Consider the following 288358-nt stretch of genomic DNA (forward strand, 5'->3'; position numbering starts at 1 on the left):
ACTGGCTTTCGTCTGCGTGCCTACTTTTTTTCCTCTAGTCTTGTGGTCTGTCTCTGCTTTCTGGACTCAGTACGATTTCATGTGCTTTGCTGCTAGCTTAACTGCTGTGAAGACACAAGCAAATCCCTTGCCTTAAGTTATAAATTTGAATGGCTTTTCACTTTGCTTTGTTTCTGAGTTTTTGATCAGAACTAAAGGATTTTCTTTTAGTTTTGCTCTTGGATTGACCGCTCCTATGAATGCAGAAGACTGCACAAGCTCACAATCTGGACAAGCACTAATGATTTCCTTTGCCTGACTTTTGGAAATGTGAAAACTTCCCATTAGTGCTTGTCCTGGTTTGGGACAAATTTGGGAGAAAACCCCTGTATAGGATCCCTCTAAGGAAGCAAACCCAAGTGGCCCCTCCCTCCAACCGGTCCAGAAAAAAAACCCTCTTTGGAGAAAAGTGGAAAAAACTATTTTACTAAACAAATGAAGTGCATACAAGTATAAAGAATGAATAATATGAAACAATAAGACCTCTCCTTCTGAAGTGAGATGGCAAATTGAGAAAGTCCTTGCCGTGGGTGTAGCTCGGCTCTCTCTCTCAGCGTCTCCTCAGTCCCAGTCCCTCCGGCGCTGCTGGAAAATGCCGAGGTCCAGGCCCCGGTAGGCCGCAGGTGCAGCCCCCAGTGCTCCCCAGGGTTTTCAGTCCAGAGCAGGTTTAAACAGTTCCAAGAAAAAGGAAAAAAAAACAGTCCAGGGAACTTCTCTGCCCTAGCTAGCTGAAACTAACTAAAAGCAAAGAAAAAAATCTCTGTCCTGCAGTCTCTCCAAGCCTCCACCGAACACCCCGTCTGCAGAAGAATGTGGAGGAGTCAGGCAGTTTTCTCAAAACAAACTCTGTGCTTCTTGCTCTTAGAACCAGTCTTAAAGGCACAGGACTCAATATACAGCACAAACAGAACAGACGATTGGGGATACAAGCATCATTAAGTTACCCTAGGACAGTGCTTGAGCATTCTGATGAAAGAATGCATGATTCAATTTTGCCTGTTCGAAAATGTTTGGTAAAGTCTTTGAAATTGTTATGGTCAATTTGTCTGCGTGTGCATTGCCTTCTACTAAAAATCTTAGGAGGGATGAATGTGCCTTCATGTCAGAGGCAAAGTATTTATGTTTTCTGTTTTGCAACAATGTCCTTATGCACAGCAAATATGAATACAAATTTTCACTGTTAACTTCTCTCAAAAGTGAATCTCTAAGTCTCCTGACCACACTAGCTACACAAGCTGAGTTTGTGATCAAACTAAAAGGTTGCTGAAACAGCTCAAAAGCTCTGACTACTCCTGCTAATTCTACTATTTGTGGTGACTCTTGTACTATTCTTATATCTGATTTTCACTCTTCTGTGATGTCATCCTTTGGCTTTTCTCTGAAACTTATTTTTGCCTTCGACAATCTGTGACTTGGGAAATGAATAGTACAAACACTAGAGTGATCTACCAATGCAATTTGCAAGTTCTCTGATTTTTGCAATGCCCAATCAAAATATTCTTTTTTTAAAGGCAGGTAAATTGTTGTAAAATCTTTGCTTGCTATTGTTTGCAGCTTGGTCTTAGCTTTGATGATGATCTGAGCTATCATTTCTTGACTTGTGAGGATCATCCTCGGAAACTTGTAAGATAAAAAATTCCACTCTAAAATCAATAATGGGTCTTTTTGTGATGAATCCCACTGAAAAATCAACTCACACAACAGTATTTTTTCTCCCAACACTGCAAGAAAGAATGGCAATGATGTTACAAAACATTCCCCTTTCAAGAGATTCATCAGATTCCTGACAACTTCACAATCTAAACTCTCTCATCTCGGGTTTACATTCTGTGTACCATAATTCACTGGCATATCTATGCCTTTTGCACTCATTGAACATTTCTTTATGTTTGTCCATTCTGTTGGACTGAATTCTGGTTTGGCAGAAGCTTGTGCAGTGTCTGCCTTTGAAACTGTCTCCTTTATTTGTGGCTTTGCTGCTGCTTCATCCTCTCTAGGATGTTTTGGAAGCTGCACGTCATTTGGTCCTGTTTCTTTTTCTTTTTCCTTTTCTTTTTTTTTCTGTTTCTCCCGCTGAACAGGAACCAGAGTTTGCTGAGCATCTTCAAATTTTTCTGCAGCTTCTTTCTTTGGAAATACCTGTAAAATTTGAGATATTTTTGAATGTGCCCCCGTCTGTAACATCTCTGCAGCTGCCCCTGACTCTCTATAAGCAGGAGATCCAGGGACTTGGAAACTGCCCGTGGGCGGAGCCTGGCCCTGCGACGTCAGCCACTTGGGGGTGGTACCTTTGAGGCTCTCCCCGCCTCGGCCACGCCCCGTCCCTGCTAGCTCTGTCTTCGCCTATTCTGCCCCTGCCTGTTCCGGCCCGGCGGTCTCCGGCGGGATATCCCGCCCCCTCTCATGCTCAGGACTCGTCCCGCCCTTTCGTCATTTGAATCTGCCCCCCTCTGAACAGAATTGTGCTTTGGGCCTTTCCCTGTCTCTGCCGCCCCTGCGTTTGAACATGCCGCATGGCTTTCTGAGATTTGTAGTTTTCGACTCTGTACTTCCGTGTTCGGCAGCTCTCTCCCGGCACTTTGCGAGGCGAATGTGTTTTGAGCTATGTGTCCCCTAGCTTGCGTCATCAGCGTGCTCCAACTCGTTTGCTTCGTTCTCGGGTCTCCCCCCGCTCCAGCTCTGTTGCTCGCTGTTTTACACCCCCGCGCTGGACAAACTGACTTCCCCTGCGGTCTGCCTCTACCCCGCCTGCCGCGTCTTTTGTCTGCGCTTCCCCGCGCCTTGACGCGCTCCGACGAGATGAGTTAGGACCGGCTTTTTGCGCACGCTGCTTCCCCGGTGCCTCGGCCGCCTCGCTTTCCCCCCCATGCTCCGTCCCTCTACGGAGAGGGAATGGAATGGCGAAATGATGTCTCGCGGTGACCTTGGGTGTGCAAAGGGACTCCGCGGTGGGTTTCTCCCCCCCCCCCCCTCAGGAAGGATGTGGGGTTTGCTCTGGAACTGCCTCAAACAAAAGCATGTTCAATTTCCCCTGTTCTTTTGGGTAAATTAAAAGCTTCTCTTTTCCTGGAATTAATTTTGGGGTTTTTTGACGAATTTTCTGACAAATCTTGAAATGCATGAGAGTTTCCCCCTCCTCCATACCCTGGAGGAGCTATTGACCTTGAAGATAGCATTCTTCTGTCTCCTGGCACTCCCTGCCCTACAGATAAAGCTCTGCTATCTTGCTTTTCGCTGCTATTTTCTGTTATAACTTCTAATTTAATTCTCTCCACTGCAGTTACAAACTTCGCAGTTATCTTGTCTTTTTTTTGTCTAGAAATCTTTTCTTGTGAAATGTTTGACCCCATGGTGTGTGTTCTAAATCTCACTGTCTCACTAAACTCGAAAGGCTTGCTGCAGCTGTGTCTAGTCCGCCTCAGGGTGTGTCCTGATCACTGCCCACAGATCTCAGGGTGACGGGTTCCAGGGCCCCTTGGAAAACCGTCATCTGGGACGAATTGAAAACAAGCTGTTCTTCTTCTTCTTGGCCAGATAGGTGTTTCTTCTTCGGAGTTGTCTTGGTTTGGCTTTGATCTTCTGAGAGCTTTTGATGTTGCTGCAGAGGTCTTATTTTTTTCGTTCAGAGATGCCAGATGTTGCGCATCCAGAGACGTCTGTGGCTGCTTGACCAGAGACGCTTGTGGCTTCTGTCCCATCTGGGGTGCCAGTTGTTTCTGTCCCATCTGGGTCGCCAGTTGTTTCTGCCTATCTCAGAGACGCCAGTTGTTTGTGGCTCCTTTTTAGGAGCTTAAATTCCCCGGCATTCAGGTGGTTTTAGAGTTCTGGCCCTCTGCAAAGCTCTGTGCCAAACGCAGGAAAAGACGGAGTCTTCAAGGTTACATGCTTCGTTTATCAGTTCTTATTTTACAATTTTTTCAGTGTCCAAAAGATGTTTGCCGCGGCTCGGACATCTGGTGACTCCCCCTGTCTCTGGGCTGTCCTTATCTTTTATACTAATTGCTACGTATTCTTTATTTACTATTTATTACTAATGTCTATCACTATTACTAAAAAGGTCATCTTTACTCTGACTCAATCCTCACTAACTACTTTGTGCTAACGTCACTGCAGAAATGGAGTGAAGGAACAAGAAGAAAGAAGAAAGGGACAACGCCCTAAATTCTCTATCTTGCCCTATTCACTTCAATGCCAAGAATCCCAAACCCACTGTTTTTTCACTCTGTGATATACTAAACTACTATTTTTACACTCTTGTAGCCTGCAATGCTTCCTGCAGTGCAAGAAGCCTCTCCCATGGACTGAAATCAAATCCAGTGTCTCTCTGAGCTCTGGGCTCTGGGCTGGGGTCCCAGACCCCCCTGCCCAGGTCCCTGACCCTCCAGGGCAACCAAAGGAATGCCCTGGACTCCAACAGGAAAGGTGCTTTTTCTTTGTTTTTAATAATTAAAACAGCCACTAGTTGCATCCACAACTGTGTTTGAATGCAATGAAGGGCTAAAAAAATGTTTCTACTGGCTGTTCTTAAAACATTTGCTAACAGTTTATGGTCTTGCTCTTCAATATAAACAGTTTTTACTGGCTAATTCTTAATACTAATGAAAATAATTGTAAAGGTTATTGTAACTTAACTATGTTATTACTAATTGCAACTAATTTATTAATTAATACTTCTAAATCTATTGTGTTCAAAACCTTTAGTCCTGTTCTCAACATTCCTGTGAAATCGCTTTTCTGCTTAAATGTATTAAGTGTATGCTTTTGTAGTAGAAGTGTTTACCTGCATTGCCATTTCTATTCGCTTCAGGGACTATTCTGGATTGAGCAATAGCTTTTGGGTCCCTGTCTTTTAAAAGCATATGGTCTTATTCCGGTGACTAAAGGTTTGAACAAATATAGTTTAAAGTGTGGTGGTGCTTTCTAATGTTTGTGTCAAAGTTGTCCTGCTCTTGTTACTCTGAGGGTTTGACACTGGTTTTAGTTTCAGTTTATTATCACCTGGTGTTGCCTTCTAAGGAGTCTTTGGAGCCTTCTTTACTTGATTGTGATGGATTCAAGCACTCTGTTCTTTGATCTTAACTGCGGTAAATGTGGTGAGAAGCACCTGGAATGGTCCCTCTTACTGTGGTTTCAGGGTCTTCTCTACAAAAAAACATATATATAGTTTCTAGGCTGTATGTTATACCCTGGCTTGTCCAACCCTCTGCTTTGAGTTCTAGTCACATATACTTTTGAATGTTTCTGAGTTGCTTACTCAAGGCCACCACATAGGTGGTTAGTGTTTCCTCCCCGATCTGGGAGGATATTCCTTTCTGTACCCTATATGGTTGTCTTGGTTTGAAAAGACAGGTATCTGCTAGGGAGAGGCAGGGCCTCTCTAGGAATGGGGAATTCTAATCCTTTCCCTCCATGTTATTATAATTTGGAAGATTAAAAAAAAAAACTTTTCAGTCAGAGCTATGGGGAAAGGAATAACAGTCCTTTACTAGTAAATATAACAGGACAGACAAACAACAACAGCAATTATAATAATAATAATAAACAGAACTAAGAACCCCGAGGGGCTTTGTCTCACAAGTCCCGGGCAGTCTGATCTCTTGGGATCCCAAGAGAACCAAGCCGAAACAGTGGAAAAACTCTGGGCTGATGACTGGAAACGGTGGGTTGTCCCGGCAGGCAAAGTGAGCAGTGCTGAAGAAGCCGTGACAGCTGGACCGGGGCTGACCCAGCTCTAGCAGGGCAGGTGAAGACCTCCGAATTCCTGGGCGCTCCAGCAGATGATAGAATTCCCAGGACTGGACCCTCCATTAACAGTGGACTCCTCATGCAGCCAGCAGTTGCCCGACCATCCTCTCCAAAAACTGAGAGCCGAAAAAAAGGGGCCACCCTCAGCTCCCAGAGCCCCCAAGCCTTTCCTTCCCCCCCCAACCTAAGTGATCTACTTCTTTTGTGCAGGTCAAGCACCCTTTAAGCATCAGTATTTAGTCTCCTAGCAACTTATGAGGGGGGGGGGGGAATTCCACAGGAAAACTTAACCCCCAAAAGGACTTTTGTTTTGGGTTTAGTCCAAATTCATAACAATGCTAGTAAAAAAAATTAAGGTCAGGGGAAGTTGGCTTCTTGCCCTAGTCTTAAAATTTGTTGTTTATTGTGGCTGGGACTCCAAAGCATGGTATTATTTCTTGTAGTAATACCTTGTTTATCTTTCAGGCTTTAGCAGCCCTTGTGGGGAGAGCTTCTGGCCATCCTGAAAAGGTATCAGTTAGTACCAACAAATATAGATACCCCCCTTTTCTTGGAAGTTCTGAAAATCAATTTGCCACTGCTCCATGACCTTTTCCAATTTGGCCAAGTTTTGGTTTGGGGGGTATTCTTGGGTTTAGCCTGGAGGCAAAGATCATGTTATCAAGTCACTTGGGCAATGGTAGCATATAGGTTTCTGGCAATAATCCTTTTAGTTAAATAGTTATGTAGGGCATCGATTCCTCAATGTGTTTTTCCTCTGTAACAAATGATGCCTTAAGCTTTAGCTTTCATATTTTCAGATTCTGTGCTGCCTAGGGATGTAGCTCTGAGCCTCATATTAAGTGCCAGTAAGCTCTCTTCACAGAGTAGGTAGACAAAACAAATCCTTTTCCTGCTGGAGACCAAGGACAACTTTCAGTCCAAAAGCACAAAAACCAGTGGATTGAAGGGAGGAACAAGAAGGATGGGACCTCACAACCTGAAGCTGTAATTGGACAATTAAACTCCAATATGCAAATAGACCAAACCTTATAAAAATGTAAGATCTTGTGACCCCGACACCATCTTTCTTTGCTGGCCACCCTGGGTGCAGCCTTGGTTAGGCTCCTGTCTTGCCCAAGGTGGCTCCTGAAGGCCTCTCAATAAATATCTTATTTTCTAGCTCTGTCCAGTCTCTGTTTCAGGTCAGCCTTCCTAAGGCATCACAACCCATTCTTTCTGGTTATAACTTTTTTTTATTATTATTCTTAATAAGCCTTTTGTCCCTTTTATTATACATTGGCTTAGCTTTTAAAAAAATTTGTCTATCTGGGATTAAAGCTGCCTCAATGACTATTTCACCTTTAGCTGCTTCTTTTGCCTTTCTGTCCGCCAGCTCATTCCCTTCTTCCAATTCAGAACTCACTTTTTGGTGTTCCTTAATATGCGTAATGGTTACCTTTTCAGGTAGTTGGACTGCCTCTAACAGTCTCTTTTTTTTCTTTTTTTTTTTTTTTTGTGCATGTTTAATACTTTTCCCTTGTGAATTCAACAGTCCTCTTTCCTTCTAAATGGCTCCATGTGTATACACCACCTCAAATGTGTACTTTGAGTCTGTGTAAATGTTGATTTTTTTCCTTTTTGCCAATTCTAAAGTCTGGGTTAAGGAAATTGTTTCAGCCTTCTGTGCAGAGGTGTTTGTTGGTAATGGTCCAGACTCTATTACTTCTCTGCTCAGGGTAACCGCATACCCAGCATGTCTTTTCCTGCTGATGACGTAGCTGCTTCCATCAGTAAACCAAGTCTCAGTGTCCTCAAGAGGGGTGTCCTTCAGATCTGGGCAACTGCAGTAGGTGGCTTTGATGGTCTCCAGGCAATCATGGATCGCGGGTTCTCCCATACTCCCACTGAGGAAGGAAGCTGAGTTCACGAAATTAGTTACCATAATTTCCACACCATCTTTTTCTACCGTTATGGCTTGGTATTACAGAAATTTCTGTGGGGAAAGTCAGTGTCTGCTTTTCACCTTCAGTACTGCAGACACTGCATGGGACACTAGTACAGTCATCTTCTGGCCTAGGGTGAATTTGCGTGCTTCTTGGATGTTCACTGCCACTGCTGCAACGGCTCTGAGACACTCTGGCCATCCCTTGGCTGCTGCATCCAGCTGCTTGGAAAGGTAGGCTACTGTCCTCCAATATGGGCCTAAGTCTTGTGCTAGTATCCCCAAGGCAATCCCCTGCTTCTCATAAAAAAACCCCCAAAAAAATGGTTTATTCATGTCCAGATGTCCTAGAGCTGGAGTTGACATGAAGGCCTTCTTTAGCAGGTCGAAGGCTCATGTAGCTTCGACCTCATAACAGGTAAATAACTGTTTGCTTCATTATTTGGGCTTTCTTCTGAGATATTCTATACCCTTGCAGGCCTAAAAAGTTTAAAAGGCTTACCATTTAGTCCACACATGCCTCTTGAGTTCAAATAGCTATCAGGAGGTCGTTTACATACTGCAATAGCTGTCCTTTTTCTGATGGGGCTTCCCAGAATTTTAAATCTCTTGCAACTTGTTTTCCAAAGAAGATGGGCAAATTTTTTGAACTCCTGCAGAAGCACTGTCCATGTAAGCTGAGGTTTGGTTTTTTGTTTTTTTTTTTTTATTCAAATGCAAAAATGTCCTGTCTGGCTTTATGGAGAGGAAGGCAAAAAAGCATCTTTCAAATCTAAAATAATAAACCAAGTTAGTCCAGGTGTTAAACAGGTTAGGAAAGTATAGGGGTTTGCTACTACTGGGTGCAAGTCTTTGGTTATCTTGTTGACAGCTCACAAATCCTTTACCTCTTGGTATGATTAATCAGGTTTTTTGATAGGTAAAAAGTTTTCAATCACTGGGCTAATCCCTTAACTTTTCTTTTTTCGGGGGTATTGCTTAACTCTAACTTGTTGTTTTCTTCAAGTTTGACTTTCACAAGAGGTGCATTTTTTTGTTCTCCCTGGTGTGTTGTGGTGGTGCAGAACTGTTTTATTAGATTTTTGTAAGAAGTTTATGTTATGGTTCGTTTCACTGTATCCCCAATTCTGTATCCCTTTTGTGTTGTCTGTATAATAAGGTGTTTTGTGTCAATCATCCCATACCTCACATGACGTGTAACATCCCCTCTGCCCCAACCCCCTTCTCTGGGGCAGATTGTCTATCACTCCCGGGGTCCCTCCCGGATTGTGAAATCTCCGGCAGAGGGCTTCAGGTGATAGGTAGCCTGGGGGAAATTCCTTTGGCTCTGGATTTTAGTGGTCTGAAGCTTGGGGGTGGGCACACCTTGTTACCCCCTGAAACCCCTGATATGTTGTCTTTTTGTATCCTCCCTGGGACCCTCCCCCGCTTATAGGGGGTAGGAGGGAGGAGGAAGCTCTCTCAGCCGCCGGGTTCTCAGCGTGGAAGCTCTCAGCCGCCGGGTTCGCAGCCTGGAAGCTCTCAGCCGCTGGGTTCTCAGCCTGGAAGCTCTCAGCCGCTCGCCTCGGAGCTTGGAGATCTCTGCTAATAAACATCTTTTAACCTGCTAAGCTGAGAGCCAGCCTTTTCTCTTCTGCTGCTGTTGACTGTCACCTTTGGGTCCAGCTGCTAAGCCGAGAAGCCAAAACAAACTGGAAACTTTGTGTCTGTGTTGACCCGAGCTAGCTGGGGGTCAGCTCCCACCCAGAGCGGGGACACAACCGGACGCAATTGGCGCACCAACATGGGGCACACCACGCCGGCAGAAGCAGCTTGGACCACGTGGAGCACGGCTCCACGGTGACAGAGCGTCCAGCGCCCACGCAGGGACCCCCGGAGACGAGGCGGACCCTGCGAACGGACTGGGGCTGATTTAGCCCGAAGAACAGTCTCTGGGCGTCACGCACCCCTGTGAAATTGACTTTTAAACAAGGCGAGTTCCAGGGGAAAGAAGGGGAGCTTCGAGCCCCGACCGGAGTCCTTCTTGCAGCAGAACATCCAGACCCACGCACCCCCCAGGCACAGGAACAGGTAAGTATACCCACAAAGGGACATACTTACTGGTTTTAGGGTTCCCCCGAGGGAGGGGGATCTATTGGGGAGGAAAAAAATCCTCCAAAAATAGCTGCGCAGCTAAAGGGTTAAACCTCCTGTGATTTTGAGTGAACGGGGTCCGAGGGGGGAGTGCTTTTCATCTGGGTTTGGGTTCAAAAGCAACTTAGTATCGAAACATGGGCGGGGAAAGCTCACGATTGCTCAGAAAAGGTTGTATTATAATTATGCGTCAGTAGTTAACGAGGCCAAATTGAAAATCTCAAAAGGCGAGTTAAGAAGTTTTGTTCGCTGGGTTCATGTGCATTTTCCCCAAGTCTCTCCGGACAGTCTCTGCAGCCCACATTTCTGTGGCACTGTAGAAAAGGAATTAATTAGGTTGATTCAAACTGGGGACAAAAAGGCTACAAAGTATTTTACTGTAGCAATGAAGTTAAATTCGGCAATTCAATTTCAAAAGGGAATGCTGAAAGAGCCCAACGGAGAAACGTGTTCTCCCCCTCCTCCCCCCACCTCTTTTCCTTGGTCCCCATGTCCCCGGGAAAGCGTTCTCGATGGAGCGGCAGGGGTCCCGCCCGCCCGCTCTGCCTCGGGAGCACCCCAGCCTCCACGCCGGTGCTGGCCCGGTGGAGCCAGGAGGGAAGTCTCAGACAGCACTGGCCATGCTGCACAGGACAACCCTCCCTCCCCGCTTTTCCCGGTTCAAAAATGCCGCGTTCGGTTTTCCGTGGGGGGTGGAATCGGGTCCAAATCCACGTGGTCCTCTCGGGGTTCCCAAGATGGCGGAGACCGCATGGTGGGGGACTCCACCGCCCCCTCAGCGCCGCCCACCCCTCCCTACCCCGGTGACGTGGTGCCCGCAGCGCGTGGCCCCGCCCCCTTCCCCGCCCCGCCTTACCCCTGTGACGTCGGGTGCCTGCCGCGGGGCCCCGCCCCCACCCCGCGTGCCGCAGCCGCGCTGCCTCCCCCAACCCCCTGTGGCTGCGCGTGCGCACTGCAGCACCCCTTCCCCCCCGCAGCCGCCGCGCCGCCGCCCACCCCGGAGCAGCCCGGTCCCGGGCCGCCGGGGCTTGATCCCACTCCCCCGGGATCCCCCCCGCCCCCCCACTCCTCAATGATGTCACCCCCCGGGCAAGCCGCGGCCCTTGCAGGGACTCGGTTGCCAGGCAACCAAGTGCCTCAGGGCACAGGCGTCCCAGCTCCCTCAAACCCGGAAGTGCCCGAGCAGGGAACGGGAGCAGAGACAGCTGCCAGCTCCTGCTCCATTCCCACCCTTGCCCCTGTTACATTCCGCAATGCCCGCGGTGGTAACAACAGGGCAGAGTACCACCCATTTCCCCGAGCCACCATCAAAGAGATCTGCAAAGCTCACAGGATATATGGCCGTGATGGACCGTATTTCAGAGGGCTTCTCAGAGCAGATCTCTCTGCAGAAGAGGTAGTGCCTGCTGATTTAAAGTACCTGTTTTCTTGCTTGCTGAACCCAACAGAGTACATCCTATGGGTCACAGCTTGGAAAAGGCTGCTCCAGGAGGCCTTACCAGGGCTCCTCAACCATGTTAACACCAGAGTTGATGCTCAGGGAAACACTCTCACTCTCGACCACCTGGCTAGGGAGGGGCAGTGGGCAGAAGCCACTGACCAAGTGGTCATTCCTGTCCAGTGCCTCCACGTAGTGAGAGAGACAGCCGTGACTGCATTCTTCAGCATGCAAACACAAGGTCCTGCGATTTCTTATTCGAAAATCAGGCAGGACCAAAGTGAGTCTTTCACAGATTTTGTGGAAAGGCTGTCCCGAGCTATTGAAGCTCAGGTCAAAAATGAAATGGCTCGAGAACACATTTTATCGGAGATTGCGTTTTCAAATGCAAATGATTTATATCGTGCTGCAATTTTAAGTTTACCCCTACACCCCAAACCAACCTTACCAGACATGCTTCAGGTATGTCACGTAAAAGTGCCTTTTATGAGCTCTACAGGTCCACGGCCCAAACCTCATCAAGTTGCAGCCATGGAAACTGAAGATTCCCAAAAAACACCGAACACCGGGAAGAAGCATTCTGCGCAAAGCTCCCAGAAGTGTTTTTTGTGCGGGAATTTGGGGCATTGGGTTTCCAAATGCCCCCTCAAGAAAGAATTAGAGGACCTCAAAAACAAAAAAGGGGGAGGGGAAGGGGAAAAATGGAGAGGGTTTAAACCCTCACAAAAAAAACTGGTGAAAGAGCGCAGGTCCGCCCTGCGTGAGGAAAAAAATGGGGTGGACCGGGCAGGAGGGGAGGGGAAAGGGAGCCAAGGGAAAAAGAAGGAGAAGCTGCAATGCCCCATTCAGGGTGGCAGCAAACATAACACACTGGAAATTACTTACACGGACCATGACATGGCACAACCAATTTTGACAACCAATTCTAAATATACCCCCTACAGGTTGCAGCTCACAGAGGGTTTGCACCTGAAAGACGACAACTGGAATTTTGTGTCAGTTGACAACAATGAGCAGGGTACCTGGCCAAGGGTCAAAGGTAAGCTCATCGTTGTGGGGGACTGCAAACACACCCCAAAAGAGATCGAAATTCTTCCAGGAACATTTGATAACAATCCTGGAAAATTCGTTCTCTGGCTACGCTGCACTCACCCACCAACATTCCTACCTAAGGGGCAGACAGTTGCCCAGATCATACCCACCTGGGAACACCCGGAAGAAGACAACATACCAACAGCTTGTCCCGTGCACAACATCACAGAAGTGAAACCCCAGGTGGGATGTGAGTTACAGGTGGGTGATGAGGCCATTAACATCACAGGCCTGCTCCACACGGACATGGACGTGACTGTAATCCCAGCCAAGCACTGGCCGTCACGTTGGGCCTTGGAAAACGTGGCAGGACACGTGCAAGGAATAGGGGGAATGCAATTGGCCAAACAATCAAAGAGTGTGGTGCAAATTAAGGGGCCAAAAGGGCAGTTGGCCAGTTTACGCCCTTTTGTTTTGGATTATAGGGAACCCTTGTTGGAGAGAGACCTGATGGCCCAGTGGGGAGTCACGATTGACATCCCAGACCCCCCACAGGATTTTTGGGCGGCGGTCGCTGAGGAGCGCCCTACCCACAAGCTGAATTGGAAAACAGATGCACCAGTGTGGGTTGAACAGTGGCCGCTTTCAAAACAGAAATTGAAGGCGCTCGAAGAGCTCGTGGAGGAGCAGTTAGCTAAGGGTCACATTGTAGAGACCACCAGCCCTTGGAATTCGCCGGTTTTTGTTATCCGGAAGCCGGGGAAGGACAAGTGGAGACTCCTCCAAGATCTCAGACAAATTAATAACGTGATAGAAGACATGGGCTCTCTTCAACCTGGGATGCCTACCCCGACCATGCTCCCACAAAATTGGAAATTGGCTGTTATAGATATAAAAGATTGTTTCTTCCATATTCCCCTACACCCTGACGATGCACCACGTTTTGCATTCTCGGTTCCCACTGTTAACCGAGAGGCCCCGAGGAAACGCTACCATTGGAGGGTTCTTCCCCAAGGGATGAAGGTGTCACCTATCATCTGCCAGTGGTATGTGGCTTCCTTGCTGTCCCCGGTCCGCGTAGCCGCAGAGAAAGCAATCATCCATCATTATATGGATGACGTGCTTGTGTGTGCCCCCACCGATGATGTCTTGTCCCACGCACTTGACCTGACAATTAATGCATTGGTTGTTGCAGGGTTCGAGCTGCAGGAAGACAAGGTTCAAAGGATGCCACCTTGGAGGTACCTGGGGCTGGAAATTGGCAAGCGGACCATTGTGCCGCAAAAATTGGAAATCAAGGCCAAAATTCAGACCCTTGCAGATGTCCATCAGCTGTGTGGGGCATTGAATTGGGTGAGACCCTGGCTGGGCCTCACAACTGAGGACCTAGCCCCTCTTTTCAATTTATTGAAAGGGGGAGAGGAGCTGAGTTCTCCCAGGGAACTAACCCCGGAAGCGAAGGAGGCGCTGGAAAGGGTACAGCATCTCACGTCCACTCGGCAGGCTCACAGGTGTGATCCAGACCTGCCTTTCAAATTTATAATAATGGGGAAATTGCCACACCTCCATGGAGTCATTTTCCAATGGAGAAATAACATCAAAAAGGACCAGGGCAGAGAGGACCCACTTCTAATCATAGAATGGGTCTTTCTCAGCCATCAAAGGTCCAAGAGAATGACACGTCCACAGGAACTGGTGGCTGAACTGATCCGAACAGCCAGAGTCAGGATCAGGGAATTGGCAGGGTGTGATTTCGAATGCATTCACATTCCAATTGGATTAAGATCGGGCCAGATTACAAAGGCAATGTTAGAACACCTGCTTCAGGAAAATGAAGCACTGCAGTTTGCTCTAGATTCCTTCACTGGGCAAATCTCAATTCATCGGCCAGCCCACAAAATTTTTAATCAGGATGCCAAATTCACACTGAATTTGAAAGATGTTCGGAGCAGGAAGCCTTTAGAGGCCCTGACAGTTTTCACGGACGCGTCTGGAAAGTCCCAGAAGTCAGTTATGACTTGGAAGGACCCTCAGACTCAGCAGTGGGAGGCAGATGTTGCCGAGGTGGAGGGATCACCTCAGGTTGCTGAGTTGGCCGCTGTTGTCAGGGCTTTCGAAAGGTTCCCCGAACCCTTCAATTTAGTAACGGACTCCGCTTATGTAGCGGGGGTGGTATCGAGGGCAGATCAGGCAATACTGCAGGAAGTGTCTAACACCGCACTGTTTGAGCTGCTTTCTAAGCTTGTCAAGCTTGTCTCCCACAGGGAGCAGCCATTCTTTGTGATGCATACAAGATCACACACCGATTTGCCGGGGTTCATAGCTGAGGGGAACAGAAGGGCTGATGCTCTTGCTGCTCCTGCAGCGATGGCCCCATTGCCAAGCATTTTTGAGCAGGCAAAGCTCAGCCATCAGCTTCATCATCAGAACGCGCCTGGCCTTGTTCGCCGGTTTCACATCACCCGGGAACAGGCCAAGGCAATTGTGGCTACGTGTCCCTCATGTAATCAGCATGCACTCCCCACCTTGAGTGCAGGAGTAAACCCCAGAGGTCTGAACAGCTGTGAGCTGTGGCAGACTGACGTGACACATATCCCCCAAATCGGCCGATCTAAATATGTGCACGTGTCTGTGGACACTTTTTCCCGTGCAGTTTTTGCTTCTGCCCACGCAGGGGAGAAGACCTTGGATGCGATTAAACACCTCATCCAGGCTTTCTCCTTCATGGGCATCCCAAAAGAATTAAAAACTGATAATGGCCCAGCGTACCGTTCCAAGGAATTCTGCAGCTTCCTGCAACAATGGGGAGTGGGTCATAAAACCGGCATCCCTCATTCCCCAACAGGCCAAGCGGTAGTGGAGAGGACCCACAGAGAAATCAAAAGGGTCCTTAACCAACAACAACCGGTGTTGAAAACAGAAACACCACAGACCCGATTGGCCAGGGCTCTATTCACTTTGAATTTTTTGAACAGCACCTTTGAGTTTTTAAACCCTCCCATTGTTCGTCATTTCGGGGCAAACCCTCAGCTAAACATCAAAGAGAGGCCGCCAGTCATGGTCCGGGACCCTGAGACTGGAAGGACAGAGGGACCTCATGATTTAGTCACGTGGGGCCGTGGGTACGCTTGCGTGTCCACCCCCACGGGGCCGAGATGGTTACCATCAAAATGGGTGAGGCCCTATGTCCCGAAGGTCTCGGGGGAGAAAAAGAAACTGCCACAGGTTACTCAAGCAGCTTTTAGGAGGAAAAGGAGGGAAGATTTTTCCCCGGATGGTTTCGCTTTCCTGAATGACCCCTGCTCGAATGCTGATTGTTTGTTTTAGTTCTTCTAGTCCCGATGGAACCTGTCCAGCGCCAATCCCCTGTGCTGAGGAAGTTTCACCTGCTCCTTGGTTGGGGACTGGGGAATTTCGGGCTGGGTGGGTTCAATTTTGAAATCAGTTTTGTTATTTTTCTTTGTTATTCTGTTAATTTTAATTGGATTTAGTATCATCAAAAAAAAAAAAATGTTAAGTAGATTAATTTCTAGCACCACACATGCCCCCTCTGTGAACCATATTGCTGTATCATCCGTGCCTGGATGGGAGGAAGACGTGGAACTGGAGGAAGACCCAGAAGACAGAAGACACCCAGAGGATGAACCTCAGATGGAGTGGCCCACTCAGCCAGAGTGGCTCACCGAGAGTTACCCGGACTTCGAATATCATCCTCCTCCATTCCAGCCCTCCTCCTGTCATTAAAACAAAAAAGGGGGAGATGTGGTGGTGCAGAACTGTTTTATTAGATTTTTGTAAGAAGTTTATGTTATGGTTCGTTTCACTGTATCCCCAATTCTGTATCCCTTTTGTGTTGTCTGTATAATAAGGTGTTTTGTGTCAATCATCCCATACCTCACATGACGTGTAACATCCCCTCTGCCCCAACCCCCTTCTCTGGGGCAGATTGTCTATCACTCCCGGGGTCCCTCCCGGATTGTGAAATCTCCGGCAGAGGGCTTCAGGTGATAGGTAGCCTGGGGGAAATTCCTTTGGCTCTGGATTTTAGTGGTCTGAAGCTTGGGGGTGGGCACACCTTGTTACCCCCTGAAACCCCTGATATGTTGTCTTTTTGTATCCTCCCTGGGACCCTCCCCCGCTTATAGGGGGTAGGAGGGAGGAGGAAGCTCTCTCAGCCGCCGGGTTCTCAGCGTGGAAGCTCTCAGCCGCCGGGTTCTCAGCCTGGAAGCTCTCAGCCGCTGGGTTCTCAGCCTGGAAGCTCTCAGCCGCTCGCCTCGGAGCTTGGAGATCTCTGCTAATAAACATCTTTTAACCTGCTAAGCTGAGAGCCAGCCTTTTCTCTTCTGCTGCTGTTGACTGTCACCTTTGGGTCCAGCTGCTAAGCCGAGAAGCCAAAACGAACTGGAAACTTTGTGTCTGTGTTGACCCGAGCTAGCTGGGGGTCAGCTCCCACCCGGAGCGGGGACACAACCGGACACAGTGTGTTAAAAGCCCATACATCAGGAAATACTTGATCCATATTTTTTTTGTTAATTTTTTTCTTAATTTTTAATCTTGGTTTTATTGATTGTTAACATTAAACTTAACAATTCCACATATTGTTGGTCTTTTACCTTTAAAATAATCTCCTTTTTCTTAAATATGATTTTTGCTTCCAGCTGCTGCAATAAATCTTTACCCAAAAGTGCTGATGGGGTGTTCAATGGTTTACAAAAGTATGCCCTTTCAAATTGGCCAGTTGCCCCCTTTACTATCACATAGTCATTCTCCACTGGCACTAAGGGTTTATTTAAAACTAAATATGTTCCTCCCATATCCACTATAATTTCACCTTTTCCCCCTCTTTCCCCAGCTTCGTTTTTATAACCAGTGGATCTGCTGGGGTAAATTCAGGTTTCAGGTACTAAATGTGACTTTCCACATACAAGCTTTAAAATCTCGGTTTCAAAATCTACTTGCCTAAGGTGTTGTTCTTGCTTACACCAAGTCTTTCTACCCAGCAATATGCTCGATTCACATACTCCCACGGGTCAAGTCCAAACCACTGAGGGAGAGGAGTTCCCTCCACTCATCTAGCCACAGTTAAAACACACGATAAAACACACAATACTCACCACACACTCAGGCACAGCACTCTCAAACACTGCACACTCTCCTGTGCACCCACTCTGTAACAATCACACAATCATACAAATATAATAACAATAACTCAATTACAGTTATAGTTGGTTGCCACAAAAGGGGAGTGTTTCCACACAAATGATTACAGCTATTACAAAAACTCCAAAAATTATTTCAAAAGTCACTGCATCAGAACCACACATCCCACACAACATATATCACTGGCTTTTCATCTCAAATAAATCACCTTACATAAATCATTTCACATAAAGGCCTTTTTCACCCCTCATTAACAAAATCTTACAACAAACACAATTTATACTAATAATACCTTGGTTTCTGCCCAGATTACTCCTAAATCTGCTAGCGGCCACCCAGTGTGATCAACAGAAACACCCCTTTGCCAGCTTTTCCAAATACCTTTTCCAAAAAATCAGCATACTGTGTCAGATGTCTCTGACATATACTTAGCCATGCACAGAGGTCTCCAGTGTCTTATAGGCTTTACCTTGGGCGCCTCCCCTTAATAGTCAATAAAACATACCTTCTCTGCTGTGTGGAAGGTCCTTGTTTGCCCCTGCAGGAGCAGCCGGGGAGTGGAGCCCCTTCTAGAAAAAATCCAGAGCATGCCTTGGGGTGTCCACCCCCCCAGGCGCTTCTGCATCCAAAGAAGTCCTGCCATGGCTGCCAAATGAAGTGTAGGATAAGGACTTTACAATTAGAAATTCTAAAGCAGGTATGTCTTATTTCCATCTGGGACACAGGAGGGATATCTCCTCCAAACCGTACATACCTGGTCAAGACAAGGTCCAGGTTTAAATACACATTGATCCCACAAACTCACAGCTCCCCAACCGCCCATTCCCTGCCTTCTCTCGCTTCGTATTCTAATTAGCTGTTATGCCTCCTGGTGGTCCTGTGTTGGGGTCTTGGGAGGAAGGCTGACGTTCCCCTCAGGTTGATCTTCGCTTCTGGGCAGATGCAGTGGAGGTTTGGCTATTTTTTCAGGTCACTTTGCTCTTGCCAAAGATTAGGAGCTTGATTTTGCTGGATTCAAGCCACAGAGTTCTGCTTTATCAATTTTTGACAAATACCTAGGTCCCACTTTGCTGAGTTTCAACATTATACATCTTACCTATATGACTTATACTTAGTAACTACCTAACAACCAAGCTTAATAGCTAATCTTCTATGTGTTCTCAGTACAAGCTGTTTCTCTACTTCTACAAAACCACCAAAAGCTGCTTCTAAAATCTTATATTTTTATGTACATAAACATCTTCCATATCAGTCAAAAGAGAAGATTCATCATCTGGCAATCTGATCCCCCCAGCGTGGACTGGGTACAGCAATTCTTAATTGCCACTGAAGTAAGCCTGAGAAGATTCAGAAGATAAGTTCCTGTGCAACAAAATTTAGTGGAAGTTGTAGATGGGGAAATGTAAAGGATATATAAGATTAATTTAATGTTGATGAGAAAATTTAAGATGAGGCTCAGGGAATTAACTCCAGGAGCAATCTGAATTTTTATGACAACACTAATTACATAGGCAATAAAAAGAAATTAAATATATTATTTTCTTTGACTCTTTAGTTCTAGGATTAATATGTAATGCACAATATTTGGTTCCATTTTCAGAAAGCAAGAATGACTTTTACAAGGCAAAACACCTAAAGTGAATTTGGAGTTGTAGAGAATGGTTTTCTCCTCTTCAGACTGGCACTTTGAAGAGACAGAATTGAGACTGGAAATATTTTACTGCCACAAATAAACCAACATGACTGAAAGGAGAACATAGGATCAATGAAGAATTTCTTTTTCAGTATTTCCTCTCCAAACCCCCAAGCTGAATCTCTGACACTGCCACTGCATTTCTGGTGACCCACAAGGTGTCATTAGCACATGGACGAGACCTCTCAGCAACCAAACCAAGGGCAAATGCGGACTGTGGAAACTCCTCCCCAAAGATTAAACAGACTTTCATATCAATTGAACACAATATTTTCAGTGAGTTACAAGCATGCCCTGTTTAAATGATTACCATGTGTCTTTCTCGCTTTTGGAGTTCTGTTGCATTCAGCAGATTTCTCTAGATATGATTGCAGAAGATCCATTACACAGGGAATGCCCAAATACTTGTTTCTAATATTTCCTTACCTTGTGATGTTCTCTGACTGCTTCCATGATATATGATCTCCTGACTCACTTTATTGATCTGCTCTTTAGTGTTTTAATGGAAATAGGAGCGAGGTGCCTTCAGCTGCTGTAGAGCTTCATTAGCCAAACATTCCTGCCTGCACAGGAAAGTTCAGTGCAGAGCCTCCTCACAGGCTGGCACAAACACACCTTGTCACTCCAATTCATCAGTCATGCTGTGCCAGTGCACACATGGATTTACCAGGCTTCACATCAAAATCTCAGAGGCTTTTGCTCATTTCCATGGTGCATATCTGAGGAGAAACTTGGGAAAAACATCCCTTAAGTTCTGTATTCCTCAGCACAACAGAATCAAACCTGCTTGTCCCCCTGTGCCAGCGATGGGGAAGACAAAGAAGCACTGAATTTTCTCCACTTAATTTAAGTGTTTGGTCTGATCTGGGAAGGGGCTTTTTGGTGTCTGCCACCATCCACGCTTCTCTCAGGGTACAGAGCTGCACTTTCAAGTGTCCTGACTTTACTCCTACAGGAGTTAGGAAAGCATCAATAATCTTGACAAGGACTCTCAAGAAGCACCCCTGACAACCCTGTTTGGGAAACACGAAGGTTGTGACAAATTAGTCAAGGGTAACATCTTCATTTACTGCCCACTACTTACGTCTGGGGCATCTACATTTCCACAGTTCGTTGATATTCTGGAACCGCCGAAAGAAATTGTGACTTTCTCCTTTAACTTTGAAATATTCAAATAGTGGCTGGTAATTTTATTTTTCAAAATTTCAATACATAAGCATTTATCTCAAGGACTGCATAAAACGATTCAGGTAACCTTAGAATGCAGATAGATCAGCAGTAACTAATTTGCTATCTTTGATACACCAGAGGTGAACAGATTAAGCAAGCTAGTTTGCTATCTACTAGATAAGAGAGGAATGTATTATTTTCTCTGATTAGTACCTTGTGCAGGTAATTATACTTCTCTTTTGCACATAATTAAAGTGAAGATTGATTTACATTCATTCTTCACAGTGGTAAAATTATCAAGTTACTTCTCAACTAATTCTTTTCTGTAGTATAGCCCTGTTTAAGATCGCTGTCACATTTCATTTAGCAAACACAATAGCTCTGAATAAGACAGCACAGTCTGGGACTTTTATGTTATTAATTTGTAGGGGAAAAAATCTTTAGATGGATGATATCTAAGCTGAAAATGATTTTCATTCTAAAATATCCAATCACTCTGTTGGTTTTTTTTGGTTTTGTTTCTTTTTTTCCCCCAAATCTAGTATAGAATCTTTTGTCTTTTTACAATCTCTATCTTTTGTTTGTTTGATTTGTCCTTAACTTGTTCAAGTTCACAACATTTTTCTGGCTAAGATTCAGTGAAAAAATTTACACTAAACTTTTTTTCTGATTATATTAATTGCAGATGAGCTACACCTTGTTTTAAGCCTCTCAGGATGCTAAATATGGAGTGATCTGTGTTGACTGAGATTATTTTATTTGAGATACAGGCAGAAACACCACCATCATTGTGATTGATGGACAAGTAGTCATACAGAATAAATGGGCAAGAAATCCCTACATTATCAACACATGCAATTCTTGGTTGAAACCACTTTTTAGAACAACAATTTCTTTTATTTTTTGCTTCCTGCCAGAAGCACTTAGAGACTCTGAAACTGCTGTCATTTGCAGAAGGAAAATGTAGCTCCTGCTATTATTTTCAATCTTTCCATTTAGCATCCTCTTGAAACAGCTCTAAATTACATGGTCTACCCCAGTCCTGATTCTTAGATTTTATGTCACCCTACTTCGATGGTTTTCCCCTTTCTAACAGTAAGAACAAAACTTAATTAGTGCTCCTATTTTGCAGGTGTCAAATTTAAAGCTATCCTTCAGCTGCTACCACTTGTGTGTCGGGGGCCCGACTCCGCCCACTAGCAGCTATGACCTTGAGTCGCCTGTGTACGGTTCAGGGACAGCTGCCGAGGTGTTACGGACGGGTGCGCGTCCAAAAATTTCTCAGATTTTACAGGCTTTTCCAGAACTTAAAAGATACTTGAGAACTCCGAGCCCACAGAGGACAGCTGCCAGCGTGCCGTCATCACCGAGAGGCGGGGCAGAGAGGCAGCGAGCACGGAGATCATCAGTTGCATCCACCGAAGGATCGGTATGGGAGGATACGCCCACATTGCATCGTTTTTTTCCAATTTCATACAAAAAATCAACTTCTTCAGAACAGTGATTCAAACAGAAGCCGAGAGAACCTTTGCCAATGGTGAGGGATGATGATGTTATTGATGAGGACCACGAGATGTCAATCACAGATGAAGATATAATCAGAATCACAGCATCAGAAGGGATTCCTGCCAGGAGAGTAAAGGCACTTGAGTTTACACGACAAGCTTCGTCATTTTTGTTATCTGAGGACTTTATGAACAAATTTTTTCGAAGGTTCACTGAAACAGCATTTCGCCATGATCCCACGTCTTCTTTCTCTCAGATTTTTCTTCCAGGGAAGGAAGTTTCAGAAAAATTTGAGGATGCTCAGCAAGCTCTGATTCCTGTTCAGCGAGTGAAAGAAAAAGAAAAAGAAAAAGAAAAAGAAAAAGAAAAAGAAAAAGAAAAAGAAAAAGAAAAAGAAAAAGAAAAAGAAAAAGAAAAAGAAAAAGAAAAAGAAAAAGAAAAAGAAAAAGAAAAAGAAAAAGAAAAAGAAAAAGAAAAAGAAAAAGAAAAAGAAAAAGAAAAAGAAACAAAACCCGAGGAAGTGAAGCCTCCAAAACAAGTGGGTCCTGAGAAAGAAGAAGCAGCAGCGAAAGCAAAAACAAAGGGAACAATTTCAGAGGCAGGCACCGCACAGACTTCTGCCAAGCCAGAATTTTGTCCAACAGACTGGACAGACATAAAGAAATTTGCATTGAAAGGGGATACACTTTCAATGGATCTAAAAGGCATAGCTATGCCAGTGACATATGATGCACATGATGCAAACCCAAAATGGGAGAGATTGGATCGTGAAGTCGTCAGGGATCTGATGAAAGCCGTTCGTGATAATGGATTGGGGTCTCCATACTTCAAACAACTTTTGAAAGGGACATTTAATATTTATGATTTAACACCATTTGACATCCGATCTCTTGCAACCATGATCCTAAGCGACTCACAATTCATTCTCTGGGAAGCAAAATGGAGAAAAATTTTAAATGATTACAGAATCAAATACCAAGGTGGGGCAAATGCAGGCTTCACAGTGGCACAATTGGCCGGTGATCCACCACTTGACAGTGCAGCTCGTCAAGCCAGCTTTCTTCCTCGAGATGTTCTGACAGACATCAAAGATGCAGCCAGAAAGGCAATGGTGCAGATTCCACCAGCAGGAGTCACAGAAAGTCTTTTTACAGATGTAAAGCAAGGTCCTTCAGAACCCTTCGCTTCATTCATCGATCGTCTCACTCAAGCAGTGGACAGGCAAGTCATTGATGAGGGAGTGAAGTCACATATGATCTGGTGTCTTGCATTTGCAAATGCCAATCCAGAATGCAAGCGAGTCATCAGTGCAATGCCAGGCCAACCCACCATGGCAGAAATTCTAGAGGCATGCAGCAAGGTGGGGACACCACAGCACGTTGCAACAATTTTAGGAGATCATGTGGAAAAAGCTGTCAAAGAAGCATTTGCAAATTTTCAACAAAGACAGTGTTACAAGTGTGGCAAACCAGGGCATTTCAAGAAGGACTGCCCACAAATTACAAACAATGCAGACTCATCAGATCATTGTTTGGCATGCGGGAGAAGGAAGCGTCGTCCTGCAAGAAACAATGCAAGTGGAGGAACTCAGTCGGGAAACTCCAGAAGGAGCGCGGATCGTCAACGCGCGACGACACAAGTGATGGCGATGACTCAAGAGCAAGCTCCGCAAGGGGGACAATCATCGGGGAACAACATTCTGACGCCCTCAGCAGGACAATTTGTAGGATCCCCAGCGATCCAGAGTTATTACCATCCGGGGCGCAATGCGATTTGGCAACTTCCAAAGTGATATGTTTTTTGGATGACAATTATGCAGTGATACCCACTGGTGTCACTGGATCCTCGTGGAAGAGGCAGGACTTTCTAATTATAGGTAAGGACAGAAGCAGTGTTTTGGGACTTGTTATTTACCCTTCTGTCATTTCAGCAGATCACAATGATGAGTTGACAGTTTTAGCGAAGCCTCATCATCCACCATTGATCATTCCCCCAAACACCTCAATTGCCAGGGCAATTGCATTGCCACCCCATGCTGCAGAACAAGTCTTGCCAGTGCTCCGGGAACAAGATCCTCCTTCAGGTGAGCACATGGAGGTTCATGCCTCCTGGGTGAAACACATAGGCCGAGACAGACCAATTCTCGTCTGTGAATTGACCCAGGGTGACAAAACAATCGCAGTCAAAGGGATGCTTGACATGGGGGCGGACGTCACAGTAATTTCGTATCTTTTTTGGCCCAAGAGTTGGAATTTAATTGCTCCCTTGAGTCCTCTTTCAGGCATAGGGGGGAACACCTTGTGTCTGCAGAGTGAAGATGCGATTGTTGTCTCGGGGCCAGGAGGTAAGACTGCAATCATTCGCCCATTTGTTGTGCAAAGACCCATCACAGTGTGGGGAAGGGACATTTTAGTGCAATGGGGCGTGAGGTTGGAAGTGGATTTTTAGTGGGGGCCACTGTGGCACTCACCACTTTGAAACTGATCTGGAAAACAGACAATCCTGTCTGGGTGGATCAGTGGCCCCTTGAGAGGAAAAAATTGAGTGCTCTCAAAAACTTGGTCAGAGAACAATTGGAAAAGGGACACATTGTACCAACAAACAGTCCCTGGAATTCCCCAGTTTTTGTCGTTCGCAAGAAAGCCCCTGGCTCATGGAGATTGCTTCATGATCTCAGAAAAATCAATGAGGTCATTGAGGAAATGGGACCATTTCAGCTGGGGCTTCCATCTCTCTCAATGATTCTGAGAGATTGGCCACTGGTGATCATTGATCTCAAAGATTGTTTTTTCAGCATCCCACTTCATCCAGATGATGCTCCTCGATTTGCCTTTTCCATCCCAAGCGTCAACAGGGAGGAGCCTCTGCAGAGATACCATTGGGTTGTTCTTCCTCAAGGTCTCAAGAACTCTCCGACCATCTGCCAATGGTTCGTTGCACGGGCACTGTGTCCAGCTCGAGAGAAACATCCAGGAGCAAAAATCATTCATTACATGGATGATCTGCTCATTGCTGCCCCGACACAACAGGAATTGCAGAGGGCTCGTGACTGTGTGATCACAGAGGTGCAAAATGCAGGTTTGGAAATTTCCACTTCAAAAATCCAGGAAATTGCACCTTGGAAATACCTAGGATGGAAAATCACTGAACAAACAGTGAAACCACAGAAAATTGAAATTAGAACAGAAGTTAACAACTTACAGAATTTGCAACAACTTTTGGGAGAGGTCAACTGGAGTGAGCTGGTGTTCTGGCCAGACAGGTGTTTCTTCTCCGGAGTTGTTGGCTTGGCTGTTTGATGTTCTGGGAGCTTTTTGATGTTTCTGCAGAGGTTGCTGCGACCCTTTTCAGCGTTTCTTTTCAGGAGTGCCAGTCAGGAAAGTCAGATGTCGTCCGACCTGGGTCAGCAGGTGTTTCTTCTCACTCAGTCAGGGACGACTGATGTTTGTGCCCAGTCAGGGACGCCAGTTGTTTCTGTCCACTCAGGGACGCCAGTTGTCGGGGGCTTACCCCAACATTGAGGTGGTTTCAGGGTCCTTTGCTCCCCTGCACAGCTCCGAGCCGAGCCGAAGGAAGAGACGGAGTTCTCAGGTTTAGATTTTTCAAGGTTGCATACTTCGTTTATTGTTTCTTATCTTACAATTTTCTCAGAGTCCGACAAGATGTTCGCAGCTGCATGGATTCCTCACATCTCCCCCCGAGCTGGGCTGTCCTTATCTTTTATACTAATTACTACGTATTTCTTGTTTACTATTTCTTACCAATGTCTATCACTATTACTAAAAAGGTCATCTTTACTTTGACCCAATCCTCACTAACTACTTTGTGCCACGTCAATGCAGCAATGGAGTGAGGGAAGGAGAAGGAGAAGAAGAAGGAGACAACGCCCCAGATTCTCCATCTTGTCCCCATTCACTTCAATGCTAGGAACCTAAAACTACTATTTTCTCATTCTGTGATAAGCTAAACAACTATTTCTCACATTCTTGTGGCCTGTAAACCTTCTCTCAGTGTAGGAAGTTTTTCCTATGGACTGAGATCAAAGCCAGTGTCTCTCTGAGCTCTGGGCTGGGGTCCCAGACCCCCCTGCCCAGGTCCCTGACCCTCCAGGGCAACCAAAGGAATACCCTGGACTCCAACACTTGTGATTTTTCTTCTCCTATTCATTGTCCTGCTTGGTCATTGTGGTTCTTTGTTGTGTTTCAAAAGCACAAGTTCTTCACATTACTTTTCTGCTCAAATGTAGTTTTTCTCTGCCAATTGGATCAATTTGATTTTATTACAGACCACTCAGAGCTGGATTCTCACCTCTTGTCCTGGAGTAACCCCACAGAAAATTATCTTTTTCTTTACTTCCCTTAGCAAAAATTGGAGTAGAAACTTGCTGTCCTTTTTACCACCTTTATTTCTTTCTTTTCCTTTCACAGCCCTGAGATGCAGTATTTGTCTGCACAGTCCTTTATCTGAGCTAGACACTAACAAATTCCAATTCTCCCTCTCCACTGCTCTATCCCTTTAGACACACCTTGGGAATTTGAGATTTTCATGACTGTGATCAGTCTCTGCCCTAGTCCTGGCCATTGCAGTAATCTGGCATTTCTGTGCCATGAATTATCTTTAATTCTTCTTTATTTCACTTTGTGTTATGATAATTTGATTTATTGTCTCAAAGGTCTGATTCCCTTTGCACCCCTGTCTCCTGTGGCTTTTTGAGTTCTTTTCCTTGCACACCAGGCAATGTTCCTTGAACAATCCCAAGAATGCAACCTGCCTCTGGCAGCTCCCAGTTCCAGCTGGAAAACTGGGATGTTTGCAAATTACAGAGCAAACCAACCCACCTTCCCAGTGGCCCCCTAATTTATGACTCACTTATGATAAAAATAAGAACTTAAAACCAGGTACACTCCTCAATGACCTTTTTCTTCTCCAGTTAATTTAATCCCCAGAACATCACTGGGCAGGCAGCATGGAAGAATTAAACCAGGTTATGAGGACCAGCAACACGCACTTCCCAACCCCATGTGGTCATTATGCTTCAGGCACAGTCCATGCAGAAACCATATTTAAAATCAAATAAAAGGAGCTGAGCTCTGTCCCCATTCCTGCAGGCACTGACCCAGCAGAACACTTGAGTACATCCACAGCCTGATTGATTTCAGTGGAACTATTATATGCTCAAAGTTCCTCATGGATTTGAGTGTTTTGATGGATTAAAGCCATAATCTCCTGATTCTGATAAAAATGGTCAGTGCCTGTAAAGCTCCTCAGAGAGGGTTTTGAGAAGATATGATTGTTCACTGGGACATGGATTATGATCACCAGTTTGATCACACAGCTGACATTCAACTATCCAAAAATAACTTTTCTGTTCTGGAGGTAATACCTAGCAGTAAAAAAAAAAAAAAAAAAAGAAAGAAAAAATATCCTCTAGTCCTGTTATCCCTTACCTAAGCGAGCCAAAAGAAGTTTTGTACTCCTCAAACTTAGCAAGTTTATTTTACAGAAATTAAAGAAACTGTCTAGGTTCCTACTTAGAAAATGATCAATTAAAAACTGCATTTCAAAATGTGTGCCTGGTGCCAAGAACTGAGGTCACTGCAGGGACACTGAGCCTGCCTTGATGCCTTAGGATTTCAGTGTCCTGGTTTAGGGCAAATTTGGGAGAAAATCTCCAAATAGGGTCCCTCTAGGAAACAAACCCAAACGGCCCCTCCCCCAACTGGTCCAGGAGAAAATCTCCTCAGAGAAAAGTGGAAAAGCTATTTATTTAACAAACAAAGTGCCCACAAGCTTAAAAGTGAATAATATGAAACAACAAAACCTCTCGCTGCTCTGAAGAGAGATAGCAAATTGAGAAAGTCCTTGCTCGGCTCGCTCAATCTCTTATCAGTTCCTCTGGCGCTGGAGAATGCCGAGGTCCAGGCCCCGGTGGGCTGCAGGTGTGAGCTCCCGATGTTCTTCTGGGTTTTTCAGTTCAGGACAGGTTTAAACAGTTGCAAAAAACAAGGAAAAATCACTCCAGGGAGCTTCTCTGCCTCAGCTAGCTAAACTAACTCAAAGCACAGGTGATCTCTGTCCCGCTGTCTGTCCAAGCTTCAGACAAACACAGTCCAGGAGAAGAATGTGTAGGAGTGAATGCAGTTTCTGCAAACAAACTGTGCACTTCTTCTCCCTGCTTTGCTCTCAGAACCAGTCTTAAAGGCACAGAACACAATATCCAACATAAACAGACCAGATGACTGGGAATACAAGCATCATAAAGTCACCCTAGGACATTCAGCTTTCCTATTTTTCATATATTTCTAATCCTGCAGTTCTTTAGTGTATAACTCTAAACTACATATACAGTGTCAGTTGCTGCTTTCCCATTTTAGTCAGACACAATAATTCCTCTCCAGGCCTGGGAATCAAGGATACCTCACTGCCTCAGGCCCTGAGAAATGTAACCAAAAGTGAGTTGGGGGGGAGCAAACTTGGGGTAAATGACTTCATTACCTGAAGCTGTAATTGGAAGTTGAACCCCCAATATGCAAATGGACCAAACTCATAAAAATATGAGAACCCGTGACCTGTGGTCCATTCTTGGGTGCAACCCCTGGGGCCTCTGTCTGCCCAAAATGTACCTGAAGGCCCTTCAATAAATGTAACTTTTTGTTGTCTTAATTCTGTCCGACCTCTGTTTTTAGGTAGCCCCAAAAGGCATCAGTTTCACTCTTGGACAAACTGCCTTCCCTCATCCCTGCAATGCTCTGAACACTGCAGAGAGCAGAGTACAAATGAGCACTGCAAGAATTGTGCTTCTGCTTTAAAAACTCCTGACAAACTGTGTCATCTATAGGTGTTCAGTCCATTTCCTAATTGCTGTTAGAAGCAATGATTTCACACACAGAAGGATGTTACTGTCTTGTCCCACTCTTCACCAGGGTAATCTGAAAACAGCACCAACTACAGAGCAGTTGCACAAGTGTCCTCCAGAAATTTTGTTATGCTGAGTAAAACAACAGGAAGAAAAAAAATAATTTTTGTTTAAAAAACCTCCCAAAAAGTCCTTGTCTGCTTGAAACACTAATCAGTATGTGTCAAAATTGAATATAGCTATTCAATTGAATATAGCTATCCATTTAGCTATTTATTTATCTTCTAATATACAGACACAGGGCAGGAGGGAAATACTGAGATTTCTGAAGTGATCTCTGAGAATTTTCAGCAACTGTGCTGGCTTGGAAGCAAAACCAGCAAGATACTCCAAGTCAGAAAAACAATTTAATAGGAGAAAAAAAAGGTAAAATAAAATAAAATAAATACAATAGTACAAAAGATCACTAACAGAATCAGAATACAACCTGACACCCTGTTAGTTAGGGTGGTTGTAGCAGTCCAGATGAAGTGGTCTTGTTGAAGCAGTGTTCCTGCAGAAAGGTCTGGTAGCTCTTGTCCTCTGGGAATCCAGTGGATAAAGCTGCCTGTGCTGTCCCAGATGCCAGATTATATCCAGGTGGGAATGCTTGGCTCCTCCCCCTGGGCAGACCATCTCACAATGGGCTGATATCGTTCTATGAGTCTTGCAATGGGTCCTTGCCCATTAAACAGAGATAGCTCCCAGAAGGAGTTACCTATGAGTCAGGTGGCAAGGCATTGATGGCCCATTAACAGAAGATAGTCTGGAGGGAGGGGGCAAGGGAAACACTGCCCAACCTAGTTTCAACAGCTCATGTAGATGGTGATAGAATACATACTTTGGGCACATCTTACAATGTAACCTGGGACATAATTAAATCACTCCCGTTCATCCTGTAAATTTGCATATTTTCAGGTAGAAAAGCAATTATTTCCATCAAATAAAGCAAAACACAGATGAAGAAAACCAAGCAGTGATAATAGCCAGTTCTTTTTCAGAGCTTTTCATCTGCAGATATGAACCCAGAACTTGGCAGATATGGCTTGTGACTACTTGTGTGGAAAAATTCTAAACCACAGGGCAGATTTCTGCATCAAAACTGAGCAGAATGTTTATCACTTACAAACAGTGTTCTCCAGCTCTTCTGGAACTGGAAAATACAGCAGTTGATGTGGAACCCTTATTTCGCCTTCCTGAAAACCTCAGCAGCTGTGGAACTCTTACCTCATCCTCATGTGTATTCAATCCAGTTTGAGACCAAAGTCAGAGCTGCAAATCTCCAGTCCTGGCCCTGGGGTCCATCCCAGGACCCCACTCTGGGTGTGCAGCATTCAGTAGCATGTTGGGACTGTCAAACCTTTATTTTGTAAATGCTAAATTAAGGAAAGCTTTAAAGGAATAAAAAATTCTCTCATGAAAATGAAACATGGACCGTCAGCCCTGCCCACAGCAGTCCTTAAACTGTGCCATAACCTGAGCTCTTCCCAATCCCATTCCAACATCAGGTTCACACCACATTTAACCATCTGCAAATGCTGGAAACTGCACAGAAGCATCTCTTCCTTGTCTATTCACAGTTTAATCCAGCAGTTTCAGTATTTGTCATCAAATGAAACTAAGCCACATTTCCTGCCCAAAATCCTGCCCTTGTGCTAAGCCTGTTCTTTGCAGTGAATTCTGCAAATTCTGCATGGCAGCAAAGCATCAAAGCCTACATTGACACTGCTATAAAACTTTAACCTCTGCATCCAGAAGGATGTCACAAAAAGCCTCAGGAAAAAATGGTGTTTCCTCCTAAATCTTAACACTAATAATTTAATTAGCTGAACGTCATTCAAGAGAAATCCTAGAAAAAACAGGGCTTTAACATTCATCTTCCCTAATGTTAGCACTTACACAACCCTATGCAAATTTACCCAAAGCAAACTCATAAATGCTTTTTGGTTTTTTTCCAAAATTACCCACCCTTCATTGCAGACATCACAATACCACTATATCACTATACATATATAGATATGTATATATACACACACCACTATACCACCATCACTATACCAGGGAATCCAAACACAAAAACTCCTCCCATCTGACCTGAGTCCTCATCCCAGACTTCACAGACTGTGAGAACACTGCAGCAAACACAACTCAGAAATTTCTGTTTTCCAAGTCTAACTTGTTTGCCCTTATCTGAATGCAGATTTGTCCCTGATGAAAACCAAGCATTATCGGTTCTTCTGTACTTATATTTATCCTAGAAAACCAGCAGTACTGCAACAATAAACCGGATCCACAACCACATCTCTGCCCTGTCCCTGATCCTACCACTGGCCTGAAGAGTGGTGGTTCTTTTGAGAGACTCAGACGACTGCCGATGGCAAAAGGCAAGAGCCTGCTCTTTGACGGGGGGGGGAAATTATAGCTTTATTTGGTACAGACCTCCTTTAGCTCCTTCCCCGTCCCTGTTCTGATGGCAAAGAGACCGCCCCTCCCACTCCCAGGGCTTTTACCCAGGGGGGAAGGGCCTAGCGGCAGGGACAAGCCACTACCCAATCAGGGATAAGGTGGGAGTAGAACAGAGTTGGGTTGCATTCCAGTGTGGGAGGATGGGTGCGGCCAAGCAGGGACAAACCATGTGATACAGTTTCCAAGGGGATACAAAAGAAAAACATTACAGAACCCAATATAAAATAAAACACAATATGAACCAAATTAACACACTGTAACATCTCCCTCTTTCTTATTAAATTCAGAAGGAGGAAGGCTCAGTCCATGGGAGATGTTCAGAGTTTGGACCTTGAGTACCTTTAAAGTTGCAGAAGAAAAAAATGACATCTAGTGCAAACTGTCCAGAAAAACACTGTTAAGGGATAATTAGGAGTGGGTTTGGTGCTTTCTCCTCCTCCAGGCAGCACTGGCCACTTGTGGGGCCTCTGCAGGTGGCTTCGCACTTTTAGGGATGAAAGGTTTCACCCACTCAGCTGGCAACCACTTGAGACCTGGGGGAGTGGACACATAGGCATACCCACAACCCCAGGTGACCAGATCATGAGGACTTTTTGTTTCTCTGGTCACTGGATCCTTTACTATCACATCCGGTGACTTTTGCTGAAAGGCAGAACTGGTTAAAGCAGGATTATTTAATTTAATATTTACATTTTCTAGTTTTTTATCCCCCCTCCTCGGACTTGCCCCATTTATGTCAGCACGCTGGGCAAGCCGGCGCTCACGTTTTAGTTTTTTGAAAAATTCCTTTTGGGCCCCTGAGACCCCCCCTGCCCCCATCGTCCCAAAAGTCCAGAAATTGCTTCTTTAAAGGACATTGATATGCCAAATGTCCAGCCTGATTGCACAGGAGACACGTTGCTCTTCTCTTGGGTGGTGGTCGTGGCACAGGCGCAGGAGGCACGGTGTCTACAGCAGTGGCTTTTTGTGGTGGCTTGGCTCTGGAACTGTGGCTTTGGTGAGCTGTTATGAAGGGAACCTTCCTGGTACACACCTGGAGCATGTCATCTAAGGTTGGAGCCAGTTCCATGGACAGGCTGAGGATAGCTGCCTTTTCGTTTGCATTGGCCAGAGCTATTTCCTCCAGGACCTGTTCTTGGGCTCCTTCCTCCTTAACCTGTAATTCGATAGCTCTGGTTAATCACTCCACAAATGCTACAAAAGGTTCTGATGGAAGCAAAGGAATTTCCTGAGCCTGCTTGAGGGCTGAGACCCATTCACCATCACCACATAGATGTTCCAAATGAATTGGGAAATTATTATTATCAACAGCCATTTCAGGATTTTGCCAAAGCTCCGGAAGTAAATCTCTTTGAAGGCCAAAGGGAACTATAGGATTCCCTACCAAACTTGCTTTTAAAAGGTTGCAGAAGTATTCACTTTCATATCCAAAACTGATCTGAGCTTCGCATAAATCCTGAATCGCTTGTTGGGGGAAGGGGTCCCAATAACCATGGACAACATCCCCCCTTTTTGACTGTCGATATGTGAAAGGGGTAGCAGAAAAGTCGGGATCGCTTCCTGCTTCTGGGTTCCCATTTCCCACCCACCCCCTTCCCCTCTGGGGTGTGGGAACTGGGACTGTGGGCAGGGAAACCATGGGAACCAGGGGCAGGGAGGGGCTGGAGGCTTGAGTCACAAGCTACTACCCAATCAGGGATAAGGTGGGAGTGGAACAGTGTTGGGTTACATTCCAGTGTGGGGGATGGGCGCGGCCGAGCAGGGACAAACCACGTGATACAGTTTCCAAGGGGATACAATAGAAAAACATTACAGAACCCAATATAAAAATAAAACACAATATAAACCAAATTAACACACTTTAACAAAAATGATTCAAAGTGTGTCTGCCCAAAATACAGAAACTCTCATCCTGTGTATTTACCAAAGCAGCCAGAGTGCCTTGTGAAGAAATTAAAATAAGAGAATGCTTTATTATTTCTTAGATGTGGCATAGTCAAAGGGCATGCAAATAAAAATATATGTGTTGAAAAGAAATATGACAAAAATACTCGTCTAAAAGCTCCTTGAGGAATATCAGATGGATCCAGTGATTCAAATGTGAACAGCATTTTCACATTGGTGGTCCATTAGTCCATCTTTTCCAATGAACCTGAAGATAAGACATTGCACTGCAGTCTGGATGCTTTCCCCTCATCCTCTGTTACTAAGCAACTTGGGTGAAAATGGGAAGATGAACTCACTGGTATTGATGTGGTGAGTAGGAGCACATCTAGGCTGCAAACCAGGATGTTGCCACAGAAGAGAGAAACATATTTCCAAACAACAATGAAAGCCCAAATTAAACCAAGCAATGATGCACACCTCTTTGCTGCTTCCCTAGATTTTATTTAAAAACACAAGACAAATCCAAGGAGAATTCCAACTGAACACTCATGCAGTTTCCTTCCTGCCTCAGACAGAGGTTGGATGAAAAACTGGCTTAATGTGTGCATTGAAAGAGGCACAGTGTAGCAACCTGTCACCTCCCCACTCCTGCCCCAGTTCTGCTGCCAGAGCAGAGGCAGTCACTCCAAATTGTGTAGGTTTTTCAGTTTATGTGGTAATCAGGGAAGGACTGAAGCAGCAGATCACAACTCTAAAAGACAGTGATGAGAGTAGAAAGTGAACTTACTGCAGTTGCTGGAGAAGAATAGGAAGAGTAAAATAGCTCAGTGTAGGCTTGGAAAGTTTTTAAGATGTGGTAGAATGCAGCTCTCACGTCAGCCTGAAAGCCTGGCTAAGAGAATTGGGAGGTAAATACAAGCATTCCCTGCAGCACTTTGTAGTTTCACTTTAGAAGGACTGGGGAGAAACAGAAAGATACTAAATGAATGGAGAACTTTAATAAAAAAGACTAAAAAAAAGATAAGCTGACTAGAGGAAAAAAAAAAAAAATGCAGGTTAGCAAACAGAACAAAGAGAGTGTTTGAATACAATTACCAAGAAATAAGGAATAGAAATAGGGCACTCATGCAGACAGAGAACAGGGAGGGAAGGTTGCGGAAGACAGGATTTAAGATCCATATGGAGTTGTGCAGAAGGTATTGGAGAGAAAAAGGATGCAGAAGTTCATCTGTCTCTGAGAACCTAATTGAAGTGAAGGATGGAAATTGGGTCAGAAAAAAATAACAAAACCCTCCTTCTCTTCCTCCCCATTTTCCTTCTCTTCCTTTAATATTTATGTGCATTATTAAAGAAATATTTCTGGAAGGCACAGAGAGCAGAAGCTCTAAGTATCCCTGCAGAGAATACCTTGCTACAGCAAAATGTTCAACATTTGAGTTTGACTCCCTCTGAACACAGGAACAAGGACTGGAAACTCCAAATGACAGTGGGAAGGTGTGTGGGAAAGGCCAAACTCAGATAAATGACAGTGCAGCCAGGGTAATAAAGGAGACACAGGAGAGGGCAATGAGCAAAAGCAGTGACAGGGCTGGGGGGCAGGAGGGATAGCACTTCAGTGTGGAGCAGCGTGCCACAGCCAGGGTTTGACATCACCAGCAAACGGATGGGAGTCTCTAAAGCTGCAGTGGATGGATCTCAGCTCCTCTAGCTAGCACCCCAGGGAAACACTGTCATGTGCTCGTAGTGTGGCAGTAGGACTATAGCTTGTCATGCTAAAGCAAACAGACAGCCCTCACCTTTCTGAACTGTGCAGTAAATAGGATATTGACAGTCTGTTCTCAGTGAAAATACCATCCAGAGTGGCAGTAAATTGCACTTCAATGGATTTGGTTTGTCTCTTAAAGCTGTAGTCTGACAAACCTTTCTTTAGGTGGCAGTGCTGGCTTAAGCAGTTTGTATCCATGTCCTTGTCACCTGCCCCTTGTGACACCAAACTGCTCAGGGGCAGGTGCTGGCCACACCTTGGGCCAGCTCAGAACACAGCACCCAAATGAACTGTCCTGGTGCAGTGTGGGCTGGGCATCACAGGCTGTGGGGCTGTGAACTGGCAGTGGAACAACTCATGTGCATCACTGGCCCCCCAGTGAAAAGACAAAAGGAATTTGGCTCATTTAATTTGCATAGGGGTGGTAAATAGACACAGATATATTGATATATCTGGAGCTTGGAATAAAATAATATTCTGGTGTTGGTACCCTAAGTAGGGTTAGAGATAAGTGGCTTGAAAGTCTGATTTGGGTCTTTACAATGGTTTAAATGTTTCCATCACTAAGAAAGCCTCAGTTGCTCCATGAGGCACCTGTTTGTTCCACTATGGAGTTTCTCTCTGTTGACATGTTGAATGTTGAGGACTAAACCACATTTATTTCATTGTAAACCTCAGTGAAGCAGCTTGGTTTACCAGGTACTGTTCTTTCATATTAAATAGAGTTTATTTTAGCATAGCTGAAGAGGGTGGTCTTGTTGATCAAAACACTGAACACAGAGGTTTGACTTGCAAAAAAACTTGAAGATTTCTCTGTGTCTTGTTGCAGATGCAGGAGCAGGAAGGTGGGTGAAAGAGAAGTGTGTCAGATTTCTAAAGCAGCAAGTACAAGTATTGCCCCCCAAAGAAGCTGAGAATAGTTTCTTTTGAGATGGGACCTGAATGCTGAAACAGCTTGGTTTTCTGAACAAGAAACTCTTTATTATTCTTTGGATCTTTTTTCTTTCATGTGTGTTATAAGTGCATATTATAAAGCTGACTTTTCGCAAGATGTGTGCTGTATGATTAATAACTTTGTTGTAAGGATATAAGTTTTTATTTCTGCTATTAGTAAAAATTAGGCATAGTGGTAGTAGTTGAAATAGTATGCTTAAACTGTCTGTTTAGTCAGGATAACATCCAGTGAACATGTAAAGAAGACCCTACTATTGATATACCAACTATCAGCATCTACCATCTGAATAAAGTATGGACCAAGGCCCCAACTGGAGGTGATAATGAAGACACAGCCAAGAAACATGAATATGCAACAGACTGATGCAATAGAAAGGCTATTTAAAGAATAGCTCTGAAATAGCAGGCTGTGAACTTGGCCAAATGCCAAGTCACCTGGCCAGCTGTAATTTTGCTTAGTCTGTCTCCTAATTGTCTTATTTTTATTTTAGTAAATCTATTTCTTAAAATTTACCAGAAAAGTGAACCTTGTTTTTCACAATATGGATTTGCAGAAAGAGAATTTCATCTGTACTTTGGCTGTAGGACTGGCTTGTTCTGAATATGTATCTGGTTCACAAGTGCCACTGTCCCAATGGAAACAAGTCAGGGAAGCCCAAAGTACCGGGGACCTCCCAGGGTCAGTACTTTATGCTGTGCTTTTTTATATACCTAATTTGAAAGGCAAGAATGTTTGCTTCCTTCCCAAGGATAAGTGCATGCTTCACACAATGGGGAATTCTCAGTTGCACCTCTTTCTCTGCAATGACTCTTAAGATATTGATACTTTGGTATCCTGAATCTGGGTTAGAAAATGCTGCAGGGTTATTTGTTAATAAAATGTGCAGCACTGTGCCAGGGTATCTTACAGCAGGTGAATTTCTGACACAGAGCTACCTGACTTAGCTCTTGATCCCATGATGGAAACTTGGATTGTTTTTCTACTTTTATAAACCCACCCTTGAAACAGCAGAAAGATGCAAACACTCATTTTCTTACTCACCAGGTAGGCTTCATTCCCATGCAAGCTTTCTGCCAACAATTACAGGTTCCAGTTGGCCAGATAGAATTTTAATTCTGTCCTTTTTGGTCACCTAGGAAAACTGGTGGTAACACCAAGGAAAGTGAACAAATTCCTGGCAAAACTGAAAAATCGAGTGCTTCAAAAGCCAATGTATAAAGTAGTATATAAAATGACAACATCTAAAAGCTGCAACAATCCCCTGAGGGTGCCCCATTTCTAGCTTGGAAAAGAATAATGGTTAAGATCTATCAAATACCAGATTACTCAATTCATTGCAAGTAGTTGGGAACTGCATTAATCAAGAGAGGTAGCTGTTGTGAAATGCTATGGTTACAGTGAGAGAGCATGTTTGTTTGTTTGCTTTTCTGTGTAATCAAGCACACAAAGTTGGATGAAACAAGCAGATTAAGGAGCAAGAAATGAACAATGAAATTAACAGGCTAACAGCAGGCCCACTACTTGGGATGAGGCAGACTCGTATTCTGCAGGTGTCTGTCGGGGGCTTACCCCAACATTGAGGTGGTTTCAGTGTCCTTGCTCCCCTGCACAGCTCCGAGCCGAGCCGAAGGAAGAGACGGAGTTCTCAGGTTTAGATTTCTCAAGGTTGCATACTTCGTTTATTGTTTCTTATCTTACAATTTTCTCGGAGTCCGACAAGATGTTCGCAGCTGCATGGATTCCTCACGTCTCCCCCCGAGCTGGGCTGTCCTTATCTTTTATACTAATTACTACGTATTTCTTGTTTACTATTTCTTACCAATGTCTATCACTATTACTAAAAAGGTCATCTTTACTTTGACCCAATCCTCACTAACTACTTTGTGCCACGTCAATGCAGCAATGGAGTGAGGGAAGAAGAAGGAGAAGGAGAAGGAGAAGGAGAAGGAGAAGGAGAAGGAGAAGGAGAAGGAGAAGGAGAAGGAGAAGGAGAAGGAGAAGGAGAAGGAGAAGGAGAAGGAGAAGGAGAAGGAGAAGGAGAAGGAGAAGGAGACAACGCCCCAGATTCTCCATTTTGTCCCCATTCACTTCAATGCTAGAAACCTAAAACTATTATTTTCTCATTCTGTGATAAGCTAAACAACTATTTCTCACATTCTTGTGGCATGTAAACCTTCTCTCAGTGTAGGAAGTTTTTCCCATGGACAGAAATCAAAGCCAGTGTCTCTCTGAGCTCTGGGCTGGGGTCCCAGACCCCCCTGCCCAGGTCCCTGACCCTCCAGGGCAACCAAAGGAATGCCCTGGACTCCAACAGGTGTCAGATGATCTGATTTAGGCATCCAGATGATTCTTCACAGAATCACAGAATAATGAGGTTGGAAGAGACCTCTAAGATCATCAAGTCCAACCTATGCCTTAACCCCTCAACTAGACTATAGCACTAAGTGCCATGTCCAGTCTTTTTTTAAACACATCCAGAGATGGTGACTCCACCACCTCCCTGGGAAGACAATTCCAGTGCTTTATTATTCTTTCAGTGAAAATTTTTTTCCTAATATCTAACCTGTACCTTCCCTGACGTAGCTTGAGACTGTGTCCCCTTGTTCTGTCAGTTGCTGCCCGGTGGAAGAGACCGACCCCCACCTGTCTACAACCTCCCTTCAGGAAGTTGTAGAGAGTAATAAGGTCACCTCTAAGCCTCCTCTTCTCCAGACTAAACAACCCCAGCTCCTTCAAACGTTCCTCATAGGGCTTGTGTTCCAAGCCCCTCACCAGCCTTGTTGCCCTCCTCTGGACACGCTCAAGCATCTCAATATCCTTCCTAAACTGAGGGGCCCAGAACTGGACACAGTACTCAAGATGTGGTCTCACCAGTGCCGAGTACAGGGGAAGAATGACCTCCCTACTCCTGCTGGTCACACAATTCCTAATGCAGGCCAGGATGCCATTGGCCTTCTTGGCCACCAAGGCACATTGCTGGCTCATATTCAACCGGCTGTCGACCAGCACCCCCAGGTCCCTTTCCGCCTGAACACTGTCCAGCCACACTGTCCCCAGCCTGTAACGCTGTAGGGGATTTTTGTGGCCAAAATGTAGAACTCGACACTTAGACTTATTAAACTTCATGCTGTTGGACTCTGCCCATTCATCCAACCGATCTAGGTCTCTCTGCAGAGCCCTCCTCCCTTCCAATGGATCAACACAAGCTCCCAGCTTAGTGTCATCTGCAAATTTACTAATGAAGGACTCAATGCCCTCATCCATGTCGTCTATAAAAATATTAAACAGAACTGGTCCCAATACAGACCCCTGAGGGACACCACTGGTGACTGGTCGCCAGCTGGATGCTGCACCATTCACCATCACTCTCTGGGCCCGGCCATCCAGCCAGTTCCTAACCCAGCGAAGAGTGCTCCTGTCCAAGCCATGGACTGCCAGCTTATCTAGGAGTATGCTGTGGGAGACAGTATCAAAGGCCTTGCTGAAGTCTAAATAGACAACATCCACAGCCTTTCCTGCATCTACCAGACGAGTTACCTGGTCATAGAAGGAGACCAGGTTGGTCAGACATGACCTACCCTTTGTAAACCCATGTTGACTGGGTCTGATACCCTGGCCATCTTGTAAGTGCTGTGTGATAGCACTCAGTATGAACTGCTCCATTATCTTACCTGGTACTGAGGTCAGGCTAACTGGTCTGTAATTACCAGGATCCTCCTTCCTACCTTTTTTGTAAACGGGTGTCACATTGGCCAGTTTCCAATCGCCTGGAACCTCACCAGTGAGCCACGACTCCTGATAAATGATGGAGAGAGGCTTCGCAAGCTCATCTGCCAGCTCCCTCATCACCCTAGGGTGGATCCCATCTGGTCCCATTGATTTATAAATATCCAAGTGTCCCAGCAGTTCTCTGACTGCCTCCTCTTGGATAACAAGAGGACCATTCTGATCCCTGGCACCACCTACCAACCCCTGAGGACAGTTGTCTTGAGGATAAGCTGTCCTACCAATAAAGACTGAGGCAAAGAAGGCATTAAGCATTTCCGCTTTTTCCTCATCTTTAGTTACTAAGTTGCCTGCCTCATCCAATAAGGAACCGAGGTTGGTTATACCCTTCCTTTTATCATTGATATATTTGTAAAAACTTTTTTTATTGTTTTTAACAGAAGTTGCCAAGTTAAGTTCAAACTGGGCTTTGGCCTCCCTGATTTTTTTTCTACATGCCCTAGCAGCTCCCTTAAATACTTCCTGAGAAATCAGTCCCTCCTTAAAAAGATGATACATTTTTTTTTTATTTCTAAGTTCCTTCAAAACCTCATTGCTCATCCAGACTGGACGTTTGCCTCGTCGACTCATCTTTTGGCACACAGGGACAGTCTGTTCCTGTGCCCTCAAGATTTCCGTCTTGAAGCACACCCATCTCTCCTGGACTCCTTTGTTTTCAAGGACTGTTTCCCAAGGAACTCTCTGAATAAGTCTCTTAAATAGGCCAAAGTCTGCCCTCCGGAAGTCCAGTGTAGAGATCTTATTGATATTTCTCCTTATTTCACCAATTATTGAGAATTCTATAATTTCATGATCACTGTGCCCCAAGCGGCCTCCAACCTCCACATCACCCACCAGTCCATCTCTATTTGTGAACAATAGGTCTAACATAGTTCCTCCCCTGGTGGGCTTGCTCACCAGTTGTGACAAAAAGTTATCCTCCACACACTTCTTTATTGCTCTAACCTGCTGAATCAATTAGCTCTCTCATTAGTGGTTTCACCATGGTATTCATCTCTCAGAGAGGCTGTATTGCCACTGCAGGGTTTTTAAAGGACATTAATGGCCTCTACCCAAACTGCTGCATGTGGTGATTGTTGCTGTGCCAGGCAGGGGTGGCAGTCCCTCCCTGCCCTGGTGTGCACCCGCAGCTCCCCCTCTCAGGGCAGCAGCTGTGGGTGGCTTCTGTTCAGGATTGCCATTACAGTTCCTGGTGAAATAACATGGAAATACTCCGAGTGCTGCTTGCACTTCCAAGAGTATCTCAACAAGGCCTGTTGAGCATATTCTGAACTTTTACCATTGTATTTCTTTCTTCAGATAAATGTATTTTTTCCCATAGTATGCCCATGGTTTACAAACAGGTGATCTCTCTGGGGGTTGTTTTAAGCCTTCTGTGAGATGTCCAGGTGGACGTGGCACTCGTCAGTTTTATTGCTTTTGGATCCAAACCGGCTCGGGAAGGGTTCTGTATTCACCCATAGCACTGTGTTTTGCCACTCAGATGTATCTTTTGAGTTATTTGGCTTTAATCAGTGGCATTACGATGATAGAATGGGAAAATGAGGCCTGTCAACCTCAGTCGGCACAGACATACTGTCCTACCTACGGAGAGAACATTTCTAAACTTGAGAGAGGGAGAGGGATCTCACTGGGAGCTGTGCCTGAGTGAGCAGGATAGAATGGGGCTACCATTTGTAACCAGCAGGGAAATTGAAGGAAATACCTGCTTTAGTTTTCAGAGAAAGGTTAGTGTTAGTGATGGACTTTTTTTGCAGGGTTAGGCTGGCAGGTCTCTGCAAACGGCACCACCCTCCCCTCTGTCCTCTGCATTTTCTGTATGTATTTCAAATGGGTTTGGATGTCTCAGAGGACCTGAACACTTAGGAACAAAGACCCAAACAAAATCGGTGTGGAGCCAGCAGGCAGGAATTGGCCCTTGATGATTATAACTCCATTTTCCTAGCAATTTACTGAAGCTTTCAGTGAAATTATTTCTCAAAAAATAAAGATGTGTGTGTCAGTGTAAACACTGTGATAAGTTAAATGCTAACTAGCATGGGTTTGTGAAGTCTCATGCGTTAATCTTTCAGACTGTGTAAGAGAAGACGCTTTTGAAGTGCAAAATATCATTATCATGATACGTTCATAAAACAGGTTCTGTGCCTCATTCAAATGTAAGAACGCTGAAAGTGGCACATGAGGGTGCCAGATCTGTGCCAGATCCTGAGTCTCTGCTGGCTTCCCCATATTCTTCTCACCCAGAAGGGGTGACAAGCTTTCTGATGTGCAGCACCTTGAAATTCCCTCTTTAATTTCCTGCTCTCCATGCTTGAGCTGCTCTGACACCTGCTTTGTTGCTGATGACTGCTCGTAGATTATTTCTATTATTTGAGGCATGTCCAGCTCAGGTACCTCTGACTATATGATCATACTTAGATGCAATTCAACATACTCTCCTTGCTCTACTTGTACACAAAGAAACAGATCCTGATGCTTGGAAAACTGGTAGGAAGGGCAGAGACTGCAGTGATGGGGCTGTGAGTTGTAGGGAATTTGTGCATTCCCACAGTGATGGGAAGGCAGCTGTGAGCCTGCTCTGCCTGCATTCCTGGTGAGCAGCTCTGCAGCCTGGTCACTGCTCCTGAGCCACTGAGTCCTGCTGGGACCTAAAGAACACTGCCCTGGGATCAGCAGAGTGCCACACAAACACACACTGGCTGTAAGTGTTGCCACTTGCTCATTACAAGCTGTCTCTTATTAAATGCACCAAAAAGGTAATGAAAATCAGTGTCACTGATTCCTATGGGTCACCCAGCTGGTCTGATATGATTTGGCCTTATGACACCTTGGAAGGGAGCTCAAGGGCAGACAGATGAACACTTGTACAGCCTCCCCAGGGAAAGGGGGGCTTGGACAGGGGACAGCGAGGAGAAGCTGACTTTTGAATGCCTTGGACATCCTGGGATAGGTGCAGGCATCTGTGCTGGGCTTCCACAGTCAGCTGAGAAATCCCAGTGTCTTGTAGGAGCAAAGAGCAACTTGTTGCTGTTTAAACCATTGCACTTCTCCCATCTGAAGCCTCTGTGAGCCCTTTATCCTTAAAGCAGTGGTAGCCAGCTTTTGAAAGCACCACATCACAGTCCAGCACAGCTCCCTGCAAGGGAGCAGTACATCACAGACCCTCACTGGGTTCTTTGCCCCTCATTTTTCTTCTCTTCTGACAAAACCTGGCTGTGTCAGGCTCCTTGGATAAAGCTGTGAGTGTTGGAGGGGGCAGGAGAGGCAGCTCAGCTCCCTCCTCCACAGCTGCTGGGGAGGGAGGTTCAGGGAAAAGCCTCCTGTGTGTAATCTCAATTATTGATAAATAAGTGAAAATTGATGTTTGGCCCTGGAGTTCAGTACTTGAAAATGCCAATGAAGTAAATGGGGCTATAAAATCAGTGACTTAAGCATCTGTCATACTAAAGAATCTGTAAAGCAACGTGGCACAGGCACAAGGTACGCTTATCTCCAGGGACGAGAATAACTTGCAACAGAGCTGAGCAGGAATGAGAATTCTCCCATGGGGATTGGCAGAAAGAACATCACTGAAATTTTTATGGAGAGCTCTTTTCCTTTGTGAAAATTAAAAAAGGACAGGGGAAGGTTGGGGAAAGAGGACAAACTTTTCTCATTTTTTATTACTTTTTTTTTCTGTCTGCTGGAATGCCATGTGCAAGTACAAAACTTTTTACTTTTGCTTTCTTATATTTGTGTTTCTTAGACAGGAAACTGCAAGAAATTCAAAAATAAGGAAAAACATAGCCTCAGCTTATTTACTGCTTTCCATCTACCAATAGATGCAAGCCATTCACAGAAAACAACAAAAGCTCCATTTTCTGTAAATCATATTTTCAGTTTTAAAATTTGTTTCCCCAAAGTTGTTGCTTTCTGTGAAAGAAAGTCTTCTGTTAAAAAAGTATTTTTTTGTTCAAAAAATTCAACCAATTATAGCACTCAGGAATATGCTGGTCCTCTTTTAACTCTTTTTTATCACCATAATTTTTTTCTTTTTTTATTTCTTTGCCTTACCTTGATTTTAAGGTTTTCTTTGCTTACCATATTAATTTCATACTTTCCTCATCTGCTTTGCATCATTTTACCTGAGCTGTATATTTATTAGCCAACCCTCTACAGAGGTAAAAATTATAAGAAAAAGAAAGAAACCCCTGATTTTGAAAATAAGTTAGACCTGGAGACAGCAAACTGCAGTGTTTCACTCTGGTGATGTGTGACTTGAATGCTGATTCCATGGATGATCGATCTCTTGAATAAAATGTGCTTTGCATTCTTCAGTGCTGTATACAAGTTTAATTTAAAAATCTCACAGCTCTGTTAATCTTTAAAAAATGTTTTCATAGATAGTCTGAAAGAATTACTGCGGTATCTACCACTGACTCTCACCTGCTCCTAATAGCTCTCAGTACTGAGTCTGCATTCTGTTCAACTTTACTTTTGTGTGCTTAGCATGTGAATCCTGACAAGTTAGATAGCTCTCTAGCAACTTTCAGAAGCTTTAAGAGATCAAATAGTTAATTAATTTCTGAAATGACACAGAACCCAGAGATATTTCACAAACTTCCTTCCCCATGTCCTCAAACAAGTGAAGTTACTGGAAAAGCCCCTGCCTCTTGAAATAACAAACCTATTTTGCTACAGGGAGGATATGATAGCTTGCAAAACAATAATAACTAATGTTTATGGTGATAAAAAAATAACTGGTTTTATCTGATAATTTAACAGCCATGCCTAACCTCAGCTGACGGGCAGCAATGCCGTGTCAGTGTTGTTCTGTGTACACTGTATTTTCAGTATTAGGCTGAGCATTTTGCATTGCTGAGTGTGAGACATATTCAGAGCAGAAATGCTCTTGGCCCTGCACAGGTACACAAGCAGTGAGATGGTTTGGCTGATTGCTTTCTTCCTAACTTGGTGAATGCAGTTGAGTGAATGCAGGGAAATGCTCCTATCTGTTTCCTAGAAGACTTTGGCTGCTGGTGTGGGGAGTGACCAGACAGACAGTTCACTCCAAAGAAAAATCATTAGCTCCAAATTCAAAGCTGATATTGAGAGAAGGAATGGCAAAGCTGGTCTGATTGTGCTTGGTGGACCAGTGAGTCTGTGGGCTTGCTGGTGATGTGTTGTTCAGTGCTTTTCATGGATTTGCTTCCATTCTTGCTTTTCTTCTTGGAGGTAGGTAATGATAGCAAATAAGTTGCAGAAAATTTCAAGGTAAAAGCCCCACAAGCTGCCAGGGCTTGCCTTAGTGTGTGTAGGATGAACCCCTGAGTCATGAAGGTGGCAAGTCACACCACAGGTCAGGAAGGTGGCAGGTCACACCATGACACAGGGGTGCCCAGAGGTCTCTTCTCACACAAGTTGCTCTGTGACCACCACAGCGGCTCCATCTCATTCTTTGTCATTTCCACACCCGGTGGGTGTCTTCAGCTCCAGGTGGGAAAGATCTGTCAGCAGGAAGGTTCAAAGAGGAAGGTTTTGTGAAGAGGAACTAATGTGACTGAGCTCATTTAAACTGTTTGCAGATTGTCTGAGGAGATCAAGACTGCTATGGATGTGTTTGTTCAAACTTGCTCAATTAATAATTCTGCATGGAAATATTAAAGTGTTAGCAGTGAGGAAAGAGTGATGCTTGTTTGTCCTTTAGGCACAGAAGCAGATGTGATCTCCAGGACGTTTTTAGGTCTTTTGTCAAACAAAAGAAATGACTAATGTGTTTTCTTCTCTGCCTTGATTACACAGACATACTTGACAAATTGAATTAAGGTTGGGATTAGGGTGCAGGTTTAGGGTCAAAGGAAGCATGTATGACCTAGGCTTTCTGTTGGGACAGGAAATAAAATTAATTAGAAAATTGCAACTGGTCACGTAGAATTGACGAAGAATGGACTGTGGAAAAGTGCACTTGTATTGTTTGAGTTTATGACTGCATTTTTGGAGGCTCAGAGAAGTAGAAGGCTGCCAGCCTTATCAGGAATGAGTGCCTGATGTTCCGTGTTTGGCTAAGGAATGGTCCCTCAGCTGCAGTGAAAGCTCAGCATGAGGCGAGTCCAGGGAATCAAACACTTCTGAGTCAAATTTATTTTTATATTCTCCAGGGCAGGGAAATGCATGATGAGATTGCACTCATCTTAAATGCATGGTGTGTGTTTGAGGCACTGATATCAGCTTCTCCCCAGGTACTGGCTCCCTGATTTGGGGAACGGGAGCACTGGGGTGGGAGTTGAGGGATTGTGATCAGAGTTGAGAGCTGGTGTGTGGAGTCCTGTTTTGAGGAGGCTGAAATCTGATCTTACTCTCCTTGTGTTATCTCCTCCCTTGACCCAAATCCTAAGACTCCTCCCCTGTAATACCCTATACAACCCACGACCCTGCCCCTTCTCGCTCTCTTCGTCTTCACCTTTCTTCGTCTTCGCCCGCTCCCCGGCCTGGGATGGGGGAGAATAAATGGATTCTCGAGCTTAACAACAAAAACTTGTCTCGTCTGTTTCCCTGCTGGTGGTTGTAACCTCCCTGGACACGATGGTCACTGTTGCCACTCAACGCAACACTGGTGAGCACAGACATTTCTGAGCTAGGCTGAGTGCTGCTTTCTGTGTGCAGTGGAACTGGAGGATAAGTGAAATTGGCAGCAGTGAGGAATGACAACTGTTTTTCTTCCAGAATCTGCTCCACTGGATGTCCTTCAGTGTTGTAGCGCATTAATTTGGTTTATATTGTGTTTCATTTTTATATTGGGGTTTGTAATGTTTTTCTTTTGTATCCCCTTGGAAACTGTATCACGTGGTTTGTCCCTGCTTGGCCATGCCCATCCCCCCACACTGAAATGTAACCCAACTCTGTTCCACTCCCACCTTATCCCTGATTGGGTAGTGGCTTGTCCCTGCCGCTAGGCCCTTCCCCCCTGGGTAAAAGCCCTGGGAGTGGGAGGGGCGGTCTCTTTGGCATCAGAAGGGGGATGGGGAAGGAGCTAAAGGAGGTCTGGACCAAATAAAGCTATAATTTCCCCCCCCCGGTCAAAGAGCAGGCTCTTTCCTTTTGCCATCGGCGGTCGTCTGGATCTCTCAAAAGAACCACCACTTCTGGCACCTAAACGTGAAGCTCAAAGCCACAAGGTGCTCCCAGAAAGCTGGAAGAACCACGCATGGAGCACGTGGCTGAGGAATCTCACGCAGACATGTGAATCCTGAAACGCAGCCCACCCACACAGAGGCAGACCTGTCAGGCTTGGCGTTCGTTGTGGAGTCTCCAAAACACAAGATTCCACAGGCCAGGGCTGTAGTTTTTTCCTTTGGACTTAAAAACCCCATTGGAGTGCTGCGAAGAAGCCCCCCCGAACAGCAGGCTGCTCCCAGAGAAGGTGACCACATGCTCGTGGACAACCGACCCTGGGAACCGAGACTGGAAGCTGTTTTTGCACCAAAAGGGTCAGTCTCAGGCAAAAGGAGTTATTGGGAAAGAAAGGAAATATTTGTCTGAACGCTGGATTTTTGGTGAGTACCATTTTGGGATATCTAAGGAAAAATCTAATTCAGAGGTGGTGTTCCTCAGGAAAAAGGGTTTTTTTCCTTTGGGGGAAGGTTTTTGCTTTCAGAGTAAACCTTCAGGGTGCTTTAATAGCAAATTCCTTTCAGCTGTGTGTGTGGGGGGGGGGGTTGGAAAAGGAAACTGTTTCCCCTTTTGGCTTTTTTTTCTCTCCAGCGAGGTTTTTTTAACTTTTGGTTTCCCAGTCACAGTTAAAGGGGACACAGAAACTTAAACTCTGAGCCAAAAATGGGTGCTAGGCTGTCTGTGTCTCAAAAAAGAGTCTATTACCACATTTTAAGTGCCTTGGATGATAGCAAGACCCATTGTTCAAAGAAACAGTTGAAAAAATTAATTCGGTGGTTGTTTTCCCAGTTTCCACATGTATCATTAGAGCAAATAAGCTTCCCAGAATTTTGGGAGGCTGTGGCTAATAAAATACTTGAATCTGGCTCCTCTAATAATAAAGAAAATGCAATTTTTGCTTTTTATACCTTAAAAATTAAGTTTGCACAGCAAAAGCAAAATTAAAAGAAAAAAAAGCCAGTTCTTTGTGGATTTTCCCCAGTTTGCACTTTTGCAGACAGTTCGGGTGCTCAGGACCCCCATCTTAGTGATCCCCAGGCTGGTCTCAGTTCTGTGGGGGGGTCACAAGATGGAGGGGACTCCTTTGTCCAAAATGGCCCAATCCATGTGCTCACGAGCCATGAGGAGCCTCTCCCTTTGTCTGTCCCTTCTTCCCACAATCCCTTTCACAATCCCTTCCTTCCCCCAGACCCCTCCTTCCCTTTGGTGTTGACCCTGGCACTGCCCTCTCCTCTGACTCTGCCCCCTTCCCTCAAACCTCCGCCCTCTGACTCCTCCCGATATGACTCAAGCCTCCTGCCCCTCCTTGCCCCTGGTTCCCATGGTTTCCCTGCCCACAGTCCCAGTTCCCACACCCCAGAGGGGAAGGGGGTGGGTGGGAAATGGGAACCCAGAAGCAGGAAGTGATCCCGACTTTTCTGCTACCCCTTTCACATATCGACAGTCAAAAAGGGGGGATGTTGTCCATGGTTATTGGGACCCCTTCCCCCAACAAGCGATTCAGGATTTATGCGAAGCTCAGATCAGTTTTGGATATGAAAGTGAATACTTCTGCAACCTTTTAAAAGCAAGTTTGGTAGGGAATCCTATAGTTCCCTTTGGCCTTCAAAGAGATTTACTTCCGGAGCTTTGGCAAAATCCTGAAATGGCTGTTGATAATAATAATTTCCCAATTCATTTGGAACATCTATGTGGTGATGGTGAATGGGTCTCAGCCCTCAAGTAGGCTCAGGAAATTCCTTTGCTTCCATCAGAACCTTTTGTAGCATTTGTGGAGTGATTAACCAGAGCTATCGAATTACAGGTTAAGGAGGAAGGAGCCCAAGAACAGGTCCTGGAGGAAATAGCTCTGGCCAATGCAAACGAAAAGGCAGCTATCCTCAGCCTGTCCATGGAACTGGCTCCAACCTTAGATGACATGCTCCAGGTGTGTACCAGGAAGGTTCCCTTCATAACAGCTCACCAAAGCCACAGTTCCAGAGCCAAGCCACCACAAAAAGCCACTGCTGTAGACACCGTGCCTCCTGCGCCTGTGCCACGACCACCACCCAAGAGAAGAGCAACGTGTCTCCTGTGCAATCAGGCTGGACATTTGGCATATCAATGTCCTTTAAAGAAGCAATTTCTGGACTTTTGGGACGATGGGGGCAGGGGGGGGTCTCAGGGGCCCAAAAGGAATTTTTCAAAAAACTAAAACGTGAGCGCCGGCTTGCCCAGTGTGCTGACATAAATGGGGCAAGTCCGAGGAGGGGGGATAAAAAACTAGAAAATGTAAATATTAAATTAAATAATCCTGCTTTAACCAGTTCTGCCTTTCAGCAAAAGTCACCGGATGTGATAGTAAAGGATCCAGTGACCAGAGAAACAAAAAGTCCTCATGCTCTGTTCACCTGGGGTTGTGGGTATGCCTATGTGTCCACTCCCCCAGGTCTCAAGTGGTTGCCAGCTGAGTGGGTGAAACCTTTCATCCCTAAAAGTGCGAAGCCACCTGCAGAGGCCCCACAAGTGGCCAGTGCTGCCTGGAGGAGGAGAAAGCACCAAACCCACTCCTAATTATCCCTTAACAGTGTTTTTCTGGACAGTTTGCACTAGATGTCATTTTTTTCTTCTGCAACTTTAAAGGTACTCAAGGTCCAAACTCTGAACATCTCCCATGGACTGAGCCTTCCTCCTTCTGAATTTAATAAGAAAGAGGGAGATGTTACAGTGTGTTAATTTGGTTCATATTGTGTTTTATTTTATATTGGGTTCTGTAATGTTTTTCTTTTGTATCCCCTTGGAAACTGTATCACATGGTTTGTCCCTGCTTGGCTGCACCCATCCCCCACACTGGAATGTAACCCAACTCTGTTCCACTCCCACCTTATCCCTGATTGGGTAGTGGCTTGTCCCTGCCACTAGGCCCTTCCCCCCTGGGTAAAAGCCCTGAGAGTGGGAGGGGCGGTGTTTTTCACCTGGAAACAGGGATGGGGAAAGAGCTAGCTACTGGCTCCGTACTTGCTAAGGGGCTGGAACCCAAATAAAGCCTTGATTCTCCCCTGGGAAGAGCAGACTCTCTGTGCTTTTTGCCATCGACAGTTGTCTGGGTCTCTCAAAAGAACCCACACACATTTTATAGCATGATTTTGAGAGTGAACTTACAGTCCATTAAAAGGACAGGCAATCTCAAGTCTTCTTTATAGTGTAAAGCTGAGCTTAATAAAGACACAGTCTCATGGATGAATTCCTCCATTGCTATGAACCTGCGAATGATCTCCACTCCCACAGTGACTGTATTACATCATTCTAAAGCAGTTCTGCATTAAGGAACTGTGCAGGTGGGATTTTCAAGTCTTCAACTCTGGTCTAATTCTACAGTTCCTGAAGGCAAACAGAAAAAGCACAGTGCTCCAAAATCTACAACAAGATTTTTTCTTCTGTTTCAATAAATTTTCCTATTAAAAAACCCCAAAGCTAACCAAACCCCCAAACCATATACACACAAAAAAAATTCAAACAAAAGCCAACAAATAAGGAAAAGTCATGCAGAAAGGTCAAGAGAAATCATTCCTGATCACCAGTCTCCAGATCTGATTTAGGATAGTCAGCTCAGAATTCATCAGCAGTCAAAGATGAATTTTATGCCCATGTCCTTCCCTTTGATCTTGCACTAGGGAAAGAATTTCTTCTCTAATTTCTAACTTTACATAAATTTATTCCTTAAAGAAACAGATCTTTTTCTAGAATTCTGGCTCACTGCATCCAAAGCCAACAGCAGCAGCCATCAAAAACCTATGTAGGAGTTGCTTCCTTTTAATCCTGCTAGGTCCAGGTGAGAGGAATGACAAGATTTGTCTTTACAAACAAGCCCTGGGTCTGCTGGTAGATAAAACTAGGACTGAGAGAAAAGAGAAACAATGGGAAGGATTCTACTGATTGATGAATGGAAAAAAAAGATACTTGCCTTTACAAACAAATTGAATATTGAAAGATGAAAGCAACAATGGGGAAAAACCCATAAATCCCATAAGAATTAAAAATTAGGGGGGTTATACATTAAAAGGGGAATCTTAGGCATTTCGAGAAGTCTGTACCTCTCAAGTACCTCAGCCAACGGGGAAAGAGAGAGGGAAATGCGGCCGGGAAATTAGGATAAAAAGGAGGCTGCGTCCTTCAAAAAACTGAGAGACCCCAGGGGAAATGCCCCATGGCCTCTCCCTTTATTCAAATAAAGTAAAAGGACTCCTCTGTCTCCTTTTTGGACATAAACCTCTGGTGTTTGTGGATTAATTTTCCTAACACAGGGAAAAGAGGGAATAAAGCCTGGGAGGGTTGTGCTGGTTTTGACTGTAATAAAGTTAATTTCTTCAGAGCAGCCATTATGGGGCTGTACTTTGGGTTTGTGCTGGAAGGTGTTTATAATTCAGGGATGTTTTTGCTATCCCTGAGCAGAGCTCACACAGAGCCAAGGCCTTTTCTGCTCCTCACCCTACAGCGAGCGGGCTGGGGGTGCCCAGGGTCTGGGAAGGGACACCGCCAGCACAGCTGGCCCCCAGTGACATCTCAGATGGTTTGGAATTATGGTGTCATCATTCACTAAGTCACTGCTGCACAGGATGGAGCCCTGCTCTCCAGCTCTGCACTTCAGGCTAAGCAGCTGCAGGTAAAGGAGCTGCAGGTAAAGGAGCTACAGGTAAAGGAGCTACAGGTAAAGGAGCTGTAGGGAAAGCAGCTGCAGGTAAATCAGCTGCAGTCTGGGTCTCCTTGTGTGGGTGCAGGGGTGGCAGTATGTTGGGGGTTAGGTTTGTCCTTTTTTTTTTCTTAGAGAATTTTTCCCCATAAGTTGCTAAGAGACTAAGTACTGGTGCTTAGATGGTGCTTGACCAACACAAAAGATGTGGCTGGGAGGGGGAAGATCACACGAGTTTTGGGGCGGGAAAAGGACAGGGCTGGGGGCTCTTCTTGCTCTGGGCATCGGAGAGGATGACCAAATTGCTGCTTGCTGCGGGAGAAGTCCACTGTCAACAGAAAGTCCGGTCCTGGGAAATCTACCATCATCTGCTCATGTGCCCAGGAATTTTGAGCTTCTTCGCCTGCCCTGCTGGACCTAGGCCAGCCCTGTCCAGCCATTGCGGCTTCTTCAGCACTGCTTTTTATTTTTTGCTACACTGTAGCCCCGCGCCCCCCTGCCTGCCGGGGACATCTTCCCGTTCCAGCCACCAGCCCAGGAGTTTCCACTGTTCTAGCTTGGTGCTCTCAGAGTCCCAGGAGATCAGACTATCCCGAGCTTTGTGAAACAAAGCCCTTCGAGGTTCCTGGTTCTGTTTATTATTAATGCTGTAGTTGTTGTTTGTTTGCCTTGTTATACATTCTAGTAAATAACTCTTATTCCTTTCCCCATACTGTTGGAAATTAACCATGTTGCTAGGAGAAGTACAAGGAAAGAATGTGCTGACAAACGAAGCATGAGGAACGGACCAAGACGTTGCGGTTAGGTGATCACGGTGGTCAAAGAAGAATAGAATTTATGGTGGGAGCCTTTTGTGTAAATAAAGATAGGGAAGCAGGTGTTGTGGGAACGGGATATAGTCTATAGAAATTAGAAGATTAATGTTAAACTGAAATGTCATGTATAGCACGTAAGTTGATGATGTAATCTGTAGGAAATAGTATAAAACCTGTAAGAAAATGAGGGTCGGTGGGATTCTGATTTGGGACGCTAGTCCCCGGGTCCCCGGGCCCGAATAAAGCACCGCATAAACTACTTTGTGGTTTGTGTTTCTCTTCGTTGGGCAACAATACCTCTGCCTGAAAGCCCTTTTAATTTTTCTGGATTATAATAACTTGGAGGGAGGGGATTGGAATCCCTGATTCCTAGAGAGGCCCCACCCCTCCCTAGCAGATACCTGTCTTTCAAACCAAGACAGAGTAAAGGGCTCAGCCCACACTGGGAGTTAAAAACTGGGGTTTCTCTGTAATATTGCTGTGTGAACAACCTCTACTGGTTCTTCCTGATCCTTAGCTTGTCATGAGAAGCTTCTCCTGCTTACACAGATGAAAGTAGGTGATGGGAATAAATACTGAATATATGCCCAAATGTATGAGTTATGTATCTGGTACAAACACAGCTTTTCATTTATCTGTTAACAGTGAATAATAAGCAGTACTTTCAGAAGATGAGCACTGGGTTCAGTCTTGGACATATTTTTGTTTTGAAAAGCAGAAATATGTCTTTATATCATTACAGAATACTCGAGGTCTGTGTGAGACTACCTCTTGATCATTAGTTTGTTCTTTATTTCTGTGTTTGAATCTTAAGAGAAAATGTGTTGCTGCTCCACAGTACTACTTATTCTACGTCCTTAAATCCCCAAGGCAAAGAATTTGGTTAGACACAAGCTGGCAGAGTACAGAGCATAATTATAATGAAAGGGAACCTTTTTAAAATTCAAGATTAAAAAAAAAAAAAAAAAAAAAAAGGTGATTTGAAATACACAGTTTTACTAAGAACTTAGAAATGGATGGTCAGGATCCTACAGGAATATCTTTAAATACTTAAGGGTGCATTATGCAAGCCCTTGAATTATGCATTTATCATTGCTCCCAACCTCAGTATTGTAGCAGAAAATAAGTGTGATAACAAATTACTGTTAGGAAAATTAATCCATGAACACCAGTGTGGGGGAGGATGAAGCCAAAAAGTCCTATAAATATGATTGCTTAGATTCTGAGAATGAGAAACCTGTAAGTGAGATAGAATTGAAAGTAAGTTTTGATGTTTGAGATGTATTAGCTACTGGATGTCTGGGAAAACAATTATGTGACCAGCTGAAGGTTACCTGCAGCCAGACCCAGGTCAAATTGAATGTTCTGTCTCACCCCCCAATGGTTCATCCCACACCTGTACCCCTCCCCTGAAGTATCAGGTATCTGTAACCCCATTGGCACAAGTCCTGTTCCAGCCCACCTCGAGACCCCTTATCAGGGGGTTGCGAAGGTGGCTTGCTCTCTTTGCTTTTTGCTCTCCCCCACTCCCAACCTCTCCCTTCCCCCACCTTCCTAGGCCTTGCCACGAGCTGCAGCCTGGCAGCTCCAAGCAAGGCCCCATATCCCTTACAATAAACCTCATCTTCTAAAACCTAACTTCAGAGATCTCTCATCTACATTTATCTACACCGTCCTGGAGTCCGCAGCAGCAGAAAAGCAATTTCTACAATTGGCGCGCAACGTGGAAAACGCCGGACCCAGCCTTTCAAGCTGTGAGAGACTTCTCCATGGACGGTAACTAAATTACCAGTTGTACTCTAATCGGTGTCATGAGCACAGCATATCGTTGCTGGGCAGCGTGAGGCTGGAGCTCTTTAAAGTTGCCGAGGGCAAAACCTTGAGCATGAGGACCTTTACTAAGTAGCGAACTCTCTGAGCTCTGAGGAGGTATTTGCCTGGCATCCCTCGAGCACAGACGGCTGCTGCTGAGCGGGTGCCACTGGAGCTCACAGAGGGACCTTTGCCATGGTAATTGCCACGTGCACTGAGCGCACGTGGGCACTGCTTTGCACTGCCCGCACTGAAGCTCTGAGTGGAGGTTGGAGTCCCCGAGCACTGAAGAGCTGTTCCTGAGTAACGCCTGAAGCCCGAGCTCTGAGGGGGACCCCGTGCAGTGTCCTGAGAGCCGACTGGAGTGTCTGGCCAACCCCCACGTCGGATCTTGAGTGAGGACCTGCTTCTGCGACATCGAGGTGAGCTACACTGGTGTAAAAATGGGACTTTCCCACTCTACCCTTGATCGAGATCTCTATAAACAAATTAAGCATCTTTTACACTGCAATCACAGTACTTTACATAAGCAAGAGCTAAAAGACCTTTTAGAATGGACTCTAGTTAACTTTCCCAATGCTGACCGTTCAGCCGTCTTTACCAGAGACTTTTGGGATTCAGTTGGAAATAGACTCTTTAATGATATTTCACAAAAGAATTTCGCTGTTGCTGAGCTTGTTCCAGCTTGTAGGGCTCTCGTTGAGCTCTTCGCTGCAAAAAATGCCGCTGCAGCTGCGGTACCTGGTCACACTGCTCCTGGAGATCTCCTCCGCGCGGCCGCGGGTCTGCAGCAGAAACCGCCCCCCGCACCACGTGGTTTCGGCTTCCGCGGCCCCGCCGAGCGCCGCGGACCCATTCCCCACCCTCGTAGCTGTGGCACCCGTCCCCTCGGCCCCACCGCCTCCACCGGACCCCGCGGCCCCTCCCACCGCACCCTCGGTCCCGTTTACGCCTGCAATTCCAGTTACCGAGGCTCCCTCCCCTCGCTGCAGTGTTGTAATGCCGGGCCCCGTCCCCCCGTCCCCGCCTCTGCCCCTGCAAACCCGCCCATGGACGGCATCCCTGCGGTGCTTCTCGCTGCCGGCATGGCGGCAGCCACGCCCCCTCCTTACCATGCCGCTCCAGCTGTACCCCCCCCCCCCGCGGGTCCCGCCGGCCCGCTAGCCATGGCTTTTGCGGCTGTGGCCGCTGCGGTCGCCGGCCTCCTGCACAGACAGGCAGCAACGCTTTTGCAAGCAGCACAGGGTCCCCTCGCTGCAGCCGACGTACGCTGGCAGTGCCGCCGCTCTCACCCATGCCCGCCGCTGCCTCGCCGCCGCTGCCTTTCAGTGAGCCAGCGGTGCCGGCGGCAGAGGCAGTGCCAGCGCCCACAGTACCGACACCGGCGGCGCCGGCACACCCTAGCCCCGCGCCGCGGCGAATGCTCCGGCCCGTCCCCGTCCCTGCTGACACACCATCGTCTGCACTGCGGGACGGAGTGGTCCCTCTATCAGTGTCACCGCCCCCTTCCAGCATCCCCAGTGCCGCGGCACAAGCGGTGACTGGTCATACGCTCCCAGTCCCCACTCCGCGGCGTGTCCCAGCCCGCCCTCCTGTCCCTGCCGGCACTGCGGCTGCACCAGATGCCGCAGCCGCCACCGGGTTCACTGCACCACCCCCTGCCGACGTGTCCCCATTGCACGGTGACTCTCCGGAGCCCCCAGCCGCGGCCCCGGTGTCTCCTGTGCCCGCAGACTCCTTCGTGTTCCCTCCCGCGGCCCCAGAAGCGGCCCCTGCTGCGGTCCCTGCGCCTCTGCTGCCTCCCGCGCGCCTCATGCGGCCCGCCACCGTGATGACTTCCTACCCCGACCCTGTGCACCCAGCGCATGCGCATTTTGCACCAACGCGCCCATCCACATCACCGCCTGTGATACAGGCTGCCAGTTCCCGCACGCCCCATGCAGAAACCTACACTCAGCCGGATCTTGTTACAGTCCCATCGCAAATAGTCCACACTGCCGCGTGTGCTGCACAGCCCCCGAGACAACAGCCACCAGCAGTTTCGGCACAACTGCAGCCTTCAGCTGCCCTTCCCCCGCCCACGACCCTGCACACAGCACAACAGCAACACGATTCTACAGCAACTTATATGTATCCTTCCGCGTCTCTTCCACCACGGGACCTACATGCTACAGTAACAGCTTCATGTCTGACGACTCCTCCCGCGGCTCCAAGCTCTTCTCAGATGTCTTCACTGACAGGCTTTGTGCCTCCTGCATCCCTGCCTCTGCCTCCGCCTCCTGCATCCTGCCCAAGCATGACAGAACCACAGCTTTGCACACAAGCCATACAACGAGAAGGGGGAGCATGGAATGTGACAGCCACTTTAACAAATACAGGACAGACAGAGAACTGTTTTGCCCTTGCAGCTGCCAACCCTCTCAAATCTGAACATCCACCACCACCTATCCCGATTTTGGAAGGTCCACAGAAATGTTCTGATGACCTTCAACTGACAGACTGGCATGAAGTCACACGAGAAATTTGCAAAGAAGAAAATTAAAATCTTCTAGCCATGCCTGTGATATTCAGCCAGCAAGCCGGAGGTCCCAGAACATGGACACCTATTCCATCTCACGAAATAAAAGAATTAAGAAAAGCGATAAAGGACAGTGACATCTGCTCTCCATATTTTAAACAACTGCTAAAAAGTACCCTGGAAGGACATACACTTACACCAAATGACTGCAAAAACCTTGCTAGTGTAATTCTCACAGATTCTCAATATATGCTGTGGGAATTCAAATGGAGAAGGTTGCTTACAAACGTACTGCAGATGTAGAGACAATGTACTGATGTGGACCTTCGTACCTGTAATAGACTATGAACACGAAGAAAAGTTCCAATAGGAATTTATTACATTGCAGCAAGCAAAGCAAAGGCAAATACAGCGCTGGACGGCAGGGGGAGTCTCACTCCACCAACTGCCGTGAATTGGCAGGTTTTTCAGTCTTGCTTTTATCTTGCTTCTTTCCTCCGATGATGTATGTGTGACGTGTTGCTGGGAGGGTCTCTTTCTGTCCCTCGGTGGTCGCAGAGATGAAGGCTGTAGTTGTCCTCTTCCTTATATGGTAACTAAGCTGGAATTCCTGAAACTTAAAGCTGATTAAGCAAGTAGAGAGAGAGAAAAGAAATTGGTCAAGGGTATGTTTGCCTATAAGCTTAGATAGTAACATAGTAACTTCCTGTTATCTTGAGTTATTTGATCTCCAGTGAACAAAAAATAGTTAATGTTTATCACAGTACCCTTACTATGTCTAAGCTAACTGGTGACCCTCCTGATGATCAGAATGATAATCAAGTGAACTTACCCAGAACAGCATTAGACGACATTAAAAAGATGGCTCGTAGAGCCTTTGTACAAATTCAGCCTGCAGGAAGTTTTGAAAAAGCCTACAACCTAATTAGCCAAGATTCATCTGAACCATTTACCACATTTGTGGATCGAGTGATCCAAGCAGCAGAAAGACAATGCGGTGATGATATAGCTCGCCCAATAATGATACGGGACATTATTGAAAATAATGCAAGTCCAGAATGTAAAAGAGCAATCAAAGCCCTAGGAAAGGAGAGACCCACAGTGCCTGAAATGATTGATGCCTGTAACTAAATAGGGAGCCCACAGCACGTGGCAACAATTCAAGCGAATGAACTTGGAAAAACTATTGGAGAAAAAATTGAAAGGGCTCTTACAGCACAAGCAGCACAATCTGAAACACAAGACCAGAAACTTACTGAAATCTTAGCCGCCCTGCATCTAAGCTCACAACAACAAGACAACACCATGGCTGTTATGCAAGCTACTGTGACTTCAGGACCTTGCTACTTCTGCAAACGACCTGGTCATATCATGAGGAACTGCCCAGACATCAAAAGAGGTGTGCAGGCACCAGATCGCTGCTCCACCTGTAAGAAGGGAAAGCATCCTGCCTGGCAGTGTCAAGCCAGACAGGACATCAGCAGAAAATACAATCAAAAAAACTCCAAGGGGAGTGCGCAGCGCCATCGCGTGAAGAAACAAGTAATGGCACCCCAAGCGCCCGAGGAAAAATTTGTGAATACCCCGACCCAAACGCTCTTCGCTTCATCACCAGCACAATCCCAAGTAATGACCCAAGCCTACTACCCCCAGGGACCTGGTGCACCTTGGCAACCTCCAAGCCAACAACCTTTCTAAAAGATGATGGCTACGATTATATCTCAACAGGGATCACTGGGCCTTCACAACATAGGCAAGACTTTAGTTGTGGGCAAGGAAAGGAATAGCATCCTGGGACTGCTTGTTTTGCCTTGCATGATGTCTGTTAACTGCAACGAAGAATTGCTAGTGCTAGCCAATGCCTGCTATCCCCCATTTCATATTCCTCCCAGAACCCCTATAGCTATTGCCATAGCATTGCCTATGGGAACTATGGACCAAATGCCACCCCGCTGTTTCCCTGTCACTCCTGAAAATCCTGAAGTTCTATGGGTTCAACACACAAGTGAACAAAGACCAATGTTAACTTGTGAATTGTCAAATGGTGGGGTTCAAGTTAACATCAAAGGGATGATTGATACCGGTGCAGATGTTTCTGTAATCTCTTCTTACTATTGGCCAAGAGATTGGAAGTTAGTAACTCCCCCAGGTACTCTCACAGGCATCGGAGGTGTCACTCCATGCTTCCAAAGCGAATCTGTAATCAGCATTACAGGACCAGATAAGAAGAAAGCATTGATCCGTCCCTATGTGGTGCAAAAGCCCATCACAGTGTGGGGAAGGGACTTGCTTTCACAATGGGGAGCCAAAATTGAACTGGGTTTTTCGTAGGGGCCACTAAAGCACTCAGCACTCTAAAACTAACCTGGAAAACTGACACCCCTGTCTGGGTTGACCAGTGGCCCCTACCAGACAATAAGCTGAGTGCCCTCAAAGATCTAGTGGCTGAACAACTGCAAAAAGGCCACATTAAGCCCACTAACAGTCCCTGGAACTCACCTGTGTTTGTAATCCATAAGAAAACCTCCAACACCTGGCGATTGTTACAGGATCTCAGAAAGATCAACGCAGTGATTGAGAACATGGGCCCTCTCCAACCTGGCCTACCCAACCTTTCCATGATCCCGAGAGACTGGCCACTTGTAATCATAGATCTAAAAGACTGTTTCTTCAATATCCCACTGCATCCAGACGACGCTCCTCGTTTTGCCTTTTCTGTTCCAAGTACAAACCTGCAAGAACCGCTCCAAAGATATCATTGGCTCGTATTACCCCAAGGGATGAGAAATTCTCCAACTATCTGCCAATATTTTGTACCCGTGCACTGTCTCCAGTCCGTGAACAGTTCCCACAATCAGTTATTCTCCACTATATGGATGATTTGCTCATCGCAGCACCAACATGAAAACAAATGGAAATGACTCGCAATTGTGTTGTTGCTGAAATCAAAAAGAGTGGGCTAGTGATCTCTGAATCAAAAATACAAGAGACTGCTCGCTGGAAATATTTAGGTTGGAAACTAACAGAACAGTCCATTACTCCTCAAAAGATACAAATCCGAACTGATGTTCACACTTTGCAGGACTTACAACAGCTTTTAGGAGAAATTAACTGGGTTAGGCTTGTCCTAGGAATCACAGCTGATGAACTTGCTCCACTTTTTGATTTGTTGAAGGGGGACAATGACATCAGATCCCCTAGATCCCTCACTCCTAAGGCTCACAAGGCCTTAGAAGAAATTACTAGTGCTCTGCAGAGCAGGCAGGCACATCGCTGTGTCCCTGACAAACCCTTTTTCCGTGCAATTTTAGGAGAGAAGCTGAGACTGCGGTCTCATCTTTCAATGGGATTCTTCTCACAAAGATCTGTTGTTAATAATTGAATGGGTTTTTATCTCATACAGGTCACCAAAGACAATCCTCACACCTTTAGAAATGATGTCTCAAATCATCATCAAAGGCAGAGCAAGGCTTCTTTCAATAGCAGGTTGTGAATTCGCAATTATCTATCTGCCCATGAAGAAAACCTATTTTGATTGGGCAATGCAAAAATCAGAAGACTTGCTATATGCCTTGCTTGATTTCCCAGGCACTTGTTCCATTCATTATCCAGCACACAAAATGATCAAAGCTAAATTATGTTACAAAGAAAAACCCCTAATCAGTGAAGAGCCTTTAGATGCAGTCACTATCTTCACTGATGGGTCAGGGCGAACGCACAATTCGGTCGTCACATGGCAAAATAGAAATACTAAAACCTGGGAACAAGATGTTCAAAAGGTTGAAGGTTCTCCCCAAATTGTTGAATTGGCTGCAGTTGTAAGAGCATTTCAGCTCTTTCCAGAGCCTTTCAACCTGATCACTGATTCGGCATACGTTGCTAATGTTATTAAGAGAATTGAAGGATCTGTTTTAAAGGATGTGAACAACGACAAGTTGTGTCTTTGGCTCACCTGTCTCTATCAAATTTTATCACACAGAATTAACCCATACTTTGTTTCTCACATTAGAGCTCATTCAGTTCTTCCAGGATTTATGGCAGAGGGGAATGCACGAGCTGATGCACTGGCATCAGCTGCATCCGATGAAGAAGGTGCAGCAAGCATTGAAAATTCTACCTCAGTGCTTGCTGCAACCACCTTGCCTAACACTGTTGAACAAGCCAAACTGAGTCATGCATTCTTTCACCAAAACGCACAAGAAATCAAACGAGATTTTCACATTACCCTAGAACAAGCACAAAATATTGTACGGGCTTGCCCAAACTGTCAGCAGGTTCAACCTCTCCCCTCTTCAGGAGCCACCAACCCAAGGGGGTTGGAAAGTTTACAAAAATGGCAAACAGATGTTACTAAGTACCCCTCTTTTGGGAAACTTAAAAATATCCATGTCTCTATTGATACATTTTCAAATGCAGATTTTGCTTCTGTACATGCAGGAGAAACAGCTAAGCATGTTTGCCAGCATTTTTCACAAGCTTTCTCCTATTTAGGTGTCCCCCAAGAAATTAAAACTGATAATGGTCCTTCATATACCTCGCAAGAATTACCTGCATTCCTGAATGACTGGGGTGTTCGCCATACATTTGGCATTCCTTACTCTCCCGCGAGTCAAGGAATGATAGAAAGAACACATCAAACTTTAAAACGAATTTTAGATCAACAGAAAGGGGGAGAAGACCAGGCTGCACCTCAAAAGAGGTTGAATAAAGCCCTGTATGTTTATAATTTTCTGAACAGCTCTGCAGAAGAGCCACACCCCCCCATTTACAGACATTTCTTAAACAATAAGAAAGCAAAACTGAAAGAGCACCCTGTCCTAGGTTACAATGTAAAATGTGCCCAAAGTATTTATTCTATCACCATCTACATGAAATGTTGAAACTAAGTTGTGCACCACTGTTTCCCGTGCCCCCTCCCTCCAGACTATCTTCTGTTAATGGCCCATCAATGCCGTCCTGCATGACTCATAGATAACTCTCCCCAGGAGCTATCTCTGTTTAATAGGCAATCAAGGACCCATTACAAAACTGATAAAATTATATCAGTCCATTGTGAGATGCTCCGCCCAGGGGGAGGAGCCAAGCATTCCCACCTGGATATAATCTGGGCCTTGGGACAGCACAGGCAGCCTTACCCACTGGATTCCCAGAGGACAAGAGCTACCAGACCTTTCTGCAAGAACACTGCTTCAACAAGACCACTTCATCTGGACTGCTACCACCACGGTTTCAGGTTGTATTCTGACTCTGTCAGTGATCTTTTGTACCATTGCATGTGTTTTATTTTATTTTACTTTTTTTTCCTCTCCTATTAAATTGTTTTTTCTGACTTGGAGTCTCTCGCTGGTTTTGCCTTCAAGCCAGCACATATATTTTGGTGCCCAACGTGGGGTAGGAGGTACTGAGAAAAGTCAGAATTACAACTTTGTAGTGAGGAAAAAAGAAACAGCTGTCCGCTATGATGCTCAACATGCTTTCATATATCTTATACCTAGCTCTCTACATTTTCCCACACATGGGGCAGTATTTGCCGGTCTTAATGCTCATGTGTAGACCAGGGTATGGTACCAGAATTGCTGTACTGGTCTATTATGTTTATTGTATGATAACCTCTGAGGCAATGAGCATCATTCGGAATATATACTCTATTGTGTGTTCTTGTCCTGGTCCAGAATGCTACATCTGGGCTCTCAACAATCGCACCCAGCCCCTGTGGGGAGGGGTAAAGAATGATTTTTTCCAGTCTTTTAGGTATGGCACAGCAGTTTTCGAAAGTATTGAGTTCTCTCTAGGTGCCAAGGACAGCATAATATTGTTGTTAGTTCTGCTTTGCCTTCTCTGCACGGCCTGCACCATGTTTAGAAATCAAACACTACATGGGGTGGTGCGGCGTCTCCTTGAGGAGGAGGGAAAAAGAAACAAATGCAAAACAACGGCATCCGTGTCTACACAAACTGTCGTAGAGGAAACAGGAACCGCATCTATGCAGACTGTCACAGAAGAGAAAAGAACCAAAAACAAAGCAACAGTTTCTGCATCTACTCAGACCATCACAGAGGAGAAAGGAACCAAAAACAAAGCAACAGTGTCAGTGTCTACACAAGCTGTCACAGAGGAGAAAGAAACCAAAGGTGCTGTCATGGGGTGACTGTGTATCCCCAATCGTCTGTTGGGTGCAGGGGGGAGGGCAAGCGCGGTTTGTTTTTCCCCAGGAAAACCCTGCTCATCGGAGTGACCTTGAAGCGGGGGAGCTGGAACACGGCAAGACAAAAGAAGCTCTGTTGTTTTTTTTGCCCCGGCAGTTAGTTAGTTTAGTGCTAGCGTAGTTAGACGCTGTAGAGTAGCTGAAGCTTTTTGCTTTTTTTTCTTTTTCTTTTTTTGTCCTTTTTTCCTTCCTTTTTGCTTTTTTTGTCCTCTCCTCGGAACTGTTCCAACCTCTCCGGACTAAGGACCTGGGGAAGCACCGGGGGCCTCCACAGGGGACTCACCCCACCAAGACCAGCCCTGCACATCTCCTTTTCTCCCAGCATCAGCAGAGACGGAGCGGTGGAGCACAGTGACGACCCTCGAGGAGACTTTCTTTAAGTTTGTTATCCCTCCGTAAGCGGCACGAAGCTCTTGTCATCGGGTATTGTGCTGGGAGTGCTTTGCCTGTTTAATAAACAGGTTTTTTCCACTTCTCTCTGAGGAAATCTTTTTCCCCGAACCAGTTGGAGGAGGGGAGGGGGGCCCCGTGGGAGGGTTTCTCCCAAAATCTGCCTGAAACCACCACAAACTTATTGGCGCCCAACGTGGGGCACGAAAGAGTGGAAAAACCCTGTACTGATTAATATTTAGCAGTCAGTAATTATGCTGTTTGACCTCATGTCTCTTGGGATGGGGGCCTTGCTGTGTTTTGGATCCTTAGGCTTCTTTGAGGTCTTAATACCTTTGTGGTCCTTAGGTTTATTTGCATATTCAGAGATAGCCCCAATATTGTCACTAATACGCAGTTTTTACAGCAGAGGGACACGGATTAGAGTAGCTATTGGCCTTGGTTTAATCATAATCATTTGTAGGAAGTTTATAAAGGTGCTGAGATCTTTTCCTACTATGTATGGGTCATGGTTATGGTTATTCACCCTGTTTGTGGGAAGAGGAGCAGAGGATGAAGCGTTGCAGTCTTTCGTTTCCTTCTTCTCTGAATCGGTTAAATCCTTGTTGGAGAATGTTCAGTTTCCCCTGAGTGTTAAAGAGACCATCTTTCTGGTATGTCATCTGGTAAGCCTCCTCTATACAGTCTGCAGCTTCTCTAGAATATGGGCTGAGATTTCTAGAGGGGCTGATAAAACTCCTGACCCAGGCAGAGGAAATCCTGAGTGGTGTGGAGAATGGGAGGATATGGGCCAACTCCTCAAGGAATTCTCTGACCCTGTAGTCTGGGATTTTCCACGGGAACAAATTCAGAATCCAGTGGAGTTGGGGAAATACCTGAAAGAGAGGTACCATGATGGCTCTAAGGGGGAGAGGATGGCTGCAGTAAGCTGGGCCCTGGCAAATGCTTATCGCACATTGCTAGAGACTGTAGGGCAGCAGACAGAGGGAGGGGGGAAGGGATACAAATCAACAGCCACCCCAGTCACTCAGGCTACAGTCAACACCCCAGTTATGAAGCCGGCAGCTAGACTAGAACCTGAACCTGAGTTGGCAGCTAAAGCAGACACTAAGCCAAAGCCCCTAGCAGTTGCTCCGGCAAAGAAGCATACAGTCAAAACCGATCGACCAGTGGATGATGATGACCCAAGAGAAGGACCTTCACCAAAATCAGAAGCCAAAGCTTCTAGCACAGGATCAGAAGCAAATATTGATTCCTTTTCCCTGAAGGACCTTCGGGGCCTAAGAAAAGATTACCGGCGACAACCTGATGAATCTATAATTAGTTGGTTAGTCCGTCTTTGGGATGCTGCAGGCGAGGCTACAATTCTGGATGGCACTGAAGCGAGGCATCTGGGATCCCTGTCACATGATCCAGTCATCGACCAGGAGATGATGAGAGAGGCTAGTCCTTGCAGTCTCTGGATACGGGTCCTAGGAAGTGTGGCAGAAAGATACTTGTGTGCAGATGATCTCTATATGCAGCAAACCCCATGGAAGACCATAGAACAAGGGATTCAACGCTTGAGAGAAATGGCAGTGGCAGAGATGGTCTTCTCAGATGATATAAACACTAGGAACCCAGACTTGGTATCATGTACATCTGTGATGTGGCGAAAACTTATACGACTCGGGCCATTAGAATACGCTTCTGCTTTAGCAGTAATGAAGCGGGAGGACATGGAGGAAACAGTGCTTGATATGGCAAAGAAGCTCCGAGCATATGCAGATGCTGTGCATGGCCCAACACATGCCAGGATCGCAGCTGTAGAAACACGTCTACAGAAACTGGAGGATAAGATAGATGAGAACCATAAGAAACTCAGGGAGGAGATTAGAGAGGACCTTCTCCAAATCTCAGCAGTGCAGATCAGAGGTTCTGGTACCCAACGTAGACGCTCCCCGGCTAGGGAGAGAGGATACACTCCACGTGCAGAGCTGTGGTTCTTCCTGCGGGACTGTGGAGAAAATATGAACAGATGGGATGGAAAATCTACGGCTGCCCTGGCACAACGGGTGCGTGAATTGAAGGAAGTCAAGACTCAAAGAGGGAGTTCCACCAAAAGGGAAGCGGCTCCAGTTGCCCGTAGCTGAACTGCCAGGTATGATGACGATGACATGTCCGACCCCCTTGAAGGAACCTCTAAGACATATGCTCAAGGAAAGAAGAATAACCAGGCTTAGAGGGGCCCTGCCTCTAGCCAGGTAGAGGCTAGGGAAAACCGTGTATTTTGGACTGTGTGGATTCGTTGGCCTGGCACATCAGAACCACAAAAATACGAGGCCTTGGTTGATACTGGTGTGCAGTGCACATTACTTCCATCAAGACATGTGGGGGAAGAATCTGTTTCCATTGCTGGGGTGACAGGGGGTTCACAAGAGTTTACTTTGGTGGAGGCTGATGTGAGCCTGACTGGAAATGAGTGGAAGAGACACCCTATTGTGACTGGCCCAGAAGCTCCATGCATTTTGGGCATAGACTTCCTCCGAAATGGGTATTTCAAAGACCCAAAGGGATTTAGGTGGGCATTCGGGATAGCAGCTGTGGAGACAGAGGGTGTTAAGCAGTTGAATACCTTGCCTGGACTATCAGAGAACCCATCTGCTGTAGGTCTTCTGAAGGTGGAAGAGCAACAAGTGCCAATTGCCACTTCAATAGTGCATCGCCGACAGTATAGAACAACTCGAGATGCTGTGATCCCCATCCACAAGATGATCCGTGAGCTGGAGAGCCAAGGGGTGGTCAGCAAAACCCACTCACCCTTCAACAGCCCCATCTGGCCTGTGCGCAAGTCTGACGGAGAATGGAGATTGACTGTGGACTACCGTGCCTTGAACGAAGTGACTCCACCATTGAGCGCTGCTGTGCCGGACATGCTGGAACTCCAGTATGAGCTGGAGTCCAAGGCAGCAAAGTGGTACGCCACAATTGACATTGCTAATGCCTTTTTCTCCATTCCTCTGGCTGCAGAATGCAGGCCTCAGTTTGCTTTCACCTGGAGGGGCGTGCAGTACACCTGGAACCGACTGCCCCAGGGGTGGAAACACAGCCCCACCATCTGCCATGGACTGATCCAGGCTGCACTGGAAAAGGGTGAGGCTCCGGAACATCTACAGTACATCGATGACATCATTGTGTGGGGGAACACAGCAGCAGAAGTGTTTGAGAAGGGAAAGAAAATCATCCAGATCCTCCTGGAAGCTGGTTTCGCTATCAAGAAGAGTAAAGTTAAGGGACCAGCTCATGAGATCCAGTTCCTGGGAATAAAGTGGCAAGATGGACAGCGGCAGATTCCCACTGAGGTCATCAACAAGATTACAGCGATGTCCCCACCAACCAATAAGAAGGAGACGCAAGCTTTCCTAGGTGCTATAGGTTTCTGGAGGATGCATATTCCCGAGTATAGTCAGATTGTGAGCCCTCTCTACCTGGTCACCCGCAAAAAGAATGATTTCCACTGGGGCCCTGAGCAGCAGCAAGCTTTTGCCCAGATCAAGCAGGAGATCGCTCATGCGGTAGCCCTTGGTCCAGTGAGGACGGGACCAGATGTGAAGAACGTGCTCTACTCAGCAGCCGGGAACAATGGCCTGTCTTGGAGTCTTTGGCAGAAGGTGCCTGGGGAGACTCGGGGCCGACCACTGGGATTCTGGAGCCGAAGCTACAGAGGATCTGAAGCCAACTACACTCCCACAGAGAAGGAAATCTTAGCCGCCTATGAAGGACTTCAAGCTGCCTCAGAAGTAATTGGCACTGAAACGCAGCTGCTTTTGGCACCCCGACTACCAGTGCTGGGATGGATGTTCAAGGGAAAGGTTCCTTCCACGCATAATGCCACTGACACCACATGGAGCAAATGGATTGCCCTCATCACACAGCGCGCCCGCATTGGAAACCCGAATCGCCCTGGGATTCTGGAAATTATAACTAACTGGCCTGAAGGTGAGACTTTTGGATTATCTTCAGAAGAAGAATAAGAAGAAGTGACACGTGCCGAGGAAGCCCCACCATATAACGAGCTACCGGAGACTGAAAGACAATATGCCCTTTTCACTGATGGTTCCTGCCAAATTGTAGGCGCTAACCGGAAATGGAAGGCTGCAGTATGGAGCCCCACACGACGAGTTGCACAAGCTACTGAAGGACAAGGTGGATCAAGTCAGGTTGCAGAACTTAAAGCCATCCAGCTAGCTTTAGATATTGCCGAATGAGAGAAGTGGCCAAGACTCTATCTCTACACCGACTCGTGGATGGTAGCTAATGCTCTGTGGGGATGGCTGAACCGCTGGAAAAAGGCCAATTGGCAGCGCAGAGGGAAACCCATCTGGGCTGCTGAGATTTGGCAAGACATCGCCGCCCGAGTAGAGAAGCTGACCGTGAAGGTTCGACACGTGGACGCACATGTGTCCAAGAGTCAGGCTAATGAAGAGCATCACAACAACGAGCAGGTGGACAAAGCCGCCAAGGTGAAAGTATCACAGGTGGATCTAGACTGGCAACACAAGGGAGAAGTATTCTTAGCCCGTTGGGCCCATGATGCGTCTGGTCATCAGGGGAGAGATGCAACATACCAATGGGCCTGTGACCGAGGGGTGGACCTTACTATGGACAACATCTCACAGGTCATCCACAACTGTGAGACCTGCGCTGCAATCAAACAGGCCAAGCGGGTAAAGGCTTTGTGGTACGGTGGACGATGGTTGAAGTACAGGTATGGGGAGGCCTGGCAGATTGACTACATCACCCTTCCCCAAACCCTCCAAGGCAAGCGCTATGTGCTAACTATGGTGGAAGCCACCACTGGATGGTTAGAGACCTACCCTGTGCCTCATGCTACTGCTCGGAATACTATCTTAGGCCTTGAAAATCAAGTCCTGTGGAGACATGGCACTCCTGAGAGAATCGAGTCAGACAATGGGACCCATTTCAAGAATGGCCTTATAAACACCTGGGCTAGAGAACATGGCATTGAATGGATATATCACATCCCTTATCATGCACCAGCTGCCGGGAAAGTTGAACGGTGCAATGGGTTACTTAAGACTACCCTGAAGGCGCTTGGTGGGGGGACTTTCAAAAATTGGGAACTGAACTTAGCAAAGGCCACCTGGATGGTCAACACTCGAGGGTCAATCAATCGAGCTGGTCCTGCCCAGTCTGAACCCTTGCACACAGTGGATGGAGATAAAGTCCCTGTGGTACACATGAAAGGCATCTTAGGAAAAACTGTTTGGATTAATCCCACATCAAGCAAAGGCAGACCCATCCGTGGGATTGTTTTTGCTCAAGGACCTGGTTCCACTTGGTGGGTAATGCAGAAAGATGGGGAAACCCGTTGTGTACCACAGGGAGACCTAATTTTAAGTGAGAACTGGGTGTAGGGTTTCATTCTGTATATGTGTATATTTATCTATCTAGCTGTAAGAATGTATTAATTTAGGTATGATGTAGATGGTCATAGAATAAGGGGTGGATTATGTCCTAGGTTACAATGTAAAATGTGCCCAAAGGATGTATTCTATCACCATCTACATGAAATGTTGAAACTAAGTTGTGCACCACTGTTTCCCTTGCCCCCTCCCTCCAGACTATCTTCTGTTAATGGCCCATCAATGCCGTCCTGCATGACTCATAGATAACTCTCCCCAGGAGCTATCTCTGTTTAATAGGCAATCAAGGACCCATTACAAAACTGATAAAATGATATCAGTCCATTGTGAGATGCTCCGCCCAGGGGGAGGAGCCAAGCATTCCCACCTGGATATAATCTGGGCCTTGGGACAGCACAGGCAGCCTTACCCACTGGATTCCCAGAGGACAAGAGCTACCAGACCTTTCTGCAAGAACACTGCTTCAACAAGACCACTTCATCTGGACTGCTACCACCACGGTTTCAGGTTGTATTCTGACTCTGTCAGTGATCTTTTGTACCATTGCATGTGTTTTATTTTATTTTACTTTTTTTTCCTCTCCTATTAAATTGTTTTTTCTGACTTGGAGTCTCTCGCTGGTTTTGCCTTCAAGCCAGCACATATATTTTGGTGCCCCAGTTTTAATTAAAAATCTAGATTCAGGACAAATTGAAGGACCATACAATCTTATAACATGGGGGAAGGGGTTTGTGTGTATCTCCACAGAAAGAGGACTCCAGTGGATTCCAGCAAAGAACGTGAAACTGTACCACGCATCGAAGCCTGCTGAGACCCCCACATCAGCCAGTACTTCTACAAACCAAGAAGCAAGCACCCAGACCTGAGCTGCGCAGAATCATCAGGAGAAGATGATCCGCCAAAAGCAGCCCAAGAAAAGACTAGAGTTTTATCATTTGCGCCCGTGCATGTTACTTTTGTTCTTTTGTTTTAGTTCTTGTAGTCAAGCTTTACCTGTAAGTCAACCAAAGACGAATGTCTGGGTTGCTTTAGCTAAGTCTGCAGGCTCTGATAACATCTGTCTATCCGACACAAGCCCTGACAAACCTTTTTCGACCTGTTTGGTTGGAGTGCCCCTTCCAAAAGGTTTTGACAATGTTACTTTTGACAAATACTGGCCATATGATGATCATCACATATCCCCAACTCCCAGCCAAAAACACCAAACTTATATTGATAATTCTAAAGTTGATAAATCTGACCTCCAAGAGCTAGAAATCCTAGGCTCATTAACTATGAGCACCTGTTACTACTTTCATTTCCTAGGAGAAAATGGCCCTCATTTAAATGTTACCCCTTATCACCCAGTTTATAGCAACATGACTTCTTGGTGCAATCAAACTAAGCTTCTCATATATGATGAGCCCCACGCAGATCGTTTTAACAAACTTCCTATTCGATTTCCTAAAGGGATTTGGCTCATCTGTGGAGACAGAGCCTGGCAAGGTATACCTTCAAAAAATAGATGGTGGTCCTTGCGCCATGGGACAACTCATAATAATTGCTCCCAGTGTCAAAAAAGTTGTCAAAAAGAAAAGCAGGATTAGATCCTCCTGGGGACATCAATATGAGAGCAACTGTGATAGTGATTTCCATCCTTGGAACTCAGGGGAGTCAATTGTTGCTAGCATTTTCCTGCCTCAGCTAAGCTCCTCAATTGCCCTAAAACAACTAAACAAGTTAGGATGCTGGCTCAGCAAAGAAGTAAATGCCACCTCTACTATGATCAGTGACTTGCTAACAGATGAAGAAGCAATCAGACATGCCACTTTACAAAACAGAGCTGCCATTGACTACCTTCTTCTGGCACATGGACATGGGTGTGAGGATTTTGAAGGTTTGTGCTGCATGAATTTATCTGATCACTCTGTTTCCATTCATAAACAATTGCAAGAATTGAGAGATTTAGCTAGCCAAATTACAATAGATGACCCATCTTGGCTAGACAATTTGTTTGATGGCTTGAGCTTTGCACCTTGGCTAAAGGAACTTTGTAAGATAGGCTTGATCATTCTAATAGTAGTAGTTGTAGTTTTAGTAGCAGCTCCCTGCATACTTCAGTGTGTGAAAAAAGTAATGAGTAAGACAATGTCTAGCGTTTTAGTTGTTAATAAGAACAGGGGAGATGTTGGGGAGGATGAAGCCAAAAAGCCCTATAAATATGATTGCTTAGATTCTGAGAATGAGAAACCTGTAAGTGAGATAGAATTGAAAGTAAGTTTTGATGTTTGAGATGTATTAGATACTGGATGTCTGGGAAAACAATTATGTGACCAGCTGAAGGTTACCTGCAGCCAGACCCAGAGGTCAAATGGAATGTTCTGTCTCACCCCTCAATGGTTCATCCCACACCTGTACCCCTCCCCTGAAGTATCAGGTATCTGTAACCCCATTGGCACAAGTCCTGTTCCAGCCCATCTCGAGACCCCTTATCAGGGGGTTGCGAAGGTGGCTTGCTCTCTTTGCTTTTTGCTCTCCCCCACTCCCAACCTCTCCCTTCCCCCACCTTCCTAGGCCTTGTCACGAGCTGCAGCCTGGCGGCTCCGAGCAAGGCCCCATATCCCTTACAATAAACCTCATCTTCTAAAACCCAACTTCAGAGATCTCTCGTCTACATTTATCTACACCGTCCTGGAGTCTGCAGCAGCAGAAAAGCAATTTCTACACACCAGAGGTTTATGTCCAAAAAGGAGACAGAGGAGTCCTTTTACTTTATTCGAATAAAGGGAGAGGCCATGGGGCATTTCCCCTGGGGTCTCTCAGTTTTTCGGAGGACACAGCCTCCTTTTATCCTAATTTCCCGGCCGCATTTCCCTCTCTCTTTCCCCATTGGCTGAGGTACTTGAGAGGTACAGACTTCCCGAAATGCCTAAGACCTCAGATTCACCTTTTAATGTATAACCCCCCTAATTTTTAATTCTTATGGGATTTATGGGTTTTTCCCCATTGTTGCTTTCATCTTTCAATATTCAATTTCATTCATATTAAATATTAAATTTCATTCATATTAAAGGCAAGTATCTTCTTTTCCATTTATCAATCAGTAGAATCCTTCCCATTGTTTCTCTTATCTCTCAGTGCTAGTTTTATCTACCAGCAGACCCAGGGCTTGTTTGTAAAGACAAATCTTGTCATTCCTCTCATTACTCCTATAAATCTTAGCAAACAGTTGACACTTCTGTTGTATGTTTACCTCTGGAGTTTTCTAAAAATTCTGTAGAAACTATAGCCTCTATGTTGCAGTGATAATTGTTTTATCTGTGTCGAGAATACAGGACTGGTTTTATTTGATAAATTCAAATTTGGCCCTATAAAGAATTTTTCTGGTCGACCACTGAAACTTAGTCATACCTAAAAATCAAACACCCTTCAGTGCACAGCGTCACTACAGATAGAACAGGAACAGAACATACTGAAAATATGTGAAAATAAAAGGAACAAAGATATTAATGTGATACAAAAATAGCTTCAGCCTGTGCTTTCTGTTTCACCGAAAAGTCTCAAAGATTCTGAAATGTCTAAACAGTCACCCTAAGAACAGAAACATCCACCCAAGTGAAGGCAGCATTGTGGCCTAAACTGTGAGAGGAGCAGCTCCTGCACTGGCGGCAGCTCTGCCTCTTCCTCCTCTGCCATCAGCACCCCAGCTCCCATCCCCTGTACTGCAGGTTCCTTGACACATCCACATGAGTAATAAAAAGAACTAGACCATGTCCCAAAGGAATGGAATGAAAGAGAAAGAAATAAAATTCTATTGCAAATACTTTCAGCTTTTCTGGTTTTTTTTTTTCCCAGTTGTCTCATTTTTAACAAGGGAGGTTCCCTTCTTGGTTTGCATGCTTTGTAAATAGCAGCAGCCATTGTTTATTCAACATATTTGCCTTTTGTAATGTTGGCTTTAATTTTTAAAATTCACACTGATATTCTTTCAATAGCGTTGTATGCAGGGACATATCTGTTTGTATTTATTCAATAGCACGTTGCTAATTAAATATGTGTTTCATTAAGCTTGTTTTAAAAAAAACCAAACCAGTGTCACCACGACACACAAAGCAGCCACACGCAGACGAGGTTTCGCAGAGCAGAGGTTCCTCTGTCCAGCTCAAGGCTGAGACAGGGCGGAGAGAGAGCCTCCTTGTTTATTTCTTACTTTATATACATTTGTGGGTCTAGCAGAAGATTGGCTTTTAGAGTTTTCACCTCTCAAGCCAACTGGCCAGACCAGCCATCAGTTACAATTGTTTTCAGGTTAGAAATATGCAAACAAAGGACAGAGAATGAAAAACAAAGGATTTGTTTATGTTACATATGTGGGAAAAGTTAGAAAACTGCTCTTAATATCGTGCAGTAACTAAAAATCTGACTCCATTTATGAAAATTCAAAAGGCTATAAAAAACTCAGAAAAACCAGAGTAACAAACCAGAAGTTGAGAAGAATGAAGACACTGAAGTATAACACCCTTAGGCTCTGAAAAAGCTTCCACAGATGAGTTGTTAAAAGTAATGTGGGCAGCAGGAGTGTCAAAAGCATCTAATGTTTCCTACACAGTACCGAGTTTAAACAAAATGCATGTGCTAAAGGTAGCAGGTAGACATGTGTGGTGATGCAAGAATTGTTTTATTAAGTTTTTATAAGAAGTTTTATGTTATGGTTCAGTTCACTGTATCCCCAGTTCTGTAACAGTCCATCCCCTTTTGAGTTTTCTGTATAACAAGGTGTTGTATGTCAATCATCCCACCCCCCACCTATCCTTGTCCATCCCCTCTCCCCCCCTGCTCTGGGGCCTCTTGTCTATCACTTCAGAACCCCTCCCCAGATTGGGAAATCCCCAGGGAGGGCGTCGAGTGATAGGTCGCCCGGGGAGAATTCCTTTCCTCTGGGTGTGAGTGGTCAGAGGCATGGAGGTGGACACCCCTTGTTGCCCCCTGAATCCCCTGATTTGTTAGCTTGTTGTAACCTCCCCTGAACCCTCCCCTGCTTATAAGATGAGAGAGGGAGATTCAAACTCTCTCTGGCCTGCGGTTTGGACCAGTTGCGGACTTCCCGCAGCCCGGCCTGAATAAAACCATCTTTTAACCTGCTTAGCCGAGAGCCATCCTTTTCTTACTGCTGCTGCTGTCACGACACTACTTGGTCCAGCTGCTGCTGACAAGCCGAGCCCAGCAGGTAAAGATAACCTGCTTGCATATCCGGACTGAAAATGTCCTGGTCACTGTGCAGATCTGAGCCAGCCAGGGGCCAGTGTCCGCCCGGTGTGGAAGAGGCACAGCCACAGACATGTATCTGTCTGCTTAGAATATTCATGGCTGGAATCAAAGCACTCCAGTTACTTTTCTTCTAGCTGCTCCCCTGGCTGGCTTTTTGCCACATGCATCATTTTCTTAGAAGATTCCTTTGCAGAGATGTACAGACACCTCATGCATAAATGAGCAGGAAGCGATTGCCTGCTTTGCCTGGTGAATGCTTAAGGAACTGCTGCTCTCTTCAAAGCCCAAAACTCAAGGCCCTACCCAGCTTTTTAAATGCTCCTGGATCTTCAGTGTTACCCTGTGCCATCCTGTGAAGCTGTGTTCTGGTACCTTTGGTGTCCTCCTGCCTGTGCAGCACCCACTGCAGCTCCCTGCAGCCTCCAAGGGCAGCAAACGCAGCCCAGGAACAGTACAGCGGCAGCCTTTAGGATGGGCACAGGTGCAAACTCAAGGTACAAACCTGCAAGGGCGTTCTGCCAGTTCCAGATCCTGTGCTGGCTGAAGTTTTCCCGAGCGATTTGGCTGAGCTGTGCCATGAGAGGTGATGCCCACTGCTGCCTTCAGCAGCTCAGCAGTGCAGCACTCCAGGGTATCATAGGTTAGCACAATTTTGTTTTCTAGATATAGAGGAATGTAAAATGTTTTTATTTTTCCTGCCTTAACCGTGGCGTAAGTTGGAGGGAGGAGGACAATGACCTATCAGAAAGCAGGCTGGGATAGTGGCAGCTAAGTTGACCAATGAGAAGTGCCAGTGCGACTTTGGAAGGAACATTTAAAACTAATCTGCTGAGACTGCCCACTTTCTTGCTTTGGTGAACAGCCATGCGGTAATGTGCTCGGCCCCGGGCCCGAGCCCAGGTCAGGCTCTGCTGCCCTTCTGGGCAGACAGGCTGGGCCCGGCCAGGCTTTCAGAAGCTGCTGCCTGCATGGAGAGAGGGGGGAGCCCAGGTTGGCCCCCCCATTGCTGGCTGGGCTGGGCCTGGCCAGGCTTCTGAGAGCTGCTGCCCAAATGCAGCAGGAGGGGAGGCCTAGGTCAGGCCCTTCTGCCTCTGGGCAGCTGGGCCAGGCCCAGCCGAGCCCTCTGAAAGCTGATGCTCGCATGAGAGCAGCTTGGGTGAAGCCTTTCTTTGCAGCTTAGTAATAGCTCTGAGCTGGACCACCCTGGATGAGACCAAAGGGTAGAAAAAAAGACATTTGCCGGTTTCTTCTACCAGCCTGGCGCGTGCACGTGGTGTTTTTTTGCAAGCTCGAGTAAACTTAACCCTTTCTTAGCAACACAGAACTTTTAAAGCACAATTCTTCCTCGAAAGAAAGAAGAAAAGAAAACAGAAGGTACATAGAACAGACACTGCATGAAGTCAGTTAGATGAGAAGTGAAAGAACTAATAATATTGGAATAGGATTGAAGAAGTAGACATTTTTAACCAGACTCTTCTAAGGTAAATTATGAAGAAATGAACTGTTCTTTGAAGCATTCTTAGTATTATTTTTGGGTTGAATGCCATTCTAATCAAAATTAAGGACTGGTGTAATAGAGATTTATTTGGAAACTTTGAAAACCCCTGCTCCTGGGTCAGAAAAGGAGGTCTCAGCCTTTTGAGACAAAGATGATTTTAGATAAGAAGAAGTATTCGTAAATAATACCCTAAATACACTGAGAAGCTTTGCTGATAGAACATCACAGTCTGCGAAAACTCCGGGCGGCAGCAGATGTGTAACAGCACTAAACTATTGTGTCTTGTAGCAAACATCTTCATGAAAAAATCTTAGGACTCCTCTCCTAAAATAATGTGTACTTATGTCTAAGTAGTGAAACTGACTGAAAATCCTAAGTTGTGTCTTTCTATGTTGTTTAATAAGAAAGTTAATAGTTTGTAAGAAGAAAGAAGTGTGTTTTTAAAGTTTCATTCTGTTTTAGGTTTTTTTCTTCTATTCTTTTAGTGTGTGTTAATAAAACCATTTTTTTGTTCATTTTTTTAAGCTTAAGCCTGCTTTGTTTATTTTTCTCCTAATCTCTCCCTCCCACAAAAATATTAACACTAAAATCCCTGCACTGATTAGTGTTTCTGCCTGGTTTTATTAAATTAAAACCAGTACACAGGGAAAAGGGGAATTTGCTCCTCTGAAACAGACCTAAAGCTCTGCTGCCAACACCACCACAACCTGGGAGTAGCTCAGGCCGCACACATGGGGAACTCCTAAAGCAAGGTGTTCTGTGGTAGCAGCACACAAAGCAATAACACAGAGACGAGGTCTGCAGTGCAGAGTTGCTCCTCAAACCCAGAGCAGGCCTGTTTATTCTTTCATTTTTATACATTTGTGGGTCTGGTTGTGGATTGGCTTCTGGGGTTACTACCTTTTACCCCACTGGCCAGACCAGCTGTCATTTACATTATTTTCAGGCTAGAAATATGTAAACAAAGGACAGGGAATGAAAACAAAAGGTTTGTTTATGTTCCCATGCATGAGAAAAGCGAAAACTGCTCCTGATATTGTGCAGAAACTAAAGAAACTGACTCCATCTTATGAACAAGTAGAAGGCTTTAAAAAAACTCAGAAAAACCAGGGTGACAGTTCTGTGTCTGATCACAGGAATGGTGTCTTGGTTTTGAAAAGACAGGTGTATGCTATGGAGAGGCAGGCCTCTCTAGGAAATCAGGAATTTGAATCCTTCCCTCCGTGTTATTATAATTTGGAAGATTAAAAATAAAACTTTTCAGTCAGAGCTATGGGGAAAAGGAATAACAGTCCTTTACTAGTAAATATAACAGGACAGACAAAAAACAACAGCAATTATAACAATAGTAGAACAGAACCAAGAACCCTGAGGGCAAACGGTGGAAGCTCCGGTGATGATGGCTGGAAGCCGGGCACGGTGGACTGTCCTCCGCAGGCAGGGGGTGTCCTCGGCAGGCAGGGGTGGCAGTGCTGGAGAAGCCCCAGCGGCGGGACTCGGGCTCACCCAAAATCCAGCAGGACAGCGAAGAAACTCCGAATTCCTGGATACTCCAACAGATGGTGGAATTCCCAGGACCAGACTCCTTCGTTAACCGTGGACTCCAGCAGCCAGCCGTGGCCCGATCGGTGCTCCCCCCCGGAAGAAAAAAAGCTGCGAGATCCCCCCACCCTCAGCTCTCTCCGGGAACTTTTCTCCGTCCCCCAAAACTAAGTTATCAGTTTCTTTTTGTCCACGTTAAGCACTCAGCACTTAGTCTCCTAGCAACTTGGGAGGGGGGAAAAAATTCTACAGGAGACTTAAACCCCAACATTATCCACCCCAAATTTTTTCCCACACCAACATATTATGTTGAATTTAAACCTTTAAATGATATACATATATATACATGTGAATATAAATACAGACACAGTCACAGTGTTCACCGAAAAACAAGGTCCCCTTGAGGTATGCAGCGGGTCTCACCATCCTTTTGCATCACCCACCATGTGCAGCCAGGTCCCTGAGCAAAAACAACCCCAGGAGCGGGATTGTCTTTGCTGGAGGCAGAATTAATCCAAACAGTTTTTCCCAGCATTCCTCTCATGTGTACTACTGGAACTTTATCTCCATCTTTTGTTCCCAGGGGCTCAGATTGGGCGGGGCCTGCTCGGTTGGTAGAACCTCGAGTGTTCACTAACCAGGTGGCCTTTGCTAAATTATTCTCCCAGTTCTTGAAAGTCCCCCCACCCAGTGCCTTTAAAGTGGTTTTAAGCAGGCCATTGCATCGTTCAACCTTCCCGGCTGCTGGCGCATGATAAGGAATATGGTACACCCACTCAATGCCATGTTCTCTAGCCCAGGTGTTTATAAGGCTGTTCTAGAAATGAGTCCCATTGTCTGACTCAATCCTCTCAGGGGTACTATGTCTCCACAGGATTTGCTTTTCAAGGCCCAGGATGGTGTTCTGGGCAGTAGCGTGGGGCACAGGGTAGGTCTCCAGCCATCCAGTGGTGACTTCCACCATGGTCAGCACATAGCGCTTGCCTTGGCGGGTTTGGGGAAGGGTGATGTAGTCAATCTGCCAGGCTTCCCTGTACTTATACTTGGACCATCGCCCGCCATACCACAGGGGCTTCACCCGCTTGGCCTGTTTGATGGCAGCACACGTCTCACAGTCATGGATAACCTGAGAAATACTGTCCATAGCTAGATCCACCCCTTGGTCTTGTGCCCACTTATAGGTGGCATCTCTACCTTGGTGACCTGAGGCATCATGGGCCCATCGAGCTAGGAACAACTCTCTCTTGTGTTGCCAATCTAAGTCTATCTTTGACACCTCTATCTTTTTCAGCCTGATCTACCTGCTCGTTGTTTCGGTGCTCCTCATTAGCCCGACTCTTGGGGACATGGGCATCTACATGGCGGACTTAGACAGGTAGCTTCTCTACCCGAGTGGCAATGTCCTTCCACTCATCTGCAGCCCAGATTGGCTTTCCCCTACGCTGCCAATTGGCCTTTTTCCACCTGTCCAGCCAACCCCACACAGCATTGGCCACCATCCACGAATCAGTGTAGAGGTAGAGCTTTGGCCACTTCTCTCTTTCAGCAATGTCCAGGGCCAGTTGAACAGCTTTGAGTTCAGCAAGTTAGCTTGACCCACCTTCTCCTTCAGTGGCTTGTGCAACCTGTCTTGTGGGGCTCCATACAGCTGCTTTCCACTTCCAGTTCATCCCTACAATGCGGCAGGAACCGTCAGTGAAAAAAGCATAGCGTGTTTCTTCTGCAGGCAGTTGGTTGTATGGTGGACCCTCTTCGGCACGTGTCACTTGTTCCTGCTCCTCTTCATCTGTGAGACCAAAGTTCTCACCTTCCGGCCAGTTTGTAATTATCTCCAAAATCCCAGGGCGATTTGGGTTTCCAATGCGGGCGCGCTGAGTGATGAGGGCAATCCATTTGCTCCATGTGGCGTCGGTGGCATGATGGGTGGAGGGAAGCTTTCCTTTAAACATCCACCCCAGCACCGGTAGTCGGGGTGCCAGCAGGAGTTTTGCTTTTGTGCCAATCACCTCTGAGGCAGCTTGAACTCCTTCATAGGCAGCCAAGATTTCCTTCTCTGTTGGAGTGTAGTTGGCTTCGGACCCTCTGTAGCTTCGGCTCCAGAATCCCAGTGGTCGGCCTCGAGTCTCCCCAGGCACCTTCTGCCAAAGGCTCCAGGACAGGCCATTGTTCCCGGCTGCTGAGTAGAGCACGTTCTTCACATCTGGTCCCGTCCTCACTGGGCCAAGGGCTACTGCATGAGTGATCTCCTGCTTGATCTGGGCAAAAGCTTATTGCTGCTCAGGGCCCCAGTGGAAATCGTTCTTCTTGCGGGTGACCAGGTAGAGAGGGCTCACAATCTGGCTGTACTCAGGAATGTGCATCCTCCAGAATCCTATAGCGCCTAGGAAAGCTTGTGTCTCCTTTTTGCTGGTCGGTGGGGACATTGCAGTGATCTTATTGATGACCTCAGTGGGAATCTGCCGCCGTCCATCTTGCCACTTTACTCCCAGGAACTGGATCTCTCGGGCAGGTCCCTTGACCTTGCTCTGCTTGATGGCAAAACCAGCTTTCAGGAGAACTTGGATGATCTTCTCTCCTTTCTCAAACACTTCCATTGCCGTGTTCCCCCACACAATGATGTCATCGATATACTGTAGGTGCTCTGGAGCCTCACCCTTTTCCAGTGCAGCCTGGATCAGTCCATGGCAGATGGTGGGGCTGTGTTTCCACCCCTGGGGCAGTCGGTTCTAGGTGTACTGCACGCCCTTCCAGGTGAAAGCAAACTGAGGCCTGCATTCTGCAGCTAGAGGAATGGAGAAAAATGTATTAGCAATGTCAATTGTGGCATACCATTTTGCTGCCTTGGATTCCAGCTCGTACTGGAGTTCCAGCATGTCCGGCACAGCAGCGCTCAATGGTGCAGTCACTTCGTTCAAGGCACGGTAGTCCACAGTCAATCTCCATTCTCCGTCAGACTTGCGCACAGGCCAGATGGGGCTGTTGAAGGGTGAGTGGGTTTTGCTGACCACCTCTTGGCTCTCCAGCTCTCAGATCATCTTGTGGATGGGGATCACGGCATCTCGATTTGTCCGATACTGTCGGCGGTGCACCGTCGAGGTGGCAACTGGAACTCGTTGCTCTTCTACCTTTAGAAGTCCTACTGCAGATGGGTTTTCCGACAGTCCAGGCAAGTTATTCAATTTCTTAATGCCCTCTGCCTCCACAGCTGCTATTCCAAAAGCCCACCTGAGTCCTTTAGAGTCTTTGTAATAACCATTCCGGAGGAAGTCTATGCCCAAAATACATGGGGCCCCTGAGCCAGTCACAATTGGATGTTTCTGCCACTCCTTCCCGGTCAGGCTCACCTCGGCTTCCAACAGAGTCAATTCCTGTGATCCCCCCGTCACCCCAGCAATGGAAATAGGTTCTGTCCCCACATATTCTGATGGTATCAGGGTACACTGAGAACCAGTATCAACTAAAGCTTCATATTTCTGTGGCTCTGATGTGCCAGGCCATCGGATCCACACCGTCCAATAGACCCGGTTTTCCCGTGCCTCTCCCTGGCTAGAGGCAGGGCCCCTCTAGCACCGGTCATTATTCCCCTCCTGGGCATACATGGTAGAGGTTCCTTCACAGGGATCTGACATATCATCCTCACTTCTATAATACGTGGCAGCCTGGTCATGCGATGTCGAGGCTACCTTCATCTTAGTGGAACCCCCTCGGTTAGTGTTTCTCTCCTTGAGCTCACGCACCCGTGCTGCCAGGGCAGAAGTGGGTTTCCCATCCCACCTTCCCATGTCTTCCCCATGGTCACGCAGAAAGTACCACAGGTCAGCTCGTGGGGTGTACCCTCTCTCTCTAGCTGGGGGCTGTTGAGCTCTGACTCTGGGGCCTGTAACTCGCACAGGTGCCACATGGGAACTGTTCCTCCTCATCATCTCCTCCATCTTCTCTGTCACCTCCTCCATCTTCTCCCTTATCTCCTCTCTGAGTTCCTTAGCCACAGCAGAGACCTGAGCCTGCATTGGGACACTGATTATACTCTCGTAATTTCTAAGCTTGTTGGCTACAGAACCCACTGTCTCTCGGTTATTATCAGGATGAATTGTTGTAATGAATGTGGCGTATTGAGATGGTCCTAGAGTTGCCAGATTCCACAGCATTTGCCCTGTGCACCTGACTTTGTCGGGGTCATTATCATGCTGTCCACCCCTCCCAAAGAGTACCTCCAATACTGCCACTTCTCTCAGCTGTTGGATCCCTTCCTCAAGGGTCTTCCAGCGCATTCTATGCTGGTGCTCCTGCATTCTGTCTCTGTGGACAAACCTCTCCTGTACACTCATTAAAAGCCGCTCCCAAAGGGAAAGGGGCCCTGGCTCCCTTACGAATACCTGATTCACACCTGAGTCCTGGGTCAAGGGTCCCAAATTCCTTGCCTCACTACTATCTAGTTTCACGCCTGTACCTATAAGGTCCCAGACCCGAAGTAACCAGGCTGTATAAGCCTCACGTCCCCACCGTGCAAGATCTTTTTGCAGATTACGGAGACTTTCATATGTCAGGGACTCAGTGATGATCTCAACCTCTGACTCCTCCCCGGGTTGTGAGGGCCCTCCTTTCTTATCCTTGTTGCCTGGGTGCTCTGATTTCACCTTATACTTCTTTGTTTCCACAGGGGCCACTGCTGCTGGCTGTGGCTGCCCCTGTGGTTCAGCTGGAACCTGGACGGTTGTAACGTCTGTGGGTTCTGCTGCTGCACCATCAGACTCTCCTTTGTCGGGGCAGGGGGAGGGTTTCCCAAGGTACTCCCTCAGCATCTGGCCCATCTCACGGATCTCCTTCACCCAATCTGTGTGGTTTATTCCTGAGGCAGGCTGTGGGACAGTGTCAGGTTGTGGGATGGGCTCAGGCTGTGCAGCAGGGTCAGGCTGTGGGACGGGCTCAGGCTGTGGGGCAGGGTCAGGCTGTGGGACGGGCTCAGGCTGTGGGACGGGCTCAGGCTGTGGGGCAGTATCCTTATTCTCTAGGGTAGGTATCAGGGTGGTTATCCAGGTCAGTCTCCCCTTATCTCTAAATGCTAAACAGAACAGGCATACCAGCAACACCAGCCACTATATGATGTCATTAACATTCAGAGATTTGAACCCTTCAAAGACTGGTGGGGTAGGCCCAAAGAGCTGGGTGAAGGGTTGTGAAAAAATTTCCCCTGGTGTCATTTCTTCACAGTAGGTACCGTTGTTAAAGTAACCCCAGAAACACACCGTTAGTGTATGATAGCCCTGAATCCATGTGCCTGCCTTCCAGAGGAAATTAAAAATCCACGATTTCCTCACTTCGTTAACCCATATAGCAAAATGGATGACAGCCACAGTAACCTTAGTTACAGGGCCCATGTTTAGAAAAGGGCCTGCAAATGGGAGAAATACGGCCACCACCACATGCCACCCAAACCAGGTTAAGCCAGACCACATGATATCCAGTACACAGCAATGTAGGCACTTAAGAACTGTTATTCCTTTTTCTCTCAATGCCCCACGTTGGGCACCAAATTCTGTCTTGGTTTGAAAAGACAGGTGTCTGCTATGGAGAGGCAGGCCTCTCTAGGAAATGAGGAATTTGAATCCTTCCCTCTGTGTTATTATAATTTGGAAGATTAAAAATAAAACTTTTCAGTCAGAGCTATGGGGAAAAGGAATAACAGTCCTTTACTAGTAAATATAACAGGACAGACAAAAAACAACAGCAATTATAACAATAGTAGAACAGAACCAAGAACCCCGAGGGCAAACAGTGGAAGCTCCGGTGATGATGGCTGGAAGCCAGGCGCGGTGGACTGTCCTCCGCAGGCAGGGGGTGTCCTCGGCAGGCAGAGGTGGCAGTGCCGGAGAAGCCGCAGCGGTGGGACTCGGGCTCACCCAAAATCCAGCAGGACAGCGAAGAATCTCCGAATTCCTGGATACTCCAACAGATGGTGGAATTCCCAGGACCAGACTCCTTCGTTAACCGTGGACTCCAGCAGCCAGCCGTGGCCCGATCGGTGCTCCCCCCTGGAAGAAAAAAAAGCTGCGAGATCCCCCCCACCCTCAGCTCTATCCGGGAGCTTTTCTCCCTCCCCCAAAACTAAGTTATCAGTTCTTTTGTCCAGGTTAAGCACTCAGCACTTAGTCTCCTAGCAACTTGGGAGGGGGAAAAAATTCTACAGGAGACTTAACCCTCAACAAATGGGATGGTTGGGAACATACCCTAGGTAGGGAACATATCCCAGGATGGTAAGGGACAGCTACAAAAATGCTCCGTTTTTTATCCCTTGCGACACATGTGGGAATACACAAGACAGAGAGTAAAACAGACTTAATTAGCATGGCTGGTTTGATAACCAAGATGCCATGACAGGAACAAACAGAGGCTTGAAGATTACAGGAGATGGGATTAAACCTGCTTACGGGAAGAAAAGAGATTCAATCAACCCTCTGCAAGCAAAACATGTTGTGAATGCATGAGTTGTCTGTATGATCTTTTAACCTGATTATTGTCGTGGAAAATTATTAACCTTCCTGAAATAGTATATAAGCTTTTGGGAAACCTGAGCAAAATTGAATTCTGATCACTGAATCAGTCTTCCCCTCTCTCTATCAATCATCAATAGACAGAGACTGGGAAAACAAACCTGTGACTGGCACAGAGAGAATCACATCAGGCTGGAACACAGGAGTTATGGCACGAACTCAGCGTGTCAGAGATTTGCAGGAATGTTACAGCAATCTGTAGGTCTTGCACATAAAATGAAAGGATATTTTAGGGGAAATCGCCAGTTTATGCAAAACAAAAGGGTAGGCAGATGAGAATTTTTTTCTGAAGGAACATTTATTATTCATTTGCCGTGACTACTCATGGACAGATTTGATGATGGTGGACACAGAGGGAACGACCTAGGTGCCAGATGAAGTGAAATTGTACTAGCTATAAAAATGTGCTTGTTAGAAGGAATGACAGCTTAAAAAAATCGAAATAAAAGGTAAGTTTTAATAAAAGGTGTAGTGTTTCTTTGTGCGGCAACAGTGACCATTGTGTCCAGGGAGGTTACAACCACTGGCAGGGGAAACAGATGAGACTAGTCTTTGTTGATAAGCTTGAGAATCCATTTATTCCCCCCTACTCTGGGCCGGGGAGGGGGTGAGAATGAAGAGAGGTGAAGATGAAGAGAGTGAGAAGGGGCAGGGTCGTGGGTTTTATTGGGTATTCTAGGGAAGGAATTTTAGGGTTTAGGACAAGGGAGGAGATCAGATTTCAGCCTCCTCAAAATAGGACTCCACATTGTAGGGCATGAAGTGAATCTGTTACAAAGGATTTCAAGAAGACAGTTTTAACAGTTTCAGCATATGTGAAGAAGGAACTTGCAAGGATACTGTACATGATAATATGTACCAGAGAGCAAGGAATGATAAACAGAGGAAAGATCAAGTGTGTGCAGAACAGACAGAGTGAGGAATGGCACAGAACAGAAGGTTTAGAGATGAACTGCTATGGAGCAGATGCAGAACACAAAGTGCAAGAATGACACTCAGCTCCACTGTCACAGCTGCACTGGCAGATGGAAAAATACAAATAAGATATAAAACAGTGCTCCAAGATCCATAAAGTGTCTGTTCCATGGTTACAATGGTCTTAAATGCACTGGTTTACTTTTAAAAAAGAATCAGTATTTAACCTCTAAATATTTAAATGCAATGTGTTCTGTGAACAAACAAGTGCTTCTCACATGAATTTACTCTGTTCAGACATTTACTTCTGACTTGCCCACAAGGATTTGGACAGCAGGAGGATCCAAAAGAAAAACTGTGTGATAAAATTACAGATGATCACACAAACAAGGGATGGCCTGGTCTTTAGCTGTAGCAAACTGATCTCTACGTACAGCAGTTGGCTGAGACAAAAAAAACAACAAAATTGAATTCAAATTTAGGCACATTTAACAACATATGGAATGTCTTCATTCAACTGGAAGATTAAATTTTTATTATTATTTCATCAAACTTTAACTACCATCAGGAAGAAGTTTTCATTATTTCCTTAGGATATTTAATTCTTTTACAGTAAAATATTAATGTTCAATCATGTATATTTTCCTTCTGATCCTCATTGTCTCCAGTTTGTGTCCATTTAAATGTTAAAACAACAAAATTTAAAAAATTCTTCCTCAGTGTTCAAAGACCATTTCCACGATGAAATAATTATTTACCACTACATCTTTATTATACATGAATAGACTGAAACAGAAACCTTTCTCAAAGACCTTATAATTTACTGCAAACAGAAAAAACCCAAAATGGGCTATTTGATAATGGAGAACAATTTAAGTGACACTCTTTGGGCTATTGATCTGGGAAAGGTAAAAGACTGCTTAAGACTTGCTGTAAAATCCTGAAGTCAATTGAGTGTCTTTACTGATTTCTGTGGACCTGATTTTCTAGGCAGGATTTCTAGCAGAACTTAATGAAAACAGAGAAGTTAGTAGACAAGAAAGAAGGATCATTCCAGATATGAACTAATTATCTCAGAGACAGCCAAGATAAGGAAATAAAGGTCATATTAGGAAGAGGGATGAATAGATAGAGTGAAATAGCACAACAAAAGGTTGTAAGAATGAGAAGACAATTTCAAGTGATGAACAGCACCAGGGAATCTGTGGAAGGAGCAGGAACAAAAGGACTGAACTGGAAGTAAGACAATGTCTGCACATCTACAGGGATGAGATGGATATGAGATTGGAGGAGCATAATTATTACAGAGATTCCAGGGTAAGATAAGAATAGAACAGAGCAAAGGAAAACAAGCCATTCTAAATGTCAATGTTAACATATTTACAAGACAATAAGGAGTGACTGGATCAGCACTGGAGATAAAGGTGGAGGAAATGGGTGATAGGATCAGCTGTAAAGATGGCAGCATTCAGATAGTGACAAAATAGTAACCACAATTTCAAAGTGATAGTTCAAGAAGCTGCATGACAGGCCAGGAAAAGAGATGGCTATTTAGGATTTTTCTGAGTATGAGTATTGACTGTGTCAGTCATGCATGTCAGAGGAGTCAGGAGAGAGCCAGAGGCAGAGTAATTTCACTTTAAACACTAGGAATTATTTGTCTCTTTACCATCCTAGCACAAGTTTCCCCTACAAGCTGTGAGGGTTTACCAATTAAGAGCTGAACTGTCTGCTTAAGAAACTGAAAAAATGGTTTCTTAGGGTATTTTTGGGTTCTATTTGGCTGTGCTAGACAACCTAAACACTGAGAGGGGTATTAATTCATATATAAAGTAACTACTCATAGTGATAGGACCTGCCCACCAGTCAATCTAAATTAATATTCTGCAGTTCTTATATGACTATGGATGATGGACAGTTTGGGGAACTCGCTCAACTACTGATACAAACAGCTAAAATCAAACAAAGCCACTTTCAGCACTATCTAGAATGTTCCAATGAACATTTGGATATAAAATCAATACCTGAAGCTTTGAGCCATGTAAACCACAGAGATGCTGGCACATACCCTGGAACCACACATGAGGACACAGACACTTCACCCATCTGACTACAACCTACTCCTAATGTGGATGTTAAAACAATAAAATTATTTGAATGCTACCCATGCTGAATATCACATATTTTATAACTTCATTACAGTTTTAAGCTAAAATCTCTCTCTTTCCTTAGTGCTATATATATTAAAGCAAAAAAAAAAAAAAAACCCAAACAAAAAAAACAACAACCCCAACACATTATTTGTTTTCAATCCCTGCTAGTAAAGATAATGTTATTCCACTTATTATAATGAAGTTAAGTGCTTCAAAAAGTCCTTCATGTGGCAGCATCATCTGTGTCCTAAGCTGAAGTGTCCATATCTACCACTTCAAAAAGCATTCTCCTTGCTATGGATAACCACTGAAAAACACCCTGGGCTAAAGACCCCTTCTCATTTCCTGCAAAACTGTTCACCACCCATCTAAACTCACAAAAACCCATCTAATGTTTGAGTACAAAGGAAAATAACATCTGCACTGACATGATTTCAGTGCATCTAGTGTTCATAAAGAAATGACAATTTCAAGCTGTCACTCTGCTGAAGAATTCTAAAATTGCTGCTGATGTACCATGTAACCAGAGAACAGGTGCTAGAAATGATTGGAGAGAAGTTCATATTAAATAGAGACCTTTGGAAAAGAAAGGCACATTCTGCCAGGGAAACTTGGAGAGATTCAGCTGATAACTCATATTTATGAATACTGGCAAGCAATGGCAAAAGAACAGGAGGTAGAAAGAAAAAAAGTTCTTGGATGAACACCGTGATATCACAGCAGAAAAGCAGACTCTTTCTCCACTGAGACATTATTGCCATACACTGTGCTGGACAGTTGTGGTGGTGCAGAACTGTTTTATTAGGTTTTTATAAGAAGTTTATATTATGGTTCATTTCACTGTATCCCCAATTCTGTATCCCTTTTGTGTTTTCTGTATAATAAGGTGTTTTGTGTCAGTCCTCCCACCCCCCACCTGACTTGTAACATCCCCTCTGCCCCACCTCGCTCTGGGGCAGCCTGTCTCTCCAGGGGTCCCTCCCAGGTTGCAAAATCTCAGGGAGAGGGCTTCAGGTGATAGGCCCCCTGGGGGGAATTCCTTTCCTCTGGATTTTAGTGGTCCAAGGCTTGGGGGTGGGCACACCTTATTACCCCCGTCCTAGGGTAACTTTATGATGCTTGTATCCCCAATCGTCTGTTCTGTTTGTGCTGTATATTGAGTCCTGTGCCTTTAAGACTGGTTCTAAGAGCAAGGAGAAGCGCGGAGTTTGTTTTGAGAAAACTGCCTGACTCCTCCACATTCTTCTCCGGCCGGGCTGTTCGGCGGAGGCTTGGAGAGACTGCAGGACAGAGATCTTTTTTTTTGCTTTTAGTTAGTTTCAGCTAGCTAGGGCAGAGAAGTTCCCTGGACTGCTTTTTCCCCTTTTTCTTGGAACTGTTTAAACCTGCTCTGGACTGAAAAAACCCAGGGGAGCACTGGGGGCTGCACCTGCGGCCCACCGGGGCCTGGACCTCAGCATTTTCCAGCAGCGCCGGAGGGACTGGGACTGATGAGAGACTGAGAGAGAGAGCCGAGTGTCACGATCCGCTCGTACAAGCGGGGGTCATGATGGTTCGTTTACTGATCTCAGAGTGCACAGCACAACACAGAGGGGATTTCAGCATTAAAACAAATGCACCCTTTATTGATTGACCATAGCAAATGCGATAGAGGGATTAAGAGTGAGAGAAAGAGATAGAGAAAGAGATAGAGGAAAGGGGGGGATATAGCTACCAAACGTGGAGACGGAGTCCTCGTGGTCCGGTCGATGGGTCCGCCCGTCACGTCGGGGAGAGTCTCTCTCTCAAAATCTCTGGTTAACTCAGGGGTTTTTATTATAGTCCTCAATCACGGGGGGGGGAACAGGTAAATCTACTGAAGCCACCAAGGGGGAACAGGTAGTCCATGTTCTTAGCAGTAAGCGAGAGCCATTGTCTTCTTGGTCCAACGATCACGCCTCCAGGCAAACATCTCGCTTCAGTTAAGTCAGCCCCCATCCCTGAATTAGGGTTGCAGGGGTCTCATGTCTCAGTCCTTGAGAGGGGCTTCATATAGGGGTCTCAATCTCAGTCCTTGGAAGGGGACTTTGATCTCTGTCTGTCACGGTGGTTGTGAAGCAGATGAAGGATTTTCCGTGGGGGACCACCAAAGTTACCCCAGAAAGTTCCCTTGGCCAAGAGGTGGGGAAATTCATAGGCTATTGTCATGAAGCAGGGACCGTGAAGCAGATGTAATCTTCAGGTACAGAACTACCATTACACTGCTCAAAGCCCGTGTACCGTGGCATGGTGACACAGGAAAATGCACCCGCAGATGATTGGCAAGCATCCACCTCGAGCAGGCCAGAACTGCAGTGGGTCCTCGGGGTCCTTATGATGATCGTGAGGCAAATGAGGGGAACTTCAGACAGACTCTTACACCGAGCTACACCCACGGCAAGGACTTTCTCAATTTGCCATCTCACTTCAGAAGGAGAGGTTTTATTGTTTCATATTATTTATTCTTTATACTTGCATGTACTTCATTTGTTTAGTAAAATAGTTTTTTCCACTTTTCTCCAAAGAGGTTTTTTTTACTGGACCGGTTGGAGGGAGGGGCCACTTGGGTTTGCTTCCCAGAGGGATCCTATACAGGGGTTTTCTCCCAAATTTGTCCCCAAACCAGGACACCCCCTGAATCCCCTGATTTGTTGTCTTGTTGTAACCTCCCTTGAACCCCTACCCCGCTTATAAGGTGGAGGAGGGAGATTCAAATCCTCTCAGCTCGGAGCTCTCAGCCTGTCAGCTCCTCAGTTCTTCAGCTCTGGGTCTCTGGCCTCTCTGGCCTGAGGTTTGGACTGGCTGCAGACTTCCTGCAGCCCAGCCTGAATAAACATCTTTAACCTGCAAAGCTGAGAGCCATCCTTTTCTTCTGCTGCTGTCGCTGTCACGACACTATTGGGTCCAGCTGCTAAGCTAAGAAGCCGAAACGAACTGGGACCTTCTGTGGCTGTGTTGACCTGAGCTAGCCGGAGGTCAGCTCCCGCCTGGTGCGGGGACGGAACCAGACACAGACAGTCAAACCTTTAATAATCACGATAACACAGCACGAAAAAGGCTTCCCTCTTGAAAAGAAAAATCAGCAGCTGCAGTTAACAAAAGTCCTATTTTCCTAACATTATCAGTATCTGAAGGACAATCTAGGTGCTTTGGGACACCCCACAGCCATTATCTCACAGAAGGTTAAATGGAGTTATCAACTCTTCAGCAACTTCTCTCTCTTTACTAAACTCAACAGCTGAAGGGATTCAGCTACAGATCCAAAACAAAGATAGCCAAAGGTGTGTAGAAAGCTGCTTCAGCCAGTGTGTAAAAAAGTGGGGAGCATTTGGCAGGTTTTAATCTGGAACTAAGACAGTCCCTTCCAAAGAACCCAGACAGTTCAATGCCCCTTTTGTACCTCTCAGTCTCTGGAACTTCTGCTGATTGTTTGACCGGGCTGCCTTTCCCAGAGCTACTGCAATACTGGGGCTAAAGGTACAAGGGATTTGTGCGGGAGGAAGAGAGAAAAGGAAATAAAAAACAACTAAACTCATTCTCCATCCTGTTACCTCCTCCTATAAACACCTCTGAGATGCTCAGGAACCTGGAGTGTTCATCCTGTAGCTGCTGACCTCCCTGAACATTGTTCGGAGCTCTCAAACACAGCACAGGTGATTCGGGGACCACATTTGTGCCACTTTGATGCATGGGTCTGCATTAGTCAAACAGGACAGGAAAACAGCTACAAGGAAAAACAAAGATGATTTCCCCTGTTCTTCCCCCTCCTCCTGCTTCAGCCTCAAAGCCCCTCAAACTCTCAGGCTGCAGGTGCCACAGGTAGCACCCAGTCACTGATTTTTATGGACACAGGGATCTGGAAAAGGAAAAATCAAACTCACCAAACATCTATCATACACAGCCAGAGCCAGATAGTGCTCTACAGCTCATGGATGGTTATAAATTCCACCTTGACCCCTGGTCACCTGCAGTGTTTTGTTCTTGTAGTTATCCTAGGCTGGACATGGCTGTAAAAACCCCTCCTGTCTGAAATCCTGACAGTGTTTGCCTTCATAGCCATTTGTTTCAGCAAATTCCAGATTTTGACTACTGCCTAAACAAGCAATTTTCTACTATAAAATTGCTCACCTTTATTTCAGTGAATGACTCCTTGATTCTGTACTGTGTGATGGCAGCAGAAAGGGAATGATCAGATACTGTGGCAATGGAAATGTTGATAAGTTCTTATAAATTCGGTATTTCTGTCATAACCTTTAAATAAACTTAGATTTGCATAACTTCTATTCTTCTATCCTTTTGTAAATGCAAATAAAACATCAGCACTTGGGTAACAGAAGCAGGATGACAAATAAACCCTTGGGAAAACCAGGTACTGCCAGCTTCTCCTCTGTGTCTGAATATTCCCCCTTTCTAACAGCCACAGTGGACAGCATTTTCCCAAGCCTAAAACACACAGGTTTGAATGCAGGAATAGTTGAGGAGAATCTAGAGAAGTTTCCAGTCAGATCTAGTTCACAAAATGTGTTTTCAGAGCTTAACCCATTGCAGTTCCTACAAACTCGAAGCTTCTGGATTTGAACCCATCCTAAATAAGAACAAATCCATTGGTTATCCCTTGCTATCTTTGAAATTCGGTTCTAGGTCAGCAGAAAAGATGTGGTTGAGGCTTTAGGAGGGTAAAGAATAAAAATCCCAAGATCACACATGAAGTGCCTGACAAAAACTTTACCAGTGACTTGTAGTTGATGTGTGTCCTAGGGTGACTGTGTATCCCTCAATCGTCTATTGGGTGCAAAAGGGAGGGGAAGCGCGGTTTGGGTTTTTTTTCCCCAGGAAAACTCTGCTCCTCGGAGTGACCTTGAAGCGGGGGAGCTGGAACACTGCAAGACGAAAGAAGCTCTGTTGTTTTTTCCCCGGCAGTTACTTAGTTTAGTGCTAGCGTAGTTAGACTCTGTAGAATAGCTGAAGCTTTTTGCTTTTTTTTTTTTTTTTTTTGCTTTTTTTTTCCTTTTTTTTTTTCCTTCCTTTTTTTCTTTTTTGCCCTCTCCTCAGAACTGTTCCAACCTCTCCGGACTAAGGACCTGGGGGAAGCACCAGGGGCCTCCACAGGGGACCCACCGAACCAAGACCAGCCCTGCACATCTCCTTTTCTCCCAATGCCAGCGGAGACGGAGCGGCGGAGCACAGTGACTATCTTCAAGAGGAGACTTTCTTTAAGTTTGTTATCCCTCCGTAAGCAGCACAAAGCTCTTGTCATCGGGTATTGTGCTGGGAGTGCTTTGCCTGTTTAATAAACAGGTTTTTTCCACTTCTCTCTGAGGAAGTCTTTTCCCGAACCGGTTGGGGGAGGGGAGGGGGCCCCATGGGAGGGTTTCTCCCAAAATCTGCCTGAAACCACCACAATGTGACAGACATGGGTGATGAAAATCTTGCATCCAACAGCCAAGTTCTGGTTTTGTTCTGCAGAAAAGGCTTCTATCAATTCCTGGACTGTCAGGCCATGCTCTGGTGTAGTGAGAGGCACATTTCTCCTGGCACCCAATGATTGGCCCTGGACATCACGAACTACTGCTGTGATCGGGATAAGCAAAGCAATCACACTGAGACAAGAAATTTCGCAGCGCAGAGTGTTCCTCTGAGAGAGTCCCAAGGCTGAGCCAAGCCCGAGAGCCCCCCTGCCTGTTTATTTCTTACTTTTTATACATTTGTGGGTCTGGCTGTGGATTGGCTTCTGGAGTTTTTCACGTTCCAGCCAAATGGCCAGACCAACTGTCAGTTACAATTGTTTTCAGGTTAAAAATATGCAAACAAAGGACAGGGAATGAAAAACAAAGGATTTGTTTATGTTACATGTGTGGGAAAAAAGTAGAAACTGCTCCTAATACTGTACAGTAGCTAAAAGGTCTGACTCCATTTTATGAACAATCAAAAGGCTTTAAAAAACTCAAAAAAACCAGGGTGACACCTGTCGGCCGAATTCTGCCTCTGTGGTTGCAGGTCAGGACGGACACACTTTGAAGGTAGCCAGCGTGTCCCAGTGTCCGTGGACACACACGCATACCCACGCCCCATAGCGATGAGGTCATAGGGTCCTTCCCATTGCTTGGTGACTAAATTTCGGACCCGTACCTTCGCTTGAGGCTGTTGCGCACCGTCCGAAGCCTGCAACGAGAGATGATGGTTCAAAATGACAGGATTACTTGAGTTCTGCGGCACCGTAAGGTGATTGACGGTGTACAAAGCCTTTGCCAACCGACTGTGTGGGGTTTCACCCTGCATTCCCTGTTTTTGTTTTTGAAGAACATGCTTGAGTGTACCGTGAGCGCGTTCTACAATTGCCTGTCCTGTCAGAGAATGAGGGATGCCAAAGTTATGTGACACACCCCATGACTGTAGGAACTGCTGTACCTGCTGTGAGGCATAAGCAGGACCATTGTCGGTTTTCACAGCAGAAGGTATGCCAAGAACAGCAAAGGCCTGCCTCCAGTGGGCAATGACATCGCAGGCTTTCTCTCCTGTGTGAGCAGAAGCCCACATCGCAGAGAACGTGTCCACAAGCAGAGGGGCTCTGGGCTTGGCTCAGCCTTTGGGCTCTCTTGGAGGAACATCTCTGCGCTGCGAAATTTCTTGTCTCCGTGTGATTGCTTCGCGTATCCCGATCACAAGCGGTGACCGCGACGTGTGGGAGAAACGGTCTGGTGAGGTTTTCCTTCCCCTCTTTCCCTGTTTTGTGCCTGCCATGCAGGACGCTCTGGTATTGGAGCTTTGGGAGGACCTCTTGGAGCGGAAACACGCTGAGGTCTCTCGGGAGGGGCTTCAGCGTCTGCTCACATGGGGCAGATACCGTGGGTTCTTTCCCACGACAGATGCTGTGCTCAGTCGGCAGGTATGGTTCCTCCTGGGGGAACGTCTGATGGGCGCCCTTGAAAGAGAATATGATGAGGAGATTGCAGACTTGTTGCTGCAGTGGAAGTTAGTTGAGTGGGCTGTGTTTAGGTCGACCCCTCCCAGCTCACAGCCCTCGCAGGCTGCTACCCCCGTTTCGAAGCAGGACGGGGAGCAGGAGAGGGGCGGGGTCATTATATCACACCCAGAAGTATTGTCTGAGTCCGAGCTTCAGCTCCCTTGTGAGATGGACTCAACCCCTCCCTCGCAGGTCCCTGCGCCGGGTGTTTTTTTCCCCTTGGGCTCCGGCGCTGATCTCCGAGCGGGGGGGCCGCGTCCCGACCCCATCGGCGCTGCTCGTGCAGCGGGGGGGCGGGACCCCGCCGAGCCCGGGGCCGGTCCCGCCTGTCCCCGTGCCGCGGAGCCGCCGGAGCAGGGCGGGGCCGCCTCCCCTCCATGCCTTTCCGGCGCTGGTGGTGCGGCCCCCACTGTTGTTTGACCGGGATTCGGTCACTGTGCACTCTCCATACTGCCGCACGACCGTCACCTATCCGATGGAGTCGGGTGGAGCGGCGCTCCCCGCCCTGCCACCCGGGCCGGGCCCGGAGGGGGCTGCATTGGCTGCTTCTGTCCCCGCGCCGCCTGCTGAGGGGCACGGGGCAGGGACGCTGCCAGAGGCAAGGTCCTGGTCAGTCCTTCGATGGACACCGCCCCCAGGGGCGGGCTAACAGCTCCGCCCCGCTCGGGGTTGGTGGTGCCTGCAGGCATCCGCCCCCCCGCAGGGACTCTTCTCGGGGAGGTCCCGGACGCTCCGCTCCCCGTGCCAGCCCTGTGGGCTGCGGCTGGGGGCGGTGCTCACGGGGCGGGAAGAGATTCTGGTACGGCCAGCTGTGATGGGCTGCTAGCGGGGGACGGCACGACCCCTGGAGTGGCGGAGGTGCGGTCACCGTCTCTGCCTCAATACAGCCCAAGCTTCCCAGCTACGCCGGGATGTGTGCCTGCCACAGAGCCCTTTGACCTGTCTCTGGCAGCCGGTGCCGCGGCGCTGCTGGTGGGCTCCATCCCCGCTGAGGATGCTGCGGGCCTGGCACCAGCAGCTGGTCCAGCCCCGCCTCCGCTTCCCGCTGTGAGCATTACGGCGGCGGCGGGCACTGAGGTGTTTAAGTTCAGCGCGAACGGGGACACGGCAGGAATGCAGCCAGTCTTTGACACGAGCAAGGGGCCCCGCGCCGTTAGTTCTTCGTCCACAGCCTGGACACTCCCCCCCTGTCAGGTGACCGTACGCCCGATAGACCACAGGCAGTTCTAGGGGGAGGTGAAAGCTAAGGTTGAAGTACTGAGCGATGGTGCTGATGCTGGTGCTGGACATGCGGTGTCTGGTGTTCAGCCGGTCCCCAGCCGAGTGCCTGCCTCTGACCCTGTGGCGTCCACAGGGCAGGATAAGGCAGGTGCTGCTGCTTCATCTGAGGGTCTTCAGACTTTCCCTGTCCTTCAGGGTGCTACTCATAATACCTATCAACCCTTGGCTTGGCAGGCCTTGACAGAACTGCATGATGCAGTCGGGAAGTATGGTCTGGGCTCAGCCGAGGTGATGCAGGTTCGCCGTTATTTTAATGCCAGTCTTTTGACACCCTTTGACATTCGGAGCTTGGCTCGGGCCCTTTTCCCACCGGCTGAATATGACTTCTTTGAGCATAAATGGACTCAGATGGCAGTCAGAGCGGTGGAACGGAATAGGACACTGGGTCCAGGGGATCCTAGGCATATGGTTAATACCAATATGCTAATGGGAACAGGCAATTATACCAGGGCTGACAGGCAGGCTGGTTTTGAGCCCTTGGTCCAGGATCAGTGCCAGCAGACAGGCATGGCAGCCCTGGTTCAGACCATACATCTGACTACTCCATAGGAGTCCTTTGCAATGATTGTCCAGGGAGTTGATGAGCCCTTCCTGTGCTTTGCGGGACGGCTGACGGCTGCGGTTGAGAAGCAGGTGAGTGATCCTGCAGCAGGGAAGCTCATGCTTCAGTCCCTTGCTCGAAGCAACTGCAATGCTGTTTGCAAGAGGATAACTGAGGCATTTCCTGGGGAACCATCCATGTCGGAGATGGTTGAGGCCTGTGCAAAGGTAACCCCTTCCAGCCAACAGATGGTTGCCATAGGTACGGCGGTCCAGCCGGCCGTGCCTACGGCTGTGCAGCCAGCTGTGGCTATGGTTGTCCAACCGACGGTGGCTATGGCGGTCCAGCCAGCCATGCCTACAGCTGTGCAAGCGGCTGTGGCTGCTGCTGTGCAACCCGCCTGGATCGTTCCCCAGGGGGTGCACCAGCAGCAATGGGGTGCTCGGGCCAGGAAGAAACAGGGCAGAAAGGCACAGAAGCCTACGGCTGTCTTGTTTCATTGTGCATGATGTGGAAGGCCGAATCACGCTGTGGACGCGTGTAAGGCAACGGTGCACGTGAATGGTCATTCATTGGTCAGTTCGGGAAACGCAACACGGAGCGCGAAGGCGAGACGTGTGCTGACACAAATGTCTCTGCCTCAGCCCCAACCAAGCTCAGCAGGCTTGCAGCCAGCACCCGCAGTTCAGCAGGTGTTGATGTCTGCACAGCTGAGTCTGTCGTGATTGATTCGGAAAAAATACACAAGGTTCCCCTGGATGCCTTTGGTCCCTTGGGTGATGGCATGAGCTCCTTCCTGATGGGGAGGTCCAGTGCCACCATTCAGGGTATCATGGTGCACCTGTGACTGATTAATGCGGATTTTTCGGGACAGATTCATGCAATGGTCTCCACACCCACCCCCCCTCTGACTATCCCAAAAGGCACACGAATTGCTCAACTTGTTCCTTTTAAGTCTTCTGCTTCCAGAACCGAGGACCGGTCGTGAGGTGACGGTGGCTTTGGCTCTACTGGGCCGCCTCAAGTGCGCTGGACTGCTGTCCTGACCAAAGACCGTCCTGAGATGCTGTGTACCATGTCCATGGCTGGTGCCACGCCATCGGAGATTCACCTTCGTGGCCTCCTAGATACCGGGGCTGACGTGAGCATTCTCTCCTTGGCTGCTTGGCCCCCGCAGTGGCCTCTGAGCCTGGCAAAGACATCGATCGCGGGCTTAGGAGGAACGAAGCAATGTTATGTGAGCCAGAATCCCATGGCCATCACGAACCCAGAGGGACAGACGGCCCTAATTTGGCCTCATGTTACTGAGATTGCTCAGAACCTCTGGGGGAGGGATGTTTTGGCCGCGTGGGGGGTGCGATTGGGAACGGATTTTTGATTGGGGCCACTGTGATGAAGGGCGCAGAGTGTCCCACGCCTCCTTTACAGTGGCTGGTGGACAGACCCATCTGGGAGAACCAGTGGCCCCTCCTGGACCAGGGGCATCTGGAACCATCTACCAGTCCCTGGAACACTCCTGTCTTTTGTATCAAAAAGAAGTCTGGGAAATGGAGGTTGCTACAAGACCTCTGAAAGATCAATGCCGTGATGGAAGTCATGGGGACATTGCAGGCGGGCATGCCATCGCCTACCATGCTTCCCGCGGACTGGCCGGTCCTCATTGTGGATCTGAAGGACCGTTTTTTTACGATCCCTCTGCATCCCGATGACAGACCAAAATTTGCCTTCAGGGTACCAACAATAATCATTGTTCAGGCCACTAAACCTACTGGTTTTGCCAACCACTGAGTTATGAACTAAACGAGAAACATACTACAGAGAACTGTAAATGTTTATGCATTAAATTAAAAAAAAGTACTTTCAGACATACTAAAAAAAACCAGATTATGACAGCTGGAAAATTGAGCAAAGGTTGCTGTAATAAGCACAAAAAAACCTATCTAGAAAGATGCTAAGTAGACACAAATCTAAGCTGTGGGCAGCCCAAAACCTCTCTGTTTGACCTTCACTCTAGGAGGGCTGTAAGGAACCAAATCTCCCTGGATACAGCCTCATAACACAGCACCTTACACCCCACAAAAATCTGAGAGCACTCAGATGAGATTGGGATGGAAATGGGGTTCACTGACACAATATCAAGGTATTTAGATGGGTTTCCACTAGTTCTAACAAGGGTCTAGCAGAATATAACACATTAAGTCAATCAAAAGAGTAAATTACTGTAGTGATTAATGTAAGATAATGATACTTTCGGTAGGAATTTTTGTTATTCTGTGGTTTTGTACTATGGAGTCACTGAAGGGGCTACAAAAGTGATGCACAACCAAAAAATGGCCCATCAGAAAATAAATTTGATTCTTCTCTATTTTCAAATCCACTTGATTATTGGGAATTTGAAATTTCAACTCTTCATTAATTTCTTCTTTAGTAGAGATAATGTAATTAGAGAAGAGAGGCTGAAAATATCTATTGAGAAAATGGATTAGGGAAACAAAAGGTAGTGGTAAACAAAAAAAAGCATATATATATATATATATATATGTATATATATATATATGCACACACACCTGGGCCAGGTAAGGTCTGAGTTTCCTTTTTCCTTTCCTGCATATGCACAAGAAAAAAGAAGAAAAATCTTTTAAACTGACACATTATTGAAAAAAAAACATAAGGCTTCCATGAGAAGTAAAATTCTAGTCACATAAGTTCTTGAACCTTAAAACAGATGACCTCTTCCTGTTTTAAGTAATCAGTAAGCCTATGGCAAAGTCTGAGCTTTTCTTTATCGTACTTCTGAATCTGCTGCTTCCATTCTAAAACCTTTATAAACAGAGCAACAGCACAAAGCCAAGCAGTGGTTCCAGCACTATCTATAACACGTAGCCTATTGTCCTAGGTTACTGTGCACTGTTTCGCTTGCCCCCTGCCTCCAGACTATCTTCTGTTAATGGCCCATCAATGCCGTCCTGCATGACTCATAGATAACTCCCTCCAGGAGCTATCTCTGTTAAATGGGCAATCAAGGACCCATTACAAAACTGATAAAATGATATCAGCCCATTATGAGATGCTCCGCCCAGGGGGAGGAGCCAAGCATTCCCACCTGGATATAATCTGGCATCTGGGACAGCACAGGCAGCCTTACCCACTGGATTCCCAGAGGACAAGAGCTACCAGACCTTTCTGCAGGAACACTGCTTCAACAAGACCACTTCATCTGGACTGCTACCACCACAGTTTCAGGTTGTATTCTGACTCTGTCAGTGATCTTTTGTACTATTGCATGTGTTTTATTTTATTTTACCTTTTTTTTTTTCCTCTCCTATTAAATTGTTTTTTCTGACTTGGAGTCTCTTGCTGGTTTTGCCTTCAAGCCAGCACACCTATCAAGAAATTAAATTCTTGTCTTGGTTTTGAAAGACAGTTGTCTGCCAGGGAAAACTAGAGCCTCCCTTGGAATGGAGAATGTAAGACCCCTTCCCTCCAAATTCTTATAATTCTGCAATTAGGGGCTCTCAGGCAAAGATAGGGGAATAGGAGAAACAGTTCTTTACTAGGAATATCAAAAATAAAAAGGAAAATGCAAGTGATACAAGTGTAGTAGTACAAAAAAAACCAAAAACAAACAAACAAACAAAAAAAAACCCAAAAAACAACAACAACAAAAAAAAAACCAAGCAAGGAAGCAAACAAAGATCCTGGAAAAAAACCCTGACAGAGTCAGGGATATGACCTGACACCTTGGTGGTCAGGGTGTTGGAAGCAGTCCAAATAAGTCCTCCTGGAGTAACAGATGTGGTTCTGTGGAGTAGAGATGGTCCTGTAGAAAATCCAGTGGTGGTGAGATGAGTCCAGTCTTCCTCTGGGAATCCAGTGGAAAAACAGGATACCTTGTGTCCTTCAGTCCCAGTTTTTATCTATCTGGGAACAGCTGGCTCCTCCCCCACTGTGTGGAGCATCTCCCAATGGGATGATGGAATGTGGCATGTCATTGGTGGGCCCTAATGGCCCATTATCAGAAGATGTCCCCCTGGAGGATGGAGGGGTGGTGAAAGAGATAAGAAACACTTCCCCACCTGGTTTTAATGGCTGGGTCATTATCAGAAGGCATCCGCCCCCCTCCCTCTTGGAGTTAGAAGGATAAAACATCTCCCAAAAAACAGCTTTCAACAGGTGAAATAGAATACACATTTTTAGGTTACATAATCTAAGACATATCCAACATGTTATTCACAGCTGGAGAGTTTTAATAGAATCAGCAGAGGAAGGAAAAAAGTTGCTTAAAAAGAAATTTCTGCTCAAGGAAGTGAAAAAGCAGGCTGTCCTGCATAGTTCATCTAGTGCCTCACATTTATTAAGGGCAAAATAATTTCTGTCTGCTCACATAAATAGACCAGATAGAATATATCTTTCCAGAGCCCCAGGAACCACCAGGGTCAGATAGATTAGGTTCAGAGCACTGATGCAACCTGTGTGAGGCATTACTTCATGAAGTGGTGAGTTAGCAACGTGGGTTTTTTCACAAAATATTTTGTTTGCATCTTCTGTCAAGCAAATGAGAGGAATGACAAGATTTTTCTTTACAAACAAGCCCTGGGTCTGCTGGTAGATAAAACTAGCACTGAGAGATAAGAGAAACAATGGGAAGGAATCTATTGATTGATGAATGGAGAAGATACTTGCCTTTACAAACAAATGTTTGTAAATGAAATTGAATATTGAAAGATGAAAGCAACAATGGGGAAAAACCCATAAATCCCATAAGAATTAAAAATTAGGGGGGTTATACATTAAAAGGGGAATCTTAGGCATTTCGAGAAGTCTGTACCTCTCAAGTACCTCAGCCAATGGGGAAAGAGAGAGGGAAATGCGGCCAAGAAATTAGGATAAAAAGGAGGCTGTGTCCTCCAAAAATTTGAAAGACCCCAGGGGAAATGCCCCATGGCCTCTCCCTTTATTCGAATAGAGTAAAAGGACTCCTCTGTCTCCTTTTTGGACATAAACCTCTGGTGTTCATGGATTAATTTTCCTAACAATTTCATGTCCCCACCAGGCCTCCTGGAGTCTGTAAAGTATGATCTTGCTTTCTTTTTCCCTGATTTTATTTTTCCACAGAACTCTGCATTGCCAAAATCTCCCTGGAAGCTGAATACAGGAAATTAATATAATGGGGAAAGTCAGCATTTCAGAAGAATTCAGAAATCAAAAATGTCAATAATAGGGTTTTCAGGAGGTCAGAATTAGACTTTCAACAAACTTTTGGATACTAAGGATTTAGAAGGGTAAGTCAAAGCAAAATTCCAAAATTTGTCTTGTGCCATATATCAACAATTACAGTTAACACACAGCATTTGTTTTTATCCCAGTTTCATATTTCCACTGACAGTCTCCATAAAATCAGTGAAAATTTAGTTAGTGGATTTCTCATGCCATTCTCCCAAGCATCAAGAAAGTTTTAGACTATGTCTGTAACAGATCATTTAATATTGCCAGTAAAACATCTCATGCAGAAGCCAGTAAATAGAAGTTTCTCCTGTCTTAATTCTAATGCACTCTGTAATGTGTGAAATCTCTCCTTGGCAATGGTTCTAGAGGTAACAGGGCACTGCTTTCCATCTTCCTTGCTCTGTCTGCTTCCTTCCTCAATTTCTTAATTCTCTATGGACCCAGAAACACCAAAAAATGACTCAACTCCTTTACCTGACTCAAAAAAATCCCCAAAAAACCTCTTTATCTCCTACAGCAAGAAATTAAAGGCAGTTATTTTTTCTTTAAACATCACTTGAAGGATTATCTAGCTTGGGCTATCACACTTCAGCCATCTCCTGTCAGAAGAAATAACTCAATATTAGTATTGCCCCATGGCCAGCTGGACGCTGCTGACAAGGGTGAGGCCCCAGGAGTGTCACAAAATGTTCAGTGACATCAGCGTGGGGTGGGGGCAAACAGCAAACAGCCCCTGCAGCAGATGTCCTGACATGCAGGGTCTGGAGCTGGAGGTTCCAGGAGGATGAATTTGCTGTGGAACAGGCACAGAATGCCCCTGCTGGGGTGATGGGAGCCACGGGGAGTCTCTTAGAGCCTGATTTGTTCAGCTTTCCAAAATGAGAGCTGCAAACTGCTCTGACTGCTATCCATAAATACAACCAGAGAACACATATTCAGGTGGAAAAATAACATTGATAGAGGAGTGTGGGAATACAGCTTGGAAGCAGGACTCATAGTACTGCTGAACTCATTACAGAAGTAGATGTGCTAAAGGGCTACAAGCCTTGGCAAGTCAAGGTAAGACCCTGAAGGAGGAAAAGATCAGGGTGTATGTATGTATGTATGCAAGACAGTACAGGCCTGTACAAGTCTGTACTAGCCCATTGATAAAATCTTGCATGTGGCCAGAATGGAATAAGCTATGTGAAGTTTTATCAAGTCTCTGAGGGTGTCCAGCACTTCTTCAGAATGGCTTAATAATAGCGAGACAGCTCTTCAGAGGTGTTTTGTAAAACAATAAGTTTTAATAAAAGCAAAGTAATAAACAATACAGAAATAAAGGAAAAGCCAAGCACAGGTGTCAGAGAAACCTCTGACACCTTGCTAAAAACACCCCAAAAAGCCCAGAGCACCTCTGTGCTTGTCCTTAAGTACTGAATAACCTAGGAGGGTTCTATTGGCAAACTGCCAATAGAAACAGCTACAGGTTTTGAGAAACATTGTTAAAGTCCAACCAGTGCCCCTGTGCTGGCACTGAGCCAATACTGATGAAACGAGCACAGAACTTTCTGGTTTGGTTTCCTTACATGTTTAAAGGTAAACTGAAACTTTTTTCATTATATAGAGGCACCTGCTCAGGTGTGGGGGTGCATTCCTACAGCCCATAGTTAAGCAATGTGTTACCTCCGCTGAGGCATAGCGACCTGGTTCCAGGAACGACACGGCAGCCACACCCAGGCTGCTCGGTCCATCAGCTCACAGACACCAGTGTGGTGGACGGCTAATGGCGTTTATTAACTGGTTACATGGAGTTATAAAACCTCTGTTTGCTACATCACTTCCGTCTGCTTACGTTACAAGTTAGGTGTTGCTTACCTTATCAAGGACACTAACCAACTAAGAATTGAGGGAGGGGTTCTGTCTGCCCGTACAACGCGATATCTTCCGACCGCCTGTCCCTAATCTCCCACATTTCCCCCCCCTCCCATGACTAAGTAAAAAAGTATAAAAGTATAAATGTTATAAAAGTATAAATGTCATAAAAATGCAAAAGCTGTTAAAGTTAGTATAAAAGGATACAAAAGTGGTATAAAATGTTAGTAACAAGCGCACTTCACGGTAATTGCATGCGTTCGACAAATAGGATGTCGACTTTCTCTAAACGTCTTCTAACAAACGACACTAACTTGTTCAAAATGCAAGGCCCAAAAATCAATGTCAGGAGTATCATGGTGAGAGGGCCTATTAAGGTGGGAACAAGGGTGGCTAGCCATGGGGACTGATTGAACCATGACTCGAACCATCCTTGTTGGGCCTCTCTCTCTCTCTTTCTCTGGGCCAGTCTTCCTCTCAGTTCGGCCATGGAGTCTCGCACGACTCCGGTATGGTCTCCATAAAAACAGCATTCTTCTCTCAAGGCGGCACACAGGCCTCCTTGCTGCATGAGCAAGAGGTCCAGTCCTCGCCTGTTCTGCAGGACGACTTCTGAAAGCGAGGAGATAGATCTTTCCAGAGAGGAGATGGATTTTTCAGTTCTCAGTAAGTCTTTGTCAATTGTCATTTGCAGCTGAGAAAGTCTTTGATGTTGGGTCACGAGAGCTGAAACACCTGTGGCTGTGCCAGTGGCTCCTAGGCCAAGGAGCATTGCAATGGTTATACCTGTTATTACTTCTCTTTTGCGGAGCAGGATGGTTTCTTCTAAAAAGCGATACATTTCTTCTTCTTGGTGATACAGGACTCTAGGAACAATCAGAACTTGGACACAAAAGTCAGCAAGGTTATTGAATTTGCTAAGGTACACACAGGGAGTTATTCCGATTTGTTGACAGACCCACATTCCTGATAGGAACGGAACTGCCCATTTATCAGTCTTTTGACTAGGTTGGATGAACTCAGTACAGATATTTCCCATCTGCTTTGCTACGGTTACACTGCCAAAGCATTTGCCTCGGCCTGTGACTTGACTCAGGGTAATTTCTCTCCGGGGTGTGTCCCACTTACAGTTGTGTGGATTGTTTGCTGCAGAATATTCGAAAGGAGCATCAAGGGCGACACCCTCATAAAAAGGAGGTTCTGCATTATAACATAACCAGCATGATTTTGTAAAGTTCGGATTGGATTGGTTCAATGACAAAAAGGTAGCATTTAACACACTAAGAAACAGATTGTAAGGATCTGACTTAGGTTTTTGGTAGATAGCTAAAGGACGGGATGAGGAGGAGGTGCCGGATGTGGCTTTCCTCTTGTGTCTGCGTGCTGTGAGATTCTGATAGGGTTTGAATGACTGGGGCACTGAAGGTGGGAGTCTAATAATTTGCACATTCACCCAGAAGTTATGAAAGGCGCAAACAAACACTGACCATACCTTTCCTGTGGCCCAACTCACATGGGTTGGCTGCAAAATTGTCATTGCATAGTTCTTACAGGTGTGTCGTCTGCCGTTTCGGGGTATGTATATCAATCTGTCCATCCCGAACTTAGGTTCGCGACAGCCGCGGGGAGCGTACCTGACTTGTAGGAACTTGTCAGGTTGCTGCGGTTGCCATCTATCACTCGTCACGATAGTTTCGCATCCCCAGTACCCACAGTACCCGTACTTCGGATGGCTACAGTAGCTTTTACCTGGGTTGGAGGCAGGGCACCAATAAGTTTGGTACAGTGAAGAATCTCCAATTTTAGGGAATCCTAGCTGTGAGGGAAATATGTCTGTTAGCTTAAACTCAAAGGATGGGCTGTCTACTGTAATGATTTCTTTGACTGCCTCATCACTTGAAAGATGGCGCAGGACCCATCTGAATGGTTGGTGAGGGTAATACACTACGTTTGCTTGCCCTCTGCCTACAAGACCCAAAAATAAAATCACACAAAGACACCGTAGTTGCTTGGATCTCACTGGTGCGGGATCTTTGGGTGCTGCTGGGTTACTTGGAGGTTCATCATTCTCTTCTGGTACCGGAGTGTACGCATCACGGGGGCGTCCAATGATCCAATCCTGCAAATGAGACCTCACAATTTTCATTAGTTCTATTCTGAAGGTCTGGTTTGATTGACTTAAGTGGGCACCATTTTACTTTACCGTCCTTTTTAACAGCTGCATATCCTCGCCCCGCGAGCACTAGTCTCCAGCCCTGTTCCCACTCTCCTAGTTCATTTTTAACTACAACATGCGGGCCTTCCTCTAGTGCTCGGGTGGCCCAGTGTTTCTGGGCCGGGCTGGTTTTCTCATCTCCCCTGGAGAACTGATTCAGTGCTAACAGAGCGGTTGCTAGTATACGTGCCTGGTCTCCTGAGGGAATGGAATTTGTAAAGCCTTCTGTTTTTGCTAGTACTTCTAATTTGGCTTTCAGGGTTTAATTTGCTCACTCAACGATGGCCTGCCCGGTGCTATTGTACGGAATGCCGTGTACTAAAGTGATTCCCCATTTAGCAACAAATGCTTGAGTTGATTTTGAGACAAAATTTGGGCCATTGTCTGTTTTAATTTGCTTTGGAATGCCCAGCCATGCCATGGCTGTCAGCCAATGCTGAATGGTTGCCTTGGAGTCAGTTTTTGGGTGTTGTGTGGCTACAATCACTCCACTATATGTATCTACAGTCACTGCAAGCCATGCTCCGGGTTTTAGCAACTGACACAGGGTAAAGTCTGTTTGCCATATTTCTGAGGCTTTGAGGCCTCTGGGGTTGACTCCGCTGGACCACAGTGGTGATTTTTGGCAGTGAGGGCATGTGGCCACGACGTGTTTCACGTCGGCGGTTGAAATCCCACATTTTTTCGCTAGTGCTTTAGCTCCGATGTGAAGAGACTCGTGTAGCTGACGGGCGTCTCTTAGTGTCCACAGTCCTTTTGCAGCGGCATCTGCCTTGTCATTGCCAATTTGAAAGAATCCTTTAACTGGATTGTGGCTATTAACGTGGATGACAGATATGGTGCCTTTTCGCGAAAAGAGTGCTTCTTCAAGCATCATGGCCACTGTGGACACTGCCACGCTGGGCCCTGACATGGCTAGGCAGAGCCTGGCCACGAATATAGAATCAGTTACGATGTTGAGGTGCTCTTCAGGGAACAGTCCACACGCTAGTACAACGGCAGCTGCTTCGAGTTGTTGAACTGAAAGCGTGGGGTCAGTTGTTTTGATGCATTGCCACTGCTCTTCTGACTGCCACACTGCTGCTGCAGTCGATGTTAGTGAAGATGCGTCTGTGAAGATCGTCGGTCCTGGCTGTGGGCGGTCGACGATTTTTGGCGGGAGATCAATGTCGACGATTGCAAGCAACTGAGTCCAAGGGGGTTTTGCTGCATAGCGAATCTCTCCTCCAAAACCAGCAAGGGCCATGGCCAGATGCTCTGATATTGTTGTCGATTGCGCAGAAAACTGCTTGCGGAAGGGCAGATATATCTTGGTGGGTTCAGCACCTAAGTGCTTCAGGGCAAGTTTTCTGCCTTTCATGATGAGGTTGCCAAGACACTCAACTCCTGGGGAAAATGCACGTGACGGTTTTCCCAAGACTACCCACAGTATCGGTTGAGCTTTGTCGGGTGGCCCTTGGGCCAGCGCTCCTACTCCTCCTTTCTTCGTAAAGTGGACGTATAAATCAATTGATGCACACGCATCCCATCTGGTGAGTGTGCTTCTTGACATTTGCTGTTCGATAAAATCAAGCGAGCGTGTTGCTTCTGGTGTCAGTGTTTTCTGCTCCCATGAGTTTTTCCCTTTCAAAAGGTCATTCAAGGGGTCCATGACCTCGGGAGGAATCAGGATGATGTTGCGGAGCCACTGTAGAGATCCTACTGACTGCTGCATGTCATGGAGCGTCTCAATGTCTCGGTGGATTTTTATCTGAGGAGGGGTTATGTAGGAGCTTGAAATCTCCAGTCCTAAAAAGGTTGCACATGGTCCTTTTTTTATTTTTGCGCTTGCAATTTCAAAGCCATTTGTTTTTAAGGTCTCTGAGACTGTTGATACTGCTCGGTCTACCTGGCTCGCTGATGGTGCGGCAATCAGGATGTCATCCATGTATTGGACAATGGTCACGGTCGGGTCGCTGCGTCGGACTGGCTCCAGTGCTCGGTCCACTGTGATCTGACAGATGGTGGGCGAGTTGACCATTCCTTGAGGCAGTACCTTCCACTGGAAGCGCAGGTTAGGATGCTGGCTGTTCGGGAAGACGATGGAAAAGGCAAACCGCTCTTTGTCTTCATCATGCAGGGGTATGGAAAAGAAACAGTCTTTAATGTCAAGCACTGCACAAGGCTGCCCTTTTGGTATCATTGAGCTCATGGGCAGCGAGGTTTGCACGGGGCCCATTGGTTGAATTTTCTTATTTACTTCACGCAGATCATGGAGAAGGCGAAACCCTTCGCCGCTCCGTTTGGGTATCACAAAAACTGGGGTGTTCCATGGGCTGGTGGAAGGCTCGACATGACCTTTCTGCAATTCATGATCAACTAGCTTAAGAAGAGTATCTATTCAAGGCTTTGACAGGGGCCACTGCTCAACCCACACTGGGTCGGACGACTTCCACGTCAGCTTGATCGGTGGGGGTGGGTATGCTGCAGTGGCCCTTATGGTAAATTTGTCACCCTGGCTTTTAAAAGGGCTAACGCGTCTCTCCCCAGCAAATGTGGGACTCCTGACATGACGTATGGAAAAAGGGTGATGGTTTTTTCTGGTCCCTTTTCAGTGTGGAGTGTAATTGCTATTAATTGGGCACTCTCGTGAGCTCGGCTCAATCCCCCGACTCCACCTACCATGGGTGCGTCTTGTAATTTCCAGTGTGGGGGCCAATTTGTCTCAGAAACAACAGTAACGTCTGCTCTGGTATCAATCAGAAAGGGGACACTGATGGCAATGTCATCTAAAACGTCATAGCGAGTACAGATCCCCCATATTACTGGTGGGTTGTCACACTTCACTGCCAAGGCCACCCGGGGGTCTGGTCCCCAGGGGGTGGTCCTTGCTGTTCCTGGGACAGGGACAGATACGGCTGGGTCACTGGTTGTGCAATAAAGTTGGTAGCTTCTCATGGGGGAAAAGGGTTCGGGAGTGCCTCGCCCCATTTGGGGTTTGCATAGCTGGGCCGCCTCACGTCCCAAGTGGGAGAGGGCTGTGTGTGGCCCTGTTGCCCTCTCCCCCTCCCGTTTCCCTGGTTTTTAGATCTACATTCTTTGGCAAAATGCCCCTTCTTTCCACATGCCCAGCATGGCCCCCTAGATCGCAACTGGCGTGGGGGAACAGGTGTTGAAGGGTGCCCTAACTGGGGGCAGTCCATTGCAACATGGCCTGCTCTGCCACATTTAAAGCATGCCACTATACTAGTAATTGCGGTATGGACGGCTGCTTGAATTGGGGCAAAACGCTCTTCTTTTGCAACATGCCTGATCATGTCTGCAATGCTGGACCCGAGTGGTAAAGACCGTAAAATGTCCTTGGTGGCTGAATTGCATTGTTGGCGCAGACACTCTGCTAACACAGGACCCTTTGCCTCTGAGGGCAAAGCTGAGGAATCGAGTGCTGCTTGGAGCCGGTCCACGAATTGTGCAAAACTTTCACTCTCATTTTGCTTTATTGTGGACCATGATGATGGTTTAGCAATGACCATGGAAGCAGGGCGGATGGCTTCCCTGGCAGCACAGGTAGTTGTCATTACCTCATGGACCCGCAGGCCCTCGGCTTGTGCCTGGGGGGTGATCATGGTTGGGTCTGTGCCCATGAGCCATTGCAGACTGGAGCTGTATAAAGGATGATCTGCACCAGTGACCAAAGCTAGTTGCTTTGCACAATTGTCCTCCCACTCTTGTTTAAAAACAATGATCCCTGCCCCATCGAAAATCAATCTGCAAGTTTGCTTTATGTCAAATGGCAGCATGTCATCTCCTCCAAAAACACTATCAATGAGAGTAGAAACCATTGCTGAATTGATCCCTCTGTCAGTTATTGCTTTAACAATTGCTTGTACATCCTTAGGATTTACCGGTGAGTACGTTCTCTGGTTTCCGCCTGCCCCCCCTAGTCGGACTGGAAAAGCTAGTCTGGCCGATGGATTCCAGTCGGCACATGCTATCTGTATCTTCCTCCAGTCTGTGAGGGGAGTTCGTTCTTTTTCTGACTTCCCCTCAACCCGGGTAGAAACATTGTTATTACTGATTTTATATACTGTTACTTCTTCTTTGTCAGAGCCGGAGCCAGAGCCAGAGCCGGCAGCAGAGGACTGGCTGTCCCAGTCCCAGCTGAAGTCCGAATCAGAGCCGGAAGTCGACTGACTGGCTGCTTCCGGGCTCTGGACCCTTTTGGTCGGGCTCCGACCCCACCCCTTTCCCTCAGGGCTGGGCCGTCCCTTCCCTCTTGGCCCCCGCCCCTTTCTCTCGGGGCTGAGCCACTCCTTCCCTCTTGGCCCCCGCCCCTTTCTCTCGGGGCTGAGCCACTCCTTCCCTCTTGGCCCCCGCCCCTTTCTCTCGGGGCTGAGCCGCCCCCTGCACCTGCGCTCCCCCCGCCTCCTACTGTGGGAGCTTCTTGCCTTAGAAAAACGTGCTTTTTGGCAAAGATTAGCTTCAGCTCTCTCTTTGCGCTCTCCTCCCTTTTTCTGCTCGCGCGCCCCCGCGTTAGCAAACGATCTCTCTTTGTTTTCGTTGGCAACGAGCCCACTATCTAAACGACTTTCATTGTTTTCTGCAGTATAGTTGCTGCTTTCCCTCTCGGATTCAGCGCTATCTTGAGGTGCATAAGGTGGAGGTCCCTCCCCCGCTTTTTCAGCATTCCTAGCTTCTTCAGCTAGACCGTTGTAAAATGACTGCATCTGTTTTATCTCTTCAGTGAGCGACCTTGAGCTTGGGGGCTTTGAAGCGAGCTCTTGCTTTTTCAAGCCTCTGCACTCGGCAGAACTGACCCTATCAACACTCTGAACATTATCACTAACCTTCAGACTACATTCTTTTACACTCTGAAAATTCTCAACAACAGTTCCCTCTGAGAAAGTTTGCATCGCTGCTGCGATACCCAATTGGGGGGAAACCTTTAAACAATTTCGGGCAGCTCACCAGGTGTCTTGTTCCTGCAAAGCCTTCTGCAGTGCATCTACGACCCTTCCCCATGCCTTAAGATTTTCCCCGAGCCGGAAGACATTGTGTCTTCGGCAAGAGCCTTAGTACATTGATCCCAAACATCTGGGTGGAGGATATCCACCGGTCTATCAATAATACTAAGTTGCAAAAGCCTCGTCACTGCGAGGGTAAAATCTTTTGCTTTACAATCAATTCCCCACTGCTTATGAATCTGAGAAACGACCTTCACCAGGGCTTCCATCCTCTGCATGGGTCCGGAGGCGTCCCTCCTGCCGAGCTGGCCCCGCCGCTCGGCCGTCGTTCACCTGTCCAGGCGACTCCCGTTCTCCCAGGCAACTCCCGGGGTTTTGGCACCACTTGTTACCTCCGCTGAGGCATAGCGACCTGGTTCAGGAACGACACGGCAGCCACACCCAGGCTGCTCGGACCACCAGCTCACAGACACCAGTGTGGTGGACGGCTAATGGCGTTTATTAACTGGTTACATGGAGTTATAAAACCTCTGTTTGCTACATCACTTCCGTCTGCTTACGTTACAAGTTAGGTGTTGCTTACCTTATCAAGGACACTAACCAACTAAGTATTGAGGGAGGGGTTCTGTCTGCCCGTACAACGCGATATCTTCCGACCGCCTGTCCCTAATCTCCCACACAATGTTACTAAGAAACAAAGATATGGTTATGCTTGAAAGGTATATAAACCAGCAGTGTGTTCAATAAAATTGTCTTCATGATGCAAACCATGGGGACCCCATCTCTTCAATGGCCCAACAATTGGTGCCCTGTGTGAGGATAGTGATGTCCACCTAGCTGAGCTGCAGTTGGCAAGCCCTGCATGACTAAGTGCCTCTGAAATGAAGCAGGAAGCTGGGCAGCAATGACTAAATCCCTCTGCAAAGGTGGTGAGCTGCAGGGGACGATGGGGCAGGGGATGTCTGCTCAGGAAAGAGATGTTTCTGAACTTATGACCAAGCTGTTACACCAGCATGGCAAATCCTTGCCTTCACATGACTTGAAAGTTCTATTGAGATGGACAGCAGTTAAGCTACCAGGAGTTACTGAGTCCACAATCTTTATGACAGATTTGTGGGACAAGGTGAGAGTGAAACTGTGGGATTGTGCAATGAAGGGGAACAAAACAGTTGCAGAAATGCTCCCCTCCTGGCAGGTGATTTTTGAGGTCCTGAAAGCCCAAGAAAACACCCATGCCAAAGATAAAGGGGATGCCTCCTGCCCTCCCTTTGCGGTGGATCCTCAGAGTTTTTTACAATCTGGAAAGACTGCATCCCTCTCTACATAGCCCATGCCGCCCCCCTTTTAGGAGGGAGAGGGAGAGGGAGAGGGAGAGGGAGAGGGAGAGGGAGAGGGAGAGGGAGAGGGAGAGGGAGAGGGAGAGGGAGAGGGAGAGGGAGAGGGAGAGGGAGAGGGAGAGGGAGAGGGAGAGGGAGAGGGAGAGGGAGAGGGGCTCCTCGCGATCCATAGGGGCATTCTCTGCTGGCTACTGCCTGAATGACAGCGACGGTGATGGAGAGTACCCCTTTGACCCTGGACCTGTCGACCCTGAAAAAGAACCAGATATTTGCTCCCCTGCATGGTGCCTGCCAGGAGCCATGGCTGTGACTGTTGCTGCTTATGATGCTGCTGCAGGGGGTGTGCCCCCCTGCCTGGCGCTGGCCAGCACGGCCATAGCCTGCACAGCATGCTGAAGCTATAGCACATCAAAATACCAAATGATGCTATAGACTGACTGAAACTCTGTTAAAGTTTAATCTGTGATTTATGATTTGTAACAGGATTGTCACTAGAAAATTTCAAAGGTGTTTGTGTGGGTGTGGTTTTCCTACATATCAGTAACATAGCAAGACTGTATGATTCACTGGGAGTAATTGACTAAGTCATAAATGTAACATTCTTTTGCTCACATTTAAGACAAACTTTGAACCATATTTGTAGTAATTATTTGAGACTTATCTATAAATACTACATGAAACTCCACTGTCAGCTTTACCAGTTGTTTGCTTTTTACTCCATAGTTTTAACAAGGTAATTTTATTGGGAAATTTTTGGTATAGCTATTTAGTGATTCAAGTAGAATTATTTTTCCTTGCAACATTTAAATTGAAATTAGACTTGATATCAAAACAGTTTAAGTACATTGCTGGGCCACAAATACAATAAATATTAGCTTTTTTTAAGAATAATTTGAACCCCAAACTTTGTAACTGTTTATATGTAAGTGTCAGTTTTACAAATCCACTAACCTAACCAAGTTACTTGTGTAAAACTTATGGCACTATTATATAACTAAATGCTTATTGTTTTAACCTTCAATATTTATATCCCAAACTCAAATCTATTGTATAGGCAATCTTAAAAAGGTGCAGCAGTTTAATCCCTCCAATAAATTTATGTTACTGCTATTTCGGTACAACTGTTTACCTGCATGTTTTTTATCTTGATGTTTAACTGTTGTATGACAAATTTTTAGTAACTTTTTTGTAATGATAGAGTCTAAATAAGTTAATTTCTGTTAAGACGAATTTTTGTTTAGTTTTAATAATGTTAACTTTAAGTTTTTTAAGCATATTTTTGTTATGTTTTAGTAAAGCAAAGTTTTAGTAAAGTTGATTTTAAGTTTTGTTGAAATATACTTGTTTAAATTATAAGATATAGTTCTTTTGCTATACAAATGAATGACATAAAGCCTAAATTATTTTTTGTTAAAATTTAAATTATGGCATACAACTATTTTGTTATAGACATAAGAATAATTTTTACTGTTTTATTTTTCATAGGTAGTACTGAGGAATGAGTAACAATTTCATATTATGATTATTATTAGTTGTCAGCTGTTTAATGCCCTTTTTTGCTTTATTACTATTTAGCTAAAGATCAATGACAAAGCTGACTGCTTTACAAACCTTCACATACTGTTGTATATCTGTTTACAAGACATATTATTTTAAGAAATTTTCCTAACTACTATTACTAAAAAGCTTTTAGAAAATATTAAGGAAATTGTTCCAGTTAAGGCCTGGGCCATGGTCATCGTAGCCTTACCTAGTCAAGAAATATGCCAATAAATCCAGGTGTTTTCTGTACCAAAACTGTACACAGGTCATTTTAACTTGCTGAATTTGGACCCATAATAGCTAGACCTCCTTTTGGAGTGAACTTAGAAACCTCTACTCAAGAATGGTTCTCCAAGCCCTCACTCTAAAATGAAGCTTACTAGCTATTGCAGACTCAGGTTAATAGTACAGTATTTAGGGAATTGATAATGCATTGTTTTAAATCACCATTTTATTTTTCATATACTACTAATTGCATATATTATTTATTTTCACTTAGTGTAAGTTTATTGTTTTTCACATTCTGTTTTACTTTTTATGTTGCCTTTAGGTTCATTATGAGAGACGCACTTTGTTAAAAAACAAAAGAAGTGGGAGTATAGCTCTTTAAGAACATTTACATTAATATTTACACTAAAAATTTTGAAAGCAAATTAAATCAAATCAAATTTGATTCCTAGCGGAGTGTAGTGGTTTCACATTTACTAAATTCTGTTCTTCGTACTCACTCTTTTTCTGTGGGATAGAGACTAGGAGAAAAACAAAGTAGGCTCAACTTTAAAAATGAACAAATAGTTTTAACATACACTAAAAGAATAGAAAAAGAAAGTTGGAAAAAAACTAAAATGGAATGAAACTTTTAAAACACTCTTCCCCTCCCCTTACAAACTGTTCACTTTCTTACAAAACAACATAAAGAGACAAAACTTGTAATTTTCAGTCAGTTTCACTATCTGTCAATAGTCTTTCATTAATTCTTTAGGGGAAGAGTCTCTCTTAGAGTCATGGATCCCACTGACAACTTAGAACAGTTCTCTTGTGGGTTTTAAACTGTCACAAAAACAACTGCCCAGAGAAACCTGCCTTTGTGACCCCTCTCATTAGCAGGTCCCTAAGCTGCTTATGGGTTATGGGTCTTAGACTTTTGCATACTGGGGTGTCACCTTTTAAAGATGAATAACTCCAAAGCAAAGGATTCTTTATCTCAAGGTACAGAGATATCTTCTTACTTCTTCACTGGCGCAGAGTGTTTCTTATCTTTATCTCTGTTCAAGCATCTTATAGGATTAATATCACTTAGTCCATTACAAACACCTTTGCTCAAATCCACACACAAATCTAAACAATCATCTCCTCAAATGCTTATCTTTCCCATGATTTAAAGGAATGATCTAAATATAGAGTTCATTTCCATGGCTCAAGTAAGAATGGAACAACTAACACTTTAACCCTCTGTCCCAATAGCCTTTTCACTCTTGCTCTACTGTTGTCACCGAGACACACAAAGCAGCCACACACAGACAAGAGGTTTTGCAGAGCAGAGGTTTCTCCGTCCACCTCAAAGCTGAGACAGGGTGGAGAGAGAGCCTTTTGTTTTATTTCTTACTTTTTATACATTTGTGGGTCTAGCAGAAGATTGGCTTCTGGGGTTTTTCACCCCTCAGCCAAGTGGCTAAACCAACTGTCAGTTACAATTGTTTTCAGGTTAGAAATATGCAGACAAAGGACAGAGAATGAAAAACATAGGATTTGTTTATGTTACATCTGTGGGAAAAGGTAGAAAACTGCTCTTAATATTGTACAACAACTAAAAAGATCTGACTCCATTTAAGAAAATCAAAAGGCTATAAAAAGCTCAGAAAAACCAGGGTAACATACTGACTTTATGCTGTTTTTTTCTTTATCTTCACTCTGTCTTTTCTTACTCTCTCAGAGAAGGGCTAAGCTCTGGAAGCTTCATGTTGCCAGGAAAGGGTTAAATCTGCCCAGAGGTTTTGACTCTCCCTCTGTAGCTCATGGTATTAGATGTTCAAGGCCGCACTGGTGAGGGAGGGAGAACTCACGCAGAAACATCAGAGATCAGAGCACCCGGGCAGTCCGGAATCACAAAAAAAACAGGCAGGATCATAAATGCCTTCCCAGCCCACCCCTCGGTGTAAATTGGGGTGGCCTCAGCCCAAATGGTGCCCATAGCTCTTATCAGGGGCCTGACAGAGATCTCTCCCTGCTCCAGGGAAGTTTAGAGAAAGTAGTTGTTGTAAAGCAGCAACCTCTCTTTCCCCTCCCCACCCGGGAGCTGATAGAATCCAGCCAGGCCTCAGGCCAGCTTCCCCCCCAAAAGGGGGGAGCAGCAGGCCCAACTCGATGTTACCTGTCTCTCTCTGACCAAAAGAAAGAAGGAAGAAGACCTACCTACAAGAAATCAAGGGGTTTTATATGGTACTTCCCAGAGTCGTAGCCAACAATTTTCAGTGGTCAAAACAGATGCCAATATTCTAACTAACCCTCTGATAGGACCCTGTCCTTTCTAAAGTAATTCCTAGGTCCCGACCTGGAGAATTATTCTACATTCTTCTATAACTAAAAAACCAAACTGTACTAACCCATGACACGGAGTGATACTGTTTTAAAGATTTGCATGTGCAGAGGCAATTTTTGAAAGTTTTTATGTAAAGATCTTTAAGCGTACAATGATAAGGCCTAGATAATTTACTAAACTAGGGAGAAGGTATGCATGTGTTTTATCACCAACAGGTCTGAAATGGTTACCTACTCGTTTAGACAAACATCAATCGCCTCCAAGAAAATGAGGCCCAGAGAAAAAAAAATTACCTAATTGCCATACAGCCCTTGTGACCAAGACAAGAACAGAAGTAGGACAGCCAAGACATAGATGTGAAGATTTTGAAGGCTTGTGTTGCATGAACCTATCTGACCACTCTCAATTTATTCATGCAAGCATACAAGCCCTTCAGGATTGTGTCACCAAACTAAAAGCTGTAGATGATAGTGATTGGCTTGGACACAGACTTAGGAGATGGGGGCTTACTGGCTAACTTAAGCATTTAGTCAAAACAAGAACTTATGTTTTAACTGTATTGTTGCTTACAATGATTTGTTGCCATGTGCCTTGCAATGCGTTCAGAGACTGATCGATAAGTCCTCAAAAAAAAAGACCTTAATGGTGAAAAGAGAAGAGGAAAATGTGGGAATACAGCTTGGAAGCAGGACTCAAAGAACTGCTGAATTCATTACAGAAGTAGATGTGTGTATTGGATTATGCAACCCAAAAATGTGTATTTTATTTCATCTGTGGAAAGGTGTTTTTTGGGGGATGTTTTATCCTTCTAACTCCAGGGGGGAGGGGGGCAGATGCCTTCTGATAATGGCCCAGCCATTAAAACCAGGTGGGGAAGTGTTTCTTATCTCTTTCACCACCCCTCCATCCTCCAGGGGGACATCTTCTGATAATGGGCCATTAGGGCCCACCAATGACATGCCACATTCCATCATCCCATTGGGAGATGCTCCACACAGTGGGGGAGGAGCCAGCTGTTCCTAGCTAGATAAAAACTGGGACTGAAGACCACAAGGTATCCGTATTTTCCACTAGATGCCCAGAGGAAGACCGGACCCATCTCGTCACCACTGGACTTTCTACAGGACCATCTCTACTCCACAGAACCACATCTGCTACTCCAGGAGGACTTATTTGGACTGCTTCCAACACCCTGACCAACAGGGTGCCAGGTTGTATACCTGACTCTGTCAGGGTTTTTCCAGGATATTTGGGTTGCTTCCTTGCTTGTTTTTTTCTACTACTGCATTTGTTTTGTTTTGTTTTGCCTTTTTTTTTCTTTCTTTTAGTATTCCTAGTAAAGAACTGTTACTCCTATTCCCATGTCTTTGCCTGAGAGCCCCTAATTGCAAAATTATAATAATTTGGAGGGAAGGGGGTTTATATTCTCCATTCCAAGGGAAGCTCTAGCTTTCCCTGGCAGACAACTGTCTTTCAAAACCAAGACAGATTTTGGTGCCCAATGTGGGGCATGAGGGCATTGAGAGAAAAAGGAATAACAGTTATTAAGTGCCTACATTCTTGTGTAGTGGACATCATGTGGTCTGGCTTACCCTGGTTTGGGTGGCATGTGGCGGTGGCCATATTTCTCCCATTTGCGGGCCCTTATCTAAACATGGGCCCTATAACAAAGGCTACTGTGGCTGTCATCCAGTTTGCTATATGAGTTAACAAGGTGAGGAATTCGTGGATTTTTTAAATTCCTTTGGAAGGCAGGCACATGGATTCAGAACTATCATACACCCACTGTGTGTTTCTGGGGTTACTTTAACAATGGTACCTACTGTGAGGAAATGACACTGGGAGAAATTTTTCCCAACCCTTCACACAGCTCTTAGGGTCTACCCCACCAGTTTTTGAAGGGTTCAAATCCCTGAATGCTAATGATATCATACAGTGGCTGGTGTTGCTGGTATGCCTGTTTTGTTTAGTATTTAGAAATAAGGGGAAACTGACCTGGATAACCACCCTGATACCTATCCCAGAGAATAAGGATACTGCCCCACAGCCTGACCCTGCCCCACAGCCTGCCTCAGGAATAAACCACCCAGATTTGGTGAACGAGATCCGTGAGATAGGCCAGATGCTGAGGGAGTACATTTCCCCTGTAGTAGCCTCATTAGCCCCGGCTGGTGGGAAACCCTCCCCCTACCCTGACAAAGGAGAGTCTGATGGTGCAACAATGGAACCCACAGACATTACAACCACCCAGGTTCCAGCTGAACCACAGGGGCAGTCCCAGCCAGCAGCAGTTGCCCCTGTGGAAACAAAGAAGTCTAAGGTGAAATTGGCAAACCCAGGTTATAAGGATAAGAAAGGAGGGCCCTCACAACCTGCAGGGGAGCCAGAGGTTGAGATCATCACGGAGTCCCTGTTGTATGAAAGTCGGCATAATCTGCAAAAAGAGAATGTATAACGGGAACGTGAGGCTCATACAACGTGGTTACTTTGGGTCTGGGACCTTATGGGCACAGGTCTACAACTAGATAGTGGTGAGGCAAGGAATTTGGGACCCTTGACCCAGGACTCAGGTTTGAATTCAGGTATTCATAAGGGAGCCAGGGCCCCTTTCCCTTTGGGAGCGGCTCTTAATAAGTGTAAGGGAGAAGTTTACCCACAAAGAACAAATGCAGGAGCACCACCACAGAATGCGCTGGAAGACCCTTGAGGAAGGGATCCAAAAGGTGAGAGAAGTGGCAGTATTGGAGGTAATCTTTGGGAGGGGTGGACAGCAGGATAATGACCCCGACAAATGTTGTGGGATCTGGCAACTCTAGGACCATCTCAATACACCACATTCATTGCAACAATTAATCCTGATAAAAACTGAGAGACCGTGGGTTCTGTAGCCAACAAACTCAGAAATTATGAGAGTATGATCAATAGCCCAATGCAGGCTCATGTCTCTGCCGTAGTTAAAGAACTCAAAGAAGAAATGAGGGAGATGAGGGAGGAAATGAGGAGGAACAGTTCCCATATGGCACCGGTGCGAGTCACAGGCCCCAGAGTCAGAGCTCAATGGCCCCCAGCTAGAGAGAGAGGATACACCCCACGAGCTGACTTGTGGTTCTTTCTGTGTGACCATGGGGAAGACATGGGAAGGTGGGATGAGAAACCCACTTCTGTCCTGGCAGCACAGGTGCGTGAGCTCAAGGAGAGAAACACTAACCGAGGGGGTTCCACTAAGATGAAAGTAGCCTCAGCATCCCATGACCAAGCTGCCAGGTATTATAGAAGTGGGGATGATATGTCAGATCCCTGTGAAGGAACCTCTACCATGTGTGGCCAGGAAGGGAATAATGACCGGTGCTAGAGGGGCCCTGCTTCTAGCCAGTGAGAGGCACAGGAAAACCGAGTCTTTTGGACAGTGTGGATCTGATGGCCTGGCACATCAGAGCCACAGGAATATAAAGCTTTGTTTGATACTAGTTCGCAGTATACCCTGATGCCATCAGAACATGTGGGGGCAGAACCTATTTCCATTGCCAGGGTGATGGGGGGATCACAGCAATTGACTCTGTTGGAAGCTGAGGTGAGCCTGACTGGGATGGAGTGGCAGAAACATCCGATTGTGACCGACCCAGAGGCCCCGTGTATTTTGGGCATAGACTTCCTCTGGAACAGCTATTACAAAGACCCTAAAGGACTCAGGTGGGCTTTTGGAATAGCTGCTGTGGAGACAGAAGGCGTTAAGAAATTAAATACCTTGCCTGGACTGTCGGAGAACCAATCTGCAGTAGGACTCCTCGAGGAAGAAGAGCAACAAGTACCAGTTGCCACCTCGATGGTGCACCGCCGACAGTATCGGACAAATCGAGATGCTGTGATTCCCATCCACAAGATGATCTGAGAGCTGGAGACCCAAGGGGTGGTCAGCAAAACCCACTCACCCTTCAACAGCCCCATCTGGCCTGTGCGCAAGTCTGATGGAGAATGTAGATTGACTGTGAACTATTGTGCCTTGAACAAAGTGACTCCACCATTGAGCGCTGCTGTGCTGGACATGCTGGAACTCCAGTATGAGCTGGAGTCCATGGCAGCAAAATGGCATGCCACAATTAACATTGCTAACGTATTTTTCTCCATTCCTCTGTCAGCAGAATGCAGGCCTCAGTTTGCTTTCACCTGGAGGGGCGTGCAGTCACCTGGAACCAACTGCCCCAGGGGTGGAAACACAGCCCCACCATCTGCCATGGACTGATCCAGACTGCACTGGAAAAAGGTGAGGCTCCGGAACATCTACAGTACATCAATGACATCATTATGTTGGGGAACATGGCAATGGAAATGTTTGAGAAAGGAGAGAAGATCATCCAGATTCTCCTGGAAGCCGGTTTTGCCATCAAGAAAAGCAAAGTCAAGGGACCTGCCCGAGAGATCCAGTTCCTGGGAGTAAAGTGGCAAGATGGACGGCATCAGATTCCCACTGAGGTTGTCAATAAGATCACCGCAATGTCTCCACTGACCAACAAGAAGGATACAAGCTTTCCTAGGTGCCATAGGTTTTTAGAGAATGCACATTCTTGAGTACAGCCAGATTGTGAGCCCTCTCTACCTGGTTACCTGCAAGAATGATTTCCACTGGCCCTGAACAGCAACAAGCCTTTGCCCAGATCAAGCAGATCACTCATGCAGTAGCCCTTGCCCTGGTCAGGACGGGACCAGATGTGAAGAACGTGCTCTACTCTGCAGCCAGGAACAATGGCCTGTCCTGGAGCCTTTGGTATAAGGTGCCTGGTGACACATGGGGCTGACCACTGGGATTCTGGAGCCGAAGTTACAGAGGATCCAAAGCCAACTACACTCCAACAGAGAAGGAAATCTTGGCCGCCTATGAAGGAGTTCAAGCCGCCTCAGAGGTGACTGGAACAGAAGCACAACTCCTCCTAGCACCCCGAATACCGGTGCTGGGGTGGATGTTTAAAGAAAGGTTCCCTCTATCCATCACGCCACCGACGCCACATGGAGCAAATGGATTTCCCTCATCACTAAGTGCACCCATATTGGAAACCCGAATCGCCCTGGGATTTTGGAAGTAATTACCAACTGGCCGGAAGGTGAAAACTTTGGTCTCATGGATGAAGAGGAGCAGGAACAAGTGACACGTGCTGAAGAAGTTCCACCATATAACCAACTGCCAGCCGAGGAAACACGCTACGCTCTTTTCACTGACGGTTCCTGCTGCATCGTACGGATGAACTGGAAGTGGAAAGCAGCCATATGGAGCCCCACATGACAGGTTGCACAAGCTACTGAAGGAGAAGGGGGATCGAGTCAACTTGCTGAATTCAAAGCTGTTCAACTGGTCCTGGACATTGCTGAAAAAGAGAAGTGGCCAAAGCTCTACCTCTACACTGATTCGTGGATGGTGGCCAATGCTGTGTGGGGTTGGCTGGACAGGTGGAAAAAAGCCAATTGGCAGCGTAGGGGAAAGCCAATCTGGGCTGCAGATGAGTGGAAAGACATTGCCACTCGGGTAGAGAAGCTACCTGTCAAAGTCCGTCATGTAGATGCCCATGTCCCCAAGAGTCGGGCTAATGCGGAGCACCGAAACAATGAGCAAGTAGATCAAGCTGCCAAGATAGAGGTGTCAAAGATAGACTTAGATTGGCAACACAAGGGAGAGTTGTTCCTAGCTCGATGGGCCCATGATGCCTCAGCTCACCAGGGTAGAGATGCCACCTATAAGTGGGCACGAGACCGAGGGGTGGATCTAACTATGGACAGTATTTCTCAGGTTATCCATGACTGTGAGACGTGTGCTGCCATCAAGCAGGCCAAGCGGGTGAAGCCCCTATGGTATGGCGGGCGATGGTCCAAATATAAGTACGGGGAAGCCTGGCAGATTGACTACATCACCCTTCCCCAAACCCGCCAAGGCAAACGCTATGTGCTGACCATGGTGGAAGCCACCACGGGGTGGCTGGAGACCTACCCTGTGCCCCATGCTACTGCCCGGAACACCATCCTGGGCCTTGAAAAGCAAATCCTGTGGAGGCATGGTACCCCTGAGAGGATTGAGTCAGACAATGGGACCCATTTCAAGAACAGCCTTATAAACACCTAGGCTAGAGAACATGGCATTGAGTGGGTGTACCATATTCCTTATCATGCGCCAGCAGCCGGGAAAGTTGAATGATGGAATGGCCTGCTTAAAACCACCTTGAAGGCAATGGGTGGGGGGACTTTCAAGAACTGGGAGATTAATTTAGCAAAGGCCACCTGGTTAGTTAACACCCGAGGTTCCACCAACCGAGCAGGCCCCGCCCAATCTGAGCCCTTAAGAACAAGAGATGGAGATAAGGTTCCAGTGGTATACATGAGAGGAATGCTGGGAAAAACTGTTTGGATTAATTCTGCCTCCAGCAAAGACAATCCCATCCAAGGGGTTATTTTCGCTCAGAGACCTGGCTGCACATAGTGGGTGATGCAAAAGGATGGAGAGACCTGATGCATATCTCAAGGGGACCTTGTTTTACGGTGAACACTGTGACTGTGTCTGTATCCATATCCACATGTATATTATTTAAAGGTTTAAATTCAGTATAATATTTTGGTATGGGTAAAAAAAATTGGGGTGGATAATGTTGGGGGTTAGGTTCAGTTTTGGCTTTATTTCTTTCCCTATAGAATTTTTCCCCCCCATAAGTTGCTAAGAGACTAAATACGGACGCTTAAAGGGTACTTGACCCACACAAAACAAGTGTCGAGGGTGGGGGAAGATCACTTAAGTTTGGGGGAAGGGAAAGGCTCAGGGGCTCCGGGAGCTGCGGGTGCCTTCTTCCCGCTCTCCGCATCGGAGAAAATGGTTGGGCGACTGCTGGCTGGGTAGGGTCCACTGTTGATGGAGGGTCTGGTCCTGGGAATTCTATCATCTGCTGGAGCACCCAGGAATTCGGAGCTCCTCGCCTGCCCTGCTGGAGCCAGGTCATCCCCTGTCCAGCCGTCACAGCTTCTTCAGCACTGCTCACTTTGCCTGCCAGGACACCCCCCACCCCCCTGCCTGCTGCAACAACCCACAGTTTCCAGTCATCAGCCCGGAGTTTCCACCATTTTGGCTTGGTGCTCTTGGGGTCCCAAGATATCAGACTGCCCGGGGCTTGTGAGACAAAGCCCCTTGGGGTTTTTGGTTCTGTTTATTATTATTGTTATTGCTGTTGTTGTTTGTCCTGTTATATTTACTAGTAAAGGACTGTTATTCCTTTCCCCATAGCTCTGACTGAAAAGCCTTTTTAATCTTCTAAATTATAATAACTTGGAGGGAAGGGACTGGATTTCCCCATTCCTAGAGAGGCCCCATCTCTCCCTAGCAGATACCTGTCTTTTCAAACCAAGAGAAGGAAGGAACAATTTATATCATTATTTGTACAGTCCAGAAGTCTGGATTTTGTAACTTTAATGATGATGTGACTTTGGGATGGTATCTTCTATCTGGTATGAGACAAATGTTTGTGCAGGTCTGCCCTGATGCCAGGCCAACCTTTTCATGGTCTTAGTTTCATAGCATTTTCTTGTTTACAAAGCTCATGCACTTTCCTTTTTAAGCAAGTTAAAGTGCTACAGGAACACACAGGTTTAATATCACTGGGAACAATATCCGGTGAATTCTTCCACAGGCTGGAAATCCAGAACTTCTGGGAGAAAAAGATCCTCTTCAGACTCAAGCCTTCCAAAAATTTCCAAAGCTTTCTCCCCTCATTGCCAGAAGCTTCCCCTCCATCTCAATTCCCTTTTAACTCTCTCTAACATCACAATCACAGACAGTCTGTGTGTCTGCACCACACTGGCAGACATTATATTCTCAGTATTTTATTACAGCTATTAAAAGCCATCACAGGATTGGTTTGTTTCTAAGCTGAACAAAGCCATATTAAATGAAAGGCACAGTGCAGGAGTAGAGGAAGAACTTTACATAGTTGACAGCTTAGCTATTTATGCTGTAAATGCATCATAAATAATTTCTGAGGTCTTCATACATTTCTGTACTTGGTCTGTAGGAGGCTCATAAATAGATTGATAGACCTTTATTAACGAGTAGTACCCAAACCTTGAAGTGAGGCAGTGCCAGAGCCTCCTCCCCCCAGTGCAGTGCTGGTGGTGATCCCACAGAGCTGCTCTTCACAGCACACACTGCCAGTTTGGGAAACTACCTCAAAATCAGCACTACAGATGGATTTCATACCTGGAGACCTCAAACGAGAAGAATCGAATTCCCAGAGCCCGTCAAAACAAGGAAATACACACAAGTTCAGCTTTCCCAGGACTGTCTCCTCTTGCTATCCACCTTCCCATTACCCACCTTTTCCACTCAGCCCCTGACCTTCTGTCCATTCCCTCCTTGCTGCCTCCTGCACTCCTCTTCCTTCCTTTGTTATCACTTTTTGCTAATGGGCCCTCTTTTGCTTTCCTTGAGCTGACCTCAGCCCTTAGAAGTCCTTTAGCTTTTCTCCAGGTCCTCACCTCTTGCTCTAAACATTGCTTTGCCTTTTCTCCAACCTGCATCTGCATCCACTCCTCTTTCTCTTTGTTGCCATGCTCCTTTTTCATCAGATCCTGGTCCTGTGCCTTCTGTGCCCCCTTTTGCTCTGCTAATTACTGAACCCCCTCCAGCACAGCTACACAGCAGCTTCCTCCTCCAGCTCCTGGGTTTGGTTTCCTTCTGGTGACTGACAACTTCTAACGACCTGCAGGACCAAGGACATGGAACTCCTCAAGCACTTCAAGTGAGCAAAGGGACAGAATTAATTCCTCTGCAGAGATGCCATTCACTGAGATATGCTTCCCCATATGAAAAAGGGGTAATACTTGCTTTTTCATTAAAAAGTAGAAGATTATATTTGTTTGCTGAGAAAAAAAAGATGACAAAAATTTGCCAAGATTTTGCAACACTGGAATTTACAAGTGGTGGTATTTATACAAAAATAAGGTTATTTACTAACATAAAACAACCTACAAGGCTTAAAAGTGACAGAAACTTATGTAAGAAAAAATCCATCAAGATTTATAAAATAAAAACATACTACCTGCCAACAGAAACATTAAAAAAAGAAAAATAATTTAAAAAATCACAGATACGGAAAATGCAAATTATTTGCACACTCAATTCTTCTGTGGGTTTCTGGTGTTTGGCAGCTGCTGGATGCTGAGCAATGCCAACTTCCAGCCTGACCCTGCAGGGCTGTTCCTGCCCGGCTCTGAGACTTTATCCACTTTGTCCTGTCCCCTGCACCTTCCCCTCCCACACAACCCTGTCCCAGCAGCCAGGCTGCAGCCTCTGAAATATCCCTGAGCACTCCCAGAGTACTGAGCTGCACTCTGGGTGAGCAGATAACTCACGATCCTTAGTGCCAACCTCAAGTTTTTAATTACTCCAGGCATTCAGCCTACCCTGAACAGCACCTGGACAGCTCCAACACAGCACAGCAACAGCAAATACTGACCACAAAAGGCAGGACCAAGTTGTTATTTAAAGCCTTAAAATATTCAACACTTTCCAGGCCAATTTATTATTCAGTTGCTCAGAAATGACAATTTAAGTCTGCTGCTGAATCCTCACTGCTCCCCTCTGTATGTAGCATGCCTAACTGTGCTGCTCAGCAGCTCTGTCACAGCTCTGGGAGCTCCAGCTCAGACTCTCCAGGCACAGGAGTGAAGAGAGTTTTGTGCAGAGATTTCTCAGCTGTGGCCCCTCTGGACAGCCTGGCTGAGAAAATTCAGGAGTGTTCTCCTTGCATCCCAGAGTTAAAGCAGGGAGGTTTATCAGCAGATTCAGCAGTGCACTGCTCCTTAGGTAGGCACTGCTGAGGGTGCAGATTCCACAAGGAAGCCCCGTGGGTCCTCCAGCCACAGCCCCTCAGTACCTCTGGCACAGCCTCTGAAAGGTGAGGCATGAAAAAGTGTTGGATCTTGGCACAGACAGCTCCTAATTCTGTTCTAGCCACTGAGTGTTGCTGTGTGTTATTTGGTTTCATATTGTATTTCATTTTTATACTGGGTTTTATAATGGTTTGTTCTGTACCCCCCTGTTCCCCTGGAAAATGTAATATCCCAAAGTTTGTCCCTGCCCTTCCCCCAGCCCATCTCCCACATTGTTCCCAGTCCCCTTCCTGGAATGTAATCCAACCCTGTTCCACTCCCACCTTATCCCTGATTGGGTATTGGCTTGTCCCCACCTTTAGCCCCTTCCCTGGATATATGTCCCAGACCATGCAGCCCTCTCTCTTGGTTCAGGCAGTCAGACAGGGCAAAGGTCTGGGGCAGGACCACAGAAGAAAGACTGAATAAAGCCTTGGTTTCACTCCCCAGATCAAGCACAGGCCTCCTTCCTCTGCTGTCAACAGGGTCTTGCTCTCTTGTGCTAAGGGAAAGGTTCTCGGCTGCCTCCTGGTTTTTGGGACCCTGAGGAAACTCCTTTTAACCGCGGTTTGTCTCTCGAGCTAGCTGGGGTGAGAACAGAACTGGGAGCTCTGTGAGAGAAACAAGCCACAACCGAGGAGTTAAAGTAATTGTAAAATACTCAGCTTCTGCTTCTATCCAGCAAAAGTCATGCAAGATGAAACAAGCAGCATTTTCACACCCTTATTTGGAAAGTGCTTTATAAATATTAACCCACTGCCAAACTGGAAGTTAAATTGTGTGGGATCCCAAAATAAGGAGATGGGGAAATGGGAAATGGGACCTGCTTTGAGCCTGTTCTTTACAAGTTGAGTGTGGAAGGGCTTGGCAAAGGAACAGTGGAGGAGGCAAGGAGAAATTTAGAGATGTAAAGGTGGTCTGGTCCAGTGCAGTGAAGGACTCAACAGTGATAACCAGATGTCCTGGTTTGGGGACAAATTTGGGAGAAAACTCCTGTATAGGATCCCTCTAAGGAAGCAAACCCAAGTGGCCCCTCCTTTCAACCGGTCCGGTAAAAACAAACCTCTTTGGAGAAAAGTGGAAAAAACTATTTTACTAAACAAATGAAGTGCATACAAGTATAAAGAATGAATAATATGAAACAATAAAACCTCTCCTTCTGAAGTGAGATGGCAAATTAAGAGTCCTTGCTGTGGGTGTAGCTCAGCTCTCTCTCATTCTCTCATCAGTCTCAGTCTCTCCAGCGCTGCTGGAAAATGCCGAGGTCCAGGCCCCGGTGGGCCGCAGGTGCAGCCCCCAGTGCTCCCTTAAGTTTTCAGTCCAGAGCAGGTTTAAACAGTTCTAAGAAAAAGGAAAAAAAAACAGTCCAGGGAACTTCTCTGCCCTAGCTAGCTGAAACTAACTAAAAGCAAAAAAAAGATCTCTGTCCTGCAGTCTCTCCAAGCCTCCGCCGAACACCCCGTCCGCAGAAGAATGTAAAAAAGTCAAGTAGTTTTCTCAAAACAAACTCCGCGCTTCTCCTTGCTCTTAGAACCAGTCTTAAAGGCACAGGACTCAATATACAGCACAAACAGAACAGACAATTAAAAATACAAGCATCATAAAGTTACCCTAAGACACCAGAAAAGGAAAGAAACAAGGAATCTGAGCAGTTAAATGAGGGCATTTTCAGAAGGAACGTGAATCAGAGATAATCACATTGTGGCAGAATAGCAATTTCAAGGTGTACTGCAGTAGAGATACAATATGGTGTAGAGTCACCTTATGCAATAATACTGTGAAGAAGAAGGAAAAGAACAGCAAGATCACCTTTTGCAATCAAAATCCCTGTAGAGACACACAGTAAGGAACTGCAAGGTCCATAAAGACCTCCACAATCAAACTCAAATATAGCTGAAATCTTAATGTTATCATAAAGATGAATTCTGTCAAAAATGTTCCCCAAATTTAACAAGAAGGAAAGTAGTAGGCAAATATCAGCTGGAGGTGGTTACTGTGTTTCAGTGGCTTGGCATATGTAAGAGCTGGAAACCGCCCATTTCAGCCCTCCTCCCTGTATAATCTCATCAAACAGCTTTAGGAGATATTCTCTGACATCTATAATATTGACATAATGCTCTAAGAGACTTACAACAACATTAATTGTTTGGAAGAAAAAAATTTGGATCTACTGTCCAATCACCAAAGGATCCTGAGCCTGTAATTTAATACAGATGTGAGAGGTTTCATCAGCAGAGGTATTTGGGCAGTACCATTGAGGCCTCATCTGGAATAATATGAAAGGCTCCACCCAAGGAAAATAAATTCAATCTGCAGTAGTAGTAGTATGACTGAGGGAAATTAAACTTATTTTAAAGCGGAGGCTTATGGTTTATATAATCTCACAAAATGAAAGTCGAGAAGGATGTTATCTATTTTTCACTCTTCCTCACTGTAGAACTAACCTGCAAAACAGAAAAAGAGCATTTTAATTAAAGGCTGATGCTGGCAAAAGAGCAAATGTTATAAATTAGCCATAAATACACCCTAGATTAGAAATGACAGTGTAACTATCATATAAGCAAGGAGAAAAAAGGGGATAGGAACAACAGATGCAAGAAACCACAACTATTTAGGCTAAAGAATATATTAGTTACATAGACCTGGCTGCAAGAGTCTGGATTAGATGACCCACAGGGTTTGTTTTCCTGTTTCCCCAAGTCCACCAGTCAGACTTTTCCCAGTTCAGATCCAGGCTGCCATGGGTTAGACCAGGCAAGAGGTGCCTGCTGTGCTCAAGGGAGCTGAGAGACTCCCCGAAAAGGCAAATGCACACTGTATTGGCTTATGTAACCTAAAAATGTGTATTCTATTTCATCTGTTGAAAGCTGTTTTTTTGGGAGATGTTTTATCCTTCTAACTCCAGGGGGGAGGGGGGCAGATGCCTTCTGATAATGGCCCAGCCATTAAAACCAGGTGGGGAAGTGTTTCTTATCTCTTTCACCACCCCTCCATCCTCCAGAGGGACATCTTCTGATAATGGGCCATTAGGGCCCACCAATGACATGCCACATTCCATCATCCCATTGGGAGATGCTCCACACAGTGGGGGAGGAGCCAGCTGTTCCTAGCTAGATAAAAACTGGGACTGAAGACCACAAGGTATCCGTATTTTCCACTAGATGCCCAGAGGAAGACCGGACCCATCTCGTCACCACTGGACTTTCTACAGGACCATCTCTACTCCACAGAACCACATCTGCTACTCCAGGAGGACTTATTTGGACTGCTTCCAACACCCTGACCAACAGGGTGCCAGGTTGTATACCTGACTCTGTCAGGGTTTTTCCAGGATATTTGGGTTGCTTCCTTGCTTGTTTTTTTCTACTACTGCATTTGTTTTGTTTTGTTTTGCCTTTTTTTTTCTTTCTTTTAGTATTCCTAGTAAAGAACTGTTACTCCTATTCCCATATCTTTGCCTGAGAGCCCCTAATTGCAAAATTATAATAATTTGGAGGGAAGGGGGTTTACATCCTCCATTCCAAGGGAGGCTCTAGCTTTCCCTGGCAGACAACTGTCTTTCAAAATGAAGACACACACCCAGTTCAGCTTTCCCAGCCTGCTCTGCCACAGAGTTTGACTTATCCACACTGTCAGGAGGATCCATGGTGAATTACTGACTCATGTGAATTAGTGAGTGAAAAACCAGGCTTGCCAGATGTGCTTTTCCCCCTTATTTTGACAGTTATAGTTCAGCTTAATCATTTATGATAATACTTCATAATGTTCCAGCAAATGCTCTGGAATATACTTTGCAAAAAAATAATGAAGTCTTAAGTAACATGACAACTCACTCAGCTTTTAAATCTTTTCTGAGAAGCAGGAGGAAGCAGACAGTGTTTTATGCAGATTATGGAGAGTTATTGTAGTGAAATTAGGAACACTTCCATTATTGCTTCCCCATCATGTTCTTAAGCACTTACTACTGTAAAAACACCGTGGTTCTACAGCAACATGACACCCTCAAATGAGGTCAAATCAGACCAGAGCTGCAGAGCTCTGAAGCAATGCTATTAAAGAGAAACATGAGGTTATACAATAGAAAACATGGGAAAGGACTACCAATTTCTGTGTCTACATTCAACTCTGTACTCCTAATTTTCATTGCAAGTCAGCTGCCCAAGTCCTACATAACAACTTTCTAATCACAGATTTGCTCAGTAAAAGCTGCAAGCTATCATAATAAAAGTGCTTCTTTTACTTAAAAAAAAAAAAAAAAATCTTAAAAAAAATCATTCTAATCATAATTTTCCATCTGAGTCCTTTATCACAACTTCTGGCCAGGGTTGGAGAAGTATCAGAAAATGAATCATGTGATCTGGCAGAGCTCATGTAGAGCACACACAGAAGTTGATATAAGTGAGGCGTAGAATTAGGACTTTACAATTAGAAATTATAAAGCAGTAATGTTTTATTTCCAGCTGAGACACAGGAGAGATATCTCCTCCAACCCATGCGTACCTGGTCAAGACAAGGCCCAGGTTTAAATACACATTGATCCCACAAACCCACACCTCCCCACCCACCCATTCCCCCCCTTCTCTCACTTTGTATTCTAATTAGCTGTCACGCCTCCTGGTGGTCATGAGTTAGGGTCTTGGGAAGAAGGCTGACGTCTTCCTCAGGTTGATCTTTGCTTCTGGGCAGGCGCAGTGGAGGTTTGGCTATTTTTTCAGGTCACTTTGCTCTTGCCAAAGATTAGGAGCTTGATTTTGCTGGATTCAAGCCACAGAGTTCTGCTTTATCAATTTTTGACAAATACCTAGGTCCCGCTTTGCTGAGTTTCAACATTATACATCTTACCTATATGACTTATACTTAGTAACTACCTAACAACCAAGCTTAATAGCTAATCTTCTATGTGTTCTCAGTACAAGCTGTTTCTCTACTTCTACAAAATCACCAAAAGGTGCTTCTAAAATCTTGTATTTTTATATACATAAACATCCTCCATATCATAAGCACTTAAACATCTTGTTTCAGTAACAATGACACTGCCTCAGCTGTGAGAAATGGCAACAGTTGAACAGCACCTGTACTTAATTTCAAGGAAATTAAGGAAGCCAGTGGCATTCACAGAAAATTCCCATTTCCCAACTTCCTTGTTTTGCTGATTGGCAGCAGTTGCCATTATAACATAAGGTGGAAAATAGGAACAATTTGCACAGATCTCTCATATGTCTCACATTCTGTGAGTGTTTAGGTGGAAGGAGTTATTGTTCCAAGGCTCAGAAAGAGGTAAAGGAGCATTCACTGCAGATGCAAGTCCGAGGCACTCTCCATTTCATAACATCAAAATCCCTCCAAATGTTGTGCCAATGCAGACAGTAAACAGACAAGAAATGCAGATCAATGTTCTTTAAACATTTTAGCTTTTCTGATAAGCAAACATTTCAGTCTGTGTAATATTGTCAAACTACAGCTGCAGAGAATTTTGAAGAGGCTCCTATGTGTGCTTTAAATATTCCTATTCCTTTCTACCAGATGTTGGAGTCCAGGGCATTCCTTTGGCTGCCCTGGAGGGTCAGAGACCTGGACAGGGGGGTCTGGGACCCTGGCCCAGAGCCCAGAGGGACATTGGCTTTGATCTCAGTCCATGGGAAAGGCTTCCTGCACTGCGGGAAGGATTGCAAGCCACAAGAGTGTGAAAGATAGTAGTTTAGCTTATCACAGGGTGAGAAAACAGTAGGTTTGGGTTTTTAGTATGGAAGTGAATGGGAGCAAGATGGAGGATTTGGGGCATTGTCTCCTGCTTCTTCTTTCTTCTTCCCTCACTCCATTTTCTGCAGTGATGGTGGCACAAAGTAGTTTAAAGAGATTGGGTCAATGTAGAGATGACCTTTTTAGTATAAGTGATAGGTATTGGCAAATAATGATAAATAAAGAATACGTAGCAATTAGCATAAAAGATAGCGACAGCCCAGTGCGAGGAGGAGTCGAGGAGTCATCAAATGCCCGAGCAGCTGCACAGACCTTTGTTGGGCACTGAGAAATTTGTAAGATAAGAAACAATAAACGAAGCGCGCAACCTTGAAAAATCAGAACCTGAAGACTCCGTCTCTTTCTTGCATTTGGCTCAGAGCTTTGCAGAAGGCAAAAAGACTCTAAAACCACCTGAATCTCAGAACTAAAAACCGAGAACCAGAAAATGTTCTCAAGAGAGCAGAATGCCAACACAATCCTGTTCTCAGTGCATCACTTCCCTGTGCTGCATGTGGCAGAGCCTCAGTGAGCTCCTGGAACTCAGTGTCACTGCCTGAACGAGGCACTTTAGAGCTGCACCAGCACAAACAGGGAGATCAGTTGCCCCTGGATTTGCACATGAAAAACTTAAATGGCATTACAGAGAGAGAGAGAGAGGATTTGGCAAAGCAGGCAGAAGGCTACAGGCAAGAGAGAGAGGATTTGGCAAAGCAGGCAGAAGGCTACAGGCATTACACTGCCATTAAACAAGCATTTAATCTTTCCTTCATAAGATGCAGCGTTTTCCTGAGAAATGTGATCTTTGCGAGATACCAGACTCAGGGATCTGTCAAATAATCAAAAAGCTGATTTCCTACCACAAAAAAATCCACGAAATAAGACTTTTTGAATGACACACAGAGAAATTACAGGAATGTAGTGAATGCTTCTTGTAGGATGGGAAGAAAAATTCTAAAGAGCTCACACTGAAAAGTAAAATATTAAAACAAAGATTTTATATACATGTGAAGGAATCGATATAAAATTGAGTCCAAAAGGTGCAAGGAGATAAACAGAGCAATGTACTTAATTCCTGATGGCCTCAAGAAACTCTGTCCCATGTAATGACAGAGGAAAAGTGATTGAGACAATTAGGTCCACGTTCTGCACGTGCACAGCAAATTCAAAAGGCAGGAAACAACTTTGCAAGTTAGAGGTGTTTTTGTAGCATTCTTTCCACATCAACCAGTAAAGCTCTCAAACTGCTCACAGCTAGGAAAACAAGAAAATATTCTGTAAAAATAATCAATGATTCCATATCCACTTCAATATTTTTCTTTGTAGCTTTCTCCTTTCTTTTTACTTTTGTTACCAAATCCAGGAATGAAGAACAAAAAGTTTGTCTTTGGCAGTTTCTGGATGTGACAGCAATGACTATTGGCCTTCCAACATCCACTATTTAACACTTCTGTTTGGTGAGAAAAATGAATCTGTACTTGTGAGACACCAAGCAGGGGTGTTCTCCAGATGGCAGAAACTTCCTCTACTTAGGAAAGAAAAGACAAGAAAACAATTAACAAGAACTTTGTTAAACTTTCCAAAAGGCAGAAAACAGTAACATGGCTTGCTAATCACTTTGCAATGACTATCAATATTTTGGCTATGGCTTTGCCAAATAAAAACTTCACCCGGCTGACTCATCCTTACTCTTCACAATAGCCAAGATTCATCATCTAAAGTAAAGGCAGGAATAAGAGTGAGAACTAGAAAAGTGAATTTTCGTGTCATATTTCAAAGAGATTGAGCTCTGCAGGTTTTACTAACACTTCAAGGGAATTTGAGTTACAGTGTTTGAGCTCATTACAAGAGCTCAAAATTGAAAATCAGAAATGCCAAGAAAAAACAAAATATATGTCTAGCATCTTCCAGAAGATCAACTCATCTCTACGATTTTACATCAACATATAAAATGATAGTAACAAGAGTCAAACACCTTTGCATCGTTTGTTCTAAAAAGTGACACTGTGTGTTTGCGTGGGTTTATGAAAGCAGAGCCTCCACGTCGATACAAAAGCTGAGCTAGGCAGCCTTCCAACCTCATGGAACAAATATAACAGCAGTGCTTTAAGAGTGTCTGTTGTCTCCGCCTTTCAGTGGCTTTGTCATGTCACTATTTCAGTGTCACACCCCTGCTCAGCGTGTCCCTTTGGATCACTGCGTGGCTGCTTTGCACTCCCCCTCCATTTCATTGTTCTTGGCTCTTGGCTCCTCTCACCCCTCAGCTGCCCTGGGCTGTGGGAGCTCTCGGGATGGGGAGGCTGCTCCTGTCAATTCCCAGTCTCAATTTGAAATTGGGAAAATGGATGCCTGTAGGGAGGCTGGGAGGAAGGTACAGCTCAACACATTCACACCTGTTTAACATTGCTCATCTCTGAGCAGTAACAATCCAGAGATACAGTGAACACAGCCGTGTGACAGCCAACACCAAATGTTACAGAAAATTACCATTTCCTGAGCTGCCTGTTGTGCTCTGTGCACCCCTGACACATGACAGAGTTCCTGGTGTGATTCTATATGCTGCTACAGCCACAGGTTGCCATGGGAAACAGGGGAGGAAGGCAGCTTGCACACCAAGGTATAAAGTGATACAGGCTTATCCAATAGTTCAACATGAGGAAAAAGTCTCTGAGGTCTTATCTTGCATTATTCAGCTCTTCACACAACTGTTAAAGCAAAAATCTCTCATCCTCTCTGGACAAAAAAATAAAATAAATGAAAATCAAGCAATCTTACAGCATAGAGATGTTTTGTTCCAGACAGTATTTACTTCTCTACAGGATTAAGCAGGCATCTATTCTCAAGGAGCACAAAGGATAACCTGGATTAATTTTGTTGCTTCTCCTAGTGAGAAATAATTGTTTGCCAAATATTTTTGAAGAAACTCTGACATCCAGAAAGTCTACTTGAATCTGGGAAGCAGAGAAAAGTGGTAGTAAAGAAAAAAGCTTAGGAAGTGTAATAAATGTGCTAAAGTTAATTCGTGTTATCAAATTATAAAAGGTAAATGTTGAACTGTATAAAATATGAATGTTAAAGATGTGCTCAAATGAACATAAGTAAAGGTAAAATGTAGAAACCAAAATTAGAAAATTTCCTAGCTTGGGAAGCACAGGAGGGACACGAGGAAAGTATGATTGGAATTACCAGAGAGGGGGCCTTGAAACTATTGCTGCCGGGAATCCCTGAAAAGAAACAAAAAACCACGGAAGAAGAAGATACAAGTCCGGAGACCAAGATAATCACTTCAGATGGATATCTCTACTCGTCTCCGCCGAAATTAACATATCCACGACACACCCGGGCTCGGCCATCAGCTGCATTGTTCCACCCTACCGGTCTATTCAGACTCCCGATACCAGGACTTGAATAATTAATGAAGACGCCTCGGAGAGGATAACGTCAGAATTTCGGACTTCACTCCGCGATCTTGTGTATAAAAAAGGGTGGCTGGAGACCAGAAATTGTGAACTGGGGGGGATACCAGGCTGGCAGAGCTTGATATCCGTGTTCACCCGGCACCGATCCCGGGCTCGGCGCTGTCCTTTTAAATTGTGGCTTTCCGAGACTGATATTTTGTCTCATAATAAAATTCTAAATTTTGATACTTTAAAATTTGGTCGATTTTATTTATAACAATTCTGGTGACCCCGACGTGATTGGAGTGATACCGGGACCCCCGAGGGACCCCCGTCTCTGACCAGGAGGCGCCCTGCTGAATTCAGCGGCCTGGCGGAGCTGGGGTAGCCGGGTGGAACCGATCAACCACACGACGAACAAAAACAGCAAAAGCCACATTTAAAAGGGAGATAGGCGAGGTCAGAGCTCTCGGGGAACTCGGGGAGGTTTTTCTTTGGAAGCAGAACCTCCGGAGCCGCGGCGAAGAAATCTACTCATAAAAATCTACGTGCACGAAGAATCCACGCAGGAAAAGGATCGTAAGTATTGCGTGGTTGAGTGGGGAGTGACCGAGCGTGTGAGTGAGACGTGATTTTATCACGAAGCGAGTGGGACCCCAAAATCGCAGTTCCATTGTCCCGTGAGGGACGTGGTCGGTTGCGGGGGAAGCGAAAGTTTCGGGGGTAAAACGCACCTCACACGTTAAGCCCTGAAAACTCGGGGAGTTTTCGGAAAGGGGGGGTCGGTCACAGGAAGGCTGAAAGGGAAGGTTACGTCCTTACAAGAGTTCCAGGGACTGGTAAACCTTTCAGCCTTGGACCAGGGACGGTCCGGGGAGGAAGTAAGGAGAAGAGAGAGCTCGCACACACCAGAGAAAACCCGGGGGGGGAGCGATCACCCACAAAGGACAAGTATCTGGTAAACCCACACCATGGGACAGACAAAAAGCAAAGCTAGCAAAAGGAATCTTAGGAAGACAAAGCGGGGAACCGGTAAAGGGATCCCCGAAATCCCAGTTGAGAGCCCGCTGGGATGGATGTTAGAACATTGTGAAGAATGCCCCATAAGGGAAAGAAAATCCAAGAAACAGATGGTGCATTATTGCATAGAAGTATGGGGTGGGGTAGAAATACGGGATCACGTAATTTGGCCCGTGTTTGGAACATTTGAGGAATGGATATGTAAGGCACTGGTACGTTATGTCGGAGAAAAGGGAACTACGGAAGAACGGGAATATGCTGGGGTCTGGGGTAAAATTGATGCAAAATTATTACCCATAAGGATAAAGGACCCTGCCGATGTTTCCGGGGATAAGTGGGAGCCCTTAGACAACTTACCTCCACCTTACATTGTACCCTCACCCCCTCCCCTCCCAGAGCAAAACAATCCACAAAACCCTGGGAGATTGGGACCCCCTTTGGGACGAAGGGTCCCTATACCCCCGTCTCTTCCATCTGCCCCTCCGTTGGAGTCACAGACAGTGGCCCCGGTCCCACCGGTCGGGCTCCCTCCCCCGCTAGAACCTGTACAAGCCACTCAGCCACTGGGAGGGAGGACACTAAGTACAAACACCTCTGCACCAACATGGGATGACCTGCTGCCTGATTTAGATCTGGCGGCTTTCTTTAATTCTCCTGCAAACACACAGCAGGGTTGGGCAGAAGCAAAAAACTCACCTCCCACTAGGAGGACTAGGAGACAGCTAAAGAGAATGAATGAGGTGGAGAGTGAAGGGGAGGGTGAAAGAGCAAATCTTTTCCCCTTAAGGGAAATTCCCACTGCTCCAGGAATTATCGGGTACGTAAACGTCCCGATTAATACCAGTGATGTAAGAGCCTTTAAAAAGGAGATGGGAAAGCTTATGGATGACCCTTTAGGGGTCTCCGAAAGGCTAGACGAGTTTTTGGGAACTAGCATCTATTCGTATGAAGATCTCACAGCTATTCTCAGGTCCTTGTTCAATACGGAGGAAAGAGAAATGATCAGACAAGCGGGGATAAGGGAATGGGAACGGAGGAACCCTCAGAGCACTCCTGGAGATCAGAAATGGCCAAGCCAAGATCCCCGATGGAATGCTCAGACCGAGGAGGGTAGGAGAAGTATGATTGATATGAGGAACATCATCATACAGGGAATTAGAGAGGCCATACCCCGGGGACAAAATCTGAGCAAGGTCTTTGGGGAATGTCAAGGGAAAGATGAGACTCCCACTGAATGGTTAGAAAGATTGAGAAAAAGCCTCCAGATATACTCTGGGGCCGACCCTGATTCTCCCGTGGGGGAGGTATTATTGAAAACCCAATTTGTAGCAAAATCATGGGAGGACATCAGGAAAAAGCTGGAAAAGATTGAGGGGTGGCAGGAGAAGGGATTGCAGGAGTTACTGCGGGAAGCCCAAAAAGTTTATATGAGAAGGGATGAGGAAAAACAGAAAATACAGGCTAGGGTGTTAGTGGCTGCTGTAAGGGAAGCCCAGAAACAGGAACGCCCACAAGCTTCGGAGAAACCCTTAAGGAAAGCACCTCCGAAGGGAGCCACGCGTCCACAAAAAGGGACTTCAGGAAATTGGGTGGAAGGAATGGAATGTTTCTATTGTAAAAAGAAGGGACATATGAAAAGGGATTGTCCGAAGAAGATAAGGGATGAGAAGATGTTTCGGGAGGACTAGGGAAGTCAGGGGCTCTATCTTTTGGGGTCCATAACATCGGGAGAGCCCTTGATAACATTAAAAATAGGACCCCAAGGAACAAAAATGGATTTTTTAGTAGATTCAGGGGCTGAGAAAAGTACATTCAAACAGTTGCCCCCAGGATGCCAAATAAGCAAAGATTCTATGGTGGTTATAGGAGCTAAAGGGGAGCCGTTTAAGGTACCCATAGTTAAAAATGTGGAAATAGAATCGGAGAATAAAATTTGTTTGGGAGATATGTTGTTAGTAGAAGAGGCTGATTACAACCTGCTGGGTAGGGATTTGATTGTTGCACTGGGTATTAACCTCATCGTAAGGAATTCACAGATTATGGTTAGCATATACAAACTAACCTGTGGAGATGAGGACAAAATTAACCCCAAGGTATGGCACACAGGGAAGGAAGCCGGGAAATTGGCTATGGAACCTATATCAATTGAGATTGAGAAGCCTGAGGATCCCATAAGGATCAGGCAGTACCCAATCCCTTTAGAAGGGAGGCGGGGACTGAAACCTATAATAGAGGATTTGATCAAAAAGGGCATATTGGAGCCGTGTATGTCCAGACACAATACCCCAATACTGGCTGTTAAAAAGGGAGATGGGAATTATAGGTTAGTGCAAGACTTAAGAGCCATAAATGAGAGGACAAGAACTCGGTTCCCTGTGGTGGCTAATCCCTACACCCTTCTGAATAGGATCTCCCCGAAGGATACTTGGTACAGTGTTATAGACTTAAAAGATGCATTTTGGACCTGCCCTTTAGCTGAAGGCAGCAGGGATTTTTTTTTGCATTTCAATGGGAGGATCCAGATACTAACAGGAAACAACAGTTAAGGTGGGCCTCACTTCCCCAAGGATTCGTGGACTCCCCAAATTTATTTGGACAAGCGTTAGAACAGTTGCTAAGTCAGTTCTCCCCTAGGAAAGGGACCAAGATCTTACAATATGTAGATGATCTATTGGTGGCTGGTGAAACAGAGGAAGGTGTAAGGGAATGCACTATTGATTTATTAAACTTTTTAGGGGAAAAGGGATTGAAAGTAGCAAAACAAAAGTTACAGTTCACAGAATCTGGGGTGAAATACTTAGGGCATTGGTTAGTAAAAGGGAAAAAGAAATGAGATCCTGCAAGGACAGCTGGGATTGTAGAACTGCCCCCCCCTAAAACCAAAAGACAAGTACGTCAGCTATTGGGGCTGTTAGGTTATTGTAGACAATGGATAGAAGGATATAGTGAAAAAGCTAAATTCTTGTATGAAAAATTAACTGCAGAAAAGATAAAATGGACAGAACAGGATGATAAGGAATTAGAGCAATTAAAGGGTGCTTTGGTAACTGCCCCAGTATTAAACCTCCCTGATATAAATAAGAAATTCCAATTATTTGTAAATGTAGGGAACCACACAGCACATGGGGTGTTGACACAAGAATGGGCTGGGGATAGAAAGCCTGTAGGTTACCTTTCCAAACTATTGGACCCTGTAAGCAGGGGGTGGCCTACATGTTTACAGGCAATAGTAGCGGTTGCCTTATTGGTAGAAGAAGCCAAAAAGATTACTTTCGGGGCTCCCATCACAGTTTATACTCCACATAATGTAAGAACAATTTTGCAACAAAAAGCTGAGAAATGGCTCACGGATGCAAGACTGTTGAAGTATGAGGCCATTCTCCTTCATGCTCCAGAATTAGAATTAAGAACAACACAAGCAAGTAATCCTGCTGGGTTCCTGTTTGGGGAAGCTTCATCTGAGCCTATACACAATTGTATAGACCTAGTAGAATTACAGACAAAGGTTAGAGAAGATCTGGAGGACGAGGAGCTCGAAGAAGGGGAAAAATGGTTCGTAGATGGGTCAGCCAGGGTTATAGAAGGAAAAAGAAAATCAGGATATGCAATTATAGATGGAAAAACTGGGGAAGTAATAAAATCAGGCCCCTTGGGCACTTCGTGGTCAGCTCAGGCATGTGAATTGTATGCTGTATTGCAAGCTCTCAAAGGACTTAAAGGAAAAATAGGGACTATCTTTACTGACTCGAAGTATGCTTTTGGGGTAGTGCATACCTTTGGGAAAATCTGGGAGGAGAGAGGACTAGTGAACACTAGGGGAAAAGGTTTAATACATGAGGATTTAATAAGGCAAATTCTCAAGGCAGTAAGGGAACCAAAAGCTATTGCAGTGGTATATGTGAAGAGTCACCAGGCTGGACTGCAGTTTAGAATACGTGGGAATAATCTGGCTGATCAGGAAGCCAGGAAAGCAGCTCTCCTAACCCTGGACACCCCGGAAAGCAGAACAGAAAATCTTAGAGAAGTTTCTCCTCATCCCACAGAAAAAGAGATTGAGGATTTCAAGAAAATAGGGGGAAGTTTAATAAATGGGAAATGGAAATTGACTGACGGTCGGGAATTGATTCCAAAGGCTTATGCCAGGATCATATTAAAAAGATTACATGCACAAACTCATTGGGGAACTCAAGCTTTAGCAGAACAATTTCTAAAGTTCTTTGGATGCAAAGGTATTTTTGAGTTAGCAAAGCAGGAGGTTCAGAGTTGCTTAGTATGCCAAAAAATTAATAAGTCAAAGGTCAAGCACAGTGCATTAGGGGGACGCCCCTTAGCATATCGCCCCTTTGGGAGAATACAACTGGATTTCACAGAGTTACCAAAAATAGGTAGATATAGATATCTGCTAGTGATAGTAGACCAATTAACACATTGGGTGGAGGCATTCCCTAGCCCTAGGGCTACAGCTCAAACAGTAGCACGAAGATTATTAGAGGAAGTAATTCCCAGATATGGAATCCCTGACTCCATAGATTCAGATCAGGGAACCCATTTTACATCTAAGGTCATAAAAAGCCTGGCAGAAGCTCTGGGAATCAGATGGGAATATCATACACCTTGGCATCCTCAGAGCTCAGGTCAAGTAGAGAGAATGAATCAAACTCTGAAGGCACAGTTGTCAAAACTTATGCTGGAAACTAAGATGACATGGATCAAATGCCTCCCTCTAGCCCTCCTAAATATCAGGACACAACGTCATTCAGGTTCGGGATTATCTCCATTCGAGATGCTGTACGGAATGCCCTATGAGCATGGAATGCCAGTTGGACATCCCCGGGTAGAGGATTGTCAGATCCAGTCTTATATTGTTGTGATTAACAAAAATTTACAGGAACTCCGGAAGCGTGGACTGGTAGCACAAAGCACCCCGCTGGGGTTTGCTATCCACAAGATCCAGCCGGGTGATCGAGTGTTGATCAGAGCGTGGAAAGAAGCACCGCTGTCATCGCATTGGGAGGGACCTTTCCTCGTCCTCCTCACAACAGATACTGCCGTGAGAACAGCAGAAAAAGGCTGGACCCATTGCTCCCGAGTGAAAAAGGTGGAACAACACAGCAGCTCTCCGCAGTGGAAAATCACCTCAGCGCCTGGAGATTTAAAACTAAGAATTCACCGAGACACCCAATGACCAGCACTTATCGGATAAGTTGCACTCAGGCAGGATGTCCCTGCTATCCTTTTGTTCATTTTAAGTGCGGGTATTGTGAACAAGTTTAGGTAACTCATTGTGTCCGGGGAGCTAGACCTTGGAATTTGTGTGTACCTTGTTACGAGGAGGAAGTCAGGCTTACCAATCTATTCCTTTACGTTGCCACAGAATCGGGATTGTTCGAATTGGATTCTCCTGAGTGGTTCCACTATTTCACCAAAGGGATAAGGGGAGGATTAAATAAAAGGGCAGATCCACTCGTAATTGAGTGCAGGAGAACGTTGAAAGTACCCTGTAGAGCAGATCAAATAAGGAGAACGAGGTGGGAGCAGTACAAAAGGCGATACGCTCAGAGAAGCACCGGCAGGGACCCGGAAGAATATCCCTGCTGCCAAGAAGATGGATTACCCCGCCGCTGGTGGCAACCCAACGGGCGAAGGGTGGAGCAGAGGGATAGGTCTATGGGTAACCCTGGTGATCCTGAGTCGAGCCATGTACCCCACAAATGGCCTCCACGAACCCCAAGAGGGGATGGGGATGGAAACTAGTCTCCCCACGATCCCTTCAAACCTTACCCGGAACGGAGTTTTGGAATCCAGGGTACGAGTAGACTGGCTTACACTAAAAAGGGGGGAGAATCGCAAATGGAATGAAGGGGTTAAATTGAACAAATCCAATCACCCGATGGCAATGGCTAGGAAAAGAAGGGAGGTAAGCAGTCTTCCTTTGATCACAACATGCAAAGAATGTAACAAAACTGTCTGGATTGGAGGGAAAAGAGAGAGTACTTTTGTGGGATATCTACAAGTTAACCCCTTATGTTATGATAAGAGGAAACTGAAAATGTGTGCCTTGAACGGGAAAACATATTGGGTGGGACAAAATGAGAAATTACAAACAGCTGCTTTAGCTAATGGACCTATATTATTCGATATGTTGGGGGAAAACGATGAAAGGGTTTGTTTAAGAATGGACAAAGTTTTTTGTTTTTCTAAGGATGAGGAAGGGTTAGACCCTGAGAACAAGATACAAAAGGTAGCCCTAGAATTTAAACGACAAGAATTGGCAGCTAAGAAAAAGAGAATGGAGCAGGAGAGAATGAGGACACTAAGTGAACAATATGAACAATTGGAAAAACAATCTAATGATTGGCGTCTGGCTACTTCCAGCAAAAACCTTTTCCTGGATTTGGTACAAGAGATTGCTACCGAATTAGGGCTGACTAATTGTTGGATCTGCGGAGGATTAAAATCTGCAGAAAGATGGCCCTGGAAAGGTGAGAGTTTAACTCCTGAACAGTTGCTAAAATGGGATAACAAAATCTTAAACACTTTAACCCGACCAGGAGGGTGGACACTGGATGAACGAGTAATAGGGACAATCTGTATAAGTAGAGAAGGGAATGTTTACAGTGATGTAGTGGGATACACTCCTTGTCTATCCACTCTAGCTGTAAATTCCAACAATAGATCCAAAATGTGGCAACCAGAACCCCCTAATGGGTACTGGGGAAAGGAAAAGCAAGAAAAATGTAACTGGGTAGAGGAAATTGAACTCTGTTGGCATGAATTCACTAACGCTAACCCTTATAGTTACTCCTTAACTGAACTAGTGGAATTTTGGGACAAACCGGAAAATATAGATATTAAATGGAAAGCACCCAGCGGAATTTATTGGATCTGTGGGAAAAGAGCATACAGTGAACTGCCCCGGAAGTGGAAAGGGTCTTGTACCCTAGGTATGATTAGACCCTCTTTCTTTACACTCCCCAGAACTGGTAGCAATTTACTAGGGGCTCCTTTGTATGAAACCCTCAGCAGGAGAAAGCGAGAGGTAAAGAAAGGACTCCCACAAGTGGGAGGGAATCAGAAATGGGGAGAGGAAGAATGGCCTGCAGAACGCATCATAGAATACTATGGTCCAGCCACCTGGGCACAGGATGGAAGTTGGGGATACAGAACCCCAGTATACTTATTGAACCGGCTAATCAGGTTACAAGCTGTAGTAGAAATAGTGTCTAACCACACCTCAGACGCCCTGGAGTTGTTAGCCAAACAACACTCACAGATGAGAGCTTTCGTGTACCAAAATCGAATAGCTCTAGACTATTTATTAGCAGAGGAAGGGGGCGTGTGTGGGAAGTTTAATGACTCAGAATGCTGTATCGAAATAAATGACTATGGAGAAACTATCAGAGATTTGGCTGCAGAAATTAAAAAAGTGGCACACGTCCCAGTGCAGAAATGGAATTCGATCCTAAAAGCATCATGGTGGGATCAAATATTTGGAACAGGAGATTGGTGGAAAAAGGTGGGGTTCTTTATCCTGTGCTCAGTAGCTGGGTTAGTGTTCTTACCTTGTTTAATACCTTGCCTAATAAGACTAATTCACACCGTAGTCCAGGGAATGCAAATAGCAGCCCTTCCTATGGACCCGGAATTAGCTTCAGGGGGATTAGCCAAAGGCAAAGCCACCTCAAAAATTATGAACTTAACCGAGGAAAAGAGTACTGCTGCCCAGGTGTTGGAGAAATTTGAAGCTCAGATACAGGAGGGAAACATAGAGAGAACATATTGGAACAAAACGACAGGGGAAAGGTTAACTGAATAATGGTTAAGAGGCTTTTTTATCTTGACAGAGAAAAAAGACTATAACCAGAACACGAATTAAATTGGTGAATTTGGAAGAGGGGGGATTGTAATAAATGTGCTAAAGTTAATTCGTGTTATCAAATTAGAAAAGGTAAATGTTGAACTGTATAAAATATGAATGTTAAAGATGTGCTCAAATGAACATAAGTAAAGCTAAAATGTAGAAACCAAAATTAGAAAATTTCCTAGCTTGGGAAGCACAGGAGGGACACGAGGAAAGTATGATTGGAATTACCAGAGAGGGGGCCTTGAAACTATTGCTGCCGGGAATCCCTGAAAAGAAACAAAAAACCACGGAAGAAGAAGATACAAGTCCGGAGACCAAGATAATCACTTCAGATGGATATCTCTACTCGTCTCCGCCGAAATTAACATATCCACGACACACCCGGGCTCGGCCATCAGCTGCATTGTTCCACCCTACCGGTCTATTCAGACTCCCGATACCAGGACTTGAATAATTAATGAAGACGCCTCGGAGAGGATAACGTCAGAATTTCGGACTTCACTCCGCGATCTTGTGTATAAAAAAGGGTGGCTGGAGACCAGAAATTGTGAACTGGGGGGGATACCAGGCTGGCAGAGCTTGATATCCGTGTTCACCTGGCACCGATCCCGGGCTCAACGCTGTCCTTTTAAATTGTGGCTTTCCGAGACTGATATTTTGTCTCATAATAAAATTCTAAATTTTGATACTTTAAAATTTGGTCGATTTTATTTATAACAGGAAGCAAACATACCATCAAGAAAAATAATGTACTAGATAGCTACATGGCAAATCCTCATTGGTATATGTCTATCTGGCTTCCCCTGGAAAAATACACCAGGGGCCCATAGCTGGGGAGAAAGGAAAACAACATCCAGCAGAACAATAAGAGATCCTGAAGGAAGCATATACAATAAAAAAGAGCTATAAACACTTAGCAAGATAGTAACAATTGTTTCCTTGAAACTTAGCACCTCATTTGGTAACAAAAAAGATTTCCAGCAAAGTGAAATCCACCTGTTTTGTTGCTCTAATTCAGACTATCCATTCTATTGCAATCCTTACATCCATCCAAGGATGTTCTCTTGTAGTTTTGAATGTTTTACACCTACAGACACCACAGCAGCTCCTCACTGGGAACAGAAGGTTTTACCCCAGATGTGAGGGAGGAACAAAGCCATGGCTTCGCTCTGACCTCCGAATGACCATGCAGAGAATAAACAAACCCACAGTCCTGAACGGTCAAGCTACAAGCAGAACAGTTTTTGTTTATGCAAGCAAACCCACTAACATGACGGCATGGAAGGAAGAAACTCAACCCTCCAGAAATCCTGTGAGATGCTGGGAGCAGCGAAGGACCCAGGGCTCTGTAGGTGACACCCAAGACTTGGTGAGAGTCAATCCATTGCTTGTTCCGTTCATGCCCTGCATGCTCTGAAGACCTGCTGCATAAAGGCAAGCTGCAGATGTTCAGAAAGCTGGCTGTCTGCTGTAATAGACAGATTCAAAAGCCTATCTCAACAAGAAGGCTGCTGTTTTATAAGAATATTCTAGCAAGGCACAGGTAGAGAGATCTTTGAGGTCTGCATAGGATGAAATGGTCACAGATGTGTCACATGGTCGAGGAGGGCAGCTCATGTTCACAAATGCCTGCAAATTTCTAGCAACAAGTCCATTGCAGTGAATCACATGAGGAACAAATATTTAAAGGCAGAGGAACATTATGTGGTTATTCTTGTTTGATGCTAAGATGAAAATGACAACTTAAATCTACACTTTTGTTCTTCTCTTGTTATAAGGGTCTTGTGAAAAGTGCATATTATATGGCTCTACGCAAGATATTTACTATATGTATTATGCTGTATTGATTGTTAATGTTGTATTAATATTTTGATAGTATGGTAAATGTAGTTTTGTAGTTAAAATGTAGTTTTTATGTACCAACCACAGGAAAACATAAATCTTTCAGAGAAAAAAATAATTTACTACTTCCTTATCAGAAGAGACCAACTTCTCCTGCCTTGCTCAGCCCTGAAGACACCATAGAGATTAAAGGAAAAAAGTGATACGAACCAGAGACAATTTTTTGTTTGAATGGCATTTATGCATCATGTATGAAATGTATGAATATTCAACAGGCTATTGCTTTTAAGAGATAATCCTTTGTTAACAGGGGTCCTTCTCCGGAGCTTTTTTGCTCGGGGAGGCACCCAGACGTCTGTAACTTTGTTTTTATTGTCTCGTATTGTCCTAACCCTAATTGTTCAATTTTTTTAGTCTAATTCTATTTTTATAACCATCTTATTTACTATTAAACTTTCAAAATTTTAAAAACAAGTGATTGGTGTTTTTCACAAACATTAACATGCTCAGCAGGGCCAAATTCCATTTAAATATCATCCCGTGTACTTTGGTTTGCTCCTGCAATATGCTTCAGCTATAGGGAAGCCAGAACTTGTGTACCCAAAGTACATTAATTTTTAAAGGGATGTCTGAGGGATGGCAGAATTTGGGCTTGGTTTATTTTGAAAAGCAGTTGTGCTGCAAAATCCAAGACCAAAATTTTGAGGATGAATATCCAGAGAGCACAAAACTGTGTGACAGTGGAAGAAGCCAAGCAAGGACAGATGAGAGAACTTTTCTATTGATTCCCAGTATGAAGAATCAACTTTTTCACCTTATCTGCTGTGAAATTAATCATATTTTCACATTATGGTAGTACAAAGAGCTACCACCTGTGTAATTTCCTGAGCTCACTGGATTTTTTTTTTTTTTTTTTGTTTGGCATCTTCTGTGCTGCCCAGTGTCATTGCTGTTTTGTTCATAGGCTTTGTCAGTGTGAGCACATTTTCTCTCCAGAGCAGACAGTCTCCAGCTGTAGGTTTCCACATTGTGAAGCTGGCACCACACAAATCAAGATGTGCCTTAAACTTGTCCTTGAAGTGCTTAACTTCTCTCCTGACCCCTCAGCTATTCACTACAATTTTATACCAAACAAAAAGAGGGGGATTTCTAGCACCTTTCCAGTGTCTACAACTCATAAAAAAAAAAAAAAAAAATTAATCTACAGAAGAAACGCTACAATAATATTCAATCATACCCTCAGAATTCAGCTGTCAAAATATTTTCCCACAAATATTCAGGTATATAAGGAGAGTAAACATAGAAATACCTGAGATCTTGATGCAATAACTATATCGTTGGGGGTTAGGCTTGTTCCTTTTTTTTTCCCCTATAGAATTTTTCCCCATAAGTTGCTAAGAGACTAAGTACCAATGCTTAGAGGGTGCTTGACCCACACAAAAGAGGTGGCCCTCGGGAGGGGGAAGATTACACGAGTTTTGGGAGGGAAAAGGACAGGGCTGGGGGAGCTGGGGGCTGGTTTTTTTTTTTGCTCTCGGCATCAGAGAGGATGGTGAAGCTGCTGCTTGCTGCGGGAGGAGTCCGCTGTCAACAGAAAGTCCGGTCCTGGGAAATCTACTGTCATCTGCTCATGTGCCCAGGAATTCAGAGCCCCTTCGCCTGCCCTACTGGAGCTGGGCCAGCCCAGCCCAGGAGTTGCAGCTTCTCCAGCACTGCTCTTTTTGTTTTGTTACGCTGTAGTCCCGCACCCTTCTGCCCTGCCAGGACACCCACCTGCCTGCCGGGGACATCCTGCCGTTCCAGCCACCAGCCCAGGAGTTTCCACCTTTCCAGCTTGGTGCTCTTGGAGTCCCAAGCGATCAGACTGCCCCAGGCTTTGTGAAACAAAGCTCCTCGAGGTTCCTGGTTCTGTTTATTATTAATGCTGTAGTTGTTGTTGTTTGTTTGCCTTGTTATACTTACTAGTAAAGAACTGTTATTCCTTTCCCCATACCTCTGCCTGAAAAAAGCCCCTTTAATTTTCTAAATTATAATAATTAGGAGGGAGGGGATTTGAATTCCCATTCCTAGAGAGGCCCCGCCCCTCCCTAGCAGATACCTGTCTTTCAAACCAAGACACTATATATTCTTCAAAATTTTGCAACTGCATAGAGAAGCAGTAACTAAAGAGGAGTGTTGAAAGTTATTTCTGTTTGAAGTTCATTGATTCTCATTCTGGACACTTTTATTTCACCAGGCAGTAGTTTTGGAATAGTTTTACCATTGATCATCATCTACCACAGCAGACTGCTGAGGAAAAAGTTAAACTAACTACAACCAATGAGCATTAAAACTCCCTAGCACAGTTCCAACAGTGAGCAATGTCTAAATATTGTGGTTAAATGTTTGCAAAGATCCAATCAGATTCATTATCCAGACAGTATCACATCAAATTCATAAAAAGAGAAAATTTAACCCAGTGTTGAAATGCATACCTACTACATGAATTAATTCTGGAGAGAAGAAAATAAATAATAAGGATTGTGCAAAGGATCCTAATTTTTACTTGATATACTTCTTTCCACCCATAGTAAATGCAATAACTTCCTTATTTAGACAAATTTAGCAATGTCCTGTATTAAATTAACTGTTTAAGAATAGTTGAAGGCACTGATGACTCTTTCCATGTACTTTCAATCTATGTGAAATTGTTTCTAAATTGAAGGCTACTTCCCCTTTTTTGGTACTTTTTTCCCTCATCTTCTTCAGCATTTCATCTGTTTGTCAAATGTGTTGTGGATCTCACTATTTCCTTCCTTTCCAACATGCAAATTTAATTAATTCCTGAAGGACTCAATGAAAATTTTGAGTGCAAACCATGCTGCAGGAGTGAGACAAGGAGGGCTGGTGCAGTGCCCAGCTCATGGTGCTCAGCAGGATCACTGCTGCACCTCTGAGACCACAAACACCCTGAGCCCTGCAGAGAGGAGGGGCTGCTCCAGAAGTTCAGTGTCCACCCTTTACAAGGCATCCAGGGCAATTCTTTTGTTGACTAAACATGATACAAGTGTCCTTGTGGTGCCTCTGGGCTTTTGGAGAGCTCGGTGCTGCCACAGGGGTGCCCTGTGACCTAAGAGAGGAAATTGCCCCGGGAAGACCAAATTTGCCTGGGACACTCAACATCAGCACAGTAAGGGCTTGGCTTTTTCCCTTCTGACACTCTCAGCCAATCTGGGTGTGTTGACAAGGGAGTGTGGCAAGGCATAAATGTTCTCTGTGTGTGGCTGGTACCAGCCTGAGCGATTTACATCCTTAGGAGAACACCACAACTTCCTTTTTCAACAGCATCCTCTGGAGTTTCCCCCCCTGCATAGGCAGCTTCCTTTTTTGCTTTTTCACAGATGACGTAATGTCTCAATTTAAAAGACAGGTATCTGCTAGGGAGGGACAGGGCCTCTCTAGGAGTGGAGAATTCAAATGCCCTCCCACCAAATTATTATAATTTAGAAAATTAAAGGGGCTTTCAGGCAGAGCTATGGGGAAAGGAATAACAGTTCTTTACTAGTAAGTATAACAAGGCAAACAAACAACAACTACAGCATTAATAATACACAGAACCAGGAACCTCAAGGGGCTTTGTTTCACAAAGCCTGGGGCAGTTTGATCGCTTGGGACTCCAAGAGCACCAAGCTGGAAAGGTGGAAACTCCCAGGCTGGTGGCTGGAACAGCAGGATGTCCCTGGCATGCAGGGTGGGATGTCCCGGCAGGGCAGGGGGGTGCGGGACTACAGTGTAGCCAAAAAGAGAGCAGTGCCAAAGAAGCTGCGACGGCTGGACAGGGCTGGCCCAGCTCCAGCAGGTCAGGTGAAGGAGCTCAGAATTCCTGGGCACAGGAGCAGATGATAGTAGATTTCCCAGGACCGGACTTTCTGTTGACAGTGGACATCTCCCGCAGCAAGCGGCAGCTTGGTTGTCCTCTCCTCAATGCCAAGAGCAAGAAAAGAACCAAGCTGCCCCCAGCTCTGTCCTTTTCCTGCCCCAAAGCTCACGTGATCTTCCCCCTCCTGACTTTCAGCCACCTCCTTTGTGTTGGCCAAGCACCACCTAAGCACCAGTACTTAGTCTCCTAGCAACTTATGGGGAAAAATTCTATAAGGAAAAAAAAAAAAAAGAACAAACCTAACCCCAAACAGGTAATTTTAGATATTTATCGAGAAACACTGGGAGGTTCCTGACATCAGGCCAGAGCATCACATTTGTTAATTTGCTTTTTCCTGTTGCATAGTAACAAAATTTACAGATATCTGACAAAATACAGAGCTAAGTAAATATGACTTTAAATATTAAAACATTAATATTACACAGATGAACATTTTGAGACTTTATAGCACCATAGTATTGGAAGAGACAACAACCATCTGAGAACCAGCTAATTAGCAAAAAAGAGCATGATTAGAAGTGTTCCTAAGAACTTTTTTTCCTGTAGCTTTTAAGGAAAACAATGGTGTCAAAGAGAGCTTGGGCTTCTCAAGAGCTTGAGAAGAGTCAAATAAGGGGAATATAAGGTGGAAAGGCAAAAAATGGAACTTTTTGCAAGCTGAATAAAACTCTGAATAGGCAAGTCTAATGAAAGGAGATAAAATCTTACAGACCAGAGTAGAAATATTTGATGAGAGGAATGACAAAACTTGTCTTTACAAACAAGCCCTGCGTCTGCTGGTAGATAAAACTAGCACCGAGAGATAGGAGAAAGAATTGGAAGGATTCTACTGATTGATGAATGGAAAATAAGATACTTGCCTTTAAAAACAAACTGTAGGTTTGTTTGTAAATGAAATTTAATATTGAAAGATGAAAGCAACAATGGGGAAAACCCATAAATCCCATAAGAATTAAAAATTAGGGGGGTTATATATTAAAAGGGGAATCTTAGGTCTTAGGCATTTCAGGAAGTCTGTACCTCTCAAGTACCTTAGCCAATGGGGAAAGAGAGGGGGAAATGCAGCTGGGAAATTAGGATAAAAAGGAGGCTGCGTCCTCCGAAAATTTGAGAGACCCCAGGGGAAATGCCCCATGGCCTCTCCCTTTATTCGAATAAAGTAAAAGGACTCCTCTGTCTCCTTTTTGGACATAAAGCTCTGGTGTTTGTGGATTAATTTTCCTAACATTGAGAACTAGATCCAAGATTAAATCCTCAGGCTACATGGGCTTCTATATGATCTGAGTAAGAGCTGCTTAATTTTCTTGAAAACTGGATTGCAAAAGCTTAACAGCTTGCAGTTGAAGGTGACCCACTTTGCTTTGAAAAGGTAGACAAAATCCTTTAGAATGATAAAAGAAGGGGGGAAAAAGAAAAAGAAAGCAATCCTGAGTAGGAAGCAGGAGGATGTTTGGCTGTAGAAAAATGCCTCTTGCTGCTGCTGAGGACTCCAGGACAGTGTAGATGAATGTAGACGAGAGATCTCTGAAGTTAGGTTTTAGAAGAAGGGGTTTATTGTATAAGACGGGAGGCCTTGCTCAGAGCCGCCAGGCGCAGCTGTAGCATGGCCTTGGAAGGTGGGGGTAGTGAGAGATAAGGAAATTCCAAGAGCAAGATGCAAGAGGTAAACAAAGAGATAAGAGGAGAGAAGAAACAGAAGGAACAGAAGGAACAGAAGGAACAGAAGAAGAAGAGAGAGGCCCACTCTCACAGCCCCCTGATAAGGGGTCTCGAGGTGGGCTGTAACAGGGTTGTGCCAATGGGGTTACAGATACTTGATACTTCGGGGGGGGGTTACAAGTGTGGGATAAATCATACATTGGGGGTTGTTTTCCTAGGCATCCAGCAGCTAGGACATCTCAAACATCAAAACTTACTTTCAATTCTATCTCAGTTACAGGTTTCACATTCTCAGAATCTAAGCAATCATATTTATAGGGCTTTCTGGCTTCATCCTTCCCAACACTTGGCCTCTCAGATTAGAGATACAAGGGAAGGATCCTCCTCAAGGCAGCCTATAAGGACAATTACTTTATCTAATATACTGTGTCTGGTTCCGTCCCGCACCGGGCGGGAGATGACCTCTGGCTAGCTCGAGTCAACACAGCCACAGAATGGTCCCGGTTCATTTTGGCTTCTCAGCTTAGCAGCTGGACCCCAAAAGTGTTGTGACAGCAACAGCAGCAGAAGAGAAAAGGCTGGCTCTCAGCTTAGCAGGTTAAAAGATGTTTATTAGCTCCAGAGTTGAGGAGCAGGGAGGCTCAGAGCTCCGAGCTGAGAGCTCTGAGGCTGAGATGCTGAGAGAGAGACTTTGAATCCCCCTCCTACCCCTTATAAGCGGGGGAGGGGTTCCAGGGGGGTACCACAAGACAACAAATCAGGGAATTCAGGGGGTAACAAGGTGTGCCCACCCCCAAGCCTTGGACCACTAAAATCCAAAGCTAAAGGAATTCCCCCCAGGGGACCTATCACCTGAAGCCCTCTCCCTGAGATTTCGCAACCTGGGAGGGTTCCTCAAAGTGATAGACAAGCTGCCCCAGAGAGGGGGGTGGGAGGACTGACACAAAACACCTTGTTATACAGACAACACAAAAAGGGTTGCAACATTAGGGATACAGTGAAATGAACCATAACATAAACTTCTTATAAAAACCTAATAAAACAGTTCTGCACCACCACAATATACTTCATATTTCCTTTTATTTCTCTTTATTTCTTGTCTTTCTGTCTCACAACAGCAAAGATTCAAACCAGCCCTGCCAAAGAAGAGAAGTGAGGGGACGTTTCCACTTCTGTCTCACAGGAAATAAAGTTTCCCATCTGTTTCCCATAAAGACTAGGAAGTTCAGGATATGCAATCCTATGGCAGAAAATGCACAACTGCCACAGCATTTCCTGTGCTTTCAAAGACATTCAGAGTTCCACTGCTCTGAAAAATTCCCAACAGAAGACATAGCCTAGCAGACAATGGTATTAATGAGACTTCATAATTGAGTTTTAAATCTCTTCTAGCAAAACACCTCAATTGACTAAAAAATTTCTGGTCAGCTCCAGGTTTGGCTCTTCGCCACTGAATATCAAATGGTATCAAATAACAAGCAACAAACATTACATCTAGAAACTGGTAATGACCACAAATGTCCTGATTTTTACAAACTTCCACCTGTTCAGCAGCTCAGGCGACAAGAGCTGAGATATTTAGTGACCCATATGAAAACTGAAACAAGCAAATCACTCTGACCTTACTTTCATCACACAGTGTTCAGCAGCCAACTTTTCTCTCCTTTTTTTTCCTTCCAAATTCTGTGATAGTCTTCCCAAATCACACAAATCTCCCAAACCTACAACCTTTCAACAGCTTTTTCAAAGAAGTTCTGCATTCAACACCTGCTGGAATGATGCAAAGAAACCTTTGAGACTGTGACATGTTCGATTAAAGTGCCATACAAATCTGCTATTATTACCTTTCTACTGCTATTAGGAGAGACAGAAAGATAGAACTGTAACTTTTTATAGATAACTGTGGGAATTTTACATTTCAAGGGTTTTCCTCATAACAATGTTCTTATTCATTTCCACTTAGATAAATGAACACGAGTTTATGCAACACCTCATAGCTGAACAGCTGCCTCAAAATTTCAATTAAAAACATTCCAAACATTATTAGTTTTCAAACTTTCCAAACCCAAATTTTTTGTAGTTCTACCTGTAGTTTGTTGATCTGCTGTAGGTGCCATTCTCAATTGTTATTTGTAGATAATTTTTCTCCCATGTACCATGTTATTCCATTTCTTCAGAGATGGATTGACACAGTCAATTTAAATCACTATTTATCCCATGTATTCACTTTTAAGATATATAATTGACCCACAGTTGGAATAGTCAATGCCCAGATTTCTTTGAAAGTCCTATATAAATATACAGTCTGATTTACCATAATGAGATTTTTATTTAAGTGAAACATGTGGTTTCTCACTGTGAATGTAATGAAGGGAAAAAGAGAAGATAATTCAGATGGAATACATAATTTAAGAGCTACTTCACTGAATTGTTAAAAGATTCTCAGACTTCTTTTGGGTTTGGTTTTGTTTTTTTTTTTTTTTTGGTTTGGTTTTTTTTTTTTGTGTTTCTTTTTAAAATATTTTTAAAGATTTTTCAAATGGTTAGTTGGAGAACATTGGCCTACATTGAAAAACATGAAGTGGAGTGCATAATCTAAGGAGCACAGCATTTGTGATAATGTCCTAGGTTACAATGTAAGATGTGCCTAAAGTATGTATTCTATCACCATCTACATGAGCTGTTGAAATTAGGTTGGGCAGTGTTTCCCTTGCCCCCTCCCTCCAGACTATCTTCTGTTAATGGCCCATCAATGCCGTCCTGCATGACTCATAGATAACTCCCTCCAGGAGCTATCTCTGTTTAATGGGCAAGCAAGGACCCATTGCAAGACTGATAAAATGATATCAGCCCATTGTGAGATGCTCCGCCCAGGGGGAGGAGCCAAGCATTCCCACCTGGATATAATCTGGCATCTGGGACAGCACAGGCAGCCTTACCCACTGTATTCCCAGAGGACAAGAGCTAACAGACCTTTCTGCAGGAACACTGCTTCAACAAGACCACTTCATCTGGACTGCTACCACCACGGTTTCAGGTTGTATTCTGACTGTCAGTGATCTTTTGTACTATTGCATGTGTTTTATTTTATTTTATTTTACCTATTTTTTCTCTCCTATTAAATTGGGGTTTTTTTGACTTGGAGTCTCTCGCTGGTTTTGCCTTCAAGTCAGCACATATATTTTGGTGCCCAACATGGGGCAGGCGGTACTGAGAAAAGTCAGAATTAGTTTTGTAGTGAGAAAAAAAAAAAAAAAAAGCTGTCTGCTATGATGCTCAACATGCTTTCATATATCTTATACCTAGCTCTCTACATTTTCCCACACATGGGGCAGTATTTGCCAGTCTTAATGCTCATGTGTAGACCAGGGTATGGTACCAGAATTGCTGTACTGGTCTATTATGTTTATTGTATGATAACCTCTGAGGCACTGAGCATCATTTGGAATATATACTCTATTTTGTTTGCTTGTCCTGGTCCAGAATGCTACATCTGAGCTCTCAACAATCGCACCCAGCCCCTGTCGGGAGGGGTAAAGAATGATTTTTTCCAGTCTTTTAGGTCTGGCACAGCAGTTTTCAAAAATATTGAGTTCTCTCTAGGTGCCAAGGACAGCATAATATTGTTGTTAGTTCTGCTTTGTCTTCTCTGCATGGCCTGCACCGTGCTTAGAAATCAAACACTACATGGTGTGGTGCAGCGTCTCCTTGAGGAAGAGGGAAAAAGAAACAAATGCAAAGCAACAGCGTCCATGTCTACACAAACTGTCACAGAGAAAACAGGAACCGCATCTACGCAGACTGTCACAGAGGAGAAAGGAACCAAAAACAAAGCAACAGTGTGTCTACACAAGCTGTCACAGAGGAGAAAGAAACCAAAGGTGCCATCAGCATCTCCGCACAAACCGTCACTAAAGCAGAACAACCTAAACCAGTAGCAGTTCCCCCTGTTCAGAAGAAGAAATCAAAGAGCAAATCAGTCCGCATAGTGACTGGTGAGGATGTGGCAGGACCTTTGCACCCAGCAGAAGTGACAGAGCCAGAGATCATCACCCGCTCTCTATCCCTGGGTGAACTGCGTGACCTGCGGAGGGAATTCACCTGCCAGACAAACGAGTCCATCCTGACCTGGCTGCTCCGCATCTGGGACGCTGCAGCCAATGACACCATTCTGGATGGAAGTGAGGCCAGGCAACTGGGATCGCTGTCTCGGGATGTGGTCATTGACCAGGGGATTGGGAGAACCCAACAAACTCTCAGCCTCTGGCAGCGACTGCTAACAAGTATGAGGGACAGATACCTTTGTAAAGAAGACCTCCAGGTGCACCAAGGAAAATGGAGCACAATGGAACAAGGTATCCGATGCCTGAGGGAATTGGCTGTGCTGGAAATCATTTTCTCAGAAGACGAGAGGTTTCCTAAAAGCCCAGATGATGTCCAGTGCACATCGCAGATGTGGTTGAGATTTGCACGGCTTGGACCTGAGATGTACTCCCGTTACCTGGCAACGCTGCAATGGAGGGAAGGTGAGGACAAGGTGGGCGTCTTGGTCAGTAAACTAAGAATTTACGAGGATACTGTCACCGCCCCATTTCGTACCCATGTCTCATCCGTGGAAACAAGGCTGGCTGAGCAAGTCCGGAGCTTGATTGAAGGGGGCCATCAGAAACTGAAAAAGGAACTTAAGGAAGAAATTTACCACATCTCGCCAGAACCAACAAGAGTCTCTGCCATTAGGAGCAGGTATCTGCCAGCCAGGGAGAGAGGATACACTCCACAGGGTAACCTCTGGTCTTTTCTTTGGGAGCATGGAGAAGACATGAGGAAGTGGGATGGAAAACCCACCTCCTCCTTAGCAGCCTGGGTACATGAACTGAAGAGAGAGACACCTACCACAAAGAGCTCATCTAGAGCCAACACTGCTCCAGTCTCTCAGGCACAGAACTCCAGACAGTATAGGAAGGATGATATGACTGATCCTCTTGAAGGGACCTCAGGAACATATTTACAGGAAAAAAGCAACGTGCACCATGACCAGGAATAGAGGGGCCCTGCCTCTAGCCAGGTAGAGGAAAGGGACAATCGGATCTATTGGACTGTGTGGATCCGATGGCCTGGCACATCTGACCCACAAAAATATACGGCTTTGGTTGACACTGGTGCCCAATGTACCCTGATGCCATCAAGGTATGTAGGAACAGAATCCATTTCTATTTCTGGAGTGACAGGAGGGTCCCAGCAGCTGACTCTACTGGAGGCCGAAGTGAGTTTAACTGGGAATGGGTGGCAAAAACACCCCATCGTGACTGGCCCAGAGGCCCCATGCATCCTCGGCATAGACTATCTCAGAAATGGATATTTCAAAGACCCAAAAGGATATCGTTGGGCTTTTGGGATAGCTGCTGTAGAGACAGAAGACATCAGATGTTGGGGAGGATGAAACTAGAAAGCCTTATAAATATGACTGCTTAGGTTTTGAGAATATGAAACCCATAAGTGAGATAGAATTGAAAGCAAGTTTCGACGTCTGAGATGTCCTACTTACTGAATGTCTGGAAAACAATGATATGATCCTGAGCCTAGTCGCGTGCCGCATGAATGGCCTCCCCAGCCCTAAGGGACAAATGGGGCAGGAATGACAGTGCCTGAAAGAGACTCAGAGAGAGCCTACCTGGAGACAGAATGTAACTTTTCAGGTACATTTTAATTGCCCAGGGATTCGGCAAAGGGGGCTTTGTAATCACAACGGAAGTTGGTTCAAAATATGTAGGTTAAAGGAAGGAACCATATACCATGACCCGGTGGCAAGATCTAGGAAAAAGCGGGACATAAGTGGCATACCCATAATCCTTATGTGTGATAAGTGTAATAAAGCAGTGTGGGTTGGGGGCAAGAAAGAATCCACCTTTGTGGCATATTTCCAAGTGAACAAACTATGTTATGATCAGAGTAAATTAGGAATGTGTATGATGAATGGAAAAACCTATTGGGTAGGGAATAATGTGAAACTTAATACAGTTTCCCTAAACAGCGGGCCCATCATATTAGATCTGCTAAAGGAAAATGATGAAAGAGTTTGCTTGAAGCTAGAAGGAACTTTCTGCTTCTCCAAAAATGAGGAAGGGATGGACCCAGAAAACAAAATACAGAAAGTGGCCCAGGAATTGAAAAGACAGGAGTCAGAAGCGAAAAGAAAGAGGATGGAACAAGAGAGAATAAGGACACTGAGTGAACAATACGAGCAATTAGAAAAACAGTATAGTGATTGGGGTTTGGCAGCCTCTAGTAAAAATCTTTTTATAGAACTAATGCAGGAAATTGCCACCAAATTAGGATTGTCAAACTGTTGGATTTGCGGGGGACTAAAATCAGCAGAAAAACGGCCCTGGAAAGGTGAGAGTTTGGCTCCAGAACAATTTCTAAAATGGGACAATCAAATGATAAAAACTATGTCACGGCCTGAAGGGTGGATCTTAGACCAAAGAATAATAGGGACAATATGCATCAGTAGAGAGGGAAATAAGTATACTGAAATAGTGGGATATACCCCTTGCATATCCACCCTGGCTGTCAATTCTAATAACAAAACTAAGATCTGGCAACCTGAACCACATGCAGGATATTGGAGTAAAAAGAAAGGAAAAGAATGTGACTGGATTAATGAAATTGAGTTATGCTGGAATAAACTTGCTGGAGCCAACCCCTACCAATCCTTGGGGAACCTAAAAGATTTTTGGGAAATGCCCGAAAGCACAGAGATTAAATGGAAAGCCCCAAGTGGAATTTATTGGATATGTGGGAAGAAGGCCTATAGAGAACTACCCCGCAGATGGAAGGGGTCTTGCACCTTAGGAAAGATCAGACCTTCCTTTTTCATGCTACCCAGATCAGAAAGCAACCTACTAGGTGCCCCGCTATATGAAACTTTAAACAGACAGAAAAGGGAATTAAAAAGAGAACTCCCGAATGCAGGAGGAAACCAAAAATGGGGAAGCGAGGAATGGCCTGCTGAACGAATAATAGAATACTACAGCCCTGCAACTTGGGCCCAGGATGGGAGTTGGGGTTACAGAACCCCAGTCTATTTACTAAATAGATTAATCAGATTGCAAGCCGTGGTAGAAATAGTTTCAAATCACACTTCTGACGCGTTAGAGTTACTGGCCCAGCAACACTCACAAATGAGAGCTTTCGTTTATCAGAATAGGATTGCCCTGGACTATTTGCTAGCAGAGGAAGGAGGGGTCTGTGGGAAGTTCAATGAATCAGAATGCTGCATAGAAATAGATGATTATGGAGAAACTATCAGAGGCCTAGCAGCCGAAATAAAGAAGGTAGCGCATGTCCCAGTCCAAAAGTGGAATTCGATCCTCCAAGCCTCCTGGTGGGACCAATTGTTTGGGACTGGGGCCTGGTGGAAGAAAGTGGGGTTCTTCATTTTATGTTCAGTGGCAGGAGTCATCTTTCTACCACGTCTAATACCGTGTTTCATTCGACTCGTACACACGGTAGTACAAGGTATGCAAATTGCAGCGTTACCCACTGATCCAGAATTAGCCACAGGGGGCCTTGGCAAGACCAGTAAAATATCAAAAATCATGAAATTGAATGAGGAAAGAACCCAGGCAGCAGAAGTTTTGGCCAAATTCGAAGCCTGAGTAAAAGAAGGAGTGTAAGAAATATTGTGATTCATCAGAGAAAGCGTGGGATGACTATAAAGATGATTTTTAAGAAATATGTGATGGGTTTCTTTGTTCAGTAAGTTTATGTTAAGAGGTTTTTTTGTCAAAAAGAAAAAAAAAGCAATAACAGGAACATGAATTAAATATGTTTATATAGAAGGGGAGGGATTGTGATATGTAATGTAAAGTTAATTCGCGTTCGGTCTGAATTAAACTTTGTAAAATATAAAATGTACTTGAGATTTGAAAAGCGGAATGTGAGGGGGGACACGGAGGATTGAGAAACAGGGGAGTTTTCTGCCAGGAAGCCATCAGAACACTTGTTTTCCCAGTGAATAGAAGGAGTGACCAGATAAGACGTGTTCCCCCCCCCCCCCCCCCCCCCCGAGATGAACCTGCTAACGACGCAGCGATCAACACCAGATAGGTATCTTATCTGCTCCAGCCGAGTTTAACATCTCTAAACACCACTCCGGAGTAAGCAATCAAGACATTGTTCCACCACAGGAAATCTATTCAGCTGACCGGAGACATGGACATGAATACCTGATGAAGCAAAAAGGGACACGAGAAGCAAGGTAGCTCTTCATCGTTAGTGAAAGACTGTATAAAAGCCAGAAGCTTGAGACACACTTTGTGAACAGGGTAGATTCGGAGTGATCAGAGTCCGTTTCTGCGTTCACCCAGTGCCGAAACCCGGGGTTCGACGCTGTTCCTTTTAATTGTGGCTGTTAGAGACTGAGTTTAAGTCTCGAAATGAAACTCTATATTTTGATTCACGAAATTGGGCTTTATCATTTATTACTGGCTCTCTAATAGCCTCCAAAATTTGTTTTATTATTTCCCCATGAACCAACCCTCATCCCTGAGTGTTAATTAAACCCCTCTCTTCCCAAATTTTCCCAAAGGTATGAGCTACCCCAAAAGCATACTTCAAATCTGTAAATATATTACCCTTGTTTCCTTTTAATGTTTTTAGTGCCCTTAATACTGCATATAATTCACAAGCCTGTGCTGACCAACTAGCATTCAGAGGACCTGACTCCACCACTCTTCCTGACTTACCATCCACTACTGCATATCCTGACTTTCTTTTCCCCTCTACAACTCTTGCTAACCCATCCACAAACCATTTCTCTCTGTCTTCAAATTTTTCTTCTTCTAAATCTGGCCTTATCTTTGTCTGAAGCGCTATTATCTCTGCACAGCTGTAAGCAGGTTTCTCTAATGTTTCACCAAACAGAAACTGGGCTGGGTTCTGAGCAGTGGTGGTTCGTAATTCCATCCTGAGTGAATGAATCAAAATAGCTTCATACTTTAGGAGCCGAGAGCATCTGTAAGCCATTTGTCAGCCTTCTGCTGTAAAATGTTCCTCACATTATGAAGAGTGTATACTACTAATGGGGCTCCAAATATCACCTTTTTTGCTTCCTCTACTAATAGTGCAACTGCCACAATTGCTTGTAAACAGGTAGGCTATCTTCTGCTCACAGGATCTAGAAGTTTAGACACATATCCCACAGGTTTCTTAGTCCCTGCCCAGTCCTGAGTTAGAACGTCATAAGCAGTATGATTTCTAGCATCCAGAAATAACTGAAACTGTCTTTTCACATCAGGGAGGCTTAACACTGGAGCAGCTACCAGTGTTTCTTTTAGTTCCTTGAATCCCTGTTCATCTTGTTCTGTCCATTTCAAGCTATCAGTTGTCAGCTTTTCATATAGGAATTTTACCTTTTCACTATACCCCTCAATCCATTGTCTGCAGTACCCCAAAAGCCCCAATACTTGCCTAATTTCTCTTTTTGTTCGTGGAGAAGGTAAGGCAATGATACCTGCCACCCTCTCAGGGTCTAGTTTTTTCTTTCCTTTGGAAATCCAATGTCCCAAATACTTTACCTCAGATTCTGTGAATTGTAATTTTGATTTAGACACTTTCAATCCCTTGTTTCCCAGGAAATTCAACAGTGCTATAGTGCTTTCCCTTACCTCCTCCTCCTCTGGGCCTGCTACCAACAAATCATCAACATATTGTAAAAATTTGGTTCCTCCGATGGGCACAAACTGACTTAATAATTGCTCAAGAGCTTGGCCGAATAAATGTGGAGAATCCACAAACCCCTGAGGAAGGGAAGTCCACCTGAATTGTTGCTTTCTATTTGTCTCGGGATCTTCCCAAAGGCAAAGTAGTCCCTACTTTCCTCAGCCAGAGGACAAGTCCAAAAGGCATCCTTCAAATCTATTACACTGTACCAAACATCCTCTGGGGAGATTAGGTTCAGAAGAGTGTATGGGTTTGCAACCACCGGGAATCGGGTCTTGGTTCTTTCATTTACAGCCCAGAGGTCTTGGACCGACCTGCAACTCCCATCTGCCTTCTTTACTGCCAGGATGGGAGTGTTGTGCCTTGATATACATGGTTCCAATGTTCCTTTTTTTACTAGGTCATCTATCACAGGATTCAACCCCCTCCTCCCTTCTATAGAAATAGGATATTGCTTAATTCTAATCGGGTCTTCCGGTCTTTCTAATTCTATTTTTATAGGATCTATGTCCAGTCTTCCTGCTTTTTCTAATGAAAACCATACTTTAGGATCAATTCTATTCTCATCTCTTGCAGTCAATTTGTATAAACTTACCACCAATTGTGAATCCTTTACAGCCAAATTTATTCCTAGGGCTATAATCATATCTCTTCCTAATAAATTGTAGTCTGCTTCTTCCACTAATAACAGATTCCCCAGGCAGATTTTAGTTTCAGATTCCATCTCTGCATCTCTGATAACAGGCACTTTTAATGGATCTTCTTTTGCACCTATTACCAGCATTTTCTCCTTACTTTTAAAACATCCTAGTGGTAATTTTTGCAATGTACTCTTTTCTGCTCCCCTATCTACCAAAAAGGTTATTACTTGTTTTTGGGGACCTACCTTTAACTTTATCAAGGGCTCATTCGATGTCCTGGTCCCTAAAATAAAGAGTCCCTGGCATCCCTAATCTTCTTGAAAAATCTTTTCATCCCTCACCCTCTTTTTACAATCCCTTTTAAGGTGTCCTTTCTTTTTACAATAAAAACACTCTGGGAGTTCCCTTTGAGAGTCTGTGCTCTTCCTGGGGAGAACAGACTGTCTTCTCTGAGTACCATAGTTCTGCATTGTTCTTACCGGGACTCGGGAACGTTCCTGCTTCTGAACTTCCTTGACAGCTGCAACAAGTATTTTTGCCTGTGTTTTCTGGTTCTCCTCATCCCTTCTCATGTAAACCGCCTGGGCTTCCCTCAATAATTCTTGTAATCCTTTCTCCTGCCAGTTGTCTATTTTCTCAAGTTTCCTCTTTATGTCCTCCCATGATTTGGCCACAAATTGAGTTTTCAGGAGCACTTCACAAACGGGGGAATTCGGGTCCATCCCTGAGTATATCTGCAAGCTTTTTCGTAGTCTATCTAACCATTTCATTGGTGTTTCATCTTTCTTTTGGCATTCCCCAAACACCCTGTTGATGTTTTGCCCCCTTGGCACTGCTTCCCGTATGCCCTGGAATATAATGTCTTAGATCTATCATATTTCGCCTGCCTTCCTCTGATTGAGCATTCCACCGTGGACTTTGGCTAGGCCATTTCTGTTCCCCTGACGCCCCCTGGGGGTTTCAACAGTCTCAATCCCGAATGCCAGCTTGTCTTATCATTTCCCTTTCCTCATTATTAAACAATGACCGCAATATAGAGGTTAAATCCTCAAAGGTAAAAATACTATTGCCTAAAAATTCATCCAATCTATCAGCAACCCCAAAAGGATCATCCATCAGTCGGCCCATTTCTTTCTTAAAAGCTCTCACATCCCCGGTGTTAATTGGCATGTTCACATAGCAAATAATCCCTGGTGCAGTCGGTACTTCCCTTAAGGGGAGGAGATTATGCCTCTCCTCTTCATTCTCACTATTTTTATCATTTACTTTCTTAGTCGTATGCTGAGTTCTGCTGGCTGGGGGAGAGCCTACTGTAACCTGCTTTCTGGTTTCTGTTGGTTGTTGGGCCAGTTGGGGCTGGGGAAAAGGCGGCGAGAGTGGGGAGACAAGTGTCTGTGCCAGAGAAGGGGGGATTTCTGATGGCTGGGAGGTAAATAATGACAGGGGTTGCAAAAAGACCTGTGGGAGCTGTAGTCCCGGAGTTTGTGAGGGCCGGATCTCTGGGGATTGAGATAACAGGGGCAGGGGTTGCGGAGAAGTTGGTGGAGATGGCAAAATGGGGGTCTGCGCTGGTGGGATTTTTGGGGGCTGTGGTGAGAGTGGGGGTGGTAATTGTGAAAGAGCCTGCCAAACCTTCAGGGGAATCGCAGCGGGGGCTAGAGCAGGTATGGGCTGAAGCACAAGCCCCGGAGGGGCAAATGGAGGGGCCTGGGCTTGAACGGGTTGCGGCGTGGGCTTAAGATATGGAGGCGGGAGATGGTCTAAGGGGTCCTATGTGTCCCTCTGGGTTGCGATTCCCTTTTTAGCTTTTATGGGGAACAATCCTATCCTTGACCCTTCCCATAATTTGGCATAATCCTTTTCCTCTTGGTCCTGAGATTTTTTGCTATCTACATGATTTCTTAAATCTCTGCAAGTCTGTTACCCTGGTTTTTCTGAGTTTTTTATAGCCTTTTTGATTTTCATAAATGGAGTCAGATCTTTTTAGTTACTGTAGAATATTAGAGTGGTTTTCTAACTTTTCCCACATATGTAACATAAACAAATCCTTTGGTTTTCATTCTCTGTCCTTTGTTTGCATATTTCTAACTTGAAAACAATTGTAACTGACGGCTGGTCTGGCCAGTTGGCTTGAGAGGTGAAAACTCTAAAAGCCAATCTTCTGCTAGACCCACAAATGTATAAAAAGTAAGAAATAAAACAAAGAGGCTCTCTCTCCGCATGGTTTCAGCTTTTTGAGCTGGACTGAGAAACCTCTGCTCTGCAAAACCTCTTGTCTGCGTGTGGCTGCTTTGTGTGTCTCGGTGACACAGGTCCATTTTTCAAAAGTGCCAAACGTGGGCTAGATTACATTATTCCTTATTTCCTTACCTCCCCAAACTTCTATACAATAATATATCATTTTTTCCTTGGACCTTTTCTCCTTTCAGGACAATCCTCCCAGTGTTCTAACATCCATCCCAATGGACTATCTCGTGGAATTTTGAGAGCGCCACTTTCTTCTTCTAATACATGTTTTTCCTGTGTCTTTTTCTGGGGTTTACTCTTTTTCTGTCCCATCCTTTTCTTAGATTTAGAAATTCACTTACCTTTTAGAGATCCTGTGTTGTGTCTTTCTCGGCTGCCTGAACAAAATTAAGTTTTCTACCTGAATTATGCTTTAAACTAAGCGGGGTCTAAATTACCAGACTACCTACCCCTTCAGCTAACTGGACTGTGGTTTTTCGGCTGGCAATGAGCTCTCTGTCTCTTTCTCCTCCTCCTTCTGGACTTTACTAAGTCCTAAGCCAAAAGGTTTACCAGTTCCCAAACTCCGAAGAATGTACCTTCCCTTTTGGCTTTCCCATGATCGACCCCTGAACTCCCCGAGTTTCGGGCTTGACACGTGAGATGAGTTTGATCCCGTTATGAACACTTCCCCCTTGGCTGACCATGTCCCTTGTGGGAGAGTGGAACTGCGACCGTGGGGTCCACACTTGCTCCGTGATAATATCATGTCTCACTCACATGCTCAATCACACCTACTCAACCCGCAATACTTACAGTTCCTTTTCTTGCGCGGGATCTTTGTGCACGTAGAATTTTACGAGTAAAAATGACTGCCACAGCTCCTGAAGACCTTCCAAGTCTTCCCTGAGTTCTCCAAGAGCTCTTGAATCTGACCCTCCCCTCTTTTATTGTGGCCGTGGCCTAAATTTGTTCGTGATACAATTGGTTGTACGGGGTTTCCCACTCAGTCAGGCCACTGAAATCAGCGGGGCGCCCCCTGAACAGAGGGGGTCTCATAGCACCGAAATTGTATCCGAGTCACGGCACCAATTGTTACGGACGATAAATAGCCAATTTGATATACAGTAATCTTAATTTGACATTTTTATAAACAATCTGAAACAGCCACAATAAAAGAGACAACCTTGATCCCAGGTTATCAAAGTTGGGTGAACACAGAGACAGCCACAACTGAACCAGTCCTCCCCGTTCACGATCCCTTAGATTCAGTGAGCAGGTTTTATACAGTTTTTCTTCCCTGAGGCAGTTTTATTGTTAGATCACGTCTGCTGCGCATATTCATGTATTTTCTTTCTCTTGCCGCTTGGCTTCCAATGCTTCTTCCCAGCCTAATCAAGCGCTTGAATGGGGTTCCAAGAAATTGGCATTGGGATGGTGATAGTGACATCTCCGAGTTTTCGGCTTCTAGATTGGTATCATGTGTTAATCACTGGAGAAGGCAGTGGACCCTCCCTTGATGGATGGGACATCTCCTGTCTGGCCGTTCCCTTTTGGTTGTTAATTTGGACTTTGCCCTGCAATTGTCTGGAATCTCTACAATTGTAAATCAGTCTTGGCAGCCAGAAATGTTCCCACAGTTTTTGGAAACCTCAGCTTGTAATACAGTTTATAGGTTATAACATATAACACACTTAAAACATGAATTTATCTCAAAACATATCACATATGTATGCTGTTTATATTGTTCTATATTTACTGTTTATGTTGTTCTGTGTGTGCTGTGCTCACAGAAACCACAACTGCTAGAGGAGGTGACAAGCCAGCACAACAAATCAAATGTCATTCTCAGGGACTGACAGAGTTCTTGCAACAAAAGAAAGTGACTGCAGTACAAACACAAAGCTTTTTCGGGAACAAAAGACAGCACTTGACTCAACTTTTATGGCTGAAGCCACGTGTTCTGCCACGGTAATTTTGGTGAACTTGCAGCTCTTCCTCAGAAAATTTTTGTGCACAGATATCACAAAAATAATGGCAATAAATCAGGTGCAGCAAGAACCTTTATAATTGACTACTTAGCCTTGCACATTTAAAATGCAAGGTGGCACTCCGGACCCCTGAGTTCCAGGGCTGAGCGGTCAGTGAATCTAGGCTTTCCTAACCCAGTGAATTTCTTTTGGTAATGTTGGAAGTGAAATTTGTAACAATCTGTAAAGTTCAGACATTACAGCAATACAAGGCATTGCATGCACAAGAAACAAGTCTCCATTTATGCAGCACAGCAGTGGAATCTATATTCTTGGAGTTTGATTCTACCACGAGCACCTCATAAATTCTAAATAGCTGCAGCTACTGGGGTCACCGTGAGGAGCAAAGCACCAGAGAAAGTGCTCAACAATCCAACAACTATCAGAGGCATTTGGTTTGGATTAGCTAAAATATCAATCCATATGGAAAATTGGAATTCAGACCTGTAGAACTGTAATGCAAATGCTGGTGGTTATGTTCCAAGACACAACCACCCAAGAAATGACAATATGACATGAATTCAGGCATGATTTTGCTGCACTTGTGAACACCATTTCTTTTGGTCCATGCATGCTCTTTGCAGAGCTTTCTAGAACTTCTCAAGGAGAGAATGCTTCTAAAAAGAGAAAATTCATATAGTAAAAGTAGTATATTAAAATTAAGGGCATGAAATTATACCACCAGATTAATAAAAACAAACTTAGCAAACCCAGAGAGAAAAATTCATTGGTGAACCCTCACTTGCATTTTCATCAGCACTAACAATTGATGATCAACTGTTTTAGGATGGCACTAATGGGGGAAGAAAATGCAAATTTTGCAGAGCTTTTCTGGCTCTGTGTGTTCTGTGACACTGCCTGGCCTGACACAGATATGGGAGAAGGTTTCCAGCAGGAATTCACAGATATACCCATAAACAAAGGCTTTGGACTAAATGTCCTCTGCTATCCTATTGCTTCTCATTCCAGGGTCTATAGAAACAATTCCCAGAGGTTAACAAGCTGTTTCCAAAAACTCAACAAGCTAAAACAGAAGGAATGACCCAACTGAAGCTGAAAATAGGGAATTAAATGCCCGTTTGAATATGGCAGTGAATCAAGATTGTGGAAATAGGCAACTTTCGAAGCATGGCTGCCTTCCTTTTTGTGCTTTTCTTCTGTGACTGTGGTGAAATTCTTAAATAATCTGTTTGTTTTCTGGTACAAACAGATGTGGTTGCATTTATTTTACTTCCTTATCCTGTTTAATTAATCTATTCTGTCCCCGAATTTTTAGGAGCGCGTTTTTTCCAGCTCAGCATAGAAGCTTCAGGGATGAGTGGAAAATAATGTTTTGTGGTGTTTTTTGGGGGGGTGGTTAACAATTTTATTCCTTCAGTAGCAAACAAAGCAGCACTCAGGAAAATTAGTAAAGAAAACATCCCAGAAATAAATTAAATAAATTAGTCTGAAAGAGGTTGACACTGTCAGTAAGCCTGAACAAATTACAGCAGTTAATCCTAGAAAATCAGTCCTTTTCCATGGGCAGCACATAAGCACAAGGAAGAGCACACAGAACACGTTGCTGAGGACTGTTCCCTTGGCAATGCACTCCAAAATCATATATCAGAGATAATATTGTTATTATGAAATTTTTTATCAACAACTAAAAATCAATAATCTGTGATCACTCAAGCTTGCTGTAATGTGAGTCATACAGTATATCAGAGGAAAAAAAATCTATAGTAAACTTTGCAGTATTATGATTATTTTTGGAAGGAGAAAAGGATATAAATGATAACTGAAATAGTTTCCAGCTCTAAAGCACAAAGTGATGCACGGTTTGCTGATAAAGTTACCAAAAAATTGTCCTTAGTGCCTGAAAAACTATGTTGGGCTGCAAATACATAAAATAATGAGTTAGACTGGATCTTTTCTGTGTGCAGGCAGTGCTGTGGGTCGTCTCCTCAGGGAATTTTAAAGGGTCTATCTCACATCACACAGGATTAACTTTGATCTGGATGGAACATTCTGGATTTTTTTACGCCTGCAGCACCCAGATCTGTTGAGATCTGCTGCCCAGTGCAGAGCTGCTCCCTGCAAAGCGCCCAGCTCATCCCAGCTGGGACAAGGCTGCCCTTGGACCTTGCTTCCCCCTGAGAGAACAAAGTCTGGCCACAGTTGGTTGGAATTCTGCTTTCCAGCACCACGTGCAGGCCACCAAATCAGCCCTCTTTCCACTGCAGGGTTTTGGGGCTTTTTTATGTTATTCACATAAGCACCACATCATCACAGCAGCATATCTTCTTCTGTCTGCAGCAAGATTGAATGTCCTCGGACGGCGAGCAAACACGCAGAGCCAGCAGTGCAGCAATGCATAGTTCTGAATATCCCAAATTTCCTCATCCAGAAAGGATGAAGGCCCAGCTCCCCAGGATGAGCATGTTTGGTGGAGTTAGTCCCATCCCCACAAAGAAATGGGGGATTCCACTTTGTGGTTTACAGCCCTGATGACACTGGACGTCCTTTTATTCTCTCCCAAGGAAAAAAGTCCGTGTTGCATTTTTTTTTTTTTTCCCTTGAGAGAAATCATTAACCCCATCAACAATTTTTTCTGGGAAAAGCTGAGTAGGAAAGAGTGGGGAAAAAAATCATTAATCAACTCTGTTAAATTTGAAAATCCAAGTCTGTTCTCAGAGCTATGCACTACCCATCGAAAGCCTCACAACTGCCATAACCGTTCATCTTAACATAACCATTAAAACACAATAAAAACGCTCACTGAAAGAAACAAAACCAAAATGTTTTCCAGCCTGAATGTTGTTTGTAGTTCAAAGTGAAGTAATATAAGTTGAAAACCCATTCCACTGCCCAACAGCTCACCAGGCACTCTGGGCACACACCAGAACGTTCAGTGTGTGGGACTCACAGCAAAGGAAGATTTTCAGGTTTAAAAAAAAATCTGGCAGCTAAGAGCTGTTTTTTAAGCGTTAATGAGTATGTTAATGACTCAAACCAAAATGAAGAAACCCATAACCCTAGACACTCATTAATTCTGTACAAAACAAAATATATTGGCCAGAAATCATTAATGTTGCAAGAAGCTTCTGTAAGTGGAGTGGTTTTAATCAACTCTCAAATCTTCTGTAATTATACACTTATGGCACAGGTTACTTTATTTATTTGGATTTCAACTTCATAAAAGAAGTACCCACCTCAGATTCTGGGTTATTATTAGAACAAAAAATTATTACAGACCTGATATATCACTTCACTTACAAGGTAAGCATATCTTCTTATGTATATGAAGTCTAATTTCATGCATCTGTAATACTCAGTTCTCTTTGCACAGCACAGTCCCCTCAAGAACACTGACAAAGACCTGCAAAGGGCTCGGGGTGTTAGATCAGTTCTTTAATCTTTTGCACTCTCAGTGTTCATAAGAAGTTGTTCAGGTTTAAAAATCAGTATAAGAAACCTTTGCTTCTCCATTTCCTCCCTCTGAACTATTCAAATTCACAGCCATTGATGTGAAACAAGAATGTTTTCCTTGAGATTCGCCTAACCCATTCCCTGCCCCTTCCCCACTCCTGGCCTCTTAGATCCAATAAAGCTCTGAGCTAAAGACAGACTCTGGTCTGGATAGCACACTAACAGAGTTGTTAGGCAAAAATCAAATTGTAAAGCAAAATCAATGCAACTTTTAGTTCTTGGTGCAGATCCAGAAGTCTAACCAAGCATAGATTTGGCTGGCAGGATTCTGGCTCGCTTTCCTGATCTCAGCAGTCTTTTGAGAGATGTTAACTTAGGAGGAAAAAAAATCATCTTTGTGACTGTGAAGTAAACTGAATTTTCTCTGAAGTCACTGAGACAATGTGAGACGTTGAAAGATGGTAGCTTCTCTTTCACAATTTTAAACATGGAACTCACTTAAAAAGGCACATTAAAAAAAGCATAACGTTACTATTAACATGCAAATCTGCAGCTTCAGAATTCCCAGGAAGGTAATGAAAACTCCCCTCTAATCATGCACAGTAACCCCAATTCAGGGGAAGTCGAGTGCATCTCATTATCTCATTATTTGCATGCTGCGGATGAGGTTCCAATCCTTGTCAGTCACCAGGAACCAGCGGCCCTGTGTCCGGTTGTGTCCCCGCTCCGGGTGGGAGCTGACCCCCAGCTAGCTCGGGTCAACACAGACACAAAGTTTCCAGTTCGTTTTGGCTTCTCGGCTTAGCAGCTGGACCCAAAGGTGACAGTCAACAGCAGCAGAAGAGAAAAGGGTGGCTCTCAGCTTAGCAGGTTAAAAGATGTTTATTAGCAGAGATCTCCAAGCTCCGAGGCGAGCGGCTGAGAGCTTCCAGGCTGAGAACCCAGCAGCTGAGAGCTTCCAGGCTGAGAACCCAGTGGCTGAGAGAGCTTCTTCCTCCCTCCTACCCCTTATAAGCAGGGGAGGGTCCCAGCGAGGATACAAGAAGACAACAAATCAGGGAATTCAGGGGGTAACAAGGTGTGCCCACCCCCAAGCTTCAGACCACTAAAATCCAGAGCCAAAGGAATTTCCCCCAGGCTACCTATCACCTGAAGCCCTCTGCCGGAGATTTCACAATCCGGGAGGGACCCCGGGAGTGACAGACAAGCTGCCCCAGAGAAGGGGGTTGGGGCAGAGGGGATGTTACATGTCATGTGAGGTATGGGATGATTGACACAAAACACCTTATTATACAGACAACACAAAAGGGATACAGAATTGGGGATACAGTGACACGAACCATAACATAAACTTCTTACAAAAATCTAATAAAACAGTTCTGCACCACCACATCTCCCCCTTTTTTGTTTTAATGACAGGAGGAGGGCTGGAATGGAGGAGGATGATATTTGAAGTCCGGGTAACTCTCGGTGAGCCACTCTGGCTGAGTGGGCCACTCCATCTGAGGTTCATCCTCTGGGTGTCTTCTGTCTTCTGGGTCTTCCTCCAGTTCCACGTCTTCCTCCCATCCAGGCACGGATGATACAGCAATATGGTTCACAGAGGGGGCATGTGTGGTGCTAGAAATGAATCTACTTAACATTTTTTTGATGATACCAAATCCAATTAAAATTAACAGAATAACAAACAAAAATAACAAAACTGATTTCAAAATTGAACCCACCCAGCCCGAAATTCCCCAGTCCCCAACCAAGGAGCAGGTGAAACTTCCTCAGCACAGGGGATTGGCGCTGGACAGGTTCCATCAGGACTAGAAGAACTAAAACAAACAATCAGCATTCGAGCAGGGGTCATTCAGGAAAGCGAAACCATCTGGGGAAAAATCTTCCCTCCTTTTCCTCCTAAAAGCTGCTTGAGTAACCTGTGGCAGTTTCTTTTTCTCCCCCGAGACCTTCGGGACATAGGGCCTCACCCATTTTGATGGTAACCATCTCGGCCCCGTGGGGGTGGACACGCAAGCGTACCCACGGCCCCACGTGACTAAATCATGAGGTCCCTCTGTCCTTCCAGTCTCAGGGTCCCGGACCATGACTGGCGGCCTCTCTTTGATGTTTAGCTGAGGGTTTGCCCCGAAATGACGAACAATGGGAGGGTTTAAAAACTCAAAGGTGCTGTTCAAAAAATTCAAAGTGAATAGAGCCCTGGCCAATCGGGTCTGTGGTGTTTCTGTTTTCAACACCGGTTGTTGTTGGTTAAGGACCCTTTTGATTTCTCTGTGGGTCCTCTCCACTACAGCTTGGCCTGTTGGGGAATGAGGGATGCCGGTTTTATGACCCACTCCCCATTGTTGCAGGAAGCTGCAGAATTCCTTGGAACGGTACGCTGGGCCATTATCAGTTTTTAATTCTTTTGGGATGCCCATGAAGGAGAAAGCCTGGATGAGGTGTTTAATCGCATCCAAGGTCTTCTCCCCTGCGTGGGCAGAAGCAAAAACTGCACCGGAAAAAGTGTCCACAGACACGTGCACATATTTAGATCGGCCGAATTGGGGGATATGTGTCACGTCAGTCTGCCACAGCTCACAGCTGTTCAGACCTCTGGGGTTTACTCCTGCACTCAAGGTGGGGAGTGCATGCTGATTACATGAGGGACACGTAGCCACAATTGCCTTGGCCTGTTCCCGGGTGATGTGAAACCGGCGAACAAGGCCAGGCGCGTTCTGATGATGAAGCTGATGGCTGAGCTTTGCCTGCTCAAAAATGCTTGGCAATGGGGCCATCGCTGCAGGAGCAGCAAGAGCATCAGCCCTTCTGTTCCCCTCAGCTATGAACCCCGGCAAATCGGTGTGTGATCTTGTATGCATCACAAAGAATGGCTGCTCCCTGTGGGAGACAAGCTTGACAAGCTTAGAAAGCAGCTCAAACAGTGCGGTGTTAGACACTTCCTGCAGTATTGCCTGATCTGCCCTCGATACCACCCCCGCTACATAAGCGGAGTCCGTTACTAAATTGAAGGGTTCGGGGAACCTTTCGAAAGCCCTGACAACAGCGGCCAACTCAGCAACCTGAGGTGATCCCTCCACCTCGGCAACATCTGCCTCCCACTGCTGAGTCTGAGGGTCCTTCCAAGTCATAACTGACTTCTGGGACTTTCCGGACGCGTCCGTGAAAACTGTCAGGGCCTCTAAAGGCTTCCTGCTCCGAACATCTTTCAAATTCAGTGTGAATTTGGCATCCTGATTAAAAATTTTGTGGGCTGGCCGATGAATTGAGATTTGCCCAGTGAAGGAATCTAGAGCAAACTGCAGTGCTTCATTTTCCTGAAGCAGGTGTTCTAACATTGCCTTTGTAATCTGGCCCGATCTTAATCCAATTGGAATGTGAATGCATTCGAAATCACACCCTGCCAATTCCCTGATCCTGACTCTGGCTGTTCGGATCAGTTCAGCCACCAGTTCCTGTGGACGTGTCATTCTCTTGGACCTTTGATGGCTGAGAAAGACCCATTCTATGATTAGAAGTGGGTCCTCTCTGCCCTGGTCCTTTTTGATGTTATTTCTCCATTGGAAAATGACTCCATGGAGGTGTGGCAATTTCCCCATTATTATAAATTTGAAAGGCAGGTCTGGATCACACCTGTGAGCCTGCCGAGTGGACATGAGATGCTGTACCCTTTCCAGCGCCTCCTTCGCTTCCGGGGTTAGTTCCCTGGGAGAACTCAGCTCCTCTCCCCCTTTCAATAAATTGAAAAGAGGGGCTAGGTCCTCAGTTGTGAGGCCCAGCCAGGGTCTCACCCAATTCAATGCCCCACACAGCTGATGGACATCTGCGAGGGTCTGAATTTTGGCCTTGATTTCCAATTTTTGCGGCACAATGGTCCGCTTGCCAATTTCCAGCCCCAGGTACCTCCAAGGTGGCATCCTTTGAACCTTGTCTTCCTGCAGCTCGAACCCTGCAACAACCAATGCATTAATTGTCAGGTCAAGTGCGTGGGACAAGACATCATCGGTGGGGGCACACACAAGCACGTCATCCATATAATGATGGATGATTGCTTTCTCTGCGGCTACGCGGACCGGGGACAGCAAGGAAGCCACATACCACTGGCAGATGATAGGTGACACCTTCATCCCTTGGGGAAGAACCCTCCAATGGTAGCGTTTCCTCGGGGCCTCTCGGTTAACAGTGGGAACCGAGAATGCAAAACGTGGTGCATCGTCAGGGTGTAGGGGAATATGGAAGAAACAATCTTTTATATCTATAACAGCCAATTTCCAATTTTGTGGGAGCATGGTCGGGGTAGGCATCCCAGGTTGAAGAGAGCCCATGTCTTCTATCACGTTATTAATTTGTCTGAGATCTTGGAGGAGTCTCCACTTGTCCTTCCCCGGCTTCCGGATAACAAAAACCGGCGAATTCCAAGGGCTGGTGGTCTCTACAATGTGACCCTTAGCTAACTGCTCCTCCACGAGCTCTTCGAGCGCCTTCAATTTCTGTTTTGAAAGCGGCCACTGTTCAACCCACACTGGTGCATCTGTTTTCCAATTCAGCTTGTGGGTAGGGCGCTCCTCAGCGACCGCCGCCCAAAAATCCTGTGGGGGGTCTGGGATGTCAATCGTGACTCCCCACTGGGCCATCAGGTCTCTCCCCAACAAGGGTTCCCTATAATCCAAAACAAAAGGGCGTAAACTGGCCAACTGCACTTTTGGCCCCTTAATTTGCACCACACTCTTTGATTGTTTGGCCAATTGCATTCCCCCTATTCCTTGCACGTGTCCTGCCACGTTTTCCAAGGCCCAACGTGACGGCCAGTGCTTGGCTGGGATTACAGTCACGTCCATGTCCGTGTGGAGCAGGCCTGTGATGTTAATGGCCTCATCACCCACCTGTAACTCACATCCCACCTGGGGTTTCACTTCTGTGATGTTGTGCACGGGACAAGCTGTTGGTATGTTGTCTTCTTCCGGGTGTTCCCAGGTGGGTATGATCTGGGCAACTGTCTGCCCTTTAGGTAGGAATGTTGGTGGGTGAGTGCAGCGTAGCCAGAGAACGAACTTTCCAGGATTGTTATCAAGTGTTCCTGGAAGAATTTCGATCTCTTTTGGGGTGTGTTTGCAGTCCCCCACAACGATGAGCTTACCTTTGACCCTTGGCCAGGTACCCTGCTCATTGTTGTCAACTGACACAAAATTCCAGTTGTCGTCTTTCAGGTGCAAACCCTCCGTGAGCTGCAACCTGTAGGGGGTATATTTAGAATTGGTTGTCAAAATTGGTTGTGCCATGTCATGGTCCGTGTAAGTCATTTCCAGTGTGTTATGTTTGCTGCCACCCTGAATGGGGCATTGCAGCTTCTCCTTCTTTTTCCCTTGGCTCCCTTTCCCCGCCCCTCCTGCCCGGTCCACCCCATTTTTTTCCTCACGCAGGGCGGACCTGCGCTCTTTCACCAGTTTTTTTGTGAGGGTTTAAACCCTCTCCCTTTTTCCCCTTCCCCTCCCCCTTTTTTGTTTTTGAGGTCCTCTACTTCTTTCTTGAGGGGGCATTTGGAAACCCAATGCCCCAAATTCCCGCACAAAAAACACTTCTGGGAGCTTTGCGCAGAATGCTTCTTCCCGGTGTTCGGTGTTTTTCGGGAATCTTCAGTTTCCATGGCTGCAACTTGATGAGGTTCGGGCCGTGGACCTGTAGAGCTCATAAAAGGCACCTTTACGTGACATACCTGAAGCATGTCTGGTAAGGTTGGTTTGGGGTGTAGGGGTTAACTTAAAATTGCAGCACGACATAAATCATTTGCATTTGAAAACGCAATCTCCGATAAAATGTGTTCCCGAGCCATTTCATTTTTGACCTGAGCTTCAATAGCTCGGGACAGCCTTTCCACAAAATCTGTGAAAGACTCACTTTGGTCCTGCCTGATTTTCGAATAAGAAATCGCAGGACCTTGTGTTTGCATGCTGAAGAATGCAGTCACGGCTGTCTCTCTCACTACGTGGAGGCACTGGACAGGAATGACCACTTGGTCAGTGGCTTCTGCCCACTGCCCCTCCCCAGCCAGGTGGTCGAGAGTGAGAGGGTTTCCCTGAGCATCAACTCTGGTGTTAACATGGTTGAGGAGCCCTGGTAAGGCCTCCTGGAGCAGCCTTTTCCAAGCTGTGACCCATAGGATGTACTCTGTTGGGTTCAGCAAGCAAGAAAACAGGTACTTTAAATCAGCAGGCACCACCTCCTCTGCAGAGAGATCTGCTCTGAGAAGCCCTCTGAAATATGGTCCATCACGGCCATATATCCTGTGAGCTTTGCAGATCTCTTTGATGGTGGCTCGGGGAAATGGGTGGTACTCTACCCTGTTGTTACCACCGCGGGCATTGCGGAAGGTAACAGGGGCAAGGGTGGGAATGGAGCAGGAGCTGGCAGCTGTCTCTGCTCCCGTTCCCTGCTCGGGCACTTCCGGGTTTGAGGGAGCTGGGACGCCTGTGCCCTGAGGCACTTGGTTGCCTGGCAACCGAGTCCCTGCAAGGGCCGCGGCTTGCCCGGGGGGTGACATCATCGAGGAGTGGGGGGGCGGGGGGGATCCCGGGGGAGCGGGATCGAGCCCCGGCGGGGCGAGACCGGGCTGCTCCGGGGCGGGCGGCGGCGCGGCGGCTGCGGGGGGAAGGGGTGCTGCAGTGCGCACGCGCAGCCACAGGGGGTTGGGGGGGGCAGCGCGGCCGCGGCACGCGGGGCGGGGGCGGGGCCCCGCGGGTCGGGGCCGGCACCACGTGGGGTGGGGGCGGGGCCGCGCGGCGCGGGGCTGGGGGGGCGGGGTCACGCGGCAGGCACCCGACGTCACAGAGGTAAGGCGGGGCGGGGAAGGGGGCGGGGCTGCGTGCTGCGGGCACCACGTCACCGGGGTAGGGAGGGGTGGGCGGCGCTGAGGGGGCGGGGGAGTCCCTCGCCATGCGGTCTCCGCCATCTTGGGAACCCCGAGAGGACCACGTGGACCTGGACCCGATTTTACCCCCCAAGGAAAACCGAACTGGGAAAAGCGGGGAGGGAGGGTTGTCCCTTGCAGCATGGCCAGTGCTGCCTGAGACTTCCCTCCTGGCCCCACCAGGCCAGCACAGGCGTGGAGGCTGGGGTGCCCCGGAGGCAGAGCGGGCGGGCAGGACCCCTGCCGCTCCATTGAGAACGCTTTCCCGGGGACATGGGGACCGGGGAAAAGAGGTGGGGGGAGGAGGGGGAGGAGGGGGAGAACACGTTTCTCCGTTGGGCTCTTTCGGCATTCCCTTTTGAAATTGAATTGCCGAATTTAACTTCATTGCTACAGTAAAATACTTTGTAGCCTTTTTGTCCCCAGTTTGAATCAACCTAATTAATTCCTTTTCTACAGTGCCACAGAAATGTGGGCTGCAGACTCTGTCCGGAGAGACTTGGGGAAAATGCACATGAACCCAGCGAACAAAACTTCTTAACTCGCCTTTTGAGATTTTCAATTTGGCCTCGTTAACTACTGACGCATAATTATAATACAACCTTTTCTGAGCAATCCTGAGCTTTCCCCCCCCCCCCCCCCCGCCCATGTTTCGATACTAAGTTGCTTTTGAACCCAAACCCAGATGAAAAGCACTCCCCCCGCGGACCCCGTTCGCTCAAAATCACAGGAGGTTTAACCCTTTAGCTGCGCAGCTATTTTTGGAGGATTTTTTCCTCCCCAGTAGATCCCCCTCCCTCGGGGGAACCCTAAAACCAGTAAGTATGTCCCGTTGCGGGTATACTTACCTGTTCCTGTGCCTGGGGGGTGCGTGGGTCTGGATGTTCTGCTGCAAGAAGGACTCCGGTCGGGGCTCGAAGCTCCCCTTCTTTCCCCTGGAACTTGCCTTGTTTAAAAGTCAATTTCACAGGGGTGCGTGACGCCCAGAGACTGTTCTTCGGGCTAAATCAGCCCCAGTCCGTTCGCAGGGTCCGCCTCGTCTCCGGGCCCTGCATGGGCGCTGGACGCTCTGTCACCGTGGAGCCGTGCTCCACGTGGTCCAAGCTGCTTCTGCCGGCGTGGTGTGCCCCACGTTGGCGCGCCAATTGCGTCCGGTTGTGTCCCCGCTCCGGGTGGGAGCTGACCCCCAGCTAGCTCGGGTCAACACAGACACAAAGTTTCCAGTTCGTTTTGGCTTCTCGGCTTGGCAGCTGGACCCAAAGGTGACAGTCAACAGCAGCAGAAGAGAAAAGGCTGGCTCTCAGCTTAGCAGGTTAAAAGATGTTTATTAGCAGAGATCTCCAAGCTCCGAGGCGAGCGGCTGAGAACCCAGTGGCTGAGAGAGCTTCCTCCTCCCTCCTACCCCCTATAAGCGGGGGAGGATCCCAGGGAGGATACAGAAAGACAACATATCAGGTGTTTCAGGGGGTAACAAGGTGTGCCCACCCCCAAGCTTCAGACCACTAAAATCCAGAGCCAAAGGAATTTCCCCCAGGCTACCTATCACCTGAAGCTCTCTTACGGAGATTTCACAATCCGGGAGGGACCCCGGGAGTGATTGACAAGCTGCCCCAGAGAGGGGGGTTGGGGCAGAGGGGATGTTACATGTCATGTGAGGTATGGGATGATTGACACAAAACACCTTATTATACAGACAACACAAAAGGGATACAGAATTGGGGATACACTGAAACGAACCATAACATTAACTTCTTACAAAAATCTAATAAAACAGTTCTGCACCACCACACTGTATCATGGTGTATGGTAATTAATGTCTTTTTCCCTTCATCTCTAATTTCTTTTAAGATTTCTCTCAATTCATGATGCTTCAGCAATTGAGCAACTAAAGTCAAATTCATTCCTATGGGCACAGGCAGTATCTTCTGCACAGTGGCTAGGTTGGCCTTTATATATTGATGTGATATTACGGGTACTCGATAGGAAAAATCACATCCCTTAATTCTAACAAAATTGCAAACACACAAATTGAATTGAGTCTCATTCACGATTTGGTTGTCTATCCTTATGATGGGGCATGCTGTCCTAAGACAGACACAACCTTGTCCTATATACACAAGTGAAGTTGTCTGTTTGCCTGGATGTGTTTCAAAGTGACAAATACTTTGGTCTGTTGTGTCCGGTTGTGGCCCCACTCCGGGTGGGAGCTGACCCCCAGCTAGCTCGGGTCAACACAGACACAAAGTTTCCAGTTCGTTTTGGCTTCTCGGCTTAGCAGCTGGACCCAAAGGTGACAGTCAACAGCAGCAGAAGAGAAAAGGCTGGCTCTCAGCTTAGCAGGTTAAAAGATGTTTATTAGCAGAGATCTCCAAGCTCTGAGGCGAGCGGCTGAGAGCTTCCAGGCTGAGAACCCAGCGGCTGAGAGAGCTTCTTCCTCCCTCCTATCCCCTATAAGCGGGGGAGGGTCCCAGGGAGGATACAACGAGACAACAAATCAGGGGATTCAGGGGGTAACAAGGTGTGCCCACCCCCAAGCTTCAGACCACTAAAATCCAGAGCCAAAGGAATTTCCCCCAGGCTACCTATCACCTGAAGCTCTCTCACGGAGATTTCACAATCCGGGAGGGACCCCGGGAGTGATAGACAATCTGCCCCAGAGAAGGGGGTTGGGGCAGAGGGGATGTTACATGTCATGTGAGGTATGGGATGATTGACACAAAACACCTTATTATACAGACAACACAAAAGGGATACAGAATTGGGGATACAGTGAAACGAACCATAACATAAACTTCTTACAAAAATCTAATAAAACAGTTCTGCACCACCACAGTCTGTGTCTAAACAAGTGTCTTTGTCACCCTCTAATGTCCCTTCACATATGTATCCTAATTGTCTCCTCACAGTACAGGGCTCTAGATTAATAGTTTGCCACTTTAATTTCTCGTGCCCACATTCTGTGTTCAGAAGGGTACAATACAGTTCCCTCGTGGTTTAATCCTAAGGGGACTATTGGGTGTATTAAGTCCACTGAGGCATCGTGTATAGTTAAAACAAAGGCTGTCACTACACTAGTCACAGGGTTATAGGTGAAATTGACCAACACCCACCAGGACTGAAGTTCCCTCTCCATATCAGAGGCATTATCCCAGACAATTTTGCGAATTTCAGCAGGGAATATTCCTTCTCCACCTTCCCTGATAACTGCGGCAGCCACTGATTGCATCCACAGTTGTGCCTGAGTACACCCTAGGGCCAACGAGATGTTTTCACTAGCTGTGCCTAGTGCGTTAATTATTACTTCATGATCTCGCTCCTCTGTGTCTTCCCATTCTGGTAATATCTTGGTCAATTTCCAGTGATTGTTACCTAGTGCTAGTAGAGAGGATTGCAAAGGTTGTTGTAGTTTGACTAAATCACTCCCTATTGTGGTTAATTTATTCAGTAACACTTCTGAATCTATTGTGTTCAGCATTCCCAGTCCTGTTCCTAGCAATCCAGTGAGATCCCTCTTGTTCCTAAAATTGGGAGGCATACTTTTTTGAAGCCAAGTAGTCCAGTCCATAAAGGAGTTCCTGAGAAATGGGGCACATTCTGGCCGAACGTGTGAAGCATTTACCTGTACTCCCATTTCTACTCGTTTTAAAGACCACTTTGGGTTAACTATCAGCTTCTGAACTCCTGTCTTCTTAATAGCATATGGCCCAATTTTGGTAACTACAGGAGTTATTTGTTCCTCCACTTCTGGAATAGCTGGCATCTTGGTGATCACAGCCTTTCTTGGCACTGGTGGAGTGATCTTGGTCTGGTTCTTATGGTACTCAGTACATACCTGAGTGATGTTAAAGTCAATGTCATACCCTCTTATCGCACACCCTTCTATTTTGAGCCTGAACTCTAGACATGTACTCAAGCATTTATCACAGCATTCAGGACTAACCCTGATGAGTTTCATGGGTGGATGGTAAGCCTCGTGGAACCCATCCTGTACGAATGCATACTTACATCCCCAAACATTTCTTCCCTCCCACAAGCTTGCATTTGTGACTTTTAGTATCTTGTTTAAAGCCTTACGAGAGTAAGGATCATAGGCTCTTCCTTGGCACTGGTATATCCCAGTCACATTATACCTTCGTGGTATTGTGTTGACTCCTGCTATGGTTAAGGTAATTACTACAATAGTTACAACTTTCCACATAATGTCCAAAATAACTCTTAGTCCATTTATTCGTTGTTCCGAGTGAGCTTCAGCTTCAGTTCGTTATCGCCTGGTGTGGCTTTCCAAATTCCTTCTGGGGCTTTCTTCACTCGGGAGTGATGGATCCAGGCCTTCTGTTCTTGGATCTTGATTGCAGTGAAGGTAGTGAGGAGCACCTGGAATGGTCCTTCCCACTGTGGTTCTAAGGTTTTTTCTGCAAAAGACTTAACATACACATAATCCCCAGGTTGTACATCATGTACTGGCCCATCTAGTTCTCTGTTTTGAGTTCCAGCCACATACTTCTCAATTTCTCTAAGTTGTTTATTTAGGGCCACCATATATCCATGTAGGGTTTCTTCCCCTACTTGAATGGATGCTGTTCCCTCTTGAACTGCATATGGCCTTCCATACAATATTTCAAAAGGGCTTAGTTTCTCTTTTGCTCTTGGTTTTGTCCGAATTCGCAACAAGGCCAATGGGAGAGCCTGAGGCCAGGGCAAATTTGCTTCTTGTCCCAATCTTACAATTTGTTGTTTAATCAAATGGTTCATCTTTTCCACCTGGCCGCTAGATTGAGGGTGGTATGGGGTGTGCAATTCCCAGTCTATTCCCAGGTGGTGACTTATTTGCTGCACAATATTCGAAATAAAGTGTGGTCCCCTATCTGAGGATATGGTGGCTGGAACTCCAAATCGTGGTATTATTTCTTGCAACAGCGCTTTGGTCACCTCTCGGGCCTTAGCTGTCCTGGCAGGAAAGGCTTCTGGCCATCCTGAAAAGGTATCAGTTAACACCAATAGGTAACGATACCCTCCCTTCCTGGGCAGTTCTGTAAAATCAATTTGCCATTGTTGCCCAGGTCCACAACCTTTCCCAATTTGTCCCACTTTAGGCTTTGGGGTATTTTTAGGGTTAGTTCGGAGGCAAAGACTACACTGACGAGTTACTTGTATCACTGTGCCCTGCAATTTCCTGGCCATGATTCTTTCTTTCAAATGGTTATACAGGGCATCTATTCCCCAGTGTGTTTTCTCATGTTCCCTCTGTACTAATGACCACAACAAATAGGAGGGTACTACAAGTTTCCCTTCTTCTGTTACAGCCCATCCCTCCTGATTATAACTTGCCTTTTCTATCTTGATAAGTTTCTTATCTTTCTTATTGTACACTGGCTTACCTTCAATAGAAACTTTTCCATCTGGAATCAATGCTGCCTCAACAGCCTTATCGGATACCTCACCTTTTGCTGCTTCTTTTGCCTCTCTGTCCACCAGCATATTCCCTTCTTCCAATTCAGAGCTCACTTTTTGGTGTGCCTTTATGTGCATTACGGCTACTCTCTCAGGTAGTTGTATGGCATCTAATAGCCTCAGTATCTCTTGTGCGTGTTTAATACTCTTGCCTTGTGAATTCAGCAGTCCTCTTTCCTTCCAGATGGCTCCGTGAGCATGAACCACTCCGAATGCATACCTTGAGTCCGTGTAGATGTTGATCTCTTTTCCTTTTGCCAGCTCTAGGGCTCGGATTAAGGCAATTATTTCAGCCTTCTGTGCAGATGTATTAGTTGGTAATGGCCCAGACTCTATTACCTCTCTGCTTGTGGTAACTGCATACCCAGCGTGCCTTCTTCCACTGACGACATAGCTGCTTCCATCAGTAAACCAGGTGTCAGCATCCTCAAGCGGGGTGTCCTTCAGATCTGGGCGGCTCGAGTATGTGGCTTCAATGGTCTCCAGGCAGTCATGGATCACTGGTTCTCCTGTACTCCCGCTGAGGAAGGAAGCTGGGTTCACAATGTTAGTTACCACAATTTCATCATCATCTTGTTCTACCAGTATGGCTTGGTACTTCAGAAATCTCTGTGGGGAGAGCCAATGTCCCCCTTTTGCCTCAAGGACTGCAGACATTGTGTGAGATACTAGCACAGTCATCTTCTGGCCTAGGGTGAATTTGCGTGCTTCTTGGATGTTTATTGCTACTGCTGCAACTGCTCTGAGGCACCCTGGCCATCCTTTAGCTGCTGTGTCCAGTTGCTTGGAAAGATAGGCCACTGCCCTCCGGTACGGGCCTAAGTTCTGTGCTAATATTCCCAAGGCAATCCCCTGCTTCTCATGAGAAAACAGGAAAAATGGTTTACTCACGTCTGGAAGTCCTAGGGCTGGAGCTGACATAAGGGCTTTCTTTAGTTGGTTGAAGGCTCGGGTTGCATCTTTTGTCCACTGAAGATCTCTGCTCCCTTCCGTGATCAAGGCATACAGAGGTTTAACAAGCAACCCATAGTTATAAATCCACAGTCTGCACCACCCTGTCATGCCTAAAAAGGTTCTTAGTTCTTTCACTGTCTGAGGTTTCGGGGTCTGGCATATTGCTTCCTTGCGATCCTGCCCCAGAGTCCTTTGTCCAGCACTTACTTCGTAACCCAGGTAAATAACTGTTTGCCTCACCATTTGGGCTTTCTTCTGGGATACTCGATACCCCTGCAGGCCTAGAAAGTTTAGGAGGCTTACTGTCCAGTCCACGCATGTCTCCTGGGTCCGGGAAGCTATTAAGAGATCATCCACATACTGGAGTAACTGTCCTTCTCCTGGTGGAGGTTCCCAGGACTCTAAATCCTTGGCAAGCTGTTCCCCAAATATAGTGGGGGAGTTCTTGTACCCCTGTGGTAACACACACCATGCGAGCTGAGTTTTTCTTCCAGTTTTAGGGCTTTCCCACTCAAATGCAAAAATTTTCTGGCTGGCTTCATGGAGAGGGAGGCAAAAGAAAGCATCCTTTAGATCTAGAACAGTAAACCAAGTTAGTTCAGGTGTTAAACGGGTTAACAAGGTGTAGGGATTGGCAACCACTGGATACAAGTCTTCAGTTACCTTGTTAACAGCCCTTAAATCTTGTACTAATCTGTATGACCCATCAGGTTTCTTTACTGGCAGAATAGGAGTATTAAAATCAGATTGACACTCTCTCAGTAGTCCTAGCTGCAGAAAGTTCTCGATAATTGGGCTAACCCCTTCTATATCTTCTTTCTTTAGGGGGTATTGTTTAACCCTTACTGGCTGTCCTCCTTCTTTAAGCCTGATTTGCACTGGTAGTGCATTCTTTGCTCTTCCTGGTATATTGGAGGCCCACACTCCTGGAAATACTTGATCCATTATTTTCCTAAAATTTTCTTTTTCACTTGCCACTTCAATTTCTTTGGTTATTAGCATTAAGCTTAACAGTTCTACATATTGTTGATCCTTTACCTCCAAACTAATTTCCCCATTTTTGAATATTATTTTTGCTTCCAGCTGCTCTAGCAAATCTCTGCCCAAAAGTGCAGATGGAGCATTAGGCATGTATAAAAATCGATGGATGCCCCACTGTTTTCCCAATTTATACTTCAATGGTTTACAAAAATAAGCTCTTTCAGATTGGCCAGTTGCCCCCTTTACCATAACATAGTCATTGGTTACAGGTATTAGGGCCTTATTCAACACTGAAAATGTTGCCCCTGTATCTATCAAAAATTTCACTTCTTTTTCTTTGTTCCCCAGTTTAACTATAACCAGAGGGTCCCCTAGGGTAGGGCCCTCCGGTCCCCTTCAGTCCTCTTTTACATGAGCAACTACTTTTTCCCTTTTCTGATCACCTTTTCTATGTTCATTACCCTTTCTTAATTCTGGGCACTGGTTTTTCCAGTGACCAAATTTCTTACAAAATGCACATTGATCTTTTCCTGGTCGGGGTGGTCCTTGTTTTGGTGGACCTTGCCCATGTTTCCCTTTTTCTCCTTCTTTTACTACTGCTGCTAGTTTCTTCATCCCTTGTTTATACCCTTCTTCCCGGTTACTAAAAACTCTCCAGGCCTCATCTAATAAAGTTTCTAAATTCCGGCTGTTTGGGCCCCGGATCTTCTGGAGTTTCTGCCTGATATCTCCTGTGGATTGTCCTAAAAATAAATTTATTAATTGCTGCGTTCCTTCATCAGATCCAGGATCCAGGGTGGTGTGTCGGCGCATTGCGTCTCGCAGGTGATCTAGAAATTCAGAAGGTGTTTGAGAGGGGCCCTGTTTGATAGCATATAAGGCTGACCAGTTTATGGTTTTGGGGATTGCTCTTTCTAGCCCTTTTACTATTAGTTCTTGGTGTAATATATGTGCTAAAGTTAATTTGTGTTATCAAATTATAAAAGGTAAATGTTAAACTGTATGAATATGAATGTCAAAGATGTGCTCAAACGAACATAGGTAAAAGTAAAATGTAGAAACTAAAAATAGAAAATTTCCTCAGCTTAGGAAGCACAGGAGGGACACGAAGAAAGTATGATTGGAATTACCAGAGAGGGGGCCTTGAAACTATTGCTGCCGGGAATCCCTGAAAAGAAACAAAGAACCACGGAAGACGAAGATACAAGTCCGGAGACCAAGATAATCACTTCAGATGGATATCTCTACTCGTCTCCGCCGAAATTAACATATCCACGACACACCCGGGCTCGGCCATCAGCTGCATTGTTCCACCCTACCGGTCTATTCAGACTCCCGATACCGGGACTTGAATAATTAATGAAGACGCCTCGGAGAAGATAACGTCAGAATTTCGGACTTCGCTCCGCGATCTTGTGTATAAAAAAGGGTGGCTGGAAACCAAAATTGTGAACTTGGGGGGATACCAGGCTGACAGAGACTGATATCCGTGTTCACCCAGCGGCGATCCCGGGCTCGACGCTGTCCTTTTAATTGTGGCTTTCCGAGACTGATATTTTGTCTCATAATAAAATTCTAAATTTTGATACTTTAAATTTGGTCCATTTTATTTATAACAATTCTGGTGACCCCGACGTGATTGGAGTGATACCGGGACCCCCGAGGGACCCCCGTCTCTGACCAGGAGGCGCCCTGCTGAATTCAGCGGCCTGGCGGAGCTGGGGTAGCCGGGTGGAACCGATCAACCACACGACGAACAAAAACAGCAAAAGCCACATTTAAAAGGGAGATAGGCGAGGTCAGAGCTCTCGGGGAACTCGGGGAGGTTTTTCTTTGGAAGCAGAACCTCCGGAGCCGCGGCGAAGAAATCTACTCATAAAAATCTACGTGCACGAAGAATCCACGCAGGAAAAGGATCGTAAGTATTGCGTGGTTGAGTGGGGAGTGACCGAGCGTGTGAGTGAGACGTGATTTTATCACGAAGCGAGTGGGACCCCAAAATCGCAGTTCCATTGTCCCGCGAGGGACATGGTCGGTTGCGGGGGAAGCGAAAGTTTCGGGGGTAGAACGCACCTCACACGTTAAGCCCTGAAAACTCGGGGAGTTTTCAGAAAGGGGGGGTCGGTCACAGGAAGGCTGAAAGGGAAGGTTATGTCCTTACAAGAGTTCCGGGGACTGGTAAACCTTTCAGCCTTGGACCAGGAACGGTCCGGGGAGGAAGTAAGGAGAAGGGAGAGCTCGCACACACCAGAGAAAACCCGGGGGGGAAGCGATCACCCACAAAGGGCAAGTATCTGGTAAACCCACACCATGGGACAGACAAAAAGCAAAGCTAGTAAGAGGAATTTCAGGAAGACAAAGCGGGGAACCGGTAAAGGAATCCCCGAAATCCCAGTTGAGAGCCCGCTGGGATGGATGTTAGAACATTGGGAAGAATGCCCCATAAGGGAGAGAAAATCCAAGAAACAGATAGTGCATTATTGCATAGAAGTATGGGGAGGAGTGGAAATACGGGATCACGTAACTTGGCCCGTGTTTGGAACATTTGAGGAATGGATATGTAAGGCACTGGTGCATTATGTCAGAGAAAAGGGAACTACGGAGGAACAGGAATATGCTGGGGTCTGGGGAAAAATAGATGCAAAATTGTTGCCCGTAAAGATAAAAAACCCTGCCGCTGTCTCAGGGGATAAATGGGAACCCTTAGACAACTTACCTCCACCATACATTGTGCCCTCACCCCCTCCCCTCCCAGAGCAAAATAATCCACAAAACCCTGGGAGATTGGGACCCCCTTTAGGACAGAGAGTCCCTATACCTCCGTCTCTTCCATCTGCCCCTCCGTTAGAGTCACAGACAGGGGCCCCAGTCCCACCGGTCGGGCTCCCTCCCCCGCTAGAACCTGTACAAGTCCCTCAGCCACTGGGAAGGAGGATGTCCTAGGTTACAATGTAAAATGTGCCCAAAGTATGTATTCTATCACCATCTACATGAAATGTTGTTGTGCACCACTGTTTCCCGTGCCCCCTCCCTCCAGACTATCTTCTGTTAATGGCCCATCAATACCGCCCTGCATGACTCATAGATAACTCTCCCCAGGAGCTATCTCTGTTTAATAGGCAATCAAGGACCCATTGCAAAACTGATAAAATGATATCAGTCCATTGTGAGATGCTCCGCCCAGGGGGAGGAGCCAAGCATTCCCACCTGGATATAATCGGGGCCTTGGGACAGCACAGGCAGCCTTACCCACTGGATTCCCAGAGGACAAGAGCTACCAGACCTTTCTGCAAGAACACTGCTTCAACAAGACCACTTCATCTGGACTGCCACCACCACGGTTTCAGGTTGTATTCTGACTCTGTCAGTAATCTTTTGTACCATTGCATGTGTTTTATTTTATTTTACTTTTTTTTCCTCTCCTATTAAATTGTTTTTTCTGACTTGGAGTCTCTCGCTGGTTTTGCCTTCAAGCCAGCACATATATTTTGGCGCCCAACGTGGGGCACGAGGTACTGAGAAAAGTCAGAATTACAATTTTGTAGTGAGGAAAAAAGAAACAGCTGTCCGCTATGATGCTCAACATGCTTTCATATATCTTATACCTAGCTCTCTACATTTTCCCACACATGGGGCAGTATTTGCCGGTCTTAATGCTCATGTGTAGACCAGGGTATGGTACCAGAATTGCTGTATTGGTCTATTATGTTTATTGTATGATAACCTCTGAGGCAATGAGCATCATTCGGAGTATATACTCTATTTTGTGTTCTTGTCCTGGTCCAGAATGCTACATCTGGGCTCTCAATAATCGCACCCAGCCCCTGTGGGGAGGGGTAAAGAATGATTTTTTCCAGTCTTTTAGGTATGGCACAGCAGTTTTCAAAAGTATTGAGTTCTCTCTAGGTGCCAAGGACAGCATAATATTGTTGTTAGTTCTGCTTTGCCTTCTCTGCACGGCCTGCACCATGCTCACCATGTTTAGAAATCAAACACTACATGGGGTGGTGCAGCGTCTCCTTGAGGAGGAGGGAAAAAGAAACAAATGCAAAACAACGGCATCCGTGTCTACACAAACTGTCGTAGAGGAAACAGGAACCGCATCTATGCAGACTGTCACAGAAGAGAAAAGAACCAAAAACAAGGCAACAGTTTCTGCATCTACTCAGACCATCACAGAGAAGAAAGGAACCAAAAACAAAGCAACAGTGTCAGTGTCTACACAAGCTGTCACAGAGGAGAAAGAAACCAAAGGTGCCATCAGCATCTCCACACAAACTGTCACTGAAGCAGAACAACCTAAACCAGTGGCAGTTGCCCCTGTTCAGAAGAAGAAATCAAAGAGCAAATCAGTCCGCATAATGACTGATGAGGATGTGGCAGGACCTTCACACTCAGCAGAAGAGACAGAGCCAGAGATCATCACCCGCTCTCTATCCCTGGGTGAACTGCGTGACCTGCGGAGGGAATTCACCCGCCAGACAAACGAGTCCATCCTGACCTGGCTGCTCCGCATCTGGGACGCTGCAGCCAATGACACCATTCTGGATGGAAGTGAGGCCAGGCAACTGGGATCGCTGTCTCGGGATGTGGTCATTGACCAGGGGATCGGGAGAACCCAACAAACTCTCAGCCTCTGGCGGCGACTGCTAACAAGTGTGAGGGACAGATACCTTTGTAAAGAAGACCTCCAGGTGCACCAAGGAAAATGGAGCACAATGGAACAAGGTACCCGATGCCTGAGGGAATTGGCTGTGCTAGAGATCATTTTCTCAGAAGACGAAAGATTTCCTAAAAGCCCAGATGATGTCCAATGCACATCGCAGATGTGGTTGAGATTTGCACGGCTTGGACCAGAGATGTACTCCCGTTACCTGGCAACGCTGCAATGGAGGGAAGGTGAGGACAAGGTGGGCGTCTTGGTCAATAAACTAAGAATTTACGAGGATACTGTCACCGCCCCATTTCGTACCCATGTCTCATCCGTGGAAACAAGGCTGGCTGAGCAAGTCCGGAGCTTGATTGAAGAGGGCCATCAGAAACTAAAAAAGGAACTTAAGGAAGAAATTTACCACATCTCGCCAGAACCAACAAGAGTCTCTGCCATTAGGAGCAGGTACCCACCAGCCAGGGAGAGAGGATACACTCCACGGGGTAACCTCTGGTCTTTTCTTCGGGAACATGGAGAAGACATGAGGAATTGGGATGGAAAACCCACCTCCTCCTTAGCAGCCCGGGTACGTGAACTGAAGAGAGAGACACCTACCATGAAGAGCTCATCTAGAGCCAACACTGCTCCAGTCTCAAAGGCACAGAACCCCAGACAGTATAAGAAGAATGATATGACTGATCCACTTGAAGGGACCTCAGGAACATATTTACAGGAAGAAAGCAACGTGTACCATGACCAGGAATAGGGGGGCCCTGCCTCTAGCCAGGTAGAGGAAAGGGACAATCGGATCTATTGGACTGTGTGGATCCGATGGCCTGGCACATCTGACCCACAAAAATATACGGCTTTGGTTGACACTGGTGCCCAATGTACCCTGATGCCATCAAGGTATGTAGGAACAGAATCCATTTCTATTTCTGGAGTGACAGGAGGGTCCCAGCAGCTGACTGTATTAGAGGCCGAAGTGAGTTTAACCGGGAATGGGTGGCAAAAACACCCCATCGTGACTGGCCCAGAGGCCCCATGCATCCTTGGCATAGACTACCTCAGAAATGGATACTTCAAAGATCCAAAAGGATATCGCTGGGCTTTTGGGATAGCTGCTGTAGAGACAGAAGACATCAGACAACTGAGTACCTTGCCTGGTCTCTCAGATGACTCCTGTGCTGTGGGACTACTAAGAGTTGAAGAACAACAGGTACCAATCGCCACAACAACAGTACACCGACGGCAATACCGCACCGACAGAGACTCTGTGACTCCTATCCATGAGATGATTCGGAAACTGGAGAGCCAAGGGGTGGTCAGCAAGGCTCATTCACCTTTCAACAGCCCTATATGGCCAGTGCGTAAGTCCAGTGGAGAATGGAGACTGACTGTGGATTACCGTGCTCTGAATGAAGTCACCCCACCACTAAGTGCTGCTGTGCCAGACATGTTGGAGCTTCAGTACGAGCTAGAGTCCAAGGCAGCAAAGTGGTATGCGACCATTGATATTGCCAATGCCTTCTTCTCCATTCCTTTGGCAGCAGAGTGCAGGGCCCAGTTTGCCTTCACCTGGAAGGGCGTACAGTACACCTGGAACCGACTGCCCCAGGGGTGGAAACACAGCCCCACCATCTGCCATGGACTGATCCAGACTGCACTGGAAAAAGGTGAGGCTCCTGAACATTTACAGTACATTGATGACATCATTGTATGGGGGAACACAGCAGGGGAAGTTTTTGAGAAAGGAGAAAAGATCATCCAGATTCTGCTGAAAGCTGGTTTTGCCATTAAGCGAAGTAAAGTGAAGGGACCGGCCCAAGAAATCCAGTTCCTGGGAGTAAAGTGGCAAGATGGACGGCGGCAGATTCCCACTGAGGTCATCAATAAGATCATCGCCATGTCCCCACCGACCAGCAAGAAGGAGACACAAGCTTTCCTAGGCGCCATAGGTTTCTGGAGGATGCACATTCCTGAGTACAGCCAGATTGTGAGCCCTCTCTACCTGGTCACCCGCAAGAAGAACGATTTCCACTGGGGCCCTGAACAGCAACAAGCCTTTGCCCAGATCAAGCAGGAGATCGCTCATGCGGTAGCCCTTGGCCCAGTGAGGACGGGACCAGAGGTGAAGAACGTGCTCTACTCAGCAGCCGGGAACAATGGCCTGTCTTGGAGTCTTTGGCAGAAGGTGCCTGGGGAGACTCGGGGCCGACCACTGGGATTCTGGAGCCGAAGCTATAGAGGATCTGAAGCCAACTACACTCCCACAGAGAAGGAAATCTTAGCCGCCTATGAAGGACTTCAAGCTGCCTCAGAAGTAATTGGCACTGAAACGCAGCTGCTTTTGGCACCTCGACTACCAGTGCTGGGATGGATGTTCAAGGGAAAGGTTCCTTCCACGCATCATGCCACTGACACCACATGGAGCAAATGGATTGCCCTCATCACACAGCGCGCCCGTATTGGAAACCCGAATCGCCCTGGAATTCTAGAAATTATAACTAACTGGCCTGAAGGTGAGACTTTTGGATTATCTTTTGAAGAAGAGGAAGAACAAGTGACACGTGCCGAGGAAGCCCCACCGTATAACGAGCTAGCGGAGACTGAAAGACAATATGCCCTTTTCACTGACGGTTCCTGTCGAATTGTAGGCGCTAACCGGAAATGGAAGGCTGCAGTATGGAGCCCCACACGACGAGTTGCACAAGCTACTGAAGGACAAGGTGGATCAAGTCAAATTGCAGAACTTAAAGCCATCCAGTTAGCTTTAGATATTGCCGAACGAGAGAAGTGGCCAAGACTCTATCTCTACACCGACTCGTGGATGGTAGCTAATGCTCTGTGGGGATGGCTGAACCGCTGGAAAAAGGCCAATTGGCAGCGCAGAGGGAAACCCATCTGGGCTGCTGAGATTTGGCAAGACATCGCCGCCCGAGTAGAGAAGCTGACCGTTAAGGTTCGACACGTGGACGCACATGTGTCCAAGAGTCAGGCTAATGAAGAGCATCACAACAACGAGCAGGTGGACAAAGCCGCCAAGGTGAAAGTATCACAGGTGGATCTAGACTGGCAACACAAGGGAGAAGTATTCTTAGCCCGTTGGGCCCATGATGCGTCTGGTCATCAGGGGAGAGATGCAACATACCGATGGGCCCGTGACCGAGGGGTGGACCTTACTATGGACAACATCTCACAGGTCATCCACAACTGTGAGACCTGCGCTGCAATCAAACAGGCCAAGCGGGTAAAGCCTCTGTGGTACGGTGGACGATGGTTGAAGTACAGGTATGGGGAGGCCTGGCAGATTGACTACATCACCCTTCCCCAAACCCGCCAAGGCAAGCGCTATGTGCTAACTATGGTGGAAGCCACCACTGGATGGTTAGAGACCTACCCTGTACCTCATGCTACTGCTCGGAATACTATCTTAGGCCTTGAAAAGCAGGTCTTGTGGAGACATGGCACTCCTGAGAGAATCGAGTCAGACAATGGGACCCATTTCAAGAACGGCCTTATAAACACCTGGGCTAGAGAACATGGCATTGAATGGATATATCACATCCCTTATCATGCACCAGCTGCCGGGAAAGTTGAACGGTGCAATGGGTTACTTAAGACTACCCTGAAGGCGCTCGGTGGGGGGACTTTCAAAAATTGGGAACTGAACTTAGCAAAGGCCACCTGGATGGTCAACACTCGAGGGTCAATCAATCGAGCTGGTCCTGCCCAGTCTGAACCCTTGCACACAGTGGATGGAGATAAAGTCCCTGTGGTACACATGAAAGGCATCTTAGGAAAAACTGTTTGGATTAATCCCACATCAAGCAAAGGCAGACCCATCCGTGGGATTGTTTTTGCTCAAGGACCTGGTTCCACTTGGTGGGTAATGCAGAAAGATGGGGAAACCCGTTGTGTACCACAGGGAGACCTAATTTTAAGTGAGAACTGAGTGTAGGGTTTCATTCTGTATATGTGTATATTTATCTATCTAGCTGTAAGAATGTATTAATTTAGGTATAATGTAGATGGTCATAGAATAAGGGGTGGATTATGTCCTAGGTTACAATGTAAAATGTGCCCAAAGTATGTATTCTATCACCATCTACATGAAATGTTGTTGTGCACCACTGTTTCCCGTGCCCCCTCCCTCCAGACTATCTTCTGTTAATGGCCCATCAATACCGCCCTGCATGACTCATAGATAACTCTCCCCAGGAGCTATCTCTGTTTAATAGGCAATCAAGGACCCATTGCAAAACTGATAAAATGATATCAGTCCATTGTGAGATGCTCCGCCCAGGGGGAGGAGCCAAGCATTCCCACCTGGATATAATCGGGGCCTTGGGACAGCACAGGCAGCCTTACCCACTGGATTCCCAGAGGACAAGAGCTACCAGACCTTTCTGCAAGAACACTGCTTCAACAAGACCACTTCATCTGGACTGCCACCACCACGGTTTCAGGTTGTATTCTGACTCTGTCAGTAATCTTTTGTACCATTGCATGTGTTTTATTTTATTTTACTTTTTTTTCCTCTCCTATTAAATTGTTTTTTCTGACTTGGAGTCTCTCGCTGGTTTTGCCTTCAAGCCAGCACAGAGGACACAAAGTACACACACCTCTGCACCAACACGGGATGACCTGCTGCCTGATTTAGATTTAGCAGCTTTCTTTAATTCCCCTGCAAATACACAGCAGAGTTGGGCAGAAGCAAAACACTCACCTCCCGCTAGGAGGACTAGGAGACAGCTAAAGAGAATGAATGAGGTGGAGAGTGAATGGGAGGGTGAAAAAGCAAATCTTTTTCCCTTAAGGGAAATTCCCACTGCTCCGGGAATTATCGGGTACGTAAACGTCCCGATTAATACCAGCGATGTAAGAGCTTTTAAAAAGGAGATGGGAAAACTTATAGATGACCCTTTAGGGGTCTCCGAAAGGCTAGACGAGTTTTTGGGAACTAGCATCTATTCGTATGAAGACCTCACAGCTATTCTCAGGTCCTTGTTCAATACGGAAGAAAGAGAAATGATCAGACAAGCGGGGATAAGGGAATGGGAGCGGAGAAACCCTCAGAGCACTCCTGGAGATCAGAAATGGCCAAGCCAAGATTCCCGATAGAATGCTCAGACCGAGGAGGGTAGGAGAAGTATGATTGATATGAGGAACATCATCATACAGGGAATCAGAGAGGCCGTGCCCCGGAGACAAAATCTGAGCAAGGTTTTCAGGGAATGTCAAGGGAAAGATGAGACTCCCACAGAATGGTTAGAAAGATTGAGAAAAAGCCTCCAGATATATTCCAGGACCGACCCTGATTCTCCCGTGGGGGAGGTATTATTAAAAACCCAGTTTGTAGCAAAATCATGGGAGGACATCAGGAAAAAGCTGAAAAAGATTGAGGGGTGGCAAGAGAAGGGATTGCAGGAGTTACTGCGGGAAGCCCAGAAAGTCTATATGAGAAGGGATGAGGAAAAACAGAAAATACAGGCTAGGGTGTTAGTAGCTGCTGTAAGGGAAGCCCAGAAACAGGAACGCCCACAAGCTTCAGAGAAACCCTTAAGGAAAGCACCTCCGAAGGGGGCCCCGCGTCCACAGAAAGGGACTTCAGGGAATCGGATGGAGGGAATGGAATATTTCTATTGTAAAAAGAAGGGACATATGAAAAGGGATTGTCCGAAGAAGATAAGGGATGAGAAGATGTTTCGGGAGGACTAGGGAAGTCAAGAGCTCTATCTTTTGGGGTCCATAACATCGGGAGAGCCCTTGATAACATTAAAAATAGGACCCCAAGGAACAAAAATGGATTTTTTAGTAGATTCAGGGGCTGAGAAAAGTACATTTAAACAGTTGCCCCCAGGATGCCAAATAAGCAAAGATTCTATAGTGGTTATAGGAGCTAAAGGGGAGCCGTTTAAGGTACCCATAGTTAAAAATGTGGAAATTGAATCAGAGAATAAAATTTGTTTGGGGGACATGTTGTTAGTAGAAGAGGCTGATTACCACCTGCTGGGTAGGGACTTGATTGTTGCACTAGGTATTAACCTCATTGTAAGGAATTCACAGATTATAGTTAGCATATACAAACTAACCCGTGAAGATGAGGACAAAATTAACCCCAAAGTATGGCATACAGGGAAGGAAGCCGGGAAATTGGCTATGGAACCTATATCAATTGAGATTAAGAAGCCTGAAGATCCCATAAGGATCAGGCAGTACCCAATCCCTTTAGAAGGGAGGCGGGGACTGAAACCTATAATAGAGGATTTAATCAAAAAGGGCATATTAGAGCCGTGTATGTCCAAAACCCCGATACTGGCCATTAAAAAGGGAGATGGGAATTATAAGTTAGTGCAAGATTTAAGAGCCATAAATGAAAGGACAAAAACCCAGTTCCCTGTGGTGGCTAACCCCTACACCCTTCTGAATAGGATTTCCCCGGAGGATACTTAGTACAGTGTTATAGACTTAAAGGATGCATTTTGGACTTGCCCTTTAGCTGAAGGCAGCAGGGATTTTTTTGCATTTCAATGGGAGGATCCAGATACTAACAGGAAACAACAGTTAAGGTGGGCCTCACTTCCCCAAGGATTCGTAAACTCCCCAAATTTATTTAGACAAGCATTAGAACAGTTGCTAAGTCAGTTCTCCCCTAAGAAAAGGACCAAGATCTTACAATATGTAGATGATCTATTGGTGGCTAGTGAAACAGAGGAAGGTGTAAGAGAATGCACTATTGATTTATTGAACTTTTTAGGGGAAAAGGGATTGAAAGTAGCAAAACAAAAGTTACAGTTCACAGAATCTGGGGTGAAATACTTAGGGCATTAGTTGGTAAAAGAGAAAAAGAAATTAGATCCTGCAAGGATAGCTGGGATTATCGAACTGCCCCCCCCTAAAACCAAAAGACAAGTACATCAGCTATTGGGGCTGTTAGGTTACTGTAAACAGTAGATAGAAGAGTATAGTGAAAAGGCTAAATTTTTGTATGAAAAATTAACTGCAGAAAAGATAAAATGGACAGAACAGGATGATAAAGAATTAGAGCAATTAAAGAGTGCTTTGGTAACTGCCCCAGTATTAAGCCTCCCTGATATAAATAAGAAATTCCAATTATTTGTAAATGTAGAGAACCACACAGCACATGGGGTATTGACACAAGAATGGGCTGGGGATAGAAAGCCTGTAGGTTACCTTTCCAAACTATTAGACCCTGTAAGCAGGGGGTGGCCTACATGTTTACAGGCAATAGTAGCGGTTGCCTTATTAGTAGAGGAAGCCAAAAAGATTACTTTTGGGGCTCCCATCACAGTTTATACCCCACATAATGTAAGAACAGTTTTGCAACAAAAAGCTAAGAAATGGCTCACGGATGCAAGACTTTTGAAGTATGAGGCCATTCTCCTTCATGCTCCAGAATTAGAATTAAGAACAACACAAGCAAGTAATCCTGCTGGGTTCCTGTTTGGGGAAGCTTCATCTGAGCCTATACACAATTGTACAGACCTAATAGAATTACAGACAAAGATTAGAGAGGATCTGGAGGACGAAGAACTTGAAGAAGGGGGAAAATGGTTCGTAGATGGGTCAGCCAGGGTTATAGAAGGGAAAAGAAAATCAGGATATGCTATTATAGATGGAAAAACTGGGGAAGTAATAAAATCAGGCCCCTTGGGCACTTCTTGGTCAGCTCAGGCATGTGAATTGTATGCTGTATTGCAAGCTCTCAAAGAACTTAAGGGAAAAATAGAGACTATCTTTACTGACTCGAAGTACACTTTTGGGGTAGTACATACTTTTGGAAAAATTTGGGAGGAGAGAGGACTAGTGAACACTAGGGGAAAAAGCTTAATACATAAGGATTTAATAAGGCAAATTCTCAAAGCAGTAAGAGAACCAAAAGCTATTGCAGTAGTATATGTAAAAAGTCACCAAGCTGGATTGCAGTTCAGAATACGTAGAAATAATCTGGCTGATCAGGAAGCTAGAAAAGCAGCTCTCCTAACCCTGGACACCCCGGAAAGCAGAACAGAAAACCTCAGAGAATTTTCTCCTCATCCCACAGAAAAGGAAATTGAGGATTTCAAGAAAATAGGGGGTAGTTTATTAAATAGAAAATGGAAACTGGCTAACGGTCGAGAATTAATTCCAAAGGCTTATGCCAAGAACATATTAAAGAGATTACATGCACAAACCCATTAGGGAACTCAAGCTTTAGCAGAACAATTTCTAAAGTTCTTTGGATGCAAAGGTATTTTTGAGTTAGCAAAGCAGAAAGTTCAGAGTTGCTTAGTATGCCAAAAAATTAATAAGTCAAAGGTCAGGCACAGTGCGTTGGGGGGACGCCCCTTAGCATATCGTCCTTTTGGAAGAATACAAGTGGATTTCACAGAGTTACCAAAAATAGGTAGATATAGATATCTGCTAGTGATAGTAGATCAATTAACACATTAGGTAGAAGCATTCCCTAGCCCCAGGGCTACAGCTCAAACAGTAGCACACAGGTTGTTAGAGGAAATAATTCCCAGATATAGAATCCCTGACTCCATAGATTCAGATCAGAGAACCCATTTTACATCTAAGGTCATAAGAAACCTGGCAGAAGCTCTGGGAATCAGATAGGAATATCATACACCTTAGCATCCTCAGAGTTCAGGTCAAATAGAGAGAATGAATCAAACTCTGAAGGCACAGTTGTCAAAACTTATGCTGAAAACTAAGATGACATAAATTAAGTGCCTCCCTCTAGCCCTCCTAAATATCAGGACACAACCTCATTCAGGTTCGGGATTATCTCCATTCGAAATGCTGTACGGAATGCCCTATGAGCATAGAATGCCAGTTGGACACCCCCGGGTAGAAGACTGTCAGATACAGTCTTATATTGTTTTGATTAACAAAAATTTACAAGAACTCCGGAGATGTGGACTAGTAGCACAAAGCACCCCGCTGGGGTTTGCTATCCACAAAATCCAGCCAGGTGATCGAGTGTTGATCAGAGCGTGGAAAGAAGCACTGCTGTCATCGCATTGGGAGGGACCTTTCCTCATCCTCCTCACAACAGATACTGCTGTGAGAACAGCAGAAAAAGGCTGGACCCATTCCTCCCGAGTGAAAAAGGTGGAACAACACAGCAGCTCTCCGCAGTGGAAAATCACCTCAGCGCCTGGAGATTTAAAGCTAAGAATTCACCGAAACACCCAATGACCAGCACTTATCAGATAAGTTGCACTCAGGCAGGATGTCCCTGCTATCCTTTTGTTCATTTTAAGTGCGAGTATTGTGAGCAAGTTTAGGTAACTCATTGTGTCCGGGGAGCTAGACCTTGGAATTTGTGTGTACCTTGTTACGAGGAGGAAGTCAAGCTTACCAATCTATTCCTATACGTTGCCACAGAATCGGGATTGTTCGAATTGGATTCTCCTGAGTAGTTCCACTATTTCACTAAAGGGATAAGGGGAGGATTAAATAAAAGAGCGGATCCACTCGTAATTGAGTGCAAGAGAATGTTAAAAGTACCCTGTAAAGCAGATCAAATAAGGAGAACTAAGTGAGAGCAATACAAAAGGCGATACGCTCAGAAAAGCACCGGCAGGGACCCAGAAGAATATCCCTGCTGCCAAGAAGATAGTTTACCCCGCCGCTGGTGGCAACCCAATGGGCGAAAGGTGGAGCAGAGGGATAGGTCTATGGGTAACCCTAATGATCCTGAGTCGAGCCATGTACCCCACGAATGGCCTCCACAAACCCCAAGAAGGGATGGGGAAGGGAACTAATCTCCCCACAGTCCCTTCAAACCTTACCAGGAACAGAGTTTTGGAATCCAGGGTACGAGTAGACTGGCTTACACTAAAAAGGGGAGAGAATCACAAATAGAATGAAAGGGTTAAATTGAACCAATCCAATCACCTGATGGCAATAGCTAAGAAAAAAAGGGAAGTAAGCAGTCTTCCTTTGATCACAACCTGCAAAGAATGTAACAAAACTGTCTGAATTAGAGGAAAAAGAGAGAGTACTTTTGTAGAATATCTACAAGTTAACCCCTTATGTTATGATAAGAGAAAACTGAAAATGTGTGCCTTGAACAGGAAAACATATTGGGTAGGACAAAATGAGAAATTACAAACAGCTGCTTTAGCCAATAGACCTATATTACTCGATATGTTGGGGGAAAATGATGAAAAAGTTTGTTTAAGAATAGACAAAGTTTTTTGTTTTTCTAAGGATGAGGAAGAGTTAGACCCTAAAAACAAAATACAAAAAGTAGCCCTAGAATTTAAACGACAAAAATTGGCAGCTAAGAAAAAGAGAATAGAACAGGAGAAAATGAGAACACTAAGTGAACAATATAAACAATTGGAAAAACAATCTAATGATTGGAGTCTGGCTACTTCCAGCAAAAACCTTTTCCTAGATTTAGTACAAGAAATTGCTACCGAATTAGGGCTGACTAATTGTTAGATCTGTAGAGGATTAAAATCCGCAGAAAGATGGCCCTAGAAAAGTGAGAGTTTAACTCCTGAACAGTTGCTAAAATAGAATAACAAAATCTTAAACACTTTAACCCGACCAGGAAGGTGGACACTAGATGAACGAGTAATAGGGACAATCTGTATAAGCAGAGAAGGAAATGTTTACAGTGATATAGTGGGATACACTCCTTGTCTATCCACTCTAGCTGTAAATTCCAACAATAGATCCAAAATATGGCAACCAAAACCCCCTAATGGGTACTGGGGAAAGAAAAAGCAAGAAAAATGTAACTAAGTAGAAGAAATTGAACTCTGTTGGCATAAATTCACTAACGCTAACCCTTATTACTCCTTAACTGAGTTAGTGAAATTTTAGGACAAGCCAAAAAATATAAATATTAAATAGAAAGCACCCAGCAGAATTTATTGGATCTGTGGGAAAAGAGCATACAGTGAGCTACCCCGGAGATGGAAAGGGTCTTGTACCCTAAGTATAATTAGACCCTCTTTCTTTACACTCCCCAGAACTGGTAGCAATTTACTAAGAGCTCCTTTGTATAAAACCCTCAGCAGGAGAAAGCGAGAGGTGAAGAAAAAACTCCCACAAGTGGGAGGGAATCAGAAATGGGGAGAAGAAGAATAGCCTGCAGAACGCATCATAGAATACTATAGTCCAGCCACCTGAGCACAAGATGAAAGTTGAAGATACAGAACCCCAGTATACTTATTGAACCGGCTAATCAGGTTACAAGCTGTAGTAGAAATAGTGTCTAACCACACCTCAGACGCCCTGGAGTTGTTAGCCAAACAACACTCGCAAATGAGAGCTTTCGTGTACCAAAATCGAATAGCTCTAGACTATTTATTAGCAGAGGAAGGGGGCGTGTGTGGGAAGTTTAATGACTCAGAATGCTGTATCGAAATAAATGACTATGGAGAAACTATCAGAAATTTGGCTGCAGAAATCAAGAAAGTGGCACACGTCCCAGTGCAGAAATGAAATTCGATACTAAAAGCATCATAGTAGGATCAAATATTTAGAACAAGAGATTAGTGGAAAAAGGTAGGATTCTTTATCCTGTGCTCAGTAGCTGGATTAGTGTTCTTACCCTTCTTAATACCCTGCCTAATAAGACTAATTCACACCGTAGTCCAAGGAATGCAAATAGCAGCCCTTCCTATAGACCCTGAATTAGCTTCAGGGGGATTAGCCAAAAACAAAACCACCTCAAAAATTATGAACTTAACTAAAGAAAAGAGTACTGCTGCCCAGGTGTTAGAGAAATTTAAAGCTCAGATACAGAAGAAAAACATAGAAAGAACATATTAGAACAAAACTACAGAAGAAAAGTTAACTGAATAATGGTTAAGAGGCTTTTTTATCTTGACAGAGAAAAAAGACTATAACCAGAACACGAATTAAATTAGTGAATTTGGAAGAGGGGGGATTGTAATATATGTGCTAAAGTTAATTTGTGTTATCAAATTATAAAAGGTAAATGTTAAACTGTATGAATATGAATGTCAAAGATGTGCTCAAACGAACATAGGTAAAAGTAAAATGTAGAAACTAAAAATAGAAAATTTCCTCAGCTTAGGAAGCACAGGAGGGACACGAAGAAAGTATGATTGGAATTACCAGAGAGGGGGCCTTGAAACTATTGCTGCCGGGAATCCCTGAAAAGAAACAAAGAACCACGGAAGACGAAGATACAAGTCCGGAGACCAAGATAATCACTTCAGATGGATATCTCTACTCGTCTCCGCCGAAATTAACATATCCACGACACACCCGGGCTCGGCCATCAGCTGCATTGTTCCACCCTACCGGTCTATTCAGACTCCCGATACCGGGACTTGAATAATTAATGAAGACGCCTCGGAGAAGATAACGTCAGAATTTCAGACTTCACTCCGCGATCTAGTGTATAAAAAAGGGTGGCTGGAGACCAGAAATTGTGAACTTGGGGGGATACCAGGCTGACAGAGACTGATATCCATGTTCACCCAGCAGCGATCCCGGGCTCAACGCTGTCCTTTTAATTGTGGCTTTCTGAGACTAATATTTTGTCTCACAATAAAATTCTAAATTTTAATACTTTAAATTTGGTCCATTTTATTTATAACATTGGTATCTCTTTAACCGCCCTAACTCCTCATCATCATTAGGATCCCAACCTGGGTCTTGAAGGGGAAATACATCTTTAACATCCTCCTGTGTTGTCCTACAATCATCCTCAGCCAGATCCCCAGCTACTTTCAAAACTAATTTTTTCTCAGTTTCTGTTAAGGCATCAAGTAGCAGTTGCAGATCTGCCCAATCAGGTGAATGCTGCTTAACCATAAACTTCATTTTCTTAGCAACCCCTATAGGATCACTTCGATAGCCCTTAGCAATCCTTTCCCAAATTTCTAAATCAATTGAGGAAAAGGGAACTTTAATCAGTTTTGTTTCCCCATCAGAGGTTATTGCTTGTCTTAGAGGTGCTTGTACGACAACTCTGGTTTGTTTTCGGGTCCTTGATGCTATAGGTCCTCGTGAGGGAATCTTAGGACCTGGTGGGAGGGGTTCAGGTTCATCCCACTCACTGTCACTGCTAGGCAGTGATGGATCCCGGGGTTTAGGAGTGGGTGGAGAAACCCCTACCTCAGTTGCTGTCCTCCCAAAGGAAGATGAAGCTAAAGATGAAGGGGGGGGGGGGGTTGGAGTCAATGATGGTTCTGAATTTGCGTCCCCCACCACCCTCCTCCTTTCCTGCCTCCTAGGGGCTGGCTTAAGTATGTCTTCTGTCTCTTGTTCCAAAGCCTCTGCTTGGTATACTTTGTCAGGATGGGTGCACCTCTGATTTATCGAGCAGGTACTACAACACCGTTTGGGCTTCCCTTTAGTAGCTTTATTATCCTTTTCAAGGGCTAATACTAAAGGATCAGATGGTGACCTCATTCCACAATCCCTTTGCCACTCGGGATGATTCCTGAGACTGAAAAACATATCAGCATAAGCTACTTCTTGCCACTTTTGTTCACGCCGAAGGAAAAGCATCAATTGTAATAATGTCTCATAGTCCAGTGTACCGTTTACTGGCCACTTCACACCTTCATCAAGTTTATATAATGGCCACCATTGTGTACAAAGCTTAGCAAGCTCCCTCTTAGTTTCGGTACCACCACAGCCCACCAGTTCTTTCCAGTGTGTTAAGATACACCCTAAGGGGCTTCCTCTGGGAATCTCTTTGCTCTCATTTGCCCCCATGTTTAGAATCCCTTTTGGTCCAAGATGTTACAAAACACAAAGTAGACTACTTCAATTGCGCTTCTCAGCACCAAAAATTTCTCGGCTATTTCTGCTAACTCTGGGCATAAGTTCTGGGCTCTCTGCTTTCTGCACACAATCAAAGCCTTTTCTTAGAGAGACCCAACTCCAAACACCAACCGATTTAGGCTCGCAAAGAAAATAGCCAGGGGTCCCTCACGACCCCAAACACACTCCACCAGAAGTTTCAACAAGGTCCCGCCGAAAAATCCTACGGATTTCGGCCGGGACACCACACACAAATCCCTCCGTGAGAAGGAGGTGGGGGGGCAACCCTGATCCCACGCTGCCTCTCCACTCTGTGGTTAAGGACTACATCACCAGGACTTTAGAATATTGCCACACACTCTAGCAACTGCAAGCCTCACAAACAAGCAAAACCTTTTTCCCTTTAACTAAAACACTCACTCGCCAAAAGAACTTCTTAGGGTTTTACAGGGAGTTTAGAGACGCGTCCCGAGGCTGCAGAGCCTGGATTCCCCCGCAGTTACCAGGGAAACAAATCACCCCCTCCCAATTGCTGGGGCTGGCTCAGGTTTCAAACCTCCTTTCGCCGCTTGCTCCTTTTAGTTCAAAAACAAACAATTTAAACTTACACAAATACTTTTTTCACCTAACAAAACGTAAGCAAAATTTTGTTGCCAAAAGCACACGCTGTTCAAGCTCACGCACAGTCTAATTCCCCTCCAGCACACAATCTGGATACAATACAAACACTTTAAATCCTTCCGCTCTTGGAAACAGAGGTATCCCTCCACTGATCAGGCGGGGAATTCAAAAGGTTTTTACAACTTCAAGCTTGCAAAACTCCTAAAACCATTTACACAGATTACTAACACACTCCAAAATCACACAAATCAAAAACGCTTACACAAACTCCCACAGACCACGATACATACGGTGCACCAATAATTCTTCCACACCTGAAGACACAAACACACAAAACCACGAGACCACAGAACACGGATCCGTTCACACCACACACACTCCGTGCACTCGGGGCCGCAATCGGGATTTTCCGGGACCCACAACGGGACCCTTCGCGTCCCAGCACGGGCTCGCCACACGGATTACAGATTGTCAAGGTACCTTTGAACCACAAACTGTAACCGGAGCCACCACTGCTCCTAATACACAACAACAACACCGGTTATTTTACTGCCGCCGCTGCCCCATCACGGGACACGGACTACCAAGTCATCTTTAAATTGCAAGATGACATAACAAAAAAAACCGGTTACCGCTGTCCCCACTACGGGACACGGACTACCAAGGCACCTTTAAACTGCAAGATGACACAACAAAGACAGGTTGCCACTGTCCCCACTACGGGACGCGGACTACCAAGGCACCTTTAAACTGCAAGATGACACAACAAAGACAGGTTGCTGCTGTCCCCACTACGGGACACGGACTACCAAGGCACCTTTAAACTGCAAGATGACACAACAAAGACAGGTTGCCGCTGTCCCCACTACGGGACACGGACTACCAAACCACTGATACCAAGCTCCGCAGAGCTGACACAACTTTTACAAACAAACCCAAGAGGCGTATGTTGTGCACGAGACGTCTCTCAGTGTCTTACCAACCGCCTATACCAAGGTACCTATTTTCAAATATAAACATACCTTTTGTCCGTAGTTCCAGCAGGTTCTGGTCTTTCCCCGGGTGGTCAGCAGGACCGCAGGAGCCCTCTTCCCAGAAAATTCCGGGTGGGCGCCCAGAGGGGTCCTGGACCCCGCTGGCCCCACGGCCAGAGAGAGCAGTCTCCTACCTGGCTCGCCAAAATGATTTATTGAAGAAATATGGGTATTGATCTAGTATCAATACCCAACTGTGACGGACAAAAACTCTCTAACAGTTTAAAGTTAGAAAGTGTATGTTTATTACGGCCGGGCAGCACGCGGGATATTTCCCTAATTCGCACTGCGAAATTCACAGGTAATTACAAAGCCTTTTATTTACAAAAGTGTTGAATATCCAAAATACAAATGCATATTCATACCCCTGTCACCTCCCATTCCTCGCTTCGTATGCTAATTGGCAAAAAGGCTATTAAGCATGCGTACTTTGTTTCTTAAAATGAGTCGGGGGTCTATTTTGGGGAGGGGTCACCTAAAATGAGGAAGTAAGATGAGTCTTCCTCGTCCTGACCTTTCTACCTTTTCAATGCATTCGCGACAAATGATTCCTTGGTAGAACTTACAGTTTCCTGTGTTCAATGGGTCCTTTAAGCAGGAAATCTGCAGCTATCTTATGTCTTATTTACCACATTCTGTTTTTCATGACAAGGACAACTACATAAACATAAACCTGACAAGAAATGAGTTACAAGATCCGGGGTAGCTTATCTAAGATCCGGCTTCTGTTAACTGCGAACAAAGATTACCTATCTACTTCAGCTAATTCAGCAACTTATTATCTTACCTTTCCTAAAAAATCCTTAGTTCCTCAAAATTAACGTCTCACTCTCATAACCACTCTGTGAGTTATAGAGTCTTCTCTCCGCGCATCACTTGGAGGGAAGGGATTGGAATTCCCCATTCCTAGAGAGGCCCCACCTCTCCCTAGCAGATACCTGTCTTTTCAAACTGAGATACCTGGAGTGTTATATAGTCTGACACCAGCTTCACAGACACATATTTCAGCTAATCTAGAATTGAAATGGTGTTAATATAGTGCAACTTGAATCCTACTGAAAGAATTACTCTGTTGAATTCTACAGAAATGCCAGAATCATGCTAAGATTGATACTTTTTTTTTTTTCTGAAGTTTCCCACATAATTCTCTTGTAGAATCCCTGAATAAAACTGGACAAGGTTGTTTATACTTTTTTTGGTAACATAATTTTCCACGGAAATGGTTGCTTTACCTTCTAACTTGGATTTTGCATAATATCAATCTCTTCCCTCCTTCTGACATTCTCTTTTAGATGAAAGTCAGAGAGCAAAAAAGGGAAATGACTTCTCAATCTTTCTTAGCTGAAAGGTCCTGCCAGGACATGGATGAGCAAAGATTGCCTTCCTCAGCATGAAGAACAGACAGATGATCAAGACAGATTTTCAGCCTGGCTCAGAACTGAGGCTGTGACATTGCTTCAGCTGCCTGTGGCTCAGAGCAGGGAGGGTCTGATCCTCATCTCAGTTTTTGGGTTAAGATACAATTTTCCGTGGTTTTGACACCAAAAGGTGTTCACGTTTGCAAAATCACATAACTGAGTTTATCGATTCCTCAAACAAATCATTGACTGCCTTGCACATGAATCGTCTTATAAAGACTGGAGAAAGAGCTTATTTTGAAGCTCATTTCTTCTGGTGTCACTTGCAGAAAGTTGATTTGTTCTGCAGGCAGAAAGTTCATTCAAAAAACATGCTGCTGCCTAAGAAAATCTGTAACTAATGAAAAAATCCTTCAACACACCTGGTCAAACTAAAAACTACCTTTGGTGGTAAATTCACAAAGACAATGCAAAATAGACCTGACTTCTCTCACTGAAGAACGCTCCCAAAGTATCAGAGAGACTGACAGCATGTCCAACTTCTCTTTAAATTGCGAGAGTCAAACGAGAAAGGTCACATTCAGTAGTTAAAAGCATTTTTCCTCCTAGTCATATATTTATATGACACTTCAGATAGAAAACAGGCCTCTCAACATTCTAGATAAGAATATCTCAAGAGAATGAATATATTTTCAGCTTCCGTCTGTGATGTCATTACAGCTCCAATCTGCTCAAAAGCAGAAAGTCTCAATCTGATTTTCATATACCTTGGCAATAGTCACCCAGATTTCTAATTTAATAATGCTTTGGGTCAGCTAGAAATGCTGCATTCTGTAATTGGCAGGCTTGTTGCCTGCATGGTGAACCACGACTCTGGTTTCAAATGTTTGCTGCTGTAAGTTCTTCAAAAAGGTGGTGTTTGCCCAAGTCCACTTCTGCTTAGAAGAAAAATTAAATTGCACAAAGTCCCCAAAGGGCAGAGAGAAAACTCCCAGCCCTGGTGCAGAAGGGTCTGGGTCCAGGAAGCAGGAGATTCCAGTCCACACAGTGTCAGGCTTGGCCTGGCAAACTCTGCTCTGATTTCCTTTTCCAGAGCTTTCATGCACAGGGATCTTCACACTCACTCCTCCTGGGCTGTTCCTAACCTGAACAATTAAAGACAACAAAGACTGCTCATTTAAGAGATGATTTGGGCAAATTTTCATGCTTGAAAACTGTTCCTCTCCCTTCATCCTCTCCCAAAGCTTTAATTTCCTCCTCTACAACTTTTTGGATAAAATAAATTTCAGTGGATTTATTATAGAAATGTCAAAGGAAAGGTTAAACTGTTCCTGTCTCCTTCATCAGAATTATTTTTTCCTCCTTTCATACTTTTTCTGTGGTATGAAATAAAGAAGCAGATCATTTGAAATAGTACTGGATGACAAATAAAGGAGTTTTATATTAACTCAGAGAAATCTGAAGTTAGATCATGTACAAAACCCGTAACAGCTGACACTAGAATTTTCTCATCTATTTGATTTCTGACATTCAAGAATGTGGCCTTCAAAATTAATTTCCTTTTGAGCCCGATTTTTTTCTGTTCCTTCTTGTTTAACAGTTATTAACTATCTCATAAGAACACACTGCACATCAAAGTAGAGAACTACCAGAACACAGACCTTTATTTTTCTCCATTTGTTCTACTCTGTATTTTCATCTCATCTGATGCATAGGCTGCCAGGTGATGTTTAAACAAAATTCTTTCAAGTTTATAATTTTTTTCCATATTTATTTTAAACCAGCACCTGCTCTCTCTCTGCTGTACCTTCTGTGATTTCACAGCAGCTGACTGGAGTCGAATTTGGCATTGCTAAGCTTCTAAAGCAATACTCATCCAGCCTCCTTCCATTTAATTGCACCTCATGTGCGAGGGAAGGAGTTGTAGAATTTAGGAAGGAGCGAATGGCATCTTTTGTGATGTTGCCAATTTCAGGCAGCTTTGTGTTGTGGTTTGGGTTTGTTTGACATGCTGAATCAAGATGACATAAACCAGGTTGTAATGAATTGCAGCAACTTCCTATCATGCAACTGGACAAATAATCACTGAAAGTGTGATTCTCTACCTGCACAGCTGAAGCAGAAGCACAGAGGACACTTCAGGTGTCAGTAAGTGCCTGTAACCACCCACCATTACTTCTTAGGAGGATTTAAGTACTTCCAGTTCTCATCTGGGATGCAATTGCAATAGCAAAACTACAGGCAAACAAGAGGGATGAAAATGTAACTAGCCCAAACCACCTTTCGAGTTTCCTAAATTACCGATAATTCAGATCCAAACTCATGATTTAGTGACACAGGCTATGACTAAAATACACATATTACAGTCAAAGGATTATGAAAATTAATCAGCCTAGTTCCAAGTAGTTTTAAAAAATAGGATATCAAAGGGAGTTTAGCTCTAAGTGCCCATGGCATCAAGGGGGGGGGGGGGGGGGGGGGCAGTTTGCCTTTTAAGCTTTTGAATGTCCTACCAAGGAAATTATTTGCCTCTAAACTGGATGAAAGAAGCAGGTACATGACTGAAACAGGTGCCTGAACACATACTCTGCCAGTACTCAGCTTAGGAGATGCTCACTTCTCTCCTAAATTCACCCATCCAGGTATTCCAGTGTCAGTTTTGCCCAGGCTTTGTTCACAGGGATCCTGGCAGTCACACCTACAGGAGCAGGAGCTTTTTATTTGTACCCAAAAAGACTAATGACAACAACTCTCTTAATCTTTATGCTTAAAACCCTGAGTATCTTCCATTTGAAATTTACAACACACTCCATCACCTTAGCTTCTTTCCAAATATGGTAAATCCAGCAAAGAACTGTTTTATTTTTATAAGCTGGGTAAAAGTGAAGAACTAGGAAACACCATCAAGAAAATACAGGTGTATTAAACCCCAAAGTTAGCAGCCATTAACAAACAACATTTAGCCTTTGGAGAAGTGACAGAAGGCACCAAGTCCTAACCCACTCCTCTCTTCCTCTCTTTAAAGCTTCACCCTTTACCTTGAAGGCTTTCCACCACTCTTGCAAAGCTCAGCAATTGAAAGCAGAACTTAAGGACTCCTTTCTCTCCCAAAAGTGAGTCATTGAAAACTGATATAGTCACGGACAAAGACCCTCTAAGCAATTAAAGTTAGAAAGTGGTATGTTTATTCACCCGCGGGCAGCATGGGAGTCATCTCTGAAAGGCGTGGCCGCCCGGAACAAGGCTCTTTGCTCTCTATTTATTTTCCAAGATCTTACATACAATACATATGCATAACCCCAGCACCACCCATTCCCGCTCTGTATTAAAATGAGGCTATTAGTCCTTTGCACGTGCGCAATTCTTCTCTTGAATTGGGTCGGTGGTCTCGAATTGGGTCAGTGGTCTCAAAGGATGAAGTCAGGAGAGTCTTCATCAGGTCTCTGTGACCCTCTGGCATGATCCAAGGTCCCCTGCTTCGTGATTGATTGATACAAAGTCCAGGTGCTGGCCATTGTTCTTACTGGTTTCAATCTGTTCTTATGACAGTTCACTTACTCCACTTTTTCTATAAACAAGCTCATAATATAACAGTTAGCTCTAGCTTGGGCATCTAATAATCATTAACCTACCATTTACTAATCTAACTTACATCTTGATCAATATAAATTGCTTCTAACCCTTAGCTATAACCTTAACTCTTTAAAGTCATGTTTCAAAAGAGCAGTGAGCTCCTGCAGCTAGAGCAGGGAGTTTGGTCCAGGTGACCTCCAGGGGTCCCTTCCAACCTGAACCATTTGTGATTTTGTGAGGGGAACCTTTTCCTGGGACTCTGTGTTTTGGAAAAGCTAAGATGCAGTCTTCATACAAGTCAAATTCTAAGCTTAATATTCCACTCATAAAGAACTGATGCAGCCACTAAATCACAGAATTGCCACAAAATGAGAATGTCCATGGCCCTGAGGAGGGGGTACAAAGCACACAGTGAACTTAATCCTCAGGAGTTTATCTGGTTTCCTCACCTATACATAAATCCAATGCCACCAGGGCAACAAAGCCAGCTCTGGGCAAAATTATTTCCAAGGAATTACAAACAAAATGGAAGGAAGAGCCTTTCCATCTGCAATTATAAAAAAAACCCAACTTCATTCTGGTTGAAAGTTACAGAGGCAAACTGGCTCCTGATTAAACCAGCAGAAGGGCATCACACAACTCCAGGAGCATTTCAGTGACCCTTGACAGCATGTCCTGCCCACTCCATTCCAAAACTCCTCTGGCCACCCCATTCTGTAAGGAAGAAGGCTGGAATAAGGCAGAGAAGCAAGACAGAAAGAAAACCACCTCAATAGCTTTGTTGTGATGGGGCTTAGCACCACAAACCCACAAACAAGTTTTGCAAGAGAGCAAATTAGGAAGAAAGTTATGAAGGTTCTTTTACTCTCCCCAACTTCACATTTCTTACCTGCATTGCAGTAATGCCCATGTCTTTCAGTCAGACTAAAACCGTGTTGTAGTAGCCACTGTTACATATTTATGGGCACTACCCAAGGATTAAAACACTTGAAAAATTGCAATAACTTACCCCATTCTCAGGTACAAGCTTTGAAAGTTGAATTTTAAACATAAAAGCACTTTCAGCTACTTGAATAACATACAGAGAAGTGAAAAGCACCATAACCCAGATGAAAGATGTGTTACTTGTCAGTACTGTTGCCCGACTAGGGACGCCAGATGTTGAGGGCTTTCCCTGTTTTTTAGGTGGTTTTAGGGTCCTTTGCTTCTCTGCACAGCTTTGAGCTAAGCTGAAGGAAGAGACGGAGTTTTCAGGTTTAGATTTTTTAAGGTTGCATACTTCATTTATTGTTTCTTATTTTACAATTTTCTCAGAGTCTGACAAGGTGTTCACAGCTGCACTGACTTCTCACATTTCTCCCTGAGCTGGGTCGTCCTTATCTTTTATACTAATTGCTACGTATTTTTTGTTTACTATTTCTCACCAATGTCTATCACTTACTAAAAAGGTCATCTTTACTTTGACCTAATCTTCACTAACTACTTTGTGCTACGTCACTGCAGAAATGGTGAGGGAAGGAGGAGAAGAAGAAGGAGACAAGGCTCCAGATTCTCCATCTTGTCCCCATTCACTTCAATGCTAGGAATCTAAAATTACTATTTTTTCACCCTGTGATAAGCTAAACTACTATTTTTCACACTCTTGTGGCCTGTAAACCTTCTCTCAGTGTAGGAAGTTTTTCCCATGGACTGAGATCAAAGCTAGTGTCTCTCTGAGCTCTGGGCTGGGGTCCGAGACCCCCCTGCCCAGGTCCCTGACCCTCCAGGGCAACCAAAGGAATGCCCCGGACTCCAACATCTCCCCCTCCTGTTTGAACTAAGAAGACTTCCTTGGCCACCCTGTCCATGGCTTGCCATATACATAGAAACAAACACGGCAAAATCATGAGAAGGATTACAAGCCTTACTAAAATATATATAACTATCTTTAAAATTTCTTTCTACAATGGTGAAAAGTCAAACAAATTGAACAAACCATCTATTTATGACTCAGTTACTTCTCTAAGTTTGTTCACACTCTCTTGCAATTGCTTGGTGTTCTCATGAATGGATTTGGAATGATCTGACAAATTCATGCAGCACATTTTTTTAAATTTCTCACATCTATGCTTATGGGTCAGCAAAAGATAATTAATCGCTGCTCTGTTTTGGAGACTTGCTCATCTTACACTGTCAATGTCTAACAACATGTCACTCAGTGCAAGAGAGACAGCTTGGGCATGTTTGCTCAGCTAACAACTTACTCGATCTAATTGTGTCAAGGCTGCTCTTGACGCTGCCTGTGGTGAAAAAATTGCAACTGCAATTCTCTGAGCCTTGCTCTATGTGTGAACATCATTATCACAATTTGGATCATACGTTTGAACAGATCTTTTTCCTCTCTGTTTTAGTTTTTTCATCAGTGTCATGTCGGGTGTTAGCAATGAAAGCATTCCAATGCTGCAAGGACCACCTGTGGCATTTGCGGGAATTGCGGGCTAAATTTTGTCCCCACAAATGAAAAAGTTTCCCTTTGGCAACTGAGCTGGAACATGATTGGATGGTTTTCTCAGCATCTTAGTGTAATTACACTAAGACGATGAATTTCTGTAAAAATTGAGATTTGGAGTGACGTCTATAGTTTTATTTTGTGTCACTCCGGAAAGGCCGAATTTCACACAGAATTGCATTTGGACCGATCCAAGAATTTCCAGTTTTTGAGGTTTAAAAGCTGCTGCAGGAAGGAATTTCATCTAAACATCTCATTGGTCCACTGTATTTACAATGGACTTTGAAATTTCTGGAGGGATGTTTTTTGGAATTGGCCATTTGCTCACTGGCAATTCTACTAAACATGTTGAGAAAGGTTTCTCTGGTCTTGAGTGTGTCAGGCAGATGGTATCTAAACCTGATGCATTGGCTAGAGTTTTCTAAACATTCTCTTTTGGTTGAGCTACGGGCAAAACTGCCGCATTGCTCAAGGCAACTAAGGAGAGAATGAGGCACAAGGATAGTTCTTTTATTTTCAATGTCCTTTTTCCTGTGGGAATCCTTAAAAATGCAACACTACTTAAGCCTAAAAAAAACCAAGTCCCAAAGTCTCTTTTGCACGTAGAACGAAGGGATGTCTGCTGTCTTGACACTGGCTCACGTTTGCGTGCTCACTTCTCTTCTTCTGGTCTTGGGGTCTGTTTCTGCTTGCGTCTGGACTCGGTACGGTTTCATGGGCTTTGCCGCTAGCTACTTCGGCCTAACTGCTGTGGAGACACAAGCATATCCCTTGCCCCAAGTTATTAATTTGAATGGCCCTTCAATTTGCTCTGTTTCTGGGTTTCTGACTAAAACCAAAGGATTTTCCTTTAGTTTCGTTCTCGTGCTGTTTGAAAAATGTTTTATGATTGGTGGAGTTGGCTCTGCAAAAGAGCAATTTAGAAAATTTAACACATACAAGGCTTTATTTAAGCGCATGTATGGTGTAGCGTTTGTTTCTTCTCTTTTTTGTCTGTCCAAAAGGGATTTTAATGTTTGATGTGTCCTTTCAATGATTGCTTGACTTGTTGGAGAGTGTGGGATACTAAAGGTATGATGGACACCCCACCTCTTCAGGAATTTGTCAAGCACTTTTCTTATATATGTTGGTCTATTGTCGGTTTTGATTTCTTGTGGCACGCCCAAAGATGCAAATGCCTGCAAGAAATGTTGACAAGCATGTTGTGCTGTCTCACCTGTGTGCATTGATGCAAAGACTGCACCTGAAAATGTGTCAACTGAAACATGAACATTTTTGAGTTTCCTAAAAGATGGATATTTTGTGACATCAGTTTGCCAAAACTGCAAACTGTGCAATCCTCTTGGATTGACTGCTCCCATGGTGGCAGGAGGCTGTACAAGCTGACAATCTGGGCAAGCACTAATGATTTCTTTTGCTTGACTTTTGGAAATGTGAAAAGTGTCCATTAGTGCTTCAGCATTCTGATGGAAGGATGCATGACTTAATTTTGCCTGTTCAAAAATGTTCGGTAAAGTCTTTGAAATTGGCATGGTCAATTTGTCTGCATGTGCATTGCCTTCTGCTAAAAAACTTGGAAGAGAAGAATGTGCTCTGATGTGCGTGACAAAATATTTATGTTTTCTGTTTTGCAACAATGTCCTCATGCACAATAAATATGAATATAAATTTTCATTGTCAACTTCTTTTAAAAGTGAACTCTCAAGTCTTTTGACCACATTAGCTGCATAAGCTGAGTCTGTGATCAAGTTAAAAGGTTGCTGGAACAGCTCAAAAGTTTTGACTACTGCTGCTAAATCTACTATTTGTGGTGACCCTTGTACTATTCTTATATCTGATTTCCACTCTCCTGTGATGTCATCCTGCCATGTACTTACTGATTTGTGAGTTTTTCTAGAGCCATCGGTAAATACTGTTATTGCATCCAATGGCACCTCACTTATTTTTGGCTTTTCTCTGAAACTTAATTTTGCTTTCAACAGCCTGTGGCTTGGGAAATGAATAGTACAAACACCAGAGTAATGTAACAATGCAATCTGCAAGTCTTCTGATTTCTGCAATGCCTAATCAAAATAATCTTTTTTCAAAGGCAGGTAAATTGTTGTAAAATCTTTGCCTGCCATTGTTTGCAGCTTGGTCCTAGCTTTGATGATGATCTGAGCTATCATTTCTAGACTTGAGAGGATCGTCTTCGGAGACATGTAAGATAAAAAAATCTACTTTAAAATCAACAATGGGTCTTTTTGTGATGAGTCCCACTGAAAAATCAACCCATACAACTGTATTTTTTCCCCTAACACTGCAAGAAAGAAAGGTAAAGATGTTACAAAATGATGTGCTTGTTTCTGCTGGAGGGCTCCAGCAATTTTCTCAAGGGCCTCCTGAGCCTCAGGAGTGAGGCTCCTGTGGGATTTGATGTTATTGTTCCCTTTCAAGATATTGAACAACGGCACGAGTTCATAATTTGTGATCCCTAAGATGGATCTCATCCAGTTGATTTCTCCTAAAAGTAGTTGCAAATCCTGTAAGTTGTTGACTTCTGCTTTAATTTCAATTTTCTGTGGTCTCACTGTTTGTTCAGTGATTTTTCATCTTAGGTATTTCTAAGGTGCAATTTCCTGAATTTTTGAAGTGGAAATTTCTAAACTTGCATCTTGAACTTCTGTGATCACACAGTCACGAGCCCTCTGCAATTCTTGTTGTGTCGGGGCAGCAATGAGCAGATCATCTATGTAATGAATGATTTTTGCTCCTGGATGTTTCTCTCGAGCTGGACACAGTGCTCGTGCAACAACCCATTGGCAGATGGTCAGAGAGTTCTGGAGTCCTTGGGGAAGTACAACCTAATGATATCTCTGCAGAGGCTCCTCCCTGTTGATGATTGGGATGGAAAAGGCAAATCGAGGAGCATCATCTGGATGAAGTGGGATGCTGAAAGAACAATCTTTGAGATCAATGATTACAAGTGGCCAATCTCTCGGAATCATTGAGAGAGATGGAAGCCCCAGCTGAAGTGGTCCTATTTCTTCAATGACTTCATTGATTTTTCTGAGATCATGAAGCAATCTCTATGAGCTAGGGGCTTTCTTGCGAACGGCAAACACTGGGGAATTCCAGGGACTGTTTGTTGGTACAATGTGTCCCTTTTCCAATTGTTCCCTGACTAAGTTTTTGAGAGCACTCAATTTTTTTCTCTCGAGGGGCCACTGATCTACCCAGACAGGATTGTCTGTTTTCTAGGTCAATTTCAAAGTGGTGAGTGCCACAGTGGCGCCCACTAAAATTCCACTTCCAACCTCACGCCCCATTGCACTAAAATGTCCCTTCCCCACACTGTGATGGGCCTTTGCACAATAAATGGGCGAATGATTACAGTCTTACCTCCTGGCCCCGAGACAACAATCGCATCTTCACTCTGCAGACACAAGGTGTTCCCCCCTATGCCTGAAAGAGGACTCAAGGGAGCAATTAAATTCCAATTCTTGGGCTAAAAAAGATATGAAATTTCTGTGACGTCCGCCCCCGTGTTGAGCATTCCTTTGACTGCGATTGTTTTCTCACTCTGGGTCAATTCACAGACGAGAATTGGTCTGTCTCGGCCTATGTGTTTCACCCAGGAGGCATGAACTTCTATGTGCTCACCTGAAGGAAGATCTTGTTCCCAGAGCACTGGCATGACTTGTTCTGCAGCATGGGGTGGCAGTGTAATTGCCCTGGCAATCGAGGTGTTCGGGGGAATGATCAGTGATGGCTGATGAGGCTTTGCTAAAACTGTCAACTCATCATTGTGATCTGCTGAAATGACAGAAGGGTAAATAACAAGTCCCAAAACACTGCTTCTGTCCTTACTTATAATTAGAAAGTCTTGCCTCTTCCACGAGGACTCAGTGACACCAGTGGGTATAATTGTTATCTAAAAAACATCACTTTGGAAGTTGCTAAGTCACATTGCGCCCCTGGTGGTAGTAACTCTGGATCACTGGGGATCCTGCTGATTGTCCTGCTGAGGGCGCTGGACTGCTGCTCCCTGATGATTGTCTCCCTTGCGGAGCCTGCTCTTGAGTCATCGCTATCACTTGTGTCGTCGTGCATTCTCCAGCTGCGCCAGAGGGACTGGGACTGATAAGAGACTGAAAGAGCCAAACTATACCCACAGCAAGAACTTTCTCAATTTGCCATCTCACCTCAGAGTGACGAGAGGTTTTATTGTTTCATATTTTTATGCTTGTGGGCACTTTGTTTGTTAAATAAATAGTTTTTTCCACTTTTCTTTGTGGAGATTTTCTCCCAGACCGGTTCGGGGAGGAGCCATTTGGGTTTGTTTCCCAGAGGGACCCTATTTGGAGGTTTTCTCCCAAATTTGCCCTAAACCAGGACACCATATAGAAAGGTTTACTTGGGCATAGGAGTAATTACTAATGATGGATGCCAATGGATTTAGGTTTCGGTGCATAGAACTTAGCTCTGCTTATAGGATTTTGTTAACACCTCTTACTGGAGAGTAACCTGATCTCCCTAGCACAGGAAATTAAAAATCCTTTGACAGTCATCTTCAGATTATGAGTGGGAAGACAAGATGAAGTGTCTCTTAGCCCCTTAGCACGCATGTTTCTCTTCTGTTTCCTAGAGAGAGGTAGGAAAAGTTGTAGGGAAAAAAAAAAAATCCAGTGGTACTTGTTGGAGTCCAGGGCATTCCTTTGGTTGCCCTGGAGGGTCAGGGACCTGGGCAGGGGGGTCTCGGACCCCAGCCCAGAGCTCAGAGAGACACTAGCTTTGATCTCAGTCCATGGGAAAAACTTCCTACACTGAGAGAAGGTTTACAGGCCACAAGAGTGTGAAAAATAGTAGTTTAGCTTATCACAGGGTGAAAAAATAGTAATTTTAGATTCCTAGCATTGAAGTGAATGGGGACAAGATGGAGAATCTGGAGCATTGTCTCCTTCTTCTTCTCCTTCTCCTTCCCTCACTTCATTTGTGCAGTGACGTAGCACAAAGTAGTTAGTGAGGATTGGGACAAAGTAAAGATGACCTTTTTAGTAATAGTGATAGACATTGGTGAGAAATAGTAAACAAAAAATACGTAGCAATTAGTATAAAAGATAAGGACGACCCAGCTCGAGGGGAGACGTGAGAAGTCCATGCAGCTGCGAACACCTTGTCAGACTCTAATGTGGGAGATTAGGGACAGGCGGTCGGAAGATATCGCATTGTACGGGCAAACAGAACCCCTCCCTCAATACTTAGTTGGTTAGTGTCCTTGATAAGGTAAGCAACACCTAACTTGTAATGTAAGCAGACGGAAGTGATGTAGCAAACAGAGGTTTTATAACTCCATGTAACCAGTTAATAAACGCCATTAGCCGTCCACCACACTGGTGTCTGTGAGCTGATGGTCCGAGCAGCCTGGGTGTGGCTGCCGTGTCGTTCCTGAACCAGGTCGCTATGCCTCAGCGGAGGTAACAAGTGGTGCCGAAACCCCGGGAGTTGCCTGGGAGAACGGGAGTCGCCTGGACGGGTGAACGACGGCCGAGCGGCAGGGCGAGCTCGGCGGGAGGGACGCCTCCGGACCCACGCAGAGGATGGAAGCTCTCGTGAAGGTCGTTTCTCAGATTCATAAGCAGTGGGGAATTGATTGTAAAGCAAAAGATTTTACCCTCGCAGTGACGAGGCTTTTGCAACTTAGTATTATTGATAGACCGGTGGATATCCTCCACCCAGATGTTTGGGATCAATGTACTAAGGCTCTTGCCGAAAACACAATGTCTTCCGGCTCAGGGAAAAATCTTAAGGCATGGGGAAGGGTCGTGGAAGCGTTGCAGAAGGCTTTGCAGAAACAGGAGACCTGAAAAGCTGCCCGAAATTGTTTAAAGGTTTCCCCCCAATTGGGTATCGCAGCAGCGACGCAAACTTTCTCAGAGGGAACTGTTGTTGAGAATTTTCAGAGTGTAAAAGAATGTAGTCTGAAGGTTAGTGATAATGTTCAGAGTGTTGATGGGGTCGATTCTGCCGAAGGCAGAAGCTCGAGAGGCCAAGAGCTCGCTTCAAAGCCTCCAAGCTCAAGGTCGCTCACTGAGGGGATAAAACAGATGCAGTCATTTTACAACGGTCTAGCTGAAGAAGTTAGGAATGCTGGAAAAGTGGGGGAGGGAACTCCACCTTATGCGCCTCAAGATAGCGCTGAATCCGAGAGGGAAAGCAGCAACTATACTACAAAAAACAAAGAAGGTCATTTAGATAGTGGGCTCGTTGCCAACGAAAACAAAGAGAGCTCGTTTGCTAACGCGGGGGCGCACAAGCAGAAAGAGGGAGGAGAGCGCAAAGAGAGAGCTGAAGCTAATCTTTGCCAAAAAGCACGTTTTTCTAAGGCAAGAAGCTCCCACAGCAGGAGGCGGGGGGAGTGCAGGTGCAGGGGGCGGCTCAGCCCCGAGAGAAAGGGGCGGGGGCCAAGGGGGAAGGAGTGGCCCAGCCCCGAGGGAAAGGGGCAGAGGCCCAGGGGGAAGGAGTGGCCCAGCCCCAAGAGAAAGGGGCGGGGGCCCAGGGGGAAGGAGTGGCCCAGCCCTGAGGGAAAGGGGCCGGGTCGGAGCCCCGACCAAAAGGCTCCGGAGCCCGGAAGCAGCCAGTCAGTCGACTTCCAGCTCTGAATCGGACTCTAGCTGGGACTGGGACAGCCAGTCCTCTGCTGCCGGTTCTGGCTCCGGCTCCAACAAAGAAGAAGTAACAGTATATAAAATCAGTAACAACAATGTTTCTACTTGGGTTGAGGGGAAGTCAGAAAAAGAACGAACTCCTCTCACAAAGTGGAAGAAGATGGAAATGGCATGCTTTAAATGCAGCCAGACATTTAAATTGGGCAAACGTGCAAATTATCAGACTCCCACCTTCAGTACCCCAATCAATTAGACCCTATCAGAATCTTACAGCACGCAGACACAAGAGGGAGGCCACACCTGGCACCTCCTCATTCAGTCCTTTAGCTATCTACCAAAAACCTAAGTCAGATCCTTACAATCTGTTTCTTACTGTGTTAAATGCTACCTTTTTGTCCTTGAACCAATCCAATCCAAACTTTACAAAATCATGCTGGTTATGTTATAATGCAGAACCTCCTTTTTATGAGGGTGTCGCCCTTGATGCTCTTTTCAAATATTCTGCAGCAAACAATCCACACAACTGTAAGTGGGACACACCCCGGAGAGAAATTACCCTGAGTCAAGTCACAGGCCGAGGCAAATGCTTTGGCAGTGTAACCGTAGCAAAGCAGATGGGAAATATCTGTACTGAGTTCATCCAACCTAATCAAAAGACTGATAAGTGGGCAGTTCCGTTCCTATCAGGAATGTGGGTCTGTCAACAAATCGGAATAACTCCCTGTGTGTACCTCAGCAAACTCAATAACCTTGCTGACTTTTGTGTCCAAGTTCTGATTGTTCCTAGAGTCCTGTATCACCAAGAAGAAGAAATGTATCGCTTTTTAGAAGAAACCATCCTGCTCCGCAAAAGAGAAGTAATGACAGGTATAACCATTGCAATGCTCCTTGGCCTAGGAGCCACTGGCACAGCCACAGGTGTTTCAGCTCTCGTGACCCAACATCAAAGACTTTCTCAGCTGCAAATGACAATTGACGAAGACTTACTGAGAACTGAAAAATCCATCTCCTCTCTGGAAAGATCTATCTCCTCGCTTTCGGAAGTCGTCCTGCAGAACAGGCGAGGACTGGACCTCTTGCTCATGCAGCAAGGAGGCCTGTGTGCCGCCTTGAGAGAAGAATGCTGTTTTTATGCAGACCATACCGGAGTCATGCGAGACTCCATGGCTGAACTGAGAGGAAGACTGGCCCAGAGAAAGAGAGAGAGAGGCCCAACAAGGATGGTTCGAGTCATGGTTTAATCAGTCCCCATGGCTAGCCACCTTTGTTCCCACCTTAATAGGCCCTCTCACCATGATACTCCTGACATTGATTTTTGGGCCTTGCATTTTGAACAAGTTAGTGTAGTTTGTTAGAAGACGTTTAGAGAAAGTCGACATCCTATTTGTCGAACGCCTGCAATTACCGTGAAGTGCGCTTGTTACTAACATTTTATACCACTTTTGTATCCTTTTATACTAACTTTAACAGCTTTTGCATTTTTATGACATTTATACTTTTATAACATTTATACTTTTATACTTTTTTACTTAGTCATGGGAGGGGGGGGAAATGTGGGAGATTAGGGACAGGCGGTCGGAAGATATCGCGTTGTACGGGCAGACAGAACCCCTCCCTCAATTCTTCGTTGGTTAGTGTCCTTGATAAGGTAAGCAACACCTAACTTGTAACGTAAGCAGACGGAAGTGATGTAGCAAACAGAGGTTTTATAACTCCATGTAACCAGTTAATAAACACCATTAGCCGTCCACCACACTGGTGTCTGTGAGCTGGTGGTCCGAGCAGCCTGGGTGTGGCTGCCGTGTCGTTCCTGGAACCAGGTCGCTACGCCTCAGCGGAGGTAACACTCTAAGAAAATTGTAAGATAAGAAACAATAAGCAAAGGATGCAACCTTGAAAAATCTAAACCTGAAAATTCCGTCTCTTCCTTTGGCTTAGCTCAGAGCTGTGCAGGGGAGCAAAGGACCCTAAAACCACCTGAAAAACAGGGAAAGCCCTCGACATCTGGCGTCCCTGATGACCTGAGTCATCATGGGCCCATCGAGCTAGGAACAACTCTCCCTTGTGTTTCCAATCTAAATCTACCTTTGACACCTCTATCTTTGCAGCCTGATATACGTGTTCATTGTTTCAGTGCTCCTCCTTAGCTCTACTCTTGGGGACATGGGCATCTACATAGCAGACCTTCACAGGTAGTATTATAGTATGTGTTATGTATTTACGTTTGTTCTGAACAGGTAGCAAGACCTTTGCTTTTAGAAACTTCTGGCTTTTTCCAGCTTCTAAATCCTTTTGCAATATGCAAGAATTCTTGAGATGAAAGCCACTTGTACCAGAATACCTAAAAATTATTAGCATGAAGATCACCGATCAGATCCAATGAATTTTACACATCTCCCTACCTAGACAACATCCATTCTTTAATTTATTTACACTTGTACAGACTAAAGCAGCACCTCGGAGTCTGCTGAACCCTCCAATTGTGCTACTTGCCACCATTAAGAGACCGATTTCAAAGCTGATAATACCACAGAAACTTTTAGCTCAATATTTGCTAATAAGTGCATTTTCCAGCCTGTGTGTTACTGCCTGAAAACATTCACCCTGGGGATGTTTGTCAATTTAGTTTTTTGTTTGAACACTTATTCAGAAGTCTTCCCTTTGTCTTGGTGTCTCAAACAAGAAGTTTACTATGGACAGTCTCCAAGTCAAAAGGCGTAACTGAACACAAGAAAATCATACAGAGGTAATCACATGTAGAGGTAATCACAGAATTATTGAACATTTTATCCTGTCTCTAATGTATTCCAAATATTCCTCTTGAACAGAGTTCTGCAGAACCCTGAGTAGAAGGGTATCAGGGACCACAAAGTCAATTTCCAACTCAGCATTAGTCTCATTATTGTACTGTGTCTGACACATGGATTAAAAATGTGTATCTGTTTCAGCATTCTAGGACTTTAGGGGGAGAAAAAATCTCACATTTGTAGCTTTCTTTTATATGCTGGTTGGCACTGCAGTGATCTAAGTGTCCAAGCTGAATTCCTCTCAGCCATACCTAACTCAAAGATAAACTCCAAGGTCATATTCAGTGCTACCAAATTACTAACAGACACTGAATCCACAAGTGGAAACCTGTGCAGTGTGCAGAGTGTGGGTATCACATTCTGAGTACCACCATTTTGGAGATGTGTAGAAATAACTTCTCTGCTGTGGACTCCAGGACGGTGTGGATGAATGTAGGTGAGAGATCTCTGAAGTTGGGTTTTAGAAGATGAGGTTTATTGTAAGGGACATGAGGCCTTGCTCGGAGCTGCCAGGCTGCAGCTCGTGGCAAGGCCTAGGAAGGTGGGGGAAGGGAGAGGTACGGAGAGGAAATTCCAAGAGAGGAGAGTCCTCGGGAAAGGGTGCTGTGGTGGTGCAGAACTGTTTTATTAGATTTTTGTAAGAAGTTAATGTTATGGTTCGTGTCACTGTATCCCCAATTCTGTATCCCTTTTGTGTTGTCTGTATAATAAGGTGTTTTGTGTCAATCATCCCATACCTCACATGACATGTAACATCCCCTCTGCCCCAACCCCCCTCTCTGGGGCAGCTTGTCAATCACTCCCGGGGTCCCTCCCGGATTGTGAAATCCCCGTGAGAGAGCTTCAGGTGATAGGTAGCCTGGGGGAAATTCCTTTGGCTCTGGATTTTAGTGGTCTGAAGCTTGGGGGTGGGCACACCTTGCTACCCCCTGAAATCCCTGATTTTTTTTTGTATCCTCCCTGGGACCCTCCCCCGCTTATAGGGGGTGGGAGGGAGGAGCAAACTCTCTCAGCCGCCAGGTTCTCAGCCTGGAAGCTCTCAGCCGCGGGGCTCTCAGCCACTGGGTTCTCAGCCTGGAAGCTCCGAGCCGCTCGCCTCGGAGCTTGGAGATCTCTGCTAATAAACATCTTTTAACCTGCTAAGCTGAGAGCCAGCCTTTTCTCTTCTGCTGCTGTTGACTGTCACCTTTGGGTCCAGCTGCCAAGCCGAGAAGCCAAAACGAACTGGAAACTTTGTGTCTGTGTTGACCCGAGCTAGCTGGGGGTCAGCTCCCACCCGGAGCGGGGACACAACCGGATGTAATTGGCGCGCCAACGTGGGGCACACCACGCCGGCAGAAGCAGCTTGGACCACGTGGAGCACGGCTCCACGGTGACAGAGTGTCCAGCGCCCACGCAGGGACCTCCGGAGACGAGGCGGACCCTGCGAACGGACTGGGGCTGATTTAGCCCGAAGAACAGTCTCTGGGCGTCACGCACCCCTGTGAAATTGACTTTTAAACAAGGCAAGTTCCAGGGGAAAGAAGGGGAGCTTCGAGCCCCGACCGGAGTCCTTCTTGCAGCAGAACAACCAGACCCACGCACCCCCCAGGTCACAGGAACAGGTAAGTATACCCACAAAGGGACATACTTACTGGTTTTAGGGTTCCCCTGAGGGAGTGGGATCTATTGGGGAGGAAAAAATCCTCCAAAAATAGCTGCGCAGCTAAAGGGTTAAACCTCCTGTGATTTTGAGCGAACGGGGTCCGCGGGGGGAGTGCTTTTCATCTGGGTTTGGGTTCAAAAGCAACTTAGTATCGAAACATGGGCGGAAAGCTCACGATTGCTCAGAAAAGGTTGTATTATAATTATGCGTCAGTAGTTAACGAGGCCAAATTGAAAATCTCAAAAGGCGAGTTAAGAAGTTTTGTTCGCTGGGTTCATGTGCATTTTCCCCAAGTCTCTCCGGACAGAGTCTGCAGCCCACATTTCTGTGGCACTGTAGAAAAGGAATTAATTAGGTTGATTCAAACTGGGGACAAAAAGGCTACAAAGTATTTTACTGTAGCAATGAAGTTAAATTCGGCAATTCAATTTCAAAAGGGAATGCCGAAAGAGCCCAACGGAGAAACGTGTTCTCCCCTTCCTCCCCCCACCTCTTTTCCTTGGTCCCCATGTCCCCGGGAAAGCGTTCTCGATGGAGCGGCAGGGGTCCCGCCCGCCCGCTCTGCCTCCGGGGCACCCCAGCCTCCACGCCCGTGCTGGCCCGGTGGAGCCGGGAGGGAAGTCTCAGACAGCACTGGCCATGCTGCATGGGACAACCCTCCCTCCCCGCTTTTCCCGGTTCAAAAATGCCGCGTTCGGTTTTCCGTGGGGGGTGGAATCGGGTCCAGGTCCACGTGGTCCTCTCGGGGTTCCCAAGATGGCGGAGACTGCATGGCGGGGGACTCCCCCGCCCCCTCAGCTCCGCCCACCCCTCCCTACCCCGGTGACGTGGTGCCCGCAGCGCGCGGCCCCGCCCCCTTCCCCGCCCCGCCTTACCCCTGTGACGTCGGGTGCCTGCCGCGTGACCCCGCCCCCACCCCACGTGGTGCCGGCCCCGACCCGCGCGGCCCCGCCCCCACCCCACGTGGTGCCGGCCCCGCGCCGCGCGGCCCCACCCCCACCCCACGTGGTGCCGGCCCCGACCCGCGGGGCCCCGCCCCGCGTGCCGCGGCCGCTCTGCCCCCCCCAAACCCCCTGTGGCTGCGCGTGCGCACTGCGGCACCCCTTCCCCCCCGCAGCCGCCATACCGCCGCCCGCCCCGGAGCAGCCCGGTCCTGGTCCCGCCCCGCCGGGGCTCGACCCCGCTCCCCCGGGATCCCCCCCGCCCCCCCACTCCTCAATGATGTCACCCCCCGGGCAAGCCGCGGCCCTTGCAGGGACTCGGTTGCCAGGCAACCAAGTGCCTCAGGGCACAGGCGTCCCAGCTCCCTCAAACCCGGAAGTGCCCGAGCAGGGAACGGGAGCAGAGACAGCTGCCAGCTCCTGCTCCATTCCCACCCTTGCCCCTGTTACCTTCCGCAATGCCCGCGGTGGTAACAACAGGGTAGAGTACCACCCATTTCCCCGAGCCACCATCAAAGAGATCTGCAAAGCTCACAGGATATATGGCCGTGATAGACCATATTTCAGAGGGCTTCTCAGAGCAGATCTCTCTGCAGAGGAGGTGGTGCCTGCTGATTTAAAGTACCTGTTTTCTTGCTTGCTAAACCCAACAGAGTACATCCTATGGGTCACAGCTTGGAAAAGGCTGCTCCAGGAGGCCTTACCAGGGCTCCTCAACCATGTTAACACCAGAGTTGATGCTCAGGGAAACACTCTCACTCTCGACCACCTGGCTGGGGAGGGGCAGTGGGCAGAAGCCACTGACCAAGTGGTCATTCCTGTCCAGTGCCTCCACGTAGTGAGAGAGACAGCCGTGACTGCATTCTTCAGCATGCAAACACAAGGTCCTGCGATTTCTTATTCGAAAATCAGGCAGGACCAAAGTGAGTCTTTCACAGATTTTGTGGAAAGACTGTCCCGAGCTATTGAAGCTCAGGTCAAAAATGAAATGGCTCGGGAACACATTTTATCGGAGATTGCGTTTTCAAATGCAAATGATTTATGTCGTGCTGCAATTTTAAGTTTACCCCTACACCCCAAACCAACCTTACCAGACATGCTTCAGGTATGTCACGTAAAGGTGCCTTGTATGAGATTCTCTACAGGTCCACGGCACGAACCTCATCAAGTTGCAGCCATGGAAACTGAAGATTCCCGAAAAAACACCGAACACCGGGAAGAAGCATTCTGCGCAAAGCTCCCAGAAGTGTTTTTTGTGCGGGAATTTGGGGCATTGGGTTTCCAAATGCCCCCTCAAGAAAGAAGTAGAGGACCTCAAAAACAAAAAAGGGGGAGGGGAAGGGGAAAAAGGGAGAGGGTTTAAACCCTCACAAAAAAACTGGTGAAAGAGCGCAGGTCCGCCCTGCGTGAGGAAAAAAATGGGGTGGACCGGGCAGGAGGGGCGGGGAAAGGGAGCCAAGGGAAAAAGAAGGAGAAGCTGCAATGCCCCATTCAGGGTGGCAGCAAACATAACACACTGGAAATGACTTACACGGACCATGACATGGCACAACCAATTTTGACAACCAATTCTAAATATACCCCCTACAGGTTGCAGCTCACGGAGGGTTTGCACCTGAAAGACGACAACTGGAATTTTGTGTCAGTTGACAACAATGAGCAGGGTACCTGGCCAAGGGTCAAAGGTAAGCTCATCGTTGTGGGGGACTGCAAACACACCCCAAAAGAGATCGAAATTCTTCCAGGAACACTTGATAACAATCCTGGAAAGTTCGTTCTCTGGCTACGCTGCACTCACCCACCAACATTCCTACCTAAAGGGCAGACAGTTGCCCAGATCATACCCACCTGGGAACACCCGGAAGAAGACAACATACCAACAGCTTGTCCCGTGCACAACATCACAGAAGTGAAACCCCAGGTGGGATGTGAGTTACAGGTGGGTGATGAGGCCATTAACATCACAGGCCTGCTCCACACGGACATGGACGTGACTGTAATCCCAGCCAAGCACTGGCCGTCACGTTGGGCCTTGGAAAACGTGGCAGGACACGTGCAAGGAATAGGGGGAATGCAATTGGCCAAACAATCAAAGAGTGTGGTGCAAATTAAGGGGCCAAAAGTGCAGTTGGCCAGTTTACGCCCTTTTGTTTTGGATTATAGGGAACCCTTGTTGGGGAGAGACCTGATGGCCCAGTGGGGAGTCACGATTGACATCCCAGACCCCCCACAGGATTTTTGGGCGGCGGTCGCTGAGGAGCGCCCTACCCACAAGCTGAATTGGAAAACAGATGCACCAGTGTGGGTTGAACAGTGGCCGCTTTCAAAACAGAAATTGAAGGCGCTCGAAGAGCTCGTGGAGGAGCAGTTAGCTAAGGGTCACATTGTAGAGACCACCAGCCCTTGGAATTCGCCGGTTTTTGTTATCCGGAAGCCGGGGAAGGACAAGTGGAGACTCCTCCAAGATCTCAGACAAATTAATAACGTGATAGAAGACATGGGCTCTCTTCAACCTGGGATGCCTACCCCAACCATGCTCCCACAAAATTGGAAATTGGCTGTTATAGATATAAAAGATTGTTTCTTCCATATTCCCCTACACCCTGACGATGCACCACGTTTTGCATTCTCGGTTCCCACTGTTAACCGAGAGGCCCCGAGGAAACGCTACCATTGGAGGGTTCTTCCCCAAGGGATGAAGGTGTCACCTATCATCTGCCAGTGGTATGTGGCTTCCTTGCTGTCCCCGGTCCGCGTAGCCGCAGAGAAAGCAATCATCCATCATTATATGGATGACGTGCTTGTGTGTGCCCCCACCGATGATGTCTTGTCCCACGCACTTGACCTGACAATTAATGCATTGGTTGTTGCAGGGTTCGAGCTGCAGGAAGACAAGGTTCAAAGGATGCCACCTTGGAGGTACCTGGGGCTGGAAATTGGCAAGCGGACCATTGTGCCGCAAAAATTGGAAATCAAGGCCAAAATTCAGACCCTCGCAGATGTCCATCAGCTGTGTGGGGCATTGAATTGGGTGAGACCCTGGCTGGGCCTCACAACTGAGGACCTAGCCCCTCTTTTCAATTTATTGAAAGGGGGAGAGGAGCTGAGTTCTCCCAGGGAACTAACCCCGGAAGCGAAGGAGGCGCTGGAAAGGGTACAGCATCTCATGTCCACTCGGCAGGCTCACAGGTGTGATCCAGACCTGCCTTTCAAATTTATAATAATGGGGAAATTGCCACACCTCCATGGAGTCATTTTCCAATGGAGAAATAACATCAAAAAGGACCAGGGCAGAGAGGACCCACTTCTAATCATAGAATGGGTCTTTCTCAGCCATCAAAGGTCCAAGAGAATGACACGTCCACAGGAACTGGTGGCTGAACTGATCCGAACAGCCAGAGTCAGGATCAGGGAATTGGCAGGGTGTGATTTCGAATGCATTCACATTCCAATTGGATTAAGATCGGGCCAGATTACAAAGGCAATGTTAGAACACCTGCTTCAGGAAAATGAAGCACTGCAGTTTGCTCTAGATTCCTTCACTGGGCAAATCTCAATTCATCGGCCAGCCCACAAAATTTTTAATCAGGATGCCAAATTCACACTGAATTTGAAAGATGTTCGGAGCAGGAAGCCTTTAGAGGCCCTGACAGTTTTCACGGACGCGTCCGGAAAGTCCCAGAAGTCAGTTATGACTTGGAAGGACCCTCAGACTCAGCAGTGGGAGGCAGATGTTGCCGAGGTGGAGGGATCACCTCAGGTTGCTGAGTTGGCCACTGTTGTCAGGGCTTTCGAAAGGTTCCCCGAACCCTTCAATTTAGTAACGGACTCCGCTTATGTAGCGGGGGTGGTATCGAGGGCAGATCAGGCAATACTGCAGGAAGTGTCTAACACCGCACTGTTTGAGCTGCTTTCTAAGCTTGTCAAGCTTGTCTCCCACAGGGAGCAGCCATTCTTTGTGATGCATACAAGATCACACACCGATTTGCCGGGGTTCATAGCTGAGGGGAACAGAAGGGCTGATGCTCTTGCTGCTCCTGCAGCGATGGCCCCATTGCCAAGCATTTTTGAGCAGGCAAAGCTCAGCCATCAGCTTCATCATCAGAACGCGCCTGGCCTTGTTCGCCGGTTTCACATCACCCGGGAACAGGCCAAGGCAATTGTGGCTACGTGTCCCTCATGTAATCAGCATGCACTCCCCACCTTGAGTGCAGGAGTAAACCCCAGAGGTCTGAACAGCTGTGAGCTGTGGCAGACTGACGTGACACATATCCCCCAAATCGGCCGATCTAAATATGTGCACGTGTCTGTGGACACTTTTTCCGGTGCAGTTTTTGCTTCTGCCCACGCAGGGGAGAAGACCTTGGATGCGATTAAACACCTCATCCAGGCTTTCTCCTTCATGGGCATCCCAAAAGAATTAAAAACTGATAATGGCCCAGCGTACCGTTCCAAGGAATTCTGCAGCTTCCTGCAACAATGGGGAGTGGGTCATAAAACCGGCATCCCTCATTCCCCAACAGGCCAAGCTGTAGTGGAGAGGACCCACAGAGAAATCAAAAGGGTCCTTAACCAACAACAACCGGTGTTGAAAACAGAAACACCACAGACCCGATTGGCCAGGGCTCTATTCACTTTGAATTTTTTGAACAGCACCTTTGAGTTTTTAAACCCTCCCATTGTTCGTCATTTCGGGGCAAACCCTCAGCTAAACATCAAAGAGAGGCAGCCAGTCATGGTCCGGGACCCTGAGACTGGAAGGACAGAGGGACCTCATGATTTAGTCACGTGGGGCCGTGGGTACGCTTGCGTGTCCACCCCCACGGGGCCGAGATGGTTACCATCAAAATGGGTGAGGCCCTATGTCCCGAAGGTCTCGGGGGAGAAAAAGAAACTGCCACAGGTTACTCAAGCAGCTTTTAGGAGGAAAAGGAGGGAAGATTTTTCCCCGGATGGTTTCGCTTTCCTGAATGACCCCTGCTCGAATGCTGATTTTTTGTTTTAGTTCTTCTAAATCAATTTTGTTATTTTTGTTTGTTATTCTGTTAATTTTAATTGGATTTGGTATTATCAAAAAATGTTAAGTAGATTAATTTCTAGCACCACACATGCCCCCTCTGTGAACCATGTTGCTGTATCATCCGTGCCTGGATGGGAGGAAGACGTGGAACTGGAGGAAGACCCAGAAGACAGAAGACACCCAGAGGATGAACCTCAGATGGAGTGGCCCACTCAGCAGAGTGGCTCGCCGAGAGTTACCTGGACTTCAAATATCATCCTTCTCCATTCCAGCCCTCCTCCTGTTATTAAAACAAAAAAGGGTGAGGTGTGGTGGTGCAGAACTGTTTTATTAGATTTTTGTAAGAAGTTTATGTTATGGTTCGTTTCACTGTATCCCCAATTCTGTATCCCTTTTGTGTTGTCTGTATAATGAGGTGTTTTGTGTCAATCATCCCATACCTCACATGACATGTAACATCCCCTCTGCCCCAACCCCCCTCTCTGGGGCAGCTTGTCAATCACTCCCGGGGTCCCTCCCGGATTGTGAAATCTCCGTGAGAGAGCTTCAGGTGATAGGTAGCCTGGGGGAAATTCCTTTGGCTCTGGATTTTAGTGGTCTGAAGCTTGGGGGTGGGCACACCTTGTTACCCCCTGAAATCCCTGATTTTTTTTTGTATCCTCCCTGGGACCCTCCCCCGCTTATAGGGGGTGGGAGGGAGGAGCAAACTCTCTCAGCCGCCAGGTTCTCAGCCTGGAAGCTCTCAGCCGCGGGGCTCTCAGCCGCTGGGTTCTCAGCCTGGAAGCTCTCAGCCGCTCGCCTCGGAGCTTGGAGATCTCTGCTAATAAACATCTTTTAACCTGCTAAGCTGAGAGCCAGCCTTTTCTCTTCTGCTGCTGTTGACTGTCACCTTTGGGTCCAGCTGCCAAGCCGAGAAGCCAAAACGAACTGGAAACTTTGTGTCTGTGTTGACCCGAGCTAGCTGGGGGTCAGCTCCCACCCGGAGCGGGGACACAACCGGACGTAGGGTGCCAGGCAAAGAGAGCGTCCAGCCCCCTTGGGACCCCTTATCAGGGGTCTTCAGGGTGGGCTGGAATAAGACTTGGGCCAATGGGGTTACAGATACCTGATACTTCAGGGGAGGGGTACAGGTGTGGGATGAACCATACATTGGGGGGTGAGACAGGACATTCCATTTGACCTCTGGGTCTGGCTGCAGGTGACCTTCAGCTGGTCACGTAACTGTTTTCCCAGACATCCAGTAGCTAGGACATCTCAAACATCAAAACTTACTTTCAATTCTATCTCACTTACAGGTTTCACATTCTCAGAATCTAAGCAATCATATTTATAGGGCTTTCTGGCTTCATCCTCCCCAACAGAGATGCTAAATCCTCTTCTACTATGCAGCATTAATTTGAAAGTGAGGTCTCAGGTCAGCTGTGAGCTCAGTTTGTGAAATACAGAAATGTTTCTGTGCTGACGTTCATAATGACACCATGCTGAGCAATGCTGGGGCCTTTGTGCAAGTTCTCAAGAGAATTGCTTTCAGTGACAGAGAGATGACTCCCACTAAGACATGGAACAACCAGAGCAGGATTTTGTTTGCTTTAACAGCACATGCAATTTTTCGGCCAAGAAAGGTGCATTAAGGAAGTTGCTTCCAACCCACGGCTTCTTTTCCTGCTGCCTTGCAATGGTCCCCCCACCTTTCTGCAGGCTGAATTCCCTCTGAACTACAAATGTCTGCAGTATCAGCAGCAAGAGGAGCTAAAGCAGTGGGGAACAGGGGCCAAGGGGAATGGTAGACAGGCTCACACCAGAACTTAAACAAAACTCTTCTCTTTTTACAGTATCTCAACAACAACAACAACAAAAACTCCACACTGTATAAGAATACAGTATTCTCTGACTTTTATCCACAGTTTCTACATTCACCACTGTTACATCATTCTATATCACTTGTATCATCCATATGGATATCCCAGGAGCTGATATCTCCTGCAATGCTGTACAACCATTTCTGGCACTGATAACTCACACTGCAATGCTGCAGCACTGTCATGGCAGCAGGAAAGAGATTAAATATGTAGATTACTAAGGGATGGGATTATGTCTAGAATCTTCCATTTCTCTATGGGAAGGCTTCATGCTCACATGGCTGTTTTTGGCTCAGTTTTTGAGATTCCATGTTTTCTGGTAGCCTTTCTATTCCACTCCTCTGCAAAACAAGTTACAAGAGAGTGGGGAAAATTATTTATTGGGCTGCTGGGAGGAAGTTGATTTTCTTTTAGAGTATTTATCAAATTCTTTCAAGTCTCTGTGGTTCAACATATTCAGCTACATCAAAGCCAAAGCATATACTTTTGAGCTATTCATTTTCTGTTAAAATCCACATTCTTGGATGCTGAAATGTTTACTGCACTTTTTCCAAGCTTTGGAGTTGGTGGTCTACTGGCTGTATCAGTACCAAAACTATTTTGGAAGACTGCAGTCTGCAAGAATATTTACTGAAATGATGTACTAAGGGAACAGGTTCATTGTTTACACCAGGAAGATTAAATTAAACATTTACAGGAAAGTTCTTTTTATTCCTTCTACCCCTGTAGCCATATTCTCAGTCACACATCAGCTCTCAAAACCTGAATTTACAACACAAAATAAAGCTGGTGTCATCTGCCATCACAATAAAACACCGGGGTTCATATTGTACTTTTTAGACAATGGAAATGTTCCCTTCCAGGTGTCGAGGTTTCCTCACACCAGGCTTCTAAACCAGCAAACTGCACCCCAGATGCCCATCCCTCTACTCTCAGCTTGTCTCAAACATCTGAGATATATCACCAGATGTCAAGCTGGGACCTAACAGCAGCAAAATATTGCTCAGCACGCTGAGCATGGAACACAGACCTGCTGTAAATTTCCCCACTGCCGTTGATTACTCATTAGTACTTCAGCTGATTAGAGAAAGCATGAGCAGGAACTGCTGGTAGAATCCTTATTCCTCAGGGTTGCTGTACTCAAGTTTGATAGACACATTTCCAAAAGGCTGTGCATGAAGTAAAAACAAACAACAGTGGGTGAAGCAGAAGATGAGAATCTCCAAGGGAAAGGTTCACCTTGAAAACAGATCTGTCACAGTGTCCAGTTCGCGCTGACCAGCGCGGCCACAGGCTAGCTCAGTGTCTCACTGCGGCAATGTGGTATGGTCGGAGCGGCAGGCAAGCGCGCCGCTTCCTCCCTGTGGGAACTTGGATCCCACCGCCAGCAACGGGCACGTAGATGACGTAAGCAACCCCGGCAGCTAAGAGAAAGGCGGACTCTCCTGAGCAGGATGTAACGTAGGTTTATTGAAACAGAGGGAGCGCGGAGCTCTGCACTCTGCACCTGCTGCCCAGGAGAGACCCTGAGGCCAGGCGCGCGGCAGTTTTTAAGGGGGGGTGGAAACGGGGGTGGCGACAACCGGTCAGCCAGTCACAGGAATTGGGGGGTTAACCAGGGGTGTGAACCATAGAACTGGGGACCAACCACGAAATGATGGGAGGGGGTCTCCCGGGCCCCAGCCTATCACTCGACACCCCTCCCGGAGTTTTCTAGAAGCCAGGGAAGGGTCTCTGAGTGACAGGCAGGCGACCACGAGGAGAGAGGGGGGGAGGTTGACAGCAACAGGTGCAGGGAAGGGATGAATGACAGAAAATGTCTGGTTTTACAGTAGACAAAACAACCAATGCAGAAGGGAAAACCAATGCAGAACACAGGGGTATACAGTGGACTCAACCATTATAAAAATAACTTAAAAATCTTACAAAAATAACTTAATAACTTAATAAAAACAATTCTCACACCACCACATCTCCCCCTTTTTTGTTTTTTTCAAGAGTAGTGGGACTGGAACGGAGGAGGGAGGTCAGTGATGCTGCGTTGGGTACCCCAGTCTATGCTCTTCTTCATCCGGATCTTCTCCATCATCTTCCGGGGCCTCTTCCAGCACCTCCTCCAACTCCAGTCCTTCTTTCTCAGGGCTCTCCTCAGTCGGCACGATGATATGGTTGACCGAGGGGGAGTGTGTGGTGGCAGAAATTAAATTATACAATATCCTTTTAAGTAAACTCAACGCAAGCATAATTAATATCAAAATAAACAAACACAGCAACACAGTCTATGATGGATGAAGCCCAGCCAGAGATTCCCCAGTTAGTAAAGAGTCCGCTCAGCCAGTTGGCTGTCACCATCTCTCGCATCTGTCGGATGGCAGCGTGGACATCCTCGGTTTTCGATGACAAGTTCGCCAGGGTGGCCCACACGTTTACTTTTGGTTGCGGGACCAGCCATCCGACGACTGAGAGACACAGGCTGAGCGATATCAGGACTCTGAGGGTTAGGTGGAATTTCCTCAGAGCGGGGAATCCGGTCTGGGTGGTTGCCATGTTAAAACTAAAAAACACTAAACACAAAGTTATTCAGGGTAGGAACAGTAGGGGAAAGGAAACTCCGCCCAAGGATGTTGCCCCTGTTTCCTCTTCCGCCTCCACGCTGCGTCTGCCACCTGCGGACTGATGACTGTTTTGGATCCTGAGCCCTTAGGGACGTAGGGCCTCACCCACTTGGATGGAATCCACCTTGGTCCCGTGGGGGTGGACACGCAAGCGTATCCACGTCCCCACGTGACCAGGTCATGTGGCCCTTCCGTCCTTCCGGACTCAGGATCCCTGACCATGACCGGGGGCCTTTCTCGGATGGAGAAAAAGGAGCTCGCCCCGAAGTGCCTTATGATTGGTGGATTGAGACCTTCAAAGGAACAATTAAGAAAGTTGATGGTGAAAAGTGCCCTGGCCAGTCTGACTGCTGGTGTTTCTGCTTTGAGGACCCTCTGTTGTTGATGTAGAACTCTTTTGATGGTACCATGGGTCCTCTCGACCATGGCTTGACCTGTGGGGGAGTGGGGGATGCCGGTCTTGTGCTCCACCCCCCATTGCTGCAGGAAGCTGCGGACCTCTCTGGACTTGTACGCCGGGCCGTTGTCAGTTTTGAGTTCCTTCGGGATGCCCAGGAAGGAGAAAGCGTGGATGAGGTGTTTAATGACATCCCCTGCCTTCTCCCCTGTGTGGGCAGAAGCGAACACAGCCCCGGAAAATGTGTCTACGGACACATGTACATACTTTTGGCGGCCGAATTGTGGGAAATGGGTGACATCGGTTTGCCACACCTCACAGCTTCTCAGCCCCCGGGGGTTAACCCCCGCATGCAAGGTTGGCACTGCATGCTGGGAGCAGGACGGACACGCGGCCACAATTGCCTTGGCCTGTTCCCGTGTTAGGTGGAAACGGCGAACAAGGCCAGGCGCATTTTGATGGAACAGTTGATGACTGAGTTTTGCCTGCTCAAAGATGTTCGGCAGGGGGGCCATCTCGGCAGAGGCAGCGAGGGCATCTGCCTTCCTGTTTCCCTCCGCGATGAACCCCGGCAATTCGGTGTGTGACCTGGTGTGCATCACAAAAAATGGTTGCTCTCGGTGGGAAACTAACTTGACTAATTTCGAGAGCAATTCATACAATGCAATGTTGGACACTTCTTGAAGGGTGGCCTGTTCCGCTCTGGACACCACCCCCACTATATATGCGGAGTCTGTAACCAAATTGAAAGGTTCGGGAAACCTCTCAAAGGCCCTAACGACTGCGGCCAACTCAGCAACCTGAGGTGATCCTTCCACCTCAGCTACATCAGCCTCCCACTGCTGAGTTTGAGGGTCCTTCCAAGTCAAAACTGACTTGTGGGACCTTCCGGACGCGTCGGTGAAAACTATTAAGGCTTTGAGTGGCCTTCTGCTGCGAACCTCTTTTAATGATAATACAAATTTGACGTCCTGATTAAAAATTTTGTGGGCAGGCTGATGAATTGAAATTTGCCCAGTAAAGGAATCCAGAGCGAACTGTAAAGCTTCATTCTCTTGAAGCAGGTGTTCCAACATTGACTTCGAAATTTGGCCCAATCTCAACCCGATTGGGATGTGAATACACACAAAGTCACAACCGGCCAATTCTCTGATCCGGAACCTTGCTTTCCGGATCAGCTCAGCCACCAACTCCTGCGGCCGGGTCATCCTTTTGGACCTCTGATGGCTCAGGAAGACCCACTCTATGATGGAGAGTGGATCTTTCCCGTCTCGGTCCTTTTTCGGGATGTCTTTCCACTGAAAGATCATCCCGTGGAGGTGCGGCAACTTTCCCAGTATAATAAATTTGAAAGGCAGCTCGGGGTCAAATCGATGAGCTTGCCTTGAGGACATAACGTCCTGTATCCTTTCCAGAGCCTTTTTCGCTTCTGGGGTAAGGGCCCTAGGGGAACTGAGCTCCTCTCCCCCTTTCAATAAATTGAAAAGGGGGGCTAGGTCTTCGGTGGTCAAACCTAGCCAGGGCCTTACCCAATTCAAAGCCCCACACAGCTGGTGGACATCCGCGAGGGAACTTACCTTTGTTTTGATGGCCAATTTCTGCGGAACAATGGTCCGCTTCCCGATCTCCAGCCCGAGGTACTTCCAGGGTGGCATCCGTTGAACCTTCTCCTCCTGCAGCTCGAAACCTGCAGCAATCAATGCATTGATTGTCAGGTCAAGCGCATGTGTGAGCACATCGTCAGTCGGGGCGCACACCAGGACATCATCCATATAATGATGGATGATGGCCTGTCCCGCGGCTGCGCGGACAGGGGACAACAAGGAGGCAACATACCACTGGCAGATAACTGGGCTGTTTTTCATCCCCTGAGGGAGTACCCGCCAGTGATAGCGCTTCCTTGGGGCTTCTCGGTTGATGGTGGGAACCGAGAATGCAAAACGTGGGGCATCATCCGGGTGAAGAGGAATTTGGAAAAAGCAATCCTTGATGTCAATGATAGCTAATTTCCAATTTTCGGGGAGCATAGTTGGGGAAGGCATTCCCAGTTGGAGAGATCCCATGTCCTCAATCACATTGTTAATTTGACGGAGGTCCTGGAGGAGGCGCCACTTGTCTTTCCCCGGTTTCTGAATCACAAAAACTGGAGAATTCCAAGGGCTATCTGTTTCTACAATATGTCTTTTTTGTAACTGCTCCTCCACGAGCTCCTCGAGCGCTTTTAATTTTTGTTTAGAAAGCGGCCATTGCTCCACCGAAACTGGATTATCAGTGAGCCAATTAAGTTTTTTGGTGGGACGCTCTTCAATGGTCGCTGTGGAAATGTCCACTGAGGGGTCAGGTATGTCAATCTTGACCCCCCATTGAGCCATGAGATCCCTTCCAAGCAAGGGTTCCTTATAATTTAAAACAAAAGGGCGAATATTTGCCAATTGCCCTTTTGGCCCCTTAATTTGTACCATGCTCTTTGACTGTCTTGCCAATTGAAGCCCTCCAACACCCTGGACGTGTCCAGCTACGTCCTGCAAAGCCCAATGTGACGGCCAATCTTGGGCTGGCACGATTGTCACATCTGCACCAGTGTCCAAAAGAGCTGTGATGTTAAGTGTCTCCCCGCCCACCGTGAATTCGCATTCTACCTGGGGCCTTTCTTCAGTGATGGCTTGCACAGGGCAAGCCACCGGGACCGTTGATGTGTTCCTTGGTCCCCGGGTAGTGATGATCTGTGCAATTACTTGACCCTTCAGAGAAAGGTCGGCGGATGAGTTCATCGCAGCCAGAGAACGAGATTCTCAGGGTTGTTGACTAAAATCCCCGGGAGAATCTCAATCTCTTGCGGGGTGTACTTACAATCCCCGATGACCATAAGTTCCTTCCCTTGGACTGGCCAGGTGCTTTGCTCCTTTAGGTTTACCTACAGGAAGGTCCAATCCACGCTTTTCAGGTGCAAGGCTTTGGTGAGCTCCAACCTGAAAGGTTCCTCATTCGAAGATGTTATTAGAATATGTTTTGACAGGTCATGGTCAGTTAAAATTGTCTCGTCCGGTAAGTCACATCCAGTGGAAATGTCTGTATTTGGCAGCGTTTCATCGGCGCTCTTTCTTTCTTTCCCCCCTCCCACTGCCTGGTCTGCCCTATTTGTGTCACCGCGCCGGGCGGACCTGCGCTCCTTCCTCAGTTTAACTGACGGGAGTTATCTCCCGTCCCTCCCACTCTCCCACTTCCCCCGCCTCCCCCTTTTTTCTTTTTCAACAGTTCGATGTCGTCCCTCAGTAGGCAATTATTGGCCCAGTGTCCCGGCTCCCGACAGATGATACACTTGTTTCTTTGGGGAGCATATGGCCTGCGAATGTGTTCTTGCTGGGTGCCAGATATTGCAGCTACTCTTGGTGTTGTTGATTTGGCGTCCCGGTCATTACCCTGCATGTAGGGGACCTTGAGTTGGCACATCCGGAGCATATCCTGGATGGTCGGAGGAGGGTCTAAAGGGAGACTAAGAATTGCAGTCCTGCACAAATTGTTCGCATTTGCGAACACCATCTCCCTTAGGATCCCTTCTCTCACGGCCACTTCTGATACTTGGACTTCAATTGCTCGGGTGAGCCGCTCCACAAACTTAGTAAAAGCCTCTTTGGTCCCCTGCACGATCTTATAATATGGAGTGACCGGGCCATCTGGCACCATGCTGAAAAAGGCTGTGACCGCATGCTCCCTGATGGTCTGGAGGGCTTTGATTGGGATGCTCGACGCCTGGTCTGTTGGATCCGTCCACCTTCCCTCACCCATGAGCTGTTCCAGGGTGAGGGCATTCCCATTTTCATCAACTGCAGTCTCTGGATCTGTGAGGAGACTCGGCAAGGCCTCCCTAAGCAGCTGTCTCCATGCTGCCTCCCATAGCTTGAACTCTGTGGAGTCCAGGAGGCAGGAGAACAGCTGCCTAAGGTCAGCTGGGATGACAACAGCAGCTTCGAGATCAGAACGGAGCAGGCCCCTAAAATAGGGGCTGTCCCGCCCATAATCCCGATGTGCCTTGCAGAGGTCTCTGATGGTGGCCTGAGAAAATGGGTGGTGGACTGCTCGAACATTGTGCCCTCCTCGGGAGCCCTTGTAGACAACTGGGGACACTGAGGGAACAGGGGAAGGCTGATGCATCCCTGCAGGCTCAGGCCCTGGCCCCGCCCCCTCCAGGCCCAGACCGTGGGAACCGGAAGGGGGAGCGTGGGAACCAGCAGGGGGAGCGTGGGAACCGGAAGCCCAGGAGGCAGGTCTTCCGGCAGGGGGCGTTGTTTGGGAACCCGATGATGTCATGTGGGCGTTCCTGTGGGAGGAGTAGCTGGGAGGAGCTGAGGGTGGAGTCCTTGAAGAGGGAGGAGGCATGGGCAGAGTCTTTTGGGGGATAGGAGGGGCCGAGGAGAGGAAGGGGTTGGGCTTATCAAGGGCGGGAAGAAAGGGATTGAAGGAAAGAGGGTAGGGGGATGGGCAGGACTGTGCCATGCGGTCTCCTCCATCTTGGGGACAAGGGTTGGGGACACCATTTTGTGGTGTGGAATCCTCAGCTAAACTAAATCGAACTCGGGGTCTGTTAACTGGGGAAAATGGGGAAGGGTGGAATTCTCGAGCAGCCCGGCCAGGGCTGTCCGAGAAGCCCCGAGCAGTCTGGCTAGGACTGCCCGAGCGGGGGGATCGGGTGTTCCTTAGGGGGCCTGAGCTGGCAGGCTGAACCCCTGCTGCTCCCTTAAGGACTCCCTTCTGGGGACGAGGAGAAGGGGCAGGGGGACAAGGAGAACAGGGGGCAGTTTGTCTTGGGGCTGGCTATTTCTGCACCTTCTTATTCATTTTTGTAACAGCAGCTGAAAGCTGCGAAGCCAAATTAAGAAATTTTGAAGCATGTTTGTCCCCTGAGAGAGCCAAATTATTAATTTTATTAATCACAGCTTGCCAAAATTTGGAGCTGTAAATTTGCTCCGGGGACGTGTGAGGGAAGTGCAGGAACACCCACCTGACAAACCTTTTGAGCTCGCCTTTTGAAATTTTTAATTGGGCAAGTTCAAGAACAGAATTAAAACTATAATACAATCCTTTCTGAGTGGCTGAGAGGCTACCACCCATGTCTCTCACAATTCGTTTCTGCCGCTCACCAACTAACGCCCAGGCAAAATCAAAATGAAACTTAAAACAAACCGCGGGTTAAACCTCCTAAAACCGGGTAATTTCCCAAAACCAGTCCCAGGGAGCCGCGATGAAATTAAAATGCAGTGTCCTAAAACTCTCGGGAATCGCCGCCCGCCCGACTACTGCTTTTAACTTAAAATTTAAAAACGAAAGAGAAACTAAAAGAGTTCCGAGGAGGGTTCCCGCGGGGGAATGAGGCAAACCACCACCCCCCCGAGCCGCGCGGCTTGGAATCTCCCGCTCTGGGGAATCCCTTTCCGAAATAGGGTCTTCTTCCCGAAGCACCCTTCCCAAAAAGTAAGTGCCCTCACGAAGAGCAACTTACCCCCTCCTGGAACAAGACGAAACCTGGGGTTGTCGGTATCAGCTGCCTGAAGTGGACCCGGTGGGTGCTCCGGGTTGACCACTTCTCCCCCAGGAGCGTGATCTCTAAGAGCTGCTGCAGCCAGGGGTAGCGGAGCGTCCAAAGATTTCTTCGGCTGTCCGACAGCCTAAATCCATGCTGCGTGGTCTGCCTCGTGTCCTGAGGGTGGGGGCCCCGCGCTGGACGCCAGACCACTGTCACAGTGTCCAATTCGCGCTGACCCGCGCGACCACAGGCTAGCTCAGAGTTTCACTGTGGCAACGTGGTAAGGTCGGAGCGACAGGCTAAGCGTGCTGTTTCCTCCCTGTGGGAACTTGGATCCCACCGTCAGTGACGGGCACGTAGATGACGTAAGCGACCTCGGCAGCTGAGAGAAAGGCGGACTCTCCCGAGCAGGATGTAACGTAGGTTTATTGAGGCAGAGGAAGCGCGGGGTTCTGCACGCTGCACCTGCTGCCCAGGAGAGACCCTGAGGCCAGGCACGCGGCAGTTTTTAAGGGGGGGTGGAAACAGGGGTGGCGACAACCGGTCAGCCAGTCACAGGGATCGGGGGGTTAACCGGGGGTGTGAACCATAGAACTGGGGACCAACCACAAAATGATGGGAGGGGGTCTCCCGGGCCCCAGCCTATCACTCGACACCCCTCCCGGAGTTTTCTAGAAGCCAGGGAAGGGTCTCTGAGTGACAGGCAGGCGACCACGAGGAGAGAGGGGGTAGGTTGACAGCAACAGGTGCAGGGAAGGGATGAATGACAGAAAATGTCTGGTTTTACAGTAGACAAAACAACCAAGGCAGAAGGGAAAACCAATGCAGAACACAGGGGTATACAGTGGACTCAACCATTATAAAAATAACTTAAAAATCTCACAAAAATAACTTAATAACTTAATAAAAACAGTTCTCACACAGGTTTTAAAAATAACTCTGGTTAAAGAAGGATTAATCTTCAGTTACCGAGTACAATAAAAGCCTTGAATGTTCCTTCTTTGACCATGACTTATTAAAGAAATATGGGTATTGATCTAGTATCGATACCCAACTGTGATGAACAAAAACTCTCTAACAGTTTAAAGTTAGAAAGTGTATGTTTATTACGGCCGGCCAGCAGGCTGGATAGCTCCCTAATACGCGCTGCGAAATTCATGGGTAATTACAAAAACTTTTATTTACAAAAGTGTTGAATACCCAAAATACAAATGCATATTCATACCCCTGTCACCTCCCATTCCTCACTTCGTATTCTAATTGGCAAAAAGGCTATTAAGCATGCGTAGTTTGTTTCCTAAAATGAGTCGGGGGTCTATTCTGGGGAGGGGTCACCCAAAATGAGGAGGTAAGATGAGTCTTCCTCGTCCTGACCTTTCTACCTTTTCAATGCATTCGTGACAAATGATTCCTTGGTAGAACTTACAGTTTCCTGTGTTCAATGGGTCCTTTAAGCAGGAAATCTGCAGCTATCTTATGTCCTATTTACCACATTTTGTTTTTCATTACAAGCACAGCTACACAAACATAAAGCTGACAAGCAATGAGTTACTAAATCCAGGATAGCTTATTTAAGATCCGGCTTCTGTTAACTGTGAGCAAAGCTTACCTACTTCAGTGAATTCAGCAACTTATTATCTTAACTTTCCTAAAAATCCTTAATTCTTCAAAATTAATGTCTCAACCAAAAGGAAAAATCCGTCCTGTCATCCAAAAATATGTCAACAATTCAGTGTGATCTGGTCACAGAAACAAAACAAATTATTGCAAAGCAGGTTATTGCTTTGATAGGTAATATATGAGAAAAATATACCTCAACCAACATGCTTCACACCACATAATAATGAAATCACTCTTGCAGAGTGTAGAGGTTTCACCTTTACTAAATTCTGGTCTTAGTATTCACTTTTTTTCTGTGGGAGAGAGACTAGGAGAAAAGCAAAGCAGGCTTAACTTTAAAAATGAACAAATAGTTTTATTAACATACATTAAAAGAATGGAAAAAGAAAGTTGGGAAAAAAACTAAAACAAAACAGAATGAAACTCTAAAAACACTCTTCCCTCCCCTTACAAACTGTTAATTTTCTTAAAAAATAACATAAAGAGACAAAACTTGTAATTTTCAGTCAGCTTCACCATCTGACAAGTCTTTCATCAATTCTTTAGGAGGAGTCTCTTTTAGAGACATGGATCCTACTGATAACTTAGAACGGTCCTCTTGTGGGTTTTTTAACTGTCACAAAAACAGCCACCCAGAGAAACCCGCCTTTGTGACCCCTCCCATTAGCAGGTTCCCAAGCTGCTTATGGGTTATGGGTCTTAGACTCTTGCATATTGGGGTGTCAGTTTTTAAAGATGAATAACGCTAAAGGCAAAATATTCTTCACCTCAAGGAACAGAATCTTCTCACTCTCCACTGGTGCAGAGGGCTTCTCATCTTTATCTCTGTTCAAGCATCTTATGGGATTAATATCACTCAGTCCATCACAAACACCTTTGCTCAAATCTACACACAAATCTAAACAGTCATCTCCCTAAATGCATATCTTTCCTATAATTTAAAGGGATAATCTAAAGTTCATTTCCATGGCTCAATAAGGATAGAATGACAAACTCCTCAACCTCCTGTCCCAATAGTCTTTTTACTCTTGCTCCACTGACTTTATGCTGTTTCTTCTTTATGTTCACTCTGTCCCTTTTCTCTCTCAGGGAAGGGTTAGGCTTTGGAAGCTTCATGTTGCTAGGAAAAGGTTAAATCTGCCCAGAGTCTTTTCTCTCTCGATGCAGCTCATGGTGTAAAGATTTTTAAGGCTTCGCTGGTGAGGGAGGGAAGATCTCACGCAGAACCATCAGAGATCAGAGCACCCAGGCAGTCCGGAATCACAAAAAAAACCAGGCAGGATCATAAATGCCTTTTCAGCCCACCCCTCGGTGTAAATCGGGGTGGCCTCAGCCTAAATGGTGCCCATAGCTCTCATGAGGGGCCTGGCAGAGATTTCTCCCAGCTCCAGGAAAGTTTGGAGAAAGTAGTTGTAAAGCAGCAACCTCTCCTTCCCCGCCCCCACCCGGGAGCCAATAGAATCCAGCCAGGCCTCAGGCCAGCTCCCCCCCAAAAGGGTGGGAAGCAGCAGCCCTAACATGATGTTACCTGTCTCTCTCTGGCCAAAGGAAAAAAGGAAAAGGACCCACCTACACAAAATCAAGGGGTTTTATATGGTACTTCCCAAAGTCGTAGCCAAAAATTTTCAGTGGTCAAAACAGATGCCAGTATTCCAACTAACCCTCTGATAGGCCCCTGTCCTTTCTAAAGCAATTCCTAGGTCCTGACCTGAAGAATTATTTTACATTCTTCTATAACTAAAAAACCAAACTGTACTAACCCATGACAATCCATCCCTCGACTTTGGGAATATACATATAAACTTCATTACTAAGGTTACATACAATATACAACTTTATCTACTTAAAGCAATAAAACTACTCTACCCTTAGACATTTTACTATAATTCTACTTAACTAATACTTGCTTTGCCTTTAGATTCTCCTAGTCAGTCTTATCTCACAGTTTTATCAATTGCCTGCATTCTCCACCAAAGTAAAATCTTGTGAACCCCCTGTCACCCCAGCAATGGAAACAGATTCTTCCCCCACATGTCTTGATGGGAGTAATGTGCACTGTGCACCAGTGTCAACCAAGGCCGCATATTTTTGTGGTTCTGATGTGCCAGGCCAACGAATCCATACAGTCTAAAAAACACGGTTTTCCCTAGCCTCTACCTGGCTAGAGGCAGGGCCCCTCTAAGCCTGGTTATCCTTATTTCCCTGGGTAACCAGAGCTGCTTCCTTCTTGGTAGAACTGCCTCTCATAGTCTTGCCGTCCAACAATTCATGCAGCCGTTGTGCCAGAGCATCAGTAGATTATCCATCCCATCTTCTCTTGCTTTCTCCACAATCACACGGGAAGGACCACAGCTTAGCTCGTGGGATGCCCTTTCCCTCTCTCTCTGGGGGATGCTTGCGTGTGGTGCCAGAGCCTTTGACCTGTACTGCAGAGATTTGGAGAAAGCCCTCTTTTATCTCCTCCCTGAGTTGTTTGTGATTCTCCTCCATTTTGTCTTCTAATTTCCGCATATGCGTTTCCAGAGCTGCAATTCTTGCATGTGTTGGACCATGCACGGCATCTGCATATGCTCGGAGCTTCTTCACCATATCAAGCACTGTCTCCTCCATGTCATCCTGCTTCATTACTGCTAAAGCACAAGTGTATTCTTGTGGCCCAAGTCATAGAAGTTGTAATAGTTTTAATTTTGAAACCAGGCAGAAATACCAATTAATGTAGTGGTTTCACATTCACTAAATTCTGGTCTTAGTACTTACTCTTTCTGTGGGATAGAGACTAGGAGAAAAACAAAGCAGGCTCAGCTTTAAAATTAACAAATAGTTTATTAACATACACTAAAAGAATAGAAAAAGAAAGTTGGAAAAAACCTAAAATAGAATGAAACTTTAAAAACACTCTTCCCTCCCCTTACAAACTGTTCACTTTCCTACAAAACAACATAAAGAGACAAAACTTGTAATTTTCAGTCAGTTTTACTATCTGACAATAATCTTTCATCAATTCGTTAGGGGAAGAGTCTCTCTTAGAGTCACGGTTCCCACTGACAACTTAGAACAGTTCTCTTGTGGGTTTTTTAACTGTCACAAAAACAGCCACCCAGAGAAACCCGCCTTTGTGACCCCTCCCATTAGCAGGTCCCCAAGCTGCTTATGGGTTATGGATCTTAGACTTTTGCATACTGGGATGTCACCTTTTAAAGATGAATAACTCCAAAGCAAAGGATTCTTCATCTCAAGGTACAGAGATCTTCCCACTTCTTCACTGGTGCAGAGGGCTTCTCATCTTTATCTCTGTTCAAGCATCTTATAAGATTAATATCACTTATTCCATCACAAACACCTTTGCTCAAATCCACACATAAATCAAAACAGTCATCTCCCCAAATGCATATCTTTCCCATGATTTAAAGGAATGATCTAAATATAGAGTTAATTTCCATGGCTCAAATAAGAATGGAACAACCAACTCTTCAACCCTCTGTCCCAATAGTCTTTTCACTCTTGCTCTACTGACTTCATGCTGTTTTTTTCTTTATGTTCACTCTGTCCTTTCTTACTCTCTCAGAGAAGGGCTAAGCCTCAACCCCTACTCCTCCTCTAACAAACTGGGTGCAAGTATTGATAAATCCCCAAAACATGCTGCTGGAACTAGGACACAGGGTAGGATGAAGAAACCATAAACCAAACATAGCTGGCACAAACTCCAGTATCTTTATAAACTTCCTATAAATCATATTCACTGAGCCAAACAAAATAACTATTCTAATTCGTGCATCCCTAGTGTAAAAGCTATGCATTAGGGACAACATTGGAGCTATTTCTGGATAAGAAAACAAACCTAGGGACCAGAGAGGTATTAAAACCTCAGAAAAGCCTAGGGAACAGAAACACAGAAAAAACTCCATTCCAAGGGACATTAGGAATTCAAGGATCAACATGGCTACTGACTGTTTTATCCCCACACAAAGCACAACCAAAATGCAATCAATAATCAATACAAGTTTTTTTCACTCTCTCGAGCCCCGTGCTGGGCACCAATAAATAGGTTTTGTCCTGGTTTAGGGCAAATTTGGGAGAAAACCCCTGAAGGGGGTCCCTCTGTGGAGCAAACCCAAGCGGCCCCTCCCCCCAACCGGTCCAGGAAAGAACTTCCTCGGAGAAAAGTGGAAAAAACTATTTTACTAAACAAATGAAGTGCCTATAAGTATAAAGAATTATTAATATGAAATAATAAAACCTCTCGTTCTGGAGTGAGATGGCAAATTGAGAAAGTTCTTGCTGTGGATGTAGCTCAGCTCTCTCTCAGTCTTTTATCAGTCCCATTCCCTCCGGCGCTGCATGGAAGATGCCAAGGTTCAGGCCCCGGTGGGCCACAGGCGCAATCCCCCAGTGCTCCCCTGGGGTTTTTCAGTCCAGAGCAGGTTTAAACAGTCCCAAGAAAAAAAGAAACAAAACAGTCCAGGGAACTTCTCTGCCCTAGCCAGCTAAAACTAACTAAAAGCAAAAAGATCTGTCCTGCAGTCTCTCCAAGCCTCCGCCGAACACCCCGTCCAGAGAAGAAAGTATAAGAGTCAGGCAGTTCTCTCAAAACAAACACCGCACTTATCCTTGTTCTTAGAACCAGTCTTAAAGGCACAGAACTCAATATACAGCACAAACAGAACAGACAACTGGGGATACAAGCATCATAAAGTCACCCTAGGACACTGACAAAGCTACACTCATTAAAAAAACACTAAACCACAGGCATCCTTAAAGGTCATTATAACAACCATCATTAGCTCTTACCATATTAAGAAGGAGACCTGATGAAGACTCTCCTGACTTCATCCTTTGAGACCACTGACCCAATTCGAGACCACTGACCCAATTCAAGAGAAGAATTGCACACGCGTGAAGGACTAATAGCCTCATTTTAATACAGAGCGGGGATGGCAGGTGCTGGGGTTATGCATATGTATTGTATGTAAGATCTTGGAAAATAAATAGAGAGCAAAGAATCTTGTTCGGGGCGGCCACGCCTTTCAGAGATGACTCCCGTGCTGCCCGCCAGTGAATAAACATACCACTTTCTATCTTTAATTGCTTAGAGGGTCTTTGTCTGTGACTATATTGGTTTTTAATGACTCAGAACAAGAAATAAAAATATGGCCATGAACAATTTTCTCAAGCACTATCAGATAATATTTATGTATTTTAACCCATGAAATTTCACTTCAGCTCCAATTCATTGCAAGCATTTTTAAAAATACAGGGATTTGCTGTTACCTCGAAGCACGAGTGCCCGCTATTGAAACATTAATAATATTTATAAGTTCATCATCCAAACCAACATCATAAATCATTTGATATCTATCACACTGAACAAAGGTATGTTTTTACTAATTATTTACGCTGTCAGTGGTAAAGAGCAAAACTAAAAAAACAATGTATATTTTAAAGTGATTTCTTTTAAATTAGCAAGATTCACTAGCCTTATATTCAGCACTTTAAATTATATGGAAAGTAATGTGACATAAGAGTACCTAAAATATAAGCTGATTTTTTGCATAATTTAAAACAGTCAATTTTTGCAGAATTTTCTTAAGCATTAAGTAAACCCATTAACAAGGATTTATTTCCTTTTAAATATCACATATTTGGCACTGAAGGAATAGACTCTTAATGTGCTTAACATTAATTTAACTTAATGAACATTTTAAGTCATTCAAAAGTAACTGAAAAACTGGAAAGTCAAATTAAGATGAAGTTTCAAGCAGACTGAATACGGTTTTGCTCTCTGAGCACTATTTTTTGTTGCACTGTAAGGAGCCATCATGGGTTTAATTACAGGTATTTCCTAAGAAAAAATCTTAATTTTTAGTGCAAAAATGACATAAAATCTCAGTTTCAATCTCTTTAATAAAAAAATAAAAGAATGTAGAAAACAGGTATTTGTCTCCCATTTACACCCATTACCACCAGGAAAACACCTGGCATAAAGGAATTCTGTTGGGTTTGCAGCCCTGAATAATCAGTTTACGTTGGGCATGTTCATGCCAGCACTAACTGAGCCAGTCCTAGGCAGTGCCTTCAGCCCCAGCTACCTCTAAAGAGCCTAAATCAGAGAAAACTGAACCAAAAAGATTATTCAACAATAAAGCAACCCTTGCTCTCCCCTTGCCTTCCACTTCCCTGCAAGCCTCCCATGAGCAGCTGGCTTGGTGCTTGTACAAGCCCTGAGCTGCACATCACCAGATAACCTCAGAATTCCCCCCAGCACTGACCCCTTAGCAGTAATGAGCTCCATTTAAAATCCTAAAGTGACACTTCATCCAGTAATCAGGCCCTTCTCACTAATTGTTCTCAATTAAACAAGGAAATAAGGCCAGGTGCTCAAGAACACAAACAAAAAACCACCCAAAAGTTAAAAATCAGCTGTCCAATGGGGAGGCAACAAGGATTACAAGTTCTGGTTTATCACAGCAGACACTGCAAAGCCTGGGTTTGTGTCTGCTGAGACAGCTGAGAAGAACGATTCAAGAAGATGAGTGACCTATTGCAAACTTGATCGGTTCAATAGTTAAAGCCTCCAGACCTCCATGGATGGAGTCTTTAAAGCACTGAACACCGCATGCCTCCCCAACCAGGGTACCAGACTTGTCTCAGGAGTTGGCAGCACCATGGACAAACCTGCATAAAACACACACCCAGTTCCTTGGCTTGCAAACTGCAGAAGTAGCAGAAAAAGAAAACGAGAGTAATAAGTGTTTTTTGTTTCCAAATACCACCTCACAGAAAGGAAACTTTCTTCCTACAGTGATAATTCACGTAAATCAAAAAGAGCAAGTGACAAACACCTCTGTGAGCAAGAGTTCAAGGGCAAAGGTGCTACACCAGCCCAATGCAAAACAGGTATGAAGTTATTCAGCTGCTACAGTATCAAAAAAGAAAAAGTGGCTTGGGGTTTAAACACATAATATTTTAGAAACAGACATGCAGAGGGTGAGCCAAGGCAGAATTCATAGTGGTAACTCTGCCTGTACGGGGCATAGAACCAGTTTTCCTTATCACCCCTCCTCACCTGTGTTCAGGTGCATTCCTCTATTGGTTGTAAAATCAGGAACTGCATTTACACCACAGCAGATCACACATTCCAAAGTTTCATAACAAACCACAGCTACTCTCACCTACTCAAGCCTGAAGAGCTACAACACCACTACTTATAGATCATCCATTTCACAAACATTACATATCTGGGACAGATTTTTTTTTTTTTTTCCTACTTGAAAAAGGCCAGAGAATATGTTCTTTCCAAAAAGTTCTATCTTCCCACACAAGACTTCAAAGATCACTTGTAATGGTTTTAATTTAATAAAACCTGTTACCTCCGCTGAGGTGTAGCAACCTGGTTCAGGAACGACACGGCAGCCACACCCAGGCTGCTCGGTCCATCAGCTCACAGACACCAATGTGGTGGACGGCTAATGGCGTTTATTAACTGGTTACATAGGGTTATAAAACCTCTGTTTGCTACATCACATCCGTCTGCTTACGTTACAGGTTAGGTATTGCTTATCTTATCAAGGACACTGACCAACTAAGAGTTGAGGGAGGGGTTCTGTCTGCCCGTACAGCGCGATATCTTCCGACCGCTTGTCCCTAATCTCCCACATTTCCCCCCCCTCTCATGACTAAATAAAAAAGTATAAAAGTATAAAAGTATAAAAGTATAAATGTTATAAAAGTATAAATGTTATAAAAATATAAACGTTATAAAAGTATAAATGTCATAAAAATACAAAAGCTGTTAAAGTTAGTATAATAGGATACAAAAATGATATAAAATGTTAGTAACAAACACACTTTACGATAATTGCATGCGTTCGACAAATAGGATGTCGACTTTCTCTAAACGTCTTCTAACAAACGACACTAACTTGTTCAAAATGCAAGGCCCAAAAATCAATGTCAGGAGTATCATGGTGAGAGGGCCTATTAAGGTGGGAACAAGGGTGGCTAGCCATGGGGACTGATTGAACCATGACTCGAACCATCCTTGTTGGGCCTCTCTCTCTCTCTTTCTCTGGGCCAGTCTTCCTCTCAGTTCGGCCATGGAGTCTCGCACGACTCCGGTGTGGTCTGCATAAAAACAGCATTCTTCTCTCAAGGCGGCACACAGGCCTCCTTGCTGCATGAGCAAGAGGTCCAGTCCTCGCCTGTTCTGCAAGACGACTTCTGAAAGCGAGGAGATAGATCTTTCCAGAGAGGAGATGGATTTTTCAATTCTCAGTAAGTCTTCGTCCGTTGTCATTTGCAGCTGAGAAAGTCTTTGATGTTGGGTCACGAGAGCTGAAACACCTGTGGCTGTGCCAGTGGCTCCTAGGCCAAGGAGCATTGCAATGGTTATACCTGTCATTACTTCTCTTTTGCGGAGCAGGATGGTTTCTTCTAAAAAGTGATACATTTCTTCTTCTTGGTGATACAGGACTCTAGGAACAATCAGAACTTGGACACAAAAGTCAGCAAGGTTATTGAATTTGCTAAGGTACACACAGGGGGTTATTCCAATTTGTTGACAGACCCACATTCCTGATAGGAACGGAACTGCCCACTTGTCAGTCTTTTGACTAGGTTGGATGAACTCAGTACAGATATTTCCCATCTGCTTTGCTACGGTTACACTGCCAAAGCATTTGCCTCGGCCTGTGACTTGACTCAGGGTAATTTCTCTCCCGGGGGTGTCCCACTTACAGTTGTGTGGATTGTTTGCTGCAGAGTATTCAAAAGGAGCATCAAGGGCGACACCCTCATAAAAAGGAGGTTCTGCATTATAACATAACCGGCATGATTTTGTAAAGTTCGGATTGGATTGGTTCAATGACAAAAAGGTAGCATTTAACACACTAAGAAACAGATTGTAAGGATCTGACTTAGGTTTTTGGTAGATAGCTAAAGGACTGAATGAGGAAGAGGTGCCAGATGTGGCTTCCCTCTTTTGTCTGCGTGCTGCGAGATTCTGATAGGGTTTGAATGACTGGGGCACTGAAGGTGGGAGTCTGATAATTTGCACGTTTGCCCAATTTAAATGCCTGGCTGCATTTAAAGCATGCCATTTTTATCTTCTTCCAGTCTGTGAGGGGAGTTTGTTCTGACTTCCCCTCAGCCCAAGTAGAAACATTGTTGTTACTGATTTTATATACTGTTACTTCTTCTTCGTCAGAGCCGGAGTCAGAGCCGGCAGCAGAGGACTGGCTGTCCCAGTCCCAGCTAAAGTCCGGTTCAGAGCCGGAAGTCGACTGACTGCCTGCTTCCGGGCTCTGGAGCCTTTTGGTCGGGCTCCGACCCGGCCCCTTTCCCTCAGGGCTGGGCGGTCCCTTCCCCCTGGGCCCCCGCCCCTTTCCCTCAGGGCTGGGCCACTCCTTCCCTCTTGGCCCCCGCCCCTTTCCCTCAGGGCTGAACCACTCCTTCCCCCTGGGCCTCCTGTACCTGCGCTCCCCCCACCTCCTGCTGTGGGAGCTTCTTGCCTTAGAAAAACGCGCCTTTTGGCAAAGATTAGCTTCAGCTCTCTCTTTGCGCTCTCCTCCCTTTTTCTGCTCGCGCGCCCCCGCATTAGCAAATGAGCTCTCTTTGTTTTCAGCGCTATCTTGAGGCGCATAAGGTGGAGGTCCCTCCCCCACTTTTTCAGCATTCCTAGCTTCTTCAGCTAGACCGCTGTAAAATGACTGCATCTGTTTTATCTCTTCAGTGAGCGGCCTTGAGCCCGGGGGCCTCGAAGCAAGCTCTTGACCTTCTGATCCCGAGCCCATACATTCAGCCAAACCGACTTCATCAACACTCTGAGCATTATCACTAACATTCAGAGTACATTCTTTTACATTCTGAAAATTCTCAACAACAGTTCCCTCTGAGAAAGTTTGCGTTGCTGCTGCGATACCTAATTGGGGGGAAACCTTTAAACAATTTCGCGCAGCTCTCCAGGTGTCCTGTTCATGCAACGCCTTCTGTAAAGATTTTACGACCCTCCCCCATGCTTTAAGATTTTTCCCTGAGCTGGAAGACATTGTGTCTTCGGCAAGAGCTTTAGTACATTGATCCCAAACATCTGGGTGGAGGATATCCACCGGACGATCAATAATACTAAGTTGCAAAAGCCTCGTCACTGCGAGGGTAAAATCTTTTGCTTTACAATCAATTCCCCACTGCTTATGAATCTGAGAAACGACCTTCACGAGAGCTTCCATCCTCTTCGTGGGTCCGGAGGCGTCCCTCCCGCCGAGCTGGACCAGCCGCTCGGCCGTCGTTCACCCGTCCAGGCGACTCCCGATGTCCAGGGCGACTCCCGGGTTTTTCGGCACCACTTGTTACCTCCGCTGAGGTGTAGCGACCTGGTTCAGGAACGACACGGCAGCCACACCCAGGCTGCTCGGTCCATCAGCTCACAGACACCAATGTGGTGGACGGCTAATGGCGTTTATTAACTGGTTACATGGGGTTATAAAACCTCTGTTTGCTACATCACATCCGTCTGCTTACGTTACAGGTTAGGTATTGCTTATCTTATCAAGGACACTGACCAACTAAGAGTTGAGGGAGGGGTTCTGTCTGCCCGTACAGCGCGATATCGTCCGACTGCTTGTCCCTAATCTCCCACAAAAACCAGGCAGAAACACCAATTAATGTAGGGGTTTTAGTGTTAATACTTTTGTGGGAGGGAGAGATTAGGAGAAAAATAAACAAAGCAGGTTTAAGCTTAAAAAAATGAACAAACATAGTGTTATTAACACACACTAAAAGAATAGAAGAAAAAGAAAGTTGGAAAAAACCCTAAAAACAGCATGAAACTTCAAAAACACGCCTCTTTCTCTTACAAACTATTAACTTTCTTATTGAACAACATAGAAAGACACAACTTAGGATTTTCAGTCAGTTTCACTACTTAGACACAACTACACATTATTTTAGGAGAAGAGTACTTCTAAGATCTTTTATGGAGATGTTTGCTCACACACACATCTGCTGCCGCCCAGAGTTTTCGCAGACTGTGATGTTCTATCCCCAGAGCTTCTCAGTGTATCTGGGGTATTATTTATGAATACTTCTTCTTATCTAAAATTATCTTTGTCTCAAAGGGCTGAGACCTCCTTTTTGACCCAGGAGCAGGGGTTTCAAAGTTCCCAAATAAATCTCTATTACACTAGTCCTTAATTTTGATTAGAATAGCATTCTACCCAAATAATACTAAGATGCTGCAAAGAACAGTTCATTTCTTCATAATTTACCTTAGAAAAGTCCGGTTAAAAATGTCCACTTCTTCAACCCTATTCCAATATTATTAGTTCTTTCACTTCTCATCTAACTGACTTCATGCAGTGTCTGTTCCATGTACCTTCTGTTTTCTTCTTTTTTCTTTCTCTCGAAGAATTGTGCTTTAAAAGTTCCGTGTTGCTAAGAAAAGGTTAAATTTTTGCCCGAGCTTGCAAAGGCCACGTGCATGCGCTGGGCTGGTAGAAGAAACCGGCAAATGTCCTTTTTTCCACCCCTCGGTCTTATCTAGGGCGGTCCAGCTCAGAGCTATTACTACGCTGCAAAAAAGGCTTTACTTAGGCTGCTCTCAGGCGAGCAGCAGTTCTTAGAGGGCTCAGCAAGGCCCGGCCCAGCCACCTAGAGGCAGAAGGGCCTGACCTGGGCTCCCCCGGCTGCATGCAGACAGCAGTTTTCAGAAGCCTGGCCGGGCCCAGCCCAGCCGCCCAGCCGGCAACGGGGGGCCTAACCTGGGCTCCCCCCTCTCTCCATGCAGGCAGCAGCTTCTGAAAGCCTGTCCGGGCCCGGCCCGGCCGCCTAAAGGGGCAGCAGAGCCCAACCCAGGCCGGGCCCGGGCCCGGCCCCGACCACCCTGTTACCTCATGGCCAATCACCGAAGCAAGAGAGTGGGCGGTCCCAGCAGATTAGTTTTAAATGTTCCTTCCAAAGTTGCACTGACACTTCTCATTGGTCAACTTAGCTGTCAATATCCCAGCCTGCTTTCTGATAGGTCCTTGTCCTCCCCCCCCCCCCCCAACCCACACCATGGTTAGGACAGGGAAAAACATTTTACATTTCTCTATATCCAGAAAACAAAATTGTACCAACCCATGATATCACTTCATGCCAATTCACAAAAATCAGAGAAACACTAGAACCAGATGCTTATGTGACTGCACTGATGTCACAATACAGCATCAACACCAATCTTACCAAGCCCAAATTCACAGGCAGAAAGAGACGCTACTAAAATTTCTAGATTAGACAGCTCTTAGAATCTCTGCACCACCGTTTTAGCCATGCTTGAGATGACATGGAGCATCCAGAGAGCTCTCTAAAGCCATGCTCAGCCCTCTTCTGCCAGAGGCTCTGATCACACAATCCATTTCAGCAGTGATTCAACTGTAATACAACCACGGATTATGGATTTTTTAAAAATAACTCAATTAAAAAGATACTTGATACTCTTCAGAATTCAATACACCATTGCTGACCAACCTCCCGCCCCTTGTCAAGTTTTCCTTTCATAAGTGCCCATTTAAAGATAAGACACTTTTTGGTTTGATGCCACAGAACCAAAGGGAGAGATGAAAGAAGGATTTTATAGCAGACAGCATAGGGCAGCTCAGAAAAGAAAGATGAAAAATCAATCTGGAAGGTAAAACAGCTGTATTACTTCATACAGACCTTGGAGTTCAGTGCTGTGATTATTCATTACAGCACTTTTATAATGGTACTGGCTTACATCTTCATTCAAAATCAGCTTTTTTCCAAACCAACAAGTCTTACAGACAGCACTGAGAGCTGGTGACTGCCATACCCAGGTGTCCATGCCAGAAATTGTGAGTTTAAAACAAAAGGTGAGTTTAAAACAAGACGGGAAGCTTCCTTACTCTCTGACCACAACTGATGAAGCAACAGAACACTGAAAGGAACAGGTCAGCTCAGGTCTGGAGCAGTGAGTGTGTTCTGGGGAATGGAACAGCTGAGCCACTAATGCATAATTAGCTCACACCAGTTAGACCTGTAGAAGGTTTTGTCCGGTTGTGTCCCCGCTCCGGGTGGGAGCTGACCCCCAGCTAGCTCGGGTCAACACAGACACAAAGTTTCCAGTTCGTTTTGGCTTCTCGGCTTGGCAGCTGGACCCAAAGGTGACAGTCAACAGCAGCAGAAGAGAAAAGGCTGGCTCTCAGCTTAGCAGGTTAAAGGATGTTTATTAGCAGGGATCTCCAAGCTCCGAGGCGAGCGGCTGAGAGCTTCCAGGCTGAGAACCCCGCGGCTGAGAGAGTTTGCTCCTCCCTCCTACCCCCTATAAGCGGGGGAGGGTCCCAGGGAGGATACAAAAAAGACCACAAATCAGGGGTTTCAGGGGGTAACAAGGTGTGCCCACCCCCAAGCTTCAGACCACTAAAATCCAGAGCTAAAGGAATTTCCCCCAGGCTACCTATCACCTGAAGCTCTCTGCCGGAGATTTCACAATCCGGGAGGGACCCCGGGAGTGATTGACAAGCTGCCCCAGAGAGGGGGGTTGGGGCAGAGGGGATGTTACAGGTCATGTGAGGTATGGGATGATTGACACAAAACACCTTATTATACAGACAACACAAAAGGGATACAGAATTGGGGATACAGTGAAACGAACCATAACATAAACTTTTTACAAAAATCTAATAAAACAGTTCTGCACCACCACAGTTTTGGGTGGGCTTTCCTTTAGCATTTACCTCAGACAGAAGAGGGAAAGGGAAGGAGAGCCACTATGACAATGCCAAAGGAGAGCATGTGCCAGTTTTAGCACACACAGATTCTTACTGGAGATCAGAAAACACAGATGTAAACACCTCTATTAAGTGAGCAATAATACATTTGTTTATTGGTGTTGGAGGGAAAAGGCTGATGCAAGATGCTGCAAGGCATTGTTTGCTGCTGAACTGACATTTCCCAGCGCATGTGCAGCTCCAGCTGTGCCTTCAATGAGACCTTCAGCTGGGAACTCACCTAAGCCCACTGAAAGTGCCCTGCTTGAAACCCCTCAAACCCATCCAGGGTATACAAAACCCTAAACAAAATGTTAGGTAAGTTTAAAACACATTAAGCAAGTCTAATGATAATCATGGCAAAAAACATACACAAACAGGTTGAAATACTTTAGAGACTTAATTAGGAAAAAATTCTACCATCAGTACTTTTGTACTTCTGTAGTAAAAAAAAGGAAGCATACATTATTCTTGAAAATTATCATTTTACACCTGTTCATTAATTTAGCTACTGAATAGCATGAGAAGTGGCCATGACCAATTTTTTGAAATATATATGATTTTATTCATTGATATTGAAGCTGCTAAAGCATTTTATTATGAGCTGAAATGTCCAGTTCATATGAAATTCCCTTCTTTCTTTAAATTATCAATGAATAATTTTAATAAAGAATTAACAGCAAAAACTGTCAGTCATGATGAGGATGAAAATTAAAGGGAGATTGTCACCGTGAAACACAAAGAAATCACACGCAGACAAAAGATTTCTGCAGAGGTTCTTCTGATCCAGCTCCCAGCTGAAAGGGCGGAGAGAAGAGACCCCTTTGTTTATTCTTTTACTTTTTATACATTTGTGGGTCTAGCAGAAGATTGGCTTTTTGGGGTTTCCACCCCTCAGCCTCAGTGGCCAGACGAATTGTCAGTTACAATTGTTTTCAGGTTAGAAATATGCAAACAAAGGACAAAGAATGAAAAACAAAGGATTTGTTTATATTACTTCTGTGGGAAAGGTAGAAAAACTGCTCTAATATTCTACAGTAACTAAAAGATCTGACTCCATTTATGAAAATCAAAAGGCTAATAAAGAAACTCATAAAAACCAGGGTAACAGGAGATAGAAAGGAGTACACTGAATTACAGCATGGAGAAAGTAGATTTTTAGGTGAACTTTAGCCTACCTTAAATTGAGCCTAAGTCTCCAATTTCTGTCAAGTCTGTACACACAGCGAACAAAAACATCCTTATATTGCCTTGGGAAACGAACGAGTAATTTCATCTTATTTCCATCTGGCAAGTGGCTTCCCAATTGCGTTTACCAGCATTTAGCAGTAGAAGTAAATATACAAAAGAAATTAACTGCTTTGTTATTGCCTCTACCTGAGAGAAGATCTACAGCTAGTACAGGAATATTGGAAAAAAAAATTAAGTGCACGTACAGTTGCAAAGGATGTAAACTACACACACACAAGTAAACTTGAGCAGCTGAAAGCAATAATTATATTGAATTTACCCCCCAAAAAAACCTCCTGATGTGATATGACTTGGTAGAAAAATGAAATAAGGAGCTAGGAATGTCACCAAAAGATTAGAAAGTAATTTGTAACACAAAAATTCAGCAAATTTTGTTGCAACACAATAAAACTTCTCAAAGTCTGGCTAAATTGATCATCTTGGAATGCTACTGATAATCTTCCATTTCCATTGAGAAGCACTCAAAAATAGAAATAAAAGTCGAATGAAAGGGGAGAAGCAGAAAAGTCAAACACAAAGTAGTCTCAAATCTGCACTTGTTCTTTTCCCTCAGCAATACACCCACCCTGAGGGTGTCCCTTGGTGTGCCCACAGCATTCCCAGGCTGGAGTGACCCAGAGAATGGGACAGGGAACACAGCTGGGGCACAGCCTGACCTTCCTCCAGCCACCTGCAAGGCAGAACAGATGAACCATGTCCAAGCTCTGGCTGCAGGCAGCAGCATGAACTCTGACAAAGTTTATGTGCTCAAGCCAAACTGCACAAATGACCTGCTGATCATCGAGTGCAAACGTGTCCATGGATTCATGGAATTGTTAAGGTTGGAAAAGCCCTTTAAGGTCCTGAAGTCCAACCAGCAGCCCAGCACCACCACGTTCAGCATCGCATGTTCAAGTGCCACATCCAGGAGCTTTTTAACACCTCCAGGATGTCCATTTCCCTGGGCAGCTTATGTTAATGCTTGACAACCCTTTCTGTGAAGAAATTTTTCCTGATATGTAATCCAAACCTCCCAGGTACAACCCAAAGCCATTTCCTCTGCTCCTGTCCCTTCTTACCTGGAGAAGCAGAGCCCTGATGCTGGCAACAAGGAGAAAGCACCAATGCAAGCTCAACAGAGAAGTGACCAAGGAGGAATTCCCTATCCTGCATCCAGTGACACAGAGAATATTCAGAGGAGAGACTCTGGGAGAGGCCACAGTTCACACAGCTGAAGGCACACTCTCCTGGATCACAGCAGCCATCCTGCAGAACGTGTGCCATGCAATTCATGAACTGAAATTAAGGTGCTTTGGCATCCAAATTCCCTTACAGCCTTCACTCTCATTTGGGCTCTAACTTTGATAACCAGCAAACAGTTTCCCCAAATATCCAGAGAGAAATGCAAGAGCATCAGCAGATGTCAACCACGCCTCCTGTCAATTCAGACAGCAGCTTTGGGATCTCTTATTTATTCCCAATGCCACCTGGCATTTTTCAGTTCACCTAAAATCACTCGGTTACCAGTTCCTGAAGCAAAATTAATTAAGCACTCCTGCTGTCACTCTGTCCTTTCTGCAATCAGAAGAAAATATCTGGTGCAGCAATAAAAAAATTAATTATTACAAAGCAAGCAATTGGTCTAAAAGCAAATCTTACACTGAGCTCTCAAGATAAAAATAACAAAACTAACCGGGAGGAAAAAACATGGAACCTCTTGAAATCTTGTACGTTTTTTGCCTAATTAATGTAATCAAGCTGAAGGAAGTGGCATCAACGCAACAAATTATGCTCTGTGGAAGAATAAAGAAGATCATAACTTAGTTTTAAAATTTAGTTTTGCAAAAAAAAAAAGTAACAGGGGATCTGTATTCTTATTAATTGTTCTTATAATTGATTGCTACTTTATTTGACCACCACATTTAATGACTACAATTAATTTCACATGAAATATTCCTTGCTCTGTTAAAATTGCCCTAAAATAGTTGTAAATAGTCTAATTGTCAATGTCTAGCAAGAACTTGTGCAGCAAAAGTTGTACAGCTGAAGTGGACTTAATTACCCACTCTGTATTGGGATGGCTTTTAGCTTTCTATCAACAGCAGCAAGGAGATGCCTGGGCCACAAAAAAAAAATCCAAAATAAGACAACAACCAAAACAACCCCTCCCCACGCATGCACAGAAAATCCCAAACACACCCACACCCAATTTCACAACTGATTTTTCCCCCTTCTATTTACTGTGAAAGATGCTGCTTTTGCTGTAAGGCAGTAAGTAAATATTAACAATTCATGACACACAAATGGTCACAGAAATCCAGATGAACATCAGAAATCAAACAGCAGGCAAACAAGGATTAAACTGAAAATACCCTCCCATGGGCCTCATTTACTGTGTTGGAGATGTGCTGTAAGAAGCTGGAATAAAACCCAGTAGCCTTTTCCATGACCTCTTCTCTCCCTTTTCCTCCATGAATATTGAAATGGAAGAAAGCCTCAGGACTGTGCACCCCATTTGTGCCTTTGCCAACATCTCCAAGCTTTCCCCTGGAAGATTTGCTGATCCTTGGGGTGTGGTGGGCACTGAGGTCTGCACAGCCCCAATATCAGGGCCTGACCAAAGTCCCTGCATTTCAGAACTCACAGAGGAAGGTTTGTTCTAGGGGAAAGATGATGTTTTATTACCGTGATTCGCAAAGCAGTCACACAGAGAGGTTTCGCAGGGCAGAGAGGTTCCTCCGTGCCAGCTCAAAGCTGAGTCCGGGGCGGAGAGAGAGCCTCCTTGTTTATTTCTTACTTTATATACATTTTTGGGTCTGGCCGAACATTGGCTTCTTGGAGTTCTCACCCCTCAGCCGAATGGTCAAACCAGCTGTCAGTTGCAATTGTTTTCAGGTTAGAAATATGCAAACAAAGGACAGAGAATGAAAAACAAAAGATTTGTTTATGTTACATGTGTGGGAAAAAGGTAGAAAACTGCTCTTAATATTGTGCAGTAACTAAAGATCTGACTCCATTTTATGAAAATTCAAAAGGCTATAAAAAACTCAGAAAAACCAGGGTAACAATATTTGCCTATGGAAATAAAATGCTGTCCATAATAGCATTTCTAATTTAAAAAGTCACGTGGCCCAGTTATATTTTTCCCTCTGACATCAAGCCACCATCACCACCAGAGACAGGACAGGTATAATTATTTCCCAGATTCTGATGTGTTTCTTACCCATACAATTTTCAAAAGTTTAAAAAGAAAAAAGTATCAAAACTCAGAAAAAAAGAAGTCATTAAACTGCTGTAATATTTTACCAAGATTCTAACAAACTCATTTTCTTTTATTACTATGAGAAGTCTAATAAATAGATATCTTTTAAATTATTTGTTCACCTACTGTTCCCCTTGATGAAGCCCATAAAAGGCTCATCTTCACAAACACACTTATGGGAATCACATTTCCCAAAGGAATTTTCCAAATTATGAAGCTAAGATCCCAAGATCCAAAAATCCTTTTATACAGTCAAGTTAATTAGATATTGGTGTTTAATGGAACACACTAAAATGTTAGTAAAACTGAAATGACAAATTGATTTCTTCTATCACTGCGATATCTGACATTTAACAATCCTGACTAAATATTAAAACACTAAGTAAAATACACATCCAAACAGACATTTTAGTATTTGCTTCCTTTTAAAAGTATTACTCTATCATCAAGATTTTAAATAAACATGCATGCAAAATACTTAGACATTGAATTCCAAAGTGCTTGACTTTTTAGTGTAATATAGCCCATTCTGGTTATACACTGCCCTACAATCAAATATACAATGTTACATTTCCATTGACTTAGTGCACAAGAAATTTGATTTTGTTTAGTTAAAAGAATTCTATTCTCCTATTTAAAGTAAAAAAAAAAAAAAAAAAAAAAAAAAAAAAAAAAAAAAAAAAGAGATTAGCTGGTATCTATTGTTACATTAAACCCAGAGAATTCAAAAAGAATCTATCATAGGAATCAGGGGCAAAGCAGAACTTCACAGGGTAAAAGGATCATATTAAAAATAATTGGGAAATTATCTATCTTCACAGATTCCATTCATTTCAATACTAAAAGTCAGTGCCCCATGAGGTTGACTGGTAAGCACAGCTTTGATACCTGATCAATAGAAATAAGGATAAAATGTTGGGAAATTAGTCCTCCATAAACAAATGTTTAAACTGGCTTTATGGTGGATGTTATCAAATAAATCTAATGAGATTACAGAATCACAGAATGTCTAGGTTGGAAGAGACCTTCGTCATTTTCGAGTCCAACCCAAGCCCTAACACCTTAACTTAGATCATGGCATCGAGTGCTACATACAGTCTTTTTTTAAACACATCCAGGGATGGTGATTCCACCACCTCCCCAGGCAGACTATTCCAGTACTTTATCACTCTTTCCATGAAAAACTTTTTTCCTAATATCCAACTTAAATTTCCCTTGATGCAGCTTGAGACTGTGTCCCCTCGTTCTGTCAGTTGCTGCCTGACGAAAGAGAACAACCCCCAGCTGTCTACAACTACCCTTCAGGAAGTTGTAGAGAGTGATAAGGTCACCTCTGAGTCTTCTTTTCTCCAGGCTAAACAACCCCAGCTCCCTCAGTCATTCTTCATATGGCTTGTGTTCCAAACCCTTCACCAGCTTTGTTGCCCTCCTCTGGATGTGCTCAAGCATCTCAATGTCCTTCCTAAACTGAGGGGCCCAGAACTGGAGACAATACTCAAGGTGTGGCCTCACCAGTGCCATGTACAGGGGAAGTATGACCTCCCTGCTCCTGCTGGCCACACCATTCCTGATACAGGCCAGGATGCCACTGGCCTTCTTGGCCACCTGGGCACACTGCTGGCTCATGTTCAGCCGGCTGTTGACCAGTACCCCCAGGTCCCTTTCTGCCTGGGCACTGTCCAGCCACACCGTCCCCAGCCTATAACGCTGCAGAGGGTTATTGCGGCCAAAGTGCAGGACTTGGCACTTGGACTTATTAAACTCCATCTTGTTAGACTCTGCCCATCCATCCAACCATTCCAGGTCTCTCTGCAGAGCCATCCTACCTTCCAACAGATCGACACATGCTCCCAGCTTAGTGTCATCTGCAAATTTACTAATGAAAGATTCAATACCCACCTCCATGCCATCAATAAAAATATTGAACAGAACTGGCCCCAGCACAGACCCCTGAGGGATACCACTGGTGACTGGCCGCCAGCTGGATGCAGCACCATTCACCACCACTCTCTGGGCCCGGCCATCCAGCCAATTCCTAACCCAGCAAAGAGTGCTCCTGTCCAAGCCACGAGCTTGCCAGCTTATCCAGGAGTGTGCTGTGGGAGACAGTGTCAAAAGCCTTGCTGAAGTCCAAATAGACAACATCCACAGCTCTTCCTGTGAAGGTGATTTTTGAAAAGAAAGAAAAACAAAACGAAAACAAAAACAAAAACACAGGGAACAGCCAGAGTCAAACACCTTCTTCACAGAAGTAGTGGTGAATGCTCCATTTATTGAGGGTACACAGGTTTCTTTTATACATATATCATTCTTGTGCACAAGCTGTTCACACGGCATTCTACTACTAGCTATTGGCTAGTGTTATCTGCATAAGCATTCCTTTGCAGTTACCTGTTTACACTTTGTTGAGGGAAAAAGCTGGTTCTCAGGCTCAGTGTTCTGGTTCTCAGGCTCAACGTCCTTGACAGTGCTAAAACAACAGAACTTTCCCAGCACTGTCAGGTCTCTCTGTGTCTGTCTCCAAAAATCCTGCTACATTCCTGCATCCACCAGGTGGGTCACCTGGTCATAAAAGGAGACCAGGTTGGTCAAACATGACCTACCCCTCCTAAACCCGTGCTGGCTGGGCCTGAGACCCTGGCCATCCTGTAAATTCTGTGTGATGACACTCAGTATAAACTGTTCCATTATCTTGCCAGGTACTGAGGTCAGGCTGACTGGTCTATAATTACCAGGATCCTCCCTCCCACCCTTTCTGTGAATGGGTGTCACATTGGCCAGCTTCCAGTCATCTGGTACCTTGCCAGTGAGCCAAGACTGTTGGTAAATGATGGAGAGTGGCTTTGCAAGCTCATCTGCCATCTCCCTCTTCACCCTGAGATGGATCCCATCTGGGCCCATAGATTTATGAGTATCCAAGCATCTCAGCAGTTCTCTGACTGCCTCCTCTTGGATAATGGGGGGACCATTCTGTTCCTTGACACCACCAACCAACCCAAGAGAACAGTTGTCTTGAAGTCAAGTTGTCTTCCCACTAAAAACTGAGGCAAAGAAGGCATGAAGCAATTCTGTCTTCTCCTCATCTGCAGTTACTATGTTCCCTCCCTCATCCAATAAAGAACAAAGGTTGGTCTTACCCTTCCTTTTACCACTAATACATTTGTAAAAACATTTTTTATTATCCTTTACAGAATTTGCCATTTTAAGTTCAAACTGAGCTTTGGCTTCCCTAATTTTTTTCCTACATGCTCTAGCGGCCCCCTTTAATACTTCCTGAGAGACCTGACCATCCTTCCAAAAATGATACATCCTCCTTTTATTCCTAAATTCCTCCAAAACCTCCCTGCCCATCCAGGCTGGACATTTACCTTGTCGACTCATCTTTCGGCACACAGGGACAGTCTGTTCCTGTGCCCTCAAGATCTCTGTTTTGAAGCACTCTCACCTGTGGGCCTGATATTTCAGTCTGAGATATTTTAGCTTGCTAGCAGCTGCTAACTTTTTCCCAAGGGAAAATTTCTCAAGAAAGCTTCTTCTCAAAACAATCTTGGCAAACAACTATCCTTTCTCAAAACATTCTTTCTCCAGGTGGTGTTTTGCTGTTTCTCTAGTTTAACCAATGGGATTAGAGAGCTGTCATTCCTATTAACCAATCATGTTAAGTCTGTTTCAGAACACCTTATAAAAGGTACTAAGAATAAGACAAAAAAGTCCTTTCTATCCTCTTTGCCTTCTGAAATATTTGGAGTCTCTCATCTTTCTTTCATGTCCTACAACAACTTTCCCTGTGATGTGCTGAAGAAGAATGAGCTGCACTTTAGGGCATTAATTAAAAAAGATTCCTCCTATGCTTTCATAATATTATCTAATGTTATGATTAAAATCTTTATGCTTGTCAGGAAATAAAAAATTATAACTATATTTTATTTATCTAAGAATAAACACTTGAGCTGAAATGTTGAGGAAGACAGGCCCACAAAACTACCCCAAGCTGTCCAACACCGAAAAATCCCCAAATGCTCCACTGGCTCTTTGTCTTTTCTGTTATCCCTGGAAATTCCTTCCTTTGCACGGGCTGCAGGCAGGCTGCGGGGTCAGGGCAATGGGATTGATATGCTCTATTTCCCTTTCACTTTTCCTGATACTCCTTAATCTTTCAACTTCCTCCCTAAGTTCAGCCACCAGTGAAAGGAGGTTGTTCACCTGTTCACACCTCAGGCACGCCTCCTCCACAACACCCCTGAAACAACTGATAAGCTCAAACACTCCAGGCAGGAATGGGTCTGTACAGACGCATCCTTTTTGGAGGGCTCCACTTGGTCACATGCACTTGTACCAACCACAGTTTTTGACTGTGTTGAAACCATTACTAACAGAAACCCCAAGACCAACCAGCCAGCAGAAACACCTCAAACAACACACAGCACACCTTACTAGCAAGAGAACTTGCAACCCTGCCTGCTTGCCCTGCCTGCGCGAACTGCTGCGCAAACTGCCATGGTCACGCCTCAGAGACGTGCCATGCCCCTGTTTGCCATGTGTCTTGGTTTGAAAGACAGGTATCTGCTAGGGAGGGGTGGGGCCTCTCTAGGAGTGGGGAATTCCAATCCCTTCCCTCCAAGTTATTATAATTTAGAAGATTAAAGAGGCTTTTCAGGCAGATCTATGGGGAAAGGGATAACAGTTCTTTACCAGTAAGTATAACAAGGCAAACAAACAACAACTACAGTATTAATAATAAACAGAACCAGTAACCTCGAGGGGCTTTGTTTCACAAAGCCCGGGGCAATAGAAGGGCACCGGGTAGATGAAGGGGAGTGGAAATGGGTCTCTGCTCGGGGAGGTAATAAAAACTCCTCCTGACCCCCATCCCCTAGCCAGGTGCCACTTCAGAATAGGTATAAGGCCCTGGATCTAGAGAGCCAGCCAGGTCATTTAGATGATTTAGAAGGAAATTATCTGCCCAGTGAGCCTCCCAATTATGATTCATCTGTAAGACGGATCTCCACCTCTAACATCAAAAAGAAAAGAAGGGTAATTATAGTAGGTGATTGTCACCGAGACACACAAAGCAATCACACGCAGACAAGAGATTTTCGCAGAGGTTCTTCTGATCCAGCTCCCAGCTGAAAGAGCGGAGAGAAGAGACCCCTTTGTTTATTTTTTACTTTTTATACATTTCTGGGTCTAGCTGAAGATTGGCTTTTTGGGGTTTCCACCCCTCAGCCTCAGTGGCCAGACGAATTGTCAGTTACAATTGTTTTCAGGTTAGAAATATGCAAACAAAGGACAGAGAATGAAAAACAAAGGATTTGTTTATATTACTTCTGTGGGAAAGGTAGAAAACTGCTCTAATATTCTACAGTAACTAAAAGATCTGACTCCATTTATGAAAATCAAAAGGCTAATAAAGAAACTCAGAAAAACCAGGGTAACAGGTGATTCCCTTCTGAGAGGAACAGAGGGCCCCATATGTCGACCGGACCCATCCCACAGGGAAGTCTGCTGCCTCCTTGGGGCCTGGGTACAAAATATCACTGAGAGACTTCCTAGGCTGATTCAGCCCTCTGATTATTACCCACTGCTGATATTCCAGGCTGGCAGTGATGAGATTGAAAAGAGGAGTGTCAAGGTGATTAAAACGGACTTTAGGGCACTAGGTCAAGTGGTTGATAAGACAGGGGCCCAGGTAGAGTTCCACTCGGTCCCTTTGGTGGCGGAGAAAAATGATGAAAGAAATAGAAGTCACATCATTAACAAGTGGCTTAAGGGTTGGTGTCATTGACAAAATTTTGGATTCTTTGATCATGGGGCAACTTTTATGGCACCTGCTCTGCTGGAACCAGATGGAATACATTGCTCTGTTAAGGGCAGAAGGTTCTTAGCTCATGAACTGGCAGACCCCATTGTGTTTTGGCCATAATTCTTACAGAGCTCAAAGCCGGGTAAGCTGACAATGGAACCTGATCACAAAACAGAAAATGCTGGGGCCCTCCAAGCTGAATATTTCTCCCTCTCTTGAGAGAACACTGGCAATAATGGCATTTTTTGCTCTTATATTATTTTAGAAATGTGTTCCCTTTAAAATGAAAAAAAAATCATCCTCACAATGCACACCTGTACAGATTTGAGGGGAAAAACATCCTGAAAGGCTTCAGTACACTGTGGTCTCTTGAGGCTTTTGTTTGTCATCCAGAAGAGCAGAAAGGCTGTGGGTTTTTGCATTTCCCAGTGTCCTGGTTTAGGGCAAATTTGGGAGGAAACCTCCAAATAGGGTCCCTCTGGGAAGCAAACCCAAACAGCTCCTCTGTAGCTTTGACTCCAGAATCCTAGTGGTCGGCCTCAAGTCTCACCAGGCACCTTCTGCCAAGGGCTCCAGAACAGACCATGGCTCCTAGCTGCAGAGTAGAGCACGTTCTTCACATCTGGTCCTGTCCTGACTGGGCCAAGGGCTACTGCATGAGCAATCTCCTGCTTGATCTGGGCAAAAGCTTGTTGCTGTTCAGGGCCCCAGTGGAAAGTGTTCTTCTTGCGGGTGACCAGGTAGAGAGGGCTCACAATCTGGCTGTACGTTCATGACATCGGTGGGAATCTGGCGCCATCCGTCTTGCCACTTCATTCCCAGGAACTGGATCTCTCGAGCAGGTCCCTTAACTTTGCTCTTCTTGATAGCAAAACTGGCTTTCAGGAGAATCTGGATGATTTTCTCTCCTTTATCAAACACTTCTCCTGCAGTATTCCCCCACACAATGATGTCATTGATGTACTGTAGATGTTCTAAAGCGTCACCCTTTTCTAGAGCAGCCTGGATCAGTCCATGGCGGATGGTAGGACTGTGCTTCCACACCTGGGGCAATCGGTTCAAAGTGTACTGCACTCCCCTCCATGTGAAGGCAAACTGAGGCCTGCATTCTTCTGCCAGAGGAATGGAGAAAAATGGATTAGCAATGTCAATTGTGGCATACCATTTTTCTGCCTTGGACTCCAGCTTGGACTGGAGCTCTAACATGTCTGGCACAGCAGCGCTCAACGGTAGAGTCACTTCATTCAAGGCCCGATAGTCTTCAGTCAATCTCTGTTCTCCTTCAGATTTACGAACAGGCCAGATGGGGCTGTTGAAGCGTGAGTGTGTTTTGCTGACCATCCCTTGGCTCTCCAGATCACAGATCATCTTGTGGATGGGGATTACATCATCTTGTGTCCTTCTATAACAGTCGGTGACGCACTGTTGAAGTTGCAATTGGCACTCATTGCTCTTCCCCCGTCAGGAGTCCTACTGCAGATGGGTTTTCTGATAGTCCAGGCAAGGTGTTCAATTGCTTAACACCCTCTGTCTCTACAGCTGCTATCCTGAACGCCCATCTGAGTCCCTTTGGCTCTTTGAAATACCCATTTTGGAGGAAGTCTGTGCCCAAAATGCATGGGGCCTCTGGGCCAGTCACAATAGGGTGTTTCTTCCACTCATTTCCAGTCAGGCTCACATCAGCTTCCACCAAAGTAAAATCCTGTGATCCCCTGTCATGCCAGCAATAGAAACAGATTTTGTCTCTACATGTCCTGATGGGATTAATGTGCACTGTGCAGCAGTGTCGACCAAGGCCGCATATTTTTGTGGTTCTGATGTGCTAGGCCAACAAATCCACACAGTCCAAAAAACATGGTTTTCCCTAGCCTCTACCTGGCTAGAGGCAGGACCCCTCTAAGCCTGGTTATCCTTCTTTCCCTGGGTAACTGGAGCTGCTTCCTTTTTAATGGAACTTCCTCTCCTAGTCTTGCTGTCCTCCAATTCAAGCACCTGCCGCGCCAGAGCAGCAGTAGATTTTCCATCCCATTTCCTCATGTTTTCTCCACGATCATGCAGGAAGGACCACAGCTCAGCTCGTGGGGTGCCCCTTCTCTCCCTATCTGGAGAACGTCTGCGTTTGGTGCCAGAACCTCTGATCTGTACTGCAGACACTTGGAGAAAGCCCTCTTTAATCTCCTCCCTGAGTTTCTTGTGACTGTCCTCTATCTTATCTTCTAATTTCTGCAGACAGGTTTCCACAGCTGCGATTCTTGCATGTGTTGGACCATGCACGGCATCTGCATATGCTCGGAGCTTCTTCGCCATATCAAGCACAGTCTCCTCCGTGTCATCCCGCTTCATTATTGCTAAAGCAGAAGTGTATTCTTGTGGCCCAAGTCATACAAGTTTTCACCACATCACGGGTGTACATGGTACCAAGTCTGGGTTCCTAGTGTTTAGGTTATCTGAGACAACAATCTCTGCCACTGCCATTTCTCTCAAGCACTGAATCCCTTGTTCAATGGTTTTCCACTAGGTTTGCTGCATATAGAGTTCATCTGCACACAGATATCTTTGTGCCACAGTTCCCAAGGACCCATACTCAGAGACTGCAAAGGTGAGCCTCCCTCATCATTCCTTGGTCAATAACTGGATCATATGACAGGGATCCTAAATGCCTTGCTTCAGTGCCATCCAGTATTGTAGCCTCGCCTGCAGCATCCCAAAGATGGACTAACCAACTAATTATAGATTCATCAGGTTGTCGAGTGTAATCTTTTCTCAGGCCACAAAGGTCCTTCAGGGAATAGGACTCAATAGTGGCTTCTGATCTTGTGCCAGTTGTTTGGGCTTCTGATTTTGTGTCAGGAGCTTGCATTGAAGGTCCTTCATCTGGATCACTGCCCATTGGTCTATCAGTTTTGAGTGTGTGCTTCTTTCCCGCAGCGACAGCCAGTGTCTTAGGCTCAATATCTGGTTTAGCTCTGGTTTAGGTTCCCTATCTGGTGTAGCTGCTGACTTAGGCTCACTGTCTGGTTTAGCTGCTGTCTGAGTAGCTGGGGTGTTTGCTGCAGCCTGCATGAATGGGGTAGCTGCTGATTTATCTTCCTGCCCCTCTGCTTTATCTGCTGCCCTACAGTATCTAGCAGCGTGCGATAAGCATATGCCAGGGCCCAGCTTATTACAATGGGCTTTTTTTCCTTAGAGTCATCATGGCAGTTCTCTTTCAAGTATCTCCCCACCTCAGCTGGATTCTGAATTTGTTCATGTGGAAAGGCCCAGGCTATAGAGTCAAAAAATTCTTTCAGGGTTTGTCCCATATCCTCCCATTCTCCATACCACTCTGGATTTTCCACACCTGGGTCTACTTCTGAGTCTACTTCTGGGTCAGGGGTCTCATCAGCTCCTCTGGAAATCTCAGCCCTCATTCTAGAGAAGCTGCACACTGTATAGAGGAAGCTCACCAGATGATATACCAGAAAGGTGGTATCTTTAACATTCAGAGGAAACTGAGCATTCTCCAAAAGTGATGTAACAGATTCAGAAGAGAACAGGGAAAGAAAAGGCTGCAAAGTCTCATCTCCTACTCCTCCTCTAACAAACTCAGTGCAATTACTAATAAATCCCTGTGGGAGATTAGGGACAGGCGGTTGGAAGATATCGCGTTGTACGGGCAGACAGAACCCCTCCCTCAATTCTTAGTTGGTTAGTGTCCTTGATAAGGTAAGCAATACCTAACTTGTAACGTAAGCAGATGGAAGTGATGTAGCAAACAGAGGTTTTATAACTCCATGTAACTAGTTAATAAACGCCATTAGCCGTCCACCACACTGGTGTCTGTGAGCTGGTGGTCCGAGCAGCCTGGGTGTGGCTGCCGTGTCGTTCCTGGAACCAGGTCGCTATGCCTCAGCGGAGGTAACAAGTGGTGCCGAAACCCCGGGAGTTGCCTGGGAGAACGGGAGTCGCCTGGACGGGTGAACGACGGCCGAGCGGCGGGTCCAGCTCGGCGGGAGGGACGCCTCCGGACCCACGCAGAGGATGGAAGCCCTGGTGAAAGTCATTTCTCAGATTCATAAGCAGTGGGGAATTGATTGTAAAGCAAAAGATTTTACCCTCGCAGTGACGAGGCTTTTGCAACTTAGTATTATTGATAGACCGGTGGATATCTTCCACCCAGATGTTTGGGATCAATATACTAAGGCTCTTGCCGAAGACACAATGTCTTCCGGCTTGGGGAAAAATCTTAAAGCATGGGGAAGGGTCGTAAAATCTTTACAGAAGGCTCTGCACGAGCAAGAAGCCTGAAGAGCTGCCCGAAATTGTTTAAAGGTTTCCCCCCAAATGGGTATCGCAGCAGCGACGCAAACTTTCTCAGAGGGAACTGTTGTTGAGAATTTTCAGAGTGTAAAAGAATGTAGTCTGAATGTTAGTGATAATGCTCAGAGTGTTGATGAAGTCAGTTCGGCCGAATGCATAGGCTCAGGCTCGGAAAATCAAGAGCTCACTTCAAAGCCTCCAAGCTCAAGGTCGCTCACTGATAGCACTGAAAACAAAGAGAGCTCGTTTGCTAACGCGGGGGAACGCGAGCAGAAAAAGGGAGGAGAGTGCAAAGAGAGAGCTAAAGCTAATCTTTGCCAAAAAGCGCGTTTTTCTAAGGCAAGAAGCTCCCACAGCAGGAGGCGGGGGGAGCGCAGGTGCAGGGGGCGGCTCAGCCCCGAAAGAAAGGGGCGGGGGCCAAGAGGGAAGGGACGGCCCAGCCCTGAGGGAAAGGGGCGGAGGCCCAGGGGGAAGGAGTGGCTCAGCCCTGAGGGAAAGGGGTGGGGGCCAAGAGGGAAAGGACGGCCCAGCCCTGAGGGAAAGGGGTGGGGTCGGAGCCCGACCAAAAGGGTCCAGAGCCCGGAAGCAGCCAGTCAGTCGACTTCCAGCTCTGATTCGGACTTCAGCTGGGACTGGGACAGCCAGTCCTCTGCTGCCGGCTCTGGCTCCGGCTCTGACAAAGAAGAAGTAACAGTATATAAAATCAGTAACAACAATGTTTCTGCTTGGGCTGAGGGGAAGTCAGAACGAACTCCCCTCACAGACTGGAAGAAGATAAAAATGGCATGCTTTAAATGCAGCCAGGCATTTAAATTGGGCAAACGTGCAAATTATCAGACTCCCACCTTCAGTGCCCCAGTCATTCAAACCCTATCAGATTCTCACAGCATGCAGACACAGGAGAGAGGCCACACCTAGCACCTCCTCCTCACCCCGTCCTTTAGCTATCTACCAAAAACCTAAGTCAGATCCTCACAATCTGTTTCTTAGTGTGTTAAATGCTACCTTTTTGTCATTGAACCAATCCAATCCGAACTTTACAAAATCATGCTGGTTATGTTATAATGCAGAACCTCCTTTTTATGAGGGTGTCGCCCTTGATGCTCCTTTTGAATATTCTGCAGCAAACAATCCACACAACTGTAAGTGGGACACACCCCGGAGAGAAATTACCCTGAGTCAAGTCACAGGCCGAGGCAAATGCTTTGGCAGTGTAACCGTAGCAAAGCAGATGGGAAATATCTGTACTGAGTTCATCCAACCTAGTCAAAAGACTGATAAGTGGGCAGTTCCGTTCCTATCAGGAATGTGGGTCTGTCAACAAATCGGAATAACTCCCTGTGTGTACCTTAGCAAACTCAATAACCTTGCTGACTTTTGTGTCCAAGTTCTGATTGTTCCTAGAGTCCTGTATCACCAAGAAGAAGAAATGTATCGCTTTTTAGAAGAAACCATCCTGCTCCGCAAAAGAGAAGTAATAACAGGTATAACCACTGCAATGCTCCTTGGCCTAGGAGCCACTGGCACAGCCACAGGTGTTTCAGCTCTCGTGACCCAACATCAAAGACTTTCTCAGCTGCAAATGACAATTGACGAAGACTTACTGAGAACTGAAAAATCCATCTCCTCTCTGGAAAGATCTATCTCCTCGCTTTCAGAAGTCGTCCTGCAGAACAGGCGAGGACTGGACCTCTTGCTCATGCAGCAAGGAGGCCTGTGTGCCGCCTTGAGAGAAGAATGCTGTTTTTATGCAGACCACACCGGAGTCGTGCGAGACTCCATGGCCGAACTGAGAGGAAGACTGGCCCAGAGAAAGAGAGAGAGAGAGGCCCAACAAGGATGGTTCGAGTCATGGCTCAATCAGTCCCCATGGCTAGCCACCCTTGTTCCCACCTTAATAGGCCCTCTCACCATGATGCTCCTGACATTGATTTTTGGGCCTTGCATTTTGAACAAGTTAGTGTAGTTTGTTAGAAGACGTTTAGAGAAAGTCGACATCCTATTTGTCGAACGCATGCAATTACCGTGAAGTGCGCTTGTTACTAACATTTTATACCACTTTTGTATCCTATTATACTAACTTTAACAGCTTTTGCATTTTTATGACATTTATACTTTTATAACATTTATACTTTTATACTTTTATACTTTTTTACTTAGTCATGGGAGGGGGGGAAATGTGGGAGATTAGGGACAGGCGGTCGGAACATATCGCGTTGTACGGGCAGACAGAACCCCTCCCTCAATTCTTAGTTGGTTAGTGTCCTTGATAAGGTAAGCAACACCTAACTTGTAACGTAAGCAGACGGAAGTGATGTAGCAAACAGAGGTTTTATAACTCCATGTAACCAGTTAATAAACGCCATTAGCCGTCCACCACACTGGTGTCTGTGAGCTGGTGGTCCGAGCAGCCTGGGTGTGGCTGCCGTGTCATTCCTGGAACCAGGTCGCTACGCCTCAGCGGAGGTAACAGGTCTGGGCTGCCATTTAATCCCACCCTTAACAATCCCAGTTTTACTCTGGCATGTAGGAAGGGTAGGATGTGCTCAGGGAACACACTGAGAGCCCTGAGACCAAGGGGCAGCTGCTGGCAGTAATTACCAGGAGTCAACACCCAAGATAAGCCAAGGACCAACAGGTCCTGAAGGGTCAGTCCTCAAAAATTTACTGGTTTATGTAAGCTCAGAGAATGCAGCATCTGCAAACCAACTGCAAGGACGGATCCCATTTGTCAATTATTTGGCAAGCAGCTGCCTGACATCATTAGTATACCCCTGTGTCATCTCAGGCAAGCTGAGGTGGAAAAGACATAACCAGTCCTTCACCAGCCACCAACACACCCCATCACCACCTGTACACAGATTTATTTAAATGTGAATACACCTCAACAGGACCTACACCTTCGGTAAGTGGTGAACACCCCAAAGTCAACAGAAGCACAGAAGGACAGCGGGTGACAACGAGTGCTGGTTCTGAAGGCCAGTATAGTCCTGAGACCTGCAGCAAACACCAAGAACCACAGCATTAACACAGCCCTAATGCTGGAATGATGCATGGATAACTTAACTGGTGTCAGTGTTCTGGAGGAACAGCTAAAACCTTTTCTTGCCATGATGAATGGCCTCAAGTCAGGCTGAGAATTTATTACAGAATGAGGAACACCCCCTTACCCTGCTGTGTCCTTTTCCCTGCTGTGTCCTTTTCCCTGCTGTGATGACAGCCAGATACCCTCATGGAGATGCTGAAATTGCAGCTGCAGGACCTCCAGTGTGGGCACCAAGAACCACCCACAGGCAAGTTCCAACTACATGGGACCTAATGTAAAAACCTTTAAAAACCTGATGGCAGTCATCTCTGACAACTGAAGATCATCAGTGCACAACTATGAAAGGATCATTCTCAAACAACTGTGAAGAAGCACTTTGGAAAAGGGAGAAATATCACTAGGCATCTGCTATGGCTTTGCCAATGGGATAAAACCCACACTTAGGAAAGAATCACATGTACACCAGAGTAGGAGAGAAATGGTAAATTTTAGGGAATGAACAGAAATCCAAAGTAGTGTTTAATTGACATGCTGTGCCATGTGGAGCAGAGGATACAGTTTGCCCTCAGCTGTTTCCCCCAGTGCAAACTCTGCCTGCAGTGCCTGGGATCTGCTTACATCCCCTATGCAGTGCCCACATCCACAGCTTTCCATCAGCTCAGCTGGGCAGGATCACCAGCCAGCCCCCAAGCTCAGAGTAGGAGCACAGGACCCACAAGGAGCCTGGCAGACACAGCCCCACCCCAGCATGTGGATGCTGTCCTCAAGTGCAAACAAAATGAATCTGAATTGGGGCACATCTGCATTTCCTTGGCACCTTCCTGAAGGCACATGTGGGACCATTGTGCCAGCCTCCAACATTCAGCTCTGTCTCTGCTTTGTATTTCAGCAGCTAAATTCTTTTTTTTCCCTTTCATCCTAATGCACTCCCCATCCTCATGGGTAGAACACATTGGTGCTCTACATTCCCATCGTCCCACAAATAAAACAGGGATAAGACTACAAATATCATGGACACAGGCCATTATTATACTGCTAAAGAACTTGTATATTCTCAGATGAAAGTGGTAAATAAATACTACATAGCTTTAGAAAAAGGAATCCTTTTTTCTTCCCCTCACAATTTGATGGAGACCAAACCCACAGCAACTGTGTATATGAGAGGAATTTGCTTAGCAGTAAATATAAAATAGCTGCAGTAACTATTGTTTCCTAATCAAAACATTCAGCTTGCTAAATATCACCCTGTAGCACATTCTTTAGCGCAAATAAAATAATAATAATTACATTAATAAAAACTTGCCATCAACAAGCCAGTAGGAAAAAAAAATTCTTCTTCCTGTAAGCTTTACTGAGAGAAAGCAATCTTTAGGATGGCTGCCGGCACCAGGATGTTTTTCAAGATAAATTCAAACGTTTACTTTATATAAACACACCAGCTAAACAGTCTGCTGGTTTGTGTCTTTCTTTTATGTCCAACTGCATTTCAGTCCCATCCAGAATTGCCAGAAACCATAACATCAATGCTGTCGATAGGTCTTGGCCCAGGTTCCAACTGAATAATCTTTTATGTAATTCAGAGTTTAATAAAGTTGTAAGGAAATATCTTTCCCCCCAGTTTTACATAGCAAGGCTTCAGCTCTGCTAGCTACAAGCTGTAGCAACCATAGGGTAAATAAAACCCAGGCAAAACAAATCCCCCGGTTCCCGTTGGACAATTGTTCTTGTACATATGGCACAATTTAACACAAAAAATTATACTTCCATGGATCCATTCACTCATTGAATGAACTTTTCAGGTCATTACCTGAAACATTAATTTTCCTTAGTTCCCTAACTTTTCACAGTCTGGTTAGTTTTACATGCTGTGAGCCCCAGGATGCTTACACTTGCAATAAATTAGTTTTGCTGGCATTTTGGAAGGACTGAAGTTGTCTCTACACACAAGGTCTTCAAGCCACAGAGAGCATCAGAGCACCTCTTAAATCCGGCACCCACAAAGTGAAGGAAATCCCTTCTCTTTGGCACAGGTGAGACATTAAATTTGAAGAATTAGGGATTTTTGGAAAGTTAAGATAATAAGCTGCTGAAATAGCTGAAGTAGATAGGTAAGCTTTGTTCACAGTTAACAGAAGCCAGATCTTAGATAAGATGTCCCGGATTCAGTAACTCATTGCTTGTCAGCTTCATGTTTATGTAGCTGTGCTTGTAATGAAAAACAAAATGCGGTAAATAGGACATAAGACAGCTGCAGATTTCCTGCTTAAAGAACCCATTGAACACAGGAAACTATAAGTTCTACCAAGGATTCATTTGTCACGAATGCATTGAAAAGGTAGAAAGGTCAGGACGAGGAAGACTCATCTTACTTCCTCATTTTGGGTGACCCCTCCCCAGAAGAGACCCCCGACTCATTTTAAGAAACAAAGTACGCATGCTTAATAGCCTTTTTGCCAATTAGCATAAGAAGCGAGGAATGGGAGGCAACAGGGGTATGAATATGTATTTGTATTTTGGGTATTCAACACTTCTGTAAATAAAAAGCTTTGTAATTACCTGTGAATTTCGCAGTGCGTATTAGGGAACTATCCCCCGTGCTGCCCGGCCATAATAAACATACACTTTCTAACTTTAAACTGTTAGAAAGATTTTGTCCGTCACAGTTGGGTATCGATACTAGATCAATACCCATATTTCTTTAATAAGTCACAGGGGAGGAAAAAACCCATTCCCCCAGTATGACTTTGGAACAATGAGAGCAGCAGCCGTCGCCTCCCCACTGCCACTGTCACCTCCAGGACACAGAACAGTGATGCTCCCTGATCACCTCCTTCATCATCTGCCTCCCTCACCTCACCCTTTATTTCCCAAAGGAAATAAAGGTCACAAATGAGGTTACCCAGGCCCTGGGGCTGTTTAGAGTTATGCAGGAATTTACTTTTTTTCCTTTTAGGTGAAAACATTAGCTTTCAGCTCCTTACAGGAACAAGTGTAAAAAAAACCTCTCTAAAATAACTTGCTTCAAGTGACTGCCTGTAGGACAGGGAAGGGTAGGAAAGTGGGGTATTTTGCTGTAATAACATTTTCCTAGTTGAGACAGCTGATGAAAATCTCTCAGGTATACATGCAGTAAAAATTCTCTTTGCTTCTTTCCATCACTGCTTTGTTTTCCTCCTAGTTTCTCCCAGTTGAATGTGTGATCTTTTTGTTAGCCACCTGCACAACATTATAAACTCAGAGCACAAGAATACTTACAAGCTAATTGAAAAAAAAATCTATTCTGGGGTTGTAAAACACTCAGAACCTCTTAATGACAACAGTCTATCCAAACCATTTCACTGTTAAGCTTTGCCAAAATCTTGATGAACTATTCTTACCAAACAGCCCTGGAACTTCTGCATCACCCAGAAATCTTATTTTCAGCTTGCAGCTGTGTGCTCCCAACTTTGAAGTCTGGTTGACTCTGACTTGCAGTTTTCACAATGAAGACAGATATTACAGGAAGCGCATGCAGCCGATTCTCTAATTTTTATTCACAGCAAGCCATTTCTGGAGTCCCTCATTTTGCATCACTCCTTCCTCCCAAATACACCACCAAAGCTAGGTACCACACCAGCTTATTTCAAATGGAAAGAAACAAAACAGCAAAAAAATACCTTGTGAAAGACACAACTTTCTTTAGATGATTTTTCAGAATTAAAAGTAGGCTCAAAATGAACTCTACATCTGGAAGCTGCTGATGGATGGGGTCTGTGACAATGAGAGGCTGCCAGGGACAGCCCAACTCCTTCACTCTCACAGGGAAGCAGCACCTGCTCTTTTGTTCTCAAACCAATTCTATAAATTTCCTCAGTGGCAACTATTTCCTGTGCTTATTTCTGAACTGATATTAAAGGACAGTTTTATGGCATGAATGAATAGAACATAATTTCGAGATGGGCAGTAACTGTCTCCAAGAACTCAGACACTCAGGGAAGCAAACCCCTTGAAATAATGAGTTCTCAAACTGCTGATCTCAATTAGACTGCAGTCAGTAATTAGAACTTGAGGATTTAGGGATTCGACAGTATATGGCCTGCGAGTGCTTTTCTGTGTCTGGTGGGAAAGGGAGGGCAACCTCCTATTTATGACATAAATATCACAAGAATATTTAAAATTCACCACTGATACCTAAGGAATGCTTCTTGTGGTAAAGCCAAGGTCCCAGCTCCTGCTGTGACTGCTGTGCAAGGCAGAGTCAGAAACACCTCCACAGGCAGCTGCAGCCTGCACCTCAACATTTCCCCTGCCCTGGAGGGTTCCCCATCCCACACAGATCCTGTGTGTGTCTGTGACCCCAGCAGCACCCATGGGAGCCCCAACATCACCCCAACAGCCCCAAACTGATCAAAGTCTGCAGCACACACCCTACAGATTCCTGCCAACTTCTAAACCTGACTGGGGGGCTCATTCCTTGAGCAGCAAACAGAAATCCCCCTTGCAAAGTGTGAAGGAGTGGAATGTCCCAGTCCTGATCCCAGGGCTCGGTCAAGCCCATGTAGAGCAGGAGGGTCACCATGGCCCTTCCAGTGCCACACTTTCAGCATCAGTGGAACAAAATCCACTGAGAGCTGCTGCAGCTTACACACAGGTGGGCTTCTCTTCTCCAGGCAAGAGCTGATCCCTGCTTTGGATGGATTGCTCAAAACTACTGCACAGTCCCTGGTGAGACACTCCATGGAATCCTTATTAGAGAACCAGGAACCAAGTGAGCCAAAATTATATGGCTGAAACCTACTTTAGGCAAAACATTTCATGCTATATTCATTCTTAAGGTTTGCACAGCTCCACCTTCATTCCCACATCAAAGAATTTCTCTGATGATTTTAGATAGTGATTTATTTACTGTTTTGAAACTACTTTCCATCGTGAAATATCTTTATATTTTAAATAAGTGACTGTCTTGTGATCAAAATTGAAAGTTGTCAGCTCTTTCAACCATGTTTCCCCCAACATATGTAGAAATTTCTTAACTTTTTAATCTGCTGAAAAATCCTGAAATATGCTCTTTGGGTCAACACACAGAATAACTGTTTTCAGATCTTCCAAAAATATTAGCACAGAACACTCCCCCTTGACCTAAAAGAGTAATTGGATTAACTGCTAGCAGTAATAGGCTGTTAGCCTCTGAAAAGACTAGCCCAGATAAGGCTGCATTTAGATCCTTGTGGATAATAAAGACAAAGACATTCGATATCAAAAATTTGTTGATAAATGCTGCTAAGAATCTATCTCCTCTTTCCCCTGTGGAAATGGCACCAGGATTTCTGCAGGGAGCCTTATCTCCCAGCTATTACAGGCACCCATCTGCCACCAGACAGCCCTGGATGAGCTCTGCCCTGGCCATTCAGGGATGCAGCTGGAACCACGACCTCACCGTGACCACCTGCAAGGACAGGAAATGAAGGGCCAAGATGCAAACTGGACCCAATTCTTAGGGACATCTGCTGCCTTGGCTTGAGCTCCTGATGTGGAGAGAAAGCCTCCTATCCTGTACAGCCTCAGACTGATATTTATTGAGGATTTACTGACTGTGCAGGTGGGCAGCAATGAAGTTGCAAAAAGAAGTCCAAGGGCAAACGAGGGAGACTGGGGTGCCTCCGTTAAAGGATCAGAAGCACAAGGAGTGTTCTGTTCTACCCCTGCAGCTGCAGGGAATAATAAGGGAAGAAACAGGAAGAGCCAGCACATCAATACCTTGTTCCAAGCCTGGTGTTACCAGCAGAATGCTATTTCAGTGGAGGTTTGGTATTAGGAAACATTGCTTCAACAGAAGGGATGCTGGACAGTGAGATTGGCTGCCCAGTGACGCGGGGAATCTCAGCCGCTGGAGGGATTTAAAAGATGCAAAGTGTAGATGTGTGTTGAGGGTTAGGTTGGTTTCTTTTCTTTTCTTATAGAATTTTTCCCCATGGATTGCTAGGAGACTAAGTACTGGTGATTAGATGGTGCTTGACCAACACAGAGGAGGTGGTCAAAAGTCAGGAGGGGGAAGATCATGCAAGCTTTGGGGCAGGAAAGGAATGGAGCTGGGGGCAGCTTGGCCCTTCTTGCTTTTGGCATCGGGGAGAGGACGACTGGGCTGCTGCTTGCTGCAGGAGAAGTCCACTGTCAACAGAAAGTCCAGTCCTGGGAAATCTACCATCATCTGCCCGTATGCCCAGGAATTTTGAGCTCCTTCGACTGCCCTGCTGGAACTGGGCTGACCCTGTCCAGACGTCGTGGCTTCTTCAGCACTGCCCTCTTTTTGCTACTCTGTAGCCCCACACCCCCCTGCCTGCTGGGACATCCCGCCCTGTGTGCCGGGGACATCCTGCCGTTCCAGCCACCAGCCCGGGAATTTCCACCACTCTAGCTTGGTGCTCTCAGAGTCCTAAGAGATCAGGCTGCCCCGGTGTTGTAGTGCGCTAATTTGGTTTATATTGTATTTCATTTTTATATTGGGTTTTGTAATGTCTCTTCTGTTCCCTGGAAACTGTATCACGTGGTTTGTCCCTGCTCCGCCCCGCCCATCCTCCCACACTGGAATGTAACCCAACTCTGTTCCACTCCCACCTTGTCCCTGATTGGGTAGTGGCTTGTCCCTGCCTCTAGCCCCTGCCCCCTGGGTAAAAGCCCTAGGAGGAGGGGGGCAGTCTCTTTTGCATGGGGACTGGGACTGGACTCGGCTCTGGAGCTGCAGGGGCTGGACCCCAAAATAAAGCCCTGATCCCTTCTGGACAAAGAGCAGACTCTTTCCTTTTGCCATTGACAGATGCCTGTTCTCTCTAAAGAACTGCAACGGCTGTCGCCCAACTAGCGGCTCGAAGCCACAAGGGGCTCCCAGAAGGCCGAAACAACCACAAGAGGAGCACGTGGCCGAGGAACCTCACGCAGGCATGTGAGTCCCTAAATGTGGCCCATCCATGCAGAGAGACAGACCCGTCAGGCTTGGCGTTCGCTGTGGAGTCTCCAAAACACAGGACTCCACAGACCAAGGCTGTGGTTTTCCTTTGGACTTAAAAAACCCATCGGAGTGCTGCGAAGAAGCCCCCTGAACAGCAGGCTCCTCCCAGAGAAGGAGACCACGTGTTCGTGGACAACCGACCCTGGGAACCGAGACTGGAAGCCCTTTCTGCACCAAAAGGGTCAGTCTCAGGCAAAAGGAGTGACTGGGAAAGAAAGATTCGTCTGCACGCTGGGTTTTTGGTGAGTATTACCATTTCAGGATCTTAGGAAAAATCGTTCAGAGGCGTTGTTCCTCAGAGAAAGGTTTTTTTCCTTTGGGGGAAGGTTTTCGCTTTCAGAGCAAACCTTCAGGGAGCTTTAATAGCAAATTCCATTTCGGCTGCGCAGCCCAGGGGGTGGAAAAGGTAACAGTTTCCCCTCCGGGTTTTTTTTCTCCAGTGAAGTTTTTTTAACTTTTGGTTTCCCAGTCACAGTTAAAAGGGACACAGAAACTTAAAATCTGAGCCAAAAAGGGGTGCAAGGCTGTCTGTGTCTCAAAAAAGAGTCTATTACCAAATTTTAAGTGCCTTGGATGATGGGGGGACCCATTGTTCAAAGAAACAGCTGAAAAAATTAATTTGGTGGTTGTTTTCTCAGTTTCCACATGTATCATTAGAGCAAATAAGCTCCCCAGAATTTTGGGAAGCTGTTGCAAAAAAATTGTCTCAATCAAGCTCCCCTAATTATAAGGAAAAAGCAAATTTTGCTCTTTGGAGCTTGCAGATTTTATTTGCATTGCAAAAACAAAATGAAAAGAAAAAAAAGACAGTTCTTTGTGGATTTTCCCAGTTTCCTCAGTTTCTCCCTCTCCCAACCCCAAAATCCCTTCCCCAAGCTCAGATATTCTGAGGAAAGCAGCCCACCAGAAAGGGCAGGGAAGCTGCAGCTCCCCTGGCTTTCCCCGAATTCCTGAGTTCCCCTGTGTAAGAGTCTGTCTGAAGTTCCCCTCATTTGCCTCACGATCGTCATAAGGACCCCGAGGACCCCACTGCAGTTCTGGCCTGCTCGAGGTGGATGCTTGCCAATCGTCTGCAGGCGCATTTTCCTGTGTCACCACGCCACGGTACACTGGCTTTGAGCAGTGTAATGGCAGTTCTGTACCTGAAGACTGCACCCACTTCACAGTCCCTGCTTCACAACAATAGCTGATGAATTTCCCCACTTCTTGGCCAAGGCGACTTTCTGGGGTAACTTTGGTGGTCCTCCACGGAAAAACCCTCATCTGCTTCACAACCACCGTGACAGATGGAGATCAAAGAAGTCCCCTTCCAAGGACTGAGATTGAGACCTCTATATGAAGCCCCTCTCAAGGACTGAGACATGAGACCCCGACAACCCTAATACAGGGGGTGGGGGCTGACTTAACCGAAGCGAGAAGTTTGCCTGGAGGCATGATCGTTGGACCAAGAAGACAATGGCTCTCGCTTACTGCTAAGAACATGGACTACCTGTTCCCCCTCGGTGGCTTCAATAGATTTACCTGTTCCCCCCGTGATTGAGGACTGTAATAAAAACCCCTGAGTTAACCAGAGATTTGGAGAGAGACTCTCCCCGACGTGACAGGCAGACCCATCGACCGGACCACGAGGACTCCGTCTCCACATTTGGTAGCTATATCCCCCCTTTCCTCTATCTCTTTCTCTCTCTCTCTCTCTCTCACTCTTAATCCCTCTATTGTCGCAGTGTCCAGAAATAGCGCTGACCAGCGCAGCCACAGGCTAGCTCAGAGTAACTCACTGCGGCAGCGTGGTAAGGTAAGAGCGACAGGCTAAGCGCGCCGCTTCCTCCCTGTGGGAACTTGGATCCCACCGCCAGCGATGGGCACGTAGATGACGTAAGCGACCCCGGCAGCTAAGTGAAAGGCGGTCTCTCTCGAGCAGGATGTAACGTAGGTTTATTGAAACAGAGGGAGCGCGGGGCTCTGCACTCTGCACGTCCTGCCCAGGAGAGACCCCGAGGGCAGGCGCGCGGCAGTTTTTAAGGGGGGGTGGAAACGGGGGTGGCGACAACCGGTCAGCCAGTCACAGGAATCGGGGGGGTTAACTGGGGGTGTGAACCCTAAAGCCAGGGACCAACCACAAAATGATGGGAGGGGGTCTCCAGGGCCCCAGCCTATCACTCGGCACCCCTCCCGGAGATTTCTAGAAGCCAGGGAAGGGTCTCCGAGTGACAGACAGGGCGACCACGAGGAGAGAGGGGGGGGATTGACAGCGACAGGTGCAGGGAAGGAATGAATGACAGAAAACGTCTGGTTATACAGTAGACTAAACAACCTAACTCATAAGGGGAAAACCAATGCAGAACACAGGGGTATACAGTGGACTCAACCATTATAAAAATAACTTAAAAATCTTACAAAAATAACTTAATAAAAACAATTCTCACACCACCACATTTGAGAAAGGAGAGAAGATCATCCAAATTCTCCTGAAAGCTGGTTTTGCCATCAAGCAGAGCAAGGTCAAGGGACCTGTCCGAGAGATCCAGTTCCTGGGAGTAAAGTGGCAAGATGGACGGCGGCAGATTCCCACTGAGGTCATCAATAAGATCACTGCAATGTCCCCACCAACCAGCAAAAAGGAGACACAAGCTTTCCTAGGCGCTATAAGATTCTGGAGGATGCACATTCCTGAGTACAGCCAGATTGTGAGCCCTCTCTATCTGGTTACCCGCAAGAAGAACGATTTCCACTGGGGCCCTGAACAGCAACAGGCCTTTGCCCAGATCAAGCAGGAGATCGCTCATGCAGTAGCCCTTAGCCCAGTCAGGACGGGACCAGATGTGAAGAACGTGCTCTACTCAGCAGCCAGGAACAATGGCCTGTCCTGGAGCCTTTGGCAGAAGGTGCCTGGGGAGACTCGGGGCCGACCACTGGGATTCTGGAGCTGAAGCTACAGAGGGTCCGAAGCCAATTACACCCCAACAGAGAAGGAAATCTTGGCCGCCTATGAAGGAGTTCAAGCTGCCTCAGAAATGATTGGCACAGAAGCACAACTCCTGCTGGCACCCTGACTACCAGTGCTGGGGTGGATGTTTAAAGGAAAGGTTCCCTCCACCCATCATGCCACCGACGCCACATGGAGCAAATGGATTGCCCTCATCACTCAGCGCGCCCGCATTGGAAACCCAAATCGCCCTGGGATTTTGGAGATAATTACAAACTGGCCGGAAGGTGAGAACTTTGGTCTCACAGATGAAGAGGAGCAGGAACAAGTGACACGTGCCGAAGAGGGTCCGCCATACAACCAACTGCCAGCAGAAGAAACACGCTATGCTTTTTTCACTGACGGTTCCTGCCGCATCGTAAGGATGAACCGGAAGTGGAAAGCAGCTGTATGGAGCCCCACACGACAGGTTGCGCAAGCCACTGAAGGAGAAGGTGAGTCAAGCCAACTTGCTGAACTCAAAGCTGTTCAACTAGCCCTAGACATTGCTGAAAGAGAGAAGTGGCCAAAGCTCTACCTCTACACTGATTCGCGGATGGTGGCCAATGCTCTGTGGGGTTGGCTGGACAGGTGGAAAAAGGCCAATTGGCAGTGTAGGGGAAAGCCAATCTGAGCTGCAGATGAGTGGAAGGACATTGCCACTCGGGTAGAGAAGCTACCTATCAAAGTCCGTCATGTAGATGCCCGTGTCCCCAAGAGTCGGGCTAACGAGGAGCACCAAAACAACGAGCAGGTAGATCAAGCTGCAAAGATAGAAGTGTCAAAGATAGACTTAGATTGGCAACACAAGGGAGAGGTGTTTCTAGCTCGATGGGCCCATGATGCCTCAGGTCACCAGGGTAGAGATGCCACCTATAAGTGGGCACGAGACCAAGGGGTGGATCTAACCATGGACAGTATTTCTCAGGTTATCCATGACTGTGAGACGTGTGCTGCCATCAAGCAGGCCAAGTGGGTGAAGCCCCTATGGTATGGCGGGCGATGGCCCAAGTATAAGTATCGGGAAGCCTGGCAGATTGACTACATCACCCTTCCCCAAACCCGCCAAGGCAAACGCTATGTGCTGACCATGGTGGAAGCCACCACTGGATGGTTGGAAACCTACCCTGTGCCTCACGCTACTGCCCAGAACACCATCCTGGGCCTTGAAAAGCAAATCCTGTGGAGACATGGTACCCCAGAGAGAATTGAGTCTGACAACGGGACTCATTTCAAGAACAGCCTTATAAACACCTAGGCTAGAGAACATGGCATTGAGTGGGTGTACCATATTCCTTATCATGCGCCAGCAGCCGGGAAGGTTGAACGATGCAATGGCCTGCTTAAAACCACTTTGAAGGCACTAGGTGGGGGGACTTTCAAGAACTGGGAGATTAATTTAGCAAAGGCCACCTGGTTAGTGAACACTCAAGGTTTCACCAACCAAGCAGGCCCTGCCCAATCTGAGCCCCTGAGAACAAGAGATGGAGATAAGGTTCCAGTAGTACACATGAGAGGAATGCTGGGAAAAACTGTTTGGATTAATTCTGCCTCCAGCAAAGACAATCCCGCTCCTGGGGTTGTTTTTGCTCAGGGACCTGGCTGCACATGGTGGGTGATGCAAAAGGATGGAGAGACCCGCTGCATACCTCAAGGGGACCTTGTTTTTCGGTGAACACTGTGACTGTGTCTGTATTTATATTCACATGTATATATATGTATATTATTTAAAGGTTTAAGTTCAATATAATATGTTGGTGTGGGAAAAAATTCGGGGTGGATAATGTTGAGGGTTGAGTTTACTGTAGAATTTTTTCCCCCTCCCAAGTTGCTAGGAGACTAAATGCTGAGTGCTTAACCTGGACAAAAGAACTGATAACTTAGTTTGGGGGAGGGAGAAAAGCTCCCGGAGAGAGCTGAGGGTGAGGGGGGGGGGGGTCTCGCTGCTCTCTTCTTCCAGGGGGAGCACCGATCGGGCCACTGCTAGCTGCTGGAGTCCACGGGTAACGGAGAGGTCTGGCCCGGGGAATTCTACCATCTGTTGGAGCACCCAGGAATTCGGAGTTTTCTTCGCTGTCCTGCTGGATTTTGGGTGAGCCCGGGTCCAGCCGCTGCGGCTTCTCCGGCACTGCCAACTTTGCCTGCCGAGGACACCCCCCTGCCTGCCGAGGACAGTCCACCGCGCCCGGCTTCCAGCCATCAGCACCGGAGCTTCCACCGTTTGCCCTCGGGGTTCTTGGTTCTGTTCTACTATTGTTATAATTGCTGTTGGGTTTTTTTTGTCTGTCCTGTTATATTTACTAGTAAAAGACTGTTATTCCTTTTCCCCATAGCTCTGACTGAAAAGTTTTTTGTTTTTTTTTTTAATCTTCCAAAATATAATAACACGGAGAGAAGGATTTGAATTCCTCATTTCCTGGAGAGGCCTGCCTCTCCTTAGCAGACACCTGTCTTTTCAAACCAAGACACTGGGGCATGGATGAGAATGGCCTCATACTTTAAAAGCCTCGCATCCGTGAGCCATTTTTCAGCTTTTTGTTGTAAAATAGTTCTCACATTGTGTGGGGTATAAACTATAATCGGAGCCCCAAATGTGATCTTTTTGGCTTCCTCTACTAATAGGGCCACGGCCACTATAGCCTGCAAACATGTGGGCCATCCCCTACTCACAGGGTCCAGTAATTTTGAGAGGTAGCCTACAGGCTTTCTGTCTCCAGACAATTCTTGCGTTAAAACCCCATAAGCTGTGTGATTACTTACATCCACAAATAATTGGAACTTCTTGTTTATTTCAGGGAGGCTTAAAACAGGGGCGGTTACCAAGGCTTCCTTTAGTCGTTGCAATTCCTTGTCATCCTGCACAGTCCATTTTATCCTGTCCTTTGTTAATTTTTCATATAGGAATTTTGCCTTCTCACTATACCCTTCTATCCATTGCCTACAATAGCCCAACAGCCCTAACAGTTGGGGTACCTGCCTTTTATTCTTTGGGGAAGGTAATTCTAAAATCCCAGCTACCCTTTCAGGATCCAGCTTTTTCTTTCCTCTTATAATCCAGTGCCCTAGATATTTCACTTCTGGCTCGGTGAACTGTAATTTTTGTTTAGATACCTTTAAACCTTTTTCTCCCAAAAGGTTTAATAATTCAATGCTTGTTACCTCCGCTGAGGCATAGCGACCTGGTTCAGGAACGACACGGCAGCCACACCCAGGCTGCTCGGACCACCAGCTCACAGACACCAGTGTGGTGGACGGCTAATGGCGTTTATTAACTGGTTACATGGAGTTATAAAACCTCTGTTTGCTACATCACATCCGTCTGCTTACGTTACAAGTTAGGTGTTGCTTACCTTATCAAGGACACTAACCAACTAAGAATTGAGGGAGGGGTTCTGTCTGCCCGTACAACGTGATATCTTCCGACCGCCTGTCCCTAATCTCCCACATTTCCCCCCCTCCTATGACTAAGCAAAAAAGTATAAAAGTATAAATGTTATAAAAGTATAAATGTCATAAAAATGCAAAAGCTGTTAAAGTTAGTATAATAGGATACAAAAGTGGTATAAAATGTTAGTAACAAGCGCACTTCACGGTAATTGCATGCGTTCGACAAATAGGATGTCGACTTTCTCTAAACGTCTTCTAACAAACTACACTAACTTGTTCAAAATGCAAGGCCCAAAAATCAATGTCAGGAGCATCATGGTGAGAGGGCCTATTAAGGTGGGAACAAGGGTGGCTAGCCATGGGGACTGATTGAGCCATGACTCGAACCATCCTTGTTGGGCCTCTCTCTCTCTCTTTCTCTGGGCCAGTCTTCCTCTCAGTTCGGCCATGGAGTCTCGCACGACTCCGGTATGGTCTGCATAAAAACAGCATTCTTCTCTCAAGGCGGCACACAGGCCTCCTTGCTGCATGAGCAAGAGGTCCAGTCCTCGCCTGTTCTGCAGGACGACTTCTGAAAGCGAGGAGATAGATCTTTCCAGAGAGGAGATGGATTTTTCAGTTCTCAGTAAGTCTTCGTCAATTGTCATTTGCAGCTGAGAAAGTCTTTGATGTTGGGTCACGAGAGCTGAAACACCTGTGGCTGTGCCAGTGGCTCCTAGGCCAAGGAGCATTGCAGTGGTTATACCTGTTATTACTTCTCTTTTGCAGAGCAGGATGGTTTCTTCTAAAAAGCGATACATTTCTTCTTCTTGGTGATACAGGACTCTAGGAACAATCAGAACTTGGACACAAAAGTCAGCAAGGTTATTGAGTTTGCTAAGGTACACACAGGGAGTTATTCCGATTTGTTGACAGACCCACATTCCTGATAGGAACGGAACTGCCCACTTATCAGTCTTTTGACTAGGTTGGATGAACTCAGTACAGATATTTCCCATCTGCTTTGCTACGGTTACACTGCCAAAGCATTTGCCTCAGCCTGTGACTTGACTCAGGGTAATTTCTCTCCGGGGTGTGTCCCACTTACAGTTGTGTGGATTGTTTGCTGCAGAATATTCAAAAGGAGCATCAAGGGCGACACCCTCATAAAAAGGAGGTTCTGCATTATAACATAACCAGCATGATTTTGTAAAGTTCGGATTGGATTGGTTCAATGACAAAAAGGTAGCATTTAACACACTAAGAAACAGATTGTAAGGATCTGACTTAGGTTTTTGGTAGATAGCTAAAGGACGGGATGAGGAGGAGGTGCCAGATGTGGCTTCCCTCTTGTGTCTGCGTGCTGCGAGATTCTGATAGGGTTTGAATGACTGGGGCACTGAAGGTGGGAGTCTGATAATTTGCACGTTTGCCCAATTTAAATGCCTGGCTGCATTTAAAGCATGCCATTTTTATCTTCTTCCAGTCTGTGAGGGGAGTTCGTTCTGACTTCCCCTCAGCCCAAGTAGAAACATTGTTGTTACTGATTTTATATACTGTTACTTCTTCTTTGTCGGAGCCGGAGCCAGAGCCGGCAGCAGAGGACTGGCTGTCCCAGTCCCAGCTGAAGTCCGAATCAGAGCCGGAAGTTGACTGACTGGCTGCTTCCAGGCTCCGGAGCTTTTTGGTCGGGCTCCGACCCCGCCCCTTTCCCTCAGGGCTGGGCCGCCCTTTGCACCTGCGCTCCCCCCGCCTCCTACTGTGGGAGCTTCTTGCCTTAGATAAACGTGCTTTTTGGCAAAGATTAGCTTCAGCTCTCTCTTTGCGCTCTCCTCCCTTTTTCTGCTCGAGCGCCCCCACGTTAGCAAACGAGCTCTCTTTGTTTTCGTTGGCAACGAGCCCACTATCTAAACGACTTTCATTGTTTTCTGCAGTATAGTTGCTGCTTTCCCTCTCGGATTCAGCGCTATCTTGAGGCGCATAAGGTGGAGGTCCCTCCACCGCTTTTTCAGCATTCCTAGCTTCTTCAGCTAGACCGTTGAAAACTGACTGCATCTGTTTTATCTCTTCAGTGAGCGACCTTGAGCTTGGAGGCTTTGAAGCGAGCTCTTGCTTTTTCAAGCCTCTGCACTCGGCAGAACTGACCCTATCAACACTCTGAACATTATCACTAACCTTCAGACTACATTCTTTTACACTCTGAAAATTCTCAACAACAGTTCCCTCTGAGAAAGTTTGCGTCGCTGCTGCGATACCCAATTGGGGGGAAACCTTTAAACAATTTCGGGCAGCTTTTCAGGTCTCCTGTTCCTGCAAAGCCTTCTGCAACGCTTCCACGACCCTTCCCCATGCCTTAAGATTTTTCCCTGAGCCGGAAGACATTGTGTTTTCGGCAAGAGCCTTAGTACATTGATCCCAAACATCTGGGTGGAGGATATCCACCGGTCTATCAATAATACTAAGTTGCAAAAGCCTCGTCACTGCGAGGGTAAAATCTTTTGCTTTACAATCAATTCCCCACTGCTTATGAATCTGAGAAACGACCTTCACGAGAGCTTCCATCCTCTGCGTGGGTCCAGAGGCGTCCCTCCCGCCGAGCTGGACCCGCCGCTCGGCCGTCGTTCACCCGTCCAGGCGACTCCCGTTCTCCTGGGCAACTCCCGGGGTTTCGGCACCACTTGTTACCTCCGCTGAGGCGTAGCGACCTGGTTCCAGGAACGACACGGCAGCCACACCCAGGCTGCTCGGACCACCAGCTCACAGACACCAGTGTGGTGGACGGCTAATGGCGTTTATTAACTGGTTACATGGAGTTATAAAACCTCTGTTTGCTACATCACTTCCGTCTGCTTACGTTACAAGTTAGGTGTTGCTTACCTTATCAAGGACACTAACCAACTAAGTATTGAGGGAGGGGTTCTGTCTGCCCGTACAATGCGATATCTTCTGACCGCCTGTCCCTAATCTCCCACAAATGGTACACTCTCTTACATCCTCTTCTGTTTCACCAGCCACCAATAAGTCATCTACATACTGCAAGATCTTTGTCCCTTTCCTGGGAGAAAACTGACTTAGCAATTGCTCCAGGGCTTGTCCAAATAGGTTGGGCAAGTCTACAAATCCTTGAGGAAGGGCGGCCCATCTTAGCTGTTGCTTACGATTGGTGTCAGGGTCTTCCCACTGGAATGCAAAGAAGTCCCGACTGCCTTTGGCTAAAGGGCAGGTCCAGAACGCGTCCTTTAGATCTATAAGACTATACCATGTGTCCTCTGGGGAAACTCTATTTAGAAGAGTATATGGATTAGCAACCACGGGAAACCGTGTTCTTGTCCTTTCATTTATTGCTCTCAAATCCTGCACCAGCCTATAACTCCCATCCGTCTTTTTAATGGCCAAGATTGGGGTATTGTGCCTGGACATGCAAGGTTCCAAAATGCCCTTATTTATTAAATCTTCTATTATGGGTTTCAGTCCTCATCTCCCTTCTAAGGGGATGGGGTACTGTTTGATTCTTATGGGGTCCTCGGGCCTTTCAATTTCAATTGAAATGGGGTTCATGTCTAGCCTTCCTGCTTCCCTCCCTGTGTGCCACACTTTAGGGTTAATTTTGTCCTCATCTTCACAAGTTAATTTATATATGCTAACCACTATCCGTGAATCCCTTACAATTAAATTAATACCCAGTGTGACTATCAGATCTCTGCCTAACAAGTTATAATCAGCTTCCTCTACTAGTAACATGTCTCCTAAGCAGATTTTATTATCGGATTCAATCTCCACATCCTTTACTATGGGAACCTTAAACGGTTCTCCCTTGGCCCCTATAACCACCATAAATTCCTTGCTGACCTGGCATCCTGGGGGTAACTGTTTAAATGTACTTTTCTCAGCCCCAGAATCTACTAAAAAGTCCATTTTTGTTCCCTTGGGTCCAATTTTTAATGTTATCAAGGGCTCCCCTGATGTTACGGACCCCAAAATGTAGAGCCCCTGACGTCCCTAATCTTCTTGAAACATCTTTTCATCCCTCATCCTTTTCGTGCAATCTCTTTTTATGTGCCCCTTTTTCTTACAGTAAAAACATTCCAGCCCCTCTGCTCGATTCACCGGGGTCCCTCTCTGCGGACGCACTGGTCCCTTCGAGGGTCCTTTCCTTAAGGGTTTTTCCGAAGCTTGAGGGCATTCCTGTTTTTGGGCTTCCCTTACAGCTGCTACCAGTACCCTAGCTTATATTTTCTGTTTTTCCTCATCTCTCCTCATATATATTTTCTGAGCTTCCCTCAGTAGCTCCTGTAATCCTTTCTCCGGCCACCCTTCGATTTTCTCCAACTTTTTCCATATATCTTCCCATGATTTTGCTACAAACTGGGTTTTTAGCAATACTTCTCCCACAGGAGAATCAGGGTCTGTCCCCGAATATATTTGGAGACTTTTTCTCAACCTTTCTAACCATTCGGTAGGGGTTT

Source organism: Hirundo rustica, chromosome W, assembly GCF_015227805.2.
Source record: "Hirundo rustica isolate bHirRus1 chromosome W, bHirRus1.pri.v3, whole genome shotgun sequence".
Lineage (NCBI taxonomy): Eukaryota > Metazoa > Chordata > Aves > Passeriformes > Hirundinidae > Hirundo > Hirundo rustica.